Source organism: Serinus canaria, chromosome 4 (genome assembly GCF_022539315.1).
Source record: "Serinus canaria isolate serCan28SL12 chromosome 4, serCan2020, whole genome shotgun sequence".
Taxonomy (NCBI): domain Eukaryota; kingdom Metazoa; phylum Chordata; class Aves; order Passeriformes; family Fringillidae; genus Serinus; species Serinus canaria.
Genome location: NC_066317.1, coordinates 28,726,044 through 28,971,831, shown reverse-complemented (window position 1 = coordinate 28,971,831; position 245,788 = coordinate 28,726,044). Strand labels below are relative to the sequence as shown.

General features: G+C 40.7%; 3 protein-coding genes across 22 annotated transcripts in view; all 3 read right to left on the bottom strand.

Annotated features, from left to right (window-relative positions):
• Positions 1 to 20,844: 20,844 nt before the first annotated feature.
• Positions 20,845 to 62,109, bottom strand: MND1 (meiotic nuclear divisions 1). Of its 2 annotated transcripts, XM_009101213.4 has the most exons (8): positions 62,039 to 62,109; positions 59,930 to 59,995; positions 59,073 to 59,130; positions 57,524 to 57,672; positions 40,496 to 40,570; positions 38,589 to 38,703; positions 22,726 to 22,770; positions 20,845 to 21,088 (listed from the first exon to the last, which is right to left on the bottom strand). In XM_009101213.4, exons 1-8 carry the CDS (start codon positions 62,039 to 62,041, stop codon positions 20,982 to 20,984), a joined length of 618 nt encoding a protein of 205 aa, XP_009099461.2. In that variant the 5' UTR covers positions 62,042 to 62,109; the 3' UTR covers positions 20,845 to 20,981. The 2 variants fall into 2 exon arrangements, with proteins under 2 accessions (XP_009099461.2, XP_050829576.1); XM_050973619.1 differs by lacking the exons at positions 20,845 to 21,088; positions 22,726 to 22,770 and adding an exon at positions 33,956 to 34,319.
• Positions 62,110 to 68,043: 5,934 nt separating this feature from the next.
• Positions 68,044 to 193,714, bottom strand: TRIM2 (tripartite motif containing 2). 16 transcript variants are annotated; one of them, XM_050973613.1, is made up of 14 exons: positions 193,349 to 193,714; positions 191,342 to 191,475; positions 183,587 to 183,720; positions 106,387 to 106,568; positions 104,003 to 104,240; positions 97,326 to 97,477; positions 96,482 to 96,662; positions 92,738 to 93,461; positions 85,932 to 86,035; positions 84,568 to 84,735; positions 77,691 to 77,871; positions 75,987 to 76,057; positions 73,446 to 73,586; positions 68,044 to 72,445 (listed from the first exon to the last, which is right to left on the bottom strand). In XM_050973613.1, the coding sequence occupies exons 4-14, from the start codon at positions 106,518 to 106,520 to the stop codon at positions 72,293 to 72,295; spliced, it is 2,247 nt and encodes a 748-aa protein (XP_050829570.1). In that variant the 5' UTR covers positions 106,521 to 106,568; positions 183,587 to 183,720; positions 191,342 to 191,475; positions 193,349 to 193,714; the 3' UTR covers positions 68,044 to 72,292. The 16 variants fall into 16 exon arrangements, with proteins under 16 accessions (XP_050829570.1, XP_050829569.1, XP_050829572.1 ...); XM_050973612.1 differs by lacking the exons at positions 191,342 to 191,475; positions 193,349 to 193,714 and adding exons at positions 185,908 to 186,057; positions 187,136 to 187,325; XM_050973615.1 differs by lacking the exons at positions 191,342 to 191,475; positions 193,349 to 193,714 and adding exons at positions 185,908 to 186,057; positions 187,136 to 187,325 and having other exon boundaries at positions 106,387 to 106,565.
• A 32,716-nt stretch (positions 193,715 to 226,430) lies between these two features.
• FHDC1 (FH2 domain containing 1) overlaps positions 226,431 to 245,788 on the bottom strand; it is a 36,850-nt gene continuing 17,492 nt past the window's right edge. For all 4 annotated transcript variants that reach the window (XM_018926710.3, XM_030239295.2, XM_018926711.3 and 1 more), the window contains exons 5-12: positions 242,373 to 242,458; positions 242,191 to 242,291; positions 239,478 to 239,548; positions 239,253 to 239,360; positions 238,300 to 238,370; positions 235,903 to 236,020; positions 233,600 to 233,764; positions 226,431 to 230,468 (exon numbers count right to left, since the gene is read on the bottom strand). In XM_018926710.3, coding sequence (XP_018782255.2) covers positions 228,426 to 230,468; positions 233,600 to 233,764; positions 235,903 to 236,020; positions 238,300 to 238,370; positions 239,253 to 239,360; positions 239,478 to 239,548; positions 242,191 to 242,291; positions 242,373 to 242,458 — 2,763 coding nt within the window. In that variant the 3' untranslated portion in view covers positions 226,431 to 228,425. The remainder of the gene's footprint in view (positions 230,469 to 233,599; positions 233,765 to 235,902; positions 236,021 to 238,299; positions 238,371 to 239,252; positions 239,361 to 239,477; positions 239,549 to 242,190; positions 242,292 to 242,372; positions 242,459 to 245,788) is intronic.

Genomic DNA, 245,788 nt, shown 5'->3' with positions numbered 1-245,788 from the left:
CTACACCCCGCCCGCCCTTACGCACGTGGGGGTTGTCACCGCGCCGGGGCCCGGTGCTCCCTGGTGGTTTTTAGAAATAAAAAAGCACGAGAAGTGCGAAGGGAGGAAACCAGGATGCCGCGCGAAGGGGGAGGGGAGAGCGCAGCGAGGAAGGAGGGAACACGTGGTAGCGGGGTAGGCAAAGTCCCCTCGATCTGGTGGTCCTATTGCACAGGATCCTTATCACACAGGATCGTTAGGACCGGAAGGAATCTCTGTACATCATCGAGTCATCCGCCTTCCAAGACAGCGTCATCTGGAGCAGGTGACACAGGAACTTCTCCAGATGGGTTTGGAAGGTCTCTAGAGAGGGCAGCCTCTTCCAATGCCACCAGTCAGCTTAATCTGCCTCAATATTCCTTGACTGCTTGGCAGCACTATATGTTGAGGGTCGCTGCTGCTGTTCTTAAGCAACAGCGTTTTGGTCTTAAGCAACTCTACAGGTGCCCGTTGGACGTCTCAAGGAATTACACGGTGTTTGCAAAACAGAAGTGTAGAACAGAGCCCAGAGATAGTTGTGAGGGTCACACGGTATGTATCTCACATACCCTCCTAACTGCATTTTAAAAGTGCTTTTTTAAAGTCCCTTCTGCTTAAAAAAAAAAAAAAAAGCCCCCTCAGATGCCTTAATTACAGGAAAAAACAGTTGTTAAACTAGTTCTGCAAACCTCAAGGAGAAAAATAAAGCAAATACTCTGCTAACAAGGTTTGCGCAGGCCCCAGAATGCATCTGGCTTTCCCCTTACCAATTACACATAGTAACTCACACAAACACTGGCAGCATGGGACTTGGTCAGCAAAGGCTCATAAATAAAGCCAAAGAAATGACAAAAATCATTTTTAGCCCTGAACTGGGACAATACATGAGGACATTTGGGACCTTGGTCCCCAGCAGCAGTGGGTCACTTGCACAATGCCCTTTCTGCTCAGCGCTTGGAAAAGCTTTTCCCACCCAGAGGCCATTCAGGTTTGACTGGAGATGCAGGTGGGTCTCCACAAAAGAAGTGCCCACTCCCTTCCTAAAGTAGAAGACTTTGGCATTTGATGTTGCACAACCACCAAAGTACAGCTGGCAATGCAGCCTTGTCTCCTGCCCATATGCTCCTCTTTCTGTCTTCTCTTCCCTCTTTCTCCTGCTCCCTAATGGTTAGACAGGTCCTTTGTTTTCCACACTGTCCCCCTGTGTCTTTAATCTCATTGCCTGGGCTTTCCCACACATGGGCAGAGGAGCACTGTGGCACCCCTCCACCTGCACCCCAGAGCACCCCCGGGTTGCAGCCTTTCAAAATAGGAATGGTTGGATGTTTCTGTGATGGCAGACATGTGTCTATGCTTGGACAGGTGCCTGAGTACCTGCTTTAGAGAAAAAGAGACTTACCTCCTCCTTATATGACAACCCCATTCAGGGACTGCATGACACCATGAACGTGCTGTGCATTCAGTAGGGAACATTTCCCATTGCTTCTGCAACTGGTTCCAGTTGGAGTACTCGCTAGAGCTGTAGAGTAACATTATTTTAACTTACTAGCTTTGCTTGATGAGTTTTTAAAATGTTTTGCCATCATGACCTGATGATTTTTTGCCTGTCTCAAAGTCAATTCCATTTTCAGTGCCTGCAGTGAGGGGTCTGGCAGGACATAGGTAGGGGTTTAAAGGGAAACTCCTAGACAGTCTTGGTTTAGGTAAGCAGGCTTAAAAATGTTAAGTGAGAGAGTTAGCCTGAGCTGCAGTCCAGGCTGGGACAAGACTCACCCTGGAAATGCTTCCCACTTGCTCCCCTTTGTAAAACAAAGGACATGTCTGTGGCTTTGGGAAGGGCTGGGGAGCAGGGGAAGCAAGGCTTTCTACAGTCATGGTAGAGCCACTTTTACCAATCTGAACAGTGGAACACTTTGCTTTCTGGAGGCTTTTTCAGATGCAATGCGCAGGACTGGGAGGAAATCAGGGCCACAATGCAGATGTTGCGATCGCATGGGGAGATACTTGTTGTGTAACAAGCATCAGATGGGAGCAGGCAGCCTAATTACATCACTGCTCTTGTGCCTCCGTGCATCCCTTTACCAGCAAAATATGTCCAAGACTGTTCCTCATGTGTGAGATGAGATGAGAGGAGACGAGATGTACCTGATGCCATGTACGTGGAAATGCTCCATTTTATTTAGAACAACCTTGCTCCTCTAGTCTGACTGCAGACCCCTGGGTGAGGAGCTTGGTGTGAAAGGGGAAACAAAGGCTGCTTGGCAAGTCCCTGACAGCCCTCTTTGATGGGCTACCGTGGTACTTTTCTGTTCCTCAGAAAATACTGACTAATCTGGAGTGAATGGATTCACCCCACTCACCGGGCAAAGCAAACAACTGCTAAAACATTTGGATGAGGAACTTGTTGGACGATGCACTGGGGGGGCATGGTCCAGCTTGTGAACCTGGACCTGGTGCAGCACCCCTTGCTATCTGCAAACATGACAGTGCTCTTCGAAGCTCACAGACCTATTGATGCTGTTTTCCAGCTAGAGAAGATTTTTTTGAGGCTGTAGACATACTTAGTATTCACGCAAAACAAATCCCTGCGCTGTCATACTTTAAAATATTTGACTTGTTTTTTCAGGAGTAGGATATGCTGCTGAAATATTTTTTTTTTTTGTTTGCCTTGCCTTTCCTTGAACTACAAGGAAAAGGACCTAAGTTTTACCTACAGCAGTCTGGAAATAGTACCGTAAACTTCTGCAAATAAAAAAGCACACAGAAATTAATCCAGCCCTAAATGCCATTACAAGTCCCTATTACTTGCAGCATGGGAATAGTTACTTGCCTTTCAAAAAAGATGTGAGACTTTACAGAAACACTAGGCAAAATTAATTTCTGGGGGAACTGAGCCCAGCAGAAGACTTTATAGTATGTAATCATATCATTTGCAGCCGTGTATTGCACCACATGCAGTCAATGCTCCACCTAAGTTGAGCATATTTAGGTATTTCAATTAGGTGCAGTTTGAGAGCCAGTATGCACTGAAGGTGGTATATTTTTCTTTTAAAAGCCCCAAGAAAGCAGTCAGCTCATTCTGGAGTGTTACCTTCACCTTGCCAGCCCTGGCAAGAAAACCAGCAGTGACAAGCCCCACTGGCATGAGCTGATATACCCATCCTGGGCTCTGCATCAGGCTCCAGTGGAGCTCAGGGCCTGTCCTCCTCCCCGGTGGCCTCCCTCCCTTGCCAAGTTCCTCTTATCAGCCCCATGGCTGCACATTCCCACGCCCGGAAGCCAGCCCTATCAGCAAGTGCAGCACTGGGCAGTTCCCCCTGATAAGGCTACAAATCCCAAAGAGAGATTGCGAGGTGATAACGCCTTGCCTTGGGTCATCTCCTCGCCCAGCTAGCTCATTCCTCCCCAAAGGGCGGCCTTTCCCCAAACACCCACTGCTGGGCAACCAGAGCGTTCACCAAGGGCTCAGTCCCACACAAGGACAGCCAGGTCCTTCAAACCTGAGCACACACCTGTGTGATCCCCAAAGACTAGCTCAGGCTGAATGCACTGGAGGGGGGAAAAAAATTAGCGAGAAAGAAGCTGGCAGGGTACAGCCATAAGTCTGCCCGGTTGCCCGCGGGACAGCTGAAGATAAGCAGCCCCGCCTTTTCTCCCTGGCATTCACCCCGCTCCCTTGCTTAGCCAGCCGGCGTTCTGGGAGCAGGCACTCTCCCTCCAGCTCAATGTTTGTGTAACTCCCAGCAGAGCGGGGCTGCCATCTCCACCGGGGCCCCTCTGCATCATTAGAATAATAAAACAGTACGGGAACAAGCCTTTCTCTCTTCCTTCTGGTGACAATTACTGTCATGCGCTCCACCACTGCACGCTCCCCCCCCGGCTCCCCCATTCCTAGCAAAGATTCTTAGCGAAGATTGAGTGCAGCTCGAGCTGGGCTGAGCCTAATTCTTTTAAAGACTAATTCAGCCTGATAAGAGTGTCTGGGACAAAGCCTGCCCTGGCAGCGTAATTAAAGAAGTACAAATTGTTTCTAAAACCACACGCTGGCAGAATTTTTACAATTAATGACCAGTTGTCTCTGCTGGGGCTTGTCAGGGAGGAATCGCTCTCGTCTTACGCGTCCGATCTGGGTCAGCAGCCCGTCCATCGCCTCTCTGAGGACGGGAAAGCGAACAGGCAGCGGCACTGCCCCAATAAGCTGTTAATGACACCGCACTCATTATTGCGGATAACAAACATCTTGTTTCTAAGCAGAATTTTTGGCAGCTCGCTTTGACTTTCTAGGCTGTGATTAAACACAGACAGAAAAATAGGGTTCTTACCTGGCCTACTTTTTTTCATTTTCCCTCTCCTCATGCATTTTTGATTGAAAAAACTCTGCATGGTAAAAGAAGCATCTATACGATCACAGAGAAGACTTGATGAACATAGGACAATATTAAGTTTTTTTAATGGTGCAACTTCTGCACCATTAACAAGAAAAGTAGTATGGTTAAGTGATCTATTAAAAAAAATTACTTGCTTTGGAATCTCAAATATACATACATTATATATACATACATATATATATATATATCCCAAACTCCTCTGTGTACTGAAGAAGAAAGGACAGTAAATATTTTTATTTTTAAAAGCAATGTTACCATTGTGGTATCAATCAAACGCTAGGTAATTTAAAAAATATGCTGATGTGCTCTGTCCTTTCCTTGCCCTGCTCTGCCTACATTTTTTAGCACATACACTGCATCCACTTGAAAGCGTGGTGGATCCTTGCACACAGCAGGATTTTGCAGTCTCCTGCGGGACCCACCATGTTACAATAGCGTTCAAAGCTTTATAAGCTTCATTTAGTTTCAGCAAGCCTGCTGGAGCATTGTCTGTGCTTAAAGAGGCATTTAAAACTAAAGCGAAGCTTTGAAAGCTTCAGAGACAATGACGCTGGACTCCCTAAACCCATGAGTTCACTGCACAGTTTGAAGTGATGGCATCATGTAGAAAACATGACACGCTGCTCTGAGAGCCTGGCAGCACCTAGGCACAAAAGAGGAGGGGGAACAGAAAATCTGGGGTGCACATTGAGTTTCTACCACTGAAGGTCACGCCTGGACTAAAGGGAAGAAAAGTATTCTAAATTTTTTTCTGCCTTTGAGATTTGTACCTACGCATTTTTATTCTCTCATTCAGGAATGATTTCTAAGCCATTGATATGTGTGTTTCTGAGCTGTTATGAATAAAAGAAAACAACAGCCAGAATGCATACAATAAAAACAAGGCAGGATGCAGCAGCACTGCTTCCACAAGATGTCCAGCTTTTGGTCTAGGTGGTTTGCACATCTGCGGACTGTTCAAAAGGCAGCATTTACTGCAGAACTACACTACCTACAAGCTCAGGGAAAGAGCAGTAAAACAAGCATCAGTAAAACTGTGGTTTCCTGAGCAGGCACTCATTTTTCAACGTACAACCCTGCTTGTCACCATTTCTAGGCAAGGGCATGCAATTTGTACAAACACAGTGAGAAACTGCATTGGTAACATCTCAAGGCAAGAGGAAAAAATCCTCTTGAATCCCAAAAATAAGCATCTACCCGACCCATGCCACCGCACTCAGGTGGTGAAGGTTACAGGTGTTCTTGGGCTGCAGTGGTATGAAGTCCCCTTTCCTGCCTTGTCAGGCTTCCCTGGCAAAACTCCCGGTGCTCTTGATCACCAGGGAAAATGACAAGAAGAGGGAGACCCCCACAAAAATGGCAATGATCCATGTAAAAACAGCACCTTGTGGATCAAGTCAGCTATAGGATGCCCTAAGTTGATTAAAAGGACAGTCTGTTGCAAACAGGTGTAATAAATACCAGCTTTGTAAAAAAGCAATGGTGCCTGAGCAGGTTTAGAAATAAAACAGTAAAACAGGATTTCACAGCATGACAAATGCTGTTCAGTAATGGCTGGGCACACCCCAGCAGCACTCAGAGAGCCATGTCGTGTCTCGCAGGCTGCATCTCATTCCTAAGACCACAGTACTTCATTGGGGCAGAGCTGCAGGCAAAGCTCGATGGGCTGGAAAAGGACATGCTGTGAGCCACGGCAGAGTTACCATGTGCCTGATTTTCAATTTTGATAGCTATAGAAAGTTTAAATGGGGGCAAAATGTAGTCTTATTTAACCTCAGTCCTCAGCCCAGTGGAGCCTTTTTTCACTGCAATTGAAAATAATGAACATAAACTAGTTGGAGGCAGATAACAGGCATGGGAAATTTGAGCTCAAAGGGGTGAAGCCTGGACAAAGTACAAAGCAACCAGAATCAGTTTAGTACCACAGCATGTCAGAAAAAAAGCATAGCTGTCAAGAATGCAGCACTTCCACATGTGTGCAGATGCTCTTGAGGAAGATGCACTGGTGACATTGAAAAAACATAGCACAAAAATAAAGCATGTTTCAAAATACACCTAAATTGGAAACAGTACTGTTAGAAGCTTACTAAAACACAGTAAAATATTGCTGTAGCTATTTTTTTAAGTCCTGAAGTGTTACTATAACAAAAATAAACATGCTGATGAAATATAAGACAGCAATGCTGAACTCCTGGAGAAGTGAATGGCAAATTTGCCAGAGCTGTGCTTCCAAGACTGCCTCCACAGCCCGGGATCCAATGGTAATGGGTCACAGATGTTCTCCTTTCACAAAAAGAAGTTGAATGTGTTTATTTCTTTCATGGTACCGGCCAGAGGGCAGTTAGGGGAGCAATTGGAAACCTGTGAGTTGCAATTACTTGATTGAATAATCTGTTTGAAAAAAAGATGTTGCTGTGCAAAATTATCCTCCTCCCTCCACCACCCCCCTGCCAGTTTTGACAGCACAAAAGAGTTTCACTTCCATCCAAAACTGAGAGGGAAATTTAGGTAACCCAAAACAACGTCATGTGCACAGTCTGTGAAGTACCAGGGATTTTTCATGCCACAGACATAAGGCCACCTTTTTAACATGCCCAAAGAATCCAGGGATCTGGCTGCTGACCAGCTCAGTGCCAGGGCATCAAGATGCACATGCTGGTCAGGCTCTCCAACTGGAGCCAGGTTCCCTGCCTGCTGTGTGAGAGTTGCCATGAGGAGGGATCACCTCTGGGCATAGCCTGACTTCTTGGCTCACCTATCTGCTGAAAACTCGTGTGGCTGCAGCCACCAGTTTGTGACCAAGTGCTCTCCTCCAGAACCTAGCTCTTTCCTCCTTTAGGGAAAAGAAAAGCCACAGTATAACAAAGGTTATAATAAAGTATAATAAATCCCTCCCTGAGGACAAGCGGTGCTATTACAAAGCCTTCCTGAGCAGCCCAAAGCATTGGCATTTAACAGCATTCATGTCAGGGGTGGTTTCAATGTGGGATGAGAAGCACTGCCTTGCACCCAGGCTGCATGGGCAGCAGTGGCATGAGTGACAGGGTACTTAGAGCAGTACAACTCTAACAACACGAGGAGAAGAAAGCTGATGGTTCCCAAACTCAACCCACAGCGTGAACAGTCCTTTCTGGATACCTACACTGCAGAGCAGTAAAATCCTAGGCAGGAGTGGAGTCCCTCATGGCACTTGTGCAATACAGGGTACTGAAGTCCTCTCCAGGGGCCCAGCTCCATCACCACTGAAGTCAAACATCATGTGTAAATGTGGGATGCTTCTTCAGGGGTGGCAGGCATAGATGCCCAGTTACAGACAAGCTTTCCTCTGAGGCACAAAACAGACATGGTACCCACAGACAGCTCAGCCAAGGGTAGGGAGGCAATGCTGGGATGGGAGCACGTGACTCCCCTCACCTGAAATGGTCTGGCTGAAGGAGTCTCTGCAGAAGCCCTTATCACATGGCAGACCCCAGAGCACCTTGGGGAGAAGAGAGGCCCGAGCTGTCCTGGGAAGAGCTGAAAGAAAAATTTTTCTGTCTAACTCCTATAGCCAGGAATCAGCCTAGATATTTACAACTTTCTAATCCAGTTTTGAATGCTGCCTAGAAAAGTGCTGCAGAAAAATCAGGAGATCTGGACATTTTGAAGACTTATTTTATTTCCAGGGAGCAATTTTAGGCTTGTTCGTTTCTTTGCAGGGAACATCTGCAATTCCCTGCAACTGTAATTTCTATCATTGTCTTTCAAAAATGACAATTGTACAGCCTCCTTCCAAATAATTGCAGGAACTTTCTGTTCATTTAGGGGAGCATATTTTCAATGCACAGGTCTTCACCTCACAGCAGCTCTGCCCTTTCCCCAGGGATGTGCAAGCATTCAGCTGCTGTACTGACATCCCAAGGGCTGTGGCCCTTTGCTCACCAGCTATTCCCAGTGGCATGGCACTCACAGCTGGACAGGAAGCAGTACAGCTCCAGCAGTCTGGATGAGAACCCGTGCACATCATCAGCCACAGGAGCTGGATGCCTCATTCTCTGCCTGCTGTGCCAAAAATGTACTCTGCCAGGTGCCTGAAGGCCATGCAGGGTTGCTTTTCCAAGCCCATTGTATATGCCGAGAGACATTCAAATGAAATGCAACTATGCTGCTCCTCTACAGGCCTTGATAAAACATCAGACCTCTAAAAACACCACATCTGCCCTAAGAAATACACTTCAGTTATTGTAATGAATTATATTTTTACATCCAAAATCTGTTTCATTTCCAGCAAGAAATCAGAAGATGGCTAACATTAAGTATTTCCTTAGATTCTGCCATAACAGCTATCTGGTGGCTAGATAAATGTACAAGGATATAGACTTTCTTTAAGGACACTGAAGACAGCCCTACAAAGAGGTTACCAATGATAAGTTGTGTTTTTATGTAAAACTGTCAGCCTTTTAACATTCAGAACTCCAGCTTTGCTCTCAGCTTTCTGAAGCATTATTCCTTATGCTGCTGACTGCACACTTGCACTTACATGTTTTCTTATTTTTTTGGCTCAGTAGAGCAAGCAGTCAGCTTTTCCCTCATTCCTGAGGGATATCAGGTTACAACGAATGTTGTTCTGCTATTATATACTTACCCAGTGGCGTATTAAAAATGCATATTTTCCATTTGATTTTTCTCCTTGCCAGAGTCAGGTTTAAGGCCACTTTTCTTCTCCCACTTGCTAGGTACTGTTAACAAGCAACTAGCTTATTCCCAGATGTAAAAAGGCAGGCAACAATACATGCCCTGTTTAACCCCAGCTGGGGATATAGTCCCCGCACCAGTTCATTTAAACTAAGGAAATTTACAGTGCATCCCTGCAGCTAAACTACTTTTGAGTGTATTAATTTTTGGAGAAGTGGGAGAAAGATGTACATGTGGAGGCTGCCTGGTGAAGGGCCAGCCTTCTGCAGCTGTGTGCACTCCTGCCCTGCCAATGCACGGCACACGCTCCCATTGCAGGTCCCAGAGGGTCTCAAGTCCCTGCTGGTGGGTGCCATGTCCCCCCTCTACCCTGCCCCTGGGCCACCTGGGAGCCAGCTGGAAGTGAGAGGCCATGGATGAACACTGCTGCTGAAGCTCTGGGGCACCTTGAGGGCCCTGTCACTTGCAGATTTGTTCCAACTTTGAGATCTACTCAGTCATTAAAATTGAGCAGCAAATTCAAACTAAATTCAGCCAGAAATACAGCGCAGGCTTGTTAGAGCTGTGTGCTGGAGCCTGTGGGACAGGGAATTTCCTCACCCACCTCTAATATTGCTTGGTTTAGCAGTTTCATCTAAGTGCCAGAAGAATGAAACCAGGAGAGAATCCCTGTGGATGGTTTAACCCCCCACAGGCACTATCCAATACTGCTCCAGCAGCCAGCACCACCACACAGAGCCCCACATCTGACACGAGGAGAAGCCCAAATGCCACAGTGCCAACATCTGCCCATGTTTTCCCTTTGGTGCTTCCTGCTGTGGAGGGGTGGTTCACCAGCCCCCCCATTCCCAGGTCAAGGTACTGCAAATAGATGGGGTAACCCTGGTACCTTGTTCTCAGTCTCCAAGCTCTTGATGTGTGCACTCAGCAGTATGATAAAGATCCCAAAACCTTACCAACTGACCTTTTTTCCTGGTTCACAATTAGGTTAAATACCTTAAATAATTAAGTAGAACTGATGCTAAGAATATTCTTTTACAGATATGCTAGAAACTGGTATTATAGGAATCTCAAGAGGCAATTTAATCGCTATCATGATTCCCTGAAACACCAAAAGGAGGGATGCAACTGTTTTTCCTACAGCAAAAAAAGGGTGAAAGGTTCAGCCTGAAAATACATTTGTGGTCTGGTAATTGCCATGTGTAAAAAGAATGAACTAGAGGATTACACAGACAGAGTAGGCAGTAAATCATATAGATGTAAAAGCATGTTACCACTCAAGCTAGAAATACTCCTTAAAGGAATTACATTGTCTGTTGGCATATTTTATTTGGTCTTAATTGAGCATATCAAGAAACAGATCACTACTCATGCACACTTCTGATATGGTGCCTCACTGCTTGGATTTGTCTGTGGCCATACAATTATGGATGATCAAAATCAATTAAATGCATTCACTAAAGTAATCACCTTAGCAACAGAAAAAAAAAAAAAACCCACAAAAAAAAGTCATAGGTGAAAATGTTCTGAAATTATATATTTCTATGCTAATATGACATACAATAGCAAGGAGGACAGGCTGATATTTCTGAAAGGTCCATTTTTTGTGCAAGTAACCAGAAAAACATGAAGTAAAAAGCTAGAATTTTATATTCCCCACTATTCATAGTCCTAAGGACCAGAAGTTAGGAGTTTGCATGGACATACTCTAACTCAACCCACAAAAGGACTCATCTAGATTTTATGCTTACTCAGCAGTCTTCAGCTGGAAAACTAAGCTATCTTCCTTAGCTTTATTCAAATATATCCTTAGCTTTACCTAAGCATCCAATTCCACCCATTTGGGAAAAATTCAAAAGATTTTCTTTATTATACTTAGCATGACAAGCATGTGAAAACAGAGGATGCTTCATGCAACTTTCTTAAGGAAAAGAATGCAAACTCACCTCTAAGTCTCCTAGGAAACATTCCCATTCCAATCAAGAAAACATGGGGAAAAGCATAAGGGATTAAACTTGAAATCTGGTTTATTTCAATTTCTGCTTTTAGTAACTGAAGGTTATGTATCCATCTTTCAAAAGCATTAAATGTGAATGAGACTGATTCTCAAACTGGAAAAGGACATGACACTACTGTCAACTCCAAAAATAGTTATTCTGGAAAAAAAATAAAATCTACTGCTGTTGAGACCCCAAATACTGTCCAATGTATTTTGGGCCCTAGAAACTTTAGTAAGCAAAATGACTTTCATCTAGTTTGCATATTTCTGCTGTATTCAGAACCAGGCTCAATGGCTCCTGCAGAAAAGTATGATTTACAATCCTGCTTTCCTTAACAACAGAAAAATGAGAAAAAACCCCTCACAAAATCTCCCTTATCTATTCTCATCCATCTGGCAGGGAAGAGATCTGAGACTAACTTACACAGATTTTTAGGCTTCTAGTGATTTCAGTAGAACTTGGTCTCCTGAAAAGCTCTGAAGAGACACAGATGCCCAAATGCCTCCCATGGCATTTAGCACAGCTGTACTCTGAACCCCCAGACAGATGTTGAAAAATGCTCAATAACCCAGCCGGGAGCCAGGAGCAAAAGATGCTGTGTTGTGCTTAAAGCATGCCAGTTGAGAAAACTGGCTTGAAGGCTCAGTTGAGAAACTGCACTGTGGGGTAAGATCTTTCCCTAAGTTTGCAGGTAAGATGGAGGTATAAGTAAAATGCAATTAATTTCAAGAACAAAAAATTACCAAGACTTGTTTATGGTGTTCATGGAATGATATGCTCAGGCTGGTCCCTTCCATAGGCCAGACCACAATGCAACTGTACTTTAAGTGGCATTTGACTGAAGCACATTTTCCACAAAAGCTATTCAGTCTCAAAGCCACCTGATGCTGCAGAGAGGCTACTTTTCCCCACAGCAAGCTAAAGCTGCCTCTCGTGTCTTGCTTCAACACCGACAGCTGTTTCTGCAGCAAGACATTACAGCACATGCAGAGTTCAAGACTTGTTTGCAGTCTCTGCATGACTGATCTCTCAGCAATCACTGGTTTTCCTCAAGAGGAGCTCCACACTGTAGCACAGATCACTGGACTCTGCCTTGGCATCCAGTGCTCTGGCTGAAAGGCATCCTGAGGCCAAGCTGTAAAAACAAGTCAGCAATAAAATGGGAAAGGTGAGAAGCTCAATATCCAGCAGCATCCTGCATTACACAGCCTCCCAGACCTGCTGCGGAGAGCACTCCAGCAAAGTTATTATGTTTTCATAAAAATCAGGTGCAATTCAAGAAGCTTTGGCCAGAAGGTTAAGATAGAAGCCATATGCCTGAATTCTGGAGCACAAACGTCACAGATTTTTTTATCTCTGAAGCAAAAGTAATGATTTAAACTCAAAAGGCAGAAAAGAATGGAAGAAGGAAATTGTAGGGGTGAAACCTTGAGCACACTTGGTGGAGGTAAACAGAGATAAGAATCCTGATTTCCTAGAGGCAAACAGGGTTCAAGCAAAAAGGGAATTTTACTGAGCAGGGGATGCCTAAAAAGGAAATAATTTTCCTCCTTTTCGTCAACAGAAAGATTGTTCCAGCGACAGAGTTGCCATGGAAACCAATTTTGAGAATGACAAGAAAGCATTTATGGTACAGAGCTTATTTTAAAGGATGGTGAACCATCAGCATCCCAATCCCCTAACTGAACCGATAACCTGACCAGATGACCCACAGAACTACAACAACACATTTTAAAGTAGCATGGAATGGCAGTGCTAAATGTAACAGTCACAGCTTCCCATTGCTGTGCTTTTATGACCTTCAAAGCTATGAATATGGGGCCCAAAAGCTTCTCCCAGGACACAGCTTTAGCCAGGCTGAGTGGCACTGCATCTCTCAGTATGTGAAAACCAGAGACAGGTGAGCACCTCTGTTCACCTCTTTTCTTCTGTCATTCAGTTCTACTATGAATGAGCAGACTGAAAATTCAATTGTCAAATTCAAGGGCACATGGGACTGGCTGAATCTAGGAGGGCAGCACTCCTGGTGCCTTTACAGTCACAGATTTTGCTTATTCCTGTGGCTACCACGCAGACAGGGCAAACTGAGAAATGCCTGCTATCCAAGGTAGTGGAGGGAGGAGAGACCCCTAGGCTCTTTCTCTTGTTAAAATGTGGACTTCAGAGTAGAAGTCATGAGGCTTTTTCCTCCCACTAATCTTCAGTCTTTGGTCTGCTTTGCATTTACTTTATATTTTACTTTTATTACTTCTCCTTGCACTATGAAGGCTGAGGGATAGGAGGCTGGCCGCAGACTTGAAAAAGGTAAATAAATGAACGTGAGCTCTAAAATAAAGGGAATAAGGTTCTACTGGCACTGCCACTAATATTTTTCATGCAAGGCTATCAAGAGCTTTCCAGCTTCCCAGATAGGAGGCTGTTCTCTGCACACAAGCAGCCAAGGAGCAGTATCTCTGCTCACAGCCACCCGCAGCACTGAAGAACAACCTCGTAGCCCCAACTCCCGGGCCAGCCTCTAACGGCTCAAGCCCAAGATAAGATGACACCTGTCAGGTGGAGCAAAGACAAGAGGCAAAGCCCAGGCTTGATGAGAAAATACATTCACTTAATCTAATTTAGCTGCTTTTTGAAGTACTCAGAAATCAAGCAAGCTGAAAGGACTTTAATGCAGAAATGTTTCTTTTTCAAGAAGACAGAACCTTCTGAGCAGAATCATTCTCTGCTGCCTTCCTGGCAAAACTTCTTTAATTTTGGTAAAAGCTAAGGCCACATGTCCCACTATCACTGCTGTTGTTCATACAAGATGTGACAGAACTGTGCAATTAGCATTGGCATGGTGTATGAACTAAAGCCTCTGAAATACGTTACCTTGAAAAAAATTACATGATAAAGCAGACAGCTTGACATCAAAGGACTTCTTTCAGTAACTCCATAATACACCTGCAAGCCTGGTTCTCAGAATATTTTTTTAATTTAACTGTAAATTATTGCTTGCACTTTTGCATACTAGTTTATGATGCAAAAGCACCCATATTTGAGTATGACTATTCACCACTCACTTGCCAAGATAAGCATTTGTTAGGGTAAATTTGTCAAAAATAAAGCTGTCTAGAAGGGCAGAGAGGGGAACTTCCATCTAAGCATAGATCTTACTTGTGCTTTTTAAGCAGTGAACTCTCCTCTCTCTGGCCCTATTTCAGGATGGAGACATGCTAGGCAACAAAAGGCCAAAAAACTTTTGCAAAAACTCATTGCTATTGCTTTTTCTATCTGCTCCCTAACAAAAGCTGGATGATGCAGCTGGGGAGTTGGTATAGAAAACCAAGTCAGGAATCAATGCTTTTTATTTATGGTTTTCTGATTTGGGAAGTTAATTCAAACCAGAGGTCAGACAATGCCCACTCTGTTGGCTCATGAGGGACAAGGAAGAAGTCTAAAAAGAACCAAAAACTTTGACATTAAATTCCCTTTTTTCATTTCCCCATATTTCTATCCAGTTATCAGTCAAATTTGCATAGCAGTAAAGGCTATTTAACAGAAAATTCTCTTAGTTTCAGTATAAGCATTGAAGAAAGAATAAGCATGAAAACACACTACCCCAAAATGCAGATTTTCGATCAGGCCTACTTGAAAGACTGAAGACATATTTCCTACCCAGACATGCATGGTTCTCTTAAATTTATACAATCTTCTAATGTATTAAATAGTTTATGACAAGGAAAGGGTTCCTAGTTTTTTGGGGTTTTTTTTTGTTGAACAAAAAGACAGCTCCAACAATGTGATATCCAATTCTGAACCTAACATTTTAAACTTTGAAGTTTTGATTGAGAATCTGTTTTCATTTTTACCACCTCCAATCTAAGGTAACTTCTATAAAGAGCTTGAAAGTACCAGAAAAAGCTGATGGATTACAAAGATGGATTTGAAGCTGCTTTGTTCAATGCTTTGTTTGAAAAAAAAAAATACTCATTTGCTGAGCCTCTGGATGGTAGTTACACCAAAAATGGAACACATCATCCATTCCTGCCTTTCACCAGATGATACAGAGACTGGTGGTCTGGAGCACTTGGTATAACTTTCTTCAGTGTTATTGTTTACATATCCTTTTCAGACACGTACAGCATCAATAGCCACAGAAATAACAAACAGGTCTGCTGTAGAGCCTTGATTTGGGATTTTTTAATCACTGATCTCAGGAGCTGACTGACTTTTAAAAACCTAGCAAAGAGGATATTGCCTAGTAATATTTCAGGAGAAAAAAAGCCCACAGAAGAATATAGCTTATTATGATGATTAATTGGTGTCCATGCAAAAAAATTAATCAAAAAGCATTTCTGCCACTGGGAGTATATCTTAGACCAAATAGAGCATAACAAGGAAAAAAAATCTGATTAAATAGATAATTAATTTTTCTGAGAAACTGAAAATAAAGTATGAAAATTTGACTTACCTTCTTTCAAAAATCCTCCAGAATGATAGGATCAGCCAGAGGTATTGTTTTGCATGGCTAGTAATGATAATGCAAGAAAGCATGTGATTGACTTTTTTATTGCCCTGTTTTTCTTAGCAGGAAGGGAGAAAATACATGACCATTTTTCTCACTGTAGAGTGCAAAAAAATGAGAACTTTTTTTTTTATCTCAACATAAAATTCCCATCTCCAGAATGCCAGCCTGAAGGAAGGTGACATGATCAAATGTGTCCAGGTAGAGTGGGAATCCCTGTAAAACATGGCTTCAGTATGCAGTCTTCTCAGGCCTTTTTCAATTCAAGCCCAACCTCTTCCATCACTGGCTTTCTCTAGAAGTCATAATTTTAAACAGCTTTTCCTTTTGAGTTTCAGCAGCAGCACAGCAGAAGTTCATCATCTCACTTGAAAAAGGGTGCCCCTTGGACAGGTTACAGGATTTACTTCAGCACTGGTTGCCAGACCAGTAAGGTTTTTTTGAAACAAAAGGATGGAGTATATTTTAAAATTAAGTTTTTCATATGGAAAGGCTCGTCCTTTCTCCTAATAACTTGGGTTCAATAAATACTGGAAATGGAGACTTGCCCAGCATGTTTTGCTTAAAAACTGCTCTTTATAAATACTTCAGCAGGAACTTTTTTTTTGTAAGGAAAATTTTTCTAACTAGGTTAGGTACGACCACCACATAGCATAAAAACTGTTCATTCATTTGTGAGGTGTTAGAATAGAGTCTGAAGTGACACTGAGAAGTTCAGTGGTGCTTGTGGTGGTGTTCACAGATCTTTCTGCTCCCTGGTCTTCTTGACATGCAATCTTCTGTGCATACAGTTTAAAGAGACAAGTCTAACACAGAGATAGATGCTTCCCTTCCCGAATGCCTGTGCACTGGAAGGTGTGTGTGCTGACAGCAGTGTCAGCAGGAGGAGGAGTAAGACAGACAGCCATCTGTACAGACTGCAGTGCTTCGCTTGCTCAGCCTACGTGGTTGCCACAAGCAGATCTAAAAGGGAAATGACAGTGGAGGGGTGGAAAACGCAAATGGGACAAGGAGAAAAAGAAGCTGAAGAGAAAGGCTATCCTTGCTGTGGAGGCAGACTCCTTATGCACAAGAATATTTACACAGGAACTGTGTCTAGCTGGCAGTTACCTGCTGCCATCATGGAAGAACCCAGTCACGTGTGTGACAGCGAGATTAGTCAAGGATATAATTTGTTGAAGTCACCTATTTCTTCCCACTGAAAGGATGCACACAGCATCCCATCTCAGCCCCAGCAATGCTGCCAGACCCTCACATAATATTCCATCACCATCTTTGACATCTTTCCTTCCTCCTCCCACCCTCAGCATGCTCTACCCCTTCTCAGAGTTCCAAAAGTGGTAGGTGGGAAAGGGAAAGCCTGTATTTATCAGGCAGGCAGCCAAACAGAAGAGATAAATTGTGAGCTTGTACCAGGGCCCCTCAGAGTAAACTTAGCTGAAATCACTGGGTAATTTAAGAACAGCAGTAGGGAAAAGGAGAAGCTATATGACAGAAAAGTATGATCATACAAACCTCACCTCTAAAAGAAACAAGGTGAAGGTAAGCATCAACCAGATCACCTGACTGGTGGAAATATGCCTGGGTGACAGAACTCTTCTAAGGAGCTCTTGCATTGAAGTTCTTAGTCACCATCACAAACTACAAACTGGGTTTCTCTTCCCCTCATTGTCCCAAGAAGTTTCGGTTCCACCTCTGTCACGTGATTACAGCATCACTGTGCCATTTGTGTCAGAGCCTGGATTTTCCCTTTTCATACACCCCCAAACAGCAATGACATTTTACATGATGCATTAATGAAAGGCTCAGCAACTGACTTGTGTCAAAACCTAAACCTTTGTGACTCTCTAACACTCTGCAAGTACCATAAAGGGAGTCCTAGAGCTGATGCTTGGTGCTGTACAGAGCATGTGAATGGCAAGATAAAAGACAAGGAAGAATGAAATGTTTCAGGGCCTATACAATCAGTAACTTTCTTTAAATAGTTAAGGTTTCTTAGTAGATCAGGTAGACATAAATATTTTCTCCTGCATCTCTCTTACTTCACAGTGGCCAATCAACATGAGTCCCAAAGAGCAGGCCTATCCAACACCTCAGCCTAGTACTGTAAAGATTATGTCCTCATGAGATTTTGAAAAGCTGGACCTGATACTGTTCCTGGTAGTGTTCAGAGCAACAGACTCTGCTAAAAACAGGTTTGATTTTCACCCATTGCACTAGTAACTGCTTTAATTATAAACCTGAATTGTGGTAAGGGCCTGACCTACTGGCTTAGCTATAACAGTTGAAAACATTTACCTTACATGGGCAAAAAACCCTACAGGGCACAAGAAAAAAAAGAGGAAGACATACATAAAATAGCTGTGACATAGCCACAAGAATAACAGTAGAAGTAAGCACTTAAACTCCATTGTTTTCTTGTTAGATTCTTTAGAAATATTTCAGATTCTATCTCAAGAAAACTCTGAAAATACAAATTGGGATAAAAAATCAGCTTGAGTGTTTTAATTTTTGCTACAGGCTAATAGCACAAAAATTCTCAGCAAGAAAATAATTTTAACTGTTACTGACTTTTACCTCAGCAGAAGACCAAAGTCCCAGCTTCTCCTAAAAACTGAAGTGAACACACATCTCAAAGCACACAATCCAACATGGTTTCATATTGTGGGATTTAGCAGTCTGCTGCATACTTTTTTAAGAAGAAAAGCTTCCAAAAGCGAGCAGATGCAGCAGGCTGAAAGTATCTTGGAATATACAAGACACACAAATTGTCTCTTTTTCTCTCAGAAAGGATCTGGCTTTGCTTTTCCCCTTGAAGTTCACCTGTGCTAAAAATCCAGAATCACAAAACAGTAGCACAAAATAAATCTATTCCACTAGAGGAGTAAGAATCAGTTTCTGGTAATGCATCACCTCTTCCGTTCTTCTCTTTAGCTGAGAAATTTCTGTTCTGACTGTTCTAAAATTGTGTCCTTACAGAAGCAGACATATTCTCCCTCCAGGTTTGCTAACCAACACCAGAAGACAGAACAAAAAATAAAGTGCAATGGTATGTCTACGTCTGTTCTGTACCTGTAAAACAAACCCAAAACTCTAGAGAAAATTACATTGCTATTCAATTCCCTGCAATTGAACTACTTAAGTTTTGTGTTCAAAGCATAATGGCTGTGTTTGACATTTTTAAAGCCAGCTCTTTCTGTCTGACTGCAGTATCTCTGGGCAAATCTACCTCAAGTACAGTTATTTAGATGGCATTTATTATATTTAAAGATTTTACTACAACCCACAATGCTCTTACTCTACAGACAGGAAGCCACAATATTGCACCTAAACTTACATAGCTGGTCATCTTTGTTTCCCTCTTGAATTTGGAAAGTAGCCAAAGCAATGAAGTCAGTAAGAAACCCTCATCCCCACACGTACCGGAGGAAGTCATGGTGCACGAGCTGCTATGGACCATAAATTACTTGAGACTCCTTGACAAGTAGAAGGTCAGCCACATGAAAGTGATTCTAACAGGCAAAACCCACCAGTAAGTTAATGTGCTCAGCGCTCCTTCATTCAAACAAGCCTTTTGAGACGTCATCATCATCTCTACTGTACAGCAGTTATGTGCTCTTGAACAGAGATGTGCCAAGGAGCTTCTCACACCTGTTAGGTGGTACAGAATAGTCACTACAAATGTTTAGCAAAACCAAAAAAAGACTTGAGAGAGATCTCCTACAAAGAACCAAAAAGTCTGCCTCTTTACTGATTTACAGCACAAAACCTAAGAGCAACCCAACCACCCAAGCTGCAGGTGCATCAGTAGCTCAGTTTGGCACTGCAGGGAGCTTTGCTGCACAGCACCCCCTTCCTGGGGCAAAAGCCAGGCCTGCTCAGGAACACTCAGCTCAGCACCACCTACTTCCCTTACACCTTCACCAGTCAGCAGCTGCACTCAATGTTCAGTATTGGACATATTAAGAATAAAGTCCTTCCAAACACATAAAAAGAGTATTAGGAATAAAGTCCTTCCAAACACATAAAACCATTGCAATTTTAAGCTTAATGACATCTTCCTATGTGCCAGGCATCCCATGCATTTTCCTTAGGCAATGGATAGTTTGCTAGGCTATCTCTGAGAGGAAATCTTCCACCCGTTATCTTCCCAGTACCTTTGCTGTCCTCATACACATGAGATGACAATAGCCAGGGGCATACCTGAAATCCTTGCATTTTAACCTGTGCTGGACTGCTAGGAAACTGTTTAATTGGAAAGGTCACAGGAGACAGATTTCTGGGCACATTTTCAGATAAATGCCACATTTCAGCAATGCTCTCTCATCAGATGTTACATAAAAGGTGGACAGACACTTTTCAGTGATAGCTTGCAGCAGGCCCACCTACCTCCTAAAGGTAAAGCTTAAATCCTCAAGAGCTATACAGCAGAAATGCCATCTTGCAATCCACAGCTGTGGAACGCCAGTCTCCACTGTCCACCTCTCTTGCTGCAGCCATGCACTGATCAGAACTAGAAACCAGAAGCTGATATAAAGTGAGGTGCTTCAGAAACTTCACCCAAAAAAATGAACTGCTTGTAATCTATTATTATTTTGGCTGGCTGCGCTTTTAACCTGACATTGAAAAATGTGCATAAACCCAAAAATGCTCAGTTTTTAACAGTAAATTGAATTCAGTCTCACATCCCAGATAAACATCCTAAATCTTGGCGCACAGTGGTGTGAAGGGATGGGTGCTCTTTGCTCCGCCTTCTATGCAGATACATACTTGACAGATCAGCTTTCTCAGCATCAAATCCAATATATTTTCTGGAACAGATTCAGCTCTGTTGCACTAGTACTTTCCAACAACAAATATAATTTTGTCACTAAACTTACAAGCAGTTCTAGCAACACAATAAAAAATTACCAGAAACCAGACCTCAGCCTTTCTACTCACCTCCTTACTGTCTCACTGTTTTCCATTAATGGACTATGCTTCTTTTCTATTTCATTGGTGAGACGAGGGAAAAATTCATTCCATATTGTTCCCAGTTATTCCCACTCCAAAAAAAGCCTTCAACATGTTTAAACATGAATCCCGGGAGCTTCTAGCTCTTAGTACTTACTACTTCCACTTAAGCAAAGGAAGAGTTAAATCCAGTCTCAAGACTTTGTAACAACTATTCCCTATAACCTCTGTCCGTGCTAAGCCTGTATCACAGAAGAAGCCATGAGATTTACTATCTACAGAGGACAAGAAAAAAAAGGGCAACAAATATTTTTAGTATTTTATTAACCGTAACAAAAACAGCAAATTAAAGGGTGGTCACCTTTTTGGAGAGGATTCACATTTTAATGGCAGCTATGAATATATAACAAACTATGTACAACTGTGTCAGCCATCAACTGAACACTAATCAATGTAATCCAAATCTTCTGGGATTCCAAAACCTTTATCTATTCTGCTCTCTTCAAATCCAAATTTACGCTTGGCCCAGGACTTTATTGAAAAGATGTTATCTGTAAACAGAATGAAAAACATTCATTTTGAGTATTTAGGAAAGCATGAATTATAGTCTTGGCTATAATGAAATCCTTCCATTTGCAGTATCTCTTGTCTGTATGAAAAAGGTACATAGTGGGGAACGTCATTATCAAGTAGATTTAGAACAGAAAACATGAGGCTTTTGTTAATAACCTCCAAAAAAGAGGAAATAATTTACTTAGCACCAAATAAAAATATGTTATCTTTATCTTTTCTTGCTCCTCTTTTACAAGATTGAAAGCTCTGATTACAGTCTAAGCCTGCTATAGTGATGAGGTAAGTGTGAGTATGCATAGTAAGTATTTTATAGCTCCTTCTTCAACTAGACACCTACTATGTGACTGTCTACAGCTACAAAAATTTGATTTAAGTTTACTGTAAGGTCCTTTCTAGTCCTGCATGTTTGTTCAGACACTGTATTTATTGACAGTTAAAAAAAAGACATTCAAGAAGTTTTATTTTAGTCAGGACTTCTCTTTTTAGCATCACATTACTCGAACATACACATTTTGTTCAATGTAACATAATTTTTCACTGCAGCATTTACTGAAACTCATTACGTCATTTTTAACACCCATAAATTGCAGCATTCCTTACGAGAGGAAGTGTTCCCTGTCTCTGCACAGCTTAGACATATTTTTCCTTTTCTTTAACCATCACATATTTGGTTTTAAAACTGTCTCTCCAAAAGAAAAATATGCAGGAGCAAATAACCAAATTGTCTAATTAAATAGCAAAGTACTTTTTACAGGCTGAGGCACAGTTCCTTTACCTCATTTGAAGCCTTGAGAACAGCCTGTCACCAACAGGAGAAATCGCTGACAACTCTCAGAATACATAATTTTATTTCCCCATATGCAGTAAACAACCCAGATATAACATAATAGTCCAAAGACTAAGACAATGATATCCTGCTGCACTTGGCACAACCAATGATAGCAAGCAGTCCATCAGTAGGAGATCTATTCTAGACAAAAAATTATAAACAATATTCTAAATAATTTTTAAAAACCGTAAGGACATATAAATTGTTTGCTTTGCAAAATGGGAATGCATATAGCAAAGCTAAGCAGCAACAGAAAATTGAGTTAAACTTCCACATGAATGTCATCACAGTAACACTCCTTAAAACTATGCATCATTTTACCTGTCAAAACGGATCAATTAGTTTGAGAAATACCTACTTTGTATCAGCACCCATCACATGGTAGCAGCAATAAGATTCCACAAAACATTCTACTCTTTAGAAAAAAAATGAACATTCAGAATAGAATTAAACTTTCTGAATACCTGGGCATCACCATTTCCAGTCTCTATTGCTTTCCTCATCTTAAGAGATTTTAACTCACCCAAGGAAACAAGTTGCAGGATTTAACACAGTGTACAAGACAGCACCAGAAGGACAAATCTGTTATGGCATATGAAGTATATTTAGTAACTAAACTGAGAAGATGTATTCTTTTTGTTGAATCCTAATAGCTTTATAAGTAAAAGAAATTTCTCTATTTTTTTGTAAGTGAGGACTATCCTATGTCAAATCCTAATCAAATTTAAAGTTCTTATCTTTTACTGAAACTGCTCTAGTGTGAAGCTGTGTCACTGCAATACACACCAGTCCATCTGTTTGCTGCCTCCTTGGCCACTTGGTTTGTTTGGCCTGAAACAGAGAAAAACACCAACAACAATAAAAGCATGCATCACAGTAAATTCATCACATAGTTTCAAGGCACAGAAACTAAATTTACACTTCTAAGGTTGCAGGAAGCACAAAGCTAGGTTAAAGAAAAAGAGGAGCAAAGAGCATAAAAGTTACCATATGAACAACTATAAGATTTTACAGCGTATTTTGAAATAAAATAACCCCAGTTCGGCTTGCCTAGGGGCTTCATTGTCTTCACCAAGACTGGAACTAGATACATGGCCTGAAGATACCAGAGGCAACAGAGATGGAAAATATTTCATAATCTTCTCTATACATAAGTAAACCATCACATGGGTATGCATGACTCTATACAGATAAGGAAAATTACAAGGCAGCAGTCTATCATATCAATCCAAAAGTTTATCATATACCTCTGGAATGTCTCCACAATTTTGAGAACCCCCTCAATGAAATTAAGACAAAATAATGTTTCTGGCTATTAAATTTGGCTCATGTTCCTTAACACCATTCTAGAACTAAACACATAATAGTAAATTACCATTACTACAAGCAGGTTTTGTATAGTTTCCATGAGGCAAAACAACCAAGAAGAATTCCTCTTCGATCACCTTGCTCCCATTAAAGAAAGTACTGAATCAAATCAAGCAGGTTAGGCTGTAACGTGGGAATTCATCAGAATCATTCTGGTTCTCACGCCTACATGTAACTTAGGTATTCCCAGTCAGTCTTGTTAGTACTTGCATGATAATACTCATTTGAATGGTCAGCATGAAACTTGTCTCCAGGGTACTGAGATATGAATACATGATCAAGTACCCATTGTTATAGACATTAAACTTGAAGCAAAATCAAATTATGTTGAAAAATCATCTGCTAGCACTCAGGAAGGGAAGTACTCATTATTCCAACTTTAATACTCCTGTAACTGATATGAAAAATGTTTACATTGGAATAATACACTATTTGAATATAGTTTCTAAAATTGGTCTACAATTAGGAAGTTTGAGGACAGCATGAAGAAAACCAAAAAAGATGAGCAAAAAATGAGTGGGAGAGAAAATGGCATTTTTGCTTACTTGCATGCATCAGAAACTTAGGTTGTTCCTAGCCTGAGAGAGGTATTTTTTATTTCCTTAGCTGAGTGCTTGCTGCCATCCCCACTTGTTCAGTTCCACAACTGGCAGCACTAACAACAAACTTGTAATGGCATTTGGAACAGTACCTAACCTAACCCTACTTAAAGCAAGTCTGCAGAGTAAGAGCTTCCACTTGTCAAGACTTTAAATGTGTGACCTATGATACTTCCCTCAGCATTTTTCTAAAATTCTACCATAAAACTTGACAGCTGTATTTGACTCCAAGTAATGAAGTTTGAAATTAAGTGGAAGAAAGTGGGCTGGCATTAAACTCCATGGATCCAGATTTTTGAGGTGACAACCTCCTGGTGGTGGGTGAGCCAACCTATCCCACAGCACCTGCGAGGTCTCAGCAGAAAGCCCAGCTTTGCTGGAAGCAATTGACCAGCACAACAGTGGCAGCATGGTGCCCTTACCAGGCATATGTGCTATAATATACATACGTGATCATGTACTCTGAAAATGTGACTTCACACCTCTGTCAAAGAAAAGGCTGAGGTGATGACAGACATAGGCTGGACAACAAGTGAGAATGGCAGTCACTGCCTATAACGGAGTTGTGGCTAGAAATGAAAACATGGTAGCTGTTATGAGTTTGTTGTTAAAATGTTTGGGGAACAGGGAGTTACTTGTTGTGGGGGAAGGGAAAAGGGGGAGTTATCTGTTGTGGGGGAAGGGAAGGAGTCCAGGATTTGGTGGGGGTGGAGGCTTGGCAATTCAGAGAGTGATTGGGCTGGAGCACCAACCAATCACTCGACGCTCTGCAGAAATGATTGGTCCAAAATGAACATCGAGAAGGACCAATCAAAGTGCCCGAATTCCACCAATCGGTGCACGGATCCAAAACCCACCAATCCTGGACCAAGGATACATATAAAAAGGGGGGTTTTCTGTTCAGTTGAGGGCTTTTTCTTTTTCTGTTCTGGGCAGTTCTGATCTGTTCTGTTCTGTTCTCCTTCGAGCTGTTGTGTGGGGATCTGGGCTTATCCCGGATGCTCTGTTCTCCCCGGCTTGTGATTTTAATAAACGAGAGCCTTTTTCTACCCTTGAAATTTGGCCTCGTTCGCTTTTTATATCACCTTGGGGGCTCGTCCGGGAGCGGCCACAACCCTGGTGAGAGCAGGAACCTATAATGGGGAAATACAGACAGACAGACAGACAGATAGACATATAATCCCCAGGGTCTCATGGCTACAGGTGAAAATTTAGCTATCTGAAGACAAGATTTAAGTGCCTTAGGATCTGTCTTAAGTCTTGCCTATGATTCCACTGCATGATCTTGTGTGTCTGCTGCAAACAATTCCATGCCTGGAAGAGGAACAAAAGAGAGGCTTTGATAGTTATGGACCTGCATCTCCAGCCACAGACACCAACCACATCTGCATCATTGCCAGCATCTTCCACAGACCTCACAAAAACTGTCAGAAATTAAGAACTCTGCACCTTCACTGCTTTCTGGAACTCTTTCATAGTTGGGACTTTTCATTGGTTGCACCATCTGTATGTATACATGCATGGAAGATGAGGGAAAGCAGGAGTAGTAAAGCAGACACCCCCCAGCACACCTATTTTATGTATGGGTGTAGCTAACTCTAAGTCATGCTACTTCTGACTGCTTGTTCTCTAGCTCCAGGGGATTACACAGCCATGTTGGTTTTTAGACTGTAATGAAAAAGAAGCTCAAGATCTGAAGAGAGCAATAGCATAGGAACTCAAAAAATATACACACCAAAACAGAATCAGGACACCAATCGTGTAAAGCTGTAAAAAGGAGAAACTCAAACACAGCACTAAGGGCAATGGCTAATTGCCAAAACCACCATAACTATGGAGTCCCAAACTTGGCTGGAGTCCTTCTGATCCTCCTGCTCACCAGAGCTGCTCTCACCAAACTTGATTTTTGGCAGCTACTAAATAGTACTCCAGTACTGAATCTGCACAAGACAATGAAAGGCCAAATATGCAGTAGAGGTGAGCAACAGAGGAGGCAACATTTTCCAGATGCTTCCAGATGTTCTCATTATGATTAGTTACAGTCTGTATCTATACATCTGCATATAGGCTGACAATATATGTGATTTCTGTCTGGAAACTGCAAAACAATCCATTTGTTCTGGACATTACATATTTATTTCACCTATTTGTGTGACAATGAATCAATAGACTTTCCCACTGCCATGTCTGAAGGATACAAGTCCTGCAGATATATTTGGCCGAGGCACATACCTCTATCCTCTGGTGACTAATATCAGGCACATTTGGTATTTTCTAAGAAAGAAAATGGAAGCCTGCATTTTTGTCTCCAAAACCAAACAGAAGCAACCACTGTATGTACAGCAATGCAAGGCCCAGGAGCAGCAAGATGTGAAGTGCTGGTCTGTTATGTCAGCAAAACACAGCTGGAAATATGCCCAAAACAGTGAAAGGCTACAGGACAGAGAGTATTTTGACTAGTCCTCATGAGTTTTTATTTTCCCCTGAACCCCTAGTATCTCTGGAGAACTGCAGGGAACTCAAAAAGCCCAGATTCTGGGAGCTGAACCATCATCCCAAGCATATTGTGATTGTCCTTATCACAGGGACAATCCCCTCTATCCCCATAGAGGAAAGCAAAAGTATGGAAAGGAAGGTCCAGCCACAATAAATGTCTAAAAAGAAAATTAGTGTGGGTTGGAAACATGCTTTTCAATGCAGGTAAGTGGCATTCTACCAGTGACCTGCAGGTATTTTGGAGCAGGCCAGGAGACAGAGGTGACAAAAGGGCACACGGACAGCTGTCAGAGGTGCACCAAAAAGCTTCTAAAGGAAATGGACAGCACCTGGTCAGGAGTCAAGGCCAGCAGCACAGAATATCAGCACAACAGTGTTTCTAACAAATCTCAACAGGCATTATATATTGACTCAAATAATTGTAAGGCCACAATGTTTCTGATCCGACTCAGGAAGCCCCTTCAGTAACACTCAGCATACTGCAGAACTACAGCCTCCTCTTTCCTTTTCCCCCCAGATTCTCTTCCCTTTTTCCACTGGAAGGGGGAAATAGTTTGAATTAAAAACCCTATTTGCATTCCAAAATTGAATGGCCAAAAGCTGCAGAAGTCTCAAATAGTTTCCACAGGGCAAAAATCAATTGTGATAGTAACAACTACCATCTCCTCAGAAACATTTTCCAAAGGTACTTCAGGTTCTTTCTAGAAACATTTTTAAGTCTCACACATATCATTACAGGAACACTAAGAACACAGTCATGGAACAGTACCCAAATTCAGATTGTAAATGCACCATATTACAGTTCTGGTAGCTATAGTAAAAGAAACAAAACAACAACAAACCAATGGCCAGAACCAGCTCACAACCACCTGAGCTGGAAGAAATGAACGAAGAGCTGTAGCTTTCTCTGATCTCCTAGATCCCACTCTGGCATTTTCTGGGTAACTTTAAGGACTTCTAGGTCCAGGAACCTCTACTTCCCTAGAATAACAAAAGCTAATTGTATTTATAAAGCTTACACACTTGAGTGCCAGTTTTGACCTACCTCAACTAATGCCACAAGAAAATGGTATGGACTTCCTCACTTAAAAGGCACATGACTGCAGAGGGAATTAGCACCTTACCAAGGAGAGAGTCACCCATCAGCCTGTAGGGTGTTAGCAGATACATGCAAAATACAACTGCTGTCTTCAGCATGTGGGCGAGGGAGTAATCTTACAGCATGGATCACAATTCCTCAGCATGAAACACAGGGAACAGCTGCAACTGTTCTCAGGGACCAGGGAGATTAGCCCAAAGATTCCCAATCTCTCTCGTGAAACTGGTCAGGGTAAATTAGGTGCATTAAGTGGATTTGAATTCCTGTAATAAATATGTATTTACTTAGACTGAATTCAAAGATGAAAAATGGCAACTACCGTAGAAACTGTATGTGAACTTGATCCTCCCACGACTCTGGATTACTCTCTGCAGAAGGGTGTGGATAATCATTCTCCTGCACATAGGTTGCCCTTACCTTCCAGAAACATTACCTTGCCATCACAACAGTGACAGACTTGTTTTCCTGCTTCTCGTGGAGTAGCATCACTATAATACCCTCTGACGTAGTTTCCAAAATTCTTCCCACTAATAAAAATATCTCATGCAAATAAAGATCCCATCTCCAAAGGCCAGGGTAGAAGGTGAGCACAGAATTACACACCTGCCATCCACAGAAAGTACAAAAGGCTATTGCCTAGTAATTCCTACCCACATGTTCATTCACAAACTGACACCACAGACTCTGATCAAGAGCCCATGGCTTGCCATTGGAGACTATTTATGGCAATGATGTGATGAAGCAGCTTCTTAAGGTCCATATTTGAGTATCCTTGAGAATAAGTAATCTACAACACTGTCAACAGGCTGAATTGCAATGTGGCAAGAAGAGCTTTACAAGAATATTTTGTAACCCCGTACCAGGCAGATATCTCCATATGATTGGAAATCTTCATCCTCCCCCATGCTTCCCAAAGAGGCACTTCCTCTTATAAACAGAATAAAGAGCTATCGTGTAGAAAAGTGATAGCACATCAGAATTCTGTCAACTCCTCTGAATCCAAAATAACACATCACTCTTCCCCCATACTCCAGTATCCTACACAACACTTTTCCTCATGATGTTCATCAACAGGTCACAATGCTTCACAATTCATTACTAAATTCAAGTCAATGTGTAAATATGCTTTCCCATTTAAATGGCATCACAAACAACTTTTTATACTGACTTATTTTAGACTCTGAATAAAGTTTCAGCACTACAAGAAAAAGCACTAACAGTTATGAATGCTACCTACTGATCTACAACAATTCTGAAAAACATAGAACACAATATAAGCTATTTGAGATAGAAAAATATTCAGGATTACTGATATATGAATTAACTAAATCAGCATTTCTGCTGCAACACCAGTGTATATATGCTTGAAAATGAACCTGAGCAAATAGATACCACAGTGCCAGTCTTGTCTACCTGGTGAGATGTAGCAGTGCACAGTAAAGCTATTAAGAAGCTGATCCACATTGCTGACAATATGCTTTTAAAGGGTCTGCGATCTCTGTCAGTGTATTTGAAAAAAGTGTCAAGTCTCATCAGCAAAAAACTTCCTCTGTCCTGTATGAAAAGGTCACACTGTCAAATTGCATCAATATGTACACAGAGTCTCCTTGAAAAATGTCCAAAAGAATTTGTCAGAATTGCTACCAAAAAATTTCTCAATGCAAGACATGCTCTTGCACTTAAGTTTACTATATTCATGTACCTACAGAAAAAGACCATTTACCTTTCAAGTGTTGTATTTGAAAACCACACTGAAATCTTAGTTGCATAACTAAAATACATAAAATTTCATCCAAAGAGCAGAGGGAAGCAAAGAGCTTGCAAAACAGAAGCAAGCATACCAACTTGATTCAGGGCTGATTCAGGGCTCCCTGACACCACTGTTTTTCTTGCACTGGACAACTCTTCCTTCCCCACTTCATTCACTAATAAATGCCACACATTCAGCACAGCTAAAGGAACTTCCACACTTCTGAGCTACTGAACTGTATTTCACAAGGAGGGCCATCCCAGAGCACCATAGTTTTTGGCCCACATCTGGCCAATCCAGATGTGGATTGCAATCTGCTGTGACCTCACGTTGTCACAGACGTCGTAGAGAAGAGTCAGGAAGGCATCGCAAGAGGTTCTCTGGTCTCTGTCACCACATCTCAAAGTATGTTCAACTTTTCCTATGCCATTTCTGAGGTATTTGTTGCCTGTTTTTAAAGTTTCCAATTTTCTGGCTCTACAATTTAAGGCTATTACTTTTTGCCATCTTCTCCATGAACCTGAGTAACAGGCTATTCCTTTTCTTTTCTTGAGGAGATACAGATAAGCAAAACCCACTAGGAACCATCTTCTTTTGAGCCCTATTTTTGTAAAGTGTTTTTGCCTCTTAGAATGTAATTGCTCAATGTCCTTTTGCTCTACTCTGAGCACTTAGTTACATGACTATATGAATGCTTTGAAATAAATTAGGTTATATCCAGGTAGGATATCCAACACTGACACTATGTTACAGCTGAAGCCATGCTAAAGCCTTTAGTGCCACACTTTCTGCCTTGAGCAGAAAGACTATTTCATACATCTCATTGTGGGTTATATCACTGCTTTTGTATCTTAGTGTGGGGGTTTTTCTTGGCACAACAAAAATTCTTATATTCAACTCTGACATCTTTTTTCAAATCCTCCCCACTTAACCAACTGCCTCAGATCATTTGTGCAGCCCAATACCCTTGAATACAGGTAACACCCTTCACTTGACACTACTGAATGCTATCCAGGGTTTATCAGACCACCCTGGCAATTTGTCATTATCATTTTGAAATTGCACTCTGTCCTTTGTCATGCAGTCTCTCCTAGTGTCATTGTCTCAAATATAACAAAAGAACATCTTCTATTGTATTATCCAGCTCATTAATATAAACACTGAGCAGATGCACATACATGACAGACCACATTACAGAGCTTCATCAATTCCACCTCCTTTCTGACACTGAATTGCTCACACATTATAAAGTAGTTTGAGACTTCACACTACTGCTGTTCCATCAGGATTGGATTTCCCTACCTTCCTTAAAACAGTGTCATGCAAAAGTGAGTCAAAACACCAAAGACAAACTTCCCCCAATCTACAAAGATCTCATACAGTGGCAGAGAGAAAACTTCTGTGTTGTTCTAGGTGGTTCCAAATTGGTTTTCTGTTCTGAATTTTTCTCTGGTATGGTGCTCTTTTCAGTGAAACTAACTCATATGACATTAAAGTGAGAAGGGAAGAAAAACCATTGGAAATACTGTCAAATGTGCCAACATTAGTCTTGCACTTATACAACTTGCCCTACAAAATCTTCAGTTAAATAGCACAGAACAAGGTATCTATATTAGGAATATACAGTCATTATCCAGATAAACCCATAATGAAAACATAACATACCATCCCATAAAATATGGGAGATATTTTAGCATAAAAGATTAGCAATACATTTCTTTAAACAAGGCCAGGGAAGACCTCAATTTGACAGTCCTGCATGTTAGCAGTAAAGACAATGAACTAAAATCCACAATACCCTTCCTGACCTAATCTTGCATGTGAAAGTCATGAAAATATATACATCTGTACATTCCTTCAAATATCACCATAATTTTATCAAAATTATCTGAATGAGTACTGCCATACACAACTAACCTAGCAGGTAGAAGACAGAAGCAAAATACTTACTCCACAAAAATCTTTTTGTTTCATATATAAATGGATCTATAGATTAGATGCTTTCATCAGGGCACTCCTAAAGAGAAGAGTGTCATAAATGAAGCCATAAGCCAATTCACTCCTAAATAAAAGAGTGTCATAAATGTAGCCATTTTCCACATCACAAATTTTATCAAGTGTCTACCATTCCCAAGCAGCTCAACAGCTTTTGCCATAAGGATTTACTGGCAGAGACAACAAAGTTATTCCCATATTCTTCACCTATGAACCTCTCACTTTAACTATTTTTTCTGTCATTCCAGTATAAACAAATAAGAAACAAAATAAAGAAAAAGAACAAAAACATGTCCTGTGAGTGTTCTCACTTGATTTAAAGAAAAAGTATCCTTCCAGAGTGGCAAATTCATTTAAGCAGGGTGTTTGCTACATATATTATCTAAAGATTTGGTCCTCCAACTGCCTTCTTTCTCAGTGTCCAAGAAAAGCCCCACTGACAAAAAATAGCTTTTTGCTTAACTAGCTAAAATGAAGCTTCATTTTAAAACAAGCTGGCTGAAGTTGACACTCCCTAAGAATAGTCTGGTTAGAATGTGTTTGAGGTATAAAACACAAGTATGCAAGAGTCTAAATATTTAGGACAATTTCTCATTGCAGAGTAATCTCTTATCCGAAGACCAAACACAGAGACAGAGAAATTCTCTGAAATGCAGAGAATAAGGGCCTTTTGCTGAAAGCCAAATGACCCTTCTGGAGTTAAGCTTTCCAGCTTCAGCCAAAAGCCCCACATTTCTCTTTAAGCTTTGTGCCTTAGGTACGTTGTACAGACACTTCTAAGTTGCCCGTTTTGACCTGGTGGCCCTTCACTCATTATTCTTCAAGGCTGTTATATTTTCCTTTCTTTCTAAGTGCCAAAAGCTGCTCACTCATTTACATAGTCCTGTTGCTCCCTCATTCAGGTTTTTTCAAATCCATCTTTTAACAGTTCAATTCATTGCAGAGTTCATAAAAATGCCCTTATGAAAACTCACCCCCTGTTCCTAGTTGGTCAGAAGATCCCTGAGTGCTCTTCAGAGATTACCACAGCACAGACAATTCTGTGAGGTACATGACAAATGACCACATGTATGAAAGCCTTGTGAATAAGGCAATAAAAGACTTCTTCAGATTTTCTGGATGGAAAGAGAGATTTCAAAGACCTCACGAGAGTCCATCACAAGATACGGGCATCTACACCATCAGTTCCTAATTTGAGCTGACAACTTATCACTGGTGAATTTCAGCAGTGTAACAAAGGGCCAAGGTGAGAACTCTTTAACTTGCTTTTGTCAGGGAAGGTCCTTAAGCGATTACATTACAGCTTCTGGTAATTGCAGCCAGATTCTGGTTAGTAAGTGTTTCCTTAGTCAAAGCATCAGCCTTTTCAACATCTGAAATGCAAGCAAGCCTCTTGTGATTTTCAAGATTTAAAAAAAAAAAAAAAAAAAAAAGAAGGGCTGAAGATAAAGAAGCAGATACTCTGCTCAAATTGGCAACTCCATCCAGTTTCTTATGATTACCAAAGGAGCTTGAATCAGTAATCCAAGTACATATTTGTAACTCCATTAATTAAGTACCTTGTTTCTTTTTTCAACTTTACTTAACAGCTAAAATTTTTGCATTACTGTATGAAACTATGTTTACATTCAAGTACATTTATTATTCCTCATTCTTTCTAGAATGTTTAGTTTTCATAAGATTGATTTATCTTTAATGTAGTTTTTGAACAGGTAATTTAATTTGTCAACTTTCCAAATGAATGACAAGCCATTCCAAGAACAGTATAGGGAGCAGGGGAAACAAAACAAAATTCTCAGTTTGTTGCAATTAGTTGAGAACCAGCAGAGTAAATTTGTACTTTCATTACTAGTGCACATCTATATATATTCTGGTACTCCATGATGGAGGAAAAAAGGTGTGAGTGTGTGAGTTGTGTAGTTTTATTTTGATTAGTAGCAGATAGCCTGTAAGTTACCTACATGAACATCCATTGCCTATTTCCTGTCCTATTCTCATCCAGATTCTCTGGAGACAAACATATTAAATAAACAATGCTCTGTAAGATGAGACTAACTAAAAGAAGGAGTTCTTGCTTTTATAACTATTATTTTTCTATGTACTTTTAAGCAAGTGTCTGATTCACTCCAGAGGAAGTTTAGTTTAACCCACTAGGACTAACGTAAGTGTGAGTGAAGACACAAGTCTAACGCCAGCAGAATGACTCATTTCCAACTGCAGACCTTTGTTAATGGCATTGCTGCACAAACTGTAAAAAGCACAGCTTGTCTCTCAGATGCCAGGTGCATATTTCACGGTCAGTAGCTAGGAAATATCCTCCTAATTGCAAACTGAACATACTGCATCTAAAGGTGATTAAAAAAACATTTTCTCTAAAGGCTTCATCTGTATACTATTGATCTTGGCGGCACCTAAACCAGGCTTAAAATTATTTGTAGACTTCCTCTTTTCCAAGTGGAAACATTAATTTTTTTAAAATAGATACTTAATAGTTTATTAACTGATATTGCTGACAAGGCTTTTTAGTTTAAACCACCCTTCTGATACAATTTCTAAACAACAATGCATTAAACCATTTGTAAATTATTGGCATTCTGACACATTTTGAGTAAAACTGATGCAACTCATTTTAAAGTCTCTCCATTAGACAGGATAGTCCAATCTTCATTTCATTTCTTCACTACTGTTTCTCTTCTGGGAACAGGAACTATTCCAGCATTAATAAGAATATCCCAAAGAATCTAACTCTTGGTACTAAAGATTTTGTAATATGAAGTACATCTGCATATGCAACATATTTTCAAACTGATTTGAACATAAGAAAATAGCTGGGTGTATCAACAAAAATATCACCCCCCCAAAAAACAACCCCTAAACTATGCACTCAAAAAAATCAGTAGCTAAATAAACATTAACTTTTCAGCATTCACCTTTCAGACATTAAAATGAATGAAAAAGCTGAACAATACAGAACTATTTGCTCATACTGTCTATATACCCTGGCAATTCCTCAGTTTGTCAAGCTAAAATCTTCTTTGACTAGAAACATCAGAATTAGAAAATTTTGAAGGACCTAAAAGGAAAAAAAAGACATTTTCACGTACATATTACATATAACATGACATTTTCATGGTATTCAGTAAAATCTGAATGTTTAACCAAAATTTATTTTCACAGAATCATGTAAGTATTAGTTTTAGAAAATAACCTGAACTGGACTGGCAGTGATGCCTCTGAGACCACACATTCAGACAGTCAAAAGAATAACTATGTGGCTATTTGTAGTTTAAAATCATGTCCATTTGAACCCCTTGTCTCTCTTGTTACAGGATGAAAATAAGCAGAGAGAGCTAGAGTAAAAAGGTTGACACCAAAATTGCTACATGTGTTCTATTTGGTAGTTCACTAATTTTTGAGAAAACAAGTTTGCCTAGACATGTTCAGATCACTGTTTTAAACGTAAAAGCCTAAGACATAAAAGTTATCAGTAACCAGACATTCTAAAAACATCTAAATCAAAAAGGAATGCTGACAGGCAAGATCCCAGGCCCCATAAATATTAGCAATCATACCACACAGAAGTCACTGCAGTCAGTATGTAACTATTTCTGAGAGAGCTGCCCTATCCAAAGGCACACAGTAATAAAGAACGGCTATTGTGTAAAAAAAAAAATCAAAGGCCTAACAATGTTTTAACAATTTTAATTCCTCTTATTACAGTGAAAGAACAAGAAGTTTGAAATTCTAAAAATGTTTATTTTACATTGAGCACTGAAAGTGTTTAGCTGTTTCCAATTACAAGCAGACCAGCAACTCAGAGGAAAGTCCCTACCATTTAAACACTTATGTTGCCAGACAAACTTTTCTATAAAATTAATTATGAGAAAAATTTTATTAGCTCCCTAACACCTCTCTCTGGCAGGCAGAAAGAATTAAACATATGCAGCAGGGTAATCTTGGTATTAGGTGGAGCTTTGTCTGTGGACTTTATGAAAATCTGCATAAATTATGAACTATAGGAAGCTTGCACTCTCCATGGCTTTGTTGTCTACCATAACTTTTAGAGAACCTAGCAGCACCATGTGTCCAATTCTGCACACGTGCATGCTATGTCACATAAGAGACAAATCTCTCTACAATGGCTGCTCTGCTGTGAGAATATATTCCAGCCTACATGGACCTGTCTCAAAGGTGAGAAACAATGTTCCTGTTCTGTCCATCTGAAGCAGGGTCACAAGTTGAATAGAAAAGTATAAAATCCCACTATTTGTTTGGCTTTTTTTTTTTACTTCAAATGATTCTTGTCAGTTTTACTGCCTTTGAGAAATAATTTATTAATCAATCAATCCTACCTCACAGAAGGTGTCTTAAACAACATTACCAAGTGTCAAAGATAAACTTCTGAACTGCAGAGGTAATTAGAAAAAAATCCACATATTTTGCTGTTCTAGATATATTTTTACAATACTGTTCCTGTAAAATGGAATTATCTGAATATATCCACAAGACCAGACTATTATGTAGCTTCCTCTAGTGGTCAGTCCCTAAATCTTGTTGCTTCTGCTATTTACTCTAGTTACTTTTACACACAAATTCTGTGTTCAAATGCTATAAATGTGAGAAGGCATTAACATTTATACTGCAATGTACTTCTAATACAAAAGCCAAAGGAAACTAAGCCAAAACTTAGAGCAAAACATTTGTCAGTGACACTAAAACAGTGAACTAGCAAAACAGTCAAGTCAGCAAAAACCAGAGTTATTAGTTTTCCCATTTGCACCCTTGTGAATATGCATTATAATATATTTAGTTACATGGTCAAGTTTGACTTTCCCACCATGCGACTCAGGAAGCAAAGACAGATGTTCAGTTTTTAGCTGAGTCTTCAGATATTTGCTATGAATCATTCAAACTTTTGTTTTGACCCTGAAAATTATGTATATGTGTGCGTGCACGTTTTAATGAGCCTTGCTGCTGTGCAATTGGTTTGTTTCTGCAAAACTCTGCTGGGGGGAGGGGGGCAACTTAGAAGACACAGCAAAGCATTCACCAAGTTCAGAGGCCACTGAAAACAGATGACAATTTGATATCACTCTAAAATACCCCAAGAAGAATCAAGGCAGTTCTCACTCATATGGGATGAGAAATTAACAGATGAAATTTTACACTGGGCATCAGGAAGATTTCCTTACAGGTTGAAGTCATTAAGGAAGAAGAGGGAAAACCCAAAGGTAGAAAGTGACAACTGCTCATTATGAAACATATTTTACTGAACAATTCAACTGTTAAAAAGAGTGCAATTACATAACATAACAGCCATCTCTGACTCTAAAATAAGGTAGTTAGAAATCTGCTCAAGTGATTTAACCAAAAATAATCCCAAGGGTTATGTTATCTAAATTGTACAGAAGTAGAAAATCGTATCACCCATGTGCAGTTTGAGAATCTGTGAATGAGTAACTTTTATAATATGGCTTTTTTCTGTGAAACAGCAGCAATAACTTTTATGTCCAGCTGAATGTAATTCATTGCCTGAGATTTTTTATGGCCTTCTTACTTTTGCCTTTGCACTTCTCTGCACTCTGGAACCAAAATAAATCCCCCTCAACCTTTTTTTTTTTTTTTTTCCCTATTCTGTCTCTTCCATAAAGCCTGTCAACTTCCATTCAGCTTTGACAAGGGTATTAACTCCCCAAAACTGACACACCATTTATTCATTCATACATGGCCAGCAACAATGAACACTGCCAGTGTATCAACGCCTGACAAAATATAAAATGAAGCAGAAACTTTTAAAATTAATTTCAAGGGCAAATTAATTTTGAAACACTACTTCATATTCTCCTGGGAAGCCTACAGGTAGCTCAGCAGTGCTAACCTCACAAGTGCCTTAAATGCTCATCTCTCCACCACAGAAATTCACATGGAGCTTCCACACATTTGGACAAAAAAACCTAAACCCACAACATACAGACAAAAGACAAGGACATGACTGAAGCAACTAAGTATTACACTTCCTTCCCTTTTTTTCCTTCTTTCCAAGATACTAGTCTCATGTTACCAGCTAATGCAGCTTGCCCTAGCACTGCAGCTGTGATTTGCTCTCTTGTGCCATATTTAGGAACATGCTCACTGTGACTGTTTCAAAAGAGAGGCTCTCAAACCATTCTGTGAGATGCTGACTGTAAGGGTACCTCAGCAGTTAAAATGCCTGATGTTACACATCCCTCTGCTGTTGGTATCTTCCTAACCTCATTCATTTTTACAGCTGGAATCAGCTGGAATGTGTCTTCTCCTCAGGAGAGCAGGCAGCAAAGGATTTACAGCACAGTAACTAACCTCAGGTCTCAAGTTTGCTTATTCCCTGGCATACCATTACATCCTTGGGGAAAGATAACACAGCTGACAAAAAATGTCACAGCTCCTCAAAATAAATAATATCTGTCCAAATTTGGAGAGTGCTGCCAACTCTGTTTATGTTCCTGGCTTTCTCTCAGAACAGTTCTAAAGCTGTAGACTTTGTTAGTAAAATAAGGAAGGAGAAAGATTTAGCCACATCTCTTTTCAGAAAAAGTTTTGTGCCTGTTTCTTGTTACTTTGTAACAGCATTTTGGTATTATAACAACCTGAATATGCAGTGGTGCTTGGGTAGCAATGTAAGAGCCTAATAAATAAAACATGAAAGCTGCAGTAGAGAAAAGTCAATAAAATTTCCTGCATGTTTTTCATTTTTCATGCTAAGGATCAAAATATTAAGCGCATTTCAGTGCCAAATTCTGTATTAAAGTCACTCATCATTCTCTGTATTCCATTAGAGTTAGAAACTCCAACCAAAACCCAGCATGTCAGAGACAGTACAGTCTGTTAAGATTCTGATAACCTACTTTTGTGTAAGTGACAATTAAGCATCTCTAATGCAATGCTTATGTTTTAAATAGGCAAGACAAAGTAAGTAGAAAGATACTTGTCTTAACAGCATGGAACTGAAGGTAAATGGGAGCTAGAGACTCCTCTTCCTACACACATTCTAGGGTACAGCACAAGTTATAGAATTAACATGATTCTGGAAAGGATGATTCTGATGTTAATTCTAAAGCATCAGAGTATTTTAATTACAGGATTGTTTCTCATCTACTCAGGTGGTGGCAGAGTAAAATACCAATAAACCTCCTCATATATAATAGGACAGAACATGAAAAGAAATGGTCAGTGTACCTGTTTTGTATTGCTCAGCTTTAAAAAGAGAAGCAGTTATTCTTTGACTAACCTTTAAATACCAGATTTTAGGCTAAAGTGCAGATTTTTTCAGGCAAAGGATCACTTTAAACAATGCACAACTTACGCATCTCTTCAACCACGTCTGGATCACATTCCCTGTATTTGTCTATTTCTGTCTTTAGCTGCTCTTTTCTCTGCCGAAGGGCAGCAAGTTCCTTCAGCAGAGCTGCACGATCCGCCTGAGGATTCAAAGGATGTTGGGAGACACAAAAAAACCCCCAAATATTAAAAACAGTAATTATCACCCAACGTTTTTTTAAAAATAAAAACATACACTTAAAATTTAAAAGCTGCTTTCACTACTGCTTTCTGTCTATGAAACACTCGAGCATTTTATTTTATTACATAGAATTCTCAGAGACACTAAATGATACCGAATACCAGCTGGAAGGAAAAAAAGTTAAGACCAAAATGTATCAATAAAAGAACAATTTTCTACAACCTTTAAACCATGGTTTAACAAACTCCAAAGAGATCTCTTAATTATTTGGCTTAAAGGCTAAGCAGTATTTAGGAGTGCTAATCTTGTAATTAAAGATGGCACTACAGAAAAACCTACCATCCACCCTTCCACAACTTGAGATGCTGTGTATGAACACCCTCTGAATTTGTCTTTCTTTTTCACACCATTTAAGAGCAATGGTCTCAAAAGTAAATTCAGACATTCATGACAAAGTAGTCTTTGCTAGGATTGTACACAATATCGACCTCAAAGATTCTATCGATCAATAAGAATCTGCAGACACTGACTCAACATGAGCTCTCCCACAGCCAGCTCAGCACATACTTCTAATTCAGTCTGTAGTTACAGACAAACACTGGAATGGGCTGATATTTAAAAAACTCAAGCTAGGGTAGCCTAGAAGAGCCAGATTGCACAAGTTTGTAAACCATCAGGATTTTACCAATGGCAATCTCCATGGTAACCCAGCAGTCTGAGTTGTTTGTGGATTTGGGATTTTATTCACAGCTGTTGGGTCCCCACCCCCAAACTTCCATATTCCCAGTGCTTTTGCCAACAGTTTGGATTCAGCATGTTCTGAAAATGCAGAATGGAAATCAAGTTTCCAGATGCTGAGGTATGGAGGTGAGATGCTTGGAGACCTACATTGCAATCTAGATTTTTAATGACTTCTTCCTGATATATAATTAGGAATGAAAATGTTGGAAATATCAGCCAGAACAGGATTTCCAGACCAATAGCACTCTGTAGGGCAGGCCACATGCTGGAGAAGCCCAAGGCTGAAACAGTTTGTTTGGAAACATGACAAGCACAATTATGTGAGAAACCTGCCTGTGATTCCTGATTACAGTCCATTGTGAATGAACGAATAAAGAATCCCCATTAAAGACACTGCCAAAAAGGAGGTTTTAATTGAATTTGTAGAACTGCGACATTAACAGAGTTTGATAGTAAGGTTCACTCTATTCCTTACTAGATAAATGAAACATACATAGGGAAAACCTAGAGTGTTTCTACAAAACAGTTTGGATTTGAAGATTTGGCACTTTACTACAAATTTCAATTCCTCATGAAAGCTTCTGGCTGTGCATGTTTACTGGAGGTTTAAATCACTTTAGACTGAGCATCTCAATGCAAGTCAGCAACTTAGAATACCAAAGTATTTCTAACTAGTATATTGGTTATGACAACCAGGAAGCCTAGATGTATTTTCCGCAGCGTTAACAGCTTCAGCATGCAAAGAGCACCAGGCTAACATGACTGCTCAGAACAGTAATTTAGGAAATTATATTACAAGTAAGTTGAAAAAAACCCAAACATCTAAGTTTGCAGTTACCAGATTTGGCAGTTCAGCAACCATTGGCAACTTTGGTACACACCTCCGGATAGTTCAAGTTTTAAAATACTTTTAAATCTGAAAACACCTGGAAGTACTACATTAGTATTTACAAGTACATACTTGCAGCATTATTTCCTTATAGGATTACATCCCCCCCAAAGCAACTTACAGTATCTTCACGTCCAATTTTTGATTTCTCAATGCTTTTTTCTAAAGCCTCTTTTTTCTGACTGCTTTCAGCAAACTGATAAAGAAAACAAAATACAAAATCAAACTTTTCCAGTAACATTAAACACAGCTATAAAATGTGTGTACATATTAATGTATTTAAATAAACAAGTGAATATGTATTTTTAAAATACATGTGACTTTAAAAAAATTAAATTTTAAAACACATGTGTAACTTATGTAATAAAAATAACGACAAAATAAATACAAAAGTGCCCAAATATAAATTTGAGGCTCTGACCCACAGAAAAGAATTACAGGAAACAACTTCAAGTCTAAGAAATTTTTATTCCTGTGGCACATAATCTTGTTATATACTGCATGTTCAGCATGGGGCTCAAATCCTATTTCATACCATAATCTGGCATCTCTATGTAAAGGACCCCCGTAGCATGGAGGCTTTGGATCTGATGATTTCCTTTGGTCCTCTTCCAGCTGTCCCTACTCAATGGAAGCAGTGACAAAAGCTGCAGCAGGTCCACCTGCTCAGCTGTGGATACCGGTGTTCCCAAAGTCTGGTATGCCACTGGCACAGACCCAATCCCTTTTACATGCTGATGAACAGAAGCCTCTGTTCAAAGGCATGCAAAACTGTGGCCCCCTTTTACTGTGTGGCCCTTGCACTGCTAGACCTCACAGAGATCCCCTCCTTCAGGCCTGAGGCAGAGGAATCTCACAGGGCTGGTGCGAATAATCCTTCCATTTTTCTGTTACATCAGGAGAAATAATTTGCCAAGAGAGCTCTCTCCATTAACCTGCCACCCATCTTGAACCAGGCCTTTCCAGTTCAGTTGGCAGTTTTCCAGAGATACTCTGGAAACTCTTAAGCTGAGCAGGACTATGACTCGACCCTCAGGGACACCATACTCAGCTGCAGACAAAGCACCTTGAAATATTAATGAGATGAACGAGAATGAAAAAAAATTCTAATAAAACACAGTTACTGCATTGAAACCAACACAAACAAAAAACAAGAAGAAACAATAGCATGGTTTTTGAGTACCCTTTTAGTTTTAAAACTAAGCACCAATCAGTATACCAGTATATCACACTAATTGTGAAAAGAACAGCTGTCAGAGCTCAGCTTTTATACTGCATACCCCAAGATCCCCCACATGAGTCCACTACTTCTACATTCCCTTTCTCACTGAGGATCCCACTGAGTGCAAAAGCATTCCCAGATATTTCTTGCAATCTCCAGCCTTGACAATTTAATTATATCACCAAAATTGTGCAGCTGATATAAATACATTAACGCAACACAAACTGCACTCCTTTGGAGGTATAATCACTTCTCAATTTCAATTTAAACTAACATTTGGTCCATATTTTAAGAATACTAAATGTAAATGTATGATAAATATCAGGCAGAGCTTACTGCCAAGTCTTGGAGATCAGTCATAACATTAAAAAGAAACTCCATACTGGCGGTCCATAAAAATTAGGATACAGCCCAACTGCAGCTCACTGGGTTTAGTGGTTCCTTTCACAGCCTGATTTCAAAAAATAATTATTCTGTGTTCATGCATGTGAAAAGTCAGACAAAAAGTCTCCTTTCTAAAATAATGCTTTAGTTTTCTTCAATTTATATAGGAATTATACTAATGGTAAGACATAATTTGAGGAAAAGTATGTCCAGCTGTTTACTTGCTGCTCTCAGTGCAAGAAACCACAGAGGCAGCATGGGCTTCACTGTGTGGTTTGAAGTATGCCAACATCTTAATTTTGGTGGATAGTCAAAGAGTACTCCTTCCAGGCCTTCCACAAAATTCTCAAAAGAGTAGGTGTGCTAGTCCCCACATGATGCCATACTAAACAGAAGTATACAGTTCAGAAGGGGGTAAGTACTTAGATGCAGTTTGCAGTTCACTAAGTCCAGGGAAACCAAACTCCAGAGCACGTGATTTGGCATCTCTGAACGCAGATGTTTCTGGAGCAAAACCCACAGAGGACATAGAGAAGCCAAGGAGCTTACCTAGACCTTTACACTGCAAGTGCAAAGAAGCCAGTGCTCTCTGCTAGAGAGGTCATAAAGGTGTCACTTTCTCTGTTTTTTTTTTTTTTCATACTCATTAAGTTCTTAAGGAATGCTTCTGCTTTCTCTAAAATGGATGTACAGGAGGAGCTCTCAAGGCAGTGCAAATCATAAAAGCTGGTTTCCAGCAAGGAATCACCCAATAAGGCATCTTATACTTTTCTTGATCCTCTGTATTCCACATCATTTACTAATGCAAGAGACACTAATAACAAACTATGGGAGATAAAGGAATTTCTTAGATTTTGTCCTACACAACATGCAAGGTTGCTGTGCCATAAGGTTAGAAGACTTTTCTTTGCCTACAAGCAAAGATTTTTACATAATCTTATTTAAGATATTGCTTTCTTAACTCACAGATTTTAATTGTTTGGGTATTTTCAGATTTTAAATTATTCTTTAATTATTATTACACAAAACAAAAAAAAGTATTAAATAAATTGACACCTGAGCCATTTGTGCATTATTTTGAAGTCATGATGGTTATCCTCTATAACAACAAATAAATCTGAGGATACAGAAAGGAATAGCAGAAGGAGGCAGGATATAGAAAAAACCCTAACACAGGACAAAGATTCAAAGGGTGAGGAACAGATGGCTAGGGTTTGTACAAAGAATCTATGACTATGAGAGAAGCAGAAAGGCTTGGAAAGAGAGGTGGGAACACAGCTGAAAATAACTATAATGAAAGAAGGAGAGACAGCAAGAATAAAGGAGTCAGAGGAAGGATGGATACACATGATACAATGCTTAATTGAAAGGCAAGTGCAAATGGCAGATGACAGTTTATAGGGCATTAAAAAGAAAAAAAAAGCAGAATACGCAAACACTGTGTATGTATGATAGCAGATGACCACATCTGGACAAATACAGTGACTTACTTTCCCACTTACCAGCTGTAGAAAAGCCTGATTGCAAAGAAGCACAGTAGCAAATGGAATATTTAAATCCTTCAAGCAACTTTTCAGGGGAACTGGCAAACAATTTCTCAAAGAACATTAACCACTCAGAGGAATCTGTCTCCTGCCAAAAGCAGAGAGACTGGTCCAGAGATAAAGATACTGTGTGCCCTCTATGTTTCTGGGCTGACAGAGGAACAACCTTCTGCCACAAGTATAACTGACCAGGTGTGGAGAAGAAGTACAGAGAGATTCTACTCCACTACAAAATTTTGTGTCTCCTATCTGACTGCTCTGAATCAGCACATGATTAAGCAAGATGTAAGAAAGCAGCAAAAACATCATCTAGGGGAAAGAAAAAGGAGAGGAGATTAAATGATTCAAAATTAAGAAGTTAAAAATGTTCTCCACAAGAGCATTTTCATGTTTTGAAATCACAGTGGGAGCCTGCAAGAAGACAGTTTAATGAAGAAAGTAATTAGCATCTATAAACAGGAGAGTTGGGGAGCAATTTCTTTAGTTTACAGACCAGCGTGATCAATTAAATGGCCACTAGCCTTAGACATGGATACAACCCCAAGTCCCCCTCAAAATCCCCAAAAGGATGATTTTTCCTACTCTGCAAAGGCGTCACAATGTTTAGCTGTACATGTGTGCAGCAGTTTGGGTGTGCAAAGTGCTGTGTGCTGGTGGCAACTACCAGTTCCATCAGGGAATTGGGGTCTGGTTTGTATCGAAGAACACAGATTAGATATACATCAATTATAATCTAGTATGAATACATTAATACCAGGGCTCCACTTCAGCAAGCCACTGATGTACATTTGGAAGAGGAATGTTTAATCCCAATGAACAACAGCAGCAGGTTTCAGTTCCATTCCTTCTCAAAACCTGCCAGATAGACTTTTGTTCTAGAATAAAAAATTACTTTTTTTTTCTCCAGCAAAAGTTTTTGTTGGTCCTATGCCATCTGATTCCCTGTTTTTAACCACTCTAACCACCAGTATCCCACCAAACATGTAGCTTGTCTCAGCAGCGTATTAAAATACCTACAAACCCAGTATAAGCCATGCAAACCCAGCCCCTGATTATGTTCACTGGCCAAGAATCAAGCCAAGGTCTCACATGCTAACCACCAAGAGTGCTCAAAGCTGTTAACTCACTATCATTATGGTCTGAAAGAGAAATATCATCCATTTGGTTTTCTTTTGGCCAAACACTCAACCAAAAATGGTATTACAAACTACTGCTCTTGTGAGCTCCACTCACTGTGGCACTATAGAAGAATTAAAGACATCAATTTTTTTAATTATTTCTACCTTGCAAAGTTATTTGCTTTGGTTTTGAAGCTCACTGTGTCTTGTTACAGGCTAAAGGCAAGGCTAGCTTTGGCTTAAACAAAAGCAGTTCAAGAGGTGTAGGGTAACATTAAGCAGTAGATAGGTGTATTTCTTTTCTATGTTTGAAAACTAACTCACTACTGAAAAACTTAAGAAGAATTGACGAAGGTATGGAAAGAAAGTACTTCAAAGCATTCCTCTAGATTTTAAAGAAAGATAGAAAAAAATTGAAGCTAAAAACAGACTAATAATATATAGAGAGGAAAAATGCAAAGATCAACAGCCAAAGAACAATCTGAAAATATTGAAAACAGACATTTGTGTTAAAAGAAAGGCATGGGACATTACTGACATTACTAAAAGAAATCATTTAACAATTACTGTTGACTAAAACTTAGAGGAAGAAAAATCCCAAAGGGCAGCACACTGAAAGGCAGAACTGCTTTCTTAAGTACTAGACTAAGCAAGCATACAGCTACTGTTTTTACACACACAGTCACAAATCCATGCTTCCCTGGGTTTCCAAATACACATAGGCAAACTTTGCAGCCAGCTAATCATGGTCACAGCAGCATGGAGAGCTCTCCCATGGCCTGCAGTATTGTGGCCTCTGCTCTGGTCTCGGGATGTTCCGTATCACTCACGAAATGCCATTTCTCCATATAACCCATCCAAACTGAACTACAGCAGGAGCAGCCACCAGGTCCACTGGGACCTCAGTCAGGCATGTGATAAACATCCCATTAAACTCTCAGTGAGCACAAACAGCAAACATACACTTGCCACATAAATATAATTAACATCTATTTTTTTAATCTTTTAACACTTGTGAAAGGAAGAGAAAGCAGCATGCAAGGTCATATCCTGAGCCACTCCAAGTCATTTCAGCAATAGATGTAGGGATTTCTATTTGGTGGGACTTAGAAGGAATAACTAGGAGACTGCAATAGTTCAGGAAATACAGGTAAGAACAAGAGTAGAGATCAAAGCAAGATAGAGTAAGAATTTTTTACTCATAAACTGAAGAATAAACAAGATTTTTTCAGCAAGAAAACATCATAAAATGGAAGGAAAAATTGACTGTAGAAAAAGAGAATGGAAGAGTTAGGGCCCACAATATTTCTGTACTCATAAGAAGTTTTTAATTTTTAAATATTGCAATATAGGTGTATCAGAAAAATCTTCAAGAACTCTCTTCTCTTAATGTATAAATTTTACCAAAAAAAGACCTTTAATTTTTGAAAGAGTCAATTCAAAACTCAGGAGAGGATAGGGAATAAACTCAATTTTCTGGAGACAAAGGATCACAGAATTGGTCAGGTTGGAAGGGACCAGAGTGGATCATCTGATCCAACATCCCTGCTCAAGCAAGGTTGCCCTAGAGCACAAGATTGCGTCCAGATTATTCTTGAATATCTCCAGTGGGGGAGACTCCAAAACCTCTGTGGGTAACCTGTGCTGGTGCTTGGTCACCTGTACAGTGACCTTCTTCCTCATTTCAGGTAGAATTTTCTGTGCATCAGTTTCTGCCCACTGCCTCTTGTCCTGTTGCTTTGCACCACCAAAAAGAGCCTCGATCTATCCTCTTGATAGCTACCCTTTAGATATTTAGACGAGTTAAGGAGGTCCCTCCCAGTCACCTCTTCTTGAGGCTGAATAAGCCTGGCTCCTGCAGCCTTTCCTCTTAAGAGAGATTCTCCAGACCCTTGACCAACTTAGTAGCTATTCACTGGACCCCTCCAGGAGCTCCATGTCTCTCTTCTACTGAGGAACTCAGAACTGGATGCAGAACTTCAAATGTGGCCTCACCAGGACTGAGCAGAGGGACAGTATCACTTCCCTCAACCTGCTTTTTCTAATGCACCCCCAGGATACCACTGGCCTTCTTGGCCATCAGAGCACACAGCTGGCTCCAGCACAGCTTGCTGTCCACCAAGTTCTCTGGGTCCTTCTCTGCTGAGTTGCCTTCCAGCAGGTTGGCCCCTAGCCTGTGCTGGTGCATAATGTTTTTCCTCCCTGAGTGCAGGACCCTGCATTTGTCCCTGTTGAATTTCAGAAGGTGGCTAGACGTAATTTTAGATGGGATTTGGCCTTTCAAGTCTCATTTTTACTTCACCTGACCACCTCTCAATACTCACTCCAAGTGGCCTGGCCTTGCTTCCGTTCCCTGGTAACTTTTTGCTTTTACTTGAGTAACGGCAGCAGTTCTTTAATCATCTGTGGTGGTTTCTTGTGCCCTTGGCCCGACTTCTTTCTCATTAGGATGCATCATCCTCGAGCCTGAAGGAAGTGAGCCTTCATCATCAACCAACTCTCCTGGACCCCTCTTCCCTGCAGAGCTGGTTCCCATGGGATTCTTTCAAGAATATACCAGGAGGCTAAAGTGAGTTCACCTAAAGTCCATGGTCATCATCTTGCTTGCTGTCCTGATACCTCTTCATCCAACACTGAACTATACAATCTTGTGGCCACTACAGCCAAGGCTGTCCCCAACCTTCACATCCCCACAAGACTTCCTTGTTGGTTACTGAGGTCAGTCAGCACAACATTCCTTGTGGGATCCTCTACGACCTGTGGCAGGAAGTTACTGTCAGTGCTTTCCAGGAACTCCTGGACTGATTGCATATTGCTGTACAGCTTCTCCAGCAGATGTCAGGGGGGCTTAAAAGTCCCCCACAAGAACCAAGGCCTGTGACTTTGAGACTTGCTGCTAATTGCCTATAGAAAGCCTCATCCCCCCTCCTCCTCTTGATCAGCCTGCAGCACAACAGCGTCACTCCCTCATCATGCTCATTAAGACTGAGCTGAATACATTCCCTTTCCCCCATAACACATCATATTTGCTATTCAAAATTAAAGGATAGTACACTGATTATTTGAAGTAAATAACACTTGCTCCAAAACACCACACTAATAATCCTGCCAATGTGTAAGTTCCGTCATTTTAAAGAGGACTGAAGAGATAACAAGTGTGAATTTTTAAGTTTAGCACTACAAATATGTCAGTGATTTAAAAAAAGTATCTGACACTCATGCAAAGTAAGTGAAGGTTTTTTTCAGGGGACTAAACTGAAAACCTGACTCTCCATACAACTGTTTGACAAAGCACTACAAAGACTCACAAAAACTGGTAATTCTTAAGTTAGATCTCTGCACTCATAAGCAGTATTTCTATGTTTTGCTAGAGTATCCATGTGGGAAAAACTGATTTACTTGCCCCTCCCACAAACACATTTCATTTTGCATTTCAAGATTAAATTTAGGTCTATAATCCTGATTTACTTTACACGCTAACAGATAAGCTGAAATATCATACAGTAAATTAGGCATGGCTCTGTTCTCAGGCCATGTTGAATATGAGTATTTGGTTTTTTTCTGGCAAATAAAATAAAATGTGGGGTATTCAGAAGAAACAAATGAGAAATTCCCCCTCCATAGGAACCTTCACCCATCCACATGAAGACTCAAATGTACAAATCTGATGTTGTTACCTGCAATTATTTTAAATATATTACCATACAGCAAATCCCTCTACTTTAAAAGTATTTTAATTCAATTTTTTTCCATCTCTTTAGATTTGCCATAATAAAGTTAATTTAGAGAAAATGTCTCACCAAGAGCTTTTGGTTTTGCTTCATTCATTTACAACACCATTTGATAAGTAGTAGTTATGCAACAAAAAATAACTGCTCGAGGCCAACCTCCTTAAAAGACAAAAGGTGAAAGAAACAGTTGTGCAGGCTCTATGAAAGAATTGAATTTCTGTGGCTGCTTTCAGAGTTGGCGTAATTGGCACGACCTGAGGGACAGATGGCCGTCTACTCAGATACAAATATCAAGTATGCCCCAATCAACCTAAAAAAAACCCCAAACCAACAGAAAACAGCTGAAACACCTCATTCAACACTGTTTCACAAATTCAAGCAATCTAGTAAGGAAAGCTGAAAGAACTTCAAAAGACATTCACATGACTGACAGAACTACAGAAAATTTTCATACCTGGACATGAAGGACATGTTTGTTACTGAATATTAGGGTATTTCATAAACCTACAAAGTCCAAGATGGTAGTTAATAGGTCTGTTCAAGGCAGGAAGAACATAGAAAGATATTTTCCCTTGGAAAGAAAGGGAGAGAATTAAGAGAAGTTTCAATTTTTCCCTAAAGGGTTTTTAAAGATTGCTATCTGAAGCAGCTGGACCATACACTGACAATGCCTTCAGGGACTAAGTAGAGACAAGCACAAGTTAAAACACAATATTCATGCAATATTCCCCAAGCTCACATTCTGCTTAAAGACTTTAGAAACAAAATCAAACTTTATTCCACAAACTTCTAGAAATGCCCAAATTCTACACTGAGATATTATCAGTAAAATAATAAACCTCAGTAAAATACATCTATCAAACTTCAGAGTTTTGACAGCAATTTTACATACTAACTCTTTATGCCAATTTGTCACTCTTAAGTAATGCTTAGATAGATCACCCAGTCATCTCCAATTCTTGATACAAAGAAGAGTCTTTCCATATGTTCAAAAATAATGAGCTGTTTGGCTGTGACAAGAAAGGCCTTTTCCTCCAAAGCCTCCCTGCATCAAAATAACCCATTTTGGTTTTATACTCATTTTTTTGTTTAGTTTTTCTTTAATTTTATTCCTTTCAAAGAGGAAAATTCTATGAAGTGAGACTTCTATAATTGCTTGCTGGTAGCTCATTTCTGCATGCATGGTAATTTTCTAAAATAAAATATGCTATAATAATTGAATTAAAAGACTTTAAGGTGAAAGTCAAAGTTTACGTTAAATAGGACTACAATTCACTGTCTCCATCAAATCCAGCTTTGAAAGTAGTATTGGCTGCCTATCATCAGGCTGGAAGCTTCTGGCCTTACAGTACAGGCAAATTTCCAGACACTTGGGTTGCTGGTTTTCTGCTGATCTGCTGAAGGGTCATTCCCACCTGCCATGCTGACTGTGGGACACAGGGAGATGTGCAGGGCTGTCTCTGCCAGACCTGACTGGGCTTCTATGGTGAGAGCCCTGTTTTTAATTTCAGTTTATTTTCATTTCAGATTAACAATTTCACTGCAGTGCCAGGAATGGAGCTAGCAGCCAGAGTGCAAATATCTTCAAAAAGGTAAACTGTGTGAGGATATTACCTAAAAAATTCAGTGTCACACACAACCCTGTTTGAAAAAAGTAGTGGTTTTCCTGCATTACATCAGAATAAATATCAATATATCCTTTTTAGTATAGCAGGAATCTTCCTTCAAACCTATATTAAAATCTTTAAGAGTTATTACAGAGACAGTTTTTAAAAAATATTGCTCATAAATCATGCCAATTTTACCTTATGCTTATCAAGAAGGAAGAAAAGGTAAATCTACATTTCCCAGTTGCCATCATGTTAGTTACACATTAACAGTAAAAGGAAAAGCATGAAATTCAACTAATAAACACCAAATTATGAAGTTGCTTAATTCCAACAGAAGCCTCCAGAGCACTGTATTTTTAGAAATCTGCCATGACAGCAGTAACTAAGCATACTCTCCAGGGCTTTGTAGCATGCCATAAAACATAATTCCAGAAGGCTCTAAGCTCCCGCATTTGAAGAGTCTTCTCTGATGGACATTTTAGGACACAGTAAATGCAGAATAATTTTGAGATATCAGCTTTTTCAAGTGCAAGATGCAGAAGTAACAAAAATTGTGGACTATTCTAATGAAATTTTATTAACATTTTCCAGGAGACTAAGAGAGGGAATAAGCCTTACAGGATGAACAAATAAATGGGCATAGATGTAATCAACATATTCACAATGTTTAAATGATGCAAATTTTCAGCCTCTTGCCCTTACTGCTACAGCTCCCCCTGGATGGTTTGAAGTGAGTTAGTCATACCATACCAGCTCTGCAGTAAGCCATTTCTTTATGAGTCTAGTCCTTCAGTTCAAACAAAATGCACAAGTCAGTGAAAGCCACAAGGCTGAACATAGGAAGGGTCACTGATTGTCTCTGTTGCGACAGTAGTTACTATGCAAGAGAAATAAAAAAAGTAAGCCAGCACAGAATGGAATCAGCTCACTAGGGCTGCAGACTAACAAAATGGTCAGGGCAAGCCAAGGAAGAATGAATAACTAACTAACCAACCAATCAACCAACCAAACAACTAACTAGAAAGCTAAATGACACATCCTCAAATATGAGGTGGAAAAAGGAGGCCCAGCATGCATATGGGAAGACTGCTATAACACCTTAGCAGTCAACACACCAGTCAACACACTGGGATCCTGCCTACATATTACTGAACAAAAGAATGGTTAAGGGTTGGAAGGGATCTTAAAGACTGTCCAGTCCTTACCATGGCCAGGGACAGGTTCCACAAGACCACATTGCTCAAGGCCTTATAATGGCATTAAAAGAAAGACCTCTTCAGCCATCAGAATTTTATTTTTTCTGGAAAGGAACAATTTATTACATTTTCTGCAACCTAATAAAAATAAATTGTAAGCACACATATGTCTAAATTACTGAATGAGAAAAATGTCTAAATAAGTAATTCCTAGCATAAGTCACACACATTAGTTCTGACTTCTGGTTCTGCAAATGTACCTCTCTGGTTTAGAGGGCAATTCTTTAACCATGCTATCTACTACCTAAAATTAATAAAATATATATGAAAAAGATAGTGCTAAGCTTTCTAAATGTATTACAGCAAAGCTTAAGATCATAATAAACCTTAACACGTTTTATGCTCTCAAGTCCTTTTTTTTCAATAAATAGACATTTTTAAAACCACACTGAATACAGTTTTTCAATGGATAATGTGAAAATATTACACCACAAAAATAAACTGTTCTATCGAAAACATTAAGCCATGGATTCCAAAGGTGTTGCACATGTACCTCTAGGAATAGCTCATCATTGCTGAGAGGCAAAAAAAACCAAAACAGTGAGCATTCAAAACTAACAGAGGCTGAAAACTGCAATAGAGACCTGAGGTATGTGAGGAGCTCTGCTAAGAAATGATGCTGTATCATCTGCTGAGGACATTTCTACAAAGCAATGCCAAAAGCTTGCTCCACAGAACTAGGTCCCACAGGCTCTCCCTGCTGATGCAAAGCTCCATCCAGGGCACAAAACTAGTCCTGTATCTACAGCAACATCACCCAACTTCAAGCACCATCAGGCCTGCTACTCCTCACTGCACTTCTGTCATCTCCAGAGATTTGTACCTCAGTTCAGGATTGGTTACTTTTAGCCAGCTACTGCTGAGCTAGTACTTAACTTCAGTCCAGGATCAACCTCCAAACCATGTGAAAATACCGCGACAGTTGAGTCAATGGGATGAAGGAGGAGGCGGCTCACACGGGAACAATGAGGACAGCAGAGGTTTCCTGAGCTTCAGTCAGTGGTCTCAAGCAGATTTATTCAGCAACTGTCCAGTAACAGTATTTAAGGAGGAAAAATATAGGATAGAAATAAACCAAACTGCATCTTGAAAGAACTTTCTGATGGTTAAAACTCAAAATTTTTTTGTGTGCACTCTAAACAAACAAGGTTCTCTCCTTTTACCTAAGTTGTCAGATATCTTCATGTGGCTTCAAGCCAGATTACTCACAATATGAATATTTTTTTCCATTAACTATTTTCAAACAATGTGCTTTCCTAATATAAGCATTCCTAATACAGCTTTCCCTTCACTGCTTTTTTACGAAAATAAATTCTTTCACTTTTCATATTTCAATGCTCATTAGTACAAACAATTTAATACATATGAAGTCACTTGATTTCAACAAGTTCATTCCTTGCAGGGGGGTGGGGTTTGTTGGGTTTTTTCTGATTTTTTTTTTTTTTTTCCCCCCAGACTAGCTGGCAAATGTGAGCCAGGATGTACCCAGTGCAAATTCTCCCCTTGGTTCAATATATGAGTCATGGGAAGCAAAAATCCCTCATTTTTCCAGCCCTAGGGCAGGGATTTAAGGAATGAAACATCAACTAATCTTTTCTACCTTAACTAACAGTGGCCCAATGCAATGCTTAGTGGGAGAAAAACATGGTCAGAAACTCTCTTGGTCATGAGTATGTTGAAGCAAGCACAAGGAACAGCACAAAATGTCCATCCTCTATCCTGCTCTAAAAAAATTCTGTTCCATCTCCATTGCAGTTCAAGGTGACACCATTTTGTTCAGTTTTGGCTGTTAAACTTTCCCTTGCAAAAGCCTCAGAACACAAAAGATTAACCCACAAGAGAGCAACACCGTGAGAAATGAGACAAATAACAACACAGTGAAATGAACAGTTTTAAATTGAACAGTGAAATGAACAACACCACACTGAGGAAAAGAAAATAACTGGTTGATTTCCCAAGCTACTGGACTACAGTGCTCATAGTACCGTCTGCAGTTACACTAACCACAACATCTTTGAAGTGCTTAATATTTTAGGTCCCTCTCAGCACAGATGCAAGTGTTTTGCCCAAGACACAGATGAAAAATGAAAAAAATCTAAGCTGAATCTGCTTATACTAAGGCTACATCAGAAAGATTTCTCTTTTCCTCACTCACAACTGTTACACCGAGAATAAACATCTTGTTTCTTGTTATATCAACCTATAACTGATCATAGGTAACTCCAGGCTTCTGAATCCCACAGCCAGAAAAATATTGATAAAGATCACATCATTTCACCTTTTCTAGGGAAGGAAGACTAACCCCTCAGTAAGCTTCAAAAGGCCTCTTGACAGGTGAGGTTGCATTAAAATTTTCTTCATTTATAAACATTGTTAAAACATTATTTCTTAGTCCACACCCTTGCTCTTCTTTCACTGTTGCATACCTGTACCCAATCTAACTAAATGCAACTTCCACATGCAAGCAAACCAAATGGTTGTATAAACCCATCTCACTAAAATGCAGCTTCCAATATATTTCACTTTTTCAGTAGTCCTCTTCACAGATGCATAAGCATAACCAAGAGGTGAAGAATAAGCACCTGAAGACATAACCCTTAGGAGCAACCATGCCACTGCAAAACAAATTAATACAAAATCCAAAGGGACCTACTTACTAATTCTCACTGTGGGAGCTATTGGAGGAAATAGTTCTAGCAGATGCTACACAAACTAAAGACATTTGCTATCCTTGCTTTTCAGAAAAACAGGAAGAGGCCCAAGCAGTAACTTGGGGTTAGAGGGCACCACCGAGATACTAATTAGATCAGCACAAGATCTGCCTCATATATAAGTCAGGGATTAGTGCCCCTCTTGAAACACCTGCCTCCACAAGAGCAAGCCAAAGGATGGGGTCAGGCAGGGAAGCTGTAAAAGAAACTTTAGCATTCTTTTTAATTGTGGTATCTCTGCACACTAATCATGTAATAAATCCTTCCTGGGAAAAGTCTGGCGTATACAGAACCCCTCTGAAGTGCAGCTTAAAACATCCAGACAAAACTAGCTTCATCTTCATTATGAATATCAAGCCAGACTTCTTTGCGTCTGCATCTCCAGGATGGCTTAATAATCACTAAAAAATCTGAAACAAAAAAAGTGTTTCAAGAACAGCTCCTTAAACAGTCTCCCACAATCACAAGTTCTGTAAAATGCAGAATGCTATGAGCAACCTGGCTGTAACATTCTGAAGTACCAACATATGCAGGCAAAAGGTCCTGTAGCAGACCCAGCTTGTCAAACATAGCCTCAGTGCTGTGAATCAGTGGGCATCATGAAGAAGCCTGTTCTGTTCCTCCACATTATTTTCAAATGACAATTCAGCACTTGGGATCACTCCTTTCCCTTGACTATTTACCCATGCCCTCAGGAAACAAAGATAATGCCTCCTGGTAAAAAGCCTAAACTGCAGCATGAACTGAACTGCTGGATTTTAAAACATGCTTTAAATAAGGCAGCCTGATTCTGGCTTTTAACTGCTAAACAAAGAGACCCACTCAGGTAGTTAACAATCAATCTGGACAAGACACAGAGAGAAAATACATCTCTCAGCATGCCACAAGCTCTATATGGGAATGATCAAAGACAAGCAACAAGCAACAGAAATGGTACAATAGCTAACTCTTTTCCTTTGCTTTGTATGTTCTGACAAAAAGTTCTGTGATAGTCAGTGAATAGATTTAGAAGTCCTTAAGAAAATCTCTGTGTGCACATCAAGAAGAGTACAAACACCAAAAGAGCCAATTTGAACTCACAGACAGAACCTGTTATCATCTTGTAAAAATGTTCAGAGTGCTTTTCATTGAAAATGCCACCTTTCCACTGTGTCAACAGAGAAGTTATTTTCAGATAGTGAAAATGCTTTTCCCTGAAATGCTGAAACATTTCCAGTCTCATCAGAAAACCAAGTTAATGAAGAGAAGTACTTTTGAAGACTCATACCATCATAAAAGAGAGCTCTTATACCAATAAGCCCATATGTCAGGGGCAGAGCTTGGTTTGCAAGTAAGGCTCTGGTAATAAAACTATTTCTGGAACAGTTTTATATTGCAGAATTGTTCATATCAGAATAGTATTTTTCTACATAGAAATAACATCACAAATAAATAACTACATGTCTATTACACTTTCACAATAACAGATATGTTTAAGTACATTAAAAACAGTTCAGCATATTTTTGTAGGCAATTCCTGGATCCTAACCATGGAGTACATTAGGCAGATTCTGCAAGACATTCCAAGGAAGATATTCATCAGGGTATGCCAGAGACCTGCTTGATCAATTATGTTCAAAATTCACAATGGGACTAGGCTCAAGGGCAAGGACAACAAATATCAATTCCTTCTTTCAATGACTTGGCTATAATATGGAGCATGAGCAACAACAAAAAGGATCCAAGAGCAAATCATTTGCATTTGACGAAACAGTGGCACCAGGGAGTTTGGTGAAGAAAGCAGGAGTTTTGGAACATATTTGTTCAGTTTCTTAGTTGGCAATTTGTGTGTTGGCAGAGTAAATAGCCTCATCTAAAACTTGAGTGAATGTACTAATAAGTTGAGTAATTTTACTAGGAAGTTCAGTTCCAACTCAGTGCAGAGTTAAACTAATCAGTTTCGGGCAAATGAAACTCCACTGGAATAAGAGCCAGAGCATTGTTACTACCAGTCTATAAAAATTATTTAAGTCATGTGGCAGGTTAAGTCCATGCCTGAAAACAGTAAAACCATATTCAGCTAAGTCAAACTCCCTTTTCAATTCAAGACGGGGAAAAAAAGCATTTTTCTTTTGAATAATTTGATATAATTGTATAAATATAAAGAAACAGCTGAAGTTGACAACACTGTACAAAAGGCAGCAATGCCTGAGATTCATTCACAGCTACGCCTGAAGAAAATAATTGCTGTAAAAATGTTCAGATGCTACCAGTAAATCTGCATTAATTCAATGATTCTTTGAAGAAAGAACATAATGCTGAATAATCAGAGGAAGAGTTGGCAGTGCTGCTGTACAATCACACCACATGGTCTCAAAAAGCTCATTTGTTCATCATGTTATCATATACTCCAATTGCAAATAAACTGATGAATAGATGCTTTCCCACTCCCATTAGAAGCAGAAAGAAAGACGGTTCCCAAAAAGTAGGAAGGAACCAGATCCACAGAACAGCAATGTTGCAACAAAAGATGCCCTGCTCTTCTGAGGAGAGCCTCTCCTCCCCCTGTCCTCTGCCCTAGCGAGGCCTCCTCAGGAGCGCTCTGCTCTGTTCTGGGCTCCTCAGTTCAAGAAAGACAAGCAGCTACTGGAGAGGGCCCAAAAGAGGACTGTGGAGATAAGGAGGGGACTGGAGTATCCCTCTTATGAGGAAAGGCTGAGGGAGCTGGACCAGTGCAGCCTGAAGAAGAGACAACTTCACAAAAGACAGGGGACCTTATCAATACAAATACCTTAAGGGCTGGTGTCCAGAGGATGGAGCCAGACTCTTTAAAGCCAGGGCCAGCAAAAAGACATGGGGCAACTGGCACAAACACAAAGTTCTATATAAATAGGAGAAAACACTTCTTTCCTCTGAGGGTGACAGAGCACTGGAACAGACTGCCCAGGGAGGTCATTGACTCTCCTTCTCTGGAGATACTCCAGATCCACCCGCACATTATCATGTGCAACCTGCTGCTGGGTGAACCTCCTTTAGCAGGGAATTAGACTAGATCGCCAGAGGTCCCTTCCAACCCCAACCATTCCTTGATTCTGTGATTCATGACCAATTTGCTTTTTTCTCCTGCTAAAAGTGCAGTACCGGATTACAGAAGTGCTCACAAATTAAGCCACCAATAAAAGCAGATGAAAACACAATGGCCTAAGTAGAAACCTCATCTACTCAGGTTATGCATTCCAGCTGTCATCACTTTTAAGTTATTGCCTCATGATAGCCTACATTATATAAAAGACACAAAAGCATGCTACCTTTGAGTCCTTAAATGATGCTTTGCATCATGACTAGCATGCTTTCAGCAGCAAGTAGACAAAAAGTTTTCTCAAGCTCCAATAAGAACCTCCAAAGCTTTCCTGAGGTAACAGTAGGCTAATGACAATGCCCTACTATGAATGATAGATAATTCCTACAGTAAAATCTGCGTGTGTGGACATGTACATTTTGTAAAAAGGAGAGATATAAACAAGAATGACAGGAAGGTATAAGAAAAAGCAAACCAATTCAGATAAACAAGTATGTTTCATAAAACAGATTTACCTGAGACTCTAACTCCTCCAATTTACGCTTCCTGGCATGGAGAGCTTTACTTGGAAAAGCCCAGAAATAATTCGAAGTTCCAATTCTATCAGTGTCCACCATGCCATCATCAACAAGGCTCTGCAGAATCTCTTTCACTGACATCGAGGCTAATAAAAGCAAAAATGTAAAATCAGAACCATGTAGCAGCTGGATAATGGAGAATTATGAATACCACAAACTATTATCTACAATCATCTGTATTCTCCTCAAATGTCATCTAGCTGGAAGATTTCACAAGGACAACATGCTCAAAACTTCACTTGTACTCTGAAACCAGCAGTTTGCTCCTAAACACTGCTATTCTACACATCTGCTACCAGATGTTTGCAAAACACTGCTCAGGAGTATTGCACAAAATACATACACGTTACATTACAATGATTTTAATTATATTCTCTTCCAGTATAAAACACCATTTTCACTCATAAGCATCAACATTTATGAACACAACCGATCATTTCCTTTCAATCCTGTGATATAATTCACCATTTAAAAAAAATGGTACCTGTTCAACAAAGCTAAGTAGTTATGTTATCCTCAGGTGTTGCAGATATAAAGACTTCTGAGGTCAATTATGGGTTTTGGTACCTGATGTTCAATTTCAAGACTACAGGGGGTCCCATATCTTTTGGAAGCTACAGGCTGGATGTCAGGATGGGAACAGGTTAGTAATTTTTCTTTTCAGAGTAACTGGGGCTTGGGTTGTGTGGCTAAATGCCTTCATATGCAGAGACAGGATGAATTTGGACTATTCAAAGGTGTTAATGGCTTTAAAAACTCTAAACTCAACCTTACTGCAAATTACAACTAAACATTTGCATTGACAAACCAACCAAGACAGCACCACATCTCTTCAGAAGCCCATGAATGCCTCTGTTAGCTGTTGACACAACTGAAAAACTCTGCTTTGTGATATTCACCTCTGCAATTCTCTCAGCAAGTTCACTTACTCTTGCAGTGCCACCAAGATAAGCTAGAGAAGGACAGTACACAAACACATTATGCTTTGCCTCCCTTTTGTCAATGAGCTTAGAAGGAAAACTAATAAGGAACATACAAAACAATCCAAGATCATAGGTAAATCCTCTTGGACCTAATCCTAAACCAATGGATCTCATAGGGAAGGCTTTCACAGAAAAGACAAGTCCCTTCCATTTATAGGTGTCCAGCCATTTTGGGGGGAGAAAAGCTCAAGAGCACACTGCCCATGTATATCTGGACTAGCATTTTAAACATTTGTGATATTACAGGCAGATATTTAATACCTGAGTGCAAACAATGATTTCATACACTGAAAGTCCAAATCAGGCAGCTCAGAGCCTAAGCAAGCCCCCATCCCATGTCACTTTTAACACTACAGCCCTGCCACTGACCAGTCTCCCATTCTAGCTATATTTTCCTTTATTAGAATCACAAACCTACGATTGTAGCCAGAAAAATTTACACTGAAGGACCCATCTCAAAAAAGATTACTTGCTCAAGAGAAATAACTTTTATAAACACTTACTAATCCCTTTTTCTTTTGGAGCAATCTTCTCCAGATCCTTCAACTGGAAGACATCTTTCTGTGCAAAACATAAAAGACATTTCAGTTCCAAATGACAGCATCATCTAAGCCTGAGTGTTTTTTACACTAAATTAATGCCAACAAAAGCAAGTAGGAAATACATTGCATGTTTTGGTTTTGCTTGGGAAATAGCCTGCATATCCCTCATCAGAACTGGAACATTCTGAGAATTAAATAATAAGAAAAAAAACTATTATTGTAATAAGCCCTTCTCTTTCCTTTGGTGATCTGAAGTCGTCATATTTCATCTCAGATCATACAGCACTTAAATCCCAGGTTAGACTGTCAGCACAGATGCACCCTATTGCTCCAGTACTCAAGTGTCACAGTACTTTTTCTAAAAAGTAAAACATGGTGCATTACATGTGCCACCAATACAACTGTAGCTCAGCTTTTGGATCTCCAGGTTTCTTCTCCCCAGGGACCCCTTCCAACTCTGCTCTCAGTTTTTCTAAAGCTCAGATTTCTTTCTCCTCCCATAAAATGCAGTGAGATACCTCCTAATTTCCTGCTGTCCCCTCTTATGGTAACAGACTCAAAATGAGAAGATGACCATAAGCAGCACCTGAAGAATTTAAAACCACCTGTGCATCTTTATTCCTTGGCTCCACCTGGGGATGGGCCACCTGATCAGAAGTTAAATGAATGAAGTTTGCCCCTGTAATTTTCACCCTGATGTCACAGGGCATCAGTGAAATGCCTGCCAGGATACAGAGTTCAACTACATCCACAGTTAAGCTCCTTTTAGGACCTGTTTTCCCACCAATGTAAATGCAGGACAATTACAAGTTACTTACTGTTTCAAAAAAAATCTCCATCATGCGAGCCCTCTTCTCTTCAAAACTCAGACCTTTTTTCTTGGACTAGAACAGGGAAAAAAGAAAAAAAACAAACCAAGACATTCAGCCATCGGAATAATTAGTATGAGCTCAGAATTCAAATCCATTTACCTGTAAGTTATATTTGCCATCCTTTAAAATACCTTACTACTAAACCCAGGCTTTCAGATAAACTCCTTCTTTGCAAATAATCTCTACACTAAGCTCATCTATTAAATGGAGGGACTTACCTTTAAGTTTGGAGCCAGTCATTCATATAACCCAACCCTGCTCCAGCCTCGATGTTCCCTGACACATACCAATCCCAAAATATGTATTTACACCTAACTCACACAAATGTTCAATAGCTCTTAAAAATATAAGGAGTACTTTCTGTCTGGTTTATTTTTTTTTTTTAATATTGCTTTCTATCTTGTGATATGCAGACGGTAGTGTGAATTGCAGGCCATTCATGTTTTTTTAAGGAGTTAAAGAGCATTTTGAAGTATGCCTTTCTTCAAAGGTCCAAACCAACTTCATAATTTCAAGGTCACATTTGAAAAATCATGCTGCTTTTATTTATTTTCTCTCTGGTTGTGTGACCAAGCATTAAATAATGTGGGTTCAACTACAGGCAAAAGGCAAAAATGGCTATTCACAAGCTGCAATCAACAGCACAAAACTGAGAAACAGTCTCCTCTGGTCACTTTCAGAGATGCTATTTTGATATGCCTCTTATAAAATTAGGGTATCAAATATCTCAGAGAATTTAAGTTTAATTAATAGTATTTAGCATAATCCTCAACAACCCAAAAGCAACAGCCACAATTTGAATCTGAAGTTTCCCCTTGCCCCGCTCTCTGATTCACACTGTGTATAGCCACAAGAAAGGGAAAGGGGGATGGAAAGGGCCAAATAGGATGTTGGCAGAAAAAGGTCTCATTTTAAAAAACAAACTAACAAAAAAGGCATATTGTCACCTATAAATTAGTGGAAGTGGGTAGTCTAATGACAAGATACTTTGAGAAAGACATGGTTACATTTCCAAGTTTCCAACAAAAAGGAGTCAACACTATTTTTACTTTTTAATAGCAGCTTCTTTTTAAAAAAGAACATGATCAGGCAGCACATAACACTTAAAATACACACCAAGAGCAAAATGGCCAGACTGATTTACTTTTAAAAAACAAATGTTAAAGCTAGCTTATGCAGCTGTAATAATACGCAGTCAGGAACAGAAGCAATTCAGTATTATATTTAATAAAAAAAGCACCATTACTAAGGATGAGAACCGGGAGCTGCCAGGACATTCAAGCAGGAGCATGAACAGAAAGCAGACGGATTTAACTTCCACCTCCTGCCTTCTCCAAGAGCCCTGACACCGCCAGCAGCAGCAGGAACAAAACCCGTAGGCGCACGACGTGGAATGGAAGCGGCGCTTCTGCAAGCATGTGCTTGTAGCTACGCTCCTCGGGCGTCAAGTTTCACACCGCCACTCCAGCAAACAGAGCAAAACAACGAAGCCAAGAGCACTCTCGATGAAGGTTATTGACTTTCACGTTAATTCCTACCTCACTGGCAGGCGTTCCCCACCACAAATACTAACCACACCACCAGCATCCCTTTGGCTGCCGCTCCTGCAGGCAGACGGAAGAACGCGGTGCTGTGAGCGCACTCGGGCACACCTGCGATTCGCTCTGCCCGCTCCCACCTCCCCACAGCCGCAGCCAGAGGCTCAGCCTGGCCACACCTGGGCTCCCGTGTCTCGGGGGAAGCAGCGGGCACCGTGCCCACCCCGAGGCACAGCCACGGGGCTATGGCCACTCCTCCGGGTGCCGGCTCGTTTACACCGCTCTTCAGCAACCCAAAGGCACGGCCCATGCCATGCTGGCGCTGCACCCCCAGAAGCGGCACCGCGGGGCCTCCCCGAAGCGGGAGCCCCGCTCCCCTCAGAGCCACCGGGTCGGGGGGACACGAGGCGTGGGCGGCCGTCACCCGCCATCACCGCGGTCGCGGCTCCCCCCGCAGCCTCTGCGAGGGCCCGGGAAGGAAAGCGGAGCGAGGCGGAGGGCGGGCGGCCCCGCTTACCATGTCGCGGGCGGGCGGCGCGGTTTGATTCCGGCGCCACTGAGCGGGAAGAGGCTGGAGGGAGGGAGGGGTGGAGGGAGGCCGGGAGGCCGCGTGCGCAGCGCCGCCTGCCGCCCGCCCCGGCCCGGGGCCCTCACCGCCCTCACGGCGGTAGCGGTGTGGCCGCGCAGGGCACCGTGGTTTCGGCCACTGTGGGCGTGGTTTTTGTTGGTTTTGGGGTTTTTTTTGTTGTTGTTGTTTAGGTTTTTATTATTATTATTATTTGTTGGTTTGGTTTGGTTTGGGATTTCGTTTGTTGGTTTTTTGTGGTTTTGGTTTAGTTTGGTTTTTTTTTTTTCCACCCGGGTGTGCCGTAGGATAAAACTGAGGGCACAAAAAGAACATGTTAACCGTGGTCTAACACCACGTGTTGTACCAAAGGCTTGTCACAGGAGCCACAGGATGTGGAAAAATAAAGCCCTCGCTGCCCGTGGAAGGGAAGGGCCTGGCCACATCTGGTGTTGCTTGAAGCAGTTGTTCATTGCAATGACTTTAATTACTGACGGCTTGCTTTAATTATTATTTATGTTGTAAATCACTTTCCTTCAGCTGCAGCAAGTTCTGAGAAATTGCTTTGCAACAGCAGTGGCTTCATATCTGCCATACTAAGTCAAGAGTTTAAATACAAGCAAATGAAAATGTGCAAGCTGAGATGTTCAGGCAGTGCCTGTGCATGTTTTCAATGCCTGTCGCAAGGTGACCCCTTCCCTGAAACCTGACATTCTTTTCCATGCAGCTAATGATCCCATTCCTCATTGTGCACACTAGAGTATTACTAAAAATGAAATGCAAATGAGAAAAGGCATCTTTAATACAAAGCTTTTTGTTCTTTCTCATGTGCATCACATTTTCAGCTTGCTAACTCAGGATGAAATCTGTTGGTACACCCCCTCATCTGCTGTTGAGAGCTTGTATTCTGTCTCCCTGCCTTTAATTTCCTTTGGCCAGCCCTTAAAGTGATTACATCCTCAGATTCCCTGTGACAGTTCTTTTCCTCCTATCACCCTCACCACTGCAGTCCAAGGATCTAGGCCCCTTCCTGCTCCTTCACAGCCTGAAACAAAACTGGGCTCTGCTGTTTTTTCTGCTGCTGCCAAGCAAATGACTGCTGTAACATTTGCAAAGTCCCCAAAGCAGTGTAGGTTTTCTGTGAGCAATAGGTATGAGTGGCAGGGTGGGTGTCAGAGCTGAACACACTGCCTGCAGTAGAGGAAGGGGAGAGGAAGGAAGGGTTTTCAGAGGGGCATTCACTCTTGATGTGGGTCTGGGGCAAGAACCTTGCGTCTTCTGTTCAGTACTCGTGAGGCAGCAGTGCTCCCATCTGCCCATTACTTGTGAAAGTAGACTGCCAGCAAACACACAGGTGTCACCCCCAGACCAAGCCAGCACATGGCTGGAGAACACACCTGGAACCAGAGCTGGAATACATTCCTTGTTTCAGAGGGTGAATGTGGTCTCAGCAGCCCAGAGAGCCCATCCACCTCCAAAACATGCTCTTGAGTGATGTTGGGGCAAGTGGCTCTGCAGGTTTTCTCTGTCCATGGCCCCTGTGCAATGCCTTAAGATTTTAGCTTTCATACTTTCCAGATTCTGTACTGCATTAGTAGGTAACTCTGAACTTCGTATCAAGTGTTAGCAAGTTCTCTTCACAGGTCAGTTGGACAAAACAATCCTTTTCCAGCCTGGGAACCAAGGACACCGTTGCAGCTTCAGGCTCAAAAGATATAAACATCAGCAAATTGAGGAGAGCAGTCTGGGAGGATGGGACTTCATAACCCAAAGTTGTAATTGGACAATGAACCCCAATATGTGAATGGACCAAAACTTATAAAAGTGTGAAATCTTGTGACTTGGTGTCCCATCTTGGGTGGAGCCATGGCTGGGCTCATGTAGTGCCCAAGGCGTATCCTTTGAAGGCCTTTTAATAAATACCTACTTTATTCCTGTACCACTGTCTAGCCTCTGTTCTATGTAGCCTCTCTAGGCATCATGGGGACAGCCAGGCTCAGCTGCCCCAAGTGCCCTGGCAGCCCTGAAGCCCTTTCACAGTGTCAGGAAAATCCACAAACACCAGAGGTTTATGTCTAAAAAGGAGACAGAGGAATCTTGCAACTTCATTCAAATAAAGGGAGAGAGTCCACTGGGGCACACACCCACAGGGTTTTCTCTCTGGAGGTTTCAGAGGGCACAGCCTCCTTTTATCCTAAACTCCTGGCCTCATGTTGCCTCTTCCTTTCCCCGTTGGCTGAGGTAATAGGAAGGTACAGCTTTCCTGGTGGTACAGCCCACCACATATCCCCCCTCGTACCTACTATTTTACCCCAATGCTCAGAAACTCCAGCTTGTGCAGACCCACCTGTTTGTTTCAGGAGCCAAGCTGTCTGGGCTCTGCAACAAACCTGCTGCCCAAAGTTAGTACAGACATTAATACCCATTTCAAACACATTAACCCCATACCTTCACCCAGAAAATTGATTGTAAAGACATGAGCTTTCCTCTCAACCGCCACATCACCAGGTTCAATTTGCTCTGCAAGACGAGGTTGCCTAACACCTCCACATTTTGCAGCACCTGATCACAACTAACTAGTTGAAAGACCGCTGGGTGAAAGAGGTCTGAAACAAAAGGGTGTATCTCATGCTTTGTCATTTGAGGGGTGGTTTTCCATTACTGCAAGAAGTGGAATGAATGAATCACTCCTAAAATACATAAAGGCCTGGCATTTTTAGCGGGCTTCAGAATGTCTAAAGGTGGTATTTCACAAAACTGCTAGTCTTATGTTATGATTCTAAAAACAAGACAATGGATAGAAATACAGTGTAATGGAGACTTATAACTTTCAATGTCTTTCTGTTAGAATATTGTTTTCATTTTCCTGTGATTTTCTTAAGTTTTAACAATTTGGGCTACATTTTCTATTCTAGGAGACTGACTGAGATCTTTAAATACCGGTCAAAATAGTTTTCCACTGTTCCTGAGTTAGAGAAAATACAGTGCTTTGTCAGAGTAATTATGCTTGGATGAGATGAAATTTCTACTCTCCTTAATTTTGCTCTTACAATTGACTGTAGCTGAATTACAATCAGAAAATCTGTTTGGAAAAGACAATAAAGTGACAATGGCAGAAAGCTTAGCCAGTAGAGAATGAAAATTATCCTAGTTTAATTTTGTTCCTTTCACACATATGTGCCATAGCACAGTCACAGTCTTAATTACATGAGCTATTTTTTCAGAAGGGAAGAGCTCAAGTCGAATATGTCAGGAAAATTAATCCACAAACACCAGAGGTTTATGACCAAAAAGGAGACAGAGGAGTTCTGCAACTTAGTTCAAAGGGAGAGGTCATGGGGTATTTCCATGGGTTCCCTCAAATTTTTAGGGGACACAGCCTTCCTTATATCCTAACTTCCCAGCCACGTTTCCCTCTCTCTATCTCCATTGGCTGAGGTACTTGAGAGGTACAGACTCCCTGAAACACCTAATACCTAAGACCCCTCTGATGTATAAACCTTCCCATTTTTCTTTTTCTTTGTGTGTCTGTTCTTTTTTCTCTAAATCCAGAAATTTAGTGGAGTCTTGAGTGAGTAACAATCTGTCAATTAGTGGAATTCCTATGGAATTTATGATTTCTCTCATTGATTCTTTCCCCTTGCTGTATCTGGCCTTATCTATGTATCAGGCCTGCTGTTTGTTTGTCAAGATACCTTCTTCTCATTCCTTTCTAATAGCAGATCAGTTTATTTCTAGAAGGGTAAGAGCAAGCCTTTTGAGTCCTGTGGCTGTCTCTCACAGCACCTGTATGATTGACATCTGTAGAGCATGGAGGACAAGGAGATGCTCACCCCTGGGGGGTGATACCAACTTCTCTGGGGTCCAAGCAGTCTGTCATGGGCCGTGGCCACACAACAGGAAGCAATATGATCCATGAGTATCCCATACAGGCCAGTCTGCTGCCTCATTTCATCTTTGAAAGAGCTTTTGGACTGTAATGTTTGTTCTCCCTACAAACATTTAACCTTTGAATGGAAAACCCTTGGTGAGAAATGCTAAACTTACTGCTTCCACAGCTTTGCTAGGCAGAAGTGAGCATTGCAGTTATCCTCGAGGTGAGTAGCTCAAACACTAGGATTTTGGTCACGAGGCATTTCTCTGAAGGAACAAGGCATTCATGTGCCTAGCTCAGAACAAACCTGAGGGCAGCAGCCTTCAACCACATGTAGCAATGAGCAGCCAGTGCTCCTCTACCAGCACAGCTGGGGTCTGCCTAGGGAGAACATCTGTCCACAGAAATGACATTGACTGTTCCACTCCACTGAGAGTTCAGTCTGGTCCAAATTAGGGAGCATTCACATGAACTGTCAGTAAAACTGTGGGGAGAGTTAACTGCAGAGTAGCACAGCTGGATGTGAGAGAACGTCAGCCTAAGGAACAAGAAAATGTTTTTGAACCTTCAATGGTATGTTAAGGGGTACCACTCTAAAGAGAGAAAGCCTGGCTAAGGGTGACTGCCCAAAGTACCTGCTCCTTTAGCTACTTTGGCCCTATTCTCCCTGACATTGTTACTCGTTGGTGAGACTGGATTCCTTGTCCTATTTACAGAACTCCTAAAAGATTCCCTTGCCTCTTTTAGGTATTTTAATAAGTACCACAAGAGGGTCAAGGAGGAAGTTGGTCATTTACTGCAGATATTTTCTGGTAAACAAAAGTGTTCTCTGGTATTAGTGTTCAGCCTGTCTGTCTGATTTTGCTCAGTGGTGAAGAGCCTCTGCTGTAGCAATCCAGGGAACAGAAAACATTTCTAGCCCATCAATTAGAAAAGATTGGGAATGTAACAAGCATCTTACCTACTAAGCCCAGTGGTTTCAGGAAATCCTGTGCTATTGCTTCTATTCTTCGTGATCTTTTTTACATGGGAAGGAACAAGTGCTCTGCAACTCTGAATGTCAATCCAACACAGCGCGACTTCAAGGTGTGTGTTCTTTTAGCTGACAGACAAATAAAGCCTTTTGTAATTATCTGAATTTCAGGGCAGATAGGCAAGTACATTCAGCACCAAGAGTCTATGAGCGTGTATTCATCTGTAGACTGACAGAAAACCGAAACCGATCCATTACATTGTACTAAGTTTGTCTTTAGGAAAAAAATGAGGCCTTGAAACATGGCTGCTGACACTCCCTATGACTTGCAAGAAAGAATAAAACACATACTCCTCTAGAGGGTTTGGGGGAAAGATCCACAAAAATGGACAGCTGCTCAGTATTTCAGCTGTCTCATTTCTGACTGTCCTGCCACTGAGCAAACACTCATCACTGGGGGTTTCACTGACCCTGCTAGTCCCCTCCATTGAGGTTGCATCCAAGACAAATGATCCATCTGAAGATTCTGTCTTACTTCATGAGCAAGTTCCCAGTCACACTGAGTTCTCAAATGATTCCAGTTTGGAGAGTTCACCAGTGACCAAGAAGACACAGTTACTATGTGAAATTGAAGTAAACACAAGCTGGAAATTTGTTCTTACAGGAACAGAGTCAGACTGAACTCCTAAGGCAAATTTTCTGTTTTCCACAATAATTTAATTTGGTTTTCTGCAACAGACTGTTGAAAGATTATATCACACCTCATCTAAAAGGTACTGTGTACCTGTATGATGCAAGCAGAAAAGCTTACAGCTCTTAATCTTACTGCCACCAATGAAAATCTTAATTTTGATTCCTGGACTGAAGAAGCAAGAAAGGAACAAGGAAGCTCCAACTCTGCACCTTCTTCCCAAGAAGAACTCAGATCCATCTTTCCTCTGTCAACCTAAAATTTAACACCCATGAAAAAAATCACAGTTTCCTTAGCTTGTGACCTGTGGTGTCAGGGAACAAAACTAGAAAAAATTACCTGTCTTCCTGCATTATGGGGTTACTTTTAGGGACAAGTGAGTATGAGACATATGAAAAATAAATCCTCAACCATGAAAATAACAGAGGAACCAAGCTTTATTTTTATTAATTGAAATTTTTGTGCGTGGTAAAGGTACACATTGGACTCCGGTTTTCCTACATTTCAAAGACAGAGTAATTTTTTTTGTCAGCTAAAGCATTATGAATACCATGGCACACAGGAAGCTAAAACTACACACACACGCACACACGCACACGCACAAGTACTTTGATGTGCATCTTTCATCCTTGACCTTAAGGAGAAAAAGTCTGTATTTAGCTTCATAGGGATTAAAAAACCAACCAAACAAAAACATCATAATCGACAACAAAAAAACATGTGAGAAGAATATTTCATTATGAGTGTCAAGAGAGTGCAAGGCTTACATATACACAAAACATATATTACAAAGATGGAATGTACAAAAACGTTTTAAAAAACATGAAAAAAGAACTGGAAACACTCCTAGAACTGGCAAGCTGCAGCATATCAACTGGTAGAGATTTCTATCAGGGGCTGCTGCCGTACACTAAGCAACTTAGGGAACATTTCCATGTCATAAAGCCAAAGAAAAAGTGTCAGGGTTGTTAAGGCTGTGTTGCTCACAAATATCAACTGAAGTGCTGTACATTCGTCAGAAATAAAATGACCTGTTAGGAACCTTGCCACTCCACAGTACAAATACTTTTTGTACGCTTTCCACAAAGAGGTCAGATAATCACTGCTTGAATTCTGGAAGAAAAGTTTGACTTTACATCATGATTTCATAACAAGCTGTCTCCCACAATTGAAAGTCATTTCTTTATAACAAAGACAACATATTGGGCACTTACAGTTCTCATTATGGCAACACTAGATCCTTATTATAAAAAATATTGACATAAAATCAAAAGCCCTCTAGCTTTTACAGAACAGATGAGCATTTACTAGCACTCAATCTTTATGAGGCAATTTCTTGCCTAAACCATTTTCCTTTTCTTTTTCAATACATTGGTGCTGGTTTAGCCTATGCAAAACTCTCCTATTGTTTATATTGGATTTATCTGAACAGATCTTTTTATTCTATTCACTGAACAATGAAAATACAGTTGGCTAGTTTGTCCTAAAATGCTCCATATGACACAAGATCTAATAACCTTTTGAGATTACTTTTGAGTTGAAGATTAGTTAAATGAAGCACATACTTTCACCATTCATGCTGTGCTGCTACTCAATTAGCATTCCAGGGAAGTCAAGGGGACATTTGGTTATACCTGAAATCTGGCAGCAGCGTAAAGCCTGTAAAGCCTTTAATAAATGCTAACAACTCAGCAAATCACGTAGTGCAATTCTGACCTTCCCTTAATTGGATGAGAAAAAAAGGCTGCCAGCTTTTAAGTGCAGAATTTCTGCTTTGGTTGCTCTTTATAAGGTTTGTAAGCCAAGCATTTTAGCGAAGTTGGCTTCAGAAGCACCGTAAAAGCAATGTGTTTCTCAGTTTCCCGGTGCCAGGCAGATAAGGTCAGACCTTGGAAGGGAATGTCCTATGCCACTAAATTTGAAGTTGACAGCATTTGCTATCAGAAATAACTTCAAATTCATGACATTCTTTAGGTGCTGCTCTGCTGATAATGTCTGAAAATCAAAAAAAACTACTCAATTTTAAGAAAAAATCCACAAAACTCCTAATAGCTTTGAGCTGGGTTGTGAGGAGGGTTATGTGCAGAATTCACTTATTTCAATTTCATCAGGATGCACTGGGTTCACAAGGGTTATCTAAAATCCTGCCAAACAATGCTGGACCAGAAGACTGAAAAGCTTTTGAAGAAAAGTGTATACATGAAATAGCACAGTCTTAAGTATCTTTTTTGCTATATGGGTAAGGATCTGATTTTCATGCTTCTCAAAGTACCTGACAACATGGATTTGGAGGATTTGGCTGTGTTTTCTGAGGGGTAAACAGGTAAGCTTAATAAAATTGTATTCTAAAAATCCATATTTGGGACTAAATGTGATAACTGACAGCCACAGCACATTTTTAGAAGCTTTTATCTCAATCTGTGCAACCCCTTCTCTTTATTACTAAATACAGCTCAAATGCCTTTTCTGCCTTGATGTGCTATTTAAGGGTCTTCCAATGTCAGAAAGTGTTATAAGGACACTTAGAATGAAAATTTGATCTACAGCTTTTTAAATTTTGATAGGACAGTTTATTTGTAATGACCGAGATACCATCTTCAGAATTTTAGGACAAACTCAGTTCAAGCAGAGGATATTTTGTTCTCTTAGTAATAACAAACTTGCATTTTAGTATTCATAAATGTTACCACCAGTTTCTTAGCTTCGTTATACAGTCCTTAAGCTTCATGCACAAAATATTTATTCCAATGAAATAAGGAAACTTATATTTGCACGAGAAATTTTTAATTGATTCTACGTGCAAAAAATAAACAAAGGAAAGAAGAGGAAATATCTTCATGAAACAGTAATTAAAACCCAGACAAACCCCCCATTTAAGAACCCTGGGGTCTGCATTTTTACAAGTCAAATGCAACTTTAGAAAAAAAACATTAGTTTTTCTCAAATTTATCAAAACAACCACCTTACGTTTTAGAAATAAGACAAATACTTATGACAAGAAATTTTATCAAAGATTTCTTTCCATTTCGCAAACATGCTTAAATTACTCCCTTGTTTCTGACTCAATGCCCTTTCGTTTCAAAGCCCTAAAAATGAGAAAGGAAAGACAGCACTTCCCAGGCTATTGTAGGCATTGGCAGTAAGCTCACAGCTCCTCAAGCAACACTTAAAGGGAGCACCACTCTATCTGCATCAGGCTACAGTAGCAATTCAACCTTTGACCACTGGATATAAGAATAAAGCCAATGCTACTTTAGAAAGGACAAGTTCATACTTAAAAAACCCCCAACAAACCAAACATTAAAAGCAGAACCATGCCTGTATGCATTTCCAGTTAAATTAATACTTCAACAAAGAACACAGTAGAGAGATCTGGCAGAGGAAGAAAGGTCATTTTTCGGAGTACTGCCATTGTCAAATATCATACATACGTTCCAGTTTGCTGAAATAACCCACATTTACTTTTTTTAGATTTTTATGTCAATCAGTCATACATACATACATACATACATACATACAAACAAATTGGAACAAATCTCACAGTCCTTGTTTTGTCCTCTAACAAAATTCCCTTTGATGAAGGACTTTAGGAATTGGTTCAAATTCATTTTTATTTGTAACGTATTTTTTCTCACATAAAAACAAATAGCTTTGGTAACCCTTGGCTTTCCTATACAACCTCTGTGTACCACAGTTCCTTTGGTTGTATAACGTAGGTCCTCCACAGGGTACTTCTCTGGCTTTCTGTCCTGTGTGAAGCTGCATCTTATTTTAGAGGTTAATACAATGAGTTGCCGTAAGGAACCATGGCAATGAACACGTACGAAAGAGTGGCACACATGAGGTTAATTGACTTGACATTGTAATAACCCTGATCCTAATGAACTAGTTTGGTGTCAGAAGGTCTGTGGTTATACAGAAATTCCGCTCCCACTAATGTGTCACTACAGTTAAGTTTTTCCAGAGCTTCAGAAATGTCAGGTCTCTGCAAAGTCCTTCCTGCACATTGAGCAAGAGGAAGAGTGAAAAACAGCCGCACGAAACAATCCTTCATTAATTCCACATGAGCAGGGAATTTGCATTGATTCTCATAGTGCTAAACACTGAGCTGTGTTGACGGTTAGAGCTAGGCGGATTTTGTGAGACTTAACCTTATACTAAAAGGACCTACTTGTTATACACAGTAAGACTGAAGAATGTTAAAAGTGTAATACCTACCATGATAATCAGATCTAGAGGATTCCCAGGATCACCCCTGGGTTAAATAACGTGTAAGAATGATACTTCTTTAAATTTGGAAGCTCTGAGCAGGAGCTATCCTTCGCAGTCATCAAAAAGCTTTGGGGACTTTTCCCAAACTTTTCTCATTTTTGCATTATTAGTTTATTCCAGTTTCATAGGATGCAGTTTGTGTTTAATTTCACATTGTCTTTGTGAATTCAGTTACAGAGGATTTTTTTAATTAACACTTACAACAAAAAGTTCAGTGAGAAACATAAGAGGTGCAAGTCCTATGTAAACAAGGTAAGTTTGGAAATAATCACAAGAAGTCCATAAGAGACTCCTTTGTTATTAAAAATAAACACAAAGTAGGAGATCTCCTGCACTGGATCTTTAGGATGAGTCTTTTCTTAAGGGTGGGTGATTATCCAGCTCCAGAGCTCATTGCTACTGTAAGTATCGGTAGACCTTGAAGCAGTGATTTCCAGAGTCTGCGACTACAACGTGGCCATCTGAAGTAAGAGCCAGACCTTGGGGACCGTAAAGGGGGTCGGCAGAGGTGTTAATGTAGGATAGAAATGATCCGCTTCCATCAAAAACCTTTGAGGGTGAGAAAGCACAGAATAAATGTTCTGAATAAAAAAGGAAAGTAGCAGACAAGTCTGCTCTCACTTATACTGTTATACTTCTCATTTCTGAAACAGTGGACATACAATAGAATAAACAAGGGCAAATCTGTTCTATTATCTCATAATATGCAAGTTTATATACAAATGTTTGTTCTTATTAAAAAGAACTAATTATAGCTACCAGGATCTTTGGCAAGAATTAACATACAATAAAATAATAATAATAAAAAAAAGAATCTCAGCTGTTCTTGTTCTAAAAATAGTCAACTACAATAAATCAAACTTAATTGGGAACTCAACCAACACCTTGTTTTCCTAACAAATATCACTGTTGTGGCTAGCCTGATTCTTAGGTTCCCACACAGAGAAAACCAGGAATTTGTTTACCCTGTTGACAGTGCTGCCTGAGAACAACTCATAAACAGCTCCCTCAGTTTTGTATTCAGTGGAAATAATACATTTCCACTGAATGTATTCTTCCTGTTTGCCTATTCTTTGGCAAACAGGGAGACCTTGTGATTAGCACTTAAAAAGAGTGCAACTCTCATAACTTGAAAGCAGAATAATTTCTCAACATTTAAAAAAGATTATAAAGATCTGCCACATTCACCTCAGGTCATTTGCTTTTTCATATTTCCCACCATGTCTTTGATCTTCTGTTATGGTGATTATAAATTACTATCATCTCAGCAATGCTTGCAAGTCTCTTAAGTCATCATGAAACTTTTGGGGAACTACTTGGCACCAAAATCCTTGGTCACAGTGGCCATCAGAGCTGCCAGCAGCCACACTGAAAAGCTCACAATCTGACACCACCAGGTCTGAAAGTGGACAATGAGGCATATAAAGGATGGTGTGAGAAACCACATCACTTCTAATGCTGATGGTGTTTCTTGGGCAGTCTGAAGGCCAGAGTTAGCAACCCATTAAATTTATTTAGTCAAGCACCTTTGAAATACAGAAATTTTTACCTGTATTCGGCTGTTTCCCCAATCTGCTACAATAATATTTCCATTAGAATCTACTGCTACTCCAGTTGGTGCATTAAATTGCCCATTTCCTTCTCCATTTGATCCAAACTTCAGCATGAACTCTCCCTCCTGGTTAAAGACCTGTATGGGTTAAAACAACAACCTAAATATGGCATGGTATCAAGTATTATATGATCTGATTCATCACAGACATGGAGGCAGAGGGCCCCAGAATTCTTCTGCAGCTTGTGCATCTTGAACTGAAAAGAGCTGAATGCAGATGCAGCACTGGGTGCTTTGTTTCTTTGGAACTAAAACACAATGGAGCAGATGCTCTCTTCTCTGCTTCCATAATCTAACACACATTGCAAATCATGGCATGCTGCTCTCTGTAGACAGGTCAGCAACTGAATTCTCTGTGATGGTAACAGGTTTAGACAGCAGAAAGATGGAGCTGATCAATGACTATTTCTGTCAGTGACCTGGATGCACCAATGGGACCAAACAAGATACAAAATGTGTCATTTACACAGTCCACAGTCATCTCTAAAATATTTTCGAACATCTTGGATCCAGGCCCAGCTACAGCACAAGGTCCAACAGCGCTCTTAGAAACTGACTGTGGCTTGCACAAGAAAATGCAAAGACCTGACAAGTGCCAAGCACACACTGAAGTGCTGATAAGGTGGAAGATGTCAGGGAATTATTGTGTTCTCAAACACCCACAGTGAACAGAGAAAAAAACATTTGTGGGAGGAAATTAATGAAGTACCAAGTTAGTGCCTCAGAGGATTAAAGAAAATAATAATTAAAAAAGCCAACTAATGAAAAAAAAGACAAAGATATATTGCTCTCTCCCTGGGCTGAAGTGACCAAATGAGAGAGAAGCCTACATTGCACAGGATTTTCCATAAAAGATGCCTGAGGGAAGGAACATCCTTGAAGGTTAATGGGGGCGGGAGAAAAATGTTGCTGAGTGAACGTGTTTAATTCAAGACACTGGTGGCAGGGTGCAGCTTTGGGACTCATAAGAGTGAAATTAATTTATTTAGTTATTTAGAATTTATTATTTAAAAGAAGATATACTCTCTGCTCTCAGTTTATAAACTCTCCAGAGTGTCAACAGTTATATGTACCAATTTAGAGAACACTACAGAAACAAGAATCTTTTCTGGTTAGTACCAAATTGTAACAAGTAACATTTGTATCCCCTTGAGTCACACCAGAGACAGATGGGACACTCTGTTCTCATTAGAAATGCAATAATTATAAATCCTCTAGGATGCCACACTTCTTACACTTCTTCACTTGCTTTTTTTCCATTTCAGTTTACCCCTTGCTGTTTTAAGCCTCTCCAGGCATTCTTGTTACCAGGCAAACTTTGCTTGTGGAGAGGTAATTTATGGAGTCATAGGCCTCCTGCTGCTTTAGGGCTCCTGCAGCAATCTTGGTGCTGTAATCCAAACCACAAGCTGCTACTTCCTCACCAATTCCAAAAGGTTGTGCAAGCAAGGCTGCTGTTCCAGACCTAGGTGATTCAGTACTGCTCAGGACACAAAGGTGTCTATGCTCAGGCAGCAACCTCCTATTTCAGGTGAATACATAAAATTTATTTTTTCAATTAGAAACAGTGAAGAACTAGACTGAGGGATCAACTTTTTGTTCAGTCAAAATAAGCATTAGGTGAAATGCCAGGGATTTTATTTTGTTGGTGTGTGGGGCTGACACACATGTCCTGAGAGCCTAGGTAGAAGAGCACCCTGCCTCTGTCCTCCTGCTACTCTCTCCTGTAGAGGGAGGGCACAAGAGCATGTGCAGGAAGTGCAGGAAAGGGAATGTCTGAGAACAAACATACGCAGGTGAGGCATTTCTGAAGAGGCCTGTATCTCCTTCAGTGACACTTGCCAACACATCTCAGCATGTTTCCTTCGTCTGGTTTATTACTGGGACAAACAAATAAACTTCCTATCATACCATGACTTTAAGAGGCTGAGAGTCAGGAATTCCCATGGACACAAGCACACATTAAGCACAAGTGACCAGTTCTGCCCAGTGCAGGAGGCACTGAATGAAAACAAATAGTTACATGTGCTTTAAGAGAATCAGGTTGTAAAATGGGTCCAGAAATCTTAAAGGTTATAGGTATGTAATTTAAAGACTGTCATGTGTCTTTACTTAGTTATAATTTTACAACTAGAAATGTGGAAAGCTTTTACTGGGAAATTCAAAGGCCAGTCTTTTAAAAGAAGACAGAACACACAGTCAGTAACAGGTTTGGCAGAAGGCTACTAAAAATAAGTTGAAATTATTTATTTATGTTTAAGCAATGGTATTAGACACCATTATAGTGACACCAAAGGCAATGGGCTATAGCTTCACTAAGGAATGCACTGCATGCAAAGTTCTCTGAAAGTGCTGTCCCTATAGCAGAGCTCCCTGTATGGAGTGTGATCTCTTTGGTTTTAATAATACATTGTTTTCCCCAGGAAAGTATCATAATAAAATTAAAGTGGCAACTTTCCAAGTTGCCATTGACAGTACCTTGACAGAATGGTTATGAAAATCTGTAATGATGATTTCATTGTTGCTGTTTACAGCTGCAAAATGAGGACCTGAAATGCAGAAAAAGAAGAAGAACAAAACAGTAATACCATTAAAATAAAAAATATGGTTAAATTTAAAAAGAAAAAAAAAATCAGCCTGCCAGCATATTATGTTTGGCTTCTGAGCAATAGTAGTCCAAGTGGGAATACCAATTTCAAGTTAAGAGCAATTTTACTTCATTGTTTCTTTAAAAGTTCAGCATGCTTTTTGTAAGCACAAATAATTTCTTTTTCAACCAGTTGTCAGCTATTGTTACCAATAAGCATTGTTGATTTCTCCCTCCCTTGTATACATAGGACTATGCAGAGATTCATGGGCTTATTAACAAGACAAAACATGAAATGCTTAAGCATAAAGTTGTGTATACACTGAAAATTGTTATCAGAAATGTTCCTGCTAATTCTTAAGTGAAATATTTTATGCTCTGTGTGCTTGCATCTTACAAGCATTTGAGCTAACAAGTTTTAGGATAAATAACAAAGCCACTTAGAAGACCACTGCCAGGGAAATAAGGGCATTTTTTGCTTTACATTGTGTATTGAAATATGTGTGCAAATTTGAGTAAAAAACAAATGGTAGCTTGAAAACTAGTAGGCAAGTACCTAAATTAAAACACTTGGTGCTATTTTGAATTATTAAACAGAACAGAACTCAGTTTCAGTTTTTACAGTATATCAGGGTAAAGTATAAAAAAGTGAAAATTTTTCTATTGAAAACATTAAAGTGTTGACAATTTTCCTGTTTTCTGTAGCCTATCAGCAAGAACAGGTGATATATTTCTCAAATGAACTGTTAGGAAGTATTTGCCTACTTATTTTCAGGAAGTGTTTTTGCAAATTTTTGAATGAAAATAAATTGAGATACCCAGAAAATTTAGCTGTGTTAGAGCCCAAGCTATGCCATAACACATTGCAAGAGATCTTAGGATAAAAACACATTGATGCTATTCCTCTCTTTCACCATGAACCAGTCAAAACATCAGCCCAATGAAACTACATACTAAAGATGACCCAAGACTTGTAAAATGACCTGCATACCTAATTTGGCATTTTCATTTCAAATTTTGAAAGAACAGCTATTCACTTAAAATATAACAGTGGAGTTGTTCTGTTTTTTAAACTTTAATGAATGTTCTACTTGAAAGACAGCATGTGCAAGCAGTCAGTTGAGTATAAATGGCAATTTCCTCAAGCTTACATTGGCAGTTCCATAACTCTGCCTTCCTGATCTCAATCTTAACCCTACCCAATTACACTCATTTTCTAAGAGATACCACTTTAGGCATTGGGTTTTGTGTGTCTGATGATTGGAAACACAAAGCACAGCATCTGAGTTGATTGTGCTGAGCAGCTTAATGTGGCAATTACAAAGCACTTATAAAATGCTAGTAAAGATCAGTCTTTCTTGGGTCACTGATCTGAAATGTTTCCAGGCATAGGGAGGTAGATGAAACAATCTGGTTACAGTTACATTTGCAGAACAGATGTTGCAGTCTGCCTGACCAATCAAGCAAATAGGAGCTGTAGGTCTAGCAGAACCTCTCCCCTGGAGGATAAAGGGGTAGGATACAGCATCTTCAACATGCTCAAACATCATGCAAATGTGAGCAGAAGAGGCAAGAAAAGGGGATTTACATATTACCATCAAGTGTACCTGCAAACTGCTTGTCACCATTTCCTCGACTTCCGAACCTGGTGACTATTTTCCCATTTGGCTGGAAGATGAAGACACAGCATGCTTTATTGTCCACTACAATGATGTGTCCATTACGATCCACTGAAACACCTTTAGGGCCCATGAGCTTTCCAGACCCAATTTTGGCCTAAAAGGGGAAACACAAAACAGAAAAATATGTTGGCATGATAGAAATTAGTACAGTTTAAAGATTGTATTACAGGCACAGAGCAGAATGAAGAGGCTTTTTTTCATCAAAAGTTGGAAGCAATAGTTTTTATCAGCTCTTACTATGTACTTCATAATTTTTTTTCTTCAGCTGAAAATAAAGTCTGCTTTCTGTATGTCTTTTCTAGACTGAAAAATCTGCCACCTCAGCAACTGAGTCCAAATATATAACTCATAAGAAATTCATATGACTTGATAAACCTGTCAGAAATGTCTGTGTATCCAGCATTAGGGTAGCAGCAGGATAGGCAGACAGGCAGAAAGGACTTTTGTCTCCTATTGTGCGCTGCTCCTGAGTCCAACAACCACCTTGGATAGATAGGAGACATCTTTATCACTGCCTGCATCAAAGAAGTCAGAGTTTTTGGAGCATCAGGGCTGGGTGGGATATAGGCTATGATGTCCTCTCTTGCCTTTCTTGGGTTAGTAAGACACCAGCACCTTCTGAGGACTCTCAGAAAGAATTTGAGCAGAGATAAGGCTCAGGCTAACCTCTATCTTCCACCAGATTCCACATGAGATTGCTTCACTTGCTGCTTAGACACATGAAGTGTCAGCTGAAAACTGCAAAGGGGACAGGATTATGTTGCCAAACAGCAAATGAAGTAATCTTTGAAACACTAAACAAATCAAAACTTGTTCCTGTCTTAGGTAAATAAAATTATTTCCATCATTTTAAATAGGCCATGTGACTACCAAAACCATCTGCCAGCATAATCAGCAACAGGAGGGGAATTGTATACAATATTTCACTGGAAAAACGTTCAGTGGAGATGAGATGGATCTCATAACAGTAAATTATTTGGAATGCCTAGAGAGCTGTCAAATCCAAAAATGCCAGAAGCATGCTTTAGTAGGTTTAAAAAGAAGGGATTCTTAAAAGAGGATCTAAGCAACAGAGCAAGCAGAAATTGAGACCAAGCCTTCAAAGAATCCATGAGCTACCTGGGCATATACCCAAGAAGACTTAGGATCACGTCACAATCCATTTTCCATTTTTCACCATTCCGATTTTTTTTAGGCTGGGATTCTAGAAACTGTTTTAATCTACATAAAATCAGTTGGGTTTTGATCTTTCAGTTAAAAAAGGTTGTAAATATTCAATTGTTTGTGTTGGAATGGAGCAACTTGCATCCTGCTTATAGACCTTTTTTTGAATTGATGGACAGATTTGAAAGCTGGTTTCAAAAGTCTGTACTGGACAGACAATCCAGTGGAGGGGCTTTGTTGAAATTATGGGTTCCAGGACTTTCAGATTGTATAGTGATTTGTGACAGACACATCCTACAAACTGAAATTCATATCTTGGTGAAGAACATACATTTCTGTTTGCATTGCAATTTAAATGAAATATATACTAAGATATTCATCTTATTTATGAAACAAGGCCATCTTTCACCTCACTGCCTTTGCAGGGTGAGACAGATCACCCCCTAGAACAAGCAATGCTGGGAGTCATAGAATCATTTCAGTTGGAAAAGTCCTCTAGGATTGAATCCAAGCATTAACCTAACACTGTCATATTTACCATTAAACCATGTTCACAACTACCACATCTACTTCTGACTTCTCTGCCACTCTCCCCTCCCTCCTGCAATTGGTGAGTAGCAGTAGGACAGATTACAAGGCATTGAGAAAATCCATTGCCTAACTCATTTTTCTCATGTCCCTGATGTTTTCAAAGCAAACAGAAGGAGCTCCCCTATCCTTAGTAAGTCTCTTGCTCCTATTGCATGGTACATTCTTGTAGGTGGGGTTGCAAGTAAAAAATAGGAATGATCCTAAAATAAAGCCACTTGAGAACCCTGAGGATGGCTGCTACCAAGCCACTACACAAGCTTTTTCAGTCTCCAGTAAAGAAAATTCCAGAGCGCAAATCTTGCAGCTTCAAGACTATGCTTAGCCAACTTGCAATGATCTTGTGTCAGTTTTATGTTCATGTACATATACTGTTATAAACTGCAAAATATTTAGGCAAAATCTACCTAATTGAATCATGCTAAAATATCCCCAGGAAAAACTATTAAAATTTATTTTGTGTTCACCAGGGGAAAGATATCAGCAGACCTACAAAATGTATTCAATTTGCATAACAACAAAGCAGCAAAACCATAAATCAAATGCAAATCTGTAGATGTATTTCCTTTGGGGTGATTAAATAATATTCTCCTCTTTCCTTTGTGTTGCCCATGTGGTTGTCTGCTTGAGCATTGCACCACCTCCTTACCATCTTTCCAGGATTCCTATGGAAAATGACTCAGACTCATGAGTACAGTGTCTTCCTGCCCATAAACACATATGGAAAAATATAACAAATAAATCACATACTACATTAATGGGCACTCAGTGCTGAGAAGAGTAATAAAAATCACTATTCTTGGGCCAGGTTTAAAATATAATTTGCAAGCAGCAATAAAGTATGCCCAGCTAGAGTTTGCAATGCTTTTTACTAAAAAATCTGTTCCCAGTTTAGATCAAAATATGCTGATGACACATTACTGGATCTAGCTGAACATATTCTTTGTATATTTTTATTTCAGAAAATTTCCTAGAATTATAGGTTTGATTATTTAGAACAGAACATTATGAAACCCAGTACTCCCATTAAGTGTATGAATGGAAGTATTTTCAGGCTTTTTCTCCATTAGAAATGAATACAGTACAATGAATCATGTAAACCCTTAATACAAATAATGTGTTTAATTTAATTCAGTCATGGACATTATGTCCCTTATTTTATAGGCTCTTAGGAATTTAGACTGGTTTTCAAACATGTGTTTATAAAGTCACCCTATGAGGTTGGAAAATATTCTACTGTGGGATATTCCTAGAGGTAAAAAAAAAAAAAAAAAAAGAACCAAAAAAACTCCCCAAAAAATCCAATCAGCCTACATAAAAATTTATGAATACTTTTCCACTGTAGAAGTAAGCGTGTTAGAGCTAAGTTTAACTTTACCATTCTTGTTGCTGTTTGAAAGGTTCAAGATTGTCAGGGATTAATAAAAAACTTTCAACAAACCATCTTTTCCTGTTTGAGAACTTCTCGATTAAGGAGATAGAGCTTTGTCACATTGCAGTATCACACAATAAGTTGATTTATCATTCATCTGACTGTCCAAATTCAACTGTGACCATTTAACCATACCACCCATTCCCATTGTACATGCAATCAGCTTCAGACAGCTCTTTCCTTAATTCTACTAGTGAGACAAGGTAGAAGTCTGACATATAAAATATTTCCTCTAATCTTTTCCCACTTATCTAAACTTGATCTTAACCTAACTTGCAGAGCCCCATTTGGTTGATAACAAGCTTGTCATCTTATATCCAGCTCTTCAAGACTAAAAAGAAAACAATCTTCAGAGGAACATGAATCATTCTCTTGGCTCTGTTGTCCAGTTCCTTCACTAGGTTTGAACACCACTTGGTGAGGAACTGGTACAGCTGCTTCACCATGCCCTCTCTCCTTAGCCTAGTGCTGTATCTGCTGCAACAGCTTTCTTAGCAATTTCAGACTACTTGACACACTGTTATCTGCTTCATTATTATGAAACAAAATAACAATTATTATTGTTATTTTCCTCATCTGCCTTTTACAGATGAAGAAAATAAAGCACAGGGAAGTGAAATGGAAGATCACTAATCACCCATGAGATCTGTGGCACAGCCAGAAATAGAAGCCCCAAATCCTAAAACCCAATCTGAGTCTTTATCATATCCAGGTTAGTACAGCTGTTCATGTGCAGAAGCTCATGTTTTGGTGCAACCTTAGATTAGAGTTTGCCCGCCTCTGTATTTGTGTAAGTTTTACAGCCTTGAGAAAACAGAACTCTGTCTTTGTTGCTGCCAGAACTGAGGAAGGTGACACTTTTCTGCCTGGCAGTGGAGGTTGCCAAGGGGAGTCAGTCCAGTGTTGTAATCAGGGACATGCCTGGGCCTGGCTCCAGGGAAATTTGCCTTATTGCTCACATGACTATTAAAATTCCACTAAGGGAGAGTGAGTGTAAGTAAATACAGAACGAAGGGGACAACATCAAAAATAGTTAGATTAAGCTCAAAACAGCCCCCTGATATTGCTGAGTTAACAACTAGCAGGCCACCTGCATCAGAGGTCTTACACAATGACTTGCAGGCACAGTCCTTTGAAGGCAAATGCCATTATCCCTTTCTCTCTCTCTGTTATTTTAGCAAGTGCTGCCCAATTTAATCTGACAAGGCCCCTGTAAGAATTACCTCTGCCAACACACAAAAAATTACAAGGCTTTGCCCAGATTCCCACAGGCTAGATCTGTTACATCTATGTTCTGTCCTTCCATTAGATTTTATTTAACCCCATTATAGAATGATATCCTGAGCTGGAAGGGACCCATAAGGATCATCGAGTCCAACTCCCAGTCCTACACCATCATGCCCAAGACAAGTCCCTTCCCTTCATGGCACTGACTGTCCCATATCACAGCCTCACCCTTGGTGAGCATCATCTCCCAGCCCTGTGTGTGTCCCCCCACAGTTCCCCCAGGCCCTGTGCTCACCCCACCTGCACCCCTCCTCCCTAGCACAGCTCTCCAGCTACACTGTACAGTACATGATCCCCTGAACCAGTGCTGCACCAATACAGGACCCCCTACTCCCATTACAGCTCCTCAGTGTGGCCCTGTGCCCAGTGCCCATCCGTGTCTCCATCCCAGTGTTCCCACTGCCTCGTTCCCATGCACATGCTCTGCCACCTGCTCTCCACCGAGATCCTGCACTTATGTGCTTATGTATAAAAAAATACTTCTACAAACATTTATTTCTCCTCTCATAAATATGGTTTATTGCATTCAATCTAAAAATAGTATTTTATACGATTGATGTTACATCTCTCATTTAATCATTCTAGTCCCAAGAGCTAAGAAGTCCGATGCATTAATTTGCATTAACCACACAAACACTGCCAACATCACACAGCTTTTGCATTTTTTTTGCAATCCAGTGAAAACACTGACTGAAAACAAACGTAGGCTTCGCATCAGAGGAACTACATTAATAATTAATTTTTTCCAATACCTATTTCCCTGCTGGTAGTATATCACACATAGTGTCCTGGCTTCTCCAGAGCTTTTCCCTCCAGAGCTGGCACCATCCAAAATGCTGGATTTACAGCATATTTTAAGAAGGCAGGAAAACAAGCCCTCCATGTTCTGTGTCCAGTTCACATTAATGCTGTTAATAATTATTTAAAACACACCTAGGATAATCAGAATATTTAGATTCTTAACTACATTACATATTTCTTTGGGTTTGTTTTGGTGTTTTCATTTCATTTAAGAACTTCAGCCAAAACCAAGGTTTTCCTGTGTGGCTGTAAGTTTTCAAAATTACTTGACAACTAAAATCACATCCTCTCTGCAAATGCAAACAATTTGTATTTTTTTAACACTTGCACTGCATTTTAGTATTGTTTTGCTTTAGCTTGAAGTCTATACATGATCTGGATTCTTCTAGAAGTGTACACATCACTTTCTCAAATGGAGGTCACTGAGGACTACGCAAGTACAATTGCCTATTTGCATTTGTCACTTTGCAAAGACTACTCTCAGAGAAAGGTAATTTCTTGCTGCACACATGAGCAGCTCAGAACCTGAGCTTTTTGGCCACTAGGCTGCCAGAAGATTAGCCAAACAGGCCATACCTGCCCAATGCAGGACTCCAGAACTTGGTAACTATGGTAGAAATTTCCCTGCAGGTCTATTATCCCTATGACCAGTGAGTACAGCTAACCTCTGCCAGAGGTGGCTCTCTCTAATGTGTATCACCACACTTGGTATCATGCATTCAGAGAACAGCACCAAGTAGAGGAAACCTTTAATTATCTCTAGAACTGCACCTGAACCCAAGCAAAATAAATGTTGCAAGTTGGAAATCATCAATGTAGTGTAGTAGCTGCGGCCTTATTTTATTCCCATTAAAGGGATCAGAGTTGCTATGAAAATATTAAGTTGTTTTCCTTAGACTTTCTGATTTCTGAAACCTATAACATCATTACTGTCTTTCAGTTTTTTCAGTGCACAACCAACTAGGACAACTGTTTATGCTATAGCACTGAAACAACACCCTGGGTTACCCTTCCTTGCTTTGATTACCAACAGGATCATACATAAATTATACACTATATTTGCTGAGAAGTATGGAATAAAAGAGGAAGTCATCATCAGACTGCTACCTTCTTTTCCTCCTCCATATGTCACTGAAGAGCTTCATAAGATTTTGTCTTTGTCTGTGTGCCTACACGTATCTGCACACACCCTTCTGTACAGAGTACTAATGATGTGAAGGTTGTTGAGCTAGTCCAACGAGCCTTGCTGGCACTTGCTGTCCTCAACCATACGTTATAGAAAGGCATCTAAGCACCCAGGATGGAACATGTTGTCTCTGCTTGGTGTAACATTAGCATTACTGCTGTGATCTCCTCCTATTAATTATACCATGTGGCTGGGCCAGGGGTTTCCACATCACAACAATGGAATTTAGACTAAGCTACAGCCAAATGATGTAGTTTCTTGAAAAATAATGTTACTTTGCATTCCTTTGTAAGACCAAGAAATCTCAGGAGAGTTCACATAGTAACTCGTACCTTAAATTTTCCATCTGATGAGAATATGCTAACCCATTTGTTATCATAGTCTGCAATAATGATGTCACCACTGGGATGCACAGCCACTCCTGTTGGCCGCTGCAGCTGGCCAGGAGACCTTCCTCGTATGCCAAAACGGCTTTTGAACTGACCATCATTGGAAAATATCTGTAATAGAAAACAGGAATTTTAAAATTATGTCCACATATGACCATCACCCATTTCTTGGAGCTTAGATTTTAGCAAGTCACTAATCAGAACTATAATCAGGAAGAGAGTTGGGAATGTGAACCACTTTTACACAGTCCATATTTGAAAGTGATATATCTAATTTTAGAAGACCCTAGTTTCAAAAAAAAAAAGAAAATCTCATTGCACTGTTTTTTCAGTGAACTCGAAGTACTTCACAAACATTAATTAATTAGCTTCACAATATGTCTCCCAATGGGGAGGGAATGGTATTATTCCCTTACTAGAAATGAGGCACTGAGTGATAAGTCTGTAGAAACCACAGGAATATGTCCACTGGTTGTGTCCCCAAGCCAGGTAACTAGACACTGAAGTTCCTCTGAAGAGGCTGCATATTACAAAGCATGAGGGTGCTGATGAATATTTGATTCTGTCTCTTTGAGAAAGCCTGGAAATGAGTTCTCACAGCATGTGGCTTGCTGGTTCTCCCATACAAGAGCAAGTGACACGCTGCTGCTGCTGCCGTGTTCATTGCTACCACATGGGCAGCCTGGAGAGTGCTGACAAATTGGTAATGGTAAAAAAGATAGATGGCAAAAGAAAAATTATAGCAATATATAAGCAAAAGAAAAATATAAGCAAAAGAAAAAATTTAGCTTGATTTTCACATTTCTTTACAGAAGCCAAGAAATTATGGGTGTCAGGGTGCTACCACAGAAAAGATTTGATTATGATATCAGAAAGAGAAGTCAGTTAAGTAGACTAAAAGCCACTTGAAAATGATATCTATATGCTTTTTTATCTATTTGTACTTCTTAAAAAATTATATTTGTGGCACCATGCTCTAGATTTACATTTGAAAACATGAGAGTAATAAAATTTACAATGTAAAATTATGTTTATAGAAGGGCATTTTTCCAGATTATTGCACAATTTATTTTTTCATTCATTGCCAAATCATAAGGAAGGGAAATAAACTCTGATGATATACCAAATATAGTATAGATCTGAAAAAGATAGCTGCAGGTCAAGAAGATGGAAAGTAAATGGATAATAAATTAAGTTTATCTTGTATTTTCTACATCTGACTGAATTGTACAAAACGTGTCTTTCTGAGACTACAAAAAAGGGAGAGGTGTGAGGGCAAGGAGAAAAACACTGAAATATTCTCATACCTGCACACACTGGTTGTTACTGTCTGCTATTAATATTTTTCCATTTGTAGATGCAGCTACACCTTGAAGATTTGTAAATTCCCCTTTGTTTCTTCCTTTGGTGCCTAAAATTGAACACAAGTCACATAAGAAATCAGGTTAGACAGGACTAATCAGTTAGGACCCAAATGCCAACACATGCAATTATTACATTTCTGATCAAAGGATTTTTATTTTGAAAAGTTCTTCTCACTGCTACAACTTCAAAGAACCCTCTCAGTAACAGATACACAACTCTACTGACAAGACAGGATTGGTTAAGGGACCGTTCTCACTCTTTAGCATGTGTCACCCAAGCCCCCATTAGAGGCATTAATTGCCTCTTCAGCCTTCCTAAATCAGTGCTCACAAATTGCCTCTTGCATGAGGGAAACAGTAAAAGGTTTTTACATAAGCAATGGACTTTTTTAAACTGCAGATTTTTATTCTACTGAAAAGGTGAGTACATGGGAACATACAGAGTGGGGCTAAGATAAGAACCTGGACAGATGACACAGTTTTAGCTAAGTCTCCTTAGTGAAATCACAAAGGTGGGATAGAACATAGCACTTTGGATGGAGCTGTTTCAAGACAGTGATGTTTCCTATTCTCTCATATATAGTTTGTGGTCACAGGCTTCAAAGATTCCCTTAGCAGGAAAATGCAGTTGAAGAACTTTGAAACTACAAATGGGACTTGTAGGCCAATGAAGACCAACACCTGGAGACTGAATGCTTCTGGAGAGACCTTGGATTGTTCTAATAAAGCAGTGTCCCCACACACACAAGTCTCATTTTAACCCAGGATAAACGCATTTGTGTGTTACATAGAACACTAAGTCTTTTGCCCAGTGGCTTAAGGTGATAAGGAGTTGTAAAATGTCAATTTTCCACAAAAGTTCATTAAGTTTAGGTGGTTTATTAGATGCTTATTCTGAGACATTGCAAGGGGAATCACAGAGCAAACTGGTGTCTTTAAAAGATAGCTCCAAAGTGGCTGGTCCAAATTACACCTGGAACACAGGAACAGGAACCAAATTCCTAATTTGTTTGTAAAGGAGGCTCAGGGGTCCTTAGAAAATACTCCAGCTATGATCTTGGACCCCAAAGATATTCATAATAAATGAAGGAATCCTGAAACAAAACAAAAAAAGCTCAGCAAACAACCACCAACTCTATACGCTGTCCTTTCCAAGACATGGATACAGTGCTGTTTTTCCTGGGGAAATATTTTTACAAGCATTCACTGGCTGTGTATCTGGCATTAATTGGTTCCAATATATGGCTTTAACTGAAAAACTTGTATTTCATTTTAGTCAGTCCAAAATATTCTGGAGTGCAGTGATTCAAACTGTTCTGACTGTGATGCCTAATTTAAGACATATATATCAGCTCTAATTTGTATTTAGCTTTCATCAGGGATGTGAATGCTTGTAACAACCCTTCTTTCTTCTGTGGTGATGGCTGTGGGATGCATATTTCCTGTCACTAGCTAACAAGTAACATTTAATTTCTCTGCACTCAATGCTGCAGGAATGTTCCTTTGTTTCAAGACTTATTTTCTTCAACTCCACCCATTTCATCCTCTAAAACAAGGCAAATGCTTCTCAGTTTTTGTACTGCAAGGGAAAAGTACATATTCAGGGAATAGTGAGTTACATACCAATTACATTACCCATACTTCAGCCATTTCTGTTTATTCTTTTAATAAGCAGTGCCTGAGGGATGCATGCAGCAATTTTTTTTCCACCATATGCTAATGATAAGTTTCCTTCTTGCTTCTTAGCCAAAGAGAATGGATGAAAAGAGAGAAACATTCCTTTTACTACTGAGAGTAAAGGGGAAACATTTGTTAGAAAAGAGGAGGCATAAGCTAGAGCATCTGGAACTAACTAACACAATCTTTATGGAATGTATGCTCTTTAGCCTTAGAAAAATGTTCTTCAAAGTCAAGGAATTTTGTTTTTAAAGATAAGAGACACCTATATAAAAAGCTACTCAGAGCGTTCTTCAGTGGAACCTTGTAAATATACATCAAAGGAAAAACAGAAGAAATTACCCAGGAATGTCAGTCACATTTCACAGTAAGTTTAAGAAATAGCAATATATTAGCACAGTGTGTAGATGAAGTTCAGCTCCATGCAATGTCCTTGTAACTAGCCCTTTGCAGCTATTAAACCTATTACCTAGCTCCTAATCTGCATACAGGCCCTTGGACAGTCCCCTCTGCAATGGCAAAAATTCCTCTGCAGAAGAAAGCTTACTTCCTAATGTATGTTCAAGAGGAAATCAGATAACTTTGAACTTTCCATTTTGAATAATTCACTATGCCAGCAGAGATCTGAAGCCAAGCACAAGCATTTCAGATGATGAGAGGAAAGCCTGTAGGAAAGCATGTCAGCCTCTGGAAAAGCAGGCTTTTGCTACTGACTCTGTAGTACCTAAGGATGATAGCTCTCCTCTGTAAGTAGAAATTCCTTCCTTATGAACATACCTGCCCAAGAGAGAGTCTTCAGCAAATCTTTTACTGCAAGATACTACTCCTCTGTATCAAGGCATTTCATGTTTTGTCTTCTCTCCATCATGGGCAGTCACCCACCTCTCCTTAGCCTAGGGAGGCACCAACATTTCAATTGCACAGGGCTGGAACCAGTAGGAACCTCATCCAGAGCTTCCCAAGCAGCCTGGTTAACAGATGAAAGCCTGCATTTTTTATGCCCATCATTTCCCAGCTTTATCTCCCTGCTGTTCTGAGCTACGCAGGGCACAAAGGAGGAAAAGACAGAGATTTTTACTGCAAGCTGCTGGGGACTGGGAAAAACAGAGATTTCAAAAGGAGAAGACTGAACCCAGTTATTGGGAAACAGATCTGTGGCCTGTGGAATATCTACTTTTATGCCATTTTTGTATACAGGTAATGATCAGATTTGTTTTAACCATATCTAATTCCTTCTGGAATTACTGAACATAGCCTGCACAAAACAATTAATTTAGCTTGCAACAGAGAAAGTGTGCATTTTCTGCTCAAGATGATTTTAGCACACATAAAATGCTTCATACTTCCAATCTTTTAATCTTGAGCAATAGATGTTATACTGAATCTCACCAAAAAGAAGGAAAAAATAATCTAAAAGCCCATTAACACTGACAGGAGATGTTAAAAATAAGATCACGTAACTGTAATAAGAATCTGCTCTTTAAGTCCTGGGAATCTGAACAAACTTGTATAATGTATCTTTTTGATGCTCATAGTAAGAGAAAGAGTGTTTTCTGCTTTCCAAGTTTTACTAATATGAATAACAATCCCCCTGCTTGCTAACCTAGATTCCCCAGCTTCCTAAAACACAAAGAAAAACATGTCAGTGCCTCCAGCAGGTAGGGAATAGATTCAGAGAGACAAAATCAAACTGCAGAAATATTACAGATTATTGGGAAGACTTAAGAGGTTGTGAGTGGCCATAACCTGTTGTGTAGGAACCATTTCTTTCCTGCCTACAGCACTTCAAGTAATTCTTCTTGTACTCTTTCCTATGTGGTCCAGGAAAAAAAAAAGGGCAAAACTAAACAGCATGGATACATGGATACATAGACAGGCATCAAGGAGTTTTCTTTTTTTCCTCAGAGTGCCCAAAGATATTTAGTCAAATCTTACACATTATGAGGCTGTGATGTTCCCTCTCATAATAGATGCAGCTGAAGCACAAAATTCTCTGTAGTAAAGCTGCATTGAATTGTTAACCCTACGTGTTTGCTGTACAATGAATGTCAGTCTTTCTAATTCAAGGTCCCAAATAACCAGTGTGATTCTTATTAGAAATAACTTTCTAATTCAAGTTCCCAAATAAGTTTTAAAATAAGTCAGTCTGTTGTTGAAGGCACATTGTTTATAACCTTTAAAGAGGAATTAATAATTCAGTAGGAACTCTGGCAGATATGCCCGCACACTGTTGGTAGTGAAGATGGACTGGTTTGTGTTAATTTGATTTATAAATTATCTGCCCCCCTAAAAGCTTGGCCAAGATCACCTCCAAGCCCTGCTCCTGCAGCAGAGCCTCTGTCACAACAGACAGGTGTGCACAAACCTAGGGGTAAGCACAAATCAGAAATTCTTTGCTGCCACAGCAGCCAAACCTCAAATAACAAGAGCCAAATCCAGGCCAGGTCCCTGTTGTCAGCACATCAGAATTATGCTGGGGGCTTTGCCAGCAATGTGGTATCCAGAGCTCTTCCCTCCCTGTCCAATACAGGTATGACTGCAATGCAATGCAATGGAGGTCTGGCAAAATTCCACACTGACCATCACAACCCCGTAGAGCTCACAATGAGCATCAGAGGGATTGAAGCTAATAAATAGGAAAAGGAAAGTCTATTTTCCCATTACTAGGCATTCCTACTTCTACAGCAGGAAGGCTGGACCAGATGACCCAGTGTGGGCCCTTCCAACCTTATTTCTTTCATGATTCTGTGAAATGCCCGATCAAGAATCCCTTTTCTCCCTCTAAGCCTGCTTTTAAACTGCTCTAAAGCTATGATTACATAGACCTTCTTGGTGATTTTTTTTTTAAATGTGGAATAAATTCACAGTAAGGCTTCTATTTGCTTTCAGCATTTTTAACAGACCAGAAGATGACATTCACACTTAGTAAGGAGGCTGACAGAAGTTCTGTTAAAGGCAATTTTTTTTTCCACGTTAACGTACCAGCTAAACTTAGATGCTCAGTTACATGACTGAACAGACAACTAAACAGTCTGAGGAAAAGGAAGATTGGAAAATTGAACTTTCTAGCAGAGGGCCAACTCTCCATCTGGCTGTATCTGATGCCAATTCCAAATATAAGTAAATGAAGAGAAAAAAGCAGTTAAAGTGGGAAATAGCACCACTACTGCTAAATGGTGTCAAAGAACCCAGTCGCGAAAAGTGCCAGAAGGGAAAAAATACACACAGTGTGCAACATGGCAGAGCTAGAACACAAGATGGGATCGTGGACAGAGCTGCTGATGACAACCATGCCTCTCAACCCTTCTTTGAAGGACATGGAAGAGATTTACCAGGGGAGGTGGAAGTGGCACTGGTGGAATGACACTGTGAACACCCCTCACCTCTGCTCAGCACGTGGCTAAGGCACAAAAGTAGGGTAATGAAAGAAAGACTTCCTTCTCACTTTAGTGCTTCCTACCAGCTGTAGTTGTAGAGGCAGCAAATCCATTGGGCAACAATTATTTTCTAGATTATCTTAAGAACATTCTTGTTTGCATTTGTCTAGACTAAGGACATCCTACACAGATCTGCATGGACACACTCTTAGAGATTACACCTGTTTAAAAAGAATAATAAGTTCAGGATATAAATTATTGAGAGAGAAAAAGAGAATGCAGAAAATACTCTGCTCTTGTAAATAATAAATTACACAAATGTATGAATGTATAGTCAATAATTTGACCTTGGAATGTCTGAAGAGATCCACATGGCATTTTAAAAGCCACAAATAACACAGCATTGGCAGAAGATACAATGCACACACACCCATGAACAAAATGCACTAATGTTGTATTAATGCTATCTCTTGTTAATACTAGCAGGAGAACAATCCCCTGCTAGCAGCTGATCAATTTACTTGTGCATAAAAGCCCATACATCAGCATACATACAACAGCACACTCCACTGACTTGGATGCCCAGAGGAATATTACAGTGTGAATCTCCAACACAGCTGTACGAGCTTCTGGCAGGCCAAATAGCAGATTTATCTTAGCCAGCTAGAAATACAGATCCAGATTTGGCAAGAGCCATCGGAGAAATTCAACAATGTGTTCAAAACAGAGATGCACAGTAGTGTTGGAGAACAGTGATAAGCTTTACATTACCACATCAACAAATGAACCAAACCTTAACTTTTTAAAGTGAGCTGAAACTAGAAGTAAATTAACTCCATGAAAGCAATCCTTGTGAAAACATCAGTTTTACCTGTCTCAATAATTTTGCATATTTTGGAAGAATGTAAAACCCTAGAGCATTACAGCTGTGACCTTTCAGACAATGCATACATAAGCCCACAGAAGCCCAGAGGAATATCTCTATGTAGTCACTCTGTGAAATGAGTGGCTGAAAACTGAACACAAAATATTACTCTCAGCTCTGTTTTTTCTATAAAATAGTGATCCATATATCCCAAATGTGGACACTCCAAGAGATTTCATGGAGCAAAAGCTCTGAAATTGCATAGCTCCTGTTCTAATGAAATACATCTTCCTGTTTTGAGTGGTGAAGAAGGGGAGAAGGTAGAACTCAGAAATAAAGCACATGGTCATGTCTGCATCACAACAGAACTAAAAGGCTCTGCACTTCCTGGAAAACATTTAAGACTTCTAGAATCTATGGTGTGTTAGAGAGAGTAGTTAAAAAAAAAAACACCTAACAAACAGCACCACTACCAACAAAACTGTATCACTATTTGTCAGCGGAGCCAGAAATGCTCACTAGAATCAAAGGATACCGAAGCTGAAATTACTTTAATCCGTATCAAAAGTTTTGTAATATGAATACTAACAATTTTTAAAATATCCCAAACCAAATGTATGCATTTCTCAACTGAAATCCCAATAGAATATTTGCTGCAAACTATTTTCGAAGTGTGTACTTCCAAAATGTAGATATAAACAAAAGTCAAGAGGTCTAATGGTATTATCAGGTTGCTCTACTTACAGCTTTAGCTGTACAATAACTAAACTTTTTCATTCAGTTTCCCTGAACTATTTTTAAGTATGTCAACAGGCAGCCAAATCACCTACCTATTCTGAAGATCAAATCGTCTTCAATGGGATTCTCTTTCCTTTTGCCAGTGCTGTACATGCTCGCAGGTCTTTTCACAGCTTTCTGCTTCACATGACCACTGCCTGGAGATTTAACACGTCTCTTAACCCCTTCAGTGGTAGGAGACACATCTGCTGACCTGACCACTTTAAGTTTGAACGGGCTGCCCTTGATATGTTGATCATAAAGTCTCAGTGACAAAGTGAAGTCCCCTTCTTTCTGAACAGTATATAAAAATTCGTAAGTGCCGTTTTTGTTGTCAAGTATTTCGCCATCCGCTACGCTCCCATCAGGCGTGCTCAGTTCAGCAGTGAGGTAAGCATTCCCAGATTTACAGAGCTCCCCATCCTTGTCCTTGGTTGTGATGGTAACGGACATGGGCTGTCCAATCACGGTCTGCCTCAGTCCCTCACCGGTGGCAACTGTTTCAGAGGCAACAGCGTTGGTGGTTAAAATAGTCCCCAGGTTGTGAATGGACTTCTTCAGGCCTTCCGTTTCCACTATAAAGTCCAACTGATCGTTTTCTCGGGGCTGCAGCGGGAAGTCCCGCTCGGCCAGTTCGTTCAGCTTGTCACTCATCTGCTTCTTCACCAGCAGCACTTCTGTTTCAGTGCCATGGTTGAGGGCTTGGGCTGTAAAGTTGCTGCAGCTTTTAATGCTTTCCTGTCCTTCTAGTAAGGTATCCAGCTGTGCCTGGAGGACCTGTGTGCATTACCAAACACAGATTAGCATCATGTTACAAGAGCTATCCCAGGAAGATGCAGCATCTAAAGGTCTTTGTAGGCACCAAATTTATAAGGTCTTATTTTAGAGTTTAATTTAAACATTCATTTTAGAAGAAGTAGCACACTGATCACCAACCTGTATTTGAAATACAATGCTGCAACCCAAAAAAAATACCCTGGTTTGGGGATTCAAGACTTTACAGACCTACTGTCACACTAGATTGAATTATTGCCCCACCTATCTTGTTTTGTTCGATTTTGGTTTTTTTGGTTTTGTTTTGGTTTTTTTTCTGTTTTGTTTTGGGTTGTTGTTGTTCAGTTTTGGTATTTTTTGAGCAAAAGCCCTGCAACAAATGTAGAAGTTTGAACCCTGCTCCATCTAACTCTCAGCAGTCACAGTTAATGAGACAATTACTGGAACTAAATTATGTTCACAGAAGCAGAGATATTTTGGAGTCATCAGGTCCATTAATAAGAGAGGCTGCAAGAAACTTCTTGATACTGTTTCCTCACAGCCAAGGGAATCTGGGGGTTAATCCTCTATGGAGATGGACAAGAAGGCCTCAAGACCTGGATGCACATCCATCCTGAGGAAAAGAGGGATTCCGGAACTACATAAGTGAAGAAAGGAAAAATCTCCCTAGCAGAAGGTAAATTGATTCCTCCCTTTCAGCAGGCAGGAAAGGAGAATCTACAAAATGTGGAAAGAGTTGGATTGAGTAGCCAAAAATGTTGGTGGGCAGCAAGCGACCACTCAATATTTAAGACTATGAAAGAGCTTCTATTATAGGGTCAGTTCTGGCCCTCAGTCTAAAATCCTTAAAACAGTGTTGACCTCAAAATTACTAGGTGTGGGCTGGGAACAGGACTAACAATTTTTTAAAAAACCCCAATTTTGCAATGAATTGGAAACAGTTCCCTGAAATATAACAACCTAGCAGAGACATTCATGATAGTCAAGATAAAATTGCAGCTGCCCCCCACAATCTCCACTGATAAAATCCCCAAATGAAAGTATCCAGTCACACAGTTGCTATGTTTTTCCTACATAGAAGAACTATGGCACAGACAAGACAGTGGATTAGAGAAGTTATTTTGTTGACCATCGCTGTAAACTAAATATTTTTGAAACATTTCAATTGATGTAAAGTAAACTTAAAGACTGGATGTATTTATTGAAATATTCTATGAAATATTCTTCCCTTGCTGAGACATACTATGTAATGACAGTGAATTTTAAAGGTATTTTTTCTGAATTTTCCAAAGCTTTAAGCTTTTCATCCACTGGAGAAAATCCAGGCTCATGTGTTACTGATATAGGAAAGTGATAGCAACACAAAATCTTTTAGAATGAACAAATTTCAAGACTACTCTGAAATTTCAAGTCATCTGCTTTTCTTGGCACATAGAAACTTCTCAGGATGCATTACAAGGCATTCCTAATCTGCTTGGTCTTCCTTCAAAGACATAAGTTAAAAGAGAGCATAGCCAACAAGGTCCCAGGATGATGAAACCCCATATGCTTCAGATAACAGGCCACAAACTAAAAAGACAATTTCCAGCTATGTTTTAAAATCAATACTTTCTTAAGACAGTTTTCTTTCATTACAATAATGGAAAATATTAAATCCTAACATAAATAATATTTAAAATGCACATAGAATATTTCACATCTTACACTCTTTTAGTCCATTGGACAACAAACTGAACTCCCAACATTTTCTTAGCAAAGGATAGCCCTTTAATTTTTTCATTTTTTAAAAAGTATATGATCAGAATTATTGTATTTTGCAGGACTACTAGTCATTCAAAAGTAAAATCCAATTTCAGTTGGGGGTTTTTATACAAACAGGGTAGATGCCTCTTTTACTGCTTATGTACAACTTAATAAAAATTTGATTCTCTAATGCTCACAGTTATTAAAATATATTAAAGCTCTTTAAACAGCAATAAAATAATTTCACACCATATTCTATTTTGTGTAGACTTTGTAGAGATACAGAATATATTTGCTTGATATGGAAGTGTGACATCTTGAATACACTCAGATGAACCTGTGATCTAAGTTGACAATATTGATGTCCAAACTTCTGTAAGCTGCTGCTTAGCTCTGGAGATTACTAAATTCTGTGCCCCAATGTTTCTGGGCTCCCTATGCTCCTAAAAGTATGTATCTTGTGCATATGTTAGAATTCCTCCATTTCCACAGGCTCAGCAGTTCAGCACCTTTCTAATGATGTTTTCAAGCCTATTCTACATCCAGAAATGCAGCATTCCTCCACTTCAGACATCTGGAGATGCTCAAGCTGCTCAGTAATGGCACTCTTGAAACTCCAGTTATTGATGGTATTTTCTTTTAAAGACAACTTTCATGGAGAAATCTTTCTCTATAAAGCAGAGAACTGATGCACAGGAAAATAAGGACTAAATTCATTAATTATCCTGATTCAGACCTATTAATCCTCAACAAAATCTCTACCCACCAGGCTACAGGCTTTCCTTTGTAAAAAAACAGGTTTCTGTTTTCTTCCTCCGAAGCTTGGTCTACAATACAGGGGGAAAACCCCCAGAATCAATCATCCAGATAGGAAGTAAAAGAATGAATACAGCTCTGCAATCTGTTACTCTCCTCATTCCCCTAAGAAAGTAAGATGTCCCTCTAATCTTTCTATATTCCAACAGGTGACATCTAACATGAAATAGGTTACCAAGCACTGGAAAGGAAAACAATGCTTTGAAGCAAAACAGGTAGCCTTCCTCAGTTCTTCAGGATAAATTGTTTGGCCTTTATCTTCATGCTCATAAGGATAAATTGTTTGGCCTGTATCTTCCTGCCCATCTTATACAGCTGAGCAACCACAAGCGAGGCTCTGCAGCACCTGATTTTAGGAAAACAAAGTTCTCTGGATCTCATGATTTGTCAAACCGGTGTCCTGCATCATTTGTAAAAACTGGCTGATTAAACAGCTTCTCATTGAAACAAAACATGCATCTTACTTTGTGTTTAAGGCCATAATTCACTTCCAGCTCCATGAGCAGCACGCTCTTTCGCACATTTAGAGTCTTCTGGAGTTCATCAAAAGTGGAATGAATGTCATCTACGATGCTAGCCTTTTGGTTGGTTAACTGGTGTATGATTTCAGATATAAAATGTAGTGCTGAGTCAATCTCTGGAAGCCTGAGGGAGGAATTAAATTACAAAGAGTCATTAACCACTGGCCCTTGCCCTGGTATCTTTTGATTAAACCCTCTCATCAGCAGGCTGTCTTTAAATTTGGTCATTTCCCAGAAGTAAGTTCATTCCTTTTATAACCACACAGTGGGTCTGGTCTGATAAAATAAGGCTAAGTCACAGTCCTCCCCTGTGCAAATCCATTAGACTTTAGGCATTGCCAACAATGAGTCCTTGGATCCTCTGTCCTTTATGCTGTATTTCTGCTCGAGAAGATATAACTGGATTTATCCCACTTTTTCTTTTTTTTTTCTTTTGAGCCATTTTGCCACCATAGTGGTAGTTTTTTTAACAACCAGCATTATTTAACTACCATTAAATTCATGACTGGACAGTAGTTTCCTCCTTAGCATTTTATGCCCCTTCTTTGCACAACACTTGCATTTCTAATGGCTTCTGATTTGGAAAAGACAGATAGAAATCTTTTGCTCTTTTTCTAACCCCTCAGTACATCCCACTCAATGGATTTTTTGTCCTTATGCCAGCCTCACTATCCCCATTTCCTAGGTAAATACCCATGGAACCAGCATTTTAAAACATCTATCTCAGTCAGCACAGGAAACCAGTGATAAAACTGAAAATGGAAAACAGTCAGTGGAGTCTCCATACCTTTTGTTGACAGCATCCAATTGGACTTGCAGGGAAGCCTTGTGTTGTTCCACCACATCCTTGAGTGGTACCGTGGGATGCTCTGCATGTTCTCCCTCGGTGCACTCCCGGCACATGGCTGTCTCACAGGACTGGCAGTAAAACTCCATCACCTGGAAAAGTGCACAACCCTGCACTCAAACATGGCAGCAGGAACACAACTCAAAACACATCTTACTGAGTCTTGAACTCGTTTATTCACCAAGCTCTGAGACAAAGCTTCTGTTTTCTTATGCACCAATAATTTTCTGCCTAAAAGATGGCTGTTACTCTTACATATATCAAGACGCTCATTTAAAAGCATTTTATTCTATCATAAAGTGTCAGAACAGCAGCCTGTGAACAACACTGGACATCATTGCTGGTCCTAACATCATCTTTGTACTGTGTAATAGTAAGTTATGGTGTTTCTCTTATGGACTCCATGAAACAACTCAAAAAAAAACAGGCATTCAACCACCCTCACTAACTCAATCCTTAGTCTTGCCATAGGGTCTTCTAAAGAAAGACTTAGGCTGTTTTTCATAACAGGGTCACTCTTGAAACACAAACTCAATGGAAATCACCAAACAACAAGTTTATTTGCTAGAGGAAAGCACCCTAAATGAATCTACATGCTGCAAGGAAAAATCTCCATATCCTATTACTAATCCCTTAAAACCATTAAAACCTCATATCTGAGATTGTAATTGGAATGCTAATCTACACTTGAAAGAAGAGGAGATTGTTTCAACCTCTTAAGTACCCAGCAAGATGCTCTTTAGAGATAAAAACTGATCTTTACATGTAATAGATAACCCAAATTATATATATATTCATGAAGGGAAAGAAACAGAGAAGTCCTGTGCCCAAAATCCCATGTTAGTCAAAATAATGCACATATATGCAAATTCGGCATGAGACTTTCTTTCGCAGCTAGTAAGTCCTTGGGCACAAAGCCTTTTAGGCTTGTTAAAAAGTATATAAGGAAGTTTGTAGTATATGCTTCAAAGCAAGACCTTGGCAGCTCTTTTGCATTCAGAGCATAGCATCAGAATCTTGAATAATTCAGCTGATGCTTCTGGCACTCAGACATCTTGCACAAAAATGGTTGTGCTGGAGTTGTTGGTTGATGAGATGGTTGTGTAGAATCATCTGTTTTCAGGTGAACAGAGGGATTTGTAACAGCACCAGTCTGCTCCAAGGCATCTTGAGAATTAAGGAGAGGGAAGCAATGACCATGTTTTGCATGTGGCTGTTAGCATTAACAGGGATTTTCCTCTGATAAGCTCCTTTCTGTCTTATTCCCATTCTTCTGTCTTATCTCAATTCACAAGATATGGGATTCACACGCAGTGAGGGTTTAGTCATTTGTCAGCCACTCATGTAAGCCACTCATGTTTCTCTCATGTATGTGAAAAAATTTAAAAGTTGATCCAAATAACCTGTGTAACATCAAATAGATCAGCAACAGGAAAAAAAAGTGGACCTTCAAAACAATGTCAACCCTCATGAACACTACTCCAGTCACTGTGAATTTAGCAGACTCGTTGTAGTAGATCTCCGAGGCCTGATAGTTACTTTGGTAGGCACTTGATGTGACGCATTCTTACAATGCATAGAGGCAATCAGTTCAACAGAGTTTAGGATTTAAGTACTTTTAGAAGGCTTCAAAAGTCTGCAATCAGAAGCAGCCAAAAGGAATAATATTTTAATAGGAAACTCTGAAATCTTCTTATATGGCCAAAAAAATTAATTCATTTCTTTTGCATGACTGTCCAAAATTCAACTTTTTGCCTCTTAATAATTTAATGCTTAGGTTCAAGACATTTCAACAAGGCCATTATTTATTTGATATTTTTATCTTTGGATACAGTGATTAGAATAATTTAGGATTTCTGTTTTCTACTGACCACCCCATAATAAACATCATTATATTTGCAGCCACATATAGAAGAAAGGAAGCATCTCATTGGCATTAAGGTTGTTTAGCTAAAAAACTTTCTTCCTCTTTATTCAAGCATCAGGGAAACACAGAAGTTCGAACGATAATAGCAAACACATCATGAAGACCTAATGTGAATTTCTATATAGAAATAGATGTCTTTGACTCAAATTAAAAATGTTTCGAGAGAAGCAGCTTTCATTTCCCACTATAATTTTTGTATTGTGCATAGATGAAGGAGAAGGAAAACCTAATAATACAATTCAAGCTTCAACTGTCTAGATAGGCTGACTTCCCAAGATTTTTTTCTAGCATCTCTTAATGAGGCAAGACTGATTTCTACCTACAGACAGACAAGTACCACTGACTTTTCATTTCTCTCCTCCATGCCCAATGTCACATTTTGTGAATCTCCCAAAAAAATTTTCATTATGACAGGTTTGCCTTACAAATTATCTCAGAAAAGGACATTTGCCTCTACTTTCCAAATTCTAGAGAACTCTTGGGCAGGATATACTGTAGCATCCAGCACTGGCTTCAGCTGTATTTCCACCAAATTCAACAAGAACTTTCCCATCAGCTGTAATGAGATGTGAATTAATACCCACTGGTTCTGAAATCCCATCCAGTAATTCCTGCCTTAAACCAGACCAGTGTATTTCAGCACACTGATGAAACTAGAGACCCATATGCATCTTCACTACTGTAATTCCACTGAATTTACAGAAACTTTTAAAATTGCATAATCAAGGAGCCAAGTACTTGTGAACTAGATTTCACAAAGCCAAGACACACTAATTCCAGCCCTTCAAAGTTCAGGTCTTGAGGAAAAAGCTCTCACCAATCACAAGCCCGTCTCCTCTAAAATCACATTTGAAAAATCACATTGCTCATCCTCTGCTTTCTATTTCTTTGAATTAAAAGAGCAGTCTACAGAAAAAGGATGAGTCAGCTCTTTGCTACCCACCTTCCTTATGTCACACATACATGCTTAATTCCTCTGTCCCAGGGCTAGAGTGCACCTTAGCTTTGTGTGCTTTGGCTTTCTGAAGAACCTAAGTTTGAATTACCTGAGGGCACTTCTGAGCTACCTAATAAAATTTAGAATGTGGATTTTTCTCCCTCCCTAGTCACAGCTTTTGCCCTACCCCCAGTTTACACTTTAATGGAATACATGAGTAAGTGACATGGTGGGAAGTACAGAGGTGAGGAGAAAAAGCAAGGGTTTAAAAGGTAAGATATGAAGTCACTCATCAGAATATCAAGGATACTGATTTTTTATTTTTTTAAGAGAAGCATACAGCCAGTAAGCAACAGCTCCACAAGTTCAGGAAGTGTTTTTGTAAGCAAGATCTTATGCCTGTGAAGTTGCCAAGCTATGCCATGAACTGATGAGAAAAAGCCAGTCAGAGATAAGGCATTCTCTCTTGTTAAAAGTGTTTAATTGAATACTGTGTATCCTCTCTTGTTACACTCTAGAGACAGAAGATACACTGCCCCACCTTCTGCATTGTAAAAACATGGATCCCCTACTCTGAGCGGGTTTTCAGTTCAAATTCAAACAAAACTCAAATATAGACATTTCAGAGGCTACACAACTCATTACATACAATGGAATCAGAATTTCATAGCCTTCCCTGCCCTGGCTTCTGTATCTGCCCCTAAATGATTGTAGATCAATGTTTCAAATCCAGAATGCTTTTATACACAAGAGCCGGAAGTGTTTCACAGCTGAGAATAAAGCCAATTTTATTTTAATGTATAGGTAGAAGATAAGAATCTTCTAGTAGGTTCAAAAGTTCCATATGTGCCCTATTACCCTGATTTAACAAGAACATACACTTGTGCTTCACATTGGATCAAAATGAGAAAGCATTTTTTATAGTTCAGGCACAGGTAACCGTCTTTTGTATTAAGATATTTTGCATTAAGATACTACAAACTAAGTTTCATTCTTCGTAAGAACACACAGAACAAAGATGCCACAACAGAGGATGGGAGGATTTGCACGGAAGGAATAAAGTAAACATACACACATATGGAAAATGTGAGTGATGGGAATAGGGGACCAGCTGGGAAAGGAAAGTATCTAATCTACATGGCCTGAGGAAGGCTAAGTTACAAGGAGACAAGCAAGCAAATGAGAAAGTATCTCTGCATCAGTTTCTATCTCATTTTAGTCAGAGAGGTTTAAGTCCAGGATGGCTGAAATGATTGAAAAAACTTGCTTCATCAGAAACTTATTTCCAAGCTAATATGAAGAAAAACTGGTACTATTTAAAAGAAATATATTTGATGCAAATAGTAAAAACACAATGGGTCTGACCCTACTCAAAGCAATATATAAAAATTAATGGCAGGTGGATTTAGTGCAGAATGACTGCTGGTTCTGTAAAGGCATTGTCCTCCAGCTGCCAGCTCAATCCTTTTTCACTTCCTGAAGCCCCCAGTAAAGTTACTAGCAGCCAGGCACTTAGAATCATAGAATATCCTGAGCTGGAAGGGACCTACAAGGATCATCAAAATCCAACTCCTGGCCCTGCCAAGGACCACCCCAAGAGTCACACCGTGTGCCTAAAAGTATTGTCCAAATGCTTCTTGAACTCTGGTAGGCTTGGTGCTGTTACCACTGCCCTGGGAATCACATTCCAGGGAAGACATTCTGGATGACGATGTTTTAGATATTTCCTAATATCTAACCTACTTGCCACAGAGTGCTCTTGTGTGCCGCCCTGATTTTTTAAGTTCTAAGCCTTCTGATGTTTACATTCTTGTCATGACCTTTCTCACACACTTTCTGTAAATAACTTATTGTTTTGCATTATTTTACGGAGGAGGAGAAATTTGATGGACTGTTAGTTTGTCTAGTGTCACTGGAGAGGTGGCACTTTCACCCTCCAACCCACTGTCACTTTTGGAAATCTAAAAATGTTAAGAGTCAGAAAATAAACTTCCCGTTCTACCTTGAGAACAACAGTGTGTGTGTGTCGTGTTATTTTGTGTCCTATAGTGACACTTGTGTCCTGCACCTATGAAGCCAGCATAATTCCATTTCCTCAGTGATGCTTAAGGTGCCCAGCACTTGCCCTGTGCACCCTTGCAGCCAGACCCACCTGGCCAGCCTTAAGCAACTCTCCCCAAATCTTACCTCAGCTCCTCCCATCACAAGGACTAATGTGTTCACTTAGCTTTTCATTTCTTAGCTTCACAAAGCTTTAAATTGGAGTCACCCTCAGGCTATCCCCAATCCTCCCAGATACCCAGAGGATGTTCTCATCACACACTACTGGACACCCTAAATGGCATGCTATGTTTCAAGGCAAGCCAAGTTGGTTTAGAGGACTTATAAATGTACCTTTCCCTATAAAGGAGTTCTTCGAGAGGTATAAGGTGGCATGTTTTTGATTGTAGACAAGCCAGGTTTTTTTAAACATACCCAAAGAATAACCAGCTGATAGTTTAAAATACAAAAAGAAATAACACCTTAATTTTGACCTTTTTCTGCATTTCTCAATCAAATAGGTCCTATCAGAATGGCTATGTCAGAAAACAACTATGATTCATTTTAAAGAGAGCAAATAAAATGCAAACAAAAACTAGGACTGCATTAATCAGTAACCACTACACACACATTAGTATAGAACACATTTTAAAAAGTTACACCAGTTATTCATTAATCAGAGAGTTCAACATCATTCTACAAGTCCACCTAATTCCAACAGAGGAGGAACTGAGCTATTCCTCTATTACAGTAATCATTACCTATGAGCTGAACTACTCTTATACAATCAATGTACCTACACTGAGTACCAAATAAAACAGTCCCAGAAATTGTCTAAAACTACTGACATGTGTTTCTTGGCTTGCATAGGAGCACAACATTCAGTTTACAATGCAACATTGGTGAGTTTTGCAGTCTCTACTTACATATTTGCATAAGCTTATCTATGAGTCAGAAGCTCATATGCCTATCATGAAGTTACTGCAGGTTAACACTGAAAATTGTGAAGTAAGCAGAGTTAGAGCTGTCCTTGCAGTAATCTGTGAATATTAACTCAGCTGGGGGTACTCGCCAATGAATATACTGATATGATTTGAGGATGTGTGTGAGGACATGCTAGGTAAAAAGAGTAGATGGAGGGAAAAACAAAGCAGCCTCCAAGAACTGATATGAGAGATCCACAAAACACTGCAGATAAACAGAAGCGCTCTGTTTCTATCCTGCGCTGATCCAAAGCATCCTAAGCCAGGACTCACTTTTATTTGGCTCTGTGTTAATATGTTCACATACCTTTTGGTACTGCCCCAGTGTGCAGATCAGTAAAACTCAAAAGGATATTGCCAGACAAACACACAGGTACCCACAGCAACAGCTGATGCTACAAGTACAAGGGCTAAGGAAACCCAACCCAAAGAAGTAAAGACACAAGCTTCAGTACTTGCAGGACAATAATTCTGACCAAATGTGCCAAAAGACATCATCATCCCAATGATCGGTAAGATAAAATAACATCCTGACTACTTCAAGATGCTCCACTAAAAGCATTTGAGTTAATTTGAAGAATCCCTTGTGTTTTGTTGATATATTATAAAATCAAAGAAATAGTGTGAATCCATTTCCTCTGCTTTCTCTTTAGAAAAAGACATCCATGAAACCCAGACACGTCAGCACATATCAATACCTGCACACAGCACAGGAGGCCGTCTCACTTACATTTCCATCATGATTGGGGCAGGAGAGTGGTTTGCCTGCAGCAACAGCAGTGACAGTCTCCAAGATGGAGGACTCCTCAATGCTGTTGTCCGGCGTTCGCTGCAGGACATCCATCAGGTTGGTGATAAAGAAGTTGTTCTGGAGTGCAGAAACCCCTTTCTCTGGCAGAATGGAGGTCTGGCGGCACACGGGGCAAGAAAGGGTTAAGCTATGGGCTGGAATGTAATTCTGTAAACACCTATGGGGAAGGAAGGTGGAAGGAGAAAGAAAGGGAAAGTATCATCAAAGAGGGGAAAAAAACTCCTTTCATCAGTTAAAGAGCTGGTCTGAAATAGTGCTACCCCTACTTATAAAAGTACATCAAACAGGCTTCTGAAGCAAAAGTGATTATGGGGAATAATTTTTCATTTAAACCTTTTTTTACTCTGCCACATTAAAAAAAAAAAAGGTTCAATAAGCAGATATCATTAAAAGAGTTACATGCCTTTTCTTGGGATATTCGTGCAGTTGATCATGCTTTCAGACAGCTACTGCATGCCGCTCACAGGACATTTTATGCAGTAAAAATTTTGAATTTATCTGATAAAGTCTGACAGACATGAAGTTGCATCAAGTATTTGAGCCTGTGCCTTTAACTAACTAACCACCACTTGACCCTTGTCTTTCCAACAGAATCTCCTTTAATAACTTGTATTTGTGGGTTTAGTGTTTCAGAGGTAAAACACGGCCCCAATAAAATGAAAGGAAATTTTTTCATCTATTTCAATTTGGAAAGTATTTTGGCAGCTACCCAAAATCAACAGAGCTTTCTTTACAACAGAGGGAAGTACCTGCTAGGTTATCACAGTTTATATTAAGGGAAGTTTTGGAGGAAATATTTTTTTTGTATTTGATTGGGAGGGCAGTGTTGGTGTTTCTCAGAAAAAATAAATTTCACAGAGTATAAACCTGACACAATAGTTCATCAATCAACAATATGCACGGTATGCATCAGGCTGGCCTAGGCCTAGAGACTTAAGGCCACTTTTGGCCTTGGAAATGAAGTTAACACCTGTCTGCATACAGTTGCATGCAATATCCTTATATTCAGTATACTCCTGTAAGCAGAAGAAGCTTTGCAGAATGCAGTTCTTAAGGGAAGCAGTGCTACACCAAATTCCTCATGGGATGCCAGTTGAGAAAGTGTGACCTCACACAGCTCCACAACCCTTTTTACAAGGGTTTTGGTCACACCACTCTTCATCTTCCTGTGGCAGCCCTCCTGACCCCCCAGTAAGGGCTCCATGAAAGGAGAGCTTAGGCTTTGCACATCAGCACTTCACTGGAAGAGCTCTTCCAGCTTCTCTCCATAACCAGATCAGCCTAAGAGGATTACAGTGAAAACCAGAAGCTAACCTTAGGTTTTACACATGAACAGAAGTCAGGAAACTTAGCACATGATGGTGAAAATCTTGTCTCACTGACTTCTGTAAGAGTTTCAGTGGTGCCTTTTTTAATGCTGGGATTTCCTGTTGTTCTACAAAAGACCAGCTCATCTGACACAGGCAGAGATCCACAATTTTTCTTTCACCCTGTGTAAAATTAGAGATTCACACCACAATTCTTGCTAAGAGGTGGAAATCTCCTAAATTAAATAAGCGTTCACACCATATACCATTTATAAACATTCTACTGCCATTCAATATACAATCCAGAGTTGCATCCCATCATCACATTAAGAACCAACCACTAATTCTTCAGCTAACTTTTCTGCAGGTGCTGTTTTTCCTCCCCAGTTTGATGGATAATGCAACATTAAAGTATCATTATGCATATTCAGTTCATTCAGCCAAATACAGTAAAAGGCAGGTTGGTTTATCACATCTCTTTCCAGAGAGCTTTCCCACTTCAGTCAACCAAACTGCAGAATAATGAAGACATTTAATCTCAGGTTATTAATAATGTATATCTAGTGTCTAACTCTTGGACATTAAAAGGACGGGATAATTACTTATTGGCTTAGTAAATCAATAAAGATTTTTTTTTTCTTTTTTTTAATTACATGATAATCAGAATAAATTTGAGACCATTAACTTGAGGTCCAAATTCTTGCTATCATCACCTTTCACACTGTAGTACCATATTCATTAGTTTAATTGGATTTACTTTTTGTTTACTCTTGCATAAAGGGAATGTATTCCAAATATGCCTCTGCTGTCCCTTCTTCCTGCCTGCCACAAATGTGTTTTTCTACATTCCTGCCTCTCCAGCCTTCCCAGACTTTAACATGCCTTAACAGGACATTTACAAGTAAAGGGGAAAGTCCCGTTCCACTGAAGAATGCCTTGTCCTGTGCCTGCAGCACAACACAAACCCTGAGTTACCAGCATGGGAAGAGGACTTACCTCTCACAGAAGGTGTGCAGGCAGGGAAGTACTTTGGGGTTCTTGTAACGGTCCAGGCATATGCTGCAAATCAGAAACTGCTTGTCAATCTGACGGACCACAGGACTTGGGATGTTGGAGCCTTCACTGGCCATCCTAGACCACTGACATATGGGTCCTGTTCCCTTCTACCCTGCACACTGCTGGAGCAGGGTGGAGAGAAGAAGAAAAGAAGAAAAATGGCTTATAAACTCCATGAAATAAAATCATTGACCAATCCACTCATGTTTTATCCTTATGCAGGAATTCATACTTTCATATAAAACCAAAACAAGAAAGAATCAAAATTCTAAAATGGTTCATCACTGATGACAGCCAGAGAAACAGTCAGCAACATCTACAACACCTCTGCCTGAGCATTCTGGAAAGGCATGCTGCCTCTGGACTGAAAGAGTTACGGGGCTGTCTGGTTTTAAAGAAAACCCATGATAAAAACATTCTTGTGCCAATAGGTTCAGCCAGTGCTAACAAACATCGGATTTCTTACATCTACAGTACTGCTGGCAAAATGCTCAAACTGGAACTGCACCAGCCAGTCAAATGGCTGCATCACAGACAGAGTTTGAAAATGGTTCACCTAACAATTATTTTCCTTTGTCAGTGCTGGTATTGCCAGAAATATAGTAGATTTTGACTTCAGGAAGCCCCCAAGAAGGAAGCTCCAGAACCAGCCAGCCCCTGGGAAGGAATGCTCAAATTCTGCATCACCAGTAGGGATGAGGTAGACACAATGAAAATCCTCATGATAAAAGAAACAGAGCAAAGAAGAGGCAACTGATAGCCGCTGAGAATCAGCAATGGCAGGGTGAAGGATACATGAAGCACATCCAAATAATAAATGCAAGAAAAATGTCATTCTAGGCAAAACTAGTAGTAAGAATCATGTTTCTAGGACTGAGGATTCTTCATAATCTGGCATACAAAGCATGAAATAAAAGGCTAAGAAAAAAGTCTACTAACTTAGAATTAAAATCGCAGGTTAAAGAGATGGCAGCAGGCTTGGAACGCCTCCTGTCCTGGAACAAGGCACAGGGAGAGAAAAACGTAGGTTCTTTTCAGCTGGAGATACAGATTATAGCCAATAACAGAATAAAATGTGAAAAGAAAAGACAGGAGGAAAAGGATGGAAGCGACCACAGAAAAAAATACACTCCCTGCTAAAATAGTTTAGGAAAACCTGGCAAGCAGAGTCCCTGGCAGGGTGGCCCAGCAGGAACTCCTGTCCATCGGCATTTCTAGCAGGCTGAAGCGCCAGGAGACCCAGGCACGACTGTCGCAGCACTGAGTTCTGCCAGACCTCCCGCACCCACAGCGGAAGCGGGCTCCTCTTCTCTCTGAGCTGCAAGCCCAGCTGGCCTTCTCTGCAGGTACACTCCTGAGGGGGTCTAACTTCTTCCTAAACAATTTCTACCCCTTTTTACTCACCCATTTCAAACAATTTCAGATCTAGCCTGAGGGCAGTTCATGCTTTCCAAGACAGAAACAACAAGCCCTCTGCTGATCATGCTCAAAGGTCATGCAATTCCAGAATGCTTTGCATGACCTGTGCAGCATTTTATTGTTAGTGTTACATTAGGTCTCCTTCCTGTGCTTGAATGAACGGCACAGTAGTCTGGCAGAGTTGAACCCGTGCTGCTCTTCCTGAGCCATGCACTTTGCCATACCGGTATGTTTTACTTACTACACTGAGCAAGGAGCTATTTCTAGGATAATGACAGTGATTATGGATCATAAGTCAGCTGTGCTGGCTTCCCTGATAACAGGTTCCTGGGGCATTGCCTCGGTGATAGCAAATTCAGCAGCATAAAGTTATTCACACTTCAAATACCCAACAGCAGTAACTGACATTTCATTCAATAAAAAACACTTATGGCAGGCCTTTTTGTTTCCTTTTTTACAAAGGAAGGGGAAACTGCAATTATAAAAATTGCTCTAATACTCATAAAATATCATGTTTATTCATGACTCAAAAATGCATGATTTCAGGATTGATAATATTTGCATGTCTTTTTTAATATTTTAAAAAAATTTCTTTCCCCATAGTAAGATAAAATGTATTACGTAAACACAAATTATTTTTTCCTATTTAAATGCCAAAAATCACACAGAATTAACCATAGGAGATCAATTAGCAAACCATGTTACTTTTAAAAAGCTTGAATTAAAGGTGGCTTTAAAAGAAGTAGAACCAAAATATCTGGCTTTTACAAAATGGAGTAGAAAGACAATCAAATACCCATTAACGCATTCATACATTTGGCAGAATAACATGCAGAACATCAGCAACGTGTTCCAAAAGGAAAATTCATTTTACCACTTACACAGCTGTGTTTGCCTCCCACTCTCCCTCCCCAAATGTTAGAGGCAGGGACTCAAATAAAACAGGGAAGATAATCAGAAGCAGGAGGTTTTCTTATCAAAAGCATGGTTTCCAAATTGGACACACCAACAGTATAATTTTTTTTGTTATAGACTGAACACAAACTACTGGAAAAAGCTGTACTTAAGATATGAAAGAATAGGTCTCCAGTGAATGCTGCCTGTCATTTAACAGAAGAAAGTTCTCTAGCAACCAGGTATTTTCTGTCTTTCATCTTTCCCTTATCAAGTAAAGCTACAACAAGAAAAAAAAGGCTTACGCAAGAAAATCTGCTGCTGGCTGAAAAAAATAATATTGATTTAACCTGTTTTTCATCTTAGTTTTTCACATTCCCCCAATGTCACCACAAAATCAAGTAACTCTTAGCATTTCCTACAAAAAATCTCATGCCAGCTACTTTATATTTCAAATGCTCATCCTTTAAACTTTGTTAACAAAAGAAACCATTAATTATTCAGAAATAAGTGCTTTTAATACTCTGTATTTGTCTGAAATGCAGCAGGCATGACTGTCATTTATCCCCAGTGTTCACATAAATCAGATTTAAAACATGCACCTGGAAACAGAATTTCATCTGTACATTTTAAGCTTTGACCACTACCTGGTACAATTTCTCACACAAATAAAATCTTTTGAGAATGGGATTTGCAGGATTCTGAAGCCTCTCTAAGGCAATTCCACCTTTGATGTAATCTTGATGAATGTAAGTTTTTTATTTATTAGCAGTAGAAGATTTTGCAAAGTAACACTACTTTTACAAGAAAAATGTTCTTTTTTAAAGTAGCATCTTCTGAGCTCAAAAACTGCCAGAGTGCTTTTCGGAGGTTCATTATGTCTCGCAATCAAAATAGAGCAGCTAAAGCATGAGCTTAAAAAACAGGACTATCACTTCTCCATGTAGTCACACTTCGTAATTTAAATATGCAAAGTTAAAGGACTCAGAAACATTGCACCAAACAAGACATAAGCCCCCACCCATTTATCTGTGACACACACACTCAAAACCAAATTCGAGTTCGCTAAACCAAGTGCAGTAAAGGGCTCTGAAATGTACTCCCTTTGTCGCCCTTTTGAGGCTCAAGGATCGCGATCTTCCCAGCTACCCCAGAAACAGCATTACTCTTTTTCCTTCTGCTTGGAGATACGATTTTCATTTAAAAGATACTGGCTAGCAAAGAAAGGAGAAAACAATGGCTCTCTAAGCTAGTGGAAAGCTTTGCCCCGCTATGCATGCATGCCTTCAGGAAAGCCAGGGTGCGGCCCCACCCATATGAAAGGAACTTCCCATAGCACTGGAAAAGGAGGAAAAGAAAAAAAATCACGTTCGGTATAGCAAATAACAGTTCCAGAAGAGTTGTTTCAGGTAAATAGAGAAGTAGTAGAAAAACATAGCCTTTCTACAGGTATCCTCAAATGAGCTCTGGAACTCCTGAAAATTCTCTGTTAGTTTCCCAGCCGAGAAAAGACATTGAGGAACGGAATAACTGTTCACTTCACAGGATTCTATTCCTAAAAGAGCAGAATTCCATGTTACAATACACTGCTGTCTCTGAAATCCACCCAGCCAGAGCTGCAACTAGCCTGAAAGTATAGCCTGAAGAGAACAAATTGCTTACAGCTTATTCATCCTCTTCTTATCAATGGTATTCACAACCTAGAGGATCTATTCATGTACTATGAATGAATAGGTTTCCAATGGCAACATTTCCAAAGAAACAGCCAGGCCTCCAGAGCCATAAGAAAGGGTGGGGAATCTCTATAATGTTGCTTCAAGGACTGGGCGAGCTGAGGCTTTAAAGTCCTTAAAACAGATAGATCACCTGTCCACAGTTTGTAGGAATAAAGAACAGATTCAAGCCATTTCTAGCAGCAGCCCCCAGATTAGCCAATACAGAACACACTGAGCAAATTAATAATCAGAACCGCCACACACTCCACTTGTGTAAAAGGCTTGATGAGTTAAATTTGCATTCCTTTCTCTCCCACTCTTGCAATCAGCTTAGTGCCTTGTTTAAAACACAGCAACCCTCTTCATTCTTACAGCATGCAGAAATGTAATGAACAATCAGGGGCCAAAACAGGAGCAACCCAGCAGCAGCCACCAGGAATAACACTTGAGCAAACTTGAAGATTTCAGACCTACCCATCTTTGTAGAAAAATAGCTTAATCAGTGCAGTGCTGAGGATAAAATCCTTGCAGGGACGGAGCTGCAGTTCCGCAATAATCCAAACGAACAAACCATCATCTGTTAATATTTCAAGGCTCATGCATAAAACCGCTAAGGAATCCCTATCCCAGCACAATCATTATGAGATGCACAAGAGATTCTGTGCTCTAAGGAATAACGCTCCATTCCATGAAGAGGACAGGTGGAAAGAAAAATGGAAGAATAAGAGGAGGCCCAGTGAAGTCGTCATGAATTTTTTTTTCTCCCTGGGTCATTTACAAGTGGGAGACCCCTTCAGGGTTCAAACCAATCAATCTTTATTTAGCACATCTTTTTCTCACTCAGCCTGTGTAGAAAGACTGCAGCAAATGGTGCAAAGGATTGTGGGATGGGGATGCAGCAGAGAGCTGCAACCAGATTCGCTGGGTTCTTTTTTTTTCCTCCCTACTCAGCAATCAGCTGTTCCGAGGCTCCGCTCCGCGCACGGCCATTGAATTTGGTCACCAGAATGTTATTACAGGATTAGCAGGCAGAGACAGCTACCACTGTGCATCTGGCATGTCAATGCAGCTAAGAAATACATATGCAAATACTACTCACAAATCGGAAAAAGGACTTAACTCCGAAGGAGAGAGTAAGTATTACATAACACCCATTACCAGGATAGCTGCCAGAGATAAAACGAAAGCACTTTCGTTTATAAAGAAGATAAAGTTTAACACTTAATGATTCCACTCGGATTTTTCCAGGATTCTGGGTTTTTCTTGCAACGTAATTCTTCCCTGCTCCAACTTTAAGAAGCAACAAAAGACCCCACAAACGCTCTCTGTCTCTTTCCAGATGTTTAAAGCAGAAGCAAAGAGCATCACCAGAAAACTGTACTACTGACACACAAACCAGAAGCAGCTTCTTCTACAGAGCCATATGTTTGACCTGACTCAGTCTCTAGTCAAATATTCAAGGCAGCAAGTAGTAAACTCATATTCAAGGAATTTGAGAATCAAGGCTAACAGACTGTTCAACTTTTCTATAAAATTAATGCAAAGGTATATTATCATAGTTACTCTATTTACTTGCTTACTTTTTTTTTTAATTCACAGATTATCTCTGATTTTACTAGGCTGTTACCAAAGAAATAAAAAAATTTGGTGCCTGCCATTTTTCAGCTATGCAGAGAAGGTTGTTAAAAAGCTACTTGTGAATACACAGACACTACTGAAGTAAAGCAACATAGAATTAGCTTTGTCTTCCAGTATAACAGCTGGTGGGTTTTGCAGACAAGGTAGTATTTGCATCTCTAAATACAGTGTATCTTTTCTTTTGAAAAAACAAATCATATGCAAGTATTTCAGCTAACTGAGGCTAACAAAGCTTCCCACAAATAAAAGAACACAAAGCACCATTTGCATCAATAAAAAACCAAGTGGGGCTTAAATACTCTCTTTGCCACCCTGACTTAATTAGGACAGATACAGCTATTTTAGAAATTTAAAATGTTGTCCCAAGCTCTTTAAGCACGGTTTCCAGATAACACTATTCCATTCTTGAATTGATGAGTTAAGTAGTAATAATAATCATTTAGTGTGACTGAAATGTAATCTAAATTCCTGTTGAAATTACAAATTCTGCACATATCCTTTACTTTCCACGTAGTGATCATTTAGCCAGATCATTTTATGCATCAGGCAGATCCAGCCTGGTTTCCCTGGACAATATGCCCACAGGGTGAGGCATGTTGTAATCCAGTTTATAACATAAAATGAAACATCAGGCAGCGTGTGTGCATGTATCAGGGTTTGGGGTGTCTGTGCCAAAATAGTGCCCCTCTAACTCCTTTAGCATGTCCTGCAGTCAACCAAAGAGAGAGGTATGGTTCATTTTGGCTCCAATATTCAAGAGCAGGAGGCATCTGTACAGCAGGATTCACAGTTTAAAAGAAGGCTAGAGACTTCAGGCATATTTTTGGAGACACAGGTTTTTTATCTTTGGTTCGGGGAGTATTTTGGTTTTCTTTTTAAACTGTCTGGGGAATCCCTATTGCAAAGAACAAGCAAAAGATTTCACTCCCACAAAAGAAGATCCAAGGCTTTTTATTTCTGCCAGTGGAACAAGAACTTATCACAAAAATCAAGTGATAAAGTTCAGGAGTGGCACCCCCAGAACTGAAGTGGAAGACTGTCCGACAGAAGCATGCAGGCATAATTTAGTTGCTTGCTCATTTCTAACACTGCATTTACATACACTAAAACAGAATGACCAGTATCACTCAAATTACTATTTCCATTTATGGTCAGTAGTAAGGACTACATACCCCTCAGAACTGATCCCATAACATACCTCATGGCCAAAGAAGACTGCTGGAGCCACAGCTGCAGCAACTCTGATAGGGAAATACACCTCCAAATGAGAGATTCCTTCAAAGTGCTGCTCTCTTACAATTAGAAGAAGTTGCCTGCTGACAATGAGCTGATACTCCACAAATTATCCTGCTTCTTCAACAGAACAAGAATGTGCTACTGTGGCAAGGAAATTAAGACAAAAGGCATAGCATTTCCCTGAGATTTTTTTTTGTTATCTGTTGATATGTGGGTTTCTTCTCCTTAGTGAGGAGGAAATTGATTTAATCTTGCACTTTACCCCCACAGCAGTTACAACCAGTCTCATTCAAATAGGTTTATTGTATGTGTATGTCTTTTGTGCTGGGAGGTGGGGGTGGTCATTATATGCTTTGTTTTGTTTGTTGTTTTTCTGTTTTTATTTTAAAAAGAATAGGCTACTTTTCATCAGAAAATTGCTGCATTTCATTGTTGCTGTTGACTTATCTGTGTCACTGCTGACTACTGAAGAAAGTTCTGGAGAAGAAAATACATAGTACATGCCATCTTCGTAGTGCCATGGAAGAGTGATCTAGCTTCTCTTGTCATTCCCTGTAAATGTCCTGGGTTTTGAATAACTTGTTGTTTCCCCTGTTACAAACACAACCTGAATTCATATTCTTTGGGAGGCCATGATTGGTAAGCTACAAAAAAATACTCAGTTAACTTACAGGTCATAGGTAGATATTGATAATATTAAATAAGTCTTCAAGTTAAGAGTAATGGTCTGCATTGTAGCCTATACTATAAACTGACTGAATGGAGAGTAGTCTAGCTCACCCTGCTGTACAAAAGAGATTTTAAGGTCAGCAAAAAAAAAATATTGGGTTAGTTCAAGCTAAATGACCAGCCAATACAGTCCTGGCAATTAAGGCTGACTGAAAAGTAAGAGATGTGAGAGACCAGAAATCAATTACACAAAGCCAACATGCTGGAAATGAGGATTGGTTTAGGAAAACAAATATAGCATAGGAGGGGCTGTTACAGCCATCACACAGCTCCACACATCCCTAATTTGACCCTGGTGCCAGGAGAGCAAGTGGGGTGAAACAGCCAAGCTTTGTCATTGTGGAGCCATGCCCACAACCGGGAATCAAGGGGCCTAAGTCTTCCTTATGAGCCGGTGGCATTTACCTTTCACCGCTGAGGCTGTGAACCCATGCAGACCCAGGAGCTTCCAGAGAGCAAGTGCAACTTCCAGCCCTCACTCCACATCCTCCAATAGTCCAGGCTGTAGCTCACACCCTCTGAGAACACCAACAGCTTCCTCCCACTGTAGGTTTGTAGCCAGAGGGCATGTCTGCCCCAAAAGGAGCTCTGCTAGGTCCTGGTTCTTCTCCACCAGCCACAGCTGTGAGCCATGGTCACTCCCTCATCTTATGATCCAGCAGAGCAGATGCTTTTTCCCAAAGCTTGTGATCCAACACAAGGGATTTGTCATAGCCTGGGAGGCAAACAACTTGAAAGGTTTGCCTGGGATGTAATGCTGGGCTGCTGGAAACTTTCCCAGCAGCCCAGCACCCATCCTCCTATGACTTTGCCACCTTCTTTTATTTCCTTCTACCTTCTGCTTTATGCCTGGTTTAGCTTGCCAAGGCTGCGGCTTTTGCAGCACAACTGCAGCACGGCTGGGACAGCCTGGCCTGCCTGCTCAGCCAGCCTGAGCCTTTCTGGCAGGACTGCACTTCCTGCCTCTCTCCACCACTGAAGTTGCAAGTCAGACAGCACCAGACACAATTTGCTTTTCTCCCCTCTGTGTTATTCTTTCTTTTTCCCCTATTGCCATTGAGGTGGCACTGCAGTCACCAGAAACAATCTCTGTATTCTGGCATTCCTCCTGCACAGCAATGGGCTGACCCTCAGTATCACTGTGAGATGCAGATGTCATGAATGAGATTTTTTTAAAAATAGTTTTCAGCTGCTGAAGGCACAGGAATAACAGGAATAGAAGCCACTGCTACCAATTAAAGCCTTGCTTAATAGAGTTACATGTTTAATGATTTATTCTTTTTTCTTCCTCCTTTCCCCAACCTGTAATCACAGCTTACAAAAGGGTGAGCCCCTGAAACATGGGTGGACCTCTTAAGAGATCACCATACTAATGCTTTACGCTCCAGTTTGTGAAGGGAAGGTTATGGCCGGCATCTAATACCCACATTTATTCTCTCTCCTCATCCCCACAACTTGTGCCTCTGCAGTACCCCTTGTCCACCCCACTTTGGAGGTGAATATTCCTGTTTTTACCCCCAGACACCCCATCTCCCAGCTGTCCTGTCTTTGGATGGAGAGGGGACCTACTGGTGGCTGCACTGCACACACCAAGGGACAAGTCTGTCAGGTTAGAGCTTGTGTGATCACACACAGTCATCACCAACTGAGAGGTTATTTGTCTGAGGTTTTCAGGACCTCTTTTGAGTCAGGGCCTGGCACAATAAATTCCAAAATAGCTGCAACTCACTAAATTTACTGCACATGAGAGGACAATACATGAATGGGCATCCATGAATCCTCAACCAAATACCCCAAATTCTCAAAAATTAGATTTCAAAGAGAAGGGGTAGGAAATTAATGGAAAGGACACACCAAGGGAAAGAACAGGATAAAAGTATCAGGTTAAATTACAGAATCAGAATTGTAATTTAGGGCCCTTTCCATGTTTAATAAAATGTCATATTCTGAGGTGAGCTCCTAAAAAAATCTGCAGTAAGGTATGTCAAAGTAATTATTTCAGGAACGAGGTGTTACGCAGTCATAAGTAAAAGAATTTTAAATTGTATACTTGCCATCCAAAGCAGTATTGGATAGAGCATACTATTTCAATAGTATGCTCTATTGAAAAAAACTCCTACCGTGACTACTGGTACTGTTACCATCACCCTTATAAGTTGCACATTTTTGACTCTCTAGGTCTGCCTATTTTGTGAACACTGACAGGTCTCTGTTCAGCCTTTATAGGTACACAGGCTCAAATAAAACTAAACTGAACTGACAAATAATTAAAACTGCACATCAAAACACTGCTGCTTCTATAAACATCTGCAGTGAAATGCTACTTGAAATAAAAGTGCTCCATGAAGACTCCAGACTAATTACTGTTAACACTTCCAGGAGCAGGAAAACAGGCAATAGAGCAAAACCAAGAAGGCCTATCAGGAATCTATTTGGAAAGAGGTCCCTAGTCTTTTCTACATACTGTTAGATATAAGATATGCTGAAAAATGCTCTAGGCATTTTCTTTAGAGTTGCTGAGCAACAGGAAAAAAAATGCAAGCAGAAAATGCTCAATCATAGGAGGGGCTGTTACAGCCATCACACAGCTCCACACATCCCTAATTTGACCCTGGTGCCAGGAGAGCAAGTGGGGTGAAACAGCCAAGCTTTGTCATTGTGGAGCCATGCCCACAACCAGGAATCAAGGGGCCTAAGTCTTCCTTATGGAAGCATTTACCTTTCACCGCTGAGGCTGTGAACCCATGCAGACCCAGGAGCTTCCAGAGAGCAAGTGCAACTTCCAGCCCTCACTCCACATCCTCCAATAGTCCAGGCTGTAGCTCACACCCTCTGAGAACACCAACAGCTTCCTCCCACTGTAGGTTTGTAGCCAGAGGGCATGTCTGCCCCAAAAGGAGCTCTGCTAGGTCCTGGTTCTTCTCCACCAGCCACAGCTGTGAGCCATGGTCACTCCCTCATCTTATGATCCAGCAGAGCAGATGCTTTTTCCCAAAGCTTGTGATCCAACACAAGGGATTTGTCATAGCCTGGGAGGCAAACAACTTGAAAGGTTTGCCTGGGATGTAATGCTGGGCTGCTGGAAACTTTCCCAGCAGCCCAGCACCCATCCTCCTATGACTTTGCCACCTTCTTTTATTTCCTTCTACCTTCTGCTTTATGCCTGGTTTAGCTTGCCAAGGCTGCGGCTTTTGCAGCACAACTGCAGCACGGCTGGGACAGCCTGGCCTGCCTGCTCAGCCAGCCTGAGCCTTTCTGGCAGGACTGCACTTCCTGCCTCTCTCCACCACTGAAGTTGCAAGTCAGACAGCACCAGACACAATTTGCTTTTCTCCCCTCTGTGTTATTCTTTCTTTTTCCCCTATTGCCATTGAGGTGGCACTGCAGTCACCAGAAACAATCTCTGTATTCTGGCATTCCTCCTGCACAGCAATGGGCTGACCCTCAGTATCACTGTGAGATGCAGATGTCATGAATGAGATTTTTTTAAAAATAGTTTTCAGCTGCTGAAGGCACAGGAATAACAGGAATAGAAGCCACTGCTACCAATTAAAGCCTTGCTTAATAGAGTTACATGTTTAATGATTTATTCTTTTTTCTTCCTCCTTTCCCCAACCTGTAATCACAGCTTACAAAAGGGTGAGCCCCTGAAACATGGGTGGACCTCTTAAGAGATCACCATACTAATGCTTTACGCTCCAGTTTGTGAAGGGAAGGTTATGGCCGGCATCTAATACCCACATTTATTCTCTCTCCTCATCCCCACAACTTGTGCCTCTGCAGTACCCCTTGTCCACCCCACTTTGGAGGTGAATATTCCTGTTTTTACCCCCAGACACCCCATCTCCCAGCTGTCCTGTCTTTGGATGGAGAGGGGACCTACTGGTGGCTGCACTGCACACACCAAGGGACAAGTCTGTCAGGTTAGAGCTTGTGTGATCACACACAGTCATCACCAACTGAGAGGTTATTTGTCTGAGGTTTTCAGGACCTCTTTTGAGTCAGGGCCTGGCACAATAAATTCCAAAATAGCTGCAACTCACTAAATTTACTGCACATGAGAGGACAATACATGAATGGGCATCCATGAATCCTCAACCAAATACCCCAAATTCTCAAAAATTAGATTTCAAAGAGAAGGGGTAGGAAATTAATGGAAAGGACACACCAAGGGAAAGAACAGGATAAAAGTATCAGGTTAAATTACAGAATCAGAATTGTAATTTAGGGCCCTTTCCATGTTTAATAAAATGTCATATTCTGAGGTGAGCTCCTAAAAAAATCTGCAGTAAGGTATGTCAAAGTAATTATTTCAGGAACGAGGTGTTACGCAGTCATAAGTAAAAGAATTTTAAATTGTATACTTGCCATCCAAAGCAGTATTGGATAGAGCATACTATTTCAATAGTATGCTCTATTGAAAAAAACTCCTACCGTGACTACTGGTACTGTTACCATCACCCTTATAAGTTGCACATTTTTGACTCTCTAGGTCTGCCTATTTTGTGAACACTGACAGGTCTCTGTTCAGCCTTTATAGGTACACAGGCTCAAATAAAACTAAACTGAACTGACAAATAATTAAAACTGCACATCAAAACACTGCTGCTTCTATAAACATCTGCAGTGAAATGCTACTTGAAATAAAAGTGCTCCATGAAGACTCCAGACTAATTACTGTTAACACTTCCAGGAGCAGGAAAACAGGCAATAGAGCAAAACCAAGAAGGCCTATCAGGAATCTATTTGGAAAGAGGTCCCTAGTCTTTTCTACATACTGTTAGATATAAGATATGCTGAAAAATGCTCTAGGCATTTTCTTTAGAGTTGCTGAGCAACAGGAAAAAAAATGCAAGCAGAAAATGCTCAATGCTTTTGGTACTGAGCTGTATAGTGAAAATTGTAGAGACCATCCCCTCCACTCCCTCCCAAAACTGGATCTGCCCCACGCTGCATGTCCACTGCAGCTCTCATTTTAGGGGAGAAAACACACTTCAGGTGCTGGAGTTTAGTCACATATTCTCTGATGACCACCAAAAAGTTACTCTGTGGTTTCCAATAATTCAGTAGGATTTTGGTGAACTAGCATTAAGTTCAAATCAGCAAGGGAGAAGGCTGCACTCAGCAATCATTACCAGCCATGTAACCTCTTCACAAAATTAAGAGACTGCCAACTGTTTAGAATATTATTCTTGCAGCCTTCAAAACTCCCACTTCCCGTCAAATATAACACATGAAACATAACCTAGGAGGTAAAGAAACCCGAACCACCTTAGATGTCTTACAGCAAGAAACAGAAGATAGAATCTAAGTATTAAAAATAGCAAAAATGGAGGCAGAAAAGGAAGGAATTATCTTCTTAGCTCAAAACCAAATATTGGGATAAGGACTAAGAAGGAGGGAGAAAAAAGAGCCCCTCTCCAGCATGTGAGCAGCCTGAAATCGGGTTCACATCCTCTGTAACATTTATTTTGTTTAAATACAAAATATTGGCTGCTGCACCTCCATATTTACCTTAGCCGTTGAACAGTACCCACCTCATTTTCTTGTCCACAGCCCAGCAGCGATGTTAATTTCTATATCTGCCAAGTCTTCTTCTGAACCAAAATATCTTTCAAAAACAGAGCAATAAGTCTAAACATATATATCGTCCTTGGGTTCAGAGAAAATCTTGCTCAAGCGTTAAGTGGCAGACAGAAGTTTAACCAGGCAGGCTCTTTATGTTGGCAAAAGTGCAATGCTGAGCTTTCACAGCAAGTAGGTAAACACATAGCTATGTGCAGCAGGTAGTCTGGCAGCACCAGCAGTAGTGAGAAACAATGTCAGGACAACCTTGGCAAAAGGAGCTCTGTGGGTTTTAACAATGGTTGTGGGCACAGGAGCTGAACAGACCAAACAACCACAGCAAAAAGCCATCTACAGCTCTCAGTGGGAGCTCAAAGTGCTCAGAGCTTGAGCATGCCAGCTGTAACGCTATGTCCTCCACCTCCACACTCACAGGAACACTCTATTTGACTTTCCAGCAGTCAGTTCCAGCAGTTCAAAAGCTGGAAACACCCAATGGCTGAACTTCTCCCAGTAAACATGGAGAAGTCCTTCCAGTCCTCAGCAAGGGCACTCATTTGCTGATTGCCTGCCAGCGCTCCTATTTAAAGAACTATTGTTATTGGAAATAGCTGAAACCTTTCTACAGCAGGGATTAAGTGCTCCCTGCACCTTGTGCCTTGCCTGCAGGAATGCATCAATTCCCAGCATGTGCTTCCACAGCAGAGTTTTACCACAGCCACAGTAACAGTGTTATCTGCCTGCAAAGTCAATCAAACCCCTGAGTGGGCAGGATCCCCAGACAGTCCTACCAAGCGGCCATTCTGGCTCAGCCCAGGTTTTCCCCAAGCCTTCTCCCCGAGGTATAAGGTTTTATACATGACACAAAGCTCTCTACCTTTACCCTTCATCTCCAAAAACAACTCTCCTAAGCTTCCTCTTAGACATCTCTTGCATGTTCAGGCCAGATGCCAAAGACTCTTATGGGGCATTTCCAGGATGCTCATAAGCAAATGCTCAGCTCTGATGCAGGTTAAATTTCTGCAAAAATTACATTCTCAGGAGACCTTGTATATACACTCCTGCACGAATGTCAGTCTTTTCAACTGGCATCACAACTTAGCAAGCAACAGCTAATGAAAGAGGAATAAAGAAGAACCACTCATATGCACAATTTTAAGACCCTCCCAAGCTGAACTGGGATATACAGACATTCATTTCTATGTGAAAACACATCCATTTTACACTACACTGGAAAATCAGTACATTTTTGTGTACATGAAAAGCAAATTAGGAGACAGTATCAGAAACTATAATATAATGACCATGTGAATGCATCTGTCTGTTTAAACAAAAAAAGGCACTTGGAAAAAAATCTGGCATCAGGAGAGATAAGAACAATATTGTCTTAAATCAACCACATTATCACTTGGATAGTGATAGCACCTGGAGATCTCTTTCAAGTACCAGAATCCTGCTGTGATAGGCACCTGCCACCCAGCATACAAGCTCCCTTGCAAACACAGGTAGCCTGTATCTTAAGGCCAGACACAGTCAGACTGTTGCTATGGAACTGTATCTGTGGCACTAACTGTGAAGTAGGTTTGCATAGCCAGCCATCAATTTAGATAAGGACTATCTTTGTAAAGAAAGAGGTGCAAGACAGTAGCTCATATAGTATGAAAGTCTTGCAGTCAGGAATAGGAGCAGATCTTAACATCCTCTTTCCTTTGCAAACTCTATGAGTGGATATAAGAACTGCCTGAGATTTTAGAAATAGTCCTAGTGATAACTGTGACAAGATGCACCATGTTGTTACTGGAAAAGATTATACACCTAAGCAATAAAATCCATGAGAGGTGTATGCAGAGCAACCAGATGTAAGCACTGATGTTACAAGCAATTGAGAAATCCTAGCAGAAAACAAACAGGACATGAAGACAGCCCTGTCTCAGGTACATAACTTCTCTAACCCAGATTCCACGGTGAGTGGCTCTTAGGATGTATTTCAAATAACTTAAATGCTTTTGGAAGGTTGATGAAACAGCAGTCATTAGATTTTTAAGTCAAGTGGAGTCCACTTAAATTAAATTTTATTCACAATGTATTGTTTTTTCACTATCTGTATCTATTGCTTCTTACTACTCCTTTTTACAGGCCACAGAGGAGAAGCCTCTTTCGCAGATGCCAGTAATGTGCTGGATAATTCTTCATCCTGTGAGCTGTGAAACCCATTGTCCAGGGTGCTACAGTTGTTAATATTTTACAGGCATTCCAGGAGACTGGGACAAATTCCTGGTGAATAAATTTATTAAAGACACCACCTCTACCAGGAGCAGAACTGGAAGCACAAATCATTGAATACAGGAGATAATTTTGAAGAATACCATGAAATCTCTGATCCATTCTCGTGCTCTTCTGTAGGCATCTACTGCCAGCAACCATGCAAATTATAAGGCTGGGCTAGATTTACTTCTGATTTGACCCAGACAAACCTTCAAATTACTCAGAGCAGACATCACAGGAGCCGTCATAGTAGCCACTCCCTTTTGGCATAGTTAATAGCCATGAATGGCTTTACAGGGCTGCTTCTATCCCTTTGCAAAGCTGGGCCATTTAGGGATGTCAGGTGAAATGAATCCCTCAGACATCTGCCATATTACACCACTGTGGCATGAGGAATGCCACTCAGGGCCTTTAGCAGGTAGACCCATTTCAGGTCATGCAAACAAGACTCCCAACAATGGTGAATGACTAAGCATCACCCCAAGCAGAGAACCTTTTATAGTGAATACAATACCAACCTAGCATTTCTTTTCCCTCTTCCTCTTACCTTTTCAATTTTACTTCATCCTTAAAAAAAAAAAAAAAAGGGACTTCCAGTGATATTTCCTTTTTCTGGTTTCTCTGCATAGGTAGTCTGTATTATTAATGTACTAAGCAATGTCATAGAGTCTGGGGAAACAATGCCTTGACCATGGTCCTGGTTCTTCTCATTTAAAGGCTGCCCACCTCCATCATCAGAGGTCCCTTCAGATGGTGCACATCTTCAGAGCAGGCTGTTCAGAGGATAAAGGCCACCATTCAGGAGCACAGATAAAAGCCCATCCCAAAAGTTAAATATGGGAAGAAATCTTCCTGCTTTTACAAATTCAAGACTGTGTAACTGTGTAATATGTCAGCTTCAGATAAGACAAAAATTTTAAATGTTTTTGCATGGTCTAATCTGATCTGGTTTTTACTAAGTTTTATAGGATGGAATAGTAAAATCTAATAAGAATGAGGAAACTAAGGGATGAGGGGATTCTCTGCCTATACAGAACATATAGTGCAATTCTAATAGAACATTCCTCCAGTACTTAATGTCTTCCTTTTCTGTGTAATAAATGGCTGTACTTATCTCCACTAAGAGATTTTTAAGTAAAGGATTTCTTTTGTAAATTAATGAAAAATTATTTGACTTTAATTAGAACTTAAGTATCTCAGAACATGACTGTATTTTACAATCAAAATATATTTCCAGCTGTTTTAGATGCAAGACAAAAAGTTATCACTGACAAAAAGTTATCACTGCTTATTTGATAAGCAGAATGAAATCTTCATGGTGCAACACTTAATTTTATCTTTCTAATGTTTTCTGAGCTGAGATGCACAAAGACCTGCTGGTCCCAAAACTACTCAGAGCAGACTAAGAATTATGTAATAAGAGAAGAACCAGTTCTTTGAAGAGGGTCCAGTAAAACTTAAAAGCACTTTGGAAAGACCACATATTAACCCATATAGTAGCACTGTGTCAGAGTAACACTCAGGAGAAAAAAACCGCCATCAGATGCTATGAAGTAATCTGTGGCTTTACCTGACATGTTGGCCCTACGTTTCCTACCTTCAGCACAGTGCAATTACTTGAGTTCTAGATATCAAATTAAATCAGCTTTCAAGATAAAAAACAAACAAACAAAAAAACCCCCAAACAAACCCCAAAAAACCTAGAAACAAAACAAACCAGCACCTGCAGAGGCTTATCTTGTGGGAGTTAATCCCTGAAGGTTTACATTAACACTTCCACCAATAGAGGGATTACAGGAGAGAAAGTTGTAGAAGGGAATCTCAAGAATACTGTTTCCTTACTGGAAAAGGAACAGAAAAAGCAAAACCAAATAAAGAAACTGTACAAATGCAGAGAAACATGGTAGCTTTTCCTCTTCATGAGTTTATGTATGTTGTAAATGGCTTGCTCATCAGTCCTGCATTTTCATTCCTCAGGGTCATTTTAGTTCTTGAGGAATTTTTAAGTAGAGAGATTTATAGTATTTGCAACTTACAGCTGTTCACAGAAGAACCAGGGGGCCCTGAAGACATCATTGAAACTGCTGACACCTGCTCTTTTGGAAGTCCCATTTCTCACAAAATATGCAAGTTCTCTAACAGCACAGCTCATGGACAAATATGGTTGGGGCTAAATATGGGACACTTACTGTCTCTCCAAGGACCACTACAGAGATTAATGCATTCAGAGGCATACAAAACCCATAATTGTTGGGATCTTTTCAAGAACATTTCCAAGTTCAGCACAATCTTTTGAGTGCAATCTGTTGTTTTTCTGCAAGTAATTGTTTCAAGCGTATTTTCTCAAGACTCCATGACTACTTCAGAGAGCTTTTGTTCTGCAAAAGGTGCAGGAACATTTTGCACTTTCATGTTTTCATACTATTCAGAGTTATGTAGTTCAAAATAATATGGACACTGCTCTTTCCTTGCTAAATCAACTCCTGAGCACTTCACAAAACACATTGGTAAATATCACACACCTTCACGCTCTCAAATAACCAGGTTATGCTGAGCTTTGATGTAGAAGGAGGCAGGCACAGTATAGATCATCACAGGGACTAAAGCTTTTTTTAAGCCATCAGTCCAGACATGACAAATTTCCAAATTACACATTTGCTGAAGGAGTATCCTCAGAAGTAGCATTCCAAACCCATGAAAAAAAGAAAAAAAGAAATAAAGAAATAAAGAAAAAAAAGAAAAAAATAAGCGGGATTGTCATTCTTTTTTTCCAGAACTACAAGAAAAAAAAATCAAGAACAGAAGCTCATGGAAGCACAAAACAAATAGTTTTCCATTACAAAAGAACAGAAAGTCACCCACAAATAAACTGATCATACACATGTTTAGGCAGACTAATAACACTTAAATAAATCCATACTGGATTACGAGCAAGCAAACTGCTGAACAGTCATCTCAAGCATTTAAAATCTGATCAAAAGTAATTGCATCTACTTCAATCCTTATATGTCTTTCACCAAGAGCATCCACCTTGGCATAAGGACTGAAAATCACCATCCATGTAATTAACCACTCCTGCAATGCACCCAAAACTGATAAGATTCAGATGGTTTTAAAGTGAGACACAATGAATAATACTTTTACATACAAGCAAAAGTACTGACCATAAAAAGCAGAGTTGTTTGGAGTTCTTCCAGGGGAATATTAAGAATACACCTGATTACAGTAGATTTTTAAGATATTTCTCTTCTCCTAGTGGAAGGGCATATTCTTATGGTTATTACCACCTAGATTAAATATTTAGCAACAAACCATCACAGCCATTTCAGGATGAGTCTCTTTTGATGCTTGTGTAAGCAGGGTCACCATGTAATGTTAGAAGTGCCAGAATACAAGCTGCTAACATTTTTCACATGTCTATGATTAGTCTCTTCTTAATTTAGCTGTGCCTCTTTTAACCTTACTGCAACTAGACAGTGGCCAGATGGATAGAGCCAGCCCATATCTACCTGCTACATCTACCTGCTCAGTACCTCAAGAACTATATTTCATTTGCATTTCCAATTTCTGTTCTTCCTTTCAAATGGGATTTGCCTCTGAGTTTTTGCCCTAAAGTCCAGCTAGCAAGTAGGAAGGCTGCCTAGTTGCCAGTAGACTTCTCAGCTGACTAGATCCTTGGCTGTCCCCGCACAGAACATTAGTGACATGTTACATAATTTCTTTCATGGTATGGTATTCCAGTTATAAACTGTTATCAAGCTAAATTACTGACTTCCAGCTAATATTACCTTTCAAAATAAGTGATGCCCAATCCAAATATAACCAGGCACCCCAATTATTAGAAGGAGTGACATGCAATATGTCTACAGATTGTGGACAGAAAATGTTTAGACAGTCTGTGGTAGAAAACAAAGGCAAATGCCTTTAATGTAACAATTTATACAACAAATATTTATCTATTTAAACCACTGAAATAAAACATGGTCTTGATAGAAATAAAACCATTCAGAAAGTTTGTCATGAAATGCCATTTTCATTTCTCCAAAGGTCAGCCTGAGCTCTCTTCAGTGGAAGACATTCTTTATTTCAGTTGATCAAAAACAAAAAGGAAAAAAAAAGATCTAGTGCACAAAACAGGAATTCTTCCAAATTTCATTTTTAAGTGTTTGCAACCAGGCAGCTCTTTCCTTTACAGACATGTTCATACAAATCTTACAGCATGCCAAGGGACTGCCTGCAATCCATTCATGTCACATAACAAATAGAAGAGCAAGTCAAACTCTAACAGAACGATCATGTCTTGAAAAGTAACTTATCGAAAATGGAGATATAGAGAGGTGAAGTGCATTTATGTGACTGCTAAGCCCTGTTCTTTTCCCTTCAGTATTTTAAAAACCTCTAAATAGTAATTATTTTCTTTCCTATATTGATTTCTTTCAACAAATATTGATTTTTGTTTTCAGTCTATTTTTTTTAACAGCCCATGCCATGCATTTCACATGGTTAGCTCTCCACACCTTTGTTTTTTGTTTTTTTTTTTTTACCAGGAAACATTACAGAAAACAAAAGAATAACCTGCAGTCTCTGGAGAGAGCATATAAATATTGAGAATGATAATTTTGGTTGAAGGTGTCAGCCAAGTGTAGCATTTGCTATTGCAATCTGGCAGTCACTGGATTTCTTCAATAACTGAAAAAGACAAGTTCATATATGTTACCCTGCAAAAAATGGATGGGCAGAATTTCAGGAGGAATTTTTTAGGGCTTTGGAATTAGTGGCATTTTATAATATAGAACACTGCATTGTCTGTAGAACAACTAATTAAATCTAAAGTGTTACTCCCTTATAGAATGCCACTGTGTTAAAGAACATTCTTTATAAACTGAACTTATTATTTGCAGTAATGTATGCTTGCTGCTGTGTATAAAAAAAATAGTACAAACTAGCTACACTTGTATCCTCAGACACATTTAATTCTGATGAGATAATATGCTTGCCAGCAGATCAAATCAAATGCTTTTACAAGCGGTTCAAGAATTTATCCTAACCTACTATACATTGTGCCTTTGTTTTTATAAAAATAGTTCATGTGTCTAGACACAATATTACATGTTTCTGCAAAACTATGTATGTTTAATACTTTATGCAGATGATTAAATTTCAGGTTCAGTATAGTAATGTACAACACTTTGTTCTCTGGATTAGAACACCCAGTACCTTTCCAGTTAATTTAGTTCCTCAGTTTTCCTCAAAGGAATCAGGAGCATCACTGTGTTTACATAAGCTGTCCAAATTCTAGTTTTGTTATGAATTAATGAAATTCCATTATCAGGCAAAGACAGGCCCAGCATGCTTTCATGATGGCTTCAAGCACCAATTATCTGGGATTTCCCAGTAAACAACTTGAGCTTCAAGCTAAAACCAGGACTGTCAGAGAAAGAATAGTATCATGGGCTGGGGGAATCCCCCAGCAGAATTACCATCTTTGTCCAGGCAAGGTCTAATGTTCCAAACATTGTGCATGCTGCTGGACATAGCAGAATTCAGACAGCACTTGCATGTGCCACCAGACCATGGACACTGCTTGTCCCAAATCTAGCCTCAAACACAAGATTTCATCAAATATCAATGCCATGAAAAAGATGAACTTTTAAGACACACATACCCCCACCACTCCTCCAAAGCCATAAATGTATACATACTTCTAATTTTTATTCTGTGTCTAGAAGGATGCATTCACTGTCTCCCTTTGCAAATTACATAAAGAAATCAAAAGACATGAAATATCTTGACTGAAATAATTTTTTTGCATGATTTTAATCCTTCCCTCTTCCCAGAAACCCTATAATCAAATCTAGAATTGGTTCTGTCATAAAATCCAATTAAAGTTTCCTTCTGGTCCTCAGGCAGTGTTACAGATGCTCCTTGAACCAAAGTTCTGTTTAGCCTTCTCCCTGAAGAAAGATGTAGTTATTAAAGGCCTATCAAAGCCATTTCTCATGAAAAAGGATGAATCTCAAGAACAGAAATGAACCCTCCACGAAAAAAACACAAACCTGTTCTTTATAACCATAATTGCCATTGTGGGCACTGCAGGTCCAGATCAGACATGGGAGTGTCTTCACCACTCAAGTTTGTCAAATGCTTTACTGAGATGTTTGAGGAAACCTTTGGTTTATGGTAAGCAGTTCTGGATGAGGGCCAAAGCACAGAAGCCTTATTTCATTTTGTCAGCAGCTAACAGACTGATTTCTCCCCCAAACTCTCTGGAAACAGGGAACAACCTCCTCTTTCTGCTGCCTTTGTGAGCAGGATGATGCAGTCCCAAGACCAGGTACAGCAGCTTTCCAGTACCTTCCCTCTAGAACCACGCTTTAGATATCATCTAGAAAATTATGGGACTAACTTGAAAATAAACAAGTTTATACAGATTTTAACAAAACAAACTTTTAAATATGCTTTTTGAGCCCTACAGTTTATATTTCCAAGTTTATTAAAAATATTCACATTGTCTAGAAGCTCTCATTAGTATTTCTATCAATGTCATTTGTTTTCACACAAGCAGCAATAGAAATTTTGAGGAAAAAAACTTCTGATTATTAGATCATAATAGCTGGCCATAGACTATTATCTAGATAATAAATTCCTTGCCCACAAAAACAAAAAATCTAAGGCTGGAACAGAAAGCAACTTTTCTTAAGCTACATCCTTATCTAAGAAACATTTATTTAGTTATTGTATTTTCACAACAATTTTCTCATTTGTCCCCCTGTAAATTAACATCTGCGTCGTTGCTTTGGCCTGATAAATGTTTGAGTTCAGGATGATTTTCTTGGTCTGTTTTTTGCTTTATTCTTTGTGAAACACCTGGTATATTATCAATAATTATACCCCTTGTTTTTACTTAAACCTATCAATCTGCCTGACATCAGTCTGCCTAGATTGCATTTTGAAAATACCAAAATGAACTAAGAGGAGAGTAATCAACCTACCCCACTAACCTATGGAGAGCTATGAATCAGGTAATGGCTCAAGTTACACTTCACAAAAGCACCACAGAATATGGCAACATTATTGCCAACTTCCAGCTTCAGAAAATGAACCACTGTGAAAAGTAAACTGCCTCTCCTAATTAGACCTTGGCATTGTCCTCTCAGATTTACAGAGTCATTATTTTGCTTTGAATAAACATCCCTATTTCTTTCCTAGGCGACCTCCTTGGCTCCGTTTCAATTATTTATTTTAAATATTAAAGAGCGCAGTCTCTGGAGAGAGCATATAAATATTGAGAATGATAATTTTGGTTGAAGGTGTCAGCCAAGTGTAGCATTTGCTATAGTGGATTGCAATCTGGCAGTCACTGGATTTCTTCAATAACTGAAAAAGACAAGTTCATATATGTTACCCTGCAAAAAATGGATGGGCAGAATTTCAGGAGGAATTTTTTAGGGCTTTGGAATTAGTGGCATTTTATAATATAGAACACTGCATTGTCTGTAGAACAACTAATTAAATCTAAAGTGTTACTCCCTTATAGAATGCCACTGTGTTAAAGAACATTCTTTATAAACTGAACTTATTATTTGCAGTAATGTATGCTTGCTGCTGTGTATAAAAAAAATAGTACAAACTAGCTACACTTGTATCCTCAGACACATTTAATTCTGATGAGATAATATGCTTGCCAGCAGATCAAATCAAATGCTTTTACAAGCGGTTCAAGAATTTATCCTAACCTACTATACATTGTGCCTTTGTTTTTATAAAAATAGTTCATGTGTCTAGACACAATATTACATGTTTCTGCAAAACTATGTATGTTTAATACTTTATGCAGATGATTAAATTTCAGGTTCAGTATAGTAATGTACAACACTTTGTTCTCTGGATTAGAACACCCAGTACCTTTCCAGTTAATTTAGTTCCTCAGTTTTCCTCAAAGGAATCAGGAGCATCACTGTGTTTACATAAGCTGTCCAAATTCTAGTTTTGTTATGAATTAATGAAATTCCATTATCAGGCAAAGACAGGCCCAGCATGCTTTCATGATGGCTTCAAGCACCAATTATCTGGGATTTCCCAGTAAACAACTTGAGCTTCAAGCTAAAACCAGGACTGTCAGAGAAAGAATAGTATCATGGGCTGGGGGAATCCCCCAGCAGAATTACCATCTTTGTCCAGGCAAGGTCTAATGTTCCAAACATTGTGCATGCTGCTGGACATAGCAGAATTCAGACAGCACTTGCATGTGCCACCAGACCATGGACACTGCTTGTCCCAAATCTAGCCTCAAACACAAGATTTCATCAAATATCAATGCCATGAAAAAGATGAACTTTTAAGACACACATACCCCCACCACTCCTCCAAAGCCATAAATGTATACATACTTCTAATTTTTATTCTGTGTCTAGAAGGATGCATTCACTGTCTCCCTTTGCAAATTACATAAAGAAATCAAAAGACATGAAATATCTTGACTGAAATAATTTTTTGCATGATTTTAATCCTTCCCTCTTCCCAGAAACCCTATAATCAAATCTAGAATTGGTTCTGTCATAAAATCCAATTAAAGTTTCCTTCTGGTCCTCAGGCAGTGTTACAGATGCTCCTTGAACCAAAGTTCTGTTTAGCCTTCTCCCTGAAGAAAGATGTAGTTATTAAAGGCCTATCAAAGCCATTTCTCATGAAAAAGGATGAATCTCAAGAACAGAAATGAACCCTCCACGAAAAAAACACAAACCTGTTCTTTATAACCATAATTGCCATTGTGGGCACTGCAGGTCCAGATCAGACATGGGAGTGTCTTCACCACTCAAGTTTGTCAAATGCTTTACTGAGATGTTTGAGGAAACCTTTGGTTTATGGTAAGCAGTTCTGGATGAGGGCCAAAGCACAGAAGCCTTATTTCATTTTGTCAGCAGCTAACAGACTGATTTCTCCCCCAAACTCTCTGGAAACAGGGAACAACCTCCTCTTTCTGCTGCCTTTGTGAGCAGGATGATGCAGTCCCAAGACCAGGTACAGCAGCTTTCCAGTACCTTCCCTCTAGAACCACGCTTTAGATATCATCTAGAAAATTATGGGACTAACTTGAAAATAAACAAGTTTATACAGATTTTAACAAAACAAACTTTTAAATATGCTTTTTGAGCCCTACAGTTTATATTTCCAAGTTTATTAAAAATATTCACATTGTCTAGAAGCTCTCATTAGTATTTCTATCAATGTCATTTGTTTTCACACAAGCAGCAATAGAAATTTTGAGGAAAAAAACTTCTGATTATTAGATCATAATAGCTGGCCATAGACTATTATCTAGATAATAAATTCCTTGCCCACAAAAACAAAAAATCTAAGGCTGGAACAGAAAGCAACTTTTCTTAAGCTACATCCTTATCTAAGAAACATTTATTTAGTTATTGTATTTCACAACAATTTTCTCATTTGTCCCCCTGTAAATTAACATCTGCGTCGTTGCTTTGGCCTGATAAATGTTTGAGTTCAGGATGATTTTCTTGGTCTGTTTTTTGCTTTATTCTTTGTGAAACACCTGGTATATTATCAATAATTATACCCCTTGTTTTTACTTAAACCTATCAATCTGCCTGACACAGTCTGCCTAGATTGCATTTTGAAAATACCAAAATGAACTAAGAGGAGAGTAATCAACCTACCCCACTAACCTATGGAGAGCTATGAATCAGGTAATGGCTCAAGTTACACTTCACAAAAGCACCACAGAATATGGCAACATTATTGCCAACTTCCAGCTTCAGAAAATGAACCACTGTGAAAAGTAAACTGCCTCTCCTAATTAGACCTTGGCATTGTCCTCTCAGATTTACAGAGTCATTATTTTGCTTTGAATAAACATCCCTATTTCTTTCCTAGGCGACCTCCTTGGCTCCGTTTCAATTATTTATTTTAAATATTAAAGAGCAGGAAACATTTGTTTTCCCTTGTCACATCCTGTCTTCTTTACATAGCATCACACAGTCCCCTTTGAAACGCCTGCTCTTACTGCAAGCCTGACATGCACAGTTCAATCAAAACATTTGCTATTGTCTTTTGCCAGCTACAAACAAATTTCTGCATTAACACTGAAAAGGCTTAAAGGTTTCGACAGCCATCTAAAGCCGAGCTAACACGACTGTCAAAGAAAGGCGATGTCAAACTGCTCGGCTTCTCCGCTACCAGCCTGACTTAAGAAAGAAAAAGAAAGACAACACAATTCACTCACTCACACAGCAGAGCTCCTGGCAAGAGCTCACTGGCTATAAAACCACTGCTCTCACAAAATACTCGAAAGCAGAAAGAGCATACGAACATTTAGAGATGAGTGTGAAAGGGTAACTTACATTATTTAGAAAGACAGTGGGAAAGGACTGCTGCAGTTTCTTCGTTATTTTACACTGCTCTCGGCAGAGCAGACAACCGAAAAAGTTCATCTAAAGAAATCCCTCCTTTCAATTCTCTCTGTCCCAGTTCATTTACTCTGGAGTCCCTCAGCCTGAAGAGATCCGACAGTCAAAAGTTTATCCCCTTGTATTTCCGAATGATATGGCCGACTTTCCTTGGACACATACCAATGATGCAGTAAAAATAGACAAAAGTGGGGGGGAGGGAAGAAGCAATCTAGCTTGAGACTGAATCTTCTTAACTCAATGTTTTCTGTAAAAGCTGCCTTATGTCAGAAGATGCCATTCCTACCCTAACTTGCAGAGCGCTCAGTCATCCATCTGGTTTTCATAAACTGTAAATTACAGGCAAACCAGGGAACGTACACGGTCCAGTTTTAGCAGAACTCCCCAAGCATCGGCCTTACAAGTAACCTGAGGTACAAAGGCTTTGAAAATAAACAGCTGGCCCCATGCCGGCATGGTCTCCCGTCTGCAAATGCCTGACCGCTCGCCCAGGCAGCGCCCAGCAGCCCGGAGCGCCACCCACCACTCAGGGAAGTGGCAGCCGGGTCCCCGCACTCCCCGCTGTGGAAACAAAGCGACCTTGCAGCCCTCCCCGGCTCCCAGCACAAACAGCCTCTCTGGAAAGGGGCAGGGAAATCCAGTGCGTTGGATGAAACCGTCAACAGCTGAGCAAGTCATTTACAACAAGCTGGTTTTTATAAACAGGAACACGAACGCTGATCCCCTTACATCCTCGAAATGCTTCCAGGTGGGAAGCAAATCTAAAGTGTTGCTAAGTTTGTTTTGGGGTAGGTTTTTTTGTTTGGTTTTTTGGGGGGGTCTTGTTTTAGTTTGGTGGGGTTTCTTTCCTACTGAGACAACTCAGAGCCAGTGGACAGTTGCTGAACAGGGACCTTCTCGGGTGGTTCAAGTCATTCATTACCAGAATGAACATTTTACCAAAAGCAGCAGAAGTAAAGTTTTGATATGCATCCCATGAAAGTCCATGCCTTAAAGCCCCCAAGTCACCTTCAGCCCCTATTTTCATCTATTTAAAGGTCTAGTGCCCTGATTACATTCAAGTACCAAAGGCTTAAGGAGTCGCCTATATTTTTGGATAGTTCATGGCTTTTGTGTCAGGACAGAATAAGATTCTTTTCCCAATTAAAAAAAAACAAGAAAAAAAATTATGATGGATAAAAAAAGTTTTGCCATTACTTAAAATTAAAGTTCTCTGTATGTTCTTTAAATTAGCAAGTTTTATTTAGTTTTTAGTTTTAGCAGAGGATTTTTTCAAGCTTTTCTACTGGGAATAATTTACTCTGCTTGAACAAGGAGACTCTGAACAAGGCAGCTTTCACTAAAGCATCGGTGAATCAGTATTGTGAGTCATTAACAAAATAAAACACCATTGTAAACGCTCTGACTAAAAGTCCTGAGCCTTGTCACTTGCTCAGTTTTTCATCTTGGCACAATCAGGATTGTGCTGATTGTCTCACTCATTTGTACCTGGATCCAGGACTGACACAACTGGACTGTTAAAGCCAAAAGCAGGTGAATGATTAAAAAAAAAAAATCACAAAAAACAAACAAGCAAACAACAACACCAAAACCAATACCAAACCCAAAAAACAAAGCTCTTTAATCAGCAGAAGCAAAAGAGGAAATTATGCATTAATTTTTTGTGTTTAGTTTTGCCTGTGCTGTCACAATTCCTTCCAGTAGTTGTGTAACTCATTGAATAATTTCAGTCACATCAGGTAGAGATCCCAAAGGTATTATATTCCTACAGCTTTTGTGAAAAAAAGGCAGTTGTCCAGATGAGTGAAATACAATCCAGTGATCCAATGTAAGAGGCCACACATGAACTCAGTTTTATTATTAGACACCAGGGCACCCCACAGAAACAAGAGGTCTATGAGAGCAGATTCCTACTCAGCTGCTACTTAAGTTGGACAACTTTGCCTACATTCTAGCATTTTTCCTCTCTTCTGTTCTCTTGTCATGGTAGCAAGCAGCAAAACACACAAAATTCACTGATGTCAGCTGAAGCAAATAACAGTATTTTTTGAAACAGCAATAAGCAGAGTTTGGTAATAGTTGAGTTATTGTCCCACTTAGTAATAACCAAGTGGGGTGAACTGACTACCTTATGTTGTTACTAATATTTTCCATGATACCAAAGAACTTGATTCTTGTAGAGCAGACTTACAGGTTTGGGGACAGATCTTTTCATGGGTGACAGCAGAGTAGTCCTTGTGTGGTTTTCTGGGCATGCAGGTCTCTCCCCACTGTACAAGGACAAGCTGAATTACTGTTATCTTTGAAGTAAGAACACTTCTTTTGGTGAGACATGGTAATAGAGAGAAGAATAAGTAGAAATAACCACTTTCAGTTTGTGATGCTTTTGCTGACTGAATGTTTTTTCTCCCAAATGAGCAAATTTATTAATTCACACTGATCTCTCAAGTGGTCTTCAAGATATCTGTTCTCTCAAAAAAACAGTCCATTTACATCAAAGGTGGCTTTCACAAATAGCAATTCCTGCAGAAAACCTTAAGAAAATTCAAGATTCAAAAACAGCAGATCAATTTTAAATGAACCTTCATTTTTCAGACTCTGAGGATCATTCTTACTCACTGACTTTATCTCCTTTTTTCTTTGTATTTTTCATTTCCTCTTTTATCTCATCCCTGTGAGGTACCAGTATCCTACTGTCCATACATAGTTTCTGCCCTCAGGGAGGCCAGCTGTGTGTCCCCTCACTGTTGCCCAGATCTAAGGGCAACATCTAAGATCTAAGCATTGTTTGATGCTCACATTCTCACACTTTGTCTCTGTGAATTTTGGGGCAGTCAAGCCCCATGTTCCTATTGAGCACAGGGATCTTGGCTTTCTGCAGAAATGGAGATGGAAGATACTCATCACTCTGATGGTGAGAAAACTTACTCTAAAAAGCTTCATATAGGAAAGACTGCAAAAAAGAACAGATCAGATAGGAAAAACAACTTTCTAGGAGCAATTTGTCTTTTCAGAAAAATGGCAGCTTCCATTTAAGATGTTTTTCAAATGCCTATACAAAACTATCCTATTATTTTCCATATTAATTTTTCACCAAGATCAACTATCTTAGCAATATTAGTAGGACAAGAGTGGAGTAGGATGCAGCTTAGATACTGATTATGCCGACTATGTATCTTTATATGTAGATGCTTGAAAAGCTTTTTCAAACACCATTACATGTTCCTAAAAGCAAAGGAAAAGTGTCCCTCCTCAGTCAGTGACAGACATGTTGTGACACATAGGAGATGGCAGAATATGTATCTCTCTTGGTCTGACCTCTGCTCCCATCTAGTCTAGTGTGTTTGTATTGGAAGCGCTGCATTGCAAAGGTATAGCCGAAACCAATCTGGTTTTCAACTGGTTTTAAATACTGACGAAGTGACAAGTGAAAAGTCTTGGTTTGGTAGAGGATGCACTTTCCATTTAATCTGAATCTGTGAAATTACCTAAATGATAGAAGCTCAGGATGGTAGATTAACAAGCCTATGTCTCACCACAGGTATATCTTCACCTTTGGTTTTAACACTAGACCACTTGGTGTAGAACTTTAAATATGTTTATGCAGATTTCTAGTCAGTCACAACTGAAGTTCTAGATGAGTCTTCTGATGCAAACAAGCTGTCAGGCTTTGTACTGACTGAAAAACCACAGGTCTGATAAGCTGAAACAAAACTATCCCTGCAAGAGTTCAATGTGAAGTTTCAGTTCACTTAATGAAATAAAATAACACAGATTTTGGTACTGACAACAATTCATTTTCAAAAGACAAATTAGCTGTGACATTATAAATCATTTTATCACCAGCATTTTAAAGCCAGCAGATGGAACAGCTGCCTTGGGTCTGGGTTCAAATGCTAAACTTCTATTCAGTAGGTCTGGCCTCACGTATTTTATCATAGCACTTCAGCTTGGTGTCCAGTGACTTGAGTTCAGCAAAAGCCTGTCCCCCTCCAGAAAGACACATAATTGTTAGCTGATCTTCCAAACAGATATCATGGATAATCCTTTGCTGCCTGCTCCAACTCTTAGATGAGAATGGGGCTGTTTCAGTGCTTTTGGTATTTTTTTCATGACACGTGTTTTGCGTTATAATGTATCACTTCTCTTTCACAGAAAGAAAAAACGCGTCTCAGACAAAAACACAATGCGTTATAACCTTGATGTCATCGTTGGAGAAGCCCCATGGCTACTTCTGTTTTCACTACTGCCTGCAGTAGACCCTGACTGTCCCCAGGAAAAAAAAAAAGGAGAATAAGCATAACTAAGCAACTTTTCCCATCAAGTCTCACATCTGTGACTTCAGGGATCTGGGCTTGCCTGGGGCACATGAGCTCATTCAGAGCACATTGGTGATGGAGACATACACAGCCTTTTCCCTTCTAAGTGAGATGAAATGATGATTCCTTTTTCCCACCTAGAAATCCACAGAACAGGAGTTAATGGTTGGATATTTCATAATCTTTAAGCAACTATGCAGTGCATATGCCCCAGTTGTTTTCATCAGGGTAGGTCAAATATTAGAAGAACATAATTTCAAAAGACAAACATTAGACTGTTTTCAAAGGCCCCTGTTCCCTTCTGAGTCCACCCTCACACTGAGGCACTTGCTGAGCTCCCAGTGAACAGATACAGTTCATTGCCTGACAGAAAACTGTGAAAAAATGCATCTATTTTCTGCAACCTGAGAGAGGTGAAATAACTCCTCAGTGTCCACTGAGTGCTGCAGACATTATGGACTGGAGCAGGGGGAGAAAGACAACGCAACCAAATGCTCAAGCTTATAAAATACACCATGTAGCAGCAAGTAAGCCCCACACTCCTCCTGACTGTAGTCCTACTTCAAGGTCTTCAGTCAAACTTTTGTGGCAATCACGTCCCTTAAATAGGGGCATACACTCAGTTTGTGCCCAGCTCATGCTTCTGCTCTTCACTGCTCTGAGTCATAGTTTGCTACTCTGAAAAATTAACCATGAGCCCTGGCTCCTGTAAAAATTGTACTCTCTCAGTATTACTGTTTTTCACAAACTTCCACTCATGTAAGCTTCCTTTCAAAAGCAAGTATCCTGGAAACACGGATGTAAAATATTTTCATATGTCTGCATTCATGAAAAGTTCTGAACCAAAAGTAATGTGTACAAATCCCTCTTTTTGTTTGAAAACATCATTCATCCAAGAATCAGAAATGTTACCATGTGACCGGTAACACAAAGAAATGAGCACATGAAGAATCACAGCAAACAGTTCAAAAGCAGCTCTGGGCCTGAAGTTGGTTCACAAGATATTTGTTGAACACTGGACACTTTGTTTGCCAAGAAAAATAGAAAAGGCTACATTTTCTAAAAAGCCCCCCATACTTATATGTTTCTTGGCTTAGTCTTTCTCTGACCTTGCCTGGAGCTATCCCCTTCTACAGCACACAAAAACTAGTATGTGCCTGGTTCACCCTGGACCTGTCCTACTTTCCTGCCTTCAAGTACAATAAAGAGGAAAAAGAAAGTATGTTGAGACCTTTGCACTGAAGAACCTGAGACTCCAGGGGAGAACAAAGAGCCCCCTGTCTCTCAGACAGCAAACACTGGGCTGTAGTGAGGAAGACAGTAGGAAGAGAATACAGCAGGAGCAAAGAGCTCTGGGGAAGCTCTTAAGGACAGAGAGGCAGGGAGAACAAGCATCTTAAATGGCACGGGACACAGAGGTTCAGGAAGATGGGACATGGGAGGCCTGGGAAAAAAGGTGCCTCTAGGATAGGAAAAGAGTTGTGGCAGAAATATGAAGAGCCTGCGAACTTTCTGAGTGAGGCAAGGGGCACGGATGACAGGGAAAAGTTACATGCCCTGCCCACACAGGCATCAACTGGAGACTTGGACTAAGGATGAGGGGCCTGAGGCCAGAAGACACTAAAAGTCAGAGTGAAAGGCTGACAGGCTTGAAGCTGACCAGAGCTTTGGGGCAGGTAGGCAACAAAACATTCTCTGCTGAAACTATCCTTATCTACATATCTGCAAGCATATAAAAGATGCTGTCCCTGCTCCATCCACATGAACACCTCTTCCCACTCTTGCATCATCTCTTTTGCAGCCAGAGCCACATCAGCCCTGGCTCACATTTTTCCATCTATGTATACGAATGTGACAGTGTAACATATTCCATAGCCAGTATGATGCAAGGAAATGTTTTGCTGTAGCTCTGGATCCCAAAGTGTATATGAGTGTTAAGCATAGATTGCAAAGCGGAAGAGAAGAGTATCAAGAGAAAACTACAGGGAAAATAGAGAGGAGGAGACATTTCTTCAGACAGATGGTCTCAAGAAGGCAATGTCTGAAAAGTGTTGAAAGTTCAGTCAATGCGGTGCTGGAGTTGACATTAACCTCATCTAATACTTATCAACTTGCTCTTACACATTCGAAAACTAATTGAAAAGAAGGCCAAAGGTATCATGCTAAACATCTCCGTCAGAAACAGAAATTAAATCACACATATGGGAAAAGATTGTGATTCTCACAGTCCCATTTCAGTCTTTAAGTAACCAGCCTCTCTATCACCTTCAGCAAGAGTTTTGCCAGAATAAGACCTGCAGAATTCCATGCCAGGATATCAGTATAAAAAATGTTAACTTTTGACAGTATATTAAGGGATTACATTAGGGAGCATTAGTTATAGTGTCAACTGAAGAGGCTGCATAAGAAGAAAGATGTCAAGAAGAAAACAAGCTGCAGTATGATTTAGTGAGAGAAACTGCAGCGCACTCCTTGAATTTTAACGGATACAATGCTTCTCAGTTTCACAGGCTGTGAATGAGCCGTGATAAGAGGAAAAGGCTGATGACAGCCGTGATAATTTCTTTAGACAGAAGAAACTAAGAGGAACACAGCAAGCGACCCTCTTAATTATGGACATTTTATGCTACAAACTAAAATTGCTGCTTTATTAAACCTTTGGGCAACTACACAGGCTAAAAGAAGGAAACTGAAATACTCAAAAGCTTTTTCATGATAGAAGAAACCATAGCATCTATTATATTTCCTGCCTACTTGACCACATACTGGGATACAATTTACTTTCTGGGCCAGAGAGAGGTGAGCTAGAGAGAGAAATGAGCCATCTGGAGGCTACAATTAATATACCAGTCCTGTATGTGCCCTAAAAGAAGGTAGTTTGCAAAACTGTGCCTTTCACACACTTTGAAAGCAAAGTAGCAATGCAGAGAGCCTGTTCTGTAAGCCAGTAATTCCAGTAAAAATAAAGTTTAGGGCTGGCCACTGGAGTCCAAGAAAACATCTTCCCAGCATGAGAACAGAGCATAGCCAGTGCAAGAGCAGGAATGCCACTGAAGGTTGTTTCTTTCAGCATTGCTGGCTAGCACAAAGGCCAGATATGTCAGACAGGAGGGAGATGAGTCAAAGGAACCAGTGGAAACTGGTAGATTCTGATGATTTAAAGGCAGCACAAACCTGAAGACAACTTAGCCACTGCCATTCACTCTCTGTCACCAGCAAAGAAGGTAGGAAATAATCCCTTTTTTTTCTGTCTTGACCCAAGTTTTCCAGTATATTTCAGGCAGGCCACCCTACAGAATGAGATCTGTGGCAAATACCTGGTTGAGAGATGTCCTCTATGCTCCTGGGGTGAATTTTGCACATATAACCTGCCCAGCAATCTTGCTCTTTCCTAAGAGCAGGTAACTTCTCCAGGTAACACCACCAAATTAAAATGCACACATTAGAGGAAGATCCTCTGCTCTTAATGTATGAGTGAGATCTGGGTACTACAGCCCTACTGCTTTTGTAATAGAAAACGCTGCATGTTTAGCATTTCTCATTTTTTCAGAACCAACCAGTATGTTCCACTTTAGTGGCAACAACATCCCTTACCTAGCATCTAATACCTAGGAAAAGGAATCTGGGAAAAAAAAAGCCACAATGAAAGATTTTAAAAGCTTTTATAGGCATAGGTAAAACCTGAGGATATTAGTCAGAGGGTTCATATTTAAGAGAGAGGACAACTTACCCAAGGAGGCTGAGGAGGCAAATTTCAGTCTTTATCCCTATGGAGACCTGAGTTCTGATAGTGAGTGATTCCCTTTGAAGACACGAGTTCTGCTAGTGAGTGATTTTACAAGGAAATCTATCCAAACCTGACAGAAGGCTGCCATTGCTTCTTTCAGACCCTCAGACTTTTTCCTGTTACCTGGCAGTTCAGTTTCCTGGTCAGACTCAAACAGCTGATGGGAAGGAGACACATACAATATTTTGCTCACAGGCTGTCCCTTATAACCTTAACTGATGTGTGTCAAGCTTATAAGACATATCAGCAGAGCACCTGCTAATAATAAACCCTGAGGCAATAAGTACCCTTAAAGCCTTCTGCTTTCACTAAAATTCAAATATTCAGTGTCATGAATTAGCTCTCCAATAACTCAAAATCCCTAGTAATTTAGAAAGTTGTTCCTTCCCAAGATATTGATCCATTTTGGGAGCTGGTCTGACATTCCCAAGGGCAGTGTAGGGGAAATACAGTGGATCTAATAATCTGGTTACCATGAATATTTGGGAAATACTGGTAACAAGTCAGGGTTTCAGTCAACCCTAAAGGAGTACCTTTCATTAAGTTATGAAGAAAATGAACAATAGCTACATTACAAGTGTGCCTGCAGACCAAATACTCAGCCACAGGAAATTGCTGGCAAATGCACCTACAGAACCAGAGGAAGAAAATGAGCCATGGTAAGCAGTTCTATTTCCAGCTTCCTTGCAGATTTTATCTCCTCTTGTAGATTGAGCATGATATGCTTCTCTGCTTGCCAGGCCATCTGAAAGCTTTGTTAATGAGTATTAGTAAATAACTCTGTTTTCACAAACTGCCTACCAGCTCAGAATCAAAAAGTGCAATTATAGCTTATTCAGTTCAGAGAAGTTCTTTTATGAAGGATGTTGATTCAGCACCTTGTTTTAGCAAGCCCTGTAAATACCTCTTCAAAATTATCTCTCTGTGAGGAAAAAAAAAAATCAATTTTAATTTTCTGCCTGTTTACCCCAATGCAAATCAAACAGTCTGCCCTTTCAGAGCCAGCCATGTTGTGCTGAGCTCATGATGCACAAGGGATTTCTTTCTTTAGTCAAGAGACAATGTGGTGAGCGAATTGATTACTCCAAACTATGTACTGTGAGGGCACAGCAACAATTCCTAGGTGCCTGGTGTATCTCATTTAAGTACTGAGATCCTGCCTTCTTAATCTATAGACAAAACCCATCTTTACTAATCAAGGCTTAGTATCTATCTGCTGCTTAGTGCAACTCACTGAAACACTCTGGCTTGTATTCACAGCCTGGCACAGAAGCAGCTTACTGCAGTAATTAGCTTTAATTCATACACTACCACACATGCACCGTAGTGCTGTAGAGAAGGCTCAGACTCAGAGCTGAACAACCATCAGCATCAAGACCCACCTAAATGGACTAGTACAACAGCTGCCTATAATTTGATCCATATTATTAGAAAATTTCTGTCCAGCTGTCTCTTAGCCACTGCCTTCTAAACATAATATTGCTTGACTGGCACTCTGCAATCCACAGCTCATTGAATGATGCAGTCATTAAGATCCTATAGGTGAGTAGGATTGTTGAGCACCAGGGCTGTCTGCAGAAGCTGTGCACTGCCCCAAAACACAAACAGCACAGCAGAGACAAAGGCACAATCACCAAGGTATTCCCCTATTGGGTACATCCATAGGGGGCAAGCTAAACAAGCTGAAAGGAACATGGCATCAGGCCTTGGTTTGGATTTGCTTTTAATTTTTTTTTTTGCATGAGTCAGGGCTAATTAAGATCTTACTGCAACTTACTTTCCTGTGATTTTAAATAGACGAATAATAAACATCCTTATTTACAGTGATAGGCACCTTTCTCCCCCCTCAGGTATTTTGAACTCACAGCCTGAGCTCCAGTTATCACATGAAACCTGCACACAGACTTGCCCAAACTTCAGGAGCAGACTACTTCTGAGATTCTGCATGGTGGCCAGCTCTGACATTGACATTAAGACTTTCTTTGCTGGTGTAAATGGTAAAAGAGAAAGTCTAAAAAGTTCATAAATATATGCAGTGCGGGTATAAGTTGAAGAATACTGCCCAAACAGGCAGTATTTGATTTCAAATTCTGAAAATTAGAATGGGCATACTAAAGATGCAAGAAGTCATGCACAATCCATCTCTGCAGTCTTTTGCTCTGTGGAGCTGTGAACAGTTCCCAATAACAATTCCCAGTAAACAAAGAGGACTGAAATCTCTGAGCATGACTTTCTGTTTCTACTGCTAGGTATGTATCTTCAAACATGACAGCACCCATCAGCATTTTAGGAAGCAGTATATAGTATCTCATTATAGTATCTCATTTCCAGCCATTTCACACTTTCCAAACCACACTTCTCATGACCTTGCAAAAATTGCTGCTGTTTAAAGTGAGACTGGATGATAAAATACTGTAAATATATCTAAAAATAAGAACCAGATGCAGATTAAATTAAATTTTTTATGTGTGTGTGTGTGTGTGTGTACATATATATATAAAAACTCAACAACTAAGTAAGTTTAAATGGGTTGTGTCCTTATTAACTTCTTCCCTTTTGTTTCCTAAGAAGGTCTCATTTGGCACTGAAATTGTGTGGTCTTTGCAGTCATGACATTGCATACAAAGTAGCTGCTCTTTTACTTCAGACAGAGGAAAATGCTTTAATAGCTGCCTCTCTGAATGACAGCACCTACCTGCCTTGCTAAAACATGCCCTTAGTCTTAGGAGAAAAGCCACAAGAAGACAGAAGGCTACTTACAAGTGTTCCATAGAGCCCAGGCGGGAGAATCGGAGGCGGAAGTTCACTGTGCCTCTGATGAGATGATTTAGCTCCCTGCAGCATTCAGACAGTTGGTCCCTTTACGGCCATCGGGCGGCTGAGTTAAAGGGTGGCCGTGCACAAACATAAACAGCTTGTCAGCTCTAGCCAAAGAGGCGGGCCTGCCCTGCCAGCCACAATGCGAGCCAATGATTAGCTCTTTCTTCGCATTCTGGGTGTTCAAGATATTGAGTTTCATTCTTAAGCAGGGGAACAAGAGGGACTGACTGGGAAGGGCTAAGGCTTGATGGTTTACTGCTAGGCATTAAAACGCTTAAGGTGGAAGGAAAAACAAAAATCAATAGATCACTTCGGGAAAAGCACATATTTGCTGGGTATTCATATAAACACTTCTAGGGAGCCCACAGGCATCTCCAAGGCACAGTTTCTTTTAAGTCAATTGAACATACAAGCAAACAAAAGACCTCTAAATTAAATTTAGTTCATATTCACTGTATAGAAGTTTCACTTGCTAAGTCTCTAATTTTAATTCTCTCCATCCTTTTTCTTGTTCTCATCCTTCCTAACATGCTTTATCTGCTTTATTTGCTGACAGTGGCATTTCTCACTTCTCTGTCACCAATGTCTTACCCTGACCTTCTTGACCTGACCCCCCAACATTTATTGATCCTCCTATGATTGCTTCTCTTCCCCTCCATCTTAACTGCTTGTTCTTTGGGTCCTGATCTCCTGGAAAGGGCAGAGTCACAACAGAGGCACCTTACAGTAAGGTTCTGTGAGACAACCAACTTGATCTAGCAAATTATTGCTGTCAAAAGGGGAGGTGTTAAGTCTCCCTTCTCTTCAGTACCACATTATGCCCTTCTTGTCTGTCCCCCCATCATTCAAGAAAGGCAATGCAGCACAGAAGCAAATGCTTCTCAGTCAGTTTACTGATCTTAACACAGAGACAAAAGAGGTATTGCAAGGAGTAAACACTCCCTGAAATATAAGCTCCTTCTGATCTTACCTGAGTCATCTATGTTCCCACCTGTCTGCCCAGGTTCCTCTCTCCCTTTGTTGTTTGAATTGAATTGTTCCTAGTTAATTGAATACCCGGCTTACAGCTACTGATCCCATTTCATCCCAGCTCTGTCCTACTTTCTTATGCCTCTAGTTTGGCTGTGAGGCCTGTCTGCCACCAAAATCTGTCTCATTAAGTGTTCTATAATAACTCCCTGTATAAATATCATGTTTTGTGCTTCAAGCCTCAGGCTCTTTGAGCTCTTTTTTTGTTATCCTCCTCAAAAATCATGCTATCTTTTTGGCTTTCACTGTTTTTTTCCCTCTGACTTTTCTGATTAATTCTTCTCTCAGCATCTACTCCTCCCTCTCTTGCACTCCCAAAGACACCCTACTTCTTGTTACATTCTATCCAGCTTTACTATTTGCTTGTACAGGCTCCTGTACTGCTGACTCAGAGATTTACGAGCATCCATTTGTATTTTTCAGCTTTATGCTTTTCTCCAGTTCCACATTTCACCCTGTGTTTTAGGCATATTGTATTAAATGCCCTGGCAGCTTTTAATTTTAAGATCCTTTTTTTGGGGTCAAATTAAAGCAGTGCAATCACACTACATTCCGTGCAGTCTTGGCACAAGTCGTTTCTCTCCCTCTCTGCTTTGATAAAGGAGCTGAACTCGCTGCAGAAGCAGATGCTGGAGTTAGCACCTCGTTCCGACAGGCGAGGTATCGTATCCAAGCTCTCTGGCTTCTGCTGACAGGCTGCACGAGAGTTCTGGCACAAAGCGCTGCATCACAATGTGCTCAGGTCACGTTTGCAAGTCTTTCTTCACAGTGAGACCTACTAGACACGTTCTTCAATGACATTTCAGATTCTGATGGAATTGCACAGCTCCTCAGCTGCCACCCAGGGACATAACATACACTGCCTCTACTTTTGCCTGGATTTCCTACTCAGTCTGTGCTATCCACACCCACACCATTATTTTACCAGAGCTCTTTTCCAGTATTTTTAACCTGTAAATTTCTGCCCAGGTCCACCATGTGATCACAGTATATGATTACTTTAATTATTTTGATAATTGAGCCTGGACCTTATTCCCAATGCACCTGCATTGCTTTCCACAAAAAAATTAAGCAACTGAGGTAATCTTTTGTTCCATGCCACAGCCACATTGCCTGCACCTCCATAAAAGACATGCTCTCATGTCCTGAGCTTAAAGGCCTTTTGAGAATTTCTCCTTTCTTACCGATCCACTCCCACATCTCTCCTCATCACAAGGCCTGGCTTTTCAGCTTTCTCTCTTCCTTACAAAGCTCTCTTTTCTTACTTTGTCTTCTAGGCAGAGAATGCCCTGCTTCATGAAATCAAATTACCTATTTTTCTTCCTTTTCTACAATCTACATGTCACAAAATACAGAAATAATGTATCAGAGTAAGAGTAGGTGAAAAGTCACTCCGGAAGGAGAGATGTTTCATCAGTGTATATAAAATATATGTGCTACAAATCTACTACCATTAACTGTATACTGCATGTTATACACCTTACACTGTTAGATTTTTTATGGAACAGGATAGGCATGAAAAGCCCTTGATGGATATGGATCAAGTGCCCAAACACTGTACATGAGATTGTGAAAAGACTGCTATGAAAAGATTGTTTGTAGATGCACAAGAGAAAGCAAGCTAGCTATTGCATCTCTGATTCCCATGGAAATTTATTTAAGATGCTAATTCAGTGTAGCCACAAGTAAAGAAACAAAAGAAAGAGCTAGAATGAGCTGATTTAATGGACTTTGTTGAAAAGGCACACTTAAGACAAAGTCGCCCTGGGTACAACTCCTGTGACTTCAATCATAGCATTATGCCAAGGATGAAGCTGCCTCTTTGTCCTTAAGCCTGGCATGACCCAGGAAAAGTGTTACCAGCAATGCCAACAATACTAATCCAGCATCAGCTAATAGCGATGGCCGAGCTGATTTAATAATTTACTTTTATCAAAAAGGTTATCCTTCTCTCTTTACTGCCATTCCCAGCTGCACAGGCCTGTGTCTCTGCAACACGTGTTGCAGGAACAGTAGGAAAGCTCACAGCCCAAATTTGTCTTGCTGGATATGTCTTTCAGACAGGTTAATGATCTGACTCAATATCCCTGCCATGTTAAGCGCCCGAAGAACCAATGGAGGGAAAGAGTAAACATGTTTTAGATAGAGAGGGCAAAAGGTGGAGATCAGGATCACCACCTTTTTTTTAATATGGAAAAGATGGCTGTCATCCCCAAGAAGCTACCCTCTATCTTGGGGTGAAACTTAAAACCATGACCCCCAAACCCACACCATTCTTAAACACAAGATCCCAAAAGCTGAAGAGTTCCTTCCAGCTCAGCATATTCTATAATTCTGTTATATGATTCAGCAGAATTTTGCCCACTCCCTCAGCTGCAGGCTCCATGGGTGACATTTTGATTCTGTCCCTTTCATTTTACCATCCATGCATCTGGCTCCTATTATTTATTGTTTGCTTTCCAAAACTGGGGTTTTTTTACTATTTTGTGGCCTCAGCCCACCCTCACTCTGCCCTTTCTTCTCAAAACAAGCTCAGCTGGATGCTATTTTGCCTGTTCTTTGTATCTCCCTTTGGGGCCAACAAGGAACCTCAGGCCCCCTGAGGCTCAGGCTGTCCAGTTTGTGTCTACATTGCTGCTGGGAGGAGACCTGCCCTGATTCTCCAGCAGAAGCCACAGATGCTGCAGAATGGAGTGGAGTGAGGTTTTTGTCATGTTTTACTGGCCTGCTTCCAGTTATAAAGGGGGTTACAAGTTATTCCCAGAAAACACACCAGCTCAAGCAATGGAAGAGTTCAGATAGACAAAAGAAGTGAGATGGTGTAGCTGAAACGTCTCTTTCCTGTTCAAAAGGAAAGCAAAAGGCAGAAATGGGAAGGGGAAGAGATCATGCGCAGATGCACCACACTAACATGAATCTGCAGTCAGTGGGAACTTGGGTTTAGTCCCAGCTCAGACCATGTGCATTTTGAACTTTGAGCTCTTGGATCACTTCCTAATTAGAGAGCAAGTGACACACTGTGGAACTATTTAACCCTTTGGTGGTGCCTCCTGAGGTGTAACAAATACCAGAAGAGACTCCGGGAATGTGTCTAACCCCTGGAGGCCACATAGACTACAGGATCTATCCCTATGCTCCAAGTAGCTTAAGTGAAACAACTGCTGTCAGCACCTCTTTTCATGGCTCCCTACACAGAAAGGTCAGGCTTACAACAACTCCTTCCTGTGCTACTGAACGATTACTGGAATCTCCCCCTAATGTGCCAGCTTTCCATCCAGAATCTGCCTGTCTTCAAGAACAGAATAGTTCCTTCAACCTCATCAGTAATGCCACACCAAGGATCAGATCAAACAGAGATACCTGCAGCAACTTAATAGTGTAAATAACACCCCACTGAACCAAGAGACCTGCTTCTCTGCTTCACGGGAGTGGAAAAGCAGCAGAGTATTATCAAACTGTAACTGTAACTAAAAATACAATTACAGCATTAGGAGCTGTGTGGAAAGAAACAAGGGTTATACAGCTAATGTACATCAACAGCTGTCATGACTATCACTGATGTTCTAGTTAGACCTGCACCAGTGATTTCATTTTTTTATATCCCCTTGTAATGTGGCAATATTATGTCTTGCCTATTTCACAGAAGTTCTTTGTGCATACATTTACAGTTCTTTGAAGCTCTCACTGAGGACATTTCAGACATACAAACTTTTCATTTTCACTACTAACTTAAGAAGTATATCCTTTGAAAGTAAATAAACAGGATAACTACTTTTGCAAGATAAGTGTTTTTTAAAATTTCCTACCACCTCAAAGATCACTCATTCCAAACACAACACAAATGCACTAATAAAAGGAGATGCACCTCCAAAAATACATACACTGTGGGTAAAGATTAACTTTGGCACTGTAGAGCACAGTAAACCTACAAGTTTAAAGTCCATCTAAGCAAGTTTTCTCCCTAGCTTCTTTGTGTCCCATTTCCTGGTGAGAGATATTTCACAGGCCTCAATTGCCCCAGAGTTCAGAGGAGGCCTTTCAAGTACAAACTACTCTTTGCACATGCCCTTCATTCCCCATTCATTTGTGCTCTACCTTATTTGCAGACCAATGGCCTCAGTTCTCATCTCACCTGGAATTTGGTAGTCAGAGTTTTTGAGCCTTAAGGTTTTTCTAGATGGAACTGTGACAGCAAGGGAGCAAGAAGTATCAAAGCTACCTCTGAAATACCTGTCTAATGTATGTGCTAGTAAAGCAGGAGAAAACTCAATCAAGAAGCAAAGCAAATTAGCCTGTCTTGGGCACCCTGCTGCCATAATTGGCCTCTATATCTAAGCTGGCTATAAGCTACCTTAAGCCTTGCTATACTACACTGCAAGCATTACTCAGTTAAATTCTGTGAATTAATCTAGACTCAACATATTAATTCCACTGTTGTCATGGGGCGATTCATGCATTTCTAGAAGGGTTTTGCAAACCATGCTGAAATATCCCTTATCTCTGCTTAGGTTTAGAGTCCAAAAAAATATGTCAGAAGGACAGATGCTTTGGCTTTGGAGCAGATCTATGCTCAGAGCGTCATGTATGCTTACAAAGAGCCCAAAAAGAGCCACAGACCCAGCAGCACACACATCCATCCTAATTTCAAATTACAAGATGACTTGTCTCCAAGGAATGCTTTCCTATAAAAGAGTATAAACATTTCCAGTGGTATCTTTGGAACTGACAAATTCCTTATGTATGGCCTTTGTCACAAGGAAAATACCACCTCTCCAGTTTCTCGCCCCTCTGTGGGCTATGTTCTTGCTCAGACAGAAGAACCCAAGGGAAATTTCCAAAAAAACTCTTTTGTGAAGACCTTGCTGTTATACAACAAACAGACAGCATTAATTAGAAGACTGCCTTCAAGATAGCTGTGGTTCCTGCTCTCATAAGAAACCCTATTCATCGTGAACTCAGCAGTAAATATTCCACTTGTTTCCTTGGCACAGAACCAAATGCCTGCATCAACTAGAGCAAAGGATATTCAGAGACCTAGAGGGATTTGCCCATCACAGGAAAAATGCTCAGATTAGAGATGCAGTGACCTTGGTTCAAAGAAAGCACTTTAATACATGCCTTTCTGTCAAGCATATGAGAACTCCTGCTGATTTCACTGTCACATCAATGAGGTCAGCCATGGATTTATTCAGGAGCTAAAAGGAATGAACTCCCTTCACACATACACACCCCCTGAATAATGGCCAGAGTGGTCTGTGCCCAATGGTGCCGATGTGACTTGTCCCTCCCCTCTCTCAGTTTACCTCTCCTCGAATGACACTACTGATGCATTTTATGCCTTCTTGCTGAACAAGAGTGAGTGGGGTAACAAAAAAACTGCTATACCCAACTTACTTCTACATCCCCTTTCTACCCAGCAAGCGTAGACAAAGTGTGTCAGTTACCAAGCACATGAAAACACCGAAATAATTTAACTGCTTGAAACTGCAGAGGCACAACAAAGGTCAGAATCATTCATTTGGACACAGAAATCCAAAGAGATGGTGGTGTGTCCTATACAAGCCTGCAAGCAAACACAACATTCCAAATTTTAGGTATCCTCATATAACAGGCTAGTAAGAGGAATTTTAATGAATTCCAGGTGCTCTCAAGTCAAGTGCCTTGTGACAACCTATCCCCCCCAAAAAACAGGGACATACTAGTTCTCAAGCAAAGCTCTGTTATAAAGGTATTCTGAGCAGCAGGAGAGGAAAAGACGACCTTAATATTAAAGATACTATAAACCTCAGCCATGCAGGAGAACTCAATTAAAATATAAAAGTCCCCTTGATCCAAGTGGCAAAAAGGCTAAACCTGTCATGTAATCAGAACCAAACCACACCCACGCCTGGATTTAATTATGCTGTGCCATTTTACAGCAGCCTAAGAAAATGGAACAGGGGGTCAAGTAATCCTAGAATAATTCTTTAGTCAGTCACACATATAAGAACCTGGGTAAGAATGGATAACAGACAACATCAGCAGACTGAGCATACAAAGATTCTAATTAAAGGTAAGAACAACAACAAAGAAGTCCATAGACAAATGGCTCACTTCAGAGTGATAGCACCAACCACAAAATTTCTGTATGGTCTACAAAATTCAAGCAAACCTGCAAAACTAATGCATACTGAAAGGATGGAGTTCTGGTCAATATCTGCTCACTGAATTGAAAAGAAATGGAATTCATGGAATTCTAAAACTCTTCAGAAATACATATTTTCTTAAGAGTTCTACATATATTTAAAACAAATTCTCCATAAGAAAGTACTTATATGAGATTGTATGTTTATATAGCAACTGTTAATTGCAGGTAGAAATCTATATAAGAACATACTTGTAATCAATATGAAAGTCAAAAGGACATATAATTTAATTATTTATTATTATGATATACAATCTGAGTATAAAATCAGCCAAAATACCTATTTTTTTAATTGAAAACAAAAAAATCTAGATATGTTACTCGCAAATGTTAACTGGGGAGAAGAAACTTAAAGTCTTTTGAAATATTACCTAGCCAGCAAAGAAGCTTGGAGATATTGTTTATTCTAAGTCAAGCAAATAAATAAAAGTGTATATGCAAAAGCAATTCCAACACTACCCAAATTAGTAGGGGTTTCCTGAAGATATGTAGCATGAAATTAAATTATAATCTCTATAATCTGCATCCAGCATCACTATGGTATTTTCCAGTAATACAAAATCAGTTCTATGTCAGTCTGGGTTTTTTTTTCCTATTTAACAGAGCTTTTTATTAAAAAAGATGCCACTTGCAGCATTCATTCTTCTTATTCCTGTATTTGGCCTCATTCCTTGAGGAAGGATCCCCTGATTCTGTTAAAATATCCAGAGCTGCCCAACTGCAACACAGCTCTCCACCAGGGCCTTTGAGTTGACCCTGGCTACAACATGGATTAAATTATAGCTCACACACTGTGATTCTATTTTGCATGCAAGGAACAAAATCTGTGTGAGGTAATACTGCACAGTACCCAGGATCTGGATGAACAGCAGGCCTTGAAACTTTGTGTGCACTCACTTGTGCTTTTCTGCGTGCTTGTCAAGGTCAGCAATGTGGCACATTTCAAGGAGGCTCCTTGCATTGAAAGGATTGTTGTTTGCTCTTGGTTGCTTTCTGACACAAGCTCAAGCTGAGAGAGACCTCACAGAAGGAGGTACTGATTATTGCAATGTCATTGCTAAAATTCAGCAATTGCTCAGATTCATGCAGTTATTTTAAAGCTATATTTCTTGGTCATTTTAAGGTCAGGCCAAAGACATAAAAAACTACAAGTCAGCCAGAAAGGAATCTTATCTTGAATTCATCCCACTGGCATCCATAGATATGATGACATCTAACACCCCTTGATATTCCAGAGGATTCAAGAACATTGGTATCTACAATACAGGTCACATTCATTCTAAGAAGCAAATATTCTGCAGAGTCTGTTTAACTTGTGAATGAGGGAAAAAGTTAAACTTTCTCAGTAGCATTTAAAAAATGAAACTGAAGATGGTCCAGTCTTTTTTCCTTTCACTTCTTTCCTCTTCCATAGCAATTTCAGACTCCACAATAAATTCCAATGTCACTTTTGAGAAGGGGAAGAACCCACAGAGATATTTAATATCATCCTCAACGGAATAAATTGCCGTTTGGGGTATTTTTCTAAAAAATATTGTAACAGCTATACTTAGGAACTTCCTTAATACACAGAGGTACTGAATATCATGATCTTTAGCCAAAGCAGAAATTTTTTGTTGATTGTGCATTTTAATACTATAATCTATAAGCATGTAATTTTATATTTCTCCATTAAGTGACCCTATTTCAGCTGTTAAGAGATTGACAGCCTTTACTGACTAGCATGAAATTTTTCATGAAATTTTTCATGCTAGATGTTTGCCTCATTAAAAAAAATCAGCTAAAATAATTGAGTTGTTTCTGAGAACAAGATTAAGAAAAATAAGATTGCTCTGCATGACAAAAATTCAGGTGTTTTTATTTGAGAACTATGAAAATCCTCAGCTTTTCAGTCGGATACTAAACAATAGGGAGAGGCTTTAATCCAGACAATGATTTTTTTAACATCACATGAATATGAACATTAACCTCACTATGACCCAATGCATACTCACTTGGGAGATGAATTTTTCAGTGATACAGGCAGCCTACTTTCTGTCCTTTGCTAGTGCTTGTGTAGCACCTCTTAAATACAAACCTTGCAATAGAGGAAGATAATAAACCACACACATCCAATCCAATTCAATGAAAGACTAAATTCACAAGGCACTGAAGGGAATTCTGGTATGAGGAGAAGTATTCCAATGGGCAGCATTCTCAGAAGACATACAGTCTTACAGAAACTCCTCAGTATGAAATACTGCTGGTTTTATTGCATACTGTACTATTTCCTCACTGTTCCTTCCTAATTACAGCTATGGTAGCCAGCTCAAGACCTCACTGCGGTCAAGCAGCATGCTTTGCAGAACAAACAGACTGCCCTGTCACTGTATTTCCCCAAGCTGGCTCTTAGTGTGATCATACTTTGGCTATAGCAAATAAAATGGCCAACAATTGTTAGCAGCAACAATTAAGCCATTCATTGTGCCTTTTGGAGAATGATGGATGGAGTTTCTTGTACCATCCTCACCCCAGCTGCACTCTTTGTCAATTCCTCCTTCATGGAAGTTGTGTGATTTGAGCATCTGTTCTGAATCAGATAAACAAAGTGCTATGGACTATGGTATGTACACATACACAGTGACAAACAGTCCTGTGAAGAGACAGCGACCCACTGACCTGGGGAATTGCCCTGACAGTGTGATAGGCAGCCCTAACCTACCTACTTTTAATCCCCATACCTGATGAAAGCAATCAGCTGAAGGGATCTCTTTATAAAGGCACTCTATTAACACCTTTATTTAGATAGTTCATCAGAATCCCAGATGACATTGTGATGTACCACTTGTTGCTCTGACTACACTCAAACTTTCCTCAGTGACAGAGGGGAAGAATATTTACAGGAAAATGCTTTCCATATGATAGGGTCAGAGCAGTGTGGGGTCTCTGCTGCTCAAGAGCTATTTTTTCCCAGCTCCATAAATCACAACATCAGCTCTGGTTTCTCCTAGGGTTAGCTGGCTGAGCATCAAGGAACATCAAAAAGAGTTTTTTGCTTTCTACTCTCCATAGCACTTGCACTCAGATGTGTCTATCTGCCTTCACATCTTCTAGAATAAAGCAAAGAAAAACCTTTCAGAAAACATTTTAAGCACAGAACCATTTTTAAAAATCATTACCGTCAGCCAATGCTGAGGCCTTTTGTTTCTCGAAAAGGAAAAACTCATACTTCCCAAGAAACAGAAGTGTTTTACAGGGTGGTCCTCCCCTACCTACACTCTCTGATGCTGAACAAGCAATGAGCATTTCTAGAAAAGAAGTAATTAACTGCAATTATTATTTCAGTGCACGAACAGTCAAGGTCAGAACCAAAGCAAATCATCACGTGTCTCCTGATAATTACAGTGAAAATAATTATTTATTTCCTCATCCATAATTATTGATTCCTAGAAGACCTTTGATGTCATAGCATGTTATTCATTATAAGCATTACACAATGGCATCTATGTTGCAAGCTTCACTATGTTAATTCTCAACATGTTCTTGAAAACAAAAGAAAAGCTGAACAAATTCTCCATTTCTCATTTTAAACCATACACTATTAATTTTATAGAGAAAAAGAGTACTTTGGCCATTCCACCTAGTAGGGACACTGATGGCTGGAAGCCCCTTTGGGGTAAAATTTTGCCATGGGAATATGTAGTATGAGTTGCATTCACTTTTAGGATGGCTATACCTTGGCCCAAAGTTAGTAAGTACATTGTCCTGGGAACTCCAAACATACTAAAATAATTTGGCTGTTAGTTATCTAATTCTTTAATCCATTTTCAGCCTCATTGCTTTACTTTCACATAGCAATTACTACTGACTAATTAAAAATCTGAGGGCCACACATACTGTAACAAAGCCATGGAAACCTATCGATTTCAGGTATGTCAGCAAGGCAATACTCAGAATGCCAAGGGAATTCCTCTTCCAGAAACCTAGCCATGACATCCAGCAGCATCTACTCTGCATTCTGCCAAAATCCCTTATTTCAGTGAACCTATTTCCAAATAACAACAGAAGCTGGTTCATTACAAGGTTTTAACAGAGGTAGCTCAAGATCAGTCCGCAAACTCTCTACTTTCGTAAAAAGGGCCCTTGTGTGAATGAATTCCCACTGAATTGAAGAGTGGGGGGGAAACAGAATAGGAAAAAAATGAAAAAAACCCCATCATTCAATTGCTCCCCTAGATAAGTAAAGGAGACTCAAAAGTACTGAAGCTTTTAAATTAAGACAATCCATGTTTCTAAAAGACAAATAAGCTTTAGTGATTTGGTTATTTCTGATTTACTGTCTTTAAAATTGGGTCATTACTTTTAGGAATGCTTTGAAATAAATAAATGATGGGAGAGGATTTCAGAATGTTCTTAACAATAATCCATACCATTCCTGGGGATAAACTGTTTTGTCTTTGACCTTCTACTTTATCCCTTTGGGAATCACACTATTGTCTCATAAGAAAAGAGGCACCCATCTTAATATTCCTGGCCTAATGAGTTCTGCAAAATCCTTTTAAAGTACTAGCTAACCAGATTGATATACTGCTATTTTATCCATCCAGATCAAGCTGGATTTATGATTAATTGCATGCTTGCAAATAACCTTTCAGACTTTTATTCATCATTCCTAGTACGAAAAAAAAAGTCAGTTGAGGAGTACAACATCCATTCACGTTTGTTAGCTTGCATTTGTGTAGAGCCTTTCAACTGTTTTATGGATGGAACAACACTGACACTGTCAGAATAAATTTAAATTTAATATTTAATATGTCACTAAAGTGATACAAATTGTGGTGTCAGTGCAAAAAGACATATAATGAATTATAATTTCAAAGTGAAATTAAAAATCCTAAGAAATTCAAGGTAGAATATATTTTCAACTGCAATTTGGCCCTCTGGGATCCTTCATATTTTTTATTCCTGCATATACAACTAGGTTTATCACCTCAAAATAAAAATGGCTCTTAGAAATCAATCATAGTGGTTTATGTGATATTCATTTCCAGAAAGAATAAATATGCCTTTTGGCCCAGATATGTTGATTACATTTCTCAGTTAAGTTACAGCTTGTATTCACATGCGACAGCCTTGCTTTGTGAAAGATGATCTGAAGAGTGTTCAAATTGAACACATAAAATACCTTCAGCATGAAATAGTGTATTATAATGGGGCTTTGTGAACTACAGAGTTGTCCTGATTTCAGATGGCAGTTTAGTCCTAGTTTATGGACTATGTATACTTTACACCATATCATTCAAAGGTAGTAGAAAAGGTGATGTTAACAGATGTGTGACTGCTCCTGAAATCTACTTGTAAGATGGATAAGGAGCAGAGTGATGGGGAAAATTGGTCTTACAGAAAATGGAGATAAAGATTCTCTTGTGTGAGACTCTCATCTCACCCATATTGTGATCCTCACTGTCCACCCCAAATCACAGTACATCATCTGTGAGTCAATTAGTGTGTGATGGTCATGTGTCATGCTGCTGCTATTTCATGTGAATAATCAACATTGAAATTTAGATTCTGTAAATAATCAAAAGTAAACATACTTCACTAAACTTAATAATGAATATTATTACCTTGGTAATTAAGTTTATCATGAATCTTATTAACTTAGTAATTGGCAATGGTGTCTTAACAATTTTAAGGAAAATCTTTGTTGGTGGTCTAGAAATATTTTGTAATTATAGTCATGTTTTGGTCAGTTGAGTTAATTTCAATTAATACAATTCATTAACTTAATATCTAAACACTAGCAGCCTAAGGGAGATACTTTAAGTGAACCAGCAGGACAGCTTTAAAATAAGGTCACAGTAAGTGTATGTCATTCCCTAACTTTAATTACATGCAATTTCAATACCCAAATTCTGGTATCCTAAAGACCAGTTCAGATAACACAGTACCGACATCTGTGTTCTGAATTCAGATAGAGAGACAAACAAGAAAAGTAGTAAGTGAGTGCAAAGAAGGTTTTGATTTATTTGTAATAGAGCTTGTAAGCAGTCTGGGGGTAAGGATTACCTTCTGTAAGGATTACCTTCTGCACAATACCTAGGGTAAGGATTACCTTCTGCACAATACCTAGCTCAGTAACAAAAAAAGGTATCCCTAGATGCTGCAGAAAGGGTAAAGAGTAATAATAATATAAATGCAGAATAAAATTATAATGCCATTGATGCAAGTCAAAATTTCATATGAGGTATACTGACAGATGTTTAATGAACTGCACTGAATCTATCTGACACTGCACAGTTCTTAGGAAACAACCAAGTCCTGTATAATTTGATTTAAAACAAATTACAGCCGCTGCAGTTATTTTTCTCAGATTTTTTCTTCAAGCAAAGCTCACAGAAAATAGCAGCATCCTTATTTATTTTTTTTTTAACATTATCAGATGATTAAATAGATTGGGCCTACATGTGGTTTGTCATTTGAAAATCAAAATCCAAAACTCAGCCTAGGTATCTGAGCTATGTTAAGTTACATTAACTGATACCTCAGCTACCTTTTTATTTCTCAACTAGATGAGCATAATGTTGTTCTTCCTAACAGATTTTTACATCTCAGTAATTCTCAAATAACAGAAATGTTTGTGTGAAAGCAGGTAAAATTTTGAAGACAAGGGAAAGGAGAAAGGAAGGGAAGGAGGAGGGGTTAATTACTGTAAGATGTTTATGGGAATTTGTCTTTACCTACTTCCTTTGCCTCAGAATTCTTCTTGTAGGGAATTAGGAGAAAGGAGAAGGGTCACAGAATACTAACCGGAAAGAAAAGACCAACACAGATACACAGCTTTTCCTATAATTACAGTAGAGACAAGGTGATCATGGAATGCAGTGCTCCCAGTTTTAAAGAGCAGAGGGGGGAGGAAACACTTCCTCTATGAGTAGAAGGGAAGAACACTAAAGCAAAAGTTTAAAAAGCTGCTTGCTTGTAGTAAGACAAAAAACTTGGAGTGACATAGAACTCCTACCTTGAAACAGGAGGAAAAAAAGGAAAGAAATACTTGAAAAAACTATTTTCCTTTTCGGTGTCTTGCTAAGTAGCAATGGATTTGTCACTATTAAATCTAAATATTTAATGCTTTGCGGGGGTTATCCATGTTGGCAGCTCACCCTGTGCTTTGCAAGAATATTGAAAATTCTCTTGAACTGTGGCCAGTTGCAAACCGGCTGGACAAGACTGGTCTGGGGCAGTTACTGGTGTTCCCCTTCCTACTCTCAAGAGAGGTCAACCACAAGGTGAACAGGTTTGTTCCCTGATCAGCCATGCACTCTGTCTGCCTTTCCTACAGGCCAAGGTAAAGCATCAGGCAGTTTCACACCTCCCAGAAATATTTATGCAGCAGGACTGAAACCAACGAGGTACCCTATCAGTGTCACTGATCTGTTACCAGGGGTAAAGGTATCTGAGAATCTGACACACCAGGGAGCACGGAATGCTCACACCTCAGTACCTTCAGAGAAAGTTACAGAGCATTGATGCATGTAATAGCAAATGAGATTTCAGCTGAGGACTGCAGCACCAAGAACTGCAGGGGATTGTTTAATATGCAGTGAGCATATGCCTAAAAAGTCAGTGCACATGCTATCAGAATTTCAGCATCCTTTGCACATGAATGAATTTTGCTTAAGCTTCATCAGGATCCATTTACATTCTGGATAAGAGATTTGGGAGGAAAACTGGTATACGTTGTAAATAGCAAAATTAAAGGCCAAAACCTTCTTTTCAGGATATCTGTCAGGAAGATGTCTGAGTAGATTTTAAATAAAACACCTCTGAAATTTTCCATCCATGTCCCAAATCTTCCCAGAAGAACTTCTGAAATTATTCAGGACACATATGAATAATTTCTCTATATTTGAGAGACTTAGGCAGGGGCTTTCAATGTATAATCCAAACAAGCAGTGGATTAACTGTCTTCAGCTGAAAGCCTGCCAGATGACTACCCCTACCCACAGACATGGCATTTGATGCTTGCCATTTTAATATTTTGACATTTTTGTGAGAGACATTGTCCTGAAAGGTCACCACTTGTCTCAGCAGCTGGCTGGCTGCCACTGAGGCTTGGGAAGCTTAGCTCTGCAGCTGTCATCAAAAATGACCATCTTCACAACTAAATTTCAGGGAAGCTATGAATTTAAGTCAATGAGGGGAAAAAGGAGACAAGAGGAAGGAAAAGAAAGCTTCAAAATCAGTTTTTCTTTGCTACAGTGAAGACAGGCATGTATTCATATACATCTGTAAGATGAGGCTGAAGTATTTCAAAAGCAGCTTATAAACACAACAGTCACCAAATACCTGTGTTACAGCATCATTATGGGTTATACCATGAATATGTTTAGTACTTTATTGCAGCAAACTACACACATATTCTCTCCCTAGTCACTTAATGGCAGTCACCTGTTAACTGTGCAAGTGACATTTTCACATGGCTCATGAAAAGCTGACAGTACCACTGGTCCCCAGGAAATAAAACCTGTAAATAAAGCAAGAAACATGACATAGCAATTGAAACAAACTGGCTACTGCATTTCTTGTGTAGTTATCTGACTACTATTTATACTTGGTACTGATCACAGGCTGTTTTCAAGAAGCAGATTTCATTCACAGCACAGTAAGAATTCATTAGCCATAAACTCGATAGGACAATGGCAATACAGACGCTTTGAATTAGAAAGGAGAATAAAAACCAACATACTGCTTCTTCAGTGCTATGAGACCAAAAATACACCAACAAGTATCAATTTTCTTCCTTACAGTATCACCACAACACTGAGAATCCTTCAGCTCCACTGCTTCCCAACCACCTTACTATCCTGTCTTGATGCCACTGTAGCAGATAAAGATCGTTTCATGTACAGACAAAATGAGATGGGTGAAAAACACGCATTGCTCACCGTGCTATGTTCATTGTTCTTATCAGGCCAGATGCAGACTTACTGGTGCCCCTTATGATGACTATTTGTTTGAGCTTCTGAAAATAAGGTACTGTTGAGTTCCTTAATGAGAAGTCCCTGTCTGCATTTACGGATTTTTTTAAAAAATATTCCAGGTGAAAAATACCATGGAAAATTTTTCTTCTACGTGCTCACAAACCATCTATTACTGCTGAAGTATCTTTCTTGCTGTATATCTAATCTGAGCAGAAAAACATTGCTCTATAAGTACCAGCATTTGCCGGACTTCTGCCCTCAGAAAAAATGGCAAGCAGATATCTCCAAAATCAACACACACAACTGCAAACTATTTGTTCTGGAAAGCTTTCAAGCATCCCTTTCCCTCAGCAGCTCTTCCACTGAAAGCCAGAACAATACTGCAGAGAAGCTTCCCCTGTCAGGATGTTTTCAGCTTTCATCTCTCTGCTTTTTCAAGCAGAAGACTAAGGTAGAAACCTTAATTAGCAATCTGAAAGCACCACACAAGCAAGGAATACTTACATTTGCAACTGTATTTGTGATATTTGCGCACTGATCCAGCGACTGGTGATTACAAAGAAGAGAAAGAGCTTTTTAGGCTGCCTTTCAGGTCTTGCAGCAGTGAAATGAAGGCTGCTATCTGAAAGCTACTCATTTTCTATATGCTGTGCTCTACTTGCTTCCCATGTGCATACAACCCAGCTGCCAGATTTAATAACCATGTCAGCCTACTTTCCCCAGAAAGCAGCAGAGAGATGACAGGATGAAGTAGCCAGAGCGTTAATCTGTAGTTATGGCTGCACTAAGCCTTGAATGAATGTCACAGTTTTATTGCCTTTGAAAAAAAAATAAAACCAAAACAAATCAATGCTGTTCATGAAAAAAATAAAAGCAAAAGGATTTCAGAAATGTTAATCCATACTTGCCTCAGTGATATTAAAGTACATTAAAGAAATTTCACCTTTTTTTTTTAATATCAGTTAACAAATTCTAGGACTTGAGGGTTTTTTATTCCTTTCAGAATACATTTTTCCTAACAGTGTATGCTTGTACCCCAAAAGAACAAAACCATTAACTGACAAATTAGTTGAGCTTCCCCTCTCTCCTGTTTCTGTCTGGAAGGAATCATTTCCATACCTGTTTGTCTTTGCTGACTTCTTTTAGGGAAAAAAAGTTAATAAAAAAGAGGGGAAATTCTCTTTTACCATTTAAATTCTCCCACGCACAGTGGTTCCTAGAGCTCTGGACTTTAGTATCTGCTGTGGTCAGTTCACTGCCAAGGTGGAGCATCGCCGTACCTCCAGCTGTAAAACCAGTTCCACGCCAGAGAAGGGCAGCCAGACTTTACATGACAAGAGAAGGTGCCACTCGTGCAGTCAAAAACAACAAACTGAAAACAAACCCAGAAACGCTCGGATGAATCTGCAACAGTGCAGGGATGCCGCAGAGGTCATATGACATCTGTGCGCGTCTTTTTCTCTCTCTCATTTATATTCCTTTCACTTCCCTCAGAGGCACCTTCTCAGCAGGGAGTGGTTTCTGTGGAAACTACGGACAGTCGGTTTTCCCCTAGGAGAAACTGTTACTATGGTAACCTTACATAATGTATATGGCCTAGATTCTTTTAAAAAATAATCTAACCCTGAATTCCTCATTATAAAATTAGAGCTGATTTGTCTGGGGGACAGGAAATACAGTTATTTAAAAATTACATCAGAAAAGTAGGATAAAAAAAATCCAAATGGTGTTGCAAATTAAATGAGAGTATAGGGGGCATGTCATTACATCATTCACAAAGGCAAAATAATTTGCAAATGCCAGTAAACAAGGTCTATTATTTAGCACTTGTGGGAAGCAAGGAGGAAGGGAAGCATATACTTGACATCATAGCTCACTGCAATCAATACTGCATCTTGCAGAGTCAAAATTTTCTATGTTTATTCTTCCAGCAACCAGGACCTCATTTAATGATGTAAGCCCAAATACTGCTTACATCTACCCCACTCAAAATTGAAATATCAGCTTCAAAGTCACTTATCCTACACTATGAAATCATACTACGTCCAAAGTCAAGGAAGTGCCTGAAAGGAGCTGTGTGAGTCAGTGAGGTGTAGCATGCAGCAGAGCAGAAAGAGAGAAGGTGCACTGCTATTTATATGACTTTCCTCTCAGCTCAGAGACACACAGCCCTGGTGGGGAAGGCAGGGCAGGTCTGTCAGATGACATCAGGGACAGGGGGATGTTAGGGCCCCAGTAATGGGGCTGGGGAGGGTGAGCCTTCTAAGTCAGCATGTGAAGATCTGCCTGGTTGGGAATGACAATAATGTGTTGTGACCCTGGTGAAACAGGTAGGTAGATGTCTCCCATCTCTCCTCTACCTGCAGCAACCCTTGCAGATAACCCTTATCCTGGTTATACAAATCAAAAGTCAAACGATTAAGAAGGCAAAGCTACCTGTTCAACTTGTCACAAAATCGGTGATTTCAGTTTGAACAATACTGTTGGGGAAAGTTTGCTAGAATCCTACCTCAGTGATATCTGTATTGTGAGTCAGTGGATTGGTATCTCTCCTGACCTGTCAACCTAGCAACTCTTATTAGCATGAACCACAGTAACGTACACAGAAGATTGATTTTTCTTCTCTCCTCCTATTCAGAAGATGAACAGGAGAGCACCTGGCCTACACTGCAGAATGTAGGAGGACCTTTAAGCAAGGTCCTCCTACATTCTGCAGTGCAAAGGAGGCTCTCCAGGTGGGACAAAGCAGGCATGAAGCATTGCTTCAAAGCCCACAAAGCCTTTATCTTTCTTGTGTGGTGGACATAGTTTTACTAAAGAGACTCATACTGCCTGAAGGTGAAATGTTGTTTGGGATGTGGCTTCTCCAAACAGGTGTTCAAGACCAGGGTTTCACAAAAACTTGCTGGTGCCACCAGTAATTGGACATACTGTAATACAAAATTCCTCAAAGAGGTTTCACTGCAATGGGCAAAAATCCCTGGACTTTTAAATTAAAGGAGAAAACTGTTCCAAAAATTGCATTGAACACCCAAAAGGAGATTTACTCTGACAATCACACAGAGCAGTATTTTACCAGAGGCTGTGCACACAAACACACATTTTCGTCTGTGCAACTCGAGGGTTGTATGAAGATGTGAAAGCATTAAACATTCTCTCTCCTTTACACAGAAAAATGAAGATATGATGCATTGTGTTGACTTCAATTGGGTTTGAGGAAGTTCAGCATCAGCAGGATACAGTCTAAAACTTACATGACTGAAAATTTTATGATTTATCAAGTATCACATTCCAAGACAAACATTACACAGGAGTTAGGCCTCTCTGGCATTTCACTTTTAAACCCCAGGGCTCTCATGTTCTATCCACAGGACATGCAACCACAAAGCATTGTAATCAATCTCTTCCTTTTTAAAATCAAAAAGAAAAAAAAAATGGAAAATATTTTCAACCAAACATCTACATCAATTTCTGAATCTTATTTACAAAATTAAAGAATAATTAGACAATGTCTAGTGAAACATATATTTAGTGGCTCTAGGAAAGTCAATATATTCAAAAAGAAAAGCAATAAAATGAAAAGATTCCTTAAGCAGATTAGAAAGAGCTAAGCTGTCACTTAAACTCATGTAGTTCTGACATTTTGCTATGTAAAACCCCGAACTTCAAAGAGTACATCGCACAAAGACAGCAACAAGGACAAATTGAGAAATGAGTATTACAACAAGGTAAAGCAATGAACCTAATAGCTTATTTTTTAAAAAGCAGGAAACATCTGACATAGAATTAGAAGGCTCAACTATTTTTTATAGCTGTGCCAAGTCTTCCAACACATTAAAACACAGCACAGTGCCAACATGGTTACATGACTTCAGGACTGAGCTAAGTAACATCTACCCAACTTCCAGTGTGGAAGCAGCATGAACTTGGAGTTTCCTTTATCTATGTAGATAATCTGTGAGCATCCAACTTGTGGACATCTGTGGCAAAGGACAGAGCACACAGCTCAGAAGTGAACATTTCACTAGTGCCAGCTAACATACAGCTCTTACACTTCTTAGCTGAAACTCCAGTCATGCTGTAAGGGACCTGGCTGAGATACTGCTGAGAAGGCAGCTAGACTAACAAAAAGAAAGATCTGCATTCAAAGCAGGACTCAGGCACACAAAGATGCAGCTGTAACCTGTGAACTTGCTGTTAGTTTCCTTCCAGCAGGGAGTGAGTTGACTCTAGGAGTTCAAGCTTCTCTTGACAGCCTAAGATCTGCAAAAATGGCCTCTCAGCAAATAGATTCAGGAAAAAAATGTAATTGAGCTGTTATGATCTGCACGTTGTTTGGAACGTGGATCATGGAACACGATAGCAGCTCTACAGTCTACCATACAGCTGAGAAAGGCAGACTTTCAGTGGTTATTTAAACTGTTATTTTAAATGTCTCTCACCCATTCCATCAGTATTTATTATGTTTTCCACATCTTTTCCCACGCCATTACATCAGGTCTATGAAAAAATATATTAACAACACAATATTATATATTACTTTGGTCAGAGATAGAAGTGTCAATAGAAACCCTTTGTACAATATTACATCACTTATGCCAAAGGAAATCTCTTGTTGTCACACCACCTCAGTTAACTCCATACCAGCCTTTTACACAGACAGGTTACTTTATTTCTAGGGTACTGACTGCTCATTAAATTTGCATTGCTTTTCAGTCTCTTCTGCATTGCTACAGTCTCTTCTCTCTCATGGTCCTATTATAGTGAAAAAGTCCCACTCCACATCTACTTAAATTGACATGCTTTGGATGAAGAAAAGAAATCTTAGCAGTAAACAAAGGAAGAGACAGATTCACAAAGAGGCGCAGGCAGGGGTGTCAGCTCCTAACCACAAGGTGCCTTGCAGTCTGCAGATCCTCCTGCCAAGATTTCTGTGCTTAAGCAATCCACAGGAATGACACCCACAAAAGCCAGCACATTAGCACAGAGCTGTCTAACTTAGCTACTGTGAATGGCAAGATATTATATTCTCTCCATGAACTTGCTATCCTCATCTGGACTGCAGGAAAATGCCCATCTCCAACTGGGATTCATACATTCATACTCATTCTCTCAAGTTCCCTTTCTTAAAAAAGCTGAATAGGGAAGAGATGAGAGCCAGTTACTGTATTCAAGATATGACAGATTTGGGCTCAAATCTCTTAGCAGCCAGATAAAAGCATAACCAACATTCACTTATTTAATTGTAACTTTTTCGGTCATTGTAAGTTTGGATTCCTCCTGAAGCTGCTGTCTTGCCACTACCAAATAGCAAAGGGAATGCGGGAGGGAACAAAGCCTGTAGTCAGACTGTTGTTTAAGGCACTAACCTTGAAAGTCCAATCTCTGCCTCAGTAATTGGCTGTTCATTAGGCGTAGAATCGGGTTTCTGTGTCCCCGACGGCAGGAGCTGTTTTGCTGGGATTCAGCAGGTGCTTTCTGTGCTCTCTCAGACTAACTGCTTCAGAGAGGACAGGCACAGTGTCTTCTGTGCCTAAGTATGATGGAGATGCCCAGCTGCTCAGCCCTTGCTGCTGCTTAGCATCTCCAGACACCTGGGTTACGTGGCAGGTTTTGAAGGCTGACATTCCTGCCTGAAGTATTTAAGGCGGCCATTAGGTATTTAAGGCCATGTCTACAAACGTGGGTGCAGGGCCACCTGAGCTGGCAGGGATCTGCATAGTGACTCATAAAACAGAAATGCCAGGGAGCTCAGTGCACAAACACACAATCTGGCTCTGTGCATGGCCGCTAACAAGCCTTAGTGCTGTGCACAAGCCTGCACTCCATTGTAACTGTTCCAGATTGAGGGTTCCTGAACTCTCGTCTACCCCAGAGAGTAGGCAGGCCCTACATCTGGCCTCAGTCCCTGCATGGATCTTGCCTGAGTTCAGCCAAGGAATAGTCATTATGGGGATTAAAACTAAACTGATTTCATCTAGCGTAGAACACACAGGAAACAGATCAAAGGCGGATTTCTGCCTGGGTTTCTCATGGATTTCAATTTTAGTTAATGCTTACAACTGCAGGCCTTCCTATTTCTTTCCTTGTTTTAGGAGCACAAATCATTGCCAAGGCTCTGGCAGCCAGGCCAGAAAATAGTGACAAATAGTGTAAGCTGATCTGGCAGGCTTCATTAAGGGCAGATTAAACATTGACAGTCACCAAGGTTTTTGTGATATGATTGCATGACATGGCCAATGAACTAGTCACTCCCTAGGGTGAGAAGCAGAGATGATGTTCAACTGCCTGGAGTGTGGAACATAGACTACTCTGTGAAATTACATGGTACGACAGTGTAAGATACAAAGCACCATCTCTGAACAAGGTGTTTCACCTCAGGTAAACCTTGTGACTAGCTAAATAAAAGCCTGTCTATTGCAAAGACGGCTAAGCAATGTAGAAAAAAAAGCAACAGACCTGCAAAAGGCCAACACAGGAATTTAACAGTCTATCCCAATCAGGATATCTTGCCTTTTTTCCTATGCAAAGGCCACAGCTCTCAAAATTTAGCATTTTATTTTTTTTCAAGAAATATTTGAGAATGGTCCCTCATTTACTGGACCAAATATTATTATATCAGAATGACACAAAGTCTCAGTGTTATCTGTGCTTATGGAAAGGTTGTCTTGAATCTAAAATGGTCTCCTAGTTCTACTATCTTCTAGTAACCTGATGATTTTTCTTGCTCTACCAGGATGGTGGGTTTGGAAGTTTCTAATGACAAAGATTGCATGACTGCATTTCCCTTTTCAATCCATAATATTCCAAACACTTTCAGATTTTCTTTTGCATCACCAAATAAATTGGTCCTACTTGAAAAGTTACCACTTAACATCAAAATGATAATGTTATCCATCTATCTTTCTTTGTAGGTCCAGAGTAGGTAGAGTAGAAAGAAGCTTCACTGGTTCTATACACAGCACAGGAGGATGCATTAAGATAATGATACACAGAAGAGTCAAATTTGTCACCGAGCATCTGAAATTAGAATTCTAGCAGTATAGAAATCATAAAATCATGAAGGCTGGAAAAGGTCTTCAAGATGTCAAGTCCAATCTTTGACCAAATAGCACCATGACCGCTAAACCAACAGCACTAAGTCTACCTGTTCTTTTAAGTATTTTTAGAGAGAGTGACTCCACCACTTCCCTGAGGAGCCTGTTCCAATGTTTAAACCATTTCAGTGAAGAAATTTTTTCTAATACCCAACCAAACCTCTCATGGCAAAACTTGAGGCTATTTCCTCTTTTCCTGTCACTGGTTGCTTGAGAGAAGAGACCAACCCCCACTTCTCTACAACCTCCTTTCAGGCAGTTGTAGAGACTGATAATATTTCCCCCTAAGTCTCCTTTTCTCCAGGCTAAACACCCTCAGCTCCCCCAGCCACTCCTCACAGGACTGGTGCTCCAGACACTTACTCAATCTCATTGCCCTTCTCTGGACACACTCCACCACCTCAATGTCCTTCCTGTAGTGAGAAGCCCAGAACTGAACACAGGATTTGAGCTGTGGCCTCACCAGTGAGTGTCGGAACTCAGGACATCCCTCTGGGAGTCCGGAGTTTCCTGGGACCCTTGCCAGGGGGCTCAGAGACCCTGGCACACAGCCCAGAACACCAGCAGGTTCGAGTACAAACCACGGAACAACTTAACACCTTTACATGAAGAGATAAAAGCCACGGCAGTTTAGATAATATAAAAATAAAGTACTCACAGGGTGTAAATGTAGGTTTTAGGATTTTTGGTATAGGGGTTTCTGGTGACAAGATGGAGGGATTTGGGTGTGTCTAGCCTTTCTTCTTCTTCTCTACCTACATCTTGTCTGGTGATGTTGCCACTTTTAGATTGGTCTAGAGTAGAAACTCACTGTCTAGTATAGATGATAGGTATTGGAAAATAATTGTAAATATTGTACACGTAGTTTGTAGTATATAAAGATAACACCGCCCTGGGGGTGGGTGGAGTGCCTCTGACTGTCCTGCCGAACGGATCTCGGCTGGACAGGGAGAAAGAATTTTATAGATAAGATGCAATAAACAACCTTGAGACCGAAAAAATGAAGAGCCCTGACTCCTTCTTCAAGCACCGGGCTGGGAAAAGAAACTTTTGAACTTTTCTCAGGGTCACTCAGACCAGCTAGAGAGAGAGAGACCCCGGCAAGTGAGTACAGGGGGACAATCACTGCCCTTGTCCTGCTGGCCACACTACTGCTGATACAGGCCAAGATGTCACTGAACTTCTTAGCCACCTGGGAACACATCCGACCAGGGACCAGCAGCTCCAGGTCATTCACCATCAGGCACCTTTTCAGCCACTCTGCCCATAATCTGTAGCACTGCCTCAGGTTGCTGCGACTGAAGTGCAGACTCAGCAGTTTGCCCAACTGAAACTCATATAGATGGCCTTGACCCATTGAAATGAAAAGTAATAACCTCATCTGTGCCTCAGTACTTTATCCAGAAAGGCAGGAAATTCAGATACATAATCACTAGCATTATAAATCTAAAAGACGAAACAATTCTGCAAGCTCCTGTAGAATGGAGGGGTTTTTATTCCAGCAAAAAATTATATGAATTTCCATGTTTCTCTCCTAAGATCTGGATTGTATCTACTGACATACTTTTTGAAGAGCGATAAAGTGCTTCTGAATGTGTCTCATGGCCACACTGCAACCAAGAGGCACAGCATGGCTTCTTAGCTGTCTCATGGAAGTCCTGTTTTTCAGTGCTGCAGGTTCTGCCTTTAACATCCATTACTGACTTCAACCACATCTGGAAAAGCCATTATATCTAGCAAGAGCCTCTTCAACTCATTCATTCTTGCTATGAACAGTGTCCTGTTTGAAGTGGTCTACCCAGCCTTTATTATTAAATAAAATTGTTTGGTTCGCTTACAGTTACTGCAGAGCATAGTAAGAGACAGCAGGTGAAACTGAGGTGCTGCTATAACAGGGAAAGGTGGACCTGTAAAAGGGAAGTCAAACAGCTTTGTCCACTGTCCCCATTCTCCCTGCATTTTAGTACTTCAACACCATCACCATAGCCAGCATTCACAACTTCTCCACTTATCCCTTTCAGACCAGAGAGCCCAAAAAAGAACAAGAAATAGTTACCTTTAGGTCTCCTTCTTCATTAACTCAGCATGGAGACAGCTTGTCACTTGCTCTGACACCATTTATGCCCTAGAAGTTCTGAACTGAAATGGATGTCTCCAGACTCCAGGGACATCCAGAGGGAACTTCCTACAGCACTGCTTACTTGGAATGTCTTTATAATTGTTAAATACAAGGAAACAAAACACAAACCAGAACTATCTACCAAGACAATTATATCGCAATGCAACCAACACATCCAGCTAATTACACTTTTTTATGGCTTTACCTCCAATTTAGAATGAGTTAAGCAACTTTCTGGGCATGTAGGGGTTTGAAGGATAATGGAAATTATAAAATCACTTATTCAAAACACTCATCAGCAATCTTTTCCAGCAGTTCAGTCCAAATCTGCTATTTCAGTGCATTACTTATAATTTAGGAACCACACACTATGCCATGCCTAAAAAAATAAATTCCTAGAGGTAACTAGAATGCTTCAGAAACCACTGAATTAAGACAAAGATTGTTGCAAGAGGGAGGAAACAGCTGCAAGGATGTATATTAGCGCTATCTTTTATCTCTTTCAGGTTTTGCAGAAGCCATTTCTCCATGTATCAGTTCCTTGATTTCTAGAGGTTCATGGACTCTAGCTTGGCAGGAAGGAACCAAAAATGTCAGTCTGCTTCTACAATAATTTTCTAGAGATAATTATTTAGACACATCTCAGATAACCCCAGCACCTGAAATTAAAATTTCAACTCTTAAAAGTCACAAACTTTCTCCTGTTCCCAGGCTGAGCCTGAAATCAGGAACAGAAAACAAACCCTTGGTTTTGCAGCATAATGCTCTCATATCCACTCCAGAGATAGCATGCTGCCTTATATGCCAAGTTTTTTTTTTTTTTTTTTTTGCAATAGCTCTCATTGTATCCTTCAGTCTGAAGCCAGAGAATTGAAAAATGCCACTACTTGTTTTGCCTTCTCCAAATACAGTCCTCCTGCAGTGGATGACATCCATAAAGGAGTCCTTGGTAGAAAAATGTGATAATGTGTGGCTTTCAACTGCACCTTGGTTCCTGAAAGCAAGAAAATTTTGACAAGCTCCTGTACTCACTGTTTTCTTTTGGCTACTTCTGTGTTGAGCCTGAAGGCACTTCACTGACCCCATACAGTGACTGATACTGGTGCCTGAACTTAACTTGTTAGGACCAAGCACAATTTTTACAGGCACTGGCAGAACTGGAATTCCTGAAACAGATATTACACACCTAAAAGCAGAGCACTTGTACTGATATTTGAACATCTGTCTCAAATTATTAGTCTCTAAGCAGATTCACATTAGCGTTTCAGTGTATACAGCAACACTCTATTACTCAAGGATATAAATTTTCCATGTACAATCTGTCATGTGCAGACATGTTTCTGCTTTCTCAGCTCAGATGTAGCACCATATGCATCTAAATATCTGTGTGCTAGGAATATTAGATCCTAACTGATCCTATTTTGCTGAAAAACATCATGTATCCTCTGCATAAAATCAGTTTCCCAGATTCTGCAACAATCAGAAGTTTGCCCAAGCAAACAACTGCTCTAATAGGATTCATTACAGACAAAATGAGATTGAAATTCCATTGCTGATCAGTGAAAAAAACCAAATTCTATTTTATTTAGCATGAGCATCATATTTGCTCTGTATTCCTAGAAAAGTAAATGTGCTGGGAAGAATACACATTTGTCAGGAAACAGCCTGCCTTAAATCTCTGTTTTGAGCAGTTAGTGGCAACTTCTCTCCTTTTTAAATTAAGGAAACTCTAGTTCTATTTTCCACAGAAGCACAATTTTCTTGCTATGAACTATCTGCACCTCAGTATAAAATACTTTGAGATTTACATTAAATTAATCAATAGTTAGGTCTAATTAAACTTGCTACTTTAATTACATAAGTTGTTGCTTTTAGAGACTTTATGAAAACATCAGAGATGATAAGGACAATTTCATTTCATGCTCTCTTAACCCCCTAAGCCTTTCAATAATCCCTTCAGTACAGATGTCTATTCTGGCACCTGGTGGCTTGATAGCTGCACTAGAGTCAATTAAACCTGGCCATCTTAGCCACATTCAGGATTACTGACTACCAGAGAAGGTCATGGCCATAACCAATGCCTGACAAACAACTGCCTGCTGGCATCTCTTCTACAGAGCCCCACCTTTCTTTTCTTGCTCTCTCCCTTCTTATAAGTGCAAACAATGGATGTATAGCAATTACTCTGTGTTGCTGGGCCGCTTGGAACAGAAATTGTACCACCATCTTTTGACTGTAAGGAGAACTACACCTTTAGGAAGCCTCCCTTCTATATTAAGTCCCTGCAGGAAGTAATCTTTAATCCACTGAATGAATCATATAGATCCATTTAAATGTGGAGACACAAGATAAACAGTGCAGGGCATGAGCAAAGTCCTTTACAAAAAGCAATCTGGTTTGAACATATTCTTAAGAAGGCCCCTAAATTGGACAATCTATTTATACCCAAGAAAAAATACATTAACAGTCTTAAATGTGTCGGCTTTGGTGAATCTATGTCTATTTCACATGTCCTAGAAAACAGCTTGGAAGCAGCCCATTATGACAGCTCCATGTTTCCTTTGGCACTTCCAGCCTGTGACTACAGCATGCTCAGTTCTTGGGCAGATCAGTACAGATTGAAGTTGGTATTAAATACAGACTCATTGATGATCATTGAGATGTTTATAACTACATCAATTCAGAAGTGACAGACAGTAACACTTATGGAAATGTACAGTGATCTATGCAAAATTATTACAGTTCCTAGGGAGGTTTCATACTGAATCAGTTAACTATCCTTATTGAAAGTCTTAGAACCAAGGATTCTTACATTTCTATGCTGAGACAAAGTTCTTCTGGAGCAAATCAGAAACACTTTGGAGATGCTCATAACAGGTATTCAGAGGTTGGTTATGCTACTCAGTGCTCATACACAAAATTGGGATATTTTGAAACTAAGTCAAAAGACAATACTGGTATTTATGAGCAATTGCAGATGCATTCCATGTATTTATAAAAGGCAAATTGCAAAGCACTGTAAATAAGCAAACATATTTAAAATCCAAAGCAATATGTTAAAAGGTACACTCTCCGTTTGACATTAAGAACAGTTTGGGGAGTGGAGTGTTTAATAACATTCCTCTGCATAGCAACAATGGTTCTGCTGGATTTCTGACAACAGAAACATTGGTTTAATACGCTGTGATCTAACAACAGCATTTTTGCCAGTCCCTGAAAAGAAACCACTGGCATTTTGGGTGTGCATTATGGCATGTGTGGCTTAGTACTGCTTAACCATTTCATAAATTCAGGGAAAATTTTGGTTTCAGTGAAGTCAATGGGATATTTGCTAAAGGCCTCCATGGATTTGGGCTTTCATACCTAATATTTAAGAAGAGGGGCTGTGAAGAGGAAGAGGAAAGGAGAAAGTAAAAAAGTTTGTGGCTTTTTTTCCATTGCAAACAAAAAGGTCACAATAAACACTAATGGGTAAAATCCAAGTTTTTGGTAAGATTTTTTTCCCTCTATCAATTATGCCATGCTGTACACAGTTTTTAAGCAATTCTCGATCAATTTATCTATGTACATATGCAAAGAAATTAGAAAACAGTACATACACGGACATAGGATAAAGTCAAGAGAGGTGCTGTTTTTCATTTCTTTCTCTCACTAGCATAGATCCAATAATATTCAGTGCCTTGTGTGTAGCTGGAATTACATAGGGTAATAAAGAACAGAGTAGAGATACTAATTTAGAGAACCTCTTTTTGTTCTCACACATAACATTATAGAGTTTACAAAATAGTGGTGAGGGATCTTCACAGTGACATGTCATTCTGATCTTTGATCTAGACCCTCTGTAAGAGATCATATACCTCAGTACTCAATACCTAGCTCTCTCACACTGGAAAACCAGGGCACAGCATTTATTCCTGCTGGATGGAGGGAATGCATGACTGCTAAATAATTCAACAAAATCACCTTTCATCCGAAACCACCTTGTATGTTCCATACTCCTCAGCAGCAATGAAAGCACTCCTTCCCTCCCCCATGACTCCCTTAAATTACACAGAGTCTACTTTTATCCCGGGTATTTATAAATAGAGCATGAAAAACAGTTTTTCTGTAACTAGTAACAATGTTTCTTTAGTTGTACACAGCACCTAAAAAGTTGATCACTGTAGTAAATCCTTTCCATCTTCTGGTTCAGAAAATAAATTGTCACTGGATCTCTCAAGGCCTGGGAACCCTTGATCTCAAATCTACCGTCTTACCAAAGGTGCTGGTTATTGACACGATGAGCCTCAAGAATTGGAAATGTACCTAACTTCGGATCTCTCTTACATGCCTGTAGCTGGTAGTACTGTTGGTATAAGGATATGGCTTTGTGAAAAGATACATACTGAGGCTTGTGCATCATCAGTCAGATGCAAGAATGCTTATCTCACAATGGGATTGTCACGGTTTGAGCTTGGAGTAATGCTAGTGCTCTCTATGAAAATACTTCTCTGGTGTCTGCTGTGAGATGTGATCAGAAATAGAGCAAAGCAGGCTCTAGCTTAGGAATAAAAGGGAAAAAAGTTTATTAACTTCCAACTCTAAAAGAAACACACAGAAATCAGGATGCAAACTTTCTAAAAACAATCTTTTCTTTACTATATTTCTAATGCATTCACTCTTCAGATCACTCACTCTCAGTCTAACACTATTTTTTAGATTATTAATTTTCAGTTCACTGAGGAGAGAGGAGTCTCTCTTACACTATGGGCTTCTTCAGGAAACACAGTTGAAACTTCTTGTGTTTTTATGTCATACGTGGCACTGCTCGGAGATCTGCCATCGTGACATCTTCTTTCTATGCTCAGTGTTCTCACTATTGTGCATGTACTAGAGTTGCTTCTAGGGTTTTCTTTTTTAAAGGGTGCTTTGCTCAGTTCTAAAAAAGAGCACAGTCTCTTACTTTTGGGACACTTGTCTTCTCAAATTTCACTTTTTGGGGTCGAGGGGCTTTGAGAACAGAGATTACTTCTTCTCTGGAGATGGAGGGGCACTAACTACTACTCTCTTCACTCGTCGTCTCTGTTCACGCTACTCTTTTACATCACATCACTGTACTCTTTTGGCTCTAAGCCATTGCCTCCCCCCTTAAATGCAGTTTCTGTGTCACAGGAAAAAAAATGGTTTTGTCTATGGCTATATAAGAAAAGTTTAGCTAAAGGCTACTCTATCACTTCTTCCTACTTAAGATTCTTTTTAGCTTCTCTCGTGGCCTATTTCTTCTTATCTCATCTCTGTCTCTCTTCTTATTCAATTCTAGCAGGAATTAGCATTTGCAAGGCTTCTATCATCTAAGAAAAGGGTTAAAGTTCTCAGGTTCTTCTTGTCTAGAACTCTCAAGGCTGCCTTGCCGGCACTGAAACCCCCACCTTCCTCACTCTGGCCGTGCTATCAAATTTTCAAGGTGGCACAGGCACAGACACTAGCGCTCTCTCTCTCTCTCTCTCTCTCCTGGGGGGGGGGGGCGGGGCTGCCTGATGTTTCTCAGGGTTCTTCTACCTTTTCATCTTGCAAGGGTTTTCACTTCTTTTTCTCTGCCGAAGGCCCAGAACTTAAGAGACTTTTTCTTGGGAGTTTTCAGCTTTTAACCCCCTGTGTTCTCAGAGGTGTAATCATGTTCTCAGTGGCTAAAATAGGTGCCAATATTCAAATATGAGCACTTATTGGTTTGACTACAGCATTTTAAAAAACTCACTTCTTCTCAAACCATGACAGGGATAATGACTCATTTAGAGCCCAGTGAAGGAACCAGCCTGAATGTCAGCTGGAAAGGAGAATACTGTCTAGTTAACATCTGAAATACATCAACATTTCTACAATAAGGTGAATCGCTACATGTCCTGTATTAAAATATTTAAGCTGACCCCAAAGAAAGTGATGAATTACCAGAAAACATTAAGGAAAAGAGGCAGAATGCTTGAATCTGAACAGAATTCCAAGAAAAGTTTGTCCACTTACCACATGCAGGCAACCCATAAATATAGGGTTTTTTTCAGGGACATTTAAATGCAAACTAGTGGGCTTTGTCCAAGAATTAGATCCCAGCCATACAGCACCAAAGTATTCTCACTGCTTGCTAGCTGAAGATGAGCTTAAGTAAAGGTGGATATTAAGACTTGCTTTTATTCCTTCTGGCTTGCTTATACACCTACTAACTTTGCTGTCCATACTTGGCTTATGTAAATATATTATCCTTTGATTTATCTTATGAGGGATTTAGGTTAACTGGCAATAAATACAACATTCTGCTCTGATGGGTGTGGATGATCATTAAGACAGGGAGCCATTAAGACATTGGAGCCATTTTCAAAGTGCCCAGTCCCCACCACTATTAACCATACTGACTCAAGAAAAAGTTCAGAGGATTTCCTTTTTGTAAGCTGTTCTGCCTGCTGGGAAGCTCACAATCCAGTGTTAGTGTGGAGAAAATGTCATCCCCAAAGATTAGCACTGGCTGGAGATGTCCCAGCATGCAAGAGACCTGTAGGGAGAATGCCAGGACCATGAATCAAACCTCATCAATGATTCATGACAAATGACTCTATCTGGGCCAGGCAGCACTAAGCAAGAACCTGATGTGTACATGTACACTCCTAAACAGCATCAGAAATGTTTGGCACGTCCCCTGAGACTGAATGTTCCTGTTCCTTGCTCACCAATGACAAGAGACACTTCTCTCTCTGAAAGAGTAGTTGGCAAACCTAACTCCAATGTATGACAAGACTGCAAAGCAGGCAACAATTTCCCATGCATCACTTCTTTAGGGGCATTATTAGCTTACTTATCATCACTATTCTTTTCTAAGATTTTTCAATACAATACAAGCATTCAGACAAAAATAAAGTTTTGTAAAGTTATATGTTGTAGGCTTCATGAGTTGCAGCTGTATACTCTGTCTCATGCTTGATTAGAGAGGTCTCTTCTAACAATTTTGGATTTTCCATTCACAATACTCAGCAGAAATATTTGTGGCAACATTTGAAAGCACTAAAAATGAGTATTCCTTCCTATTTCAATAAGAACTTTTCATTAGACTCCTGTTGAAAAAACCAATACAAGCAGATTAAAAATCATTTGCATAGAAAACTGATCCACAAAATAGCAGTGTTCACTGCATGGACAGCAATATTTCATGATCTTTTCATTTTCACAGAAACACTTTTTGCATGCTCAATTACTGGCTACAAGGGAATTCTGAGATTTCTCTACACGCCAGAGCATGAAAGAGATGATCTACATTTGATCCTAAATGCCTGGCAGGTCTGCGCTCTGATATGCCTTTGTCTCACGTCCTGAGTTTTCTTCAAAAGTTTTCTTCAAAAACTCAAACTTCTTTTTGAAATGTGCCCACCCTATGCATATGTTTTCAAGCTCTTATTCTCTACCAAAAATACCTGGAAAACAAGATGACAGCATAAGGAAAGAAAGCTCCAGTTATTTTAAAACGTCAGGGTTGGCAGCATATTCTGGAAAATGCCAAAGGGTTTGTGGAATAAATTCCATTTGGCAAGTTTAGAGAGAAATTAATCCAGCTGCTTTCAAACACCAAATGCACCACTAAAAAGTGGTCTCTAAAATTCCCAAAATATCTTAAATCAACAAAACATACCATCCTCCTACACAAAACAAAAACAGCAGCAACAAAAGAACCTCAAAACACTCCTATTTACATAGACTTCAATACTAGCTGAAGTATATCTGTTACAGGCAGTCTATCAAAGAATACACTTATATGTAACAAAGGGCATAGAGTTGAGGGATTTTCTGATGCTTCAGGCTATTGCAAAGCTAGGCAAAAAGATGAAAGCAGTCATGCTGATGAGGGACCTGGGATAAGAAATCAGGCTGAGCCATGAGATGAACAGTATCCTTTGCAAAAGCACCTCTATCCACTTGATTACAGTCCTGCAGTAACCATATCGTTGAACAGGAGTTACTTGCTTAGTGTTCACTGAAGTTAGCTGTGACCTTCTCCTACATTTAAAAGGTCTTTGAATCAGATGCTAAAAGAACAAGCACCAACTATTTATGCATCCTCTTCCAAATTTAAGCACAACCTGTTCAACTCCTTCATGACATGCAGGGCACATAGAACACACTCCTAGTAAAACTGGAACTTAGAATTACATAAGAAAGGGACTATCTCCTATTACTATTGCAATAGGAGAAAACACCCAGAGGGCCCTCTGCAGAAATGGCAAGAATACTATTCTTTTAATTTTACAGAGTCTGTAGTTTTAGGCCACTGCTCCTTATCATTGCTGCTCCAACAGAATATCCGCTGGCACAGGTTCCTAGCTCTCCTTCTCACAGCCACAGCCACATGGCAGGGGTTTATAGCCTGCACAATCCAGCAACTCATGAGACTGCACTCCAAAACAGATTTGCAAAAAGGGCTGGCCCTAGTGAAGTGTGAACATATTTTGTTTCATTTTTAAATTTAATGTTTCCCAGAAGGTTTGAAGTCAGCCATACAAGTGAAGGTAAAGTAGTTTCCAGTAAATAAAAGACAAGTACACCACTGGAAATTACTGACAGAATACTAGTCAGGGACAACAGTCTGGATGTCCAAAATGCTAGCATAGTATCCTATGGAAAGAGTCCTCCTTGTAGGTAACTAATAATCAAAGGTAAGCAAAATGAATAAACATTCTATTGAAAGTTCCTTTCATCTCTCCTTATCTCCTGATAATTCTCCAGTTTGTGAGGAGCTTTGAAACTCACATTTCAAGGTGGTAATTTCCAGCTAGTCTTTAAAAAGATAAGTATCAAATATAAGCAAATCTGCAGTATGAAAAATAAACACAAACTTTTCCATTACTAAACATACACACAAAGAACATTAAAGAGACGTGCTGAAGTGACTGGAGATAGAAGGCACATATTTAGCAGGCAACATGACTAAATAAGAATAAATGGCTCCACATTTTCCAATTAAAATGGGATTTACTTTGACAGATCTGTTGCAAACTTGTCTTTTTGTCCTTTATCAAGTGTTTTCCCTCAGCTCGAAAGGAAGCAGCTAGGGAAAATCATGCTGTGCTTGTGTACAATTAACTTAGCCAAGCAATGAAACATTCAAAGAAGAAACAGAACAGCCCTGTCTGGGATATGCAGGTTTTTGTTCCATGCTTACACAATGCTGAACATCCAGTATGGTGAAAGCACCATAGCTTCCAATATCTGTGTATTTATTATATCCTATTAACATGTCAACTCCACAGTCTCTATAAAAAGAAACAGTGAGTGAATTACAAAAACCATAACATCATAGAAAGTTCTGTTTGGCAATGAATATTGGCACTGGGGTTTCAATATCCAAAGTGATGCCTGTGAGTGCCTATGGATAAAGTTGCTTATTTGTTATAATTATATATTATATGATATATAATTATAAGAACCATCCCACTTATCAAGGGTCTGTGTCATCTTTTACACATTATCTCAGCCCTAAAATTTCACATGCTCTATTGGACATTTCATCTTATACCTTCTCCCTGAACATATCTTTTTCCAATACTCGGCCTTTAATTTGCCAGCAGTTGCATTGTCAGGAAGAAAGCAAACAAACCGAAAGCATCTTACTTATATTACTTTTCACATCCAGAGAAGAGCCACAGAGCTGGGGAAAGGTATAGAGAAAAAGTCCTACAAAGAGCAGGTGAGTGAGCTGGGGTTGTTTAGTCCGGAGAAAAGGAGGCTCAAGGATGACCTTACTGCCCGCTACAACTGCCTGAAAGGAGGTTGCAATGAGGTGGGGGTCAGTACCAATTTTATTTGGCAAGGTTTATTCTCCTGCATTAGAATAAGATACTCTAAGAAGGTTACTTTAAAAACTTAAAACACCACTTACCATACTCATGAAGGACTAAACTGGAGTTTCACCCTTTTTATTAAAAAAGACCTTTTTATTTAAAACAATATTGTTATATTGCAAGTCTTGTTCTGAAAAGGTCTTTTTATGCTAAGGTGTTTGAGGTACCTGAAAAGAAATCTTTTGGTCTCAACAAAAACTTAGCTGAAGAAGCAACTCCTCTTCTAAAAAACGTCATTTTTCAGCTAGAAACAGAGGAAACCATTTCCAAACTCATTCTTTCTACGGCCTTCACTGCGCTAGAGAATAAGATTATCATCTAACTATAACCTTGTTCCTGCCAGCAAAAATTTAAGTGCCCATTTAAACTGAGTGAAGGCTTTCAGTAGCCAGGCCTGCTAAAATGGAGTGTTTGCTTCTGGCATGTACTTTCTTAGCAGTAAGCAAGACTAGTGAGACACAAAGCTGTGTCAGTGGGTGAAAAAGCAGAAGCCAGTACATAGAACACTGTGTGTTCTTCATTATTAATTAATGCATTTCTGTAAATGTTGACATTGTTCTGACATCTTTGAGGTCCAATCCTGATATATTTGCACTACAGTTGAGCACCTGACTGCCATGATGTACACATGAAAGAAGAGCAATGACAACAGCAGAGGTTTCAGCTCTGACATTACTCAGGCACAGGCTGAACAGAGTTTTGTGCCACTTCAACCACTGCACAACAACACCTACATTCAGCCTGCCTCAAGTTGTCTGGGGCATCTTTGCTTTATGATGCAGGCATACCCATATGGAGGAAAATACAAATCCTTGGGCATCAGGCTCTCTGGATCATTCACCATACCATCCAGCAGCAATACTGAAAACATCAGACCTTTGTAGAAAAAGCTATTAAAAAATTACAGCGAACTTCTGTGATTTTGCTTCCCAAGGGAATCAAATATGAGTATTTTAGTATAATATCTGACAATCAACTTTCAATAGAATAACACTTGAAATTAACTCCAAATCTATGTCGGTTCTATTCTATTTGAAAAATCTACTTTTTCCTTCTTTTAAAGAATTTCATTTCCCTTGTTGCCAGAACTTCTGCTTTGCCTTAAGCTAGTCAAAATACCCAATTCTTTATAGTTTTGCATTCTTCTCCTCCAGGGACATTCTTCTGTCAGCTCAGCAAGGGCTTTTTCATTATATATTCTCTTTTTTTGTTTTTTTTTCCTCCCAAGCCCACTCACTTCTGTGCTCATATTTACTAGATACAAGCATATCTTATACTTCCTCACTATTTCTTTCCTTGGGTTTCTTTAATCCCTTCTATCCCATTTCATAAGGAATACACTCATATTGCTTACTTCTCATCTCCATGCAGTCACCAACTTGCTCCATCTCTTTTTTCTTTCAGTCCTTTTCCTCCTCATATATCACCTGCCTCTGTTCCTAACACTGCCAAACTGATAAATTTTCTTGTGTCCACAGGCTGTAGACAGTTGGGCATTACTCATGTCTTCAAAGTTAGCATCCATTCAGGAAATGGGGTTTGTAATTCCATTAAATTACTCCATTAAAGAACTCCATTAAATTAAACTCCAAATTAAACGCAAGAATTGCTGTCTCACAGCTGTTTGAGACCAAGAAGACGGCACTGTGGATACAACCTGCTCTTAGGAGACTTAAAAATCAGGCATTACAACATTTCATCAATATTAACCCTGTACTGATCTTTAGAACAACTGCAGTTAAAATCTTCCATTCTGATTGACATAACTTGAGTGACTACAAATTTCATTTGTTTCAAAAGCCTAACCTCAGTCCTGTGAGGAGTCATTGGCTATAGCAGTATGATAGCAGTCATATCCAGACTCATTTCTAGATAGGTGATGGAGCAGCAGGTGTAAAATCCAATGGGACTCACTTGGCAGAACAAAATTGAGAGGTCAATAATAATAAGGAGAAAAACTGCAAAATCATTATCTTCAGAGAGAGCTTGCTTAAATATTCGTGGAACATAAAATATCCATCGGTCCCACAAAATTTCAAGAATTAGAAAGCACCTTAAATAAATTGTAACAGGTAACCCTAATGACAGGCATACATATGTTTTCCTCTACTTATGTTTATCCAACGAAACCAGCACAAAAGCATGCATTAGATGGGAAATCATCTCAAAAGCATGAAAGGAGGTTTAAAAATTCTGACTTCCCAGACCAAGACAGGTGCAGAGGGCAGAGGCACCCTTAGATGAAAGCTACTGGTCTCAGCTTGGCTGGGCAGGAGAGAAAAAAGAGATGCTATCAAGTACAGGCAGAGCAGCTCTTCAGACAACAGTAACCAGTAGAATAGGTGGTTTTTAAAAGATAGTTTAGGATCTGGCTGTGGTCTTAACACTTGGTCTTAATGAGCTGGACTGAGCTTGCTCCAGCAGAGTTGTGCTTAAAGCTGCTTCTCTGGACAGAGGGCTGCTATCCTGGTCTAATTGAAATAATTCCCTGCCCTCCTGTAATTAACTTAGGTTTGGGGTTTTGCTGTGAAGAGCGCAATTAAAAAGCAAGCTGCTTAGTGGTAGCAGTACTGTTTGTATTACAACAACACCTCTAAAACCTAGTCATGGCTCACGATTCCAGTGTCCTGAGGCTGTACTGACAATGAAGAAAAATCATGCACACCACAAGATGGAAGCACTGCGTCTTTCTCCAGTTTGGCAATATGGCTCAGCATTTCAGGTTTGTCTCTTTTTGGACACATGATTTCCTGTTGCCCACTGAATACTGGCCTGGGAACCAACCCACAATGCTGAAATATTATTCATCATCTATCCAAATATGAAGCCACCTTCCTCAAGGTAGGGTCTGCTGCAGGGAGAGCAGGTGACTACTGTAGGTACTTACACGGTTCCCATCAGAGCAGCACTGAGGCAGCTCACTGTCCCTCATGTATTCATCATTACAATGCCTCCTCTGTAAAGAGGTAACCTAGGTCGAGACACCTTATTGACAAAGCACTGGGCCCAAGATGACTTAAAAAAAAAAAAAAAAAAGAGAAAAAAGAGTAGGAACTAAAGAAATTTTCCTGGTGGCCACAGAGCTCAGAGTCTACTATTCTCTGAAGGACTTTTCCTTACAGCACACCAGGTTTGCATATCATATCAGGTTTAGATACAAATCTTTACACAACATATCTAATTTATTTCTTTTTAAAAAGAAAAGTGTAAGGTAGTGGTATGCTGTCAAAAGACCCTAAACACTACAGGGTTTCATAGCTTTAAAGGACTGAAAATTATCTTAAGACCTCCCATGTTTCATCTGTAACAGTCACATCATTTCACAAATAGCTGCTGTATAGTTGTATTTGCACTTGCACTGCATTTCCTCCACATTTTTCATACAGCAGCAATACTATCCTATTTGAGGGGATGCTGAAACCCAAAGAGAACAAATAAAATGTCACATAGTAAGTGAGTAAGTGTTCTGAGTCTTCAAGAAAGCAACCCAGCATTAGAGAAACATTATGGGAGTCCTCTGTCTCCATCATGTTTTGTGTTTGGCATGACAACAGTGGGGACCACTGTTGTCATGCATGGTCTGCTAGGCTGGAGCTCCAACAGCCATAGACAGACAGCAAGTCTGTCAGTCATCACACCATGAAACAGAGCTTTAAGCAGCCAGAAAAACATTGCTTAAACAGCAGAAAGGGAAGAGGTGGTCTGAAAGCCAGCAAAATTATGAGCCTATAACTTGAATTTGCAATGCAGTCTTGTGAGCTGAGACTGTCCACAGAGGAATAAGTATTAGGTGAAGGTGAAGGACTAAATGGTAGCAACTTGGCCCATTTAGGTCTTAATTTAAGGAATTTCTTGGTATGAACCAAAGTTTGCTTTCAGTCTGGGTGCCTCCCAGATTTTGTTTTCCACATGATTGCTCTCCCTACACATAGAAAAAAATTTTAGCTGACTGGAAAAGCTTTCTCTTACTTTTTGATTCAATGCTCAAACACTTAACTGCTCTTTCTTGTCCAGTTGCATTGGTCTTTGCTTTCTCACATTAACCCCCCAACCACACTTCTTCGTCCACCATTTTTGTTTGCAGTTTCTAGAAAAGAAACACTATGAGCTAAAATTGTGGTGAATTGAGGAAATAACACGTTCTGAATGAAACAGTCTAACACCTTAAGAGTCAGACACAATGAGTGCTGATCTAAATGCTAGCCCATTCCTTTATCTAACCATTCACCCCAGAAGATAACTATGCAGATCATATCAGAAAGCACAGTGCTGCAAACATACTGTGGCTGCATATTTACTGGGAGGCCCTTAAAGAAGTTACTTGCACAATCATGCATCATTGGGTTCAAGGCAGAGTTTAAGCACTGCTTATACCTTTCGGTTCATATCCTGTTATCTTTGTCTGCATACTAAGAAGATTTTAAATCTCCAGACCTTCCTTCATGTCTAGTAACAGGTTAGCCAAGAAACCTACTAAAAGGCTAGGAAAAAAATATTTTACAGATATGTTAACATCAATCCTCCATGCAGTAAAACATAATAAAACTGCAAGAATATTCATTACTATTCAAAATATTTTAGTATCTATATATTTCAGGTTTCAAACCCAAACATTTTAAAAATAACTGCTCCTTAAAATTAAGCACATGGTAACTTAAGTGTAATCTTACTTTTTGAAACTTTTTTTGTATATAAAATATTCCAATGCTTTTGTAAATGAATCCCAGCAATAATGAAAGAAATGCCACAAAAAAAACCACAAAGTAGCTTATGAGGCAAAATAAGGAGTTACTGCTGAGTTAAGCCATTTCATTGGTAAGCATCTCAAAACAAACAAAAAAAGTGTTGTGCTATTTTATATGTCCAACATGCAATTCTACATAACTCTCCTATGAAATTGCAGACAAGGAGAGCTCAAAGACCATGAATTTATTCTCTCATCAATTTATGACCTGTCTCCAGTGCTGTTTCTCTGCTTTCATACCAAGAGGAATAGGCAGGTTTACAGACCACACTCAGCTGCAGACAAGAGGTAAATAAGCTTAATTAATCATAAAGAAAGAATTTGTTAAGTACCTACCTTCTCCTCATTTTCTTGTTTCCAGCTCCTCTGCAGTCTTCAGCCTTGCAAAACTCTCCCATTTTGTGTGACCCCACAACAGACTCTTGAGTGATTCATTGTGGCAAACTTCCTTCTGTTCAGCTTCAGATTAGCTGAGGTGGAAAAAAAAATTACACAAAGTTAAAAAATAAAAAGTGAAGGCACTGACAAGAGAAACTAAATTCTTAAGAAACACTGGATCTGGTTAAGGCAGTCTGTTCTTCCACCATGACCAAGAGCCAGTTTAGTGATTATTGACTTTGGCTGTAGGTCACTAGGGTGCTAGTGCCAGGAAGGCAAAAGGAATCATGTCCCTTGATAGGATTTAAAGGTAATCTTCAGGAGAAAGAGCGAGAACAGCTAGTAGCATTTGGGAGTGTGATTGCTAATCCAGTAATAACGCATGACTGATTTATTAACTGTTTCACTTGCAGAAACAAATGGAAAAAGATTCTGCCAACAATCTGCCATTCTTTGCTGGAGACCACATTGTCTGAATCCCTTTCTTAGAGCAAAGCTGTGGCAAATGCTGAGCCTGTGCGCTTCAAAATGAAGGATTAATTTTATCTTAATGCATAATCCTATATACTCACAGAGAAGGAAATGCTGCAGAGAATTGTTTAAAAGCATGCAGAAATATATCTAGTGTGTTATATATGTTAATAGACAAAGAGGAAGAAATATTTCTTCATGCTTTTTTTTCTCGTTTATCACATCAGCAGTAGCTAAAGTAGGTCACATGAACAAAGTTAGCCATTACTGTTTCCCCTACTTCTTCCCCTCCACTACCAAATCCTAATTCCACGTGTGACATTGCCACAAAAACAGCCAAACTGCATGTTGTAGGTGACACGTTGTAGGCTATTCTTCAACTGGACTATAGGGCCTTGAAGAACACTGGAGCCTCTTATGCAAGAAAACTTTATTTGTTTCAAAAGGATTACAATCCAACCAGACACCCCAGTGAAAGAGCTCCATTAGCAGCTCAGACAAAAATCATTCATTCACAGCATTCTGTAAATTCCCATCCTATAGGCACCTATTTGTATGTTGCAATGATACATCCTATAGGCACCTATTTGTATGTTGCAATGCAGGGAAAAGACTTGCTGAGTTCTACAGTAGCCCAAGTACAAACATTAGAGGCAGAAATGTTCCCCCTGAAGGGTCAGGTGTGCAATGCTCAGCTGCCACGTACCCAGGTCCTTTACCACAAATAGTATTGAGCCTTTTAAGTTGAATTCACGTCTCACTTTCAGAATTCTCCCCTAGTCAGGTATCCCCAATTACATTTATTTCCTGTTATGGCTTTAAGAGAGCACTGCTTTTGAAAGAAAAGCTATTAACATTTGCATTATGTCTTCATGCCAGGAGAACTTCTCTGACTTGTCAGTTTAATTGTCAATTACTTTATCTACCAGATATCTCATAAAACAAGTCAATATATGGGTCTTGGTTTAAACAATCTGCTTTCAGTATTACAAAATAAGTGAAATTTGTTAACTGTCAATAGACAAAATAAATAAAAGGACTAAACCAGAATGAATCCAGGGTAGAACAGCCTATAAGAAAAGCCAGAATTTCTCTAGGCCCTTACCCAGATCCATACATCCAGAGCTCTTTGCCTGTATGAATTCTGCAGCAGTTAAAAAACATTGCTGAGCCTTCTACCACATTTTTAGCTCTTCAATTTCTGCCTTTTTCATTTAATAAAACATGTTATTAATGCTCAAATACAACCCACTGCTCTTCACAGAGCAAAACCCCCTCCATTCAGCAGTCCATTTCCTGGATAATATAAACAAAGCTGGCTTGAAAGTAAGTAGAGTGTTGGAAAGGACAGTAGAGTAGCTGGACTAAGGCCATCAGCTGTACAAGGTGTGCAGCCAGTGTGACATTATATGAGGTCTGAATAGAAGAATCGCCTGCAAGCAATGATAAAAGATTAAAATCCCACCAAAATTGGGTCACCTTTTTTCTTTTAAATGAATGTTCTAGGGAAGACTTGAGTAAGAAGCTGAGAACAGTGTTCAAGTAGAAAAATATTTGCATACTGGTGCTTTCTCAGCAAGCGCTCTCACTTGCACTGTGGGCAGTTTCACTGCTGATGTAAGAGCCCTGCCTAATTCTGCACCTCACCTTGCTTTGGCTTGTACTGTGTAACGTCATATTGTGCTACATCTTCACAATTAATCTCAAAGACTTTTTCATACATATTTGGACCCATCCTCTGATAATTTATGAATCCTGGAAGCTGATCTGGATGTCAGAACATCTACTCAATTCATGTATTTGCTTACCTTGGTTAAGTAGTGACCTTAAAAAGCAGTATAGAAATAGCAAATTGTCTCAAGATGGCCGTGTGTCATTAAAAACTGGAATAATGGCATAACATCAGGAAGTTTTCCCTCCACTTCACAAGCCTGATTTTGTCTAAGGAAGGGAAAGAACTGCAAATAAATAGCCATGGGATATATTAGCAAAGGAAGGTACAAGAGCAGGGCACATTTCAGGTGGAACAAAGATTTCAAGTCAGTGAGGTAGTCTGGACTGTCACAGTCTAAAGACAGGAACCTCACATGGTAACAAGTTAAGTCAAGTTGAAAAATTACCCTAATAATCTGGTTTCCCACAAAGTATATTACCCCCAAACACAATTACAATCCCACTATATTTTCTTTAGTACAAAATTATCTGTCAAGAATTAAAGTGATTTAGTAGGCATGTAACTATTTTGTAGAAATTGACTGAAGTCTAAATTTGATTAAATTTTAAATAAGGACTTGCTAACTTTTCTTCTTCAGTACAGATAATATATTTTTTCTTTCTTAGCTAGTACATATTCAGCACCAGACTAATTTAAAACACTAAGACTGTATCAACAGTGTCTCTATCCAATATCCTAAAAATACCACACTCTTCTTCCCTTTCCCCCCCGTGCTGATAGAAAGTAAAATAGCCTTTTATTGTACTACCTTTTATTTGAAGCCTCCACACAAATTGTTCCTTCTAGGCCTTTAATGCCTTCAGAGGAGGAAAGTCATAAATATCCCTTGGCTGTAGTGCCTGATATTTGACAGCTCCTGATAGCTATTCTAGGTCAGTACCAGAGTCCCTGGTAGTGCCACCAATCTCAAACACACAGACAAAAACCATTAAATTAACCAACAGAAACACTGTAATATCTCAACACCAAAATATTTAAATGTTCTATTCCAGGATTCTGTATATTATATTATATATATTCTATGTATATAAAATACAGAATATAGAATACATACTGTATTGTATTCCATTCCAGGACACTGTATATATGTACATGGTGACTTTCTCTTTCTTTATCAGTCCAGTCATAGACTTGGACATGTAATTTCTAACCAAAAAAATCACATAGGAAAAAACAGCCTAGTCCATTGTAGTGCGTACTATACCACCCAAGAACTGCAGGTGGATAATTTGCAGTTCACTCTTCGGTCTGAAGGATTGCACTAACAGGAAGAGAAATAGAAAAGGTTGTCGCTCACAGACCTGTCAGTTTCTTCCTTATAGAAAACACTACATCTTCAGGGTTGAACAGTCTTCACACATAAATCTTAACAGCTCTGTAAACATCTGCATGATGTTCATCAATTGCCCTTCCTTGCCTTTTGTCATCAGCAAAGTTTGGGAAGACCTTGTTTCTCTCACTGGAGAGTGACTTTTTCTGAAATAAAAGTCGATGTCATCTCTTTGTTCCCCATCTAGAAATAGAATGAAAGAAACGGGGCTAGTTGTTAATCTAATTAATTGCTTTACCAGAGACTTTTCTTCCTCCATTTTTAATGCACTTTACTGAATTTCGCTAGCACCCTGAAGTCTTTGTCATTTGCTCCGTGCTTTGAAGCTGTAGCACAATGCAAGACAGGGCAGAGATACTGATGACACTCAGTAGGAACTGATTCCACAACCAGCCAACCCAGGATGGCTTTTTGAAGCAGCTTGTATACATTATGTCCTAGGGACAAACCTTACTTTTTTTCCAAAGAGCAGTTTAGAGTCTGATTGTCACCTCAAGACTGTCCATGTAAATGAGAAATTATTTCTATTAGCACTGAAGAACAACAAGAGGCGGGGTTTAGTGAGATTCACACAAATCACTCATCACCCTTTCAGGCAGGACCCTTTTTATCCTTATTCTGTACAGCAGGTAAGCAGCTAGCTCACATCACCCTGACCTGCAGCAGGGGTTTCTAGGAAAAAGAAAAGAGGTGGGGGAAGGAGAGAGAGAAACAGAATTATGCACAGAGAACCCTATCTGCTAATCAGGAAGAAAAGACAAATCAAACTAAAAAGATCCATGACCCAGAGGAGGTTCTCACATTATCATTTACAAAATGTTACAGCTTTGATCTCTAATCCACATTCTCTTATTCCTCCTCCTCTTTTTACATCTATGAGCAATTATTATCTCTCATCTTACTTGTAGGTAGAACTGTAAGTCTGGAGAGACCAGATCTTTGCAAAGTGCACTTTATCCTTTTGTGGCAGCATTAAAAAGACAGATTTCCATAACTGCATTTTTCTCTGGGAGCAGGATTCCTTTCCTGATGCAGCAGGCAGTGCTAGCTCTCTGTCATAATGGAGCACTTGGAGACTCTGGACTGGAAATAAGTGCAGAGTATCAGTATATACATTTTAAAACCCAAGAGAGCCTCTTTTCCCTTATTTTAACATAACTGATAGAGTTTCCCAGGATCTTCAAAGAAAACTCAAAACCTCAATCAGTGTTTCCTGCTTTAAAGTCCCCAAAACCTTAACCAAGCAACCAACCAAACACAACCCCCTCACACCTGCAACTGAAATGTCATACAAAAATTAACCTCTTTTTCTTCAGGACTTACAGGGCCAAATTCTGCTTAACAAGGCTGCCCAGGCAAACCCGAAGAATCAGTGAGTTTGACCGCTGGCATTTTATTCTCTGCAACAAACCAGCTAAAGGTCACACTTACAAAGATGTGCCTATTTCATCTGTGCTATGGGTGCACAAACAAGCATGGGAGAGAGAACGGGAAAATGTCAAGAGAAGAAAATTTTCTGAGTAGACAAAATTCAGGAAAAAAATATATAGTGAGGATAGATTTTGTCTGAAGAGGGGCTAAACAACCCCCATTTCAAATAAGAAGTTGTAAGATATTTGATTATCCTGCTGATTCCTTAGTGTTGTGACTTTGAAAGCAAGAGGAAGGGTATACAGTGGAAGGGGGCAATGTTTCCTCTCCTATTACACAAGGAAGGAGAGAAAGTGAGCCCAAATCTATGCTTCACTGCTCATAGCATTTGCTGACTGGCAGAGATACTGAGGGAAAACATTTAGGGGTATGACATCCACTGGCAAGGAGGAAGCTCATCATCTGCCTCCCTTGCAGCTGCTGATACTCAGCCAACACACTCCTGCTCTGATGTCAGTGGTCTAAATGAGGGCCATACTCTAACTGATAGTTTAATCTCAGGAAATCTCTGCTGAATTATTAGCCAGGCTCTGACTCCCACAGCAACTGCAGACAGCTCCTCAAGCACAGAGGAGATTCACCAGCTTCCGATTCAGGCATGGAAGAGTCTGCAGCTATTGAACACTGCTGCAAACTTACTTTCAAGACAGCTCTGCTTACATCTGTTCATCACTACCATGAACCTTCAATGAACAGAATAATATTTTCCAGTCCCTCAAGAAATTTGAGCTGGGCTATGTCAGTAATAATTACTAAGTGAAAAAAATGTCACACTGAATAAAAATACTCAGAATAAATGAAAATACTGTAACAGCATTTCATCTTCCCCTTTACTGTCTAGAAAGCTGAAATCTCTTCAGCTTTCAGAGTCTCTTGTGGATATAATAATTTTATATATAACTGGAAGACTTGTTCATGACTCATTTGCCTGTATTACCAAGTGAATTTTTTAGTCCAAAAGCCAGACATCCATTATGCAGGCTGCTAAATGATTTACACTGATTGAGCACGCATGGTATGCAGCTCTTGCAAATTTTATATGCTGGCTGCATGGAGAATTAATGCTTGCTGATTATGCTCCAAATAGCAATGAACCCAATTACCTAAGCCACTAACTCCCAGCAAGGAAGCTAGAAATGCAGCTATTGCTTCAGTACCTTAAAGTAATATTTCTTGTTTGGATTTTAACTACTGTAATTTGAAGTAAATAGGAGATTTACATTAGTGAAGAACACATCCATTAGTTCAAAATCACCTCATTTAATGACCATTGTTAATTCCTTATGCTCTAGTGTTTGTATTCCAGCCTAAGGCTTTAATCCACACCTGGGAAAGTAGACAAGAATCCAGCTACTCTGGGAATCTGAGTGACTTCCCAGGTGTACCACCAAAATAAGAAGCCTGAATAAAAGGGCAATTTTCAGAGAGAAACATAAAGACGCTTCTTAATCATCTTGCAGTAAAAAAATGACTTCTATCATCCAGAGAGCCAGAATGAACTTTGGTATGAGGAACGGGTACCAATGACTGCAGAAGAATCACCCAAAAAGATAAAATCTTAGCTGAAAATAATATGTGGAGGTTACCTAGTCAATATGTTTTTCACACAGAGCCAGGCCATGGTAGATATTGAGATTCTGGGCCTTTTCCACTTGAGGGTCAAATGTGGATTGAGCGATCACATCTCTGGCTCTGTTTCCAGCGCTCGGCCACCCCCATGGGAATTACTTTTTTTCCCATGTCATAACGGAACTTTACTTGTGGCAACGTTTCAGTGTTGCCCATTATCCCTTCATTGTGCACAGCTGGGCACAACATCTGTGTTACCCTGTGACAGAGCAGAGCCATCACCACAGGCACCCTATGCAGAGTAGTGACAGCAGCAGGCCTGGGGTATGGGTACAAGACCAAAGGGACATCACTACCAGAGGAAACAGCTGCAGTTCTACAGATCAGGAGCAGCTACAGATTTAGCCAGGAGCTTCATTTAATAGCTCATATTGCATTTCAGAGCTCTGACGCACAGGCAATTGACTGACATCACCACACAGCCCTGCATCCAACGTGCTGCTGAGTCTGTGCTTCAGGGAAGGACTTAAAGCTAGGACTGGAATAACAGGAAAATCAGGGGAGGATGCAGAACAAGCTTATTCTTTTAAGTTCACAAAGCACCTGTCATACAAAACACTTCTCTTTTTCATGAGCACAAAAGTCACACATTGTATCACAGAATTACATGAAAAGGCCAAAAATTACCAACATGACTGAAATCACACCTCCCTCCTCTTGTTCAACAACCACATTATTAAGACCAATAAGTGACCTTTCATTTCAATCAATATTGAAATTGCTGTCTAGAGTCAGTAAAGTTTTGGTTCCTGTTCCAAACTTATAGGTTACCCACAAATACAGTCACTACTGCAAACCACCCTGGTGCACAGCTCAGGAAATTAAGCACAAATTTAACCTCCTAAATTTAGCAATATAATTCCAAAATTTAAAAAATAAAATTTAAAGAAAGGATTTTTTATAATTTAGATCTAAAAAAACCCCTCCTATTTAAAAGCCCAACAACCCAAAAACCCCCTCTCTAATTAACTCTCCATTTTGCATGTGTGAATCTTTGAGCTTCAAACTCTCAAATGATTTTTAGAGATATTAATGGATAGGGCTAAGCCATACTGTGAAATCTAAGATGGCTACCTGCACCTATCTGTAGGGTTGGGTAATGGCAAACAGTGCTCACCACTGGAACAGAAGTTTCCCAGTTATCAAAAGGTACAGCTCCAATTGCAGAGAATCAGGCAAAGCAGAAGGAAATTAATTATGAAACTCCTCTTCACAAATGCGATTTGAGGATTCAATTCATATGCCTTTCTCCTGGAAAGAGAGATAAGATTCTTTGGAGGATCATTCTGGAGACCAGTTTATCTGCCCATTCTTTCCTACCCTACATCTTTCAGACTACTTTGTGCAGTGGCTAAAAGGGATGATATGAACAGATGGCTGTTTGCTCTGATAACTGTGTCTGTTCCTAGTCAGATTAATTGGTTACAACCCAGTTAAAGATTAGAGTATGGTAAAATGATACAGGCAGTCCCTCAGTTACTCTTTCCTGTCCATATGAAGAAAATAAAATACACCCATAAGAATGAAAATGGAGTTCCAATACCTGCTAGGGATTATGCAAAACATTGCCAAAGAAAAAGTACAGTATTTACCTTTCCAGACTACAGTTTTAAAGAGTATAAAATTTACAGGAACGTGAAGGTCAAATAGAGGTTTAAAGACACAAGATGTTCTTGTGGATCAACAAATCAGAACAGTATCAGTGTCATGATTACTTTTCATTTATCCAGGCCTTTGGCATCAAGCTGCTCATGAGACTTAGGGGCTGCAGCAGTATTTAATTTCATACCTCTTCTGATTACATTGAGAAGAGATTCCCCTTTGCACAACTGGGAACATGCCAGGAGACTGAAGCATTGTACTGATACTCACTGAAGAGGAGATTGGGTTGACATCAGTAATTATAACCCTCAGTGCATGGCAAGATAATGGCAAAACCCGTGCAAGGCAATCAATAAAGAATGAAAGGATGAGAACATAAGTAGGGCTGGCCTGTCCGATTATACAGGAAATAGACACCAGCTCACAAACCCAATTGCATGCTCTGAGACTGTGGGATTGATTACCAATGGTTATGATGGAAGTGCAACCACTTCTGTAGAGCGCTCGACACAGAGCTGCAGGGCACTGCACTTTAAAAGGCAGCTCTTAGCCTGCAACAATGAAAGCACAACACATGCACTCAAAAATGGCTAACTTGGCAGACTCACAGATGCTGGGGAAACATTATCAGTTGAGCCAGTTTCTAGTGGGATTCTGCAGGGTTTCATCCTGGGTGCACAGCCCATAAAAAGCAGGCTTTTCCTCCCTCTTCTATGAAATAAAACCTTACCTAGCACACGTGTTTGTACATCTGATGCATACAGATGTATGTTTAACATCCTAAAATTGGTAAAGAGTAAAATAACTTGATAATAAGTAATTTCAGTTCAATAATACATAGCACACAAGCAAATACAATGCAATAAATATTAGAACAGCAAGTATAAGCCTTGCAGGACAACATTGTATTCTAGAAAGCACAGAACTTGAAAAGAATTTTTAAGACAAAAATTAAGACACTACAGACACATCTGAAGAAGCAAAATGAGTGTGGAGCACAGTCTCTTTTTTTGCATTGTGCTGCAGGGGAAGACAGCAGTGGAAGAAGAGTTTGTTTCTAAGATCTTTGATTAAGAACTTGGGAGGAGGTATAAGGCACCACAAAGAAAAGGTGAGAGCTCAAGAAAATACTTTGCAGGAGAGGCCTATTGGGCTCCAGCTGTTTGGGCTATCAAAAGGAAGACTAAAGAGATTAATCAGTTACACTATATAAATCCTTCAAGAGAAGAAAATTAAATTAGAGAGATCTTTAACACAGTAAAGAAAGACACACACACACCAGAAAAACTCTGTAGTTCAAGCCAAGAAAACTAATTTGTGAAATCAGACAAAGGTGTAATCTACAAGGTGATTAACCAAAGAAGCAAGGTACCCAGGGAGTTTTTCCATCTTTGCTTGGTGTTGCCAAACCAAGACTGGATCTCTTCATGGAGAACATAAGCTTGAGTCTGACTCTTCAGACAAAGGGGGAAAAAAATTGAAATTCTGCCAAAAGCACCAGTTCTCAGCCTGTGGTGCTCACCTGTAGTTTCCTTCAGAAGTTGCATGGTCTCGGTCTCGCTCACAGGGCTGAGATCCAGCTCTGGTATCACTCACCAGGAGGCCGCTAAGATTCCTCCTCTCCCACCAGCAAGTCTCAGGTTTCTTTACTTCCCTCACTCCACGTACCTTTAAGCAGGTTGGTGAGCAGGCATGACCATTTTTTAATGCCCGTCACGAAATACAAAATTTCGTTTCCAAGCCGATTCCCAAACCCCCAGGGAAACACACATCACCCGCGCGATGAATAGCCCTAAGAGAGACTTTAAACGGCTCTCAAACCCAACCCCATCTCTTACTCTGCTACACTGCCTGTGCCATGCCCTACGTGTGCCTCGCACTCCCTTCCTCCCACGTAAAATTCGGGAATGTGCGGAAATTCACACGGCACGGCCGCCGGCCAGCAGGGAATGGCCCTCGGCCGCGCGCCCGCCGCGAGGCCTCTGGCGCCACCCAGCGGCAGCCGGGGCCGGCCCGGCCGTGAGGGGCGGGCTCCGGGCCGCCAGCCTGGGGCCCCCATAAAACAATATTTTCCTACCAGCACCTCCCCAAAGATCCGGCAACATCCCTTTGGGAGCGTTTATACCCCAGGAGCAAATCCCCAGAGCCGCCCAGGGCCAGCTGGAGGGGAGTTCGGCTGCGGCACGCTGCCACACCCCCTTCGCTAATTAACTCTTGGCCAGGCTCTCCTCTCCCCTTAATGAGCAGGAGGGGAAAAAAACTCCCGAGTGCTCTCTAAAGAGCTCTGTCAATGCCATCTGCTAGCGGGAGGCGATGCGGGCTGGCAGCCTCCGCTGGCTCTTCGTGACCTTTGTCGTCGCCGAGGCTGCAGGAGCCCATCGGGGCTGGCCAGGGCCGCTGTGCAGAGTTTACGTGTTGCTAAGCGTAAAGCAGCCAAAACGAGCTTTCTCAGCTTTCCCCTCTGTCAGAAATTCATTAGGGGAAATTTCATTTGCTCATTCTGAGCGAAAATTCATTGGGGAAAAATGTTTTTCTTTTAGTCAACCCAAATCTGACAAAAAAGTCTAGGGCAGCCCCTCCTCTGCCCCCAGCTGTGAGAGCTAGGCCTGCAAATTTGATATATGATTTTTAAAAACGTGATTTTTTTTTTTCCCTAAGAATGGCTGCCAAAGCTTAGTGGTAGGACCACACTGAAGAGAGTGCAACAAAAAGATGCCGTGATATCTTCAGATGTCTTTGGATGCATTGCCTCTTTCAACCACTTAAGTGATATAATGAGTTAAATGAAAGCATTTGTGGGTTTTTTTGTATTACAGAGCTGCTGCTTACAGTAGGTGAACTACCTCAGTGTTTAATGTAATGTGTCAACCTCTTGACTCTCAACATCTAAAAGAAGTAAGCTATAAATTCTAATAATGACTAACCTGCAGACTTCAAACTTGGTCTGAATTGGCTCCTCTTCTCAGTCGTCTCCACCCAAAAAGCACAGCCCTTGCTCAATCTCCTCCTGGAGTATCCTAGGTCCTGTGCTGCTTCCCTACCTGCAGCACCTGCAAGCCAAACCCTTCCTTCCTCCCTTTATCTCTCCCTACCTCTATATACTTCCATCATCTCATGCTACAATATCACTTTGGCATAGTTTTGTTTATGTCTTGTTTTGATAGCAATGAACTGATCATTATTCTCAGGAAAGACAGCATCTCAGTGTTTCACAGTTGCTTTGTTTTGTACATCCTGTAATTTATTACAGGGATTTTTGGTTACTTGCAAAGTGATCTGATAATCTAATTGCATCGTTTTCCTCAGGCCCTCATAAAGCCTTTGGCTTTTTAGAATCCTTTTTCTAAATCCTGAAAATTGCATTTTTCTTAGCATTTCTGTTTAATACTTGCCTTTTGAACTCTACAAGCATCTTCCTTCTGAAGAGGAAAATGCAATTAGATGCTCCAGAGCAGCCTGCCCTCATCCATCTGAAGGGACAGCGCCTGCTGAAGTGTCTAGGGAGCATTTTTTGAAAAGCTATTTTTCTACTGGCCTACAGTGTCAATGACCCAACAACAACTGGCAAAGGAGCTGTTTATCAGGTCTCTCCCTTGCAAATTGCTGTTAATGGGCACACATACCTTGTACCCACATGAAACCTTGCTTGGTGGGCTGTGTGGGTGGACCTGAGCCTGCAATCCTGCAAATACTTGAGGGCACAACCTAGTTACATCCTTACAGTTAAATGTTATCTTGAGATACATTTGAGAAAAGTGTACATTTCAGCTAATTTTTTGTCTCAGTTTTATACTCCTTAAAAAGTATCGCCCACCTTGTAATCTCTTGTTTATTTGGTTGCCACTTCAGTGTTGCAGTATGATGGAAGATCTGCTGGATATTCTCTCAATACACATTAGGCAAGAGAAGTCATAAATTGAGTCATGGAAACCTCATTGGTAGGATGTCTCTGGAGGTAGGACAAAATATCCAATGTCCTACATCCGTAAGAGAAGGGCTCAAAAAGGTGTTTTTTAATTATGATTACTTTAGGGAAAACAAAGATGTGTTTGGGTTTATACATGTCTGACTCTCAGAGTTGCGAAGCATGTAATAATATCCCTACCGTGCAGAGGAAGCTGAGATACCCTACATATCTGCAAACCCATGCGTAAGAGTAGTAGCACTGCATTCCAGCACTGAGCTGGTTATTCCTAGCACTGGTTTAGAGATGGAGATTGGGACCTTGATTTCACTTAATCATGACTGACAATGCCATTCTAACATCAAAATCCTCCATCTGCATGCTTTTAAGGAATGAGGAGCCAGAGCCTGTCAGGTGGATTAGCCATATGTCAACTCCCCAGTGCACTACCACGGAGCCATCGCTGATCTGAAAACTTGATCTAAAGCCAAAGGGAACAATTATATAACCTAGATATCTGAAAGGCGAATAGTACAAAAACAAACAAGAAAGAACAATTATCCTTACTTACACATGTGTACATTTTACTACAACTATTAGGCAATCAAGACTGTCATATAATTGGCTTTTTCTAAATTACAAAAATGATGGAAGTGTTGCAGTAATTAAAAAGTGCAGGCAATATGTTGAAAGGTGATAAATTACATAGAGACAAAGTGAAGATGAAGCAAAATCTTTACAAGTATTTATTTATTTGCCATTCCACAATTTAGATTATTTGTGTGTTTGCTGTTTGTCTGTTCCTGACTGCCATTATCAAGCAGCTCTCGTTCTTGTGACAGCTCTCTGGCCCTCTGACCAATTTCACACAAGCCAGTGTGAAATTGGTCAGAGGGCCAGAGAGCTGTCACAAGAACGTGAGTTACCAGTATGGAATATTACTTTAAAAATTGGTGTCAAATCCCAGAAAAGCCACAGGAATGAAGCTCTTCACCAAGATAGATTGCATGGGCAAGTTCTATGGCACATGAATTGTCATGAACATCCAAAGCAAACTTTGGAAAACTGACAACAGAAGATAAAGGTCCACTAGCATTATTCCTCCCACATGGTTAAAGGAGACAAACGTGCAATTAATTCAGCTTATTTATTAGAACAGTGCCTAGGGCCCCTCAAGGTGGGGCCTTGTTATGTTAGGCACATAAAAGCAGAACAAACCTCTGCCCCAGAAAGACTTATACAAGTATATCTCCTTGTACAAGGCAGGAGAGAGGAGGATGAAATATAAGCTGAATGAAATAGCAGTCAAAAGGATGTTAAGATGATACTCTAAAGCACACTGGAAATTATTCTAGGAGGAAAGTGTCTACCTAGGTAGTTTGAAAGGCCAGCCTTTCCATACTGCCCTAAAGCCATCTTCAAGGGTTCTGCTACAGAGCTTGTAGCCATTGTCAAATCCTACAGGAAGGTCTTCAGTCCACAGTAAATTCTTAGGACCCACCTGATCCTCGAGGCTGATTTCCCACAGAATTATTCTTGGGAAGATAACGGTCCCTGTGTTTCAAGACTCCTGGCATCAAGTCTGCAAACCTACATGCAGTTAAATGCTTGACATCTGGACACACACTCTTGTACCTGTTGACTACTGAGGCATTGTTTGCAACATAAGGCTTGCAACCAATTTATTTGTGTGTGCAGCTTTCTTGGATTTTCTTTTCCTTCTAGCACTTTATGTGCACATTTCTGAATTTACTTTGGATTCATGGGACTGCTCCTCACTGGCATGGGCAAATTCTTTATAATAAGTACTGTTAGTAATAATATTTACTATTTTTCTCTTCTTTCGTAGTTTCAAAGCATTGAACAAATTAACTATCTGAGCTTGCTAAAAAAGCTCTTCTAGCAGCATTTCGGATTTCACAAACCTATACATTTGCAACATATGCATGGCCAAACTGTCAAGACACTGCAGTGCAGGTACAATAGTAACCTCTAGCTGAGAAATGTCACACTTGACAGTGTCTCCACTTCAGCACGTGTGTATGCATTCATGGCCCTGTAAGTTAGATGTGTGAGTTATCTAGCTGAGGTCACAAACAGTGGACACTCTAACCGGGACAGGGGGCAGTTATATATGGTGTGTAAAGAGTGATTTCAGTAAGAATAAGGCTTGGTTTGGGTTAAGGGACAAGAAGGAGAGGACCCAAGCAAAAGACTAGTTGAGAGGGTGTTGTACACAATTTTGACTGTAAAAGCCTGTTCAGATCTGGAGGTAAAATGGCTGTCAGGCCTTCTTGCCAACTTTGACATTAACAGGAAGCACGGAAGGCAACGGATTGCGTGCTGGCCTTGAACTTGTAAAGCCTGTGGCCCGCAAGGTGCTGGCTGAGCGACACAAGGCGTATTTTACTTCCCAGTACTTCTCTCTCCTTTCCCATCCATTGCCACTCTTTTAGATCATGAGCTCATACATAGAGAAGCTGTTTTCTTATTCTGTCTATGAACAGCAGAGCCCTGAGCCTCTAGGCACCAGGTTAATATATATAATAATAGCATAGTACAAAAAAACAAAGGCATAACAGTTTCATGACAGAACGCATCTCAGATGAGTTAATGTGCGCAAAACACTTTGAAGTTGAAAGGTTCTGCAGCGTGTAAAAGCTGAGCATTGCTTTCATATGGATTTGTTGATCTTGAGGACTCAGGAAGCCACTCCAAATGTGCCTCTACTCAGCAGAGTGTGAATCCTGCTATTCACTCCCATCTCTAAATGGAGTAGTATGTCCAAGAAATTCCTATTTGAGGATGTCATTAAGAAAACCCATGTCATTATAAGCAAATATCTTAAGTTTTAGCACCTCTCTATATTAAAAACAAGCATCCCTGGGGAAAAATGCAAATAGGCTTTTCACAATCCTGCTGATTTTGGCATTACCCCTTCTCCACTGCTTTGAGTCACTCTCACTTTCTGGTTCTCTTACATTAAGTTGCCATGGGAAATACAGAAAGAAAAAGTGTTACAACCTGCCAGCAGATTGACATGAATCTTGTTCATTCTGGCTCCTGGAGCTGGATTGACTTTCCAAGGTTCCCTGAAGCCTAGTTGATCCCTTGCCAGTAATAAATGGCTTTTTGTGACTCCATCCAATCTTGCTTGGCCAAGCTCCTTCTGGGGCTGAAGCTGAGACCCAGCCCAAACTCTCCCCAACTGATTCAAGACCCACACTGCTACTTTGGATCACGCTTGCTGTAGTTGTTGTCATACCTCACCACTCCTTTTAGAATATTATATACTGCATTTCAAGGGAGAAGTTTAGTTCAGGACTGAGGACCTGTCTCATGAAGTGACATGCCAGCACACCCAGTGGCAGTCCCAGAGCTCATCTTCTGACTGAGACAGGATGCACTAACTGAGCAAAACATCCCCTAAAGAAAGCAGAGGAGTGACAGGAAAACAAGGGACTACACAGAGCAGCTTTGACCTTAATTTTGGTAGTTCTGCATAATTTCAACCCTTCCACCTCTTTGGTGTATGTATTATGACAGAGATTCACAGTGAATATGTATGCACGCTTATGCATGCATCTACCCGAAAGGAGAAGAGTTCTAATCAAACACACCTGACGTTCACCCACCGCCCCCCCACGGCCGTGTCCCCTCCCACGGCCATCGCCGCCCTTCCGAAGCTGGTGCCACTAGATGGAGCTGAGAAACAAAATTCCTCCCAGGCCATGTGCGCGGCTGCATTGCCTAAGTCTCAAGTTGCAACTTGTTTCTTGCTTACTGGGCACTAATGTTGTTTCCCTGGACAGTTGATACAGGGACAAGCTGTGGCGAATTGTCATTAAGAGATTGCAAAACCATACTCCCCAACCACGCTGATTCACCCTTAGCAGAGGATGATGTCAGTCTGGGTAGATTTGGCAGCCAAAAATGAGTTTGGGAAATGAAAGGAGGGGCTTCTGCATGGTTCACAGTTTAGAAAAGCCAGGGTGGAAAAGCCGTCTTTGTCATAACTTATTCTGGTTAAGAAGGGAACAGGGAGTTTGGCAGCCTCTGCCCATTTGGTGAAAACCCTTCTGCTCATCAACAGTCTCCTGAGAGCCTGTGAGACTGGAGGAAAGCATCTCTGCTTTCCCTGTGCTTGCCTTTCCAGCCTTTTAGATGGGCCGGTGGCAACAAACGGGACACAAAACTGCCTATTGTCCTTAGGGAGGGATTCCCTAGGAAAAGCAATTGTAAAATAAAACCCTATCCTAATGGTCTGGACAGAGCAAAAATTTCAGGGGAACAATCAAAATGCAAGCACACCAGATAGCAAAGCACCTGTCACACCCATTCTGCATGGGGAGTGGTGCTGAGAGGCTGAAAACTGCCTCAGTGGAAATACGCTGCCCTGGGACAGCCCACTTGAAAGAAGTGGCACTGCCAGGTCTTGTTTACACAGGGCATTGGCTGCTGTACTCTGTCTCCATCTCTGTGGAGGCAGGCAGGCTTAAGTCTGCCCTGCTCTCCACAGTGGAAGGGTTATCCCACTGTAAAGATGTTAAAACCATCCCATATATTTTGTAAACTACTTTACTTATCAACACTACTATAACTAAACAATTGTGGTGGTGAGAAATCTGCTTTGTAATTTTTTAAGATGTTATAAACAGAGGAGATAAATGAATGTGGAAACAAAAGGAGGAAAAGGTAAAAAAAAATATATATTAGCAAATCGAGTAATTGCAACATCTAAAAAATTGTTAGGATGCAGATTGCAAGGCTAAGTTTTCATTTTATCTGTTGACAAATATAATGGATTGTAGTGAGCTAGGAGCAGAATGCAAACACAACCACAGCTGGTAACATCAAACTTTATTTATTTTATGTGTTAAAATGGGAATAGGGATAAGCTAAATGTGCATTATAGTGGGCCCAATATAAACCAGAGAAACCAATGTGAAAATAGAACCAAAACATAGATCTTTGAAATATACTTACACAAATTTCATAGCCATGTGAGGGAAAAAAAAATTATAGTAAACCATAGGATGAATCTGCAAATATAGTGTTTCTGTCCAAGTCTAACTGTATTCTCCAAAATAAGCCTATTATTGCATTTACTTAATCAACTGCAAAGACAGAGTGTATCATCTCTTATTTTCTTTATTCCACATGTGTCGTAACTTTTCAGTTTAAGATTACTCTAAAATGAATGCTTCCTGCATCCCAGCTCTTTAGGTGGCAGATGTCTGCAGCCAGACACCACTGAGAAGTTTTAACCTTACATTATGCCGAGCAGGTCTTACAGCAGTAGGTTTCTCCAATGGGAGCCAAGCAGCTAAGCGGTTGGAAGACCACATGCTAAGGTGCTTTGCAGTCAAGGTGTGTTAAAACCTGCAGGAAAGGGTGTGGTACGCTCACAAAAGTGTGTCCCTGGCCAAGGTGTTCCCAGGAACGTGGGGTGAGTCACCGATGTCACATTGCTTAGCTGCCTGTGACAGGTGACATTTGGTAGCTCCACTATTACTAAACAGAAGTATGAGTGAGCCTTGCTACATGCAGGCACTGAAGTATGATGTGAGCACCTGATCCTTTACAGAAAAACTCATAGAGCAGGACTAAAGCTGTAGCATCATAGCCTGATAGAAAAAATGGACCCTCTGTGCCTGGTGAGCAGCTGTGAGGAGATTAATAAGTTTGAAGAGTCTAGCTATATATTACCCCACTGTAATGAACAGAAATAGCTTTTAAATATTTTCAAAGCTAATTTGATATTTAATTTCAGAAAGCAAATCAGTAACTGCTGTAGTTGAAATTTGATGTTGGGAAGCTGTAAAAATAAAACTTTTTTTTCCTTATCTTATTGGGCTTTAGGCAAACTTAGATGGCATCCTTGGCCAAGGGTAATTCATCCTTTGACTTCAGCTGTGCTTCGCTGACACGCAAATGAGAGCTGTGGTGTGTCACTGTCACATTAAAGCCTCCTTGGCTGTACAGAGGTGCTCCGTTTCCCAGGTCCCACATTGCACCATTCCCTGTGCCACCAAGGAGGTTTCCCCTCCAGACCTGCCAAGGCTCGTCAGCCACCCAGCACACTTGCACAGTGGCCTCCAGTCAGGACTCCCAGTTCTGCTGGGGCACCTTTTGGAGAGGGAAAACTCAGGTACCTTTGTGCAAGCCCAGCCCACCACATCTGTGGTGCTGGGGAAGCTGGACACAGATGACCCTGAGCCCCATGCACCCTGGCTGCACAACCCTGGTGACTCTGCAAGAGCAGGTGGGTGACAGGGCTAAGCATGCCAAAGCCTGCCCCAAGCACAGCTGTGGCCTGAGAGGGTTTGCAAGATTTGGCTCTACCCTGTAAGAAACACGTGGTCACCTTGCACTTTTGGGGGTCCTCTCTGGCTCCTGAATTCCCCAGTTTTATGGGGCCCTGGAGCAGCTAGCACATGGAACCTCACTGCCCAAAAGCCCAGTTCAACTGTGGCTTAGGGTGCATATGGAGAAGACACCCCTTCATCCTCACAGGCACAAGGGGATGGTGGCAGCATGGCACTGACCCAGAGGCAGAGCCATGTGAGTGTCTCATCAGAACATCCCCAGCTCCTATTCCCTCCTATCCTGCACATCCTGGCTGCAGAGGTGACAACAAGCACTTTCAGCCACTGCTGGCCTGCTTGCTTCCCAGTACCATGGACCCCATTTACTGACATAAATCCAAGCTGAATAGAGCCTCAGGTTTCAAGTCACATTAATCCTACTACAAGTTCATACAGTGTGGTGCAGCCAAGGAGCTACATGCAACAAATGGAAAAAGGTGGAAAGAGAAATAAAAAGGGAGTGTGGGGGGGGGGCGGGGTTGGCACCTGTGCTAGGGATGTGGCAGAGACTAGTTGGAGGGTTTCTGACAGCAAGTTTCAGATCACCATTCATTTCAAAGGCAATCGTCTCCATGAGCTGCAGCACATTACCCTGAGATGTTGCATTAAAAAAATCATCAATTAGTTTTGCTGTTCAGGGACCTTGCATCCCTGAAGGAGAATGAAAGAGGAGAGATGGTGAATCACAGCATGCAGGGAGAGGTGCAAGGGAACCTGGTGTGTCTGTTTCCACCCAGAGCCCCTCACAGCACAGCACAGCACAGCACAGCACAGCACAGCACAGCACAGCACAGCACAGCACAGCACAGCACAGCTGAGTACAAATCTTACTGATAGAGTAAGCTGAATGGAAGTACTTTTTTCTCTGAAAGGCAGTGGTTTGTGTTGTGAGCAGAAGGGAGAGGGCCTCTTTCAGCTGGGAGAAGATTGCTAACGCCACCGAATCCCTGTCATATGGCCATACTTCATAGCACCTTCCAATTAGTTACAGAATTGGGAAATGAACAGGCTAAACTTTCCCACTAGCTGATGTGAGGAGGAAAAAAACTAATAAAATCCCTTGTCCTCTGACAGGTTTGCACTGGTCCAAACTGATGCATGGGCTCAAGTAGCATCTCTTGAGTCCATCCACTGACGGGGATAACTGGGGCACAGTGACCCTATAACCACTGCCTATACACAGGTAGCTGGGACAGGGAGATGTAAAAGCAGTCTCTGCCCCATGGTAGTCACTGGCCAAAACTGTAAGCCCAGCCAGGCACAGGGGTAGCTGTGTGCCAGTGCCAGACTGCTGCCATGCCAGTCTTTTTGGATACCAGAGTTCAGCTGGGAAAAGCACTGTTCCCTGGCTGGGAGACGGGAAAATTTGGCTTAAAACTGCTGGCACATGAGAAGGCTCAGCAGGATGAAATGGCAAAGCTTTGCTTTGACTCTGCTGCTGAGCTTACAGGTGACACTGAGGAGAGTTGAACAATCTGGAGACAGAATGACTTTTTAGGTCTGTCAGAAACAACAGTTTTGGTCTTAGTTTTTCTCTTTGTCTGCCAAACTCCAAAATAAATTCTTCAGCCAGGAAACATCCAGCCAGGAAACATCCAGCCAGAAAGATGTGAGGGTGAGGTGTCTTTTCTCTGCCTGTATATTACCATTGACATTGTTCACCACAGGTTTAGCACTAAACATGGTGAGTTTTTTTCATCCCTGCCTCTTCTGCTCTGCTTTATAATCCCCACAACCAGTTCCTGCACTTACCAAGGAGCTGTGTGTCCTCCTAGGACAGACAAGAGATTGGTTTAAAGTACAGCATCTGTTATTGTTTACAGTGAAAGCTTCAGCTTTGACCTCAGACCAATGCAATGGCTCTGAGTGTTGGAGAACGATGAATTAACATAAATCTCTCAGTCATTTCCTTGTGTTCATCTGCTGTACATGCAGGCTCCAGGCCACAAGCTCCAGTAAAGCCTTCAGAGACAGACAGCAAAGGGAGACATGGATGACACACACACCCAGTTATGCCAAGCTGCTAAAATTAAAGCTGGTAAGAACAGTGTGAGATGCCCTGCAGGTAGCAGGATGGTGTCTTTTTTCTAGGACCCTTTCCCTGGGTAACAATGAAAGGGCAACCACTGTCAGGGAGGCTTCTTGATGCCCTGCCTTTGCATATGAAAGCCTCATTTGCTTTGCCAAAACAAAGCTGGTGCCTCTCAACAACAGAAATACTCATATCTACAAGAGGCCTGCCTGGCCTAGCACAAGGTCTCTGTTGTGGTCACATCCAAAGACCCCGAATCAAGATTGGAGTGTTTGTGTGGTATATGCTGCAAAGCAAAACACTGGTGCAGGAAATCCCACACCCTGCCACAGTTTCCATGCTGGTGTGGAACAGGACAGGGATACCAACAACTGGCTGCATGGTCACAGCTAATGGCAACTCAATTAGCCAGGAAAGCTTGTTCTAGGAACAATTCAAAATCACTCGTAATGGAAACCAAACAAACCCTTGTATGAATAAAGCCAGTAAGCTTTAAAGCTATTCCAGTCTGTTCTCACTGTCCCTCATGGGCTCACACAGGCTGTCACAGCCTTTGTGGCCCCGCTCTGTGTGGTCAGGGTGGCACAAACTGCTCTGAGCAGCCAGGATGGCAAGGCAGGTAACACTGCAGAGCTGCCCCATCCTCTGCCACAGAGCACATGCCTGCTGGTACCTCACACAGGGCTCCTTATGCCTTCAGTAACTCTGCCCCCGCCAAAAATCGGGTGGAGGGAGCCTAACCCCACACAGCTGCAAGGCAGTTACAATGGGAATGCAAATTAAAGCCACCCATTTATGTAAACTGCCTCAAAGTACTGAATACAAAAGCAAATGCATGGAAACAGAATTGCAATACCAGTTTCAGGCAGGATCCACTGGAGCACAAGATGAATTATATACATATAGGATTTCAAAGGAGAGCATTAGGACAGACTGAGTTCTGCCCGCATCCTAATGACCTGAATAGATTAGCCTCTCCCTCCTCACTATCTTATGCTATCCGGCTGAGGATTGACACTGCAGAGATTTTCAGCTTCGCTTCAGGCCTTAAAGCAGAGCTTCAGCTTTGGGGAGAGGGCAGGGGGCAATGGTGTATTGCTGCATCCCAGGGAGCTCCCACCCCCCCCAACAGTTTGTGGCTTGTTTGCAGAGACAAACCCTGGAGCCAGTCTCAAAGTAGGAAACAGGCAAAATGAAAGGAGACAGAGCCTAGCTGAGTGCACTTGGGGTGGGCAAGCAAGAACAAGGGTGAATAGTGTCTAAAATGAACCTTTCTCTGGTATTTCTCAGGCATCAGCAGAGGAAAGCGAGAAAAAAGACAATAAACAAAGGAAAGAAACAATAAAGGAAGAAGTATGATGTTAAATGGATGGAGAGTTTAAACCAAAAAAACACCAAACCATCCAAGGGATTAATGAAGGGCATACAAGATGCCTCTGCACCTTGCAATTCCTTCCTTACAAGCTTCTCCCAGTTCTGTGGAAGAAGTGCCTGCTGTCCGGTGGGGGAAAGGCTGAGCATGGCTCCTCACAGCCTGTGCAGGGTTTCCCTGCAGAGCGCGCTGCCCATCCCTGTGCCGAGCAGCTCTGCCCTTCCGGAGCGCAGGTAAATAATCCCACGCCCGCACGCCTTGGGCGAGTACATTTCTCCTGGGTGAACACAGTTTTTCCAAGTGATTAAGATAGGATAACCAGGAGTAAGGGACCAGATTATACAGTAGAGCTCACAAATTTTCATGGAAGGCCAGGAATGCTGTGCTACAGGTAAGCACTGCTGTCACCTCTGTTGTTTTTCAAGACTGGTTTCCAAGGGTAATTTTTGGTTTGTGATAAACAGCCATGGAGTTGCTCCAGATTTATTCTCTGTGGATCACATCCATTGACTGTCCCCTTGTCAGGATGGTTGGTGTCCTTATGACCCCAATTAATGGGGAAGTTTTTCACAGAAAAAGTGGTCAACTACTGGAATCATCTACCCAGGGAGGTGGTGGAGTCACCATCCCTCAATGTGTTTAAAAAAAGACTGGATGTGGCCCTTGGTGCCATGTTCTAGTTGAGGTGTTGGAGCGTGGGTTGGACTCGATGATCTTAAAGGTCTCTTCCAACCTAGAAATTCTGTGATTCTGTGATTCTGAGGGAGCCCTCCTGCAGCTACAGCAAACACCCCATCAGGCCTCCTATGTCCTGCATGCAGCACAGAGGGTCTGGATGGCTGCATACAAGAGCCCACCCCAAATCTCCTTGCAAAGCAGCAGAGGCTTTTGGGTAGGGCAGACCTAGGGTAATGTTAGCATCGCTTAACCCAAGCAGGCAGGTTCAGTTGAGGCAACCTGACACAATCTGTGTTTTACCTCTCTCTATGCCAAGAAAAAAGTGCAGCTGTTTGGGTTCCCATGGCATTTATTTTATACCCTTTTATCCTAAGCCCTGTGTTCTTTCATGTAATAAACAAATCACAAGTCTTGTTTTACATATCTTCGCACATGAAATCTCTTTCCAATTCTTCTTATGCTTGTCTGAAAAGTGTCTAGCAAACAGCTGCATTAAACAAAAATTAAGTCAAGGTTGGGGCTCCTGTACCCAGAGCCCTGAGGTTTTATAGAGCTTTCTTTGTGCAGCTTCTATTTCTGTCTGATTAAGCTAATTCTCAGAGGTTAAGCTATCTAAACTGACTGGGTACTGAAGCATTTAAAATGTAAATGCACTGAGCTTTAATCACAGTCTGCAGACTACACCTCTCTCTCCATCTGTATATATGTGGAAGCTTTTTCCTTGCAATATCTTGATGTTACACCTGCATCTAGTAGCATCTCACATGCCACAATTAACCAGAGTGTGCTGGAGTGAAGGACAGTGTGTCCAGGTGTATGGAAGTGAAGCTAAACATGCAGCTACAGCAGCTAAGTTGACCACGTCTCCTCTCTGTGTCCTGCTCCCCTCACAGCATCTTCTGTGTCGGTACCCACACCACTGGCTTGGTAAGGAAACACTGCTGCCAGCATGAAAGTCAGGGAGGGGGACAAAGGCAAAGACACAGCTCCCACAGTAATGAATTTCAGACAAGTGAGAACTGCCAGGCTCTCCTCCCTCCCTCCCAGTACCCCACTGTGATATTCAGAAGTCCTTTGATTTTTACATTTGAGAAAAATCCTTACAGAGGGAGTATTTCCAGTCTGGCATGGTGTGCCCTGGGAAAAGAAGACACACTAGAGCTGTTCTGCAGCTCTGGCCCATAGGGCTTATCGGGGAAGAGTGCAGTGAGCCTGATGCAACCCTCCAAATCCCAGCACTAGGCAGCCTAGGGACTTCCCAGGCCACAGGCAGCATCTGCAGCAGCAGCAGCTCTAACAGGCCTCCATAGCCTGCTTTCCCATTAATTTGCCTAATTGCTTTTTGAACCAACGTATAGTTTCAGCACCTGAAGCATCCTATGGCAACGAGTTCCACCAATTAATTATGGTTGAGTGAAAAAAAGACTTCCTTCTCCATGCCTTAAAAAAAATATCTTCCTGATGATTGCATTTAGCATCCCTTGGTTCTTGCCTTACGAGCAACTGCAGCCATTCCTCCTGCTGTTCGTCACGTTGCAGACCTGTCGCAGCCCTGAATCCTCCCTTTTCTAGGCTAAATCTGACATTCAGTCTCTTTTCATACTGATAGCATTGTGCATCTCTGATCTTTCCTGTCATACATCTCTCTGCCTTTTCCCATTCAAGTACAGCCTTATTTTCAAGAGTGCCACATGCCCACGATCCCGAGGTTGCTCAGTAGGAACCAAAGGCACTGTGCCCTGCATCCTTAAAAAAATCATATTTGCTTCTGTGGGTTGTGCTTCAAAACTGACCAGCCCTCTCAGCAGATGTCCTGGAAGCATTCATCATTAACCCTGGGTTTGGTGGAAAGGTGGTAGCACCACGCCTGGCTTCCAGGGCTTCTGCAGAGATCAGTTTCAAAGCACCAGCCATGGCCAGCTCTGGCATTTGCTTCTTGGTGCCTCTGTCACTAAGTCCACAAACAGAGGTGATTGCCACAACATTTGTATTTGAGATCACAGGGACAATAGAGGTAATATGTTCATTGAGCAATTGTGTCACCTCAATGAAACATTTATAGGCACTTGCAATAGAAATATTGCAGATAGGATGAAGAAATTACCTCAGACAGGATCAAATATGCAAAGCTAACTGTAGCTGTGGACTTCTCCCACAAGATAAACAAGTGGCTAAGGCCTCAAGGGAAATAGCAGGAAGGGGAATCCCAGCAAGCTATTCTTGTGCCAGGTATTTTTTTGCAGGGCTTTAGTAGGAACTGTGTCTGGGAGACCCAGGATGGCCTTGCCCCTGCCTGCCTGCCTGCAGGAGCCCTGCCTGTGGACAATGCTGCTGGATCCCCACTTCCCCAGAGCCCCTCTCCCCAAGCCCTGCACACCACAGGCAGAGCAGGATTGCACTTTGTGCCAGCAGTTGTTTGGAAACTGGACAGGACACAAATAAAGGCACAGGTTTTGAAAGGAGAAGGGGAATGTTTACAAGAGCCCTACTTAGGATTACTTCCTCTTGGTCCTGAGATGCAAAGGTGATTCCAGTGTTCCATCCCCTCCAAGACAACCACAAGAAAGAAAGACAAAATGTGGGGCAGAGAAAAAGCTATGATTCAAAGCACTGTGCAACACTTCTTTGCATCTCTTGGGATAACAACCCACCAACCACTTCTACAGCACTACAACTCCCAGGGGGCTGCAGTGGGCCAGCTCAGAGATTATCTTTGCATATCTTGGCATTTTACTGGCTCAGTGTATAATCCATTTTTCTTTAAGTACTCTTTCTTAAACAGCGTTGCTATTCCCTTCAAAACATAACTCTGTTTATCCAAAACAAACAAGGGCTGGTATCACACCCTGCCAAATGGCAACCGTGTTGCTGCTGGGTGGCGCTTGACAGCGCTGAGCTACAGGTGACAACTCCTTTTTCCACTCACTGAAACAGGCCAGGGTATGCCCATATTGAACCACCACTTATCTGTTGAGGCAGAGATTTTTTTCTTCTGGTTGCCAACATGGATTACAGTCTGAATGTTCATTCTCTTTATCAAAAAGCATTTACAGACATTTCCACCATTCCTTCTCTGAAGTTATTCTGCAAAAGATGAGCAAAACAATTAAATCACTGGCTTAACAGGAGTGAGACAGCTCTTCTTTTAAACAGGGGATTTTGATTGCACCCTGTTACTTCATCTCTTTAGAATATTCACTAGACAAAGTAATTTTCCTGTCTCTGAACACTGCTAAGCTGTCAGACTCCTTTTCTCTGAGCAAAAGGTAGTGCAGCATCTCCTCCCCACATGAGTGCTTTTTTGGAGAACAGAAAAGAAAAGGAGAAAGAAAAACACACCCACCTCCCCAGTGGTCACTTTGAGGCAAGAGGAAACCATGTCTGATCATATAAAGCCCCAGCATCCAGGAATCCCTCCTAGCAGAATTGCTACCCCAGGAGAGCCAGCCCCACCTGCAAGCATCATATTGGGAGGCTCATTTAGCAGCTAAAATAACCCACCCTGCAAACATTCTTCCATGTAGTTTTAAACAGCAGTGGGGGCTGAAATTCAACCTCAAACAGGATGGAGGCATGTGGAGGGTGAGAGATTGGGGCAGGGCAAAAAGAGACTACCCAGAGCCCTCCCTTGCAACCAGCACAGACACTGCCCATGTTGTTTGGTTAATTGGGGAAACAATGTCCTCTTTCAGGGGCTGCAGGTGGCTTGGGGCATTGCAGAAAAGGGACATTATAGCTTTCTATCATAGCGTGGTTGAAAGGTTTGGAGCCTATGTACAAAAAAGCCTTTGCTGAGGGTATTGCTGCTGCATCAAGTATCAATGAAAGCTGCATCTCTGCTGCTATGAATCCAATCACCACAGCAAATGAATGGGAAGCATTACAAGTAGCAAAATAGTATTTCAAGCTGCAATGAACAGCACCCAATTCATCACTGAATAGCAGGCTTGGGTCAGTGAAAGAATAGCTCTGATTGAAAGAAATATGGAAGAGCCTTGAGCGGTCTGCAGGAGCAGATGTGTGAAAGAAGTACCAAAACTACAGGCACTTCTGAGGTCTCATGTATAGCCAGCTCCAAGCCAGGCAGTCTGGTTGGGCGTAGGGTCTGCAGCTCCCCACGTGAACCAGTTTACACGGCCTTCAACATCACCACTCCCTTGTCTTTGGAAATAAGCTTCTCTAGAGAAGAAAAACAACCTGTATGTGCAACAGCATTTTATCCCTGCAATTTACCTCCAAATATCATGGCCAATCTTTCAGAAGCCAAACTGGCATGAAAAACATGAAGGCATTATGAACATTTTCACAGTTAGGCAAAGTAAGGGCATGTAGTAAAGCAAGAAGAAGAACTTGGATGTTCCAATTTCCCATCCCTAATCCTGACCATGCTGCTCCATCAACCCCTGCTCATTTCTAGGATGCTGCAATGATGAGGGCTCCAAAACTCAAAAGCAAGCCTTGCTTTTTTCCCACCACTGCAGCAAGACAGCCCAGCTTCAGGTGCCAGGGATCCCTTGTAGGACTGAACATCTGCTTGCCAGCAGCCTCAGCCCAGCTTTCCCCCTTGCCAGGGCTCAGCAGCCCATGTGCAGTCTTTTCCTAGGTGAGTGGCATAAACCTGATGCTGGTGAGACTCTGCTGATGGCATCCTGCCCACATCTACTGCAAACTAAAGGGAGGCCTGAAAGGCCATGTTCTTGGCAGGGAGTTAATAGGGACTTGGGCTCCTGGCCCAGTGGCTGCTAGTCCCTGATCTGCTGGGATGCCATGGGGCTGAACTAATGCCAGGACATGTCCCTCCACTTTTGTACTGCTTTGGTGTGCACACTGGACTTTTACCCAGAGGTTGCTCTGGCTGACCTCTCTGTGGCAGATGCTGCCTTCAAAGAGCGGTGACACAGGCATAGCAAGACAGCTGATAAGGTTTGATGGCTCTATATTTAGGGGAAATCCTCCTAATGATTGCCCAGGGCAAATAAGGCTCAGAGGCTTGAATTCCCAGAGGAGGCATTGATGCACCAGATCAAAGCCTACTTCCCAGCTGTCACCACAGAGGCATCACCTCCAGCCATAACAGGAGGTTATAAAAACAAGGTCTCTCCCTGACACAGCCCAGGCTGCTCAAAGAAACCACCTCCAAAGAGAGGAAAGTGAGAGAGACCCATCTGCAAGTGCTCTGTGGATTTTGAGAGCAAGGGGCAGGCTCCCAGAAACACTGTGATAGGAGTTCCAGCCCCAGGGATGCACCAGGGCCATGCAGGAGCTGGGGCAGGGAAGCTTGTGTTGTTGGGCTCTGCCTGTTTCTTGCCTTACCTCCTGTAGGCAAGGATGCATCTCTTTGCTTTTATTGGTGCACTCTCACGTAAGGGAACTTAAATCCAGAGCACTGGGAGAGTTTTTGTTAGTTTTCCGGGAGATAGTTTTTAAACCCATGGGGGCACGGATGATTTCTCTAAGGTGGAGGCTTTCCAAAAAGCCTTGTCACTGCTGATACTTCATAAGGAGCCTGACTCCAGGCACAGGCTACATCAACCCACTTATTGTAGCAGACTTCCAGGGCACTGTGTGTTCTCATGATGGTGGCTGCCTCTTGGGGATGGGCTGCCAGTGCTGCTGGCACAAATCATGCCAGCGTGGTGTCAGGAACAGCTGGCTGCCCTGTGGAAAACTTGCCTAGTGCAGAAAAGGCCAAAGAGTTGTGTTAGTTGACATTGCTTTAACAATTTATATCACATTTTATAGCTGTTGAAGTTACAACTCCTTCAAGGTACTTCAACATGAAAGACAGCAAGGTGCCTGCCTGGGAGACCTTACAGTCTAGTACAGGCAGGTAAACATAACAAGTAGAAACATTAAACTCTAGGTAGGGAGTGGGGACAGGTTGAGGGAGTATGTACAGAAATTATCTTTGGCACATCAAAGAGCTGGAAGAAGTCCATCAGAGGAACCTTTAGGCTATTTATGTATTTCAGGTAGCAAGATAAAATCATGAATAATTAGTTCCTGCAACCTCTTTGCAGAACCAGGACTGAAGCAAGGCTTACAGAGACACTTCCCTTCAAATGTATGGCTTATGGAAGGGGAACACTGAATCCTCCCCAGATTTATTTTACATTGCTCTCTTTAACCAGTAACGAGAAAAGAAATAGGCAGCACAAGCACACCAGCATCCTTCCAGGTGTTGGTCTCTGTCTGTGGTTATAAGATCACATTGTTTATTAGCCCAGCAACATTCTTAGCATCTTTCTTTTTTTCTTTCTTTTCACCACAAACTGCATTTTCTGAACTTCCAAGCTACCTACCTCCCCAAAACACCCTATTTTGAAGCCAAAGTTCCCACTCTTAATCCTGCCCTCCCTCATCATACCAAACCCACGTTGTCTTCACTGAATCATTGCTGAAAGAAGGAAGTTACACATCAAAGAGTGGAACAAATAGACCCTTTCAGCAGAGCTCACTGTCACCTCAGCTCCTGCAGCCTGACAGTCAACACGGGGTCCGTCCCACCAGTGCCTCCCTGCTCAGCTTCTCTGGACAGGGCAAAGGACTCAGATCCTTCCCTTATGGGCTTTCAAAATTCAAAAATATATCAGAAACCAGGCTTTCCTGTCTGGAACACAAAGGCAAATAACCCGCTCATGCTGCGCTGTCAGGCAGTGGGAGACTCAGGCCTCCAAGCACCAGAGACAGCTTGGGCATAGACCAGGAGGTGTTTCTAGATTTATTCTCACTTGTTGAGCTCCCTTGAGCAGACACAGGACATGAGCTGTTTCCATTTCAATGCAAAAATGTATCACCCAAAAACCTACAAACATAACTAGGACCACTGTATCTGTTCCACTGCCAAGCAGATCCGGCGGAGACATTTGATCAAGTCAGAGAGGAAACCTGTGGGTCCAGAGCTAGAGACCCTTGTCACCAGGCTGATGCAGGTCTGCCAGCCAAAGCCCCATAGCCATGGTGTGGAGTGCAGGAACAGAAAAAAAAGCAGCTCCTGCCCTCCCTGCAGCTCCCAACTCCTGTGCTGTCTCTCTCTCCCTGCCAGCCCCAGCACCACAGCAAAGAGCTAAGTGAAAAAAGTGTTCACTATTTTTTTTAGAAGTGTATTTTTTTTTTAAGTGTTAAAAAAGAAAGTGTTTTTAAAAAGTGTTAATCAACTGAAAAACAACCTGGTGAAAAGCATTGTTTCTCAGACAGATAAATCCAGTTCATCCCATAGCAACTCCTGTGAGTGACTTGTCAGTTTCCTTTCTTAATCAGCCCCTGGGCAGCTAGGTTAGGACTCTTCTACTTGGTGGCAAATAATTGCAAGTGATTGCCACCGTTTGGGGTTTTTTTCTCTTCTTGTTGGTTTTCTATTGCCCAGTTTATTGGTAGCCATCCCAGTTGTGGTCGCCATAAGTCAAGGAGCTTGGTGGCATCATGGTATTTTTGGCTGGAGAAGGCTCTTCCCAGATAACTCTGCTTTCCCACAGCCTGACCTCAGGGCACACAGAGACACGTAGGCAGAGCCATGCAACCCAACAGAATCCAGCCACAACAAGGCTGGGGTGGTGAAGGGCCAGACAGGGCATTTGCCTTTGCAGGGCTGGGGACACACAGGGCTATTGGGGTTTATCTGCCTTAGCTGCCTGATAAACTCTGAGATAACCGTCAAATTTCTTTTTCCCTTCTTTCTCTGCTTGTGCTGCCTACAGTCAGGACTGTCAGAGACCTGCTCTCCTGAACCAGCTAGGTAGCACCTCCCTGTCCTTGCAGCTGTCCTGACACCTCTCCCCACTGGTTACACAAGCCAGGATACGTCTCTCCCACCATTTCTTCCCCTCACCTACAGCAAACACCCCCCTGTTTCTCTTCTGTTGTGAGGACTCATAGAACTGCCGTGGCAAAGCAGAGGCAGATCTCCAACACCTCCTCCTCAGGCATGTGGAGAACAGACAGCAGCAGGGACAGGGCACAGCCTCCTCAGCCCCTGTGAGCAGCTGCTGCTGTCTACAGAGGGCATACAGATTACCAGACACAAAGTACTCCACAGTATATCTCACAAGGAGTTACAAAAGGCTTTTAAGTTACCAAATATCCTCTTTCCCACTTATTTGGCAGTGGACACTATAATTCCATGGTACACTGTAGACTGCAGTTCTCTGAGGATGGGGTCATCTGCTTGCCCTGCTGGGCACAGAGCCCAGTGCTTTATGCACAGCCATCCCCATCCCTTCCGGGCTCCTCTGATAATTAAAAAAAGAATTAAAAAGCACCATATAAGTGAGAAGAATCACCAGCCTCTTAAAGGCAAAGTAAACAACCAGAGAGAGAAAAAGGTTTGTAAGCGGGTTGGCCAAGAGAAAAGGATGTTTGTTGCACAAATAAGGTGAGTGGGAGCAAGACTTTCCAGCCTGACTGGTGAAGAGATCTGTAAATCGAGACTGGAGTTCCTAGCCATGTGTATGAATCAATTAAAGCACTCAATGAATAATTTCTTTTCGACATAGGCAATCAGAAACAATGGTTTGATGTTCAATTGATTCCTCATTTGTCTTGCTCCCCTGAGTAATGATGAACAACTCACCACTTACATGGTGCATGCCTCAACCCGACTGCTCCTGGAGCAGCTTCTTCTTCAAGGAATCACACTGGGCACCTACTCCTACCTGCTGACATTTCACACCTCTTGGTCACTACCTGTTGATGCCTTTGGCTCTGCTTGTCTCTCTCATCTCATCCCCTATGCTCCTCCCACCATGTTCCTCCTTTTTCTCTTAAAAAAAAATTAATTAGCAAAGCTTTGTTTCCAACATGTGGCAGTAGAGCCAAACTCTTCACTAGGAAGCATCAGGATTCTACTTCTCAGAAGCTCACAATATCAAAAACTGCCAGAAAAGCAGCACGGTCTGTGATGTTAAACAGTCTAAAGAAAGGAGGGAGTCTTGAGTGTATTTTCTATTAAATACCATATCCACACACATTTCCTTCATTCAAAGTGCCTTTAGATAAAGTACTTTGTGTAGACCTCTGCCTTGCGTTCTGGACGCCTCATGGTACATTTCACTAGTTAGACCCAGGTGCATCTCAGAAGGAAGCCCTCAGTTCCCAATCTGGGCTATGCTGCAATCTCAAGCAGTTAAGACATCATCTGGCAGTCCTGCAGTCACACAGTTAACTGTAGGGTGTGCCATTCACACAGCCCCAGCTGGCCATCCTGAAACAAGACAGCTTGGCTGTGGCTGGTGACTGTTCCTAGCGGATACAAGGCACCTCTGGGACCAGGCCAAGAGGAACACAAGCATAATCCTATTATGATGAATAAACTGATAAAAGACAGGGGAGAAAAGAAATATTTGGGACACACTGAGCTTTCTCATCCATGAAAACAAGGTGCCTGCATCCAGCTTGCAGAGCTGAGCATGAGGATTGATTTGGGGGCACTGGGAATAAGTTTCTTGGAGTTCCAAGGCCCCCACTGTGCTCACCCATGTGCTTCTCTGTGGGGAGGGTGGAAGGCAGAGGTGGGAGCTACACTGCTTCCTACACCTGGCTGGTCTGTAGCCTTGGCTTGGTCACTGCTGAATATCAGGGCTATACAGAGTGTGCTTCACCTCTGTCTGCCTACATTCACCCTGGAGCATCCCCTCCCCAAGGGATTTGCTCCCTGGCATGAGGCTCTGGGGCTCCTTTTCCCCTCCAGCAATCCAGGCAACCGACCAAGAGATCTTGCTTCTTTGTCTTTGCCCAGCCCTGTGTATCTCTTCAAAAATAATTTTTGGCCATATTTGTGCATAAAGCAGGTCTGAGAGAGCTGTGGGATCATAAACAATTTGTTTCCTCAGTGCTCAGAACATTCCCAAACACTTCGGCTTTTCAGCCACTTCAGTGGAGAGCATCTCAAACCACCCCCACCCCCCTTCCATTTATAGCCACAATTCAAAGATTTTAGCTCCTTTGCCCACCTTCTCACCTCTAAAGCTTTCAGGGAGCAGGGACCACATCGGGGCACCAGCTGCCAGTGTCACCCTTCTAGCCCCCATAGGAGTGACATGTGGAAGGCAGCAACTACCCCACAACCCTTCTCATGCACACACACTCTGACTTTTTAAAGAAAAATATCAGCATTTGCAAGATTACCCAGCATGCTGCAGGGAAAGCTGTTGAGACACCTCTTCCAAAGTGTGAGCCTCGTGTCATTTGCTGCACTTGGGCAGCACCGCACACGCTGCGGTTATGACTCAAAACAGTGAGCACAGCAGCTAAGGAAAGCCCTTTCAAAAGGCTCCAGATGCATCTCCATGGAGCAGGCACGTTCAGAGTTCACCAAGCCTGAATTTGATGTTAGCTGCCTGATGTCATCACAATTGCAGCTCACTTCCTTAAAACCCTGCAAGCCAGAACAGAGAGCTGGTATTCACAGAGGCTGTGCAAATCGTGCCCTTGGTGCTCCAGCTCTGGCTTGGGCCATACTCACTTGCACCTTTCCCCAGCAAATAGCTCTCCTGGGAAAGGTAAAGAGCCTTTTACCTGGTAACTTCCGTCTTGCCTACAAAATCATTAGAGAGCTTTCCAGGTCATGCAGTGCATCCCCCAGGCTTCTTTGTTGTCATATAGCAGCTCATCCCTTTTACCAGCTAAGCTATCAGGCTGCTGTGAGGTCAACAAAAGCTGAAGCCAGGAGCTGAACAGAAGAGGAAAACACAGCAGGCCAATTTTCACAAGTATTTCAGATGTGGTGCTTGGCACCATTGGACCAACCTGCTGCTGAGAACCACCACATTTATCCTCAGCTGAGATTTTCACAAGGCTTTTCCATGACACAAGACAACATCAGGCCTGGGGAAGGGAAAATTAATGGAAGTGAGCTGGGTGGTGCTGTTTGATGGTCAGCACTGAGGGAGTCCCTTCTGGGATCATTTTCTTCAGTCCTATCAGTGCTTACCCCAATGATTTCATTATCTAACCCATGCTCTTACATGTGGTTAGCCACCAACAAACACCTAACAGAGTCAAGGAATGGAAAGCAGCTGCCAAAATATTACTTTGGGGATTGTCAGCACTATCCAATTAGCACCAACACGTGGGCATGCCTTGCCCAGGAAGAGGGATGATGGCCAACACTCACAGTTCAAGGAGCAAATATGTGCAGGAGTTGAGCCCTTCTGACTGCTTCTTGCTAGCTTCCCACGCATGCTTTAGAGCCAGCAGATGTGGCACCTTGAAACCCCAGGGATCTCTGGGAAAAAATTTTCTCCACTTTCTCCTGAAATCTAAACTCCAGCTGACAGCAGCAGAGGCAAGAAGCAGCTTTGAGCTGCCTCATTGTCATAGATGCAAATTCCAAGTTCATCAAATCCACCCCCCCAACCTTTCTTAACCAAAAAAAAAAAAGAGTTGATTTTAAATTTTTGTAAAATTATCAGCCTTTTACAATTTTGAGACGATTTAAAAAAGCTTACCAATTTTCTGCATTGGTTTTGATTTTAGAAGTCCATGCATTTAAAATAACTAGCACTTTTCATAGCATTTAAAGATTTGCAAATCCCTTCCCTTTGCAAGGAGGAGCAAAGGGTTATTATCTTTTATATTTGAAATCAGTAAAGACCACTTGATTCCTGCTCAGAAATCAGCAAATCAGGAATAATTTATTGTTATTTCTTAGAAATAACAACAAATCCAATTGAAATGGAAAATTGCCACAAATTAATGTTTCAGAAGAGGCAAAAGCACTTTATTTCAGCTAGAGAAAAGCTTGACTAAATCCTTCAGCTGGGTTTGGCAAGTGAGTTTGAGCTGGTATCACAGTAACTCAGCTCCATGGGCTGGACACAGTGTGCAAGGATTAGATCATCAGACTTCACGTTGTGATCACTCGGAATAGGCAATACCACTTGGAGAATCAAAAAAGGAGACAAAAACAGTCAATGTGAAGAGAATTGCTTAAAGCCAAGTCTTTGGAGACCTTCTGCCTTATCATTCCTTCTTGCCTTACAAGTTTTGTTATGAAAGTCACCTCAAATGAATTCTTTGTATATTGCAGTACCTTTCTTCCTTCCTTCCTTCCTTCCCTGTGAGAAGGATCTTTGCCCTGTTTGGTCCTGTAACGCTGAATCACATGCCCGATTAGGTCACCTGAAAGCTCTTTGCTGGGATGCCATGTTCCTGGCTCCGGGAGCAGAGTTCCATGTGACTTTATCCTTATTCCACTCAGCAGGCAATGAGATCATCCTTCTGGTGGCCCAGGAATTGTTGCAAGTCCTCTCAGGCTGCAGTGATTCATGGGGAGGCTGCTGGAGGTGGCTTTGGTGGAGCATGGCACCCGTGACTCACCGCAGTGCTGGATAAACACCCGCTCTGGCAGGGCGCCGGCTGCAGCAGGGCTGGTCCCGAACAGCAGCCGTGGAGTCCTTTGTCCCTCCGCCCCACTCCAGCTCCAGAGGGTGCAACTCCTTTGGTTGCCATAGCACAGGGCTCTGCAATAACACCAATAAAGGAGAACGACCAGAGATGAGGCCACCTGTTTTATAGTCACCTTGAGGCACACAGCAAATGTGATGTGCTCAACTGAGAGACGTTTCATTTCCATAGCACGGGGAACAGGAGCGATCAGGGAGCAGCACAGATCAGGTCTGCTCAAAACAAAAAAAAGTAAAAAGACTGGGGAGAAAAGGAAAAGAAAGGGGGAAAAGAGTCCTCTCTTCTTAAATGCACCCTTAAAATAAAGAAAATAGTCAACATTCAAAAACTGGTCAGTTGAGAAGGAAGTGGCATAGCTGCCATTTAATTCGTAGGATAGTTCAATTTCTCATCAGCTTCAGTAGAAGGGAAGGAGGGAAGGAAACCCAGGAGAAGAGGGGACAGAGTCAGAGTTCCCTTTTTAAAGGATGTCAGTAAATGAGTAATTAGATGTTATCACTGTCTCCTTAACTACAGAATGCTCAACACAGTCCCAAGGGGAAGGGAAAGAGGTTTACTGAAAAATACATATTCCTCACTTAGGGACAGGAGGATCAGGCCAAAGAGCTGCAGGCCAGCTGCAGAAGACAACAGAGGGGAAAGTCATAGGGTTTATCAGCATTCACATTATCCCCATCAGGGAGAAAGGAGCAGCAAGTACAACAGGGCCAGCCAAAGACAGCCCTGGTGATTTACAGAAGCATGAGTACTCAAACTGGCCAGATAATGGATGCCTGGTTAAAGAATCTTTTAAACACAACTATCATGTATTTCTGAAACAAGTCCCTTTTGTTAGGCACATTTGTAGGGTAACAGAGACTGAGCTTGGGTTACCTAGAGTGGTTTTGGGAAACCACTGCAGGAAACACAGATCCAACCTCTCAGAGCTTCCACTTAACTTTGCTGTCAAACTTAACTCTGCTAAACAGGTTTCTAAATTGTTCCTGTGGGTCTCCCCGAGGCCAGAAGGCAAGCAGCACCCTGGCAGCCAGAGCCGCTATCCCATGGCAGCCTCTGTGGAGCTGAGGGGGACCAGCCAAGGCCAAGAGCCAGCAACAATGCCCCCAGTGCCATAAGCCACGACAGCCTGCTGAGAACAAGGTTCCTCCATCCCAGCTGGACAACAGAAGCACATTGGGACTCCATCTCCCAAGCGTTTCCACACCCCACACTGTCCCTGGAACACGGGCTGGCCCCAGAGCTGCTGTGGACCCTCAGTGGGGAAAATCACAACTCCTTCCCTGCAAAGGCTTAATCAAGCAGAAATATGATAATAAGAGCTCGCCAGTTTGGCACACAACATTGTAACAGATCCAGTTACCAACAATTAGACACTCCACCCCGATTAATTTGAGCTAGAAATCCTATGACAGTTTTAAACAGAGAGTGTGATTATGTGTTCTAACTATTTACCAAAGGTTGGGGTGATTTCTCTGTCATTTAAAATGTTGTATATTAAGGCTGGACATTTTATTCAGAGATATTTACTGTACTTTCAATGAGACTTATTCAGAGAAGTACTTTCATTAAACAAGAGTTTAAACTCAATCATACAATGGACCTCTGTGATTAGTCATGGACCGCACTGCCAATTCATGCTGCATTTTTAAGCTACACATTCTTGCAAATCTCTGCTTTATGATCTTTTTTAATATTGTTGGTCGCCTCTACAATTAGAAAACGTCTCCTGCTGTATTTCCATATGCCCTTCAGCCATGGGTTGCTTATGCAACATTTCACATTTTTTCTGACACTGTCTGTGTGCAGCGTTGGGGACACCACAACCTCTGGGACCCCATGGCCACAGGGCTGTGCCCAGGGACCTTGCTTCTCTGCTAGTTGCACAGACGAGGAACAGACCAAGATTTCACGGATATTTCTCACAACTGTTTAAAGAGCTCCCCTTGCTAACACCCCACCCACAACCTCTGTGCCATCTGTGCCTCTTCAGTTGACAGCTCATCTGTAAATTGTCTCGCAGGGTCTGATATTGTTTAGTAGATCCAAGTAGTCAGTGAAAATTGGTTACATTCCTACTGCAAGGTACACACAGAGAGGGCAGGGGTTAAGATTTGGCTTGTGCGATTCATATTCTCCCTACTGCCATCCCATTTGCTGCCTAACTCAATATGAGATCCTTCAGAGCATGAATTCTGATCTGGGACCATCTCCGCTGGGGTATGAACCAGTCTCATATTTTGCAGAGGCCACTAAAAGCAGGAGCAGCTAGATGATCCAGCCCATGCTCCATCCAGTTGAGTTTCAAGTCTCTGGCAACAGATTGCATCAAATCCCTCGCAGTAATTCAGGCAGTACTTTGCAGCAATGTAAAAATATTTCCTAGATTTCTAGCCTTCCTGGTTAGCTGCTGTTTTGCACGCTTCATATGAGCATTTGTACTACTTGGGATGACCACAGCAGCTCTACTATAAGTGTGAGGGTGCTGGTTTCCTTCATAAAGACACACTACAAGAAAAAACAAGCATCAGAAGCACCATGTTTGTCAGGAAACTTGCTGCTTAACAGTGCATGCATAAAGAGGCATCCCATCCTGCAGGACACAACTTAGTGATTGGGAACACTTACTGTAACTTACTATTCTATTTAGTCCTTAATTCCTTTAAGAAGTGGGTAAGCGAACCTCTGCCAGGAAAGGTTGAGCTGTTGAGCTCACAAGGGTCATTCCTCAGTTTCCCACAGATTGATTTTGGAGCTGCCAGCACCTGTCCACATTCATCTCTGCTCAGGTTAACACTGCTGGACCAATCCTCAGCCTGGCTACTGAACATCTCTCACCACTCCTGCTCTTTCTTCATCCAGACTGTAAATGTTCTGTTCCCACAAGCCTTTGCAATTTCCAGTGTTCTTTCTTTACCTCTGGTGTCCCATAAGCCACAAACTTCTTTCTTCCTAGCATTCAGTAGATTGTCTGCTGCTTTTGAGTTTTCTTCCGCATTTCTTGCCAAGCTCCTGTCTTTTACTTGCTTTACTGACTTCACTTCACCATCAGCCACCTCAGACTGGCTAGCATTAAAAATTGCAATATATTTCCAGCTTTCAAGCCATAGCCTGCAGAAGACCAGCATTTTCCTTAGGGTTTTCCCATCTCCAGAACCCTTTTTCCGTAGCAAAATCCTATTCCTCCCTCTTACAACTACTTTGTGCTAAGAACAACGCCCTATGGCCCTCAGCAAAGTGACCTATGTGTGAAGTTAGCTCTTCTTGGAGCAGGAGGCTGGGCTGGATGATGCAGATGCCTTCTCAGCTCAATTATTCAATTGCTTAGGTTATAACCTCCTGGGAGGAAAGACTATCTAAACAGGATTCTGTTCTTTCTAGAAAGAACACATGTGAACACCAAGTATTTGCAGCAATAAGCAGTGCTTACGGTATGAATATACTATGTATGTGTTCCAAGTGCTCTCCCTTTCCTGTAGTGATTACTTACTTTCAGCAGAAGTGAAATTGAGTTATTCAAGAGATAACTTTGGCCTTTCATGTGCTCTTATGAAAAAGTTGTTATCCTTACCCTATCAGAGAAACTCAAAATATCCTGGAGCCTCAGTCCAGATCAAGAAAAGCTACGTGCAAATTTAAGAAACAGTAATACAATTATTTTGCTCTGGTGCACAGGGAAGGAGCACCAAACTGACAGCACAAGTGTATTTGCTTTCGGTACGAAGACCATGGGTGGGGTTGAAAATCACTTCACCAAATGGCTTTTGAAGCTGTCGTCGACAGTCTTTCATTAGGGCTTTTTAGACACTGCAGAGCTAAATTAGTCACACCTTTATTTGAACAGACTTTCCTCACCCACCTCTGCAAAATCACCCCATGTGCTCAGATTCTCAGCTCCCTCATAAGCTGCTCGGCGTAGGGGGTGAGCGAGGTTCGCATGGAAAAGAGGCAAAGATGCACTTCTCAGCAATGGCCTCCCCCAGCGACTCGCTTGCAGTAACAAGGCAAAGCTGCAAAATACAGACATGCAAGCCTTAAAAGCCTCAGTTCATTTTGTTCCTCTATTCCCACACCTTACTGGAAACTGGCAGCAAAAGGTCTCAGTTTGCAGATTTTGCAGACAGACGTTTGAGAAGGACTCACATTGGCAGAAAGAAGAAAGGGATGGAGCAAAACAGCCACTGGAATCAAGAAACGGAGAGAAAGCAGGATGAAGCAAATGGAAGAGTACAGAAAGCCTGCCACATGAAAATAAGATTAAGAGAGGGATGAGTTATTAACGATGATGGAAAATTTAAGAGGAAGATGGAAGATTATAACAGAGGAAACAGAAGTGGGAGGAAGCAGTCATGGGACATATAGGGGTAAATACAGCTGTAAAAGGGTGGGGAAAAAAAATCAAAACCACATTTACACCCATTTTTCTTCCTAACAACAGGGATTAAAGATTTGCATAGGGAATACGTCTGAATCAGTTTAAAATGCTGTGTGAGAAACACCAGAAACCAAAACATTAAGTGAGCAACGTGTCCTATTTTCAGCCCCAGAACTCAAGTGACTCCAGCAGTTCTCAGGCAATTGCTTTCTGCAGCAATTCAGTGGAGTCAGGCACAGGGAAGTCCTGGTTTCTCCTGGAGACTGTGGCTTAAACCTAGAGTTGCCAGAAACAGCAGACAGAAAGGGATCTGTAAGGGATCTGAACATTTGTTTCCCCTTGTGCCTATTTGTTGTTGTCACTTTCTTCCTTGTGCACTTTTCCCTACAAAGCATACCAGTTACTGGGCTTCAGTAATTCCTAACACCAACTGAGCACATATCCACCTTACATATCTATTTAGTTCCTTCTCACAACTTGTGCTAACCCAGCTGAAAGATGAAAAATGTTATTCTTTTGAAGAAACTACCAAAAGTGCACAAAGAGAGTCAATGAATCTGTTTCCCCAAACCTACAGAAAAGGACCATGAGGAGCAAGCACCAGAGAAGTGAAGGTGATAGTAGCTTAGTATCCCTCAGCCCTGCTTTACAGCTCTCTCTTGAAGGTCACCTTTTTACTTCTAATGACAAAGAAATTGAAAAATTAAGGGAAATAAAATGAATTGTAAGCAATTATTTAGAAGGGGAATCAAGTATTTTCTAGCCAGCTCCTCTTGGGTACCCAAATGACCATTGTCTGGGTTCAGTTGCTAGGGTTTGTTTTCAGAGAAGAGGAAACAATCACTGGGATGTAGTCTGGAGGTAAACAGAGTTCTTGTTTTATGCTCATTTTGCTGCTGGATCACTGCAGCCACTGAAAATACCTGCTGCCTTTGTGCAGTTATTTGAAGCCAACAGCTCTATTTATGAGTCAAAGTCCTATTGTCTAAAAAAGACAAAAACCAAAGTAGGTAGAGTTTATATCTTTGCTCCAGTTGACCCAAGAGGAGGCATCAAAGTTTCTTGCTTTTTTCCATTCCTCTTCCCAACAAGTGAGGATAGAATAGGACAAACAAGGAACTATTGTTCAGACCTGATCAAAAGCAGAAGAGGCACATCTCTGTTCAAAGGAAGTCTGTCTGCTTCAGATGGTGTGAACAGTCTCGGAAACTCATGTAACTCTCTCCCCTCCCTGCACACAAGGCCACCCGTCGCTGAGCACTTGCTCAGCCACAGCGAACCTCAGCCTGAATAACAGTACTAAACTCAACCTGCTCGTATCTCCAGCGCGTCCATGCTGAAAGTCAGGACATCAGCAGCTGCAGATTGAGAATTTTTGTATTCCTTTTTTTAAATCAGAGCAAGTTGCCAGCTGAGGCAACCAACGCCTATCCTGCAACCTCAGCCTTCAGGCTGAAAAGCCATGGAAACCAATTATATGGCAAGGAACAACCAGTGGCTTGAAACAATTTTCTCTGAGTGGAAGTATTTGATGCTCACACACCTTGCAGCAAGTACCTTCACATGTCCTTCGCCCCAGCGTCACTTTCTTTTAAGCTTGCACAGATACTTCTTCAGCTGCCAGCTTTAACAGCAGACAAGATTTCCAGAATGCATCTTTCAACCAGGGGAACAGAACAGAGTTTTTAATATCAGCTTGCAAGTAATAAAATGTAACGTATTTTTGGCTATTTAGATAGTGACGTGGCTAGAACAAACTCCTTTGTTTCCAGCAGCTGTTAACAATACCTGTAGGGAGCTGTTCCCAAGGTAGTTATCTCTGGCACTAGCAGCAGGAGGATGTAAACAGCATGTATCAAGTTAATGGAAAACATTGTGCAGCCAAATCTGAAAGGAGCAGTGTTTAGCTGGGCCTCTCTCACAGGGATTACGTTCTCACATGCAGCAGCAGGCAGGCCTTGCCGGGGCTGGGCAGCCAGGGCTCTGGGCTGGCCGAGCTGGAGGTGCTGAGCTGGGAGGATGTGCAGTGACAGCCCCGGGCTGGGAGCACGGGGTCAGCACCCCAGGGAACACCTCCAGCACGGAGCTGCCTCGGGAAGGGTTAGGCAGGAGCCAGAGTGTGGCTGTCTGCATCCATCCACACAGACGGACCCTGAGATTAGACAGATACTGACGGGTTATTTTGAATGACATAGTCCAGGCTTGTACACTGTGGGAGGTGTGATGGGAACCCTTTCTGTCTTTCTTGATAATTTAATGAGCTGTTGTAATGAGGGATCCACCGAGCCCCTCATTTGTATGCAATTCCCACATGAGATGTGAATATTAAATTCCTCCAAGTATGAATCAGCACCTCTTACTCCCACAGTTTCCCTCTATCTCTCAATCTTCACCAGCACCAGAGCTCCAGATTACCCTCATGGTCCTCTGGGCTCCCCCACTTCACTGCCACCTCAGAAGTGACCAGAGGAGATTGATGGACCCAGGTCACAGTCAGAAGCATCAGCCACTTAGCAGAACCAAGCAGGAGACAAGGTCTCGGTCCTCGCCTGGAAGCCAACTGCAACCAGGCAAGTGCCGTGCCCTGCTAGCCTTTGGGAAAATTGTATGGCATGGGAAATTTAACCTACAGGGCATCGCTGTCTCTGACACCTGGTAGTTTAAATAATGAATTGGTAATTATAAACTCTTTTGACATAAAAATGAAGTTTAAAAAAACAAACTTTTGAGACACACCTTTTGATGGTGAAGGGCTTTCCCACGTAGATTCCACCAGCAGCCGTCACTCAGCACTGGTAGACAGCAGGTGCTTGCCACTCCAAACAGGGAGAGACACTCACCAAACTAGAAAAGTCAGGGGCTAAACAAGTTTGCAAAAAGCAGCAATTCCAGTCCAGAAATGATTTCCATAGCAGAGAAGAGGAAGTGTTCCCTGAGGACAAGGAGGCTGGCTGGATTTTGCTTTTTTTCTGCTGAATAGATGTTCTTTCATATGCAATAAAGAAGGAAAAATAATGGGAGAATGGGACAAAACTGAAAAATTCACAATTGCAGTGCAAAAGTCACCACATGCTCCTGCAAAGCAGGCTGTTCTGTATTTCCACAGTCCTGGGAGTTGTAGACCAGAATTTCTCAATAAAGTGCGCTAAGCTCAAAGGCATGAAGATAGCGACAGATCCAGACTTGTCAGTGCCATGAACATTTGTCTTGGCCACAACATACAGTGTGTACACGAAGTGCTGCATCTACCATCTAATGCCTTCTATGTTGTACCCAAACCTGTGCAGAAAGTCCCAGCCCAGAAATGTTCAGAAATTGCAGTTCAACTGCATGTCTCAATACAAAACCCAGGATTTCAAACACCACAATTTCTGCTGTAGAGTCCTTCCCACAGTCACCCACCCAGACTCAGTTGCTTGAGATCTCCAGGACCAAAGCCAAGAGTGAAATAGGAAGGAGAAAGTACAAACCTCATACCCAGTAAATGGGAACTTTATTAAACTACCGAGTTACTCCGAAATGTATAAATGTTCCATTAAATACAGTTGGGTTTCTTTTACACAGATTTATAGAAATTTATTTACACGTTCCAAACACATTTAAATTATTTTTCAAGCTTGCTACCAATAAAATTTGTTGCTTTCTTTAAAAAAAAGGAAAAATGTCAATCATCTGCTCTTGCAGATGTGCATACATCTACACAGATACAAATAAGAAGGGAGATGCTTTTGTATCTAACCCACAATGGAGGCAGTATCCAAAAAGCTTATCCAAAAAGCAAAATATTTGCCCCTGTAGAAAAGTGGGCTCTATAAATTCTCCCTGTGGGACAGACTCAAACAAGAGGCCCTGTGCAATACTTTATGGTGTTTGGGTACGATTTCTGCATCAAGATTGGCTGGTATGTGGGAGGAGCCAAAGGGCCCTTGCCAGATTCAAACCTCAGAGTTAGCTGTCCCTGATACCAGCCCGTGAGAAGCATGTGACCTCATTCTCATTGAATTACACTCTCCCAGCACGGAGGGATAGAGCAGACAAACAGATCTAGCACTAGTGTGTCACTGCCACTTGTCCAAAGAGATTTCCCTTTTGCTTTTATTTTATTCTTAAATGAGGCTTCATTTGTAAGTGAATAAAAGGCAATTCTTTAAATAAAATGCTTAGGAGAACAGCACTTTCCCCACCTAAATACATTTGTCTTGGGAAGATGCACAGCGTGCTGAATGAGTTTTCCCTCATTCTCCATATCTTAGTCAGAGAGAAGTTAAAATTTGTATCTGCAGGTAAAAAGGGGTGGTTTTACTTTACAAAAAGCTTATCAAATGCTAGTTGAATTCCTTTAGAGTCTTTAAACATTAAAAACCACATTTGAAGCAACCAAATAACTCTACAAAAACATTGTCATGCGTAAGCTCTGTGTTTCATGCTAAATATTCTTGTTGACAAGGAGAAGGAGTGGAGGAGGAGGAGGAGGCAGGGAAACTAATGGCTCAATCAGAGCCATTGCAACATTCAAGTAGTTTGGTAGTATACAAACCAGTGGAAACATGGAATGGTAAGAAAGTGCTCGGCACTACATTGCAGCCTTCAAGAGCTGAACTGCAAACATCCTGATATGTATCATAAATATATGGCACTTCTGTATGACCAAAAGCTGGCAAATTTGCTTGTGATCAGAAGAAGTCAGGAGTAGTCATCATGCCAATGACCCTTCCAACAGGCACAGCCTCCAGCTGTGCTATCCAATGCAGCACCAGCCATATCCACGTGTGCATGCAAGACAATGCTGCCACATTCTTGGAGAACAAGCCTCCTGCCCAGCAGAAAGCCTTCCCCAGACACACATACACATTCATAAAACATGCTATAAATTCTTCAGGGAGGTTAAAGACAGCCATAAACAGCAAACGTCTTGCTTTACAGTTTTTTGGCCAGCAGTTCCCAGTCTGTCCAATTGCCAGCAATGGACTTTGCAACAGGCAAAAAGAGCTCCCGAATCCAAGAAATTGAAAGCAATGGAAAGCACAATCACCTAAGTTCATTTCAGTACTGTTCCACAGGATTCATTTTGACATCAAATAAGAAACCAACAAGCATAAGGGCTTGAGTCCTAGGAAGAAACTTATATACACAAAAAAACTGGCCTTAATCCACGTTTTCTGTCATAAAGTGTTTCATCTCGTAGTTAAAAATTCTTAAAACTTTTTGGCTTTTGGTAACTTTTTTTATCACAAATGCAAAGATTTGCTGTTCTGCTCACATTCCATCACAGTAGCTTTAAATACATTCAAATTCATAAAAAAGGATTTAGACCAGAACACAGCTACTTGCCCTTTTCCAACAGTGTGCTGTACTTCAATAAGCACATGATGCCATGTATTGGCAAGGTTAGTGTTTTAAGGAATTTCACTACACAGACATCCAGTGCTTGGACAAGAGTTCACATTCCAAGGTTAAAAAACCCCTCTCCCTTATTTCAATAATGGCTTGAGGATTTTACCAATTGTGGTTCGGTTTTCATCCTTCAGTTTAAGAGATGCCTTTTCCACTGTTCCCTGTTCCTTTGGTGCAGGCTCTGCTTTCGTGCTGACAGCTTCTCCCTGCAGGATGCTTCTTCCAACCACTCTGGCACTATTTGCTCTCTTTAAAGTACTCACACTGCTCTCCTTTGGATTTGGATCATCAGAGGTCGCTGCTGGCTTCACTTTAGGCAGCCTTTGGGACACAGACCTTGTGATGGGTGGAGGTCTGGATGAGCTGGATAGATCCACTTTTGCACGCTTTGAAGAAGAGGCCACTGTATTCCTTGCAAAGTTTGGGACAACAGGTGGTGCTTTGGGAATAGTGACTGTGGCAACCTTGGTGTCATCTGCAGGGGTCTGGGGTTTTACACTGGAGCGACACATCTTTGTTTCATCTGTCTTTGATTTGACATTACTCCTAACAGGTTTAGAGACTGGCTTCTTGAGAGCAACTCTGTCCCTCTCAAAATGAGCACTGCTTGAGGTGACAGTGCCCCTTCGGAACTTTGGCTCTTCTAGTGACATGCTGTGCCTGTAGGGGCTTCTTGGCAGTGTGTCTGTTGTGCCTCGGACAGAGCTGCGATGAGACAGCCGACTCTCCATTGTAGTGCTTTCACGAGGGGCTGGCTTGGCTTCTGGCTTTTTCACACTGCTGGGTGCCCTGTTTGACCGAGAAATAGGCACCACTTTCCTCATACTTTCATTCTCAGAGGCATTCAAAGTTCTGACAGGTCTAGAAGGAGCTGCGTGGCTAGGGCGAGTGCCACTGGATTTTGTGGAGCTTGGAGACCGATCTTTTAGAGAGTTTGTCTTTGGTCCTACTAGATCTTTATTTTTTATGGGTTTTTCTTTAGGAAGGGTGTGCTTGCTATCAGTATCATCCTTATTGGCAGAAGTGTGAAGAGACAGGTCCTTGTCAGAGGTGGAATTCAAGTTTGAGAAGAAAGATCTAGCCTTGTGTTGAGCATCATTGCCAGAAGAGCAGGCTTTGCCAGCCTCGCTTCTTATTTCGTTGCCTGCCGATTTAAAATCGTTTCCCTCTTCAGAGTCCAATGTCAAGGAACAATCAGTCGTGGTATCTGACATGTAGCACACTGGCCCATCTTCCCTACTTCCCGAAACACTTGTATCCACAGACATAGGGCTGTTGCTGCTGGGCTCTAAAGCTTCATTCTTGCAACCCACTGCCTTGCCTTGATGGTCACGGGCCTCTCTGGAACTCCTGCAAGCTGGAGGCAGCTCATCATCAGCAGTGCTCAGGGAATGGAAGCTCAGATCATCCAGAGTCTCCAGGTCTGTCCCGCCAGCATCCTCTAAATATATTAAAGGTGCATCTTCTGCAGGCTTTGCTCCTTGAATATCAAACTTACGTAACCCTTTAACAAGTTCACGCTCCTCAATTGCAAGGGCCAGAGCATTTATATCTGTGGACTCCTCGCAGGACACGTTGGAAGTGTGCAAGTTGTAGTCGGTGCTCCTCTGTGAGTGATGGGCACCAGGACCGGCTGAGCTGCTGAGGTGACTGGGCTGAGCTGGAGGCACCTGCACGGGGCCACCACTTTTCACTTCCATTTCAGACTGTTGGTGTAAGTGCAAGGTATTTAAGTTGAGATCTCTTGTTTCTTTGGATTCCGTCCAGGCTACGTTAGGTTTTGCTTGTCGGGTGTTTGCACGGGGAAGGCTGTTAAACTTGTTTGGATCCTCGTCTTTGGAGATTTCCAGGAAACTCTGCAACTCCCTGTCTGCAGTCATCCCCAAAGAAAGTCGAGAGCGTCTGGAATTTGTGTTTCTGTACAAAGGGCTTTGAGGCCTCTGCTGCAAGAAGGGAAGAAATTCTCCAAGTCCGTTTTTAGCCAACATCTCTACATCATTTTCACTGCTGCTCCGCCCAAAGCTCCCAAGCTCTCCAGCTGCCCAGGATCGGCGCTTCTCCTCCAGCTCCTTTCGCCTTTGCAGACTATGGAGTTCCTGGATCTCTCGTTCCCTATTCTCCTGAAGGAGGAAAATCACAAATACATGTCTCAGAGGACAGTGTCCTATGCATAAGAACAAGACACACTCCTTCCTCTCTCCCTTTATTTCTTCCCATCGAAGTTAGCTCCTACTGCTGTCACCCACTCCCAACCTCCAATACATACACACACACACATCGAATCACCATGGCAACCACAGCCTGCAACCATTAACCCTATGGAGAGCAGCTCCCTGCATAACTAATGGGATGACACATCCATCTGGTCAGTGTACACAAAAAAAATGCAACAGACCTTGCAAAGACCAACAAATTGACCCATCAAACCCAAGCAGATATCTTAGAATTACGGAATATGCTGAGTTGGAAGGGACCACAGGGATCACTGAATTCAACCCCTGGCCCTGGACAGGACCATCCCCAAGAGTCACACCATGTGCCTGAGAGCATTGTCCAAACACTTGAATTATTCTGTCAGGCTTGGTGTCATGACCTCTTCCCTGGGCAGTCTGTTCCAGTGCCCAACCACTCTTTGGTGAGCCAAAGAGTTCCAGATGTAAGATGGAGAGCACCAAGTCCTCACTAAGTTTAAAGGTGGAAGTCTTACCAGCTGAGTAAACCTCTATCTAATCTTTACATCAGTATTTTAAGACAAACTTGTCTGACCAGCACACAGCCAATGCATTTTTTCCAACCCACTTTACTAAAACAGCAACTGCTCCTCAGCGAGACCAATTTCTGCACAGTGATACTTTACCATTACAGACTGAAAATTTTGTGAAAAGGCATTGCTTAACTGCATATGAAAGCAAATAGAAAAGTTAACACAATGCCTCACATTAGTTAGACATCGACTGACACCACTCAAAGACCATCAATCAATGTCTCACTTCAATTTTGGATCTCATAATCACTGCCAGTTTCAAAAACTGCCAACTGTAATACAGTGATTGCCCACTGTAGGATGGAGATTTTGGCAGCTAAACTGAGGGATTTTGGTTCAGGAAGCCATAGAAGAGGTAGTTTGAATTTGAAAGACAACACAGTAAACACCTTTTTACTAAAATAATTAGCAGTGATTTACTGTGAATATCAGCATTTTAACTGCTTCCTCTAGGCTTCAGATTTAATCTAACTGCACCTTTGGTTGAACTTTCTGCGTTACCTTCTGAAATGAAGAACTTGGCTTGCTGCAGCCAGCACAGCTGTAGCAAAAGAAAGAAGGAAGGAGGCTAGTCTTGACAGAGGATTCAAAAATTACATGATTTTCCAGCATGTTGTTAAATCTGGTCTAATCAATGACACACTGTTTAAAATAATCACACCTTTATTTGTCTAACGCTTTGTGTAGTTTAATCTTCTCATTGTTGTGACAACAGAAGAGCTGCACCACTAGGAAAAGTCACCTGAAAGCTTTCAGTAAACAAAAGCCTAATGCTTTGGGATGAATGGATTAATCTACACCTCTTAAAGTGGATTTGAGACTACATTGGGCTCTGAAAGATAGGATGCATTAGAGACCTAAGAAACCTGAACATCTAAGAAAGGAAAAAGAAAAACTTGCATTTCAGGAAAAATGCTTGGCAGGAAGCTTTCTTTCACAGGTATGGAATTACAGAATGAATTCTTGCCAAATGCTAAAGTTCAACTTTAAATATACCATTGTCAAGAGAAAGAGTTAAAAATAGTTGCAGATACTAATACTATATTCCATATTACAAAAAGAGTATTTTAACCTCACCCAGAACATGTTTTAGGAGATTTTATTCAGATGAAAAACCTATTTTAAGTACATAGTTAGACATGCTAAAAAATTGCAAAAAATGTTTAAGCATTTGGAACATGTGCACATGGTGGTATGAGCCATCTTTTTAGACTGTTGGACATACTGTCTACACATCACACTCTTTTGTCACAACTGCCATTTTTATTCTAAATTTTTCTGGAAATGTTGTAGGAACAACGGTCAATCCACAGTCAGCAAGCAAATCTTCTCAAAATTGGCAATCAGGAGTGTAATTTGCCATTTTTAAGAGTGTAGCTGCTTACTACAAAAAGGGGACCTCAAAAGTCATAGCTATCCATCCCCCACTTGCAATATGTGACTATGAATGAAATCCTCAATCCCCAATATTTGAACACATCTGGATGAAGTCACCTCTTACTAAACTGACTGCAACAGGTATCACCATTTGGTTTTAGAAATTTGTGCAATGGTCACCTTCCTGTAACTATGTGTTGCCTTGGGTGGTAAAGGTTAGGTAAACCAATGGTACAACAGGCACATGAGCTGAACCTCCTGTCAACTCGCTCTGAATCGACTCTGTTCTCTTCTTTCTGAACCAAAGCTTTTATCCAAAGTGCTGCCAAGTGCAGACTGCAAAAGGGCACTGATCCAACTAATTAATTCGATTTATAAAGACCCAAGAAATATCTGTAACAATAGACAGACTTTGCTGAACCAAAACTAACCAACAGCAACACTGCTCCTCCATCTCAGTACATTTCCTGAATTATTTAGGACCAATTCAGGGTACTCAGCAAATGAATGCTCACACTGGGGATAAGGTATCTCACTGCCATAGGCCTGTTTCAAGTTTTCACCCACAAAAATCCTTTGAAAGGACAAAGTAGAATACACAGCCCTTACATGGTGAAGTGCCTCTAGCCATGTAAAGGAAGGCAGTGGAGAGCCCAAGCTAGTGTGGATTCAGGCAGGTACATCCAAGGAATGGCATGCCACACCTCAGGACAACAATCCAACACTACCAGGCCAACACCTGAACAGTGACCCATGGTCAGGGAATCTGTGCAATCCATCTCACAGCTCAGCCTAGCAGTCACCAGCCTCCTCACCAAAACAGAAGGGAGGTGCCCACTTACAAGCAGGCCAATAAACAACCCTGACGTATCATCCCGGTGGTCTTGCCTGCCTGAAACAGAAGATGCAGAGCAGCAGGGCTGCTCACAATGGCCATTCCCACCTGGCTTCTGGCAAGGAATGCTTCCAGGAGTCCAGTTTTCTGTAGCCATTTGAGCAAATAGATCAAATACTACAAGATACAAAATGCCCCTTCAGCAGAAAAACCAACTTTATTCATGTGAGCCGTACACATTTCAAAAGTGTGAGAATCTCATTCAGCACTCTTACCTTAACAGATGTGTTGAATCTTATGCAGAAGTCCCTAAATATCTGGAAACATTCATCCAACTTCATCGTTTCTTTGTCTTCACAGAAAAAGTCAATGAGAGCATTTCCCTCTTTTTGCAGTTCTCGTTTCTGGTGTTCAAGCTCCTTTAGATGCCTTACAGCAAACTACAGCACACACACATGAACCAGACAGAAAAATTAAAGTCACAACAGGTCATGCATATATCAGGAACTTATGAAATTCATGTTCCAAGCTAGAAGCTGTTACAAAGCCCAAGAAATTAAAATTTTGGTGGAGATCTCATACTAACAAAAGGACACATGCCATTTCAGCAAACTGAGTAAAGAAGGTCAGGAAAAATGGATCAATCAAAATGTACATTCTAGTGACTAGGATGGAAACCAGGAAAAAGCTCAAAAGCCCTTGAATAAACTTACTGCCTAAAGTTTTAGATGAGTAAAATCAAAGACTGTTCTAGAACACTGAAAAACCTCTTGGAAGCTCCTTAAAAGCTACTCATTCTTATTTTCCCATTTCCCCTTCAAGGTGATCCTAGACCACAAAAAAAAAAAAAAAAAAAAAAAAAGGTCTTCATACTTGAAAGGTAAGGAACCACTGAAAATATATATATTTTAAGACATTTAGAAAATGTTCCCCTATAGTAGCACATTGAATCATAAGTATAGACCAATACAGACAGGAAGGGAGTAGTTTAGTGGAAGAAGATTCAGGAGGAAGAGAATAAGGCTGTGATTAGACTTTGAGCAGCAGAACTCCTTAAAACACTTTGATCAGGTGCCCTGTCTCCTCTATCTGCATCACCAGCTATCCCCTTCTATTCTTGCACAATCCCCCATCTGACACCACCTGCAGTTCAAAGTAACCTGAGAAGAAAAAGTTAATTTTTCAGACAAATCTCTTTAACTCATAGCCACCTAAATATTTTTCATAATGTAGCACTGGGGTGGGAAAATGCAGCTGGAAGCACTGGTGACCACTTAATCCAAACCTGCTTCCAGGAATTACTTGGAAAATTATACCACTAGGATAGGAACAAATATGACTTGCAAGTCTTAAGAAAAAAAACAAAAAAAGGGGGAAAAAAGACCACAATAAAACCTGAAGATAAACTGGACAACTGATAAAAGCATACATCAAAAAATAGTTCCTCCCACATATTTCAGGAATTCATTCACAAGGGTGAAATAATCAAAGCTGACTTTTAGATCAGCTTGGTTATCACCTGCAATTTAGAAACAAAATCCGGAAGTGTTTATGCAAGGTATGCATTTGTAAAATTATTTTTTCCCCAACATTTCTTTTGGAATGTGGCCTAAACAAGGTTGTAGTGTTACATAAAACCACCTATTAAATTTTTAAAAATCCCAAACATGTTAAAACATAACATTAAAGAGTCTGGGTGCAATGGATAAAAGCCAACAATTCAGAGTGAATGAGGACAGGTATTTCAATCTTAACCTGCCCCTTTCTTCATCAGCTTTTCATCTCCTGAAAAACTACAGGGACTATTAACTACATTTGCAAGTTGAAAATCAGGGTGGGTTAAGTTCCAGATTAACACCTGCCTTCTTACTTTTAATAATTACCTGTAGTGTGAAACAGAAAAAATCATTTAATTGAAGTATAATATGTATTTCTTGCGGCATCACCACATACTCAGAAAATACCAAGAACTCTGCTTCCAAGGTAAGTGCGATATACATCCAGGCCTGTAAAGTCACTGCAGTACTCAATAAAATAAAAAAAGGGAGAACCCACATGGACATAATGGTATTGCTCTGAATAAGAGACTCTGTGTTAAGGGTAAATTAGTAGAGAAAAGAGTCCCTTAACCTTCCATCTTCCAGCAATATCTCTTCAGTCACCCAGCCATCAAGATACATCCCTCAGCAGACCCTCAGCTACAACTGATGTGCTCCAGAATAACATAACATGCAGACATTATATTTTGGGCAGCTGCAAAGTACAAAACCAGAGACCACTTCAAATTGCCTTCTATTTTAACTACTGATCTTCATCAGTAACTTTGCACGCACTAAACACGCTTGCCTAACAAGTCTTGGGCAATGTACACTCAATATCCCTCCCTGTAAAAACACTGCCCTTCCAACAATCTAACTTGTCAAACAGCAGGAGGCTGGAACACCTTTGTACAACTGACAGGCTAGGCATAATAAAACAGTGCTTCTGTTTATTGACAGGTCCACACAAATTACTTTCAGCTGAGGAATGCTGCTGTATTCAGGCAACAGTAACACATTAACACAGATATCCTACAAACCTGGAGAAAGCTTTCCATCTGGTGAAAGAGTTTTGGGTCTCGTCGGATGCTGTCTTTAACAGATCTTGTCTTGACAGACAGCGAGTGCAGCTCTGCTTCTACACTATCAATGGATAACCTAAAAATAGCATGTACAAAGAACGTTTATCAAGAGAGAAGGAGTGGCCCACAGGTTAGCCACAACTGCAAAAGTGGATGCTTTACATGAGGTGCAAACAGGCTATCAAACAAGACCTGCCTGTTCAGGAAATCTTTCCGGAGTAGACACTGAAAATCAGGAGAGAGATAAGCACATTTCTTCTTATTTGCAACCTGAAAAGATTCCCATGGGGTGTGGTTTCATGATTAACTCCAGCCAGTCCTACCCACCTAACCTTAAAAAGGTTACTGCTGCCCTGCCTCTGTCCAGGTGTTCCTTTTCTCTCCTGGTGCCTTGCATTCATTTTCAAGATGGCCAGCCATCTCTGTGAACTGAAAATTAACCTAGGAAAAGGAAAAACCCAATTTGTTCCAGATGGATCCTTTGCTCGGTCCAACTGACTACATGACTGTTTGAGTGCAGGAGCTACCACAAAAAGGGGGCCACAAGAGATCATCAGCCAGGACTCTGATTTTGGCAGCAGCATCTGGCATCATGAAACTGCACATCACACTCCTCTAGGCAGACACAGCAATGCAACCCACACAGTCTCAACCCCGCAGTTACAATATTTCATCCTTCTACTAAACACCAGCAGTGAAGCTGCTGCTGTGAAAAGGGAACTCAGAAGCTGAAGCTCACAGGAAAGGCCTCTGATCTGGTGTGATCTAAGTGCTCTCCTGGGAGACCCACATTCCATACAACAGGAACTCCCACCTAAACCTCCCAGTCACTTCCAAGGGTAAATGCTTCTAAACCTATGGCATTTCCTTCACAAGAGAACTAAACTTTGCCTAGGAATTGAAGCAGTATAGTTAGCCAAGTGATAAGAACTAACAACTGTACACATGCTCCTCCTAAGGTTGTCTCAGCATGACTTTCAAACACTAAAACTGAAGAACCTGTGGCAGCCCAACTGAAATGTACATGGCAGCAGATGCTGACACATGTTTAAGTTTGTCAGTACACACACAAATTAATATCGTGCATGCTGTTTTTTCTCTGTGTACTTCATCTGCAAAGTTTAGTTCCCTGTTTTGGGAAGACATGGTGGTTTTGCAACTAAGAAAAACAGCAGAAAATACAGGCTACATTTTTCTGCCTGTGGAGGAGGAAGAGGATGGCTTACGAGTAAAGAAGGAAAGACAACAAAAAATAAAGAACGTAATGGTAGTTGTTTTAACATGCTCTAGCTGGGTGGATTTATGAGCAACTTGTACATGACAATTCTCTCTAAAGACCTTCCTCATGCCCAGTGGTGAGGTACATATTTAATTTTGTTTCATTTTCATGTACAAAGTGCACTCCCTGAATAGACTTCGGCATGAGTTACAACAGAAGGTTTTCAGTGTTAACAAATGTGATCAAAGAACAAAGTGGTTAGAAAATAAATATCACCAAATTTGGGACTCTGCCTGCTTCTCTCCTGTTTGCCAGGGGGCTTGGATGCTGAGGAAAGCTACATTCCCCAGCAGGCCACATGGCAAACTGCCAAAAAGGTGTGTGGGTTGGATGGCAGAGAGCCACACAGGTGGTCCCTCAAAAATTTTCTGATTAACTCCATGGCCACTCCTTTCCTCAGAAGATTTCAGACTTTTGCAGACATTACTTAACCCTCCATCAGATCTAAGAAACTGGATCCATTTTGCAGCTGGGAAAAGAATGTAAATAGATTGCCCTAAGCTCAAGAGTAAGGAAGTAGCAAAACTGGGAACAGAACTTCAGCATTGCTAGCTTCCAGGTCTCAGATTTAGATCACACTCTCTCACTAAAGCAAGCACAGTTACTGAGGTACGCATCAGCTTCGGTTTAAAATTCTGCAGCTGAAAAAATGCAGAGCCACAAACCCTTCAGATTTTCCAACCAAGACAGCAAATGAAACCTCAAAAGCATCTAAGAGAAGCCAGGGCCATCACCTGCCCCTGGTACCAGATTTGGTAAAGTATTGTAGCCTGCTCAGAAACTGATGGAAATTGGTTTAAGGAAAAAGAGTACCATGCTTTTAGCTCAATCCCTTGAAAGTAATGAACAGGGCACATGTATTTGACAGAGACAGAATTACCAAAAACCTATGGAGATCATGGAATAAAAAAACCTCATACCTGAAGGCACATTGCAGGCATACTTCTGCTAGTAAATGGAAATGAAGACCTCAAAGCTACAGTAAACATTTGTAAAGATCTGTTTTTGTGCCAAGACTTTCCTGAATAAGCCTCATTGCTTCTCAAATGAGAAAATTCAGTTTTCTTTTAACTCACCTGGCGGCATCATGAACACTCCTAATTTTTTCTGAAAAGTTGAGAAGAGCAGCATCTTTCTTTTGGGCTTCCTGAAACAAACAGAACAAACCCAAAACACACAATCCATTAACATTCCACCACCATGCCAAAATCCCTAAGTCTGGCAGTTCTAAAGCTTCTGGGAGGGCACTTAAAGGTTTCTCTCCTGCACTGTTTTTCTTCCCATTCAATCCCAACACAACTGAGTGGAGGACATCCCTTAAAGAAAGGCAGGGATCAGAACTGGAGATTTTAAACAACAGCCTCCATTTTGCAGTGTAAAATAATAGCTGCTTCTGCCAGTGAACACAAGGCAGATGTATTAATAAGGAATGTCAGGGAAAGAACAATTTATTGATGCCATTGTTTGAGCAGATATGATGCTTCCTGCACAAACATCAATTTATACCCTATTAAATCTCTTAAGCCGGTTTGCACACAGATAACCAAAATCAAATAGATGCATTTAAATTCTCACCCTTTTAAAATCAAAAAGTTTGAAAGGAAGGAAAAATAGCTTGAAAGTGTCTGCAGCAGCTTTGAAAAACACACATCAGTCATTGAGGAAGAAAAAGCTATCAAGAAGGCTGCTCAAAAGATTCAACGGAATGATTGAGAGAATTTTTATCAAAATAAACCACTTCCACAGTGTAAGAATTTGGGACAATAAGAGAAAATCTACAGTGAAGAAGATTGATGAAGTCAAGTTTCTACATGATATAAAACCTTGAGCTTTCCATGGAGTTCCCAATAGGATGACTGGCTAGAGGTAATTTTTGGTGATTCTTGTAGCAGGAGAAAAAAGGTGAAGATAGATCAAAGCTGTGAGACAGTTGCTTTTTTTGGAGGCACATGGCCCCTTATATTGTGTATCAATTAATGGACCTATATTTGTAGAATTTGCTTATACCAGCAAAATAGATTTTCTATACCAGTGCAACAAAATGCAGCAGACTCATCCCAGGTTTGTTTGCTTTCGTGTCTGCCAGCTTGAGCAGCGATGACAGCTTGAATCCAACAGCATTGCCAGCATAACCTCCCTAAAAAGAAACAATTTGCAGAAGAGCAAGTGAGAGGCTGAGGCATGACATCAGAGCACTGCAGCACTAACAAGGAAGCACAGCCCACCAGCCATCTCCCTTTGGGATGTCACTTACCGCATTCATAATATTCCCAGCCTGAAGGACCAAGTGCAATATGGAATGCAGCTCCTCACAAGTCATTAACTCTGTAAGGAACAAGGAAATTGCTGTCTAACAACTGTTTGCTTAGAAATAAAGTCAGTTACCAAGCTCCTCTTCATCTCAAGCTTTTTTTTTTTTTTTTTTGAAATTTGACAAGAAACTCCAATAAACTGAAGAGGTCATGGGAAATATAATGGTACTGTATAATTCCAACTCACAAGCACAACTGACAAACCTCAAGTCTATTTTCAGACTTTTAACTTTGCAAGTGTAGTATTTCCAAGGCAACCTCCAGCAGCTAAGGAAACGTTTGGGGCCTAATCATGCAATGTGCAAAGTGTTGCATGCAAGTGGTTAAGTATCCTCACCACCTACTAATTATTCCAGTGCGAGGCAAGTGTTCTTCACCCTGCAGGATCCATTTGCCATCTGCCAGGATTGGGCTTTTGAACAACTACTCTTTTTTTAGGAGATTTGGCCATAAGGCCTGAAAAGATAACAGGCAATGTTTAAATCTTCCTTGCTTATCCCACTCCCACTATGAATCATCATTTATTTCTGTATGATCACCAACTCAGAGCAGCATTTGTTTTACTTGTCATATCAAAGATGATTTAGCACAAAGTTATATTCAGTGTGACAAGGAGTCACACGGAATGAAACAGCCTTTTAAAGTTTTCCCATCACACAAGCCTGGTTTGTATGCATGTATGTTCATTTCTCTGCAAAATGCACAGTAGTGTTCTATCTGAATTCATACACCTTTTCACCCAGCCACATACCAGCAATACACAACATATGTACAAAAAACAATGTATGTGCACCAGAGGGATTGCCTTAGAAATAAGATGTGGAAATTCAAAACTGTAAAGAGTTAATAAATGTGGCACAGCAAACCAAGCAACTCCAAATTTGCAATTACCCATACGGCAAAAAAAATCACTATGAGCTGGTTGTAATGTGAGGTACTGTATTTTATACTAATGAAGAAAATAAAAGGTGGAATCCTTTTGATTGTAGTGTAAATACTTTTAAAAACTATTTTGATTGCAAGTCCACATTCTATAATTTATCCTGCATTCAGCTGCTCAACACAATACAGTAATGAATCATTTTGGAAGCCCACAGCCCTTACACGTTTGTATTTCAATACTGGCAACCTAAAACCATAGAAATATTTAAATAACCTTTGATCTAACAAGACTGATCTAAGGTGAGGACACAAGGATGAAGAGAGAATAAATAAGAGAATAGCAAATTTCACAAGGCCCAGAGGAGAAGGCAACTCCTAAAGGCTTCACACAGTAAGAGCCCGCTCGGCGTCACTGTGACATCCATCCATCTGCAGGCTAGATGAGAATGCACCAGGCTGTTTGGACCATCCTAACCCTTAGTGATTATCAGCATTAAAACTGAAGTAAATATTCTCTCCGTTTAATTACAGGAAAGAAACCTAGGAGACAGCAATAGGAAAGGAGACGGAATTCCTAAACAACTTCAGGCTATCAACAAACCCTGAAGTGAAAAGACCAAAAGGAGAAGAGCACATGACAAAGTGGACTGAAGACAGGGAAGGCCCAGTCAGTGATTTGTGTGACCGGCCTGATGCAGCAGCTGCAGACCAAAGTGTCTCCTCTCTGGAGGGAATTAATTCACCAGTTTACATATGTCTTGGGTGAAGGACACGGAGGACATTAAGGTGTGGCTACTTTTATACATAACATATTCCCTCACATATGTCTGGTGCTCAAAACACAAAGAACAATGATTTAAAAGAGATCCTAATAAAAGGCCAAACTCAGACCAAATCCTAAGTACTGCACACTTTTCCTGGTGGGAAAATGCTTTTTTTTCCTTTGCTTGTACTTGAAATGACTATTCTAGTCAACAGTGCCCATAATTGAATATTTTAATTACTGCACCATTTTATACCACTACAAGCAGTCTAAGCAATGATCTAGTAGTCTGTCAAAAAATTTCCAACATGAAATATGAATTTCATATTGAGGAACAGGACAAAGAGGCACTCAAGATACTGTAAAGGGTCAGCCTTAATGTTTAACTGGAACCAGGAAATCAACTATTTTCCTGCAGAGCAGAAGACACTACATTACCCAGAAATAGCCATTTGCAGCAGTTCAAAACTTGAGAAGTGTAGAGAGCAGAACAGGTATGTAGAGAAACAGAGAACAAAAACAGAAAACCAAGGAATAGCAAAGGTATTCTTTACAATAAAGAATTTAACCTATCAATACTGCCTCAAAAGGAAATGGCCTATAGAGAAATTTAGAAAATTGTCTTTTTTTTCTATGGATCTCTGAAAGAATAAGCAGAGAGGTGTAACAACTCCATTCCATCAGAGGGATTGCAGTGCAGGAATGAGCAAACAGTACTCAAAAGATGACACCCTCATTTGGTCACAGACACTTCTGCTTCTGTCAGTTTAGGATATATTACTTATAGGCTTTGAACATGAATTTGTTGCCAGTGTACCCAAAGTCTTCAGATTTTTGATTTTGGAAGCAAAGATCCACCAGGCACGCCCTGATGGCATTTGTCAGAGGGGAGTTAGCCTCCTTTTAATAGCCAAGGTACCTGAAATTCAAGCTCTGGTCTTCGTAATGCAGACTAATTAACATGCTAACAAAAACAAGAGTATTAGGCATGTCCCAACATATTTAATTACCTTTTGTTGCCCGTCTTATAATTTTCATGTCATCCTGTAGAGAAGCACAGGAGGGTGAGAACTCCCTCTCCAACACCATGGCTTCAATCCTAAGAGCATAGCTGGAGTACACGAACAGGTTTAGAACTGACAGCCAAAAAAGAACACTTATCATCAACAGAACAAACCAACTATCTCCTTACTTTGGCACCTGGATTAGTAAGTACATGAAGGAATCAGCTTGAGACAGTTTTGATACATCTCCATCAAAGGCTTTTAATTTCTTTACCTAGAAAAGAAAAAAAAACACTAGCAAAGAATTTCATGAAAGATCAAGATTAACCTGACTTTGGAAGACAGCACCTTGAAAAGGAGTAAATTTAAATGAAGGCATTGGAAAATCCACCCAGTGACTGAATGGCTTCACTGTCCCAAGATCCTGTAATTTGCACACACCCCAACCACAAAAAAAAATTTAAAAAATAGCATCACTCTTCTTCCAGAAAACTAGCTACACAGTCCAGCAGCAGAAACCAGGATGCCACCATACTGATTGCTGATTTTGATTTCTGATCAATGATTGCTTTCATTACTATGTTTAGGATACTGATGATGATCTGAAAAATGACCCTCAACTCTTCAACAAGTGTGATGTGCACTTGGGCATAGCATAATTGTGTTCAGAATATCCAGCACAGGACTGCCTAGATCTTATTGGCACTATGCAACTAAACTTTAAGTTACAGGGCTTTTTCAAGATACTTGCTTCAACCATTTCTCCTAAATTGCTCTTAAACGGTAAACTTCATGATCTTGAGTTTGTATTTCTTTTTCATTAATATGAAATATTTTAAAGATAAATGCAATCTTTCATTTTAAGTAATTTGTTGTCAGTTCTCTCAGTACTCTGAGGACACCATTTACATGCAAAGGAAATACCCTGCATTAATTTTGTCGATCTTCCTTCCCAGCTCCACCAAAATCCATATATTTGCATGATCTGGAAGCCACTGATCCACCCACATGCTCACTATTTGTTTATATAGAAGAACTGAAAAATACATGCACATATGTTTAAGCGTAACTGGAATTTCTTCCACATCTTCCAACACAGCAACTGTGTCCAAAAGCAGAGCTCACCTCAGTTACACTATTTCTTCATTCAACCAACAAGTTTTCACCCAGCAGCAGCTTCATGTTTCCACTGATTTACACACCAGCCCATGATCTTTCCTTTGTGCAACATCACACTTAAAGCCCATTCACAACCACATTTACACAGATGGTCTTTAGTTTAGAAAGCATATTCAGCTATTGGGGAGAAGGACACTACATCAACAGTTACCCCACTGCCATGATTTAGCAAGATATCCACAGGTTCTCTTAAAGAATCAGCCTACAAATTCTTCACTTCAGTTACTTTTCTGCTTTGACAGTAAAAAAGTAGCTGATCTGTAGTGGAAGACAAATATGCTATGCTAAATCAGGGTTCTGAACTAACTGAAGGAAAGGATTCTTTGAACAGCTTTTTTCTGCTTTATTCCCATTTTTTTCCACACCAGAAAAAATAGAAATGTTGCAAATACATTAGGAAAGTTAAAAATAAAAATTAAACACAGAATAGAAAATAATTTCTTTTCAAATTGAAAACCTCATCAACAAACAAATGAACAGGGAAAAAAACTTAACAAAAATTTATGACCAAGAAACAGACCTCTTATCAGAGAGCAATTTTTATTCAGGCTCTGTAGCTTCATTTCCTAACACCACCCCCCACCCCTCATTTAACTCAAGACACTCAGACTACAGCTCCCCTTCTAAAGATAAACAGCATACCCATTTTTTTTAGGCCTGAGAAAACTCCTAATTTACTGAGTAATTTAAGAAGTCTGCCAACAAAAAAACAGGAAAGACCAGACTTGACATTCCTGATAATTCTAAGGTGTTAAATGAGCAAGAAACAAACCCAAAATAAACACTTTTTCTACATCATTAAGTGGGGAGTGAGAGATAGTATACTATCTCAGTCTTTAAAGGTGTTCTTTAACCTAGCCTTCCAAAACTAGTGGACTGCAACCTTAAAAAAAAAACCTGCAAATTCTCCAACCTCATTTTAGTATCTTGCAAATATCAGTGTTTGCCTGAAAAGGATAAAGACATTCAGATATGAGAGAGAGGGAGGAAAGACAGAAAAGCAGCCCACCAAAAAACCCATGCCACCTCACCAAAATCAGATCATAGAAGCCACAAGTTAATTATAGGAAGATGCAATTTGAAGACTTAGATGCACAAAAAGTGAACAACACGAGATCCTGAGACAGGAATATTAACTTATTCATGCTACCAGTACTATATTTAAATACACTTTCAACAGTAAGTAGAAATCAATGTTTTCTATGTGGAATTTTAGTTTTACATGCACTGGATGAAATCCTCTTCTGTCCTACTAGGAAAAATGCCTGGAGTCATATGAGTGAGTACTAAATTAATTCAGAGGAACATTCCTAAACATGCACAACAGAAGACATTGACAATGCTGCTTTCTGGTGGGTAGGATGGGGTGTGAATGTCACCATGCAAAAAGCTTTGGGCAATGGTCAGCCCAGAAGAAAATCTGTGAAATCAGACCTGAAACAAAGGTGTGCTCATCACCCCACTTTTCCCAGCCTCCATCAACCACCTTAACCCCCACTGTCTTCTCCTCAGATATCCCAAGCTACCTTTGTAAGAAGCATCAAGGCAGCTCACCGAAGAAGCCCAAACCCAAGGATGGTGGAGAACAGTGACCCATTCCACAAGCAGACAAAACAGGAACACAACAGAGTTACAAGGTCCTTTTCACCCAGAATTCAGCAAACACAGCCTGGTTCTCCATATATGTCTCAAGTTTTTCACATAGAAGACCAAATCATCTGTTAACTTGGCCTTAAAATAGTAAATAGTCTGGGAAATACGTAAGGTAAAGATAGGACAGCAAATACTCTGTGTTCCCTTTTTTATTAATAATCTCATAATTTGAAAATAATTCTCACCATGAAGACAAAAAAAAAAAGTTATTTGACTTTATCAATACTGCAAATAAACTAAAATAAACAGCTTCTGAAAGCCAAAGCTAAAAAATTACTGGAACACATTTTGGATGTCTGTCATTACACATTCCAAGGGAGACTATTCAAAATCCCATGGAACTGCCTCTACTCTCTGCTGCCATGTTGTCCAAGTATTCTGGAAGAAAACTGAGATTCTGTGATGGCTCCCAGAAGTGGGGGTCAAATTCAAATACCAACTGCAGCCAGGAGCTGCAAAGAAACCATGGGGCTTGACAACAATGCTCACTATTAATCCTCTTAACAGATATAGTAGAGGGCTTCAGAACACAAGAGAGCTAAAAATGCAGCTTATTATAAAATCATCATGAATAACCCTATCAGTTCTGGCCTTGACCTCCTCTCTTGAAGCACAACAAAACTTTTCCACAAGAGTAGGCAGCCATGTACTGAGATATGGCAGTGTAATCTGTATATGCAAGAGAGCATAATTACATTGTATGCTCACTTCTCTATTACTCAAATTGGGTGCCGAGCTATTAATTTAATTTTTCATTATATTTGTATATGGA

Excerpts from the sequence above, each read along its gene's own strand:
- MND1 (XM_009101213.4), bottom strand. Across the intron at positions 59,131-59,929 it reads TGGAGATTTTTTTTGAAACA|AAAGATGTCTTCCAGTTGAA; the intron begins GTAAGTAACTTG and ends TGTTTTGCACAG. Across the intron at positions 57,673-59,072 it reads TCCAAAAGAAAAAGGGATTA|CCTCGATGTCAGTGAAAGAG; the intron begins GTAAGTGTTTAT and ends TGCTTTTATTAG.
- TRIM2 (XM_050973613.1), bottom strand. The coding sequence starts at position 106,520 with ATGGCCAGTGAAGGCTCCAACATCCCAAGTCCTGTGGTCCGTCAGATT. Across the intron at positions 86,036-92,737 it reads CGATTTGATCTTCAGAATAG|GCACCAAAGGAAGAAACAAA; the intron begins GTAGGTGATTTG and ends GTTCAATTTTAG. Across the intron at positions 84,736-85,931 it reads GTAACAACCAGTGTGTGCAG|ATATTTTCCAATGATGGTCA; the intron begins GTATGAGAATAT and ends TTTCTATTACAG.